At 41.1% G+C, this 288,358-nt stretch overlaps 11 protein-coding genes across 13 annotated transcripts; 2 read left to right on the plus strand and 9 right to left on the minus strand.

The window, feature by feature from the left end:
- Positions 1 to 73,819: 73,819 nt before the first annotated feature.
- Positions 73,820 to 81,141, minus strand: hps4 (HPS4 biogenesis of lysosomal organelles complex 3 subunit 2). Its single transcript, XM_083784628.1, has 12 exons — positions 80,709 to 81,141; positions 79,852 to 79,942; positions 79,479 to 79,622; positions 78,756 to 78,863; positions 77,778 to 77,894; positions 77,248 to 77,342; positions 77,090 to 77,162; positions 76,715 to 76,851; positions 75,902 to 76,604; positions 75,279 to 75,405; positions 74,820 to 74,931; positions 73,820 to 74,180 (listed from the first exon to the last, which is right to left on the minus strand). The coding sequence occupies exons 1-12, from the start codon at positions 80,735 to 80,737 to the stop codon at positions 74,009 to 74,011; spliced, it is 1,908 nt and encodes a 635-aa protein (XP_083640754.1). The 5' UTR covers positions 80,738 to 81,141; the 3' UTR covers positions 73,820 to 74,008.
- A 4,101-nt stretch (positions 81,142 to 85,242) lies between these two features.
- Positions 85,243 to 90,720, minus strand: LOC310871882 (ubiquitin carboxyl-terminal hydrolase 19-like; the record flags this gene model as incomplete). Its single annotated transcript, XM_083783519.1, has 4 exons — positions 85,243 to 87,378; positions 88,375 to 88,451; positions 90,340 to 90,413; positions 90,533 to 90,720. The coding sequence occupies 4 exons, from the start codon at positions 90,718 to 90,720 to the stop codon at positions 85,243 to 85,245; spliced, it is 2,475 nt and encodes an 824-aa protein (XP_083639645.1).
- Positions 90,721 to 96,411: 5,691 nt separating this feature from the next.
- On the minus strand, positions 96,412 to 99,815 carry cox6a1 (cytochrome c oxidase subunit 6A1). The gene is made up of 3 exons (XM_083784647.1): positions 99,685 to 99,815; positions 97,369 to 97,511; positions 96,412 to 96,732 (listed from the first exon to the last, which is right to left on the minus strand). Exons 1-3 carry the CDS (start codon positions 99,791 to 99,793, stop codon positions 96,640 to 96,642), a joined length of 345 nt encoding a protein of 114 aa, XP_083640773.1. The 5' UTR covers positions 99,794 to 99,815; the 3' UTR covers positions 96,412 to 96,639.
- A 17,527-nt stretch (positions 99,816 to 117,342) lies between these two features.
- LOC310872610 (spermatid perinuclear RNA-binding protein-like) lies at positions 117,343 to 172,851 on the minus strand. Its single transcript, XM_083784625.1, has 18 exons — positions 172,619 to 172,851; positions 155,235 to 155,371; positions 151,283 to 151,545; positions 150,181 to 150,397; positions 148,343 to 148,487; positions 141,078 to 141,205; positions 136,243 to 136,338; positions 135,954 to 136,065; positions 135,276 to 135,373; positions 133,847 to 133,940; positions 133,653 to 133,721; positions 131,163 to 131,371; positions 129,013 to 129,159; positions 126,291 to 126,425; positions 124,876 to 125,016; positions 124,534 to 124,657; positions 120,061 to 120,111; positions 117,343 to 119,932 (listed from the first exon to the last, which is right to left on the minus strand). Exons 2-18 carry the CDS (start codon positions 155,235 to 155,237, stop codon positions 119,847 to 119,849), a joined length of 2,118 nt encoding a protein of 705 aa, XP_083640751.1. The 5' UTR covers positions 155,238 to 155,371; positions 172,619 to 172,851; the 3' UTR covers positions 117,343 to 119,846.
- An 11,692-nt stretch (positions 172,852 to 184,543) lies between these two features.
- On the minus strand, positions 184,544 to 197,294 carry cfap157 (cilia and flagella associated protein 157). Of its 2 annotated transcripts, none has more exons than XM_083784634.1 (9): positions 197,173 to 197,294; positions 195,578 to 195,840; positions 194,382 to 194,532; positions 193,839 to 194,106; positions 192,723 to 192,853; positions 186,827 to 186,965; positions 186,203 to 186,339; positions 185,609 to 185,740; positions 184,544 to 184,875 (listed from the first exon to the last, which is right to left on the minus strand). In XM_083784634.1, exons 1-9 carry the CDS (start codon positions 197,262 to 197,264, stop codon positions 184,740 to 184,742), a joined length of 1,449 nt encoding a protein of 482 aa, XP_083640760.1. In that variant the 5' UTR covers positions 197,265 to 197,294; the 3' UTR covers positions 184,544 to 184,739. The 2 variants fall into 2 exon arrangements, with proteins under 2 accessions (XP_083640760.1, XP_083640759.1); XM_083784633.1 differs by having other exon boundaries at positions 194,382 to 194,535.
- A 3,795-nt stretch (positions 197,295 to 201,089) lies between these two features.
- Positions 201,090 to 222,993, plus strand: sh2d3cb (SH2 domain containing 3Cb). 2 transcript variants are annotated; one of them, XM_083784626.1, is made up of 11 exons: positions 201,090 to 201,162; positions 204,230 to 204,269; positions 205,550 to 205,678; positions 206,847 to 207,259; positions 208,189 to 208,301; positions 215,166 to 215,629; positions 215,943 to 216,058; positions 217,590 to 217,761; positions 218,085 to 218,196; positions 219,085 to 219,291; positions 220,398 to 222,993. In XM_083784626.1, exons 1-11 carry the CDS (start codon positions 201,095 to 201,097, stop codon positions 220,565 to 220,567), a joined length of 2,004 nt encoding a protein of 667 aa, XP_083640752.1. In that variant the 5' UTR covers positions 201,090 to 201,094; the 3' UTR covers positions 220,568 to 222,993. The 2 variants fall into 2 exon arrangements, with proteins under 2 accessions (XP_083640752.1, XP_083640753.1); XM_083784627.1 differs by lacking the exon at positions 201,090 to 201,162 and adding an exon at positions 201,547 to 201,673.
- Positions 208,177 to 212,487, minus strand: LOC310872615 (UDP-glucuronosyltransferase 2C1-like). Its single transcript, XM_083784632.1, has 2 exons — positions 212,289 to 212,487; positions 208,177 to 209,986 (listed from the first exon to the last, which is right to left on the minus strand). Exon 2 carries the CDS (start codon positions 209,982 to 209,984, stop codon positions 208,404 to 208,406), a length of 1,581 nt encoding a protein of 526 aa, XP_083640758.1. The 5' UTR covers positions 209,985 to 209,986; positions 212,289 to 212,487; the 3' UTR covers positions 208,177 to 208,403.
- Positions 222,994 to 223,330: 337 nt separating the features above from the next.
- On the plus strand, positions 223,331 to 233,068 carry tor2a (torsin family 2, member A). The gene is made up of 5 exons (XM_083783736.1): positions 223,331 to 223,471; positions 224,170 to 224,435; positions 227,184 to 227,359; positions 227,595 to 227,722; positions 230,492 to 233,068. Exons 1-5 carry the CDS (start codon positions 223,351 to 223,353, stop codon positions 230,734 to 230,736), a joined length of 936 nt encoding a protein of 311 aa, XP_083639862.1. The 5' UTR covers positions 223,331 to 223,350; the 3' UTR covers positions 230,737 to 233,068.
- A 16,310-nt stretch (positions 233,069 to 249,378) lies between these two features.
- On the minus strand, positions 249,379 to 253,424 carry ptrh1 (peptidyl-tRNA hydrolase 1 homolog). Its single transcript, XM_083784691.1, has 5 exons — positions 252,954 to 253,424; positions 251,045 to 251,264; positions 250,369 to 250,468; positions 250,231 to 250,276; positions 249,379 to 249,705 (listed from the first exon to the last, which is right to left on the minus strand). The coding sequence occupies exons 1-5, from the start codon at positions 253,143 to 253,145 to the stop codon at positions 249,436 to 249,438; spliced, it is 828 nt and encodes a 275-aa protein (XP_083640817.1). The 5' UTR covers positions 253,146 to 253,424; the 3' UTR covers positions 249,379 to 249,435.
- A 597-nt stretch (positions 253,425 to 254,021) lies between these two features.
- Positions 254,022 to 255,498, minus strand: LOC310872676 (natterin-3-like; the record flags this gene model as incomplete). The annotated part of the gene is made up of 2 exons (XM_083784722.1): positions 254,022 to 255,103; positions 255,384 to 255,498. The coding sequence occupies 2 exons, from the start codon at positions 255,496 to 255,498 to the stop codon at positions 254,022 to 254,024; spliced, it is 1,197 nt and encodes a 398-aa protein (XP_083640848.1).
- Positions 255,499 to 259,789: 4,291 nt separating this feature from the next.
- On the minus strand, positions 259,790 to 261,393 carry LOC310872677 (natterin-3-like; the record flags this gene model as incomplete). The annotated part of the gene is made up of 2 exons (XM_083784723.1): positions 259,790 to 260,901; positions 261,300 to 261,393. 2 exons carry the CDS (start codon positions 261,391 to 261,393, stop codon positions 259,790 to 259,792), a joined length of 1,206 nt encoding a protein of 401 aa, XP_083640849.1.
- Positions 261,394 to 288,358: the final 26,965 nt, after the last annotated feature.

Raw genomic sequence — 288,358 nt, forward strand, 5'->3', positions numbered from 1 at the left:
TTCGACTTAGAAGAACGTGAAACTGCAATGGGAAAGTTGAAACCCGGAAAAGCAGCAGGGATTGATGGCATACTGGCAGAAATGATACAGCACCTGGGACCTATCGCAAGGACCTGGCTTGTGGGGATGCTGAACACATGCATAGCACAGAAAACCATCCCTTCTGTTTGGAAAAAGGCTGGAGTAGTTGCAATCCCTAAACCTGGCAAAGACCCATTATCCCCGAAGAGCTACCGACCCATTTCCCTCCTCTGCATCACCTACAAGCTCTATGAGAGGCACTACAATTTCTGAACAGACTATATTTACATCAATATGTCTGGGTCCCCACCTACTCACTCAGGGTTGACGTGTCACACCTGCAGTGATGGGAGGGGCACCAAAATGTGGTATTTTGATTGTTTAATGGGGGCACTCCCTTAGTATAAAAGTGTATGTTTTGTGTACACATGACCTGATGAAGATCAAATGGATCGAAACGCTGTCAGTATTTCAACAAAGAACGTCTTTCTTATACCTGTGGTGTGCGGGCTCCATCCAATACCTACACCAGTTGTGATGCAACAGAGTTTGCTGTGACCGTTGTGAATTATGGGTGGTGTGGTTTTTGCCAAGACGGTGGATTGTGGCCCATGCCTTCCTGCTGTTATTTGACATGTTGGTGTTCTCTATATCTTTTCGTCCTGGGCATGACGTTAAACTGTTCCGTTCGAGAGGACCAGCGACCCTCGAATGTAAACGGCCACGAAAGGAAATTATGTGTGTGTGAGGTGTTCTCTATAGGTTGGGTTTCAGGTGGTTGTATTGTAGTAGCTTGACATTTCTTGGAGGGCACTTTCAAGGACAGACTCAATCTTCTGGAAGTCTGCTTGTTGGGTCGTAATGCAGAGTTTGTCGGCGTAGATGAAACGCTGGCATTAGGCATTGGGTAGTGGCTGGTCGTTTGTGTAGATATTGAAAAGGAGGGGGGCGAGCACGCTACCTTGTTGGAGGCCGTTCTTTTGGGCTTTCCATTTACTCCTCTGGTCATTTAACTGGACATAGAAGCGCCTGTTGTTGAGGAGGCTTTTCCTGACCATTGTGCGGTGTTGGACAGTGTCGTAGGCAGCAGAGAGATCTCTGAATGCTGCTCCAGTTATTTGTTTCCCCTCAAACCCATCCTCAATGTGTTGGGTGAGGTTGAGCTCTGTCCAGCACAGGAGCGGCTGGGACGGAAACCAGCTTGGTCTTTAGTCAGCTTGGTATCTATGAGTGGCAACAAGGCGTTGGAGTAGCAGCTTCTCATATAGCCTTGTAGGTGATGCAGAGGGAAATGGGTCGGTAGCTCTTTGTGGATAATGGGTCTTTGCCAGGTTTAGGGATTGCAACCACTTTGGCCTTTTCCCAGACAGAAGGGATGGTTTTCTGTGCTATGCATGTGTTCAGCATCCCCACAAGCCAGGTCTTTGCGTTGGGTCCCAGGTGCTGTAACATTTCTGCCAGTAGGTCATCAATCCCTGCTGCTTTTCCGGGTTTCAACTTTCCCATTGCAGTTTCAAGTTCTTCTAGGTCGAAGGGTTTGGTTTGAGGGCTGGCTGATTGTGGTTGGTCTGATACCACTGTGCGATGGTATTCTCCTGTGGGTCGGTGGCGGTCTTGGTCACAACTGGTGGCCAACAGTTGTAACCAACACCGCCACCGACCCACATAGAATACCATCGCACAGTGGTATCAGACCAACCACAATCAGCCAGCCCTCAAACCAAACCCTTCGACTTAGAAGAACGTGAAACTGCAATGGGAAAGTTGAAACCCGGAAAAGCAGCAGGGATTGATGGCATACTGGCAGAAATGATACAGCACCTGGGACCTATCGCAAGGACCTGGCTTGTGGGGATGCTGAACACATGCATAGCACAGAAAACCATCCCTTCTGTTTGGAAAAAGGCTGGAGTAGTTGCAATCCCTAAACCTGGCAAAGACCCATTATCCCCGAAGAGCTACCGACCCATTTCCCTCCTCTGCATCACCTACAAGCTCTATGAGAGGCACTACAATTTCTGAACAGACTATATTTACATCAATATGTCTGGGTCCCCACCTACTCACTCAGGGTTGACGTGTCACACCTGCAGTGATGGGAGGGGCACCAAAATGTGGTATTTTGATTGTTTAATGGGGGCACTCCCTTAGTATAAAAGTGTATGTTTTGTGTACACATGACCTGATGAAGATCAAATGGATCGAAACGCTGTCAGTATTTCAACAAAGAACGTCTTTCTTATACCTGTGGTGTGCGGGCTCCATCCAATACCTACACCAGTTGTGATGCAACAGAGTTTGCACACCGTTGTGAATTATGGGTGGTGTGGTTTTTGCCAAGACGGTGGATTGTGGCCCATGCCTTCCTGCTGTTATTTGACATGTTGGTGTTCTCTATATCTTTTCGTCCTGGGCATGACGTTAAACTGTTCCGTTCGAGAGGACCAGCGACCCTCGAATGTAAACGGCCACGAAAGGAAATTATGTGTGTGTGAGGTGTTCTCTATAGGTTGGGTTTCAGGTGGTTGTATTGTAGTAGCTTGACATTTCTTGGAGGGCACTTTCAAGGACAGACTCAATCTTCTGGAAGTCTGCTTGTTGGGTCGTAATGCAGAGTTTGTCGGCGTAGATGAAACGCTGGCATTAGGCATTGGGTAGTGGCTGGTCGTTTGTGTAGATATTGAAAAGGAGGGGGGCGAGCACGCTACCTTGTTGGAGGCCGTTCTTTTGGGCTTTCCATTTACTCCTCTGGTCATTTAACTGGACATAGTAGCGCCTGTTGTTGAGGAGGCTTTTCCTGACCATTGTGCGGTGTTGGACAGTGTCGTAGGCAGCAGAGAGATCTCTGAATGCTGCTCCAGTTATTTGTTTCCCCTCAAACCCATCCTCAATGTGTTGGGTGAGGTTGAGCTCTGTCCAGCACAGGAGCGGCTGGGACGGAAACCAGCTTGGTCTTTAGTCAGCTTGGTATCTATGAGTGGCAACAAGGCGTTGGAGTAGCAGCTTCTCATATAGCCTTGTAGGTGATGCAGAGGGAAATGGGTCGGTAGCTCTTTGTGGATAATGGGTCTTTGCCAGGTTTAGGGATTGCAACCACTTTGGCCTTTTCCCAGACAGAAGGGATGGTTTTCTGTGCTATGCATGTGTTCAGCATCCCCACAAGCCAGGTCTTTGCGTTGGGTCCCAGGTGCTGTAACATTTCTGCCAGTAGGTCATCAATCCCTGCTGCTTTTCCGGGTTTCAACTTTCCCATTGCAGTTTCAAGTTCTTCTAGGTCGAAGGGTTTGGTTTGAGGGCTGGCTGATTGTGGTTGGTCTGATACCACTGTGCGATGGTATTCTCCTGTGGGTCGGTGGCGGTCTTGGTCACAACTGGTGGCCAACAGTTGTAACCAACACCGCCACCGACCCACATAGAATACCATCGCACAGTGGTATCAGACCAACCACAATCAGCCAGCCCTCAAACCAAACCCTTCGACTTAGAAGAACGTGAAACTGCAATGGGAAAGTTGAAACCCGGAAAAGCAGCAGGGATTGATGGCATACTGGCAGAAATGATACAGCACCTGGGACCTATCGCAAGGACCTGGCTTGTGGGGATGCTGAACACATGCATAGCACAGAAAACCATCCCTTCTGTTTGGAAAAAGGCTGGAGTAGTTGCAATCCCTAAACCTGGCAAAGACCCATTATCCCCGAAGAGCTACCGACCCATTTCCCTCCTCTGCATCACCTACAAGCTCTATGAGAGGCACTACAATTTCTGAACAGACTATATTTACATCAATATGTCTGGGTCCCCACCTACTCACTCAGGGTTGACGTGTCACACCTGCAGTGATGGGAGGGGCACCAAAATGTGGTATTTTGATTGTTTAATGGGGGCACTCCCTTAGTATAAAAGTGTATGTTTTGTGTACACATGACCTGATGAAGATCAAATGGATCGAAACGCTGTCAGTATTTCAACAAAGAACGTCTTTCTTATACCTGTGGTGTGCGGGCTCCATCCAATACCTACACCAGTTGTGATGCAACAGAGTTTGCACACCGTTGTGAATTATGGGTGGTGTGGTTTTTGCCAAGACGGTGGATTGTGGCCCATGCCTTCCTGCTGTTATTTGACATGTTGGTGTTCTCTATATCTTTTCGTCCTGGGCATGACGTTAAACTGTTCCGTTCGAGAGGACCAGCGACCCTCGAATGTAAACGGCCACGAAAGGAAATTATGTGTGTGTGAGGTGTTCTCTATAGGTTGGGTTTCAGGTGGTTGTATTGTAGTAGCTTGACATTTCTTGGAGGGCACTTTCAAGGACAGACTCAATCTTCTGGAAGTCTGCTTGTTGGGTCGTAATGCAGAGTTTGTCGGCGTAGATGAAACGCTGGCATTAGGCATTGGGTAGTGGCTGGTCGTTTGTGTAGATATTGAAAAGGAGGGGGGCGAGCACGCTACCTTGTTGGAGGCCGTTCTTTTGGGCTTTCCATTTACTCCTCTGGTCATTTAACTGGACATAGTAGCGCCTGTTGTTGAGGAGGCTTTTCCTGACCATTGTGCGGTGTTGGACAGTGTCGTAGGCAGCAGAGAGATCTCTGAATGCTGCTCCAGTTATTTGTTTCCCCTCAAACCCATCCTCAATGTGTTGGGTGAGGTTGAGCTCTGTCCAGCACAGGAGCGGCTGGGACGGAAACCAGCTTGGTCTTTAGTCAGCTTGGTATCTATGAGTGGCAACAAGGCGTTGGAGTAGCAGCTTCTCATATAGCCTTGTAGGTGATGCAGAGGGAAATGGGTCGGTAGCTCTTTGTGGATAATGGGTCTTTGCCAGGTTTAGGGATTGCAACCACTTTGGCCTTTTCCCAGACAGAAGGGATGGTTTTCTGTGCTATGCATGTGTTCAGCATCCCCACAAGCCAGGTCTTTGCGTTGGGTCCCAGGTGCTGTAACATTTCTGCCAGTAGGTCATCAATCCCTGCTGCTTTTCCGGGTTTCAACTTTCCCATTGCAGTTTCAAGTTCTTCTAGGTCGAAGGGTTTGGTTTGAGGGCTGGCTGATTGTGGTTGGTCTGATACCACTGTGCGATGGTATTCTCCTGTGGGTCGGTGGCGGTCTTGGTCACAACTGGTGGCCAACAGTTGTAACCAACACCGCCACCGACCCACATAGAATACCATCGCACAGTGGTATCAGACCAACCACAATCAGCCAGCCCTCAAACCAAACCCTTCGACTTAGAAGAACGTGAAACTGCAATGGGAAAGTTGAAACCCGGAAAAGCAGCAGGGATTGATGGCATACTGGCAGAAATGATACAGCACCTGGGACCTATCGCAAGGACCTGGCTTGTGGGGATGCTGAACACATGCATAGCACAGAAAACCATCCCTTCTGTTTGGAAAAAGGCTGGAGTAGTTGCAATCCCTAAACCTGGCAAAGACCCATTATCCCCGAAGAGCTACCGACCCATTTCCCTCCTCTGCATCACCTACAAGCTCTATGAGAGGCACTACAATTTCTGAACAGACTATATTTACATCAATATGTCTGGGTCCCCACCTACTCACTCAGGGTTGACGTGTCACACCTGCAGTGATGGGAGGGGCACCAAAATGTGGTATTTTGATTGTTTAATGGGGGCACTCCCTTAGTATAAAAGTGTATGTTTTGTGTACACATGACCTGATGAAGATCAAATGGATCGAAACGCTGTCAGTATTTCAACAAAGAACGTCTTTCTTATACCTGTGGTGTGCGGGCTCCATCCAATACCTACACCAGTTGTGATGCAACAGAGTTTGCACACCGTTGTGAATTATGGGTGGTGTGGTTTTTGCCAAGACGGTGGATTGTGGCCCATGCCTTCCTGCTGTTATTTGACATGTTGGTGTTCTCTATATCTTTTCGTCCTGGGCATGACGTTAAACTGTTCCGTTCGAGAGGACCAGCGACCCTCGAATGTAAATGGCCACGAAAGGAAATTATGTGTGTGTGAGGTGTTCTCTATAGGTTGGGTTTCAGGTGGTTGTATTGTAGTAGCTTGACATTTCTTGGAGGGCACTTTCAAGGACAGACTCAATCTTCTGGAAGTCTGCTTGTTGGGTCGTAATGCAGAGTTTGTCGGCGTAGATGAAACGCTGGCATTAGGCATTGGGTAGTGGCTGGTCGTTTGTGTAGATATTGAAAAGGAGGGGGGCGAGCACGCTACCTTGTTGGAGGCCGTTCTTTTGGGCTTTCCATTTACTCCTCTGGTCATTTAACTGGACATAGAAGCGCCTGTTGTTGAGGAGGCTTTTCCTGACCATTGTGCGGTGTTGGACAGTGTCGTAGGCAGCAGAGAGATCTCTGAATGCTGCTCCAGTTATTTGTTTCCCCTCAAACCCATCCTCAATGTGTTGGGTGAGGTTGAGCTCTGTCCAGCACAGGAGCGGCTGGGACGGAAACCAGCTTGGTCTTTAGTCAGCTTGGTATCTATGAGTGGCAACAAGGCGTTGGAGTAGCAGCTTCTCATATAGCCTTGTAGGTGATGCAGAGGGAAATGGGTCGGTAGCTCTTTGTGGATAATGGGTCTTTGCCAGGTTTAGGGATTGCAACCACTTTGGCCTTTTCCCAGACAGAAGGGATGGTTTTCTGTGCTATGCATGTGTTCAGCATCCCCACAAGCCAGGTCTTTGCGTTGGGTCCCAGGTGCTGTAACATTTCTGCCAGTAGGTCATCAATCCCTGCTGCTTTTCCGGGTTTCAACTTTCCCATTGCAGTTTCAAGTTCTTCTAGGTCGAAGGGTTTGGTTTGAGGGCTGGCTGATTGTGGTTGGTCTGATACCACTGTGCGATGGTATTCTCCTGTGGGTCGGTGGCGGTCTTGGTCACAACTGGTTGTAACCAACACCGCCACCGACCCACATAGAATACCATCGCACAGTGGTATCAGACCAACCACAATCAGCCAGCCCTCAAACCAAACCCTTCGACTTAGAAGAACGTGAAACTGCAATGGGAAAGTTGAAACCCGGAAAAGCAGCAGGGATTGATGGCATACTGGCAGAAATGATACAGCACCTGGGACCTATCGCAAGGACCTGGCTTGTGGGGATGCTGAACACATGCATAGCACAGAAAACCATCCCTTCTGTTTGGAAAAAGGCTGGAGTAGTTGCAATCCCTAAACCTGGCAAAGACCCATTATCCCCGAAGAGCTACCGACCCATTTCCCTCCTCTGCATCACCTACAAGCTCTATGAGAGGCACTACAATTTCTGAACAGACTATATTTACATCAATATGTCTGGGTCCCCACCTACTCACTCAGGGTTGACGTGTCACACCTGCAGTGATGGGAGGGGCACCAAAATGTGGTATTTTGATTGTTTAATGGGGGCACTCCCTTAGTATAAAAGTGTATGTTTTGTGTACACATGACCTGATGAAGATCAAATGGATCGAAACGCTGTCAGTATTTCAACAAAGAACGTCTTTCTTATACCTGTGGTGTGCGGGCTCCATCCAATACCTACACCAGTTGTGATGCAACAGAGTTTGCACACCGTTGTGAATTATGGGTGGTGTGGTTTTTGCCAAGACGGTGGATTGTGGCCCATGCCTTCCTGCTGTTATTTGACATGTTGGTGTTCTCTATATCTTTTCGTCCTGGGCATGACGTTAAACTGTTCCGTTCGAGAGGACCAGCGACCCTCGAATGTAAACGGCCACGAAAGGAAATTATGTGTGTGTGAGGTGTTCTCTATAGGTTGGGTTTCAGGTGGTTGTATTGTAGTAGCTTGACATTTCTTGGAGGGCACTTTCAAGGACAGACTCAATCTTCTGGAAGTCTGCTTGTTGGGTCGTAATGCAGAGTTTGTCGGCGTAGATGAAACGCTGGCATTAGGCATTGGGTAGTGGCTGGTCGTTTGTGTAGATATTGAAAAGGAGGGGGGCGAGCACGCTACCTTGTTGGAGGCCGTTCTTTTGGGCTTTCCATTTACTCCTCTGGTCATTTAACTGGACATAGTAGCGCCTGTTGTTGAGGAGGCTTTTCCTGACCATTGTGCGGTGTTGGACAGTGTCGTAGGCAGCAGAGAGATCTCTGAATGCTGCTCCAGTTATTTGTTTCCCCTCAAACCCATCCTCAATGTGTTGGGTGAGGTTGAGCTCTGTCCAGCACAGGAGCGGCTGGGACGGAAACCAGCTTGGTCTTTAGTCAGCTTGGTATCTATGAGTGGCAACAAGGCGTTGGAGTAGCAGCTTCTCATATAGCCTTGTAGGTGATGCAGAGGGAAATGGGTCGGTAGCTCTTTGTGGATAATGGGTCTTTGCCAGGTTTAGGGATTGCAACCACTTTGGCCTTTTCCCAGACAGAAGGGATGGTTTTCTGTGCTATGCATGTGTTCAGCATCCCCACAAGCCAGGTCTTTGCGTTGGGTCCCAGGTGCTGTAACATTTCTGCCAGTAGGTCATCAATCCCTGCTGCTTTTCCGGGTTTCAACTTTCCCATTGCAGTTTCAAGTTCTTCTAGGTCGAAGGGTTTGGTTTGAGGGCTGGCTGATTGTGGTTGGTCTGATACCACTGTGCGATGGTATTCTCCTGTGGGTCGGTGGCGGTCTTGGTCACAACTGGTGGCCAACAGTTGTAACCAACACCGCCACCGACCCACATAGAATACCATCGCACAGTGGTATCAGACCAACCACAATCAGCCAGCCCTCAAACCAAACCCTTCGACTTAGAAGAACGTGAAACTGCAATGGGAAAGTTGAAACCCGGAAAAGCAGCAGGGATTGATGGCATACTGGCAGAAATGATACAGCACCTGGGACCTATCGCAAGGACCTGGCTTGTGGGGATGCTGAACACATGCATAGCACAGAAAACCATCCCTTCTGTTTGGAAAAAGGCTGGAGTAGTTGCAATCCCTAAACCTGGCAAAGACCCATTATCCCCGAAGAGCTACCGACCCATTTCCCTCCTCTGCATCACCTACAAGCTCTATGAGAGGCACTACAATTTCTGAACAGACTATATTTACATCAATATGTCTGGGTCCCCACCTACTCACTCAGGGTTGACGTGTCACACCTGCAGTGATGGGAGGGGCACCAAAATGTGGTATTTTGATTGTTTAATGGGGGCACTCCCTTAGTATAAAAGTGTATGTTTTGTGTACACATGACCTGATGAAGATCAAATGGATCGAAACGCTGTCAGTATTTCAACAAAGAACGTCTTTCTTATACCTGTGGTGTGCGGGCTCCATCCAATACCTACACCAGTTGTGATGCAACAGAGTTTGCACACCGTTGTGAATTATGGGTGGTGTGGTTTTTGCCAAGACGGTGGATTGTGGCCCATGCCTTCCTGCTGTTATTTGACATGTTGGTGTTCTCTATATCTTTTCGTCCTGGGCATGACGTTAAACTGTTCCGTTCGAGAGGACCAGCGACCCTCGAATGTAAACGGCCACGAAAGGAAATTATGTGTGTGTGAGGTGTTCTCTATAGGTTGGGTTTCAGGTGGTTGTATTGTAGTAGCTTGACATTTCTTGGAGGGCACTTTCAAGGACAGACTCAATCTTCTGGAAGTCTGCTTGTTGGGTCGTAATGCAGAGTTTGTCGGCGTAGATGAAACGCTGGCATTAGGCATTGGGTAGTGGCTGGTCGTTTGTGTAGATATTGAAAAGGAGGGGGGCGAGCACGCTACCTTGTTGGAGGCCGTTCTTTTGGGCTTTCCATTTACTCCTCTGGTCATTTAACTGGACATAGTAGCGCCTGTTGTTGAGGAGGCTTTTCCTGACCATTGTGCGGTGTTGGACAGTGTCGTAGGCAGCAGAGAGATCTCTGAATGCTGCTCCAGTTATTTGTTTCCCCTCAAACCCATCCTCAATGTGTTGGGTGAGGTTGAGCTCTGTCCAGCACAGGAGCGGCTGGGACGGAAACCAGCTTGGTCTTTAGTCAGCTTGGTATCTATGAGTGGCAACAAGGCGTTGGAGTAGCAGCTTCTCATATAGCCTTGTAGGTGATGCAGAGGGAAATGGGTCGGTAGCTCTTTGTGGATAATGGGTCTTTGCCAGGTTTAGGGATTGCAACCACTTTGGCCTTTTCCCAGACAGAAGGGATGGTTTTCTGTGCTATGCATGTGTTCAGCATCCCCACAAGCCAGGTCTTTGCGTTGGGTCCCAGGTGCTGTAACATTTCTGCCAGTAGGTCATCAATCCCTGCTGCTTTTCCGGGTTTCAACTTTCCCATTGCAGTTTCAAGTTCTTCTAGGTCGAAGGGTTTGGTTTGAGGGCTGGCTGATTGTGGTTGGTCTGATACCACTGTGCGATGGTATTCTCCTGTGGGTCGGTGGCGGTCTTGGTCACAACTGGTGGCCAACAGTTGTAACCAACACCGCCACCGACCCACATAGAATACCATCGCACAGTGGTATCAGACCAACCACAATCAGCCAGCCCTCAAACCAAACCCTTCGACTTAGAAGAACGTGAAACTGCAATGGGAAAGTTGAAACCCGGAAAAGCAGCAGGGATTGATGGCATACTGGCAGAAATGATACAGCACCTGGGACCTATCGCAAGGACCTGGCTTGTGGGGATGCTGAACACATGCATAGCACAGAAAACCATCCCTTCTGTTTGGAAAAAGGCTGGAGTAGTTGCAATCCCTAAACCTGGCAAAGACCCATTATCCCCGAAGAGCTACCGACCCATTTCCCTCCTCTGCATCACGTCTTTCTTATACCTGTGGTGTGCGGGCTCCATCCAATACCTACACCAGTTGTGATGCAACAGAGTTTGCTGTGACCGTTGTGAATTATGGGTGGTGTGGTCTTTGCCAAGACGGTGGATTGTGGCCCATGCCTTCCTGCTGTTATTTGTCATTATGGTGTTCTCTATATCTTTTCGTCCTGGGCATGACGTTAAACTGTTCCGTTCGAGAGGACCGGCGACCCTCGAATGTAAACGGCCACAAAAGGAAACTGTGTGTGTGAGGTGTTCTCTATCATTTCATTCCAGACTTCACTGTCTATCTCCTGTGTTTTCCATTCATCTTGAGCGTTACACAGTCGTCTGATGTGCGGGGGGAGGTGCCGGCTAGCGCATAAAGGCACGGACGGGACAGGTGTTGTCTTGACCCATCCCGTGATGATGCGACAGGTGTCATTTAGGGCTGTGTCGACCAATTTGGTGTGACGTGATCGGCTCCAGCTTGAGCAGGCATACTCTGCTGTAGAGAAAGACAGGGCCATGGCAGTTGCACGGATTGTTTGTGGGTCTGCGCCCCACTTGGGAGTTCACTAGTTTTCACAGGATGTTATTGTGGGTGTTGACCGTGGCTTTTGTGTTCTCCAGGTGTTTTTTTGAAGAAGAGTGTCCTGTCCAGTGTAACTCCAAGATACATGGGGTGGTTATGGTTGGAGAGTTTGTGACCATCCCAAGTGACGCTCAGTTCTTTTCTCGCGTCTCGGTTCCTCAGGTGGAAGCTGCATAGTTGGGTTTGTGTGTCTTTCTTTTTCTGTCTTTCTTTCTTAGGACGGAGATCAAGGTAGACGCCATAGGAAGGCTCAACACTAGCCGATGCCCCTAGAGATCCATCCCAAAGCTTCCCTCAGGGAGCACAGCAAGCCAGCTAGCCAGCAAGCCTGCCCAGTCAGCCAACGCAGCCAGTCAGCTCCGCCAGTCAGCCAGTGTAGAAAGTCAGGCTGCCAAGCCAGAGCATATCAGCCCTTGCAGTCAGCCATTGCAGCCATACCAGCCTTGCTCAGTCAGCTCAGCCAGGCCTCTCTTGAGGCCTGGCTCTCTGTCTGCCTGGCCCGGTCTGACCTGCCCTGCCTTGCAGCAACAGAACCAGCCTTTCTGGAAAGCCAGCCAGCTCAGAATGCGAGCTGAGCAAGCCAGTGCAGCAGCAAGCCCAGACTAGGTTACCGCAGCCTTACTGTGCAGCCACAGCCACTCAGTCTAGACCAGCAGGAGCTGGCCAGGCTCCAACCCTTGCAGCGCAGCCTTAGGCCGGACAGTCCCCCTGCCTGCACTTTGTTGCCTTCCTGGCCTGTCTGCCTGCCTAGGCGCCTCGGTCTTCCTGTCTGTCTGCCTTGGCCTGCCAGTCTGAAACTGGTTTAGACTAACTGCGTGCTTGCCAGCTGCGCTGGCTTGCTGAGCTCGTATTCTGAGCTGGCTGGCTTGCCAGCAAGGCTGGTTCTGTTGCTGCAAGGCAGGGCGGGGCAGACCGGGCCAGGCAGACAGAGAGCCAGGCCTCGAGAGAGGCCTGGCTGAGCTGACTGAGCAAGGCTGGTATGGCTACAATGGTTGACTGCAAGGGCTGATGTGCGCTGGCTTGGCAGCCTGACTTTCTACACTGGCTGACTGGCGGAGCTGGCTGGCTGCGTTGGCTGACTGGGCGGGCTTGCTGGCTAGCTGGCTTGCTGGACTCCCTGAGGGAAGCTTTGGGATGGATCTCTAGGGGCATCGGCTTGTGTTGAGCCTTCCAACGGTGTCTACCTTGATCTTCGTCCTAAGAAAGAAAGACAGAAAAAGAAACACACACACAAACTCAACTATGCAGCTTCCACATGAGGAAGGCAGGCAGGCACAAGCTGCCTGCGTGCTTGCTTCGCCCTCCAGTTGCTGCTCCAGTTATTTGTTTTCCCTCAAACCCATCCTCAATGTGTTGGGTGAGGTTGAGCTCTGTCCAGCACAGGACGGGACGGAAACCAGCTTGGTCTTTAGTCAGCTTGGTGTCTATGAGTGGTATGAGGCGTTGGAGTAGCAGCCTCTCTTGTAGGTGATGCAGAGGAGGGAAATGGGTCGGTAGCTCTTTGAGGATGATGGGTCTTTGCCAGGTTTGGGGATTGCAACCACTTTGGCTTTTCTCCAGACAGAAGGGATGGTTTTCTGTGCCATGCATGTGTTCAGCATCCCCACGAGCCAGGTCTTTGCGTTAGGTTCCAGGTGCTGTATAATTTCTGCCAGTATGTCATCAATCCCTGCTGCTTTTCCGGGTTTCAACTTTCCCATTGCAGTTTTGAGTTCTTCTAGGTCGAAGGGTTTGGTTTGAGGGCTGGCTGATTGTGGTTGGTCTGATACCACTGTGCGATGGTATTCTCCTGTGGGTCGTGGCGGTGTTGGTTACGACTGTTGGCCACCAGTTGTGATGCAACAGAGTTCGCTGTGACCGTTGTGAATTATGGGTGGCTCCCTGAGGTCCTTGATCGCCATTGGGTCCAACAGTGGTCATTGAAGCGTGCACACACATGCACACATGCACCTACACACACAGGGGCACATGCTTATGCACACCTGGACCTTTAAATGAACAACAACACAAAAACTAAGGCACTGGTGTCGGACTTCTGGTTTACCGGAACGGGGTTCAACTCCCTGCAGTGCCCTGCTCAATGTGTTGCATTTCATTCATTGGTCCATGGTCTCAGGTCATTGAGCGGCGCGCTATAGTGTGCGATTCTTCATCATTGTTGAGGATTTTTTAAAGGTGAAAATCAAGGAAAAGCAAAAGGCTATAGTCCATGGTCACGGACCGCATACTGGTCAAGGTCATTTATACTGGTGAAGATCATTTACTAGTCTTCTAAAGGTCATTTATACTGGTGAAGATCATTTACTAGTCTTCTAAAGGTCATTTATACTGGTCAAGGTCAATTACTAGTCTCATGAAGGTAATTTATACTGGTCACAGTCATATACTGGTCACGGTCATTTCTACTGGTGAAGGTCATTTATACTGGTCAAGGTCATTTGTACTTGTCAAGGTCATTTATACTGGTCAAGGTCATTTACTAGTCTTATTGAAGGTAATTTATACTGCTCAAGGTCATTGATATTGGTCAAGGTCATTAAGTGGCACGCTATAGTGCGCGATTCTTCATCATTGTTGAGGATTTGAAAAAAGGTTAAATTGCAGAAAAGCGAAAGGCTAAAGTCCATGGTCACGGAGGGCATACTATAGTATGTTGTTTTTCTTTTTTTTTGTGGTGTGCGGGCTCCATCCAATAACTACACCAGTTGTGATGCAATAGAGTTTGCTGTGACCGTTGTGAATTATGGGTGGTGTGGTCTTTGCCAAGACGGTGGATTGTGGCCCATGCCTTCCTGCTGTTATTTGTCATGTTGGTGTTCTCTATATCTTTTCGTCCTGGGCATGACGTTAAACTGTTCCGTTCGAGAGGACCGGCGACCCTCGAATGTAAACAGGTGTTGGGACAGGGTCAGGTGTTGTCTTGATGCATTCTATGATGATGCCACAGGTGTCATTTAGGGCTGTGTCGACCAATTTGGTGTGACGGGATAGGCTTGTAGGTGATGCAGAGGAGGGAAATGGGTCGGTAGCTCTTTGGGGATAATGGGTCTTTGCCAGGTTTAGGGATTGCAACCACTTTGGCCTTTTTCCAGACAGAAGGGATGGTTTTCTGTGCTATGCATGTGTTCAGCATCCCCACAAGCCAGGTCTTTCCGTTAGGTCCCAGGTGCTGTATCATTTCTGCTAGTAGGTCATCAATCCCTGCTGCTTTTCCGGGTTTCAACTTTCCCATTGCAGTTTCACGTTCTTCTAGGTCGAAGGGTTTGGTTTGAAGGCTGGCTGATTGTGGTTGGTCCGATACCACTGTGCGATGGTATTCTCCTGTGGGTTGGTGGCGGTCTTGGTCACAACTGGTGGCCAACAGTTGTAACCAACACCGCCACCGACCCACATAGAATACCATCGCACAGTGGTATCAGACCAACCATAATCAGCCATCACTCAAACCAAACCCTTCGACCTAGAAGAACTTGAAACTGCAATGGGAAAGTTGAAACCCGGAAAAGCAGCAGGGATTGATGACCTACTGGCAGAAATGATACAGCACCTGGGACCTATCGCAAGGACCTGGCTTGTGGGGATGCTGAACACATGCATAGCACAGAAAACCATCCCTTCTGTTTGGAAAAAGGCTGGAGTAGTTGCAATCCCTAAACCTGGCAAAGACCCATTATCCCCGAAGAGCTACCGACCCATTTCCCTCCTCTGCATCACGTCTTTCTTATACCTGTGGTGTGCGGGCTCCATCCAATACCTACACCAGTTGTGATGCAACAGAGTTTGCTGTGACCGTTGTGAATTATGGGTGGTGTGGTCTTTGCCAAGACGGTGGATTGTGGCCCATGCCTTCCTGCTGTTATTTGTCATTATGGTGTTCTCTATATCTTTTCGTCCTGGGCATGACGTTAAACTGTTCCGTTCGAGAGGACCGGCGACCCTCGAATGTAAACGGCCACGAAAGGAAACTGTGTGTGTGAGGTGTTCTCTATCATTTCATTCCAGACTTCACTGTCTATCTCCTGTGTTTTCCATTCATCTTGAGCGTTACACAGTCGTCTGATGTGCGGGGGGAGATGCCGGCTAGCGCATAAAGGCACGGACGGGACAGGTGTTGTCTTGACCCATCCCGTGATGATGCGACAGGTGTCATTTAGGGCTGTGTCGACCAATTTGGTGTGACGTGATCGGCTCCAGCTTGAGCAGGCATACTCTGCTGTAGAGAAAGACAGGGCCATGGCAGTTGCACGGATTGTTTGTGGGTCTGCGCCCCACTTGGGAGTTCACTAGTTTTCACAGGATGTTATTGTGGGTGTTGACCGTGGCTTTTGTGTTCTCCAGGTGTTTTTTTGAAGAAGAGTGTCCTGTCCAGTGTAACTCCAAGATACATGGGGTGGTTATGGTTGGAGAGTTTGTGACCATCCCAAGTGACGCTCAGTTCTTTTCTCGCGTCTCGGTTCCTCAGGTGGAAGCTGCATAGTTGGGTTTGTGTGTCTTTCTTTTTCTGTCTTTCTTTCTTAGGACGGAGATCAAGGTAGACGCCATAGGAAGGCTCAACACTAGCCGATGCCCCTAGAGATCCATCCCAAAGCTTCCCTCAGGGAGCACAGCAAGCCAGCTAGCCAGCAAGCCTGCCCAGTCAGCCAACGCAGCCAGTCAGCTCCGCCAGTCAGCCAGTGTAGAAAGTCAGGCTGCCAAGCCAGAGCATATCAGCCCTTGCAGTCAGCCATTGCAGCCATACCAGCCTTGCTCAGTCAGCTCAGCCAGGCCTCTCTTGAGGCCTGGCTCTCTGTCTGCCTGGCCCGGTCTGCCCTGCCCTGCCTTGCAGCAACAGAACCAGCCTTTCTGGAAAGCCAGCCAGCTCAGAATGCGAGCTGAGCAAGCCAGTGCAGCAGCAAGCCCAGACTAGGTTACCGCAGCCTTACTGTGCAGCCACAGCCACTCAGTCTAGACCAGCAGGAGCTGGCCAGGCTCCAACCCTTGCAGCGCAGCCTTAGGCCGGACAGTCCCCCTGCCTGCACTTTGTTGCCTTCCTGGCCTGTCTGCCTGCCTAGGCGCCTCGGTCTTCCTGTCTGTCTGCCTTGGCCTGCCAGTCTGAAACTGGTTTAGACTAACTGCGTGCTTGCCAGCTGCGCTGGCTTGCTGAGCTCGTATTCTGAGCTGGCTGGCTTGCCAGCAAGGCTGGTTCTGTTGCTGCAAGGCAGGGCGGGGCAGACCGGGCCAGGCAGACAGAGAGCCAGGCCTCGAGAGAGGCCTGGCTGAGCTGACTGAGCAAGGCTGGTATGGCTACAATGGTTGACTGCAAGGGCTGATGTGCGCTGGCTTGGCAGCCTGACTTTCTACACTGGCTGACTGGCGGAGCTGGCTGACTGCGATGGCTGACTGGGCGGGCTTGCTGGCTAGCTGGCTTGCTGGACTCCCTGAGGGAAGCTTTGGGATGGATCTCTAGGGGCATCGGCTTGTGTTGAGCCTTCCAACGGCGTCTACCTTGATCTTCGTCCTAAGAAAGAAAGACAGAAAAAGAAACACACACACAAACTCAACTTTGCAGCTTCCACATGAGGAAGGCAGGCAGGCACGCAGGCAGGCACAAGCTGCCTGCGTGCTTGCTTCGCCCTCCAGTTGCTGCTCCAGTTATTTGTTTTCCCTCAAACCCATCCTCAATGTGTTGGGTGAGGTTGAGCTCTGTCCAGCACAGGACGGGACGGAAACCAGCTTGGTCTTTAGTCAGCTTGGTGTCTATGAGTGGTATGAGGCGTTGGAGTAGCAGCCTCTCTTGTAGGTGATGCAGAGGAGGGAAATGGGTCGGTAGCTCTTTGAGGATGATGGGTCTTTGCCAGGTTTGGGGATTGCAACCACTTTGGCTTTTCTCCAGACAGAAGGGATGGTTTTCTGTGCCATGCATGTGTTCAGCATCCCCACGAGCCAGGTCTTTGCGTTAGGTTCCAGGTGCTGTATAATTTCTGCCAGTATGTCATCAATCCCTGCTGCTTTTCCGGGTTTCAACTTTCCCATTGCAGTTTTGAGTTCTTCTAGGTCGAAGGGTTTGGTTTGAGGGCTGGCTGATTGTGGTTGGTCTGATACCACTGTGCGATGGTATTCTCCTGTGGGTCGTGGCGGTGTTGGTTACGACTGTTGGCCACCAGTTGTGATGCAACAGAGTTCGCTGTGACCGTTGTGAATTATGGGTGGCTCCCTGAGGTCCTTGATCGCCATTGGGTCCAACAGTGGTCATTGAAGCGTGCACACACATGCACACATGCACCTACACACACAGGGGCACATGCGTATGCACACCTGGACCTTTAAATGAACAACAACACAAAAACTAAGGCACTGGTGTCGGACTTCTGGTTTACCGGAACGGGGTTCAACTCCCTGCAGTGCCCTGCTCAATGTGTTGTATTTCATTCATTGGTCCATGGTCTCAGGTCATTGAGCGGCGCGCTATAGTGTGCGATTCTTCATCATTGTTGAGGATTTTTTAAAGGTGAAAATCAAGGAAAAGCAAAAGGCTATAGTCCATGGTCACGGACCGCATACTGGTCAAGGTCATTTATACTGGTGAAGATCATTTACTAGTCTTCTAAAGGTCATTTATACTGGTGAAGATCATTTACTAGTCTTCTAAAGGTCATTTATACTGGTCAAGGTCAATTACTAGTCTCATGAAGGTAATTTATACTGGTCACAGTCATATACTGGTCACGGTCATTTCTACTGGTGAAGGTCATTTATACTGGTCAAGGTCATTTGTACTTGTCAAGGTCATTTATACTGGTCAAGGTCATTTACTAGTCTTATTGAAGGTAATTTATACTGCTCAAGGTCATTGATATTGGTCAAGGTCATTAAGTGGCACGCTATAGTGCGCAATTCTTCATCATTGTTGAGGATTTGAAAAAAGGTTAAATTGCAGAAAAGCGAAAGGCTAAAGTCCATGGTCACGGAGGGCATACTATAGTATGTTGTTTTTCTTTTTTTTGGTGGTGTGCGGGCTCCATCCAATAACTACACCAGTTGTGATGCAATAGAGTTTGCTGTGACCGTTGTGAATTATGGGTGGTGTGGTCTTTGCCAAGACGGTGGATTGTGGCATATATATATATAATACTACTAGTCCTACTTACACCTATAACCCCAATCAAACCTATAGGTTCATCTTACGGTGGACATGTTTGCCTGAAAAGGAATCTTTGAAATGTTTCATAGTTTTAGAAATATAAGGCTTTCAAATTTGAGACAATAATAAATATAAGCCTTATATTTCTAAAACTATTAAACATTTCAAAGATTCCTTTTCAGGCAAACATGTCCACCGTAAGATGAACCTAACTAGGTTGGAATGGGGTTTCTAGGTGTAAGTATGTAGGACTAGTAGTACTGTAGTAGCATACCAAAGTTTGTGCTATTGCCATAGAGAATGCATTGGGCGTTTAAGTTAAATAACTCAGAAACTACAAAACATTTCAAAATGTGCCCTCAGTAAGTAAAAAGTGTGAATGGAGTTTCTAGGTGAAAGTGATTTTTTGACGTGCCAATGTCTGCCATTGAGCCCCATTATAAAAGTCTCAAATTTAAAAGCACTATATTTCTAAAACTACTACAAAACATTTCAAAGTAAAAGGTTCCAGCATGTGTCTCCACAGTAAGCTGAATAATAAAAAGTGTGAATGGAGTTTCTAGGTGAAAGTGATTTTTGACGTGCCATTGTGCCCCATTGTAAATTTGAAAGCACTATATTTCTAAAACTATGAAACATTTCAAATATTCCTTTTCAGGCAAACATGTCCACCGTAAGATGAACCTAAGTAGGCTAGAATTGGGTTGCTAGGTGTAAGTATGTAGGCTTCTATGTTTCTAATCCTCCGCAACACCCATTCTCATACACCGCTATACTTTTAAGTATGTTGCGGTAGAGAGAACGTCATCATTTTGGACCATGCGGGCTATAGCCCATATCGTTGGCATACTATAGCACGCCGTTTTTCATCATTTTTGCGGATTTGAAAAAAATAAAAAAATAAAAATAAAAACATGGGTTATAGCCCATCTTTTTTTGAATTTTTGAAAAACAAAATCCTCGTTTTTCATCATTTTTGCCCATGGGATATAGCCCATATCGTAAGGCATACTATAGCACGCCGTTTTTCATAATTTTTTAGGATTTGAAAAAAATGATTTTTTTTAATCCTTGTTTTTCATCATTTTGGACCATGGGCTATAGCCCATATCGTACGGCATACTATAGCACGCCGTTTTTCATCATTTTTGAGGATTTGAAGAAAATGAAAAAATAAAAAAAACGATGGGTTATAGCCCATCGTTTTTGAGAAATAAAGAAATGTATTAGAAATTTATCCTTGTTTTTCATCATTTTGGACCATCATTTTCGAGGATTTGAAAAAAATGGGGAAAAAAACTATGGGTTATAGCCCATCGTTTTTTGATTTTAGAATTTTTTTCAAATCCTCAAAAATGATGAAAAACGGCATGCTATAGTATGCCGTACGGTATGGGCTATAGCCCATGGTCAAAAATGGGATAAAAAACGTCTAAAAATAGACGTCTAAAACACGTCTATTTTTAGACGTTTTTATCCCATTTTTAGACGCTCGTCTAATAGCCCATACCGTACGGCATACTATAGCACGCCGTTTTTCATCATTTTCGAGGATTTGAAAAAAATGGGAAAAAAACTATGGGTTATAGCCCATCGTTTTTTGTTTTTAGAATTTTTTTCAAATCCTCAAAAATGATGAAAAATGGCGTGCTATAGAATGCCGTACGGTATGGGCTATAGCCCATGTTCAAAAATGGGATAAAAAACGTCTAAAAATAGACGTCTAAAACACGTCTATTTTTTGACGTGTTTTAGACGTCTATTTTTAGACGTTTTTATCCCATTTTTAGACGCTCGTCTAATAGCCCATACCGTACGGCATACTATAGCACGCCGTTTTTCATCATTTTCGAGGATTTGAAAAAAATGGGGAAAAAAACTATGGGTTATAGCCCATCGTTTTTTGATTTTAGAATTTTTTTCAAATCCTCAAAAATGATGAAAAACGGCATGCTATAGTATGCCGTACGGTATGGGCTATAGCCCATGGTCAAAAATGGGATAAAAAACGTCTAAAAATAGACGTCTAAAACACGTCTATTTTTAGACGTGTTTTAGACGTCTATTTTTAGACGTTTTTATCCCATTTTTAGACGCTTGTCTAATAGCCCATACCGTACGGCATACTATAGCACGCCGTTTTTCATCATTTTTGAGGATTTGAAAAAAAAAGAAAAAAAAACGATGGGTTATAGCCCATCGTTTTTAGATTTTTAGAATTTCTTTCAAATCCTCAAAAATGATGAAAAACGGCGTGCTATAGTATGCCGTACGGTATGGGCTATAGCCCATGGTCAAAAATGGGATAAAAAACGTCTAGAAATAGACGTCTAAAACACGTCTATTTTTAGACGTGTTTTAGACGTCTATTTTTTTACGTTTTTATCCCATTTTTAGACGCTCGTCTAATAGCCCATACCGTACGGCATACTATAGCACGCCGTTTTTCATCATTTTTGAGGATTTGAAAAAAAAGAAGAAAAAAAAAGAAAAACGATGGGTTATAGCCCATAGTTTTTTAATTTTTAGATTTTTTTTCAAATCCTCAAAAATGATGAAAAATGGCGTGCTATAGTATGCCGTACGGTATGGGCTATAGCCCATGGTCAAAAATGGGATAAAAAACGTCTAAAAATAGACGTCTAAAACACATCTAAAAATAGCCCATCGTTTTTTGATTTTAAGATTTTTTTTCAAATCCTCAAAAATGATGAAAAATGGCGTGCTATAGTATGCCGTACGGTATGGGCTATAGCCCATGGTGAAAAATGGGATAAAAAACGTCTAAAATAGACGTCTAAAACACGTCTAAAAATAGACGTGTTTTAGACGTCTATTTTTAGACGTTTTTTCCCATTTTTAGACGCTCATCTAATAGCCCATACCGTACGGCATACTATAGCACGCCGTTTTTCATCATTTTCGAGGATTTGAAAAAAATGGAGAAAAAAAAACGATGGGTTATAGCCCATCGTTTTTTGATTTTTTAAAATTTTTTCAAATCCTCAAAAATGATGAAAAACGGCATGCTATAGTATGCCGTACGGTATGGGCTATAGCCCATGGTCAAAATGGGATAAAAAACGTCTAGAAATAGACGTCTAAAACACGTCTATTTTTAGACGTGTTTTAGACGTCTATTTTTAGACGTTTTTATCCCATTTTTAGACGCTCGTCTAATAGCCCATACCGTACGGCATACTATAACACGCCGTTTTTCATCATTTTTGAGGATTTGAAAAAAATGAAAAAACAAACAAAAAACAATGGGTTATAGCCCATAGTTTTTTGATTTTTAGATTTTTTTTCAAATCCTCAAAAATGATGAACAATTGTGTGCTATAGTATGCCGTACGGTATGGGCTATAGCCCATGGTCAAAAATGGGATAAAAAACGTCTAAAAATAGACGTCTAAAACACGTCTAAAAATAGACGTGTTTTAGACGTCTATTTTTAGAAGGTTTTTCCCATTTTTAGACGCTCGTCTATTAGCCCATACCGTACGGCATACTATAGCACGCCGTTTTTCATCATTTTTGAGGATTTGAAAAGATGAAAAAAACAAACGATGGGTTATAGCCCATCGTTTTTAGATTTTTAGATTTTTAGATTTTTTTTTCAAATCCTCAAAAATGATGAAAAACGGCGTGCTATAGTATGCCGTACGGTATGGGCTATAGCCCATGGTCAAAAATGGGATGAAAAACTTCTAAAAAGTAGACGTCTAAAACACGTCTATTTTTAGACGTGTTTTAGACGTTTTTTCCCATTTTTAGACGCTCGTCTAATAGCCCATACCGTACGGCATACTATAGCATGCCATTTTTCATCATTTTCGAGGATTTGAAAAAAATTGAAAAAAAGAACGATCGGTTATAGCCCATCGTTTTTTGATTTTTTGATTTTTTTTCAAATCCTCAAAAATGATGAAAAACGGCATGCTATAGTATGCCGTACGGTATGGGCTATAGCCCATGGTCAAAAATGGGATGAAAAACGTCTAAAAATAGACGTCTATTTTTAGACGTTTTTCCCATTTTTAGACGCTCGTCTATTAGCCCATACCGTACGGCATACTATAGCACGCCGTTTTTCATCATTTTTGAGGATTTGAAAAAATGAAAAAAAAAACGATGGGTTATAGCCCATCGTTTTTTTTTTTTTTTTTTCAAATCCTCAAAAATGATGAAAAACGGCGTGCTATAATATGCCGTACGGTATGGGCTATAGCCCATGGTCAAAAATGGGATGAAAAACGTCTAAAAATAGACGTCTAAAACACGTATTTTTTAGACGTGTTTTAGACGTCTATTTTTAGACGTTTTAATCCCATTTTTAGACGCTCGTCTAATAGCCCATACCGTACGGCATACTATAGCACGCCGTTTTTCATCATTTTTGAGGATTTGAAAAAAACGGGAAAAAAAAACGATGGGTTATAGCCCATCGTTTTTTGATTTTCATTTTTTTCAAATCCTCAAAAATGATGAAAAACGGCGTGCTATAATATGCCGTACGGTATAGGCTATAGCCCATGGTCAAAAATGATGAAAAACGAGGTTAAAAAAAAATCAAAATTTCAAAAAACAATGGGCTATAACCCATGTTTTCTTTTTTTTTTTTTTTTTCAAATCCTCAAAAAATATGAAAAATGGCGTGCTATAATATGCCGTACGGTATAGGCTATAGCCAAGGTCAAAAATGATGAAAAACGAGGTTAAAAAAAAATCTAAATTTCAAAAAACGATGGGCTATAACCCATGTTTTTGGGAAAAAAAAAAAAAAAAAAAATCCTCAAAAATGATGAAAAACGGCGTGCTATAGTATGCCCTACGGTAGGCGCTATAGCCCATGTTCAAAAATGATGAAAAATGATTGCTCTTGTAATCCATTCTTCTGCTATGTTGCGGAGTATTGCGGAGGAATTGCGGAGTGTTGCTCGTTTGTGATCTGTTCTTTAAATGTACCTCCATGAGGTATATATTTTGTCTTCCAGGGACCGATTTTATTCCCTGCATGTAAGCTATCCTTTGATTACATTTAACTTATAACTTTATTTTTTCCTAAATGAATGTCCATTTATTTTTTGCTGCTCTTAAATGCTCCCACAACATTTGTCTTGATTTCAGTCAGATACTGTATCTTCTTGAGCCTTTTGGACTATAATTTTGAATTTTTTTCAAATCCTCAAAAATGATGAAAAACGGCGTGCTATAATATGCCGTACGGTATAGGCTATAGCCCATGGTCAAAAATGATGAAAAACGAGGTAAAAAAAAAAAAGAAAACGATGGGCTATAACCCATGTTTTTTTTTTTCATTTTTTTCAAATCCTCAAAAATGATGAAAAACGGCGTGCTATAATATGCCGTACGGTATAGGCTATAGCCCATGGTCAAAAATGATGAAAAACGAGGTTAAAAAAAGAATTCAAATTTTCAAAAAACGATGGGCTATAACCCATGTTTTTGTTTTTTTTTCATTTTTTTCAAATCCTCAAAAATGATGAAAAACGGCGTGCTATAATATGCCGTACGGTATAGGCTATAGCCCATGGTCAAAAATGATGAAAAACGAGGTTAAAAAAAAAATCAAATTTTCAAAAAACGATGGGCTATAACCCATGTTTTTTTTTTTTCATTTTTTTCAAATCCTCAAAAATGATGAAAAACGGCGTGCTATAATATGCCGTACGGTATAGGCTATAGCCCATGGTCAAAAATGATGAAAAACGAGGTTAAAAAAAGAAATTCAAATTTTCAAAAAACGATGGGCTATAACCCATGTTTTTGTTTTTTTTTCATTTTTTTCAAATCCTCAAAAATGATGAAAAACGGCGTGCTATAATATGCCGTACGGTATAGGCTATAGCCCATGGTCAAAAATGATGAAAAACGAGGTTAAAAAAAAATCAAATTTTCAAAAAACGATGGGCTATAACCCATGTTTTTTTTTTTTTTCTTTTTTTTCAAATCCTCAAAAATGATGAAAAACGGCGTGCTATAATATGCCGTACGGTATAGGCTATAGCCCATGGTCAAAAATGATGAAAAACGAGGTTAAAAAAAAAATCAAATTTTCAAAAAACGATGGGCTATAACCCATGTTTTTTTTTTTTCATTTTTTTTGAATCCTCAAAAATGATGAAAAACGGCGTGCTATAATATGCCGTACGGTATAGGCTATAGCCCATGGTCAAAAATGATGAAAAACGAGGTTAAAAAAAAATTCAAATTTTCAAAAAACGATGGGCTATAACCCATGTTTTTTTTTTTTTCATTTTTTTCAAATCCTCAAAAATGATGAAAAACGGCGTGCTATAATATGCCGTACGGTATAGGCTATAGCCCATGGTCAAAAATGATGAAAAACGAGGTTAAAAAAAAAATCAAATTTTCAAAAAACGATGGGCTATAACCCATGTTTTTTTTTTTTCATTTTTTTCAAATCCTCAAAAATGATGAAAAACGGCGTGCTATAATATGCCGTACGGTATAGGCTATAGCCCATGGTCAAAAATGATGAAAAACGAGGTTAAAAAAAAAATCAAATTTTCAAAAAACGATGGGCTATAACCCATGATTTTTTCAAATCCTCAAAAATGATGAAAAACGGCGTGCTATAATATGCCGTACGGTATAGGCTATAGCCCATGGTCAAAAATGATGAAAAACGAGGTTAAAAAAAAAATCAAATTTTCAAAAAACGATGGGCTATAACCCATGTTTTTTTTTTTTTCATTTTTTTCAAATCCTCAAAAATGATGAAAAACGGCGTGCTATAATATGCCGTACGGTATAGGCTATAGCCCATGGTCAAAAATGATGAAAAACGAGGTTAAAAAAAAAAAAAAAAAAAAAAAAAAACGATGGGCTATAATAACCCATGTTTTTTTTTTTCATTTTTTTCAAATCCTCAAAAATGATGAAAAACGGCGTGCTATAATATGCCGTACGGTATAGGCTATAGCCCATGGTCAAAAATGATGAAAAACGAGGTTAAAAAAAAAAATCAAATTTTCAAAAAACGATGGGCTATAACCCATGTTTTTGTTTTTTTTTCATTTTTTTCAAATCCTCAAAAATGATGAAAAACGGTGTGCTATAATATGCCGTACGGTATAGGCTATAGCCCATGGTCAAAAATGATGAAAAACTAGGTTAAAAAAAAAATCAAATTTTCAAAAAACGATGGGCTATAACCCATGTTTTTTTTTTTTTTCATTTTTTTCAAATCCTCAAAAATGATGAAAAACGGCGTGCTATAATATGCCGTACGGTATAGGCTATAGCCCATGGTCAAAAATGATGAAAAACGAGGTTAAAAAAAAAATCAAATTTTCAAAAAACGATGGGCTATAACCATGTTTTTTTTTTTTTCATTTTTTTCAAATCCTCAAAAATGATGAAAAACGGCGTGCTATAATATGCCGTACGGTATAGGCTATAGCCCATGGTCAAAAATGATAAAAAACGAGGTTAAAAAAAAAAAAAAAAAAAAAAAAAAACGATGGGCTATAATAACCCATGTTTTTTTTTTTTCATTTTTTTCAAATCCTCAAAAATGATGAAAAACGGCGTGCTATAATATGCCGTACGGTATAGGCTATAGCCCATGGTCAAAAATGATGAAAAACGAGGTTAAAAAAAAAATTCAAATTTTCAAAAAACGATGGGCTATAACCCATGTTTTTGTTTTTTTTTCATTTTTTTCAAATCCTCAAAAATGATGAAAAACGGCGTGCTATAATATGCCGTACGGTATAGGCTATAGCCCATGGTCAAAAATGATGAAAAACGAGGTTAAAAAAAAAATCAAATTTTCAAAAAACGATGGGCTATAAACCATGTTTTTTTTTTCATTTTTTTCAAATCCTCAAAAATGATGAAAAACGGCGTGCTATAATATGCCGTACGGTATAGGCTATAGCCCATGGTCAAAAATGATGAAAAACGAGGTTAAAAAAAAATTCAAATTTTCAAAAAACGATGGGCTATAACCCATGTTTTTTTTTTTTTTCTTTTTTTTCAAATCCTCAAAAATGATGAAAAACGGCGTGCTATAATATGCCGTACGGTATAGGCTATAGCCCATGGTCAAAAATGATGAAAAACGAGGTTAAAAAAAAATTCAAATTTTCAAAAAACGATGGGCTATAACCCATGTTTTTTTTTTTTTTCATTTTTTTCAAATCCTCAAAAATGATGAAAAACGGCGTGCTATAATATGCCGTACGGTATAGGCTATAGCCCATGGTCAAAAATGATGAAAAACGAGGTTAAAAAAAAATCAAATTTTCAAAAAACGATGGGCTATAACCCATGTTTTTTTTTTTTCATTTTTTTCAAATCCTCAAAAATGATGAAAAACGGCGTGCTATAATATGCCGTACGGTATAGGCTATAGCCCATGGTCAAAAATGATGAAAAACGAGGTTAAAAAAAAAATCAAATTTTCAAAAAACGATGGGCTATAACCCATGTTTTTTTTTTTTGTTTTTTTTCAAATCCTCAAAAATGATGAAAAACGGCGTGCTATAATATGCCGTACGGTATAGGCTATAGCCCATGGTCAAAAATGATGAAAAACGAGGTTAAAAAAAAATTCAAATTTTCAAAAAACGATGGGCTATAACCCATGTTTTGTTTTTTTTTCATTTTTTTCAAATCCTCAAAAATGATGAAAAACGGCGTGCTATAATATGCCGTACGGTATAGGCTATAGCCCATGGTCAAAAATGATGAAAAACGAGGTTAAAAAAAAAATCAAATTTTCAAAAAACGATGGGCTATAACCCATGTTTTTTTTTTTTCATTTTTTTCAAATCCTCAAAAATGATGAAAAACGGCGTGCTATAATATGCCGTACGGTATAGGCTATAGCCCATGGTCAAAAATGATGAAAAACGAGGTTAAAAAAAAAAAAAAAAAAAAAAAAAAAACGATGGGCTATAATAACCCATGTTTTTTTTTTTTCATTTTTTTCAAATCCTCAAAAATGATGAAAAACGGCGTGCTATAATATGCCGTACGGTATAGGCTATAGCCCATGGTCAAAAATGATGAAAAACGAGGTTAAAAAAAAAATTCAAATTTTCAAAAAACGATGGGCTATAACCCATGTTTTTTTTTTTTCATTTTTTTCAAATCCTCAAAAATGATGAAAAACGGCGTGCTATAATATGCCGTACGGTATAGGCTATAGCCCATGGTCAAAAATGATGAAAAACGAGGTTAAAAAAAAATTCAAATTTTCAAAAAACGATGGGCTATAACCCATGTTTTTTTTTTTTTTCATTTTTTTCAAATCCTCAAAAATGATGAAAAACGGCGTGCTATAATATGCCGTACGGTATAGGCTATAGCCCATGGTCAAAAATGATGAAAAACGAGGTTAAAAAAAAAATCAAATTTTCAAAAAACGATGGGCTATAACCCATGTTTTTTTTTTCTTCATTTTTTTCAAATCCTCAAAAATGATGAAAAACGGCGTGCTATAATATGCCGTACGGTATAGGCTATAGCCCATGGTCAAAAATGATGAAAAACGAGGTTAAAAAAAAAAAAAAAAAAAAAAAAAAACGATGGGCTATAATAACCCATGTTTTTTTTTTTTCATTTTTTTCAAATCCTCAAAAATGATGAAAAACGGCGTGCTATAATATGCCGTACGGTATAGGCTATAGCCCATGGTCAAAAATGATGAAAAACGAGGTTAAAAAAAAATTCAAATTTTCAAAAAACGATGGGCTATAACCCATGTTTTTGTTTTTTTTGTTTTTTTTTCAAATCCTCAAAAATGATGAAAAACGGCGTGCTATAATATGCCGTACGGTATAGGCTATAGCCCATGGTCAAAAATGATGAAAAACGAGGTTAAAAAAAAAATTCAAATTTTCAAAAAACGATGGGCTATAACCCATGTTTTTGTTTTTTTTGTTTTTTTTTCAAATCCTCAAAAATGATGAAAAACGGCGTGCTATAATATGCCGTACGGTATAGGCTATAGCCCATGGTCAAAAATGATGAAAAACGAGGTTAAAAAAAAAATCAAATTTTCAAAAAACGATGGGCTATAACCCATGTTTTTTTTTTTTCATTTTTTTCAAATCCTCAAAAATGATGAAAAACGGTGTGCTATAATATGCCGTACGGTATAGGCTATAGCCCATGGTCAAAAATGATGAAAAACGAGGTTAAAAAAAAATTCAAATTTTCAAAAAACGATGGGCTATAACCCATGTTTTTTTTTTTTTTCATTTTTTTCAAATCCTCAAAAATGATGAAAAACGGCGTGCTATAATATGCCGTACGGTATAGGCTATAGCCCATGGTCAAAAATGATGAAAAACGAGGTTAAAAAAAAATTCAAATTTTCAAAAAACGATGGGCTATAACCCATGTTTTTTTTTTTTTTCATTTTTTTCAAATCCTCAAAAATGATGAAAAACGGCGTGCTATAATATGCCGTACGGTATAGGCTATAGCCCATGGTCAAAAATGTAGAAAAACTCTAAAAAAAAAAAAAAAAAAAAAAAAAAACGATGGGCTATAATAACCCATGTTTTTTTTTTTTCATTTTTTTCAAATCCTCAAAAATGATGAAAAACGGCGTGCTATAATATGCCGTACGGTATAGGCTATAGCCCATGGTCAAAAATGATGAAAAACGAGGTTAAAAAAAAAATTAAAATTTTCAAAAAACGATGGGCTATAACCCATGTTTTTGTTTTTTTTTCATTTTTTTCAAATCCTCAAAAATGATGAAAAACGGCGTGCTATAATATGCCGTACGGTATAGGCTATAGCCCATGGTCAAAAATGATGAAAAACGAGGTTAAAAAAAAAATTCTAATTTTCAAAAAACGATGGGCTATAACCCATGTTTTTGTTTTTTTTTCATTTTTTTCAAATCCTCAAAAATGATGAAAAACGGCGTGCTATAATATGCCGTACGGTATAGGCTATAGCCCATGGTCAAAAATGATGAAAAACTCTAAAAAAAAAAAAAAAAAAAAAAAAAAACGATGGGCTATAATAACCCATGTTTTTTTTTTTTCATTTTTTTCAAATCCTCAAAAATGATGAAAAACGGCGTGCTATAATATGCCGTACGGTATAGGCTATAGCCCATGGTCAAAAATGATGAAAAACGAGGTTAAAAAAAAAATTCAAATTTTCAAAAAACGATGGGCTATAACCCATGTTTTTGTTTTTTTTTCATTTTTTTCAAATCCTCAAAAATGATGAAAAACGGCGTGCTATAATATGCCGTACGGTAGCCTATAGGCTATAGCCCATGGTCAAAAATGATGAAAAACGAGGTTAAAAAAAAATTCAAATTTTCAAAAAACGATGGGCTATAACCCATGTTTTTTTTTTTTTTCATTTTTTTCAAATCCTCAAAAATGATGAAAAACGGCGTGCTATAATATGCCGTACGGTATAGGCTATAGCCCATGGTCAAAAATGATGAAAAACGAGGTTAAAAAAAAAATCTAATTTTCAAAAAACGATGGGCTATAACCCATGTTTTTTTTTCTTCATTTTTTTCAAATCCTCAAAAATGATGAAAAACGGCGTGCTATAATATGCCGTACGGTATAGGCTATAGCCCATGGTCAAAAATGATGAAAAACGAGGTTAAAAAAAAATTCAAATTTTCAAAAAACGATGGGCTATAACCCATGTTTTTTTTTTTTTTCATTTTTTTCAAATCCTCAAAAATGATGAAAAACGGCGTGCTATAATATGCCGTACGGTATAGGCTATAGCCCATGGTCAAAAATGATGAAAAACTCTAAAAAAAAAATAATAAAAAAAAAAAAACGATGGGCTATAATAACCCATGTTTTTTTTTTTTCATTTTTTTCAAATCCTCAAAAATGATGAAAAACGGCGTGCTATAATATGCCGTACGGTATAGGCTATAGCCCATGGTCAAAAATGATGAAAAACGAGGTTAAAAAAAAAATTCAAATTTTCAAAAAACGATGGGCTATAACCCATGTTTTTGTTTTTTTTTCATTTTTTTCAAATCCTCAAAAATGATGAAAAACGGCGTGCTATAATATGCCGTACGGTATAGGCTATAGCCCATGGTCAAAAATGATGAAAAACGAGGTTAAAAAAAAAAAAAAAAAAAAAAAAAAAACGATGGGCTATAATAACCCATGTTTTTTTTTTTTCATTTTTTTCAAATCCTCAAAAATGATGAAAAACGGCGTGCTATAATATGCCGTACGGTATAGGCTATAGCCCATGGTCAAAAATGATGAAAAACGAGGTTAAAAAAAAAATTCAAATTTTCAAAAAACGATGGGCTATAACCCATGTTTTTTTTTTTTCATTTTTTTCAAATCCTCAAAAATGATGAAAAACGGCGTGCTATAATATGCCGTACGGTATAGGCTATAGCCCATGGTCAAAAATGATGAAAAACGAGGTTAAAAAAAAATTCAAATTTTCAAAAAACGATGGGCTATAACCCATGTTTTTTTTTTTTTTCATTTTTTTCAAATCCTCAAAAATGATGAAAAACGGCGTGCTATAATATGCCGTACGGTATAGGCTATAGCCCATGGTCAAAAATGATGAAAAACGAGGTTAAAAAAAAAATCAAATTTTCAAAAAACGATGGGCTATAACCCATGTTTTTTTTTTCTTCATTTTTTTCAAATCCTCAAAAATGATGAAAAACGGCGTGCTATAATATGCCGTACGGTATAGGCTATAGCCCATGGTCAAAAATGATGAAAAACGAGGTTAAAAAAAAAAAAAAAAAAAAAAAAAAACGATGGGCTATAATAACCCATGTTTTTTTTTTTTCATTTTTTTCAAATCCTCAAAAATGATGAAAAACGGCGTGCTATAATATGCCGTACGGTATAGGCTATAGCCCATGGTCAAAAATGATGAAAAACGAGGTTAAAAAAAAAATTCAAATTTTCAAAAAACGATGGGCTATAACCCATGTTTTTGTTTTTTTTGTTTTTTTTTCAAATCCTCAAAAATGATGAAAAACGGCGTGCTATAATATGCCGTACGGTATAGGCTATAGCCCATGGTCAAAAATGATGAAAAACGAGGTTAAAAAAAAAATTCAAATTTTCAAAAAACGATGGGCTATAACCCATGTTTTTGTTTTTTTTGTTTTTTTTTCAAATCCTCAAAAATGATGAAAAACGGCGTGCTATAATATGCCGTACGGTATAGGCTATAGCCCATGGTCAAAAATGATGAAAAACGAGGTTAAAAAAAAAATCAAATTTTCAAAAAACGATGGGCTATAACCCATGTTTTTTTTTTTTCATTTTTTTCAAATCCTCAAAAATGATGAAAAACGGTGTGCTATAATATGCCGTACGGTATAGGCTATAGCCCATGGTCAAAAATGATGAAAAACGAGGTTAAAAAAAAATTCAAATTTTCAAAAAACGATGGGCTATAACCCATGTTTTTTTTTTTTTTCATTTTTTTCAAATCCTCAAAAATGATGAAAAACGGCGTGCTATAATATGCCGTACGGTATAGGCTATAGCCCATGGTCAAAAATGATGAAAAACGAGGTTAAAAAAAAATTCAAATTTTCAAAAAACGATGGGCTATAACCCATGTTTTTTTTTTTTTTCATTTTTTTCAAATCCTCAAAAATGATGAAAAACGGCGTGCTATAATATGCCGTACGGTATAGGCTATAGCCCATGGTCAAAAATGTAGAAAAACTCTAAAAAAAAAAAAAAAAAAAAAAAAAAACGATGGGCTATAATAACCCATGTTTTTTTTTTTTCATTTTTTTCAAATCCTCAAAAATGATGAAAAACGGCGTGCTATAATATGCCGTACGGTATAGGCTATAGCCCATGGTCAAAAATGATGAAAAACGAGGTTAAAAAAAAAATTAAAATTTTCAAAAAACGATGGGCTATAACCCATGTTTTTGTTTTTTTTTCATTTTTTTCAAATCCTCAAAAATGATGAAAAACGGCGTGCTATAATATGCCGTACGGTATAGGCTATAGCCCATGGTCAAAAATGATGAAAAACGAGGTTAAAAAAAAAATTCTAATTTTCAAAAAACGATGGGCTATAACCCATGTTTTTGTTTTTTTTTCATTTTTTTCAAATCCTCAAAAATGATGAAAAACGGCGTGCTATAATATGCCGTACGGTATAGGCTATAGCCCATGGTCAAAAATGATGAAAAACTCTAAAAAAAAAAAAAAAAAAAAAAAAAAACGATGGGCTATAATAACCCATGTTTTTTTTTTTTCATTTTTTTCAAATCCTCAAAAATGATGAAAAACGGCGTGCTATAATATGCCGTACGGTATAGGCTATAGCCCATGGTCAAAAATGATGAAAAACGAGGTTAAAAAAAAAATTCAAATTTTCAAAAAACGATGGGCTATAACCCATGTTTTTGTTTTTTTTTCATTTTTTTCAAATCCTCAAAAATGATGAAAAACGGCGTGCTATAATATGCCGTACGGTAGCCTATAGGCTATAGCCCATGGTCAAAAATGATGAAAAACGAGGTTAAAAAAAAATTCAAATTTTCAAAAAACGATGGGCTATAACCCATGTTTTTTTTTTTTTTCATTTTTTTCAAATCCTCAAAAATGATGAAAAACGGCGTGCTATAATATGCCGTACGGTATAGGCTATAGCCCATGGTCAAAAATGATGAAAAACGAGGTTAAAAAAAAAATCTAATTTTCAAAAAACGATGGGCTATAACCCATGTTTTTTTTTCTTCATTTTTTTCAAATCCTCAAAAATGATGAAAAACGGCGTGCTATAATATGCCGTACGGTATAGGCTATAGCCCATGGTCAAAAATGATGAAAAACGAGGTTAAAAAAAAATTCAAATTTTCAAAAAACGATGGGCTATAACCCATGTTTTTTTTTTTTTTCATTTTTTTCAAATCCTCAAAAATGATGAAAAACGGCGTGCTATAATATGCCGTACGGTATAGGCTATAGCCCATGGTCAAAAATGATGAAAAACTCTAAAAAAAAAATAATAAAAAAAAAAAAACGATGGGCTATAATAACCCATGTTTTTTTTTTTTCATTTTTTTCAAATCCTCAAAAATGATGAAAAACGGCGTGCTATAATATGCCGTACGGTATAGGCTATAGCCCATGGTCAAAAATGATGAAAAACGAGGTTAAAAAAAAAATTCAAATTTTCAAAAAACGATGGGCTATAACCCATGTTTTTGTTTTTTTTTCATTTTTTTCAAATCCTCAAAAATGATGAAAAACGGCGTGCTATAATATGCCGTACGGTATAGGCTATAGCCCATGGTCAAAAATGATGAAAAACGAGGTTAAAAAAAAAATTCTAATTTTCAAAAAACGATGGGCTATAACCCATGTTTTTGTTTTTTTTTCATTTTTTTCAAATCCTCAAAAATGATGAAAAACGGCGTGCTATAATATGCCGTACGGTATAGGCTATAGCCCATGGTCAAAAATGATGAAAAACGAGGTTAAAAAAAAATCAAATTTTCAAAAAACGATGGGCTATAACCCATGTTTTTTTTTTTTCATTTTTTTCAAATCCTCAAAAATGATGAAAAACGGCGTGCTATAATATGCCGTACGGTATAGGCTATAGCCCATGGTCAAAAATGATGAAAAACGAGGTTAAAAAAAATTTCAAATTTTCAAAAAACGATGGGCTATAACCCATGTTTTTTTTTTTTTTCATTTTTTTCAAATCCTCAAAAATGATGAAAAACGGCGTGCTATAATATGCCGTACGGTATAGGCTATAGCCCATGGTAAAAAATGATGAAAAACGAGGTTAAAAAAAAAATCAAATTTTCAAAAAACGATGGGCTATAACCCATGTTTTTTTTTTTTCATTTTTTTCAAATCCTCAAAAATGATGAAAAACGGCGTGCTATAATATGCCGTACGGTATAGGCTATAGCCCATGGTCAAAAATGATGAAAAACGAGGTTAAAAAAAAAAAAAAAAAAAAAAAAACGATGGGCTATAATAACCCATGTTTTTTTTTTTCATTTTTTTCAAATCCTCAAAAATGATGAAAAACGGCGTGCTATAATATGCCGTACGGTATAGGCTATAGCCCATGGTCAAAAATGATGAAAAACGAGGTTAAAAAAAAAATTCAAATTTTCAAAAAACGATGGGCTATAACCCATGTTTTTGTTTTTTTTTCATTTTTTTCAAATCCTCAAAAATGATGAAAAACGGCGTGCTATAATATGCCGTACGGTATAGGCTATAGCCCATGGTCAAAAATGATGAAAAACGAGGTTAAAAAAAAAATCAAATTTTCAAAAAACGATGGGCTATAACCCATGTTTTTTTTTTTTCATTTTTTTCAAATCCTCAAAAATGATGAAAAACGGCGTGCTATAATATGCCGTACGGTATAGGCTATAGCCCATGGTCAAAAATGATGAAAAACGAGGTTAAAAAAAATTCAAATTTTCAAAAAACGATGGGCTATAACCCATGTTTTTTTTTTTTTTCATTTTTTTCAAATCCTCAAAAATGATGAAAAACGGCGTGCTATAATATGCCGTACGGTATAGGCTATAGCCCATGGTCAAAAATGATGAAAAACTAGGTTAAAAAAAAAAAAAAAAAATCAAAAAACGATGGGCTATAACCCATGTTTTTTTTTTTTCATTTTTTTCAAATCCTCAAAAATGATGAAAAACGGCGTGCTATAATATGCCGTACGGTAGCCTATAGGCTATAGCCCATGGTCAAAAATGATGAAAAAACGAGGTTAAAAAAAAATTCAAATTTTCAAAAAACGATTTTTAACCCATGTTTTTTTTTTTTTTCATTTTTTTCAAATCCTCAAAAATGATGAAAAACGGCGTGCTATAATATGCCGTACGGTATAGGCTATAGCCCATGGTCAAAAATGATGAAAAACGAGGTTAAAAAAAAAATTCAAATTTTCAAAAAACGATTTTTAACCCATGTTTTTTTTTTTTTTCATTTTTTTCAAATCCTCAAAAATGATGAAAAACGGCGTGCTATAATATGCCGTACGGTATAGGCTATAGCCCATGGTCAAAAATGATGAAAAACGAGGTTAAAAAAAAAATCAAATTTTCAAAAAACGATGGGCTATAACCCATGTTTTTTTTTCTTCATTTTTTTCAAATCCTCAAAAATGATGAAAAACGGCGTGCTATAATATGCCGTACGGTATAGGCTATAGCCCATGGTCAAAAATGATGAAAAACGAGGTTAAAAAAAAATTCAAATTTTCAAAAAACGATGGGCTATAACCCATGTTTTTTTTTTTTTTTCATTTTTTTCAAATCCTCAAAAATGATGAAAAACGGCGTGCTATAATATGCCGTACGGTATAGGCTATAGCCCATGGTCAAAAATGATGAAAAACGAGGTTAAAAAAAAATCAAATTTTCAAAAAACGATGGGCTATAACCCATGTTTTTTTTTTTTCATTTTTTTAAAATCCTCAAAAATGATGAAAAACGGCGTGCTATAATATGCCGTACGGTATAGGCTATAGCCCATGGTCAAAAATGATGAAAAACGAGGTTAAAAAAAAAAAAAAAAAAAAAAAAAACGATGGGCTATAATAACCCATGTTTTTTTTTTTTCATTTTTTTCAAATCCTCAAAAATGATGAAAAACGGCGTGCTATAATATGCCGTACGGTATAGGCTATAGCCCATGGTCAAAAATGATGAAAAACGAGGTTAAAAAAAAAAATCTAATTTTCAAAAAACGATGGGCTATAACCCATGTTTTTGTTTTTTTTTCATTTTTTTCAAATCCTCAAAAATGATGAAAAACGGCGTGCTATAATATGCCGTACGGTATAGGCTATAGCCCATGGTCAAAAATGATGAAAAACGAGGTTAAAAAAAAAATCAAATTTTCAAAAAACGATGGGCTATAACCCATGTTTTTTTTTTTTCATTTTTTTCAAATCCTCAAAAATGATGAAAAACGGCGTGCTATAATATGCCGTACGGTATAGGCTATAGCCCATGGTCAAAAATGATGAAAAACGAGGTTAAAAAAAAATTCAAATTTTCAAAAAACGATGGGCTATAACCCATGTTTTTTTTTTTTTTCATTTTTTTCAAATCCTCAAAAATGATGAAAAACGGCGTGCTATAATATGCCGTACGGTATAGGCTATAGCCCATGGTAAAAAATGATGAAAAACGAGGTTAAAAAAAAAATCAAATTTTCAAAAAACGATGGGCTATAACCCATGTTTTTTTTTTTTCATTTTTTCAAATCCTCAAAAATGATGAAAAACGGCGTGCTATAATATGCCGTACGGTATAGGCTATAGCCCATGGTCAAAAATGATGAAAAACGAGGTTAAAAAAAAAAGAAAAAAAAAAAAAAACGATGGGCTATAATAACCCATGTTTTTTTTTCCATTTTTTTCAAATCCTCAAAAATGATGAAAAACGGCGTGCTATAATATGCCGTACGGTATAGGCTATAGCCCATGGTCAAAAATGATGAAAAACGAGGTTAAAAAAAAATTCAAATTTTCAAAAAACGATGGGCTATAACCCATGTTTTTGTTTTTTTTTCATTTTTTTCAAATCCTCAAAAATGATGAAAAACGGCGTGCTATAATATGCCGTACGGTATAGGCTATAGCCCATGGTCAAAAATGATGAAAAACGAGGTTAAAAAAAAAATCAAATTTTCAAAAAACGATGGGCTATAACCCATGTTTTTTTTTTTCATTTTTTTCAAATCCTCAAAAATGATGAAAAACGGCGTGCTATAATATGCCGTACGGTATAGGCTATAGCCCATGGTCAAAAATGATGAAAAACGAGGTTAAAAAAAATTCAAATTTTCAAAAAACGATGGGCTATAACCCATGTTTTTTTTTTTTTTCATTTTTTTCAAATCCTCAAAAATGATGAAAAACGGCGTGCTATAATATGCCGTACGGTATAGGCTATAGCCCATGGTCAAAAATGATGAAAAACTAGGTTAAAAAAAAAAAAAAAAAATCAAAAAACGATGGGCTATAACCCATGTTTTTTTTTTTCCATTTTTTTCAAATCCTCAAAAATGATGAAAAACGGCGTGCTATAATATGCCGTACGGTATAGGCTATAGCCCATGGTCAAAAATGATGAAAAACGAGGTTAAAAAAAATTCAAATTTTCAAAAAACGATGGGCTATAACCCATGTTTGTTTTTTTTTTCATTTTTTTCAAATCCTCAAAAATGATGAAAAACGGCGTGCTATAATATGCCGTACGGTATAGGCTATAGCCCATGGTCAAAAATGATGAAAAACGAGGTAAAAAAAAAAATCAAAATTTCAAAAAACGATGGGCTATAACCCATGTTTTTGGAAATTAAAAAAAAAAATTAAAATCCTCAAAAATGATGAAAAACGGCGTGCTATAGTATGCCCTACGGTAGGGGCTATAGCCCATGTTCAAAAATGATGAAAAATGATTGCTCTTGTAATCCATTCTTCTGCTATGTTGCGGAGTATTGCGGAGGAATTGCGGAGTGTTGCTCGTTTGTGATCTGTTCTTTAAATGTACCTCCATGAGGTATATATTTTGTCTTCCAGGGACCGATTTTATTCCCTGCATGTAAGCTATCCTTTGATTACATTTAACTTATAACTTTATTTTTTCCTAAATGAATGTCCATTTATTTTTTGCTGCTCTTAAATGCTCCCACAACATTTGTCTTGATTTCAGTCAGATACTGTATCTTCTTGAGCCTTTTGGACTATAATTTTGAATTTTTTTCAAATCCTCAAAAATGATGAAAAACGGCGTATGCCCTACGGTAGGCGCTATAGCCCATGTTCAAAAATGATCAAAAACGAGGTTAAAAAAAAAGTTCAAAATTAAAAAAAACGATGGGCTATAACCCATGTTTTTGAAATTTTGAATTTTTTTCAAATCCTCAAAAATGATGAAAAACGGCGTGCTATAGTATGCCCTACGGTAGGGGCTATAGCCCATGTTCAAAAATGATGAAAAACGAGGTTAATTTTTTTTTCAAATTTTCAAAAAACGATGGGCTATAACCCATGTTTTTTTGTTTGTTTTTTTCAATTTTTTAAAAATTATGAAAAATGGCGTGCTATAATATGCCGTACGGTATAGGCTATAGCCCATGGTCAAAAATGATGAAAAACGAGGTTAAAAAAAAAATTCAAATTAAAAAAAAAAACATGTTTTTTTTGTTTTTTCAAATCCTCAAAAATGTAGAAAAACGGCGTGCTATAATATGCCGTACGGTATAGGCTATAGCCCATGGTCAAAAATGATGAAAAACGAGGTTAAAAAAAATATATCAAAATTTCAAAAAACGATGGGCTATAACCCATGTTTTGTTATTTTTTCATTTTTTTCAAATACTCAAAAATGATGAAAAATGGCGTGCTATAATATGCCGTACGGTATAGGCTATAGCCCATGGTCAAAAATGATGAAAAACGAGGTTAAAAAAAAATTCAAATTTTCAAAAAACGATGGGCTATAACCCATGTTTTTTTTTTTTTCATTTTTTTCAAATCCTCAAAAATGATGAAAAAGGCGTGCTATAATATGCCGTACGGTATAAGCTATAGCCCATGGTCAAAAATGATGAAAAACGAGGTTAAAAAAAATCAATTTTTCAAAAACCAATGGGCTATAACCCATGTTTGTTTTTTTTTTCATTTTTTTCAAATCCTCAAAAATGATGAAAAACGGCGTGCTATAGTATGCCCTACGGTAGGGGCTATAGCCCATGTTCAAAAATGATGAAAAATGAGGTTAAAAAAAAATCTAATTTTCTAACAACGATGGGCTATAACACATGTTTTTTTTAAATTTTATTTTTTTTCAAATCCTCAAAAATGATGAAAAACGGCGTGCTATAGTATGCCCTACGGTAGGGGCTATAGCCCATGTTCAAAAATGATGAAAAACGAGGTTAAAAAAAAAAGTTCGAAATTTCAAAAAACGATGGGCTATAACCCATGTTTTTGGAAATTTTTATTTTTTTTCAAATCCTCAAAAATGATGAAAAACGGTGTGCTATAGTATGCCCTACGGTAGGGGCTATAGCCCATGGTCAAAAATGATGAAAAACGAGGTTAAAAAAAAATTCAATTTTTCAAAAAACGATGGGCTATAACCCATGTTTTTTTTTTTTTCATTTTTTTCAAATCCTCAAAAATGACGAAAAAGGCGTGCTATAATATGCCGTACGGTATAGGCTATAGCCCATGGTCAAAAATGATGAAAAACGAGGTTAAAAAAAATCAATTTTTCAAAAACCAATGGGCTATAACCCATGTTTGTTTTTTTTTCATTTTTTTCAAATCCTCAAAAATGATGAAAAACGGCGTGCTATAGTATGCCCTACGGTAGGGGCTATAGCCCATGTTCAAAAATGATGAAAAATGAGGTTAAAAAAAAATCTAATTTTCAAACAACGATGGGCTATAACACATGTTTTTTTTTTTTTTTTTTTTTTTTCAAATCCTCAAAAATGATGAAAAACGGCGTGCTATAGTATGCCCTACGGTAGGGGCTATAGCCCATGTTCAAAAATGATGAAAAACGAGGTTAAAAAAAAAAGTTCGAAATTTCAAAAAACGATGGGCTATAACCCATTTTTTTGGAAAATTTTATTTTTTTTCAAATCCTCAAAAATGATGAAAAACGGTGTGCTATAGTATGCCCTACGGTAGGGGCTATAGCCCATGTTCAAAAATGATGAAAAACGAGGTTAAAAAAAATTCAATTTTTCAAAAACCAATGGGCTATAACCCATGTTTTTTTTTTTTTTTTTTTTCAAATCCTCAAAAATGATGAAAAACGGCGTGCTATAATATGCCGTACGGTATAGGCTATAGCCCATGGTCAAAAATGATGAAAAACGAGGTTAAAAAAAAAGAAAATTCAAAAACCAATGGGCTATAACCCATGTTTGTTTTTTTTTCATTTTTTTCAAATCCTCAAAAATGATGAAAAACGGCGTGCTATAGTATGCCCTACGGTAGGGGCTATAGCCCATGTTCAAAAATGATGAAAAATGAGGTTAAAAAAAAATCAAATTTTCAAAAAACGATGGGCTATAACACATGTTTTTTGAAAATTTATTTTTTTTCAAATCCTCAAAAATGATGAAAAACGGCGTGCTATAGTATGCCCTACGGTAGGGGCTATAGCCCATGTTCAAAAATGATGAAAAACGAGGTTAAAAAAAAAAGTTCGAAATTTCAAAAAACGATGGGCTATAACCCATGTTTTTGGAAATTTTTAATTTTTTTCAAATCCTCAAAAATGATGAAAAACGGTGTGCTATAGTATGCCCTACGGTAGGGGCTATAGCCCATGTTCAAAAATGATGAAAAACGAGGTTAAAAAAAAATCAATTTTTCAAAAACCAATGGGCTATAACCCATGTTTGTTTTTTTTTCATTTTTTTCAAATCCTCAAAAATGATGAAAAACGGCGTGCTATAGTATGCCCTACGGTAGGGGCTATAGCCCATGTTCAAAAATGATGAAAAATGAGGTTAAAAAAAAATCTAATTTTCAAACAACGATGGGCTATAACACATGTTTTTTTAAATTTTATTTTTTTTCAAATCCTCAAAAATGATGAAAAACGGCGTGCTATAGTATGCCCTACGGTAGGGGCTATAGCCCATGTTCAAAAATGATGAAAAACGAGGTTAAAAAACAAAGTTCGAAATTTCAAAAAACGATGGGCTATAACCCATGTTTTTGGAAATTTTTATTTTTTTTCAAATCCTCAAAAATGATGAAAAACGGTGTGCTATAGTATGCCCTACGGTAGGGGCTATAGCCCATGGTCAAAAATGATGAAAAACGAGGTTAAAAAAAAAAGTTCGAAATTTCAAAAAACGATGGGCTATAACCCATGTTTTTTTTTTTTTCATTTTTTTCAAATCCTCAAAAATGATGAAAAAGGCGTGCTATAATATGCCGTACGGTATAGGCTATAGCCCATGGTCAAAAATGATGAAAAACGAGGTTAAAAAAAATCAATTTTTCAAAAACCAATGGGCTATAACCCATGTTTGTTTTTTTTTCATTTTTTTCAAATCCTCAAAAATGATGAAAAACGGCGTGCTATAGTATGCCCTACGGTAGGGGCTATAGCCCATGTTCAAAAATGATGAAAAATGAGGTTAAAAAAAAATCTAATTTTCAAACAACGATGGGCTATAACACATGTTTTTTTAATTTTTTTTTCTTTTTTCAAATCCTCAAAAATGATGAAAAACGGCGTGCTATAGTATGCCCTACGGTAGGGGCTATAGCCCATGTTCAAAAATGATGAAAAACGAGGTTAAAAAAAAAAGTTCGAAATTTCAAAAAACGATGGGCTATAACCCATTTTTTTGGAAATTTTTATTTTTTTTCAAATCCTCAAAAATGATGAAAAACGGTGTGCTATAGTATGCCCTACGGTAGGGGCTATAGCCCATGTTCAAAAATGATGAAAAACGAGGTTAAAAAAAATTCAATTTTTCAAAAACCAATGGGCTATAACCCATGTTTTTTTTTTTTCTTTTTTTTCAAATCCTCAAAAATGATGAAAAACGGCGTGCTATAATATGCCGTACGGTATAGGCTATAGCCCATGGTCAAAAATGATGAAAAACGAGGTTAAAAAAAAAGAAAATTCAAAAACCAATGGGCTATAACCCATGTTTGTTTTTTTTTCATTTTTTTCAAATCCTCAAAAATGATGAAAAACGGCGTGCTATAGTATGCCCTACGGTAGGGGCTATAGCCCATGTTCAAAAATGATGAAAAACGAGGTTAAAAAAAAAAGTTCGAAATTTCAAAAAACGATGGGCTATAACCCATGTTTTTGGAAATTTTTAATTTTTTTCAAATCCTCAAAAATGATGAAAAACGGTGTGCTATAGTATGCCCTACGGTAGGGGCTATAGCCCATGTTCAAAAATGATGAAAAACGAGGTTAAAAAAAAATCAATTTTTCAAAAACCAATGGGCTATAACCCATGTTTGTTTTTTTTTCATTTTTTTCAAATCCTCAAAAATGATGAAAAACGGCGTGCTATAGTATGCCCTACGGTAGGGGCTATAGCCCATGTTCAAAAATGATGAAAAACGAGGTTAAAAAAAATTCAATTTTTCAAAAACCAATGGGCTATAACCCATGTTTTTTTTTTTTCTTTTTTTTCAAATCCTCAAAAATGATGAAAAACGGCGTGCTATAATATGCCGTACGGTATAGGCTATAGCCCATGGTCAAAAATGATGAAAAACGAGGTTAAAAAAAAAGAAAATTCAAAAACCAATGGGCTATAACCCATGTTTGTTTTTTTTTCATTTTTTTCAAATCCTCAAAAATGATGAAAAACGGCGTGCTATAGTATGCCCTACGGTAGGGGCTATAGCCCATGTTCAAAAATGATGAAAAACGAGGTTAAAAAAAATTCAATTTTTCAAAAACCAATGGGCTATAACCCATGTTTTTTTTTTTTCTTTTTTTTCAAATCCTCAAAAATGATGAAAAACGGCGTGCTATAATATGCCGTACGGTATAGGCTATAGCCCATGGTCAAAAATGATGAAAAACGAGGTTAAAAAAAAAGAAAATTCAAAAACCAATGGGCTATAACCCATGTTTGTTTTTTTTTCATTTTTTTCAAATCCTCAAAAATGATGAAAAACGGCGTGCTATAGTATGCCCTACGGTAGGGGCTATAGCCCATGTTCAAAAATGATGAAAAACGAGGTTAAAAAAAAAAGTTCGAAATTTCAAAAAACGATGGGCTATAACCCATGTTTTTGGAAATTTTTAATTTTTTTCAAATCCTCAAAAATGATGAAAAACGGTGTGCTATAGTATGCCCTACGGTAGGGGCTATAGCCCATGTTCAAAAATGATGAAAAACGAGGTTAAAAAAAAATCAATTTTTCAAAAACCAATGGGCTATAACCCATGTTTGTTTTTTTTTCATTTTTTTCAAATCCTCAAAAATGATGAAAAACGGCGTGCTATAGTATGCCCTACGGTAGGGGCTATAGCCCATGTTCAAAAATGATGAAAAATGAGGTTAAAAAAAAATCTAATTTTCAAACAACGATGGGCTATAACACATGTTTTTTTTAATTTTATTTTTTTTCAAATCCTCAAAAATGATGAAAAACGGCGTGCTATAGTATGCCCTACGGTAGGGGCTATAGCCCATGTTCAAAAATGATGAAAAACGAGGTTAAAAAACAAAGTTCGAAATTTCAAAAAACGATGGGCTATAACCCATGTTTTTGGAAATTTTTATTTTTTTTCAAATCCTCAAAAATGATGAAAAACGGTGTGCTATAGTATGCCCTACGGTAGGGGCTATAGCCCATGTTCAAAAATGATGAAAAACGAGGTTAAAAAAAAAAGTTCGAAATTTCAAAAAACGATGGGCTATAACCCATGTTTTTGGAAATTTTTAATTTTTTTCAAATCCTCAAAAATGATGAAAAACGGTGTGCTATAGTATGCCCTACGGTAGGGGCTATAGCCCATGTTCAAAAATGATGAAAAACGAGGTTAAAAAAAAATCAATTTTTCAAAAACCAATGGGCTATAACCCATGTTTGTTTTTTTTTCATTTTTTTCAAATCCTCAAAAATGATGAAAAACGGCGTGCTATAGTATGCCCTACGGTAGGGGCTATAGCCCATGTTCAAAAATGATGAAAAATGAGGTTAAAAAAAAATCTAATTTTCAAACAACGATGGGCTATAACACATGTTTTTTTTAATTTTATTTTTTTTCAAATCCTCAAAAATGATGAAAAACGGCGTGCTATAGTATGCCCTACGGTAGGGGCTATAGCCCATGTTCAAAAATGATGAAAAACGAGGTTAAAAAACAAAGTTCGAAATTTCAAAAAACGATGGGCTATAACCCATGTTTTTGGAAATTTTTATTTTTTTTCAAATCCTCAAAAATGATGAAAAACGGTGTGCTATAGTATGCCCTACGGTAGGGGCTATAGCCCATGTTCAAAAATGATGAAAAACTAGGTTAAAAAAAATTCAATTTTTCAAAAACCAATGGGCTATAATCCATGTTTTTTTTTTTCATTTTTTTCAAATCCTCAAAAATGATGAAAAACGGCGTGCTATAATATGCCGTACGGTATAGGCTATAGCCCATGGTCAAAAATGATGAAAAACGAGGTTAAAAAAAAAGAAAATTCAAAAACCAATGGGCTATAACCCATGTTTGGTTTTTTTTCATTTTTTTCAAATCCTCAAAAATGATGAAAAACGGCGTGCTATAGTATGCCCTACGGTAGGGGCCCATGTTCAAAAATGATGAAAAATGAGGTTAAAAAAAAATCAAATTTTCAAAAAACGATGGGCTATAACACATGTTTTTTGAATTTTTTTTTTTTTTTCAAATCCTCAAAAATGATGAAAAACGGCGTGCTATAGTATGCCCTACGGTAGGGGCTATAGCCCATGTTCAAAAATGATGAAAAACGAGGTTAAAAAAAATTCAATTTTTCAAAAACCAATGGGCTATAACCCATGTTTTTTTTTTTTGTTTTTTTTCAAATCCTCAAAAATGATGAAAAACGGCGTGCTATAATATGCCGTACGGTATAGGCTATAGCCCATGGTCAAAAATGATGAAAAACGAGGTTAAAAAAAAAGAAAATTCAAAAACCAATGGGCTATAACCCATGTTTGTTTTTTTTTCATTTTTTTCAAATCCTCAAAAATGATGAAAAACGGCGTGCTATAGTATGCCCTACGGTAGGGGCTATAGCCCATGTTCAAAAATGATGAAAAACGAGGTTAAAAAAAAAAGTTCGAAATTTCAAAAAACGATGGGCTATAACCCATGTTTTTGGAAATTTTTAATTTTTTTCAAATCCTCAAAAATGATGAAAAACGGTGTGCTATAGTATGCCCTACGGTAGGGGCTATAGCCCATGTTCAAAAATGATGAAAAACGAGGTTAAAAAAAAATCAATTTTTCAAAAACCAATGGGCTATAACCCATGTTTGTTTTTTTTTCATTTTTTTCAAATCCTCAAAAATGATGAAAAACGGCGTGCTATAGTATGCCCTACGGTAGGGGCTATAGCCCATGTTCAAAAATGATGAAAAATGAGGTTAAAAAAAAATCTAATTTTCAAACAACGATGGGCTATAACACATGTTTTTTTAAATTTTATTTTTTTTCAAATCCTCAAAAATGATGAAAAACGGCGTGCTATAGTATGCCCTACGGTAGGGGCTATAGCCCATGTTCAAAAATGATGAAAAACGAGGTTAAAAAACAAAGTTCGAAATTTCAAAAAACGATGGGCTATAACCCATGTTTTTGGAAATTTTTATTTTTTTTCAAATCCTCAAAAATGATGAAAAACGGTGTGCTATAGTATGCCCTACGGTAGGGGCTATAGCCCATGTTCAAAAATGATGAAAAACTAGGTTAAAAAAAATTCAATTTTTCAAAAACCAATGGGCTATAACCCATGTTTTTTTTTTTCATTTTTTTCAAATCCTCAAAAATGATGAAAAACGGCGTGCTATAATATGCCGTACGGTATAGGCTATAGCCCATGGTCAAAAATGATGAAAAACGAGGTTAAAAAAAAAGAAAATTCAAAAACCAATGGGCTATAACCCATGTTTGGTTTTTTTTCATTTTTTTCAAATCCTCAAAAATGATGAAAAACGGCGTGCTATAGTATGCCCTACGGTAGGGGCCCATGTTCAAAAATGATGAAAAATGAGGTTAAAAAAAAATCAAATTTTCAAAAAACGATGGGCTATAACACATGTTTTTTGAATTTTTTTTTTTTTTTCAAATCCTCAAAAATGATGAAAAACGGCGTGCTATAGTATGCCCTACGGTAGGGGCTATAGCCCATGTTCAAAAATGATGAAAAACAAGGTTAAAAAAAAAAGTTCGAAATTTCAAAAAACGATGGGCTATAACCCATGTTTGTTTTTTTTTCATTTTTTTCAAATCCTCAAAAATGATGAAAAAAGGCGTGCTATAATATGCCGTACGGTATAGGCTATAGCCCATGGTCAAAAATGATGAAAAACGAGGTAAAAAAAATAATAATCAAAAAACGATGGGCTTTAACCCATGTTTTTGGAAATTTAAAAAAAAATTCAAATCCTCAAAAATGATGAAAAACGGCGTGCTATAGTATGCCCCTACCGTAGGGGTAGGGGCTATAGCCCATGTTCAAAAATGATGAAAAATGAGGTTAAAAAAAAAAGTTCGAAATTTCAAAAAACGATGGGCTATAACCCATGTTTTTGGAAATGTTTAATTTTTTTCAAATCCTCAAAAATGATGAAAAATGGTGTGCTATAGTATGCCCTACGGTAGGGGCTATAGCCCATGTTCAAAAATGATGAAAAACGAGGTTAAAAAAAAAAGTTCGAAATTTCAAAAAACGATGGGCTATAACCCATGTTTTTGGAAATTTTTAATTTTTTTCAAATCCTCAAAAATGATGAAAAACGGTGTGCTATAGTATGCCCTACGGTAGGGGCTATAGCCCATGTTCAAAAATGATGAAAAACGAGGTTAAAAAAAAATTCAATTTTTCAAAAACCAATGGGCTATAACCCATGTTTGTTTTTTTTTGGTTTTTTTCAAATCCTCAAAAATGATGAAAAACGGCGTGCTATAATATGCCGTACGGTATAGGCTATAGCCCATGTTCAAAAATGATGAAAAACGAGGTTAAAAAAAAATTCAATTTTTCAAAAACCAATGGGCTATAACCCATGTTTGTTTTTTTTTCATTTTTTTCAAATCCTCAAAAATGATGAAAAAAGGCGTGCTATAATATGCTGTACGGTATAGCCTATAGCCCATGGTCAAAAATGATGAAAAACGAGGTAAAAAAATAATAATCAAAAAACGATGGGCTTTAACCCATGTTTTTGGAAAAAAAAAAAAAATTTCAAATCCTCAAAAATGATGAAAAACGGCGTGCTATAATATGCCGTACGGTATAGGCTATAGCCCATGTTCAAAAATGATGAAAAACGAGGTTAAAGAAAAATTCAATTTTTCAAAAACCAATGGGCTATAACCCATGTTTGGTTTTTTTTCATTTTTTTCAAATCCTCAAAAATGATGAAAAAGGCGTGCTATAATATGCTGTACGGTATAGGCTATAGCCCATAGTAAAAAATGATGAAAAACGAGGTAAAAAAAAAAAAAAGCAAAAAACGATGGGCTTTAACCCATGTTTTTGGAAATTTAAAAAAAAATTCAAATCCTCAAAAATGATGAAAAACGGCGTGCTATAGTATGCCCTACGGTAGGGGCTATAGCCCATGTTCAAAAATGATGAAAAACGAGGTTAAAAAAAAAAGTTCAAAATTTCAAAAAACGATGGGCTATAACCCATGTTTTTTGAAATTTTGATTTTTTTTCAAATCCTCAAAAATGATGAAAAACGGCGTGCTATAGTATGCCCTACGGTAGGGGCTATAGCCCATGTTCAAAAATGATGAAAAATGAGGTTAAAAAAAAAAATAAAAAAAAAAAAAACGATGGGCTATAACCCATGTTTTTTGAAATTTTGATTTTTTTTTCAAATCCTCAAAAATGATGAAAAACGGCGTGCTATAGTATGCCCTACGGTAGGGGCTATAGCCCATGTTCAAAAATGATGAAAAATGAGGTTAAAAAAAACATCAAAATTTCAAAAAACGATGGGCTATAACCCATGTTTTTGGAAATTTTTAATTTTTTTCAAATCCTCAAAAATGATGAAAAACGGTGTGCTATAGTATGCCCTACGGTAGGGGCTATAGCCCATGTTCAAAAATGATGAAAAATGATTGCTCTTGTAATCCATTCTTCTGCTATGTTGCGGAGGAATTGCGGAGTATTGCGGAGGAATTGCGGAGTGTTGCTCGTTTGTGATCTGTTCTTTAAAGGTATATTCAGTGATTTCACTTAATTCAAATATCACTTATTTTTTTGTTTTGTTGTGATAATCCTCCCTACTATAGAGTGTGCTGACCATATAAGGAGTTCCTCCCTGTCCCCAGTTAACCCCTGGGGGTCAAAAAACCTTAGGTTTCGTTTTTGACTCTCTATCCTGATTGGACGAAAGGCTTAGGTCCCAGCCAAAAACGAAACCTAAGGTTTTTTGAGTGAAATCACTGAATATACCTTTAAATGTACCTCCATGAGGGATATATTTTGTCTTCCAGGGACCGATTTTATTCCCTGCATGTAAGCTATCCTTTGATTACATTTAACTTAATTTTTTCCTAAATGAATGTCCATGGGTTAGGGTTAAAAATGTATTCCTCAAAAAATGATGAAAAACGGCGTGCTATAGTATGCCGTACGATATGGGATGGTCAAAAATGATGAAAAACGAGGATTTGAAAAAAAAAGACGAAAATCACTCCGAGACCATGGGCTATATATAGTCCATTGTCTCAAGTGATTTTCGTCTTTTTTTCAAATCCTCAAAAACGATGAAAAACAGCGTGCTATAGTATGCCGTCTGAGATGGTCTCGGAGGGCATACTATATAGTATGTCGTTTTTCACGATTTCGGAGGTTTTGAAAAAAAGGTGAAAATCACGGGAAAGCGAAATGCTATATATAGTCCATGGTCTCGGAGTGAACAGAAATCATAAGTAATAAATAGACTTGGTAGCCTAACTGTAGGGAGTACAAACAGAGAACCTGGGGGTTATCATCTATGAAAAGGCAACACAAAGAGCAGAACATAAACCATGTAAGTACAACACATTGAGCAGAGCACTGCAGGGACTTGAACCCCGTTCTGGTAAACCAGGAGTACAACACCAGTGCCTTAGTTTTGTTGTAATTTACAGGTCCATTATTTTCATCTTTCTCAAAGCGTGATGAAAAAGCGTGATGAAAAGCGTGATGAAAAGCGTGATGAAAAAGCGTGATGAAAAAGCGTGATGAAAAAGCGTGATGAAAAGCGTGATGAAAAGCGTGATGAAAAACGTGATCAAAAACGTGATGAAAAAGCGTGATGAAAAGCGTGATGAAAAAGCGTGATGAAAAAGCGTGATGAAAAGCGTGATGAAAAAGCGTGATGAAAAAGCGTGATGAAAAAGCGTGATGAAAAAGCGTGATGAAAAAGCGTGATGAAAAAGCGTGATGAAAAAGGTGATGAAAAGCGTGATGAAAAAGCGTGATGAAAAAGCGTGATGAAAAAGCGTGATGAAAAGCGTGATGAAAAAGCGTGATGAAAAAGCGTGATGAAAAACGTGATGAAAAAACGTGATGAAAAAGCGTGATGAAAAACGTGATGAAAAAGCGTGATGAAAAACGTGATGAAAAAACGTGATGAAAAAACGTGATGAAAAAACGTGATGAAAAAGCGTGATGAAAAAGCGTGATGAAAAACGTGATGAAAAGCGTGATAAAAAGCGTGATGAAAAAGCGTGATGAAAAAGCGTGATGAAAAAGCGTGATGAAAAAACGTGATGAAAAAGCGTGATGAAAAAGCGTGATGAAAAACGTGATGAAAAAGCGTGATGAAAAAGCGTGATGAAAAACGTGATGAAAAGCGTGATGAAAAGCGTGATGAAAAAGCGTGATGAAAAAGCGTGATGAAAAACGTGATGAAAAAACGTGATGAAAAACGTGATGAAAAGCGTGATGAAAAAGCGTGATGAAAGAGCGTGATGAAAAACGTGATGAAAAACGTGATGAAAAAGCGTGATGAAAAAGCGTGATGAAAAAGCTTGATGAAAAGCGTGATGAAAAAGCGTGATGAAAAGCGTGATGAAAAAGCGTGATGAAAAAGCGTGATGAAAAAGCGTGATGAAAAACGTGACAAAACGTGACAAAAACTCGCTTCCTCGCTGGAAGCGACAAAAACTCCCTTCCTCGATGGAAGCGACAAAAACTCGCTTCCTCGATGGAAGCGACAAAAACTCGCTTCCTCGATGGAAGCGACAAAAACTAAAAACAAAAACTCGCTTCCTCGCTGGAAGCGACAAAAACTCGCTTCCTCGATGGAAGCGACAAAAACTCGCTTCCTCGATGGAAGCGACAAAAACTAAAAACAAAAACTCGCTTCCTCGCTGGAAGCGACAAAAACTCGCTTCCTCGATGGAAGCGACAAAAACTCGCTTCCTCGCTGGAAGCGACAAAAACTCGCTTCCTCGATGAGAGCGACAAAAACTCGCTTCCTCGATGAGAGCGACAAAAACTCGCTTCCTCGATGAGAGCGACAAAAACTTGCTTCCTCGATGAGAGCGACAAAAACTCGCTTCCTCGATGGAAGCGACAAAAACTCGCTTCCTCGATGGAAGCGACAAAAACTCGCTTCCTCTATGGAAGCGACAAAAACTCGCTTCCTCAATGGAAGCGACAAAAACTAAAAACTAAAACTCGCTTCCTCGATGGAAGCGACAAAAACTCGCTTCCTCGCTGGAAGCGACAAAAACTCGCTTCCTCGATGGAAGCGACAAAAACTCGCTTCCTCGATGGAAGCGACAAAAACTCGCTTCCTCGATGAGAGCGACAAAAACTCGCTTCCTCGATGAGAGCGACAAAAACTCGCTTCCTCAATGGGAGCGACAAAAACTCGCTTCCTCGCTGGAAGCGACAAAAACTCGCTTCCTCGATGGAAGCGACAAAATCTCGCTTCCTCGATGGAAGCGACAAAAACTCGCTTCCTCGATGGAAGCGACAAAAACTCGCTTCCTCGATGAGAAGAATTTGACATCTTGAAATGTAAAATTATGTGTAGGAACCCTGGGTCACAGTGGAATTGCTGCCCAACTGAAACCCTGATCAGCTGCTGGAACCCTGAATGTGAGCACCTCAAGTGGGACACAGAGCCGCCCTACTGGAACCAGTTGTAAGTTGAAATATATTCACTTCAAAATGTAGTTTCGAATCACAATCACATGCATAGTCGATAGGATCTGGCCCTTTGATTGCATGCACATAATGGTTGCTCCACTGTAAATTTATCATTTTATCAAATTTGTCATTCTAACTTGAAATGGTGTTTGGCAAAACATTTGATGTTTGATGGACACAAGTAGAAGCATGCCACAGTATTACAGCTTTAGCTGCTGAAAAGGGATCACAATTCTGAACAGAGGCCACCGTTTGTATTTCACATAGAAAACAAATTTGCCACCATAGCTCAAGACATTTAAAATTACTGTTTTTTTGTTTGTTTTTCATTTTCTGTTCAGAAAATAATCCTCAATATGCAGCAAAAATATCTTTACAGACCATAGCTATTCTTGATGTATAATTAATCATGTAATTTCTTGTAGCACTTGGCCGTGTGATTAGATTGTAGTACAACTTTCATGATAAATTCTTAAGCGTTATTCATAGTCTGATTTATTGGTGGTGAGGTGACACCGCAACTACAACATGACGTCACAGAGCCGCGGTGAAGAGCCCTTCTTGCTGTTTTTACTCACCACCGCTCTGCGTTATTACAGCTCTGGTGGTCACCTCACCACTGAAAATCCAGACTATGAATACATTGACATAACAACGCGTCATCAGAGCGGAGGGAGGGGCGTCAGCTGCGACTCCGCGGCTCCGCCCACCCCCCAGGGTAAGATTTGTTATTTGTGATTTGCTCTCGTTCACTGCAATGCAATTTGCGGCATTTTCAAAACAATATTGCGCAGAGTAGCGATTATCAAACGTATTTGCAATGCCATACGTTGAAAGATCTGTTGCCCGCGGACAAGGCACGTTACCTCCGCAAGTTAGATATTATCGGCATGGATGTTTGTCCGTATGTGATTAAGGATTGGAAAAAGTTGCATTGGCAGCCATAGAAAATTCTGCCCAGGGTAAAAAACCGGATGTGATGTTTTTGGGCGTTCCTGTCTTGTTAAAAAACCGGCTGTGACGTTTTTGGGCGTTCCTGTCTTGTTTCGTGTCAATGTATAGGACTTTAATAAGGTGGTTGTGGTGGCCAATCCATTAGTCCCTAATCACACTCTATTATATATTTTTAAATATACACATGTCTCATGATGTTTCATAATGTAAGAATCAAGCTAGCAGTCAGCTTCTTGTTATTTATTTTTAGGGACACTAAAGAAGAACACAGTGGCAGTCACACAGGACATTCAGCAGAAGGGAGAGAAGTGGTCAAAGTGGTTCACAGGAGCTCGTGCTTGAGGTGGGAATAGGGCTGCAAGAGCTCAGGGAGCACTTGAGAACACACAGGACAATGGGGCACAGCCCCAATAGAAAAAACACCATCTGACACAGTCTTGGTAACACACACACACACACACACACACACACACACACACACACACACACACACACACACACACACACACACACACACACACACACACACACACACACACACACACACACACACGCACACAACTACCTCCTCATAAGAACCCTCTTTTAGTTCAAGTTGAGAGTTCAAGTTTAATCTGTCTCTTTCTCCAGTTGGCTTTTTTGTGTTCAACTTTAAATGATTGTGTCAAGTCGTGATTGTGTCAGGTTCCTCTTACTTTTTGTGTTCAGAATATTTAAGTTCCTCATGTAGTTTGCCAATTTATACACTATTCTAAAATTATTGTTTACAATAGTTATGGGGATATTTCACTTTCAAACATGTTTGGGCTCAATTTAACGCCTACACAGGCTTCTGTGAACGCCCCATACAGTTTAAGTTGCTTTCACTCACTCATCCCATGGCCTAGGGGGTTGTACAGGTGTCATGGTGGATGCTTGGGCACTCTCCAGTGCTTTCGATCTTCTGTTGTGCATATCAGGGTTTTAAAGCTGCAGCCAGTCCACTCCTTGATGTTGTCCACTCAGGACTTAATCTGCCTGTCTGCCTCTTCTCCACTTTCGCTCCACTGTCCCCTGTACTATGGTCTTTGACAGGGAGGGTATGTCTTGTGACATGACCATGAGAGTAGAGGCTCCTGTTCTCCAGCATGGGTGGTAGCTAAACTGTCTTAACATAATCATTTGTCCGGTCTTCTTATACGATATATGTAACATTCTTCTGTCACACTTGCTTTAAAATGACTGTATCCTGTGCTCGGTGTCCGCTGTAAGTGTCCAGCTTTCAGAGCCAATGGAATAGGGTGGAGATTACAAGTGATTTGTAATCTCAGCTTCACTGATAAATCAGCTTCACTGAGAAGCTGATTTATTATTTGTTATGTTTCCAAATACTGTATAGTCTAGTCATAGCTGATGTTGCTATCCCAATTCTTGCTTTTATCATTTGTGGAGCTGCCATCTTCACTCACAAAGGACCCAAGGTATATAAGTCCTTTACTTCCTACAGGCAAGTGGCCTGTTCCTTGGTGATATATGTATGGCTGTGGCTGGTGACCAGGTTATTACTTTTCTCTTCATCTCCATGCCATAAGTTTGATGTCATTGGAGATGGTAGGGTCTTCCTCTGATGGATATGGTGGTGTGAACTGCACTGCTTGGGTATATTGCTTGGATTACCTGTTGTGGTACAGGCCGTGCTGGTGCTAAAGGTGCTTCTCAATCAGTAGTCTGACTTTGAATATCTCCTTTTTGGTCTGAATCAAGATGATCTGCAGCATTACTTTGCTAGCCAGCCAGAAAAAACTGTTGTTTCTGTAGTTTTATCCCTGCCCTACATTCCCTTTCTTGGGGTCTTTTATTGGGTACATTGTTTGGTTTCCCATATATTTTGGTAGATGCGTGTCAACGCTATTATCATGTATTGCCCTCCATGCTTCCAAAGCTCTGCTGGGACATTATCGATAGCATGCTCTTTACTGCCTCCTCTACTTCAGCTTGACATATTGAGGCATCCTACCACATGCACTACTGGACTTCATAGCACTAGTATGTTGGGATTATTGCACATTTGTATAGTTAATAACTTCCTAACAATACTCTGTCCATCACTTGGATATTGCTTCCTTCTCGGTTAGTAGAGTCATGCTTGTCTTCTATTATTGTGGCTGTATGTTGTTGTGTCCTCCTCAGTTTATTTTGTGTTGTCTAGGCTGCTTTATTGTTGCCCTGTCTTCTCCCTGCATCTATGCTTCCACACGTGTATTATGTGATCCACTTTACTGCCTCCCGGTAGATCTAGGATGTTATCAGTGGCCCATGGTTTGTTTTTCTTCCTGTCCTGCCCTAGTACTTCAGTTGGGGTTTCTATAAGTGCTTCCTCCATATTGTCTGTCAATGTATCTATGTCTTGCAGTAGGTTAAGTGTTGTTTTCAATTAATCTAACATGATTTTAACGTTACCATAGGTTTACATAGGAAGGAGGCGTGTCTGATAATATGAATATCAAATATTTAAATACTGAATCAAGCAACTTAAAAACTGGGTGCTCACAAGTTAGTGAACATGCCTGGGGACCTGGTTGTCCCTGGCACGATGCTAGGCCAGCGATGTGTCCCTGAGCAAAATTCGTAACCCCTAATTGCTGCCTGAGCGCCAGCTCCCAGAGATAATGGCTGCACTTTACTCCTAGTTGTTAAAGGATGGGTACAGTGATAAAAAACACCACAATGTTGGAATGACCCCAAACATGTTTGAGAGTTAAATATCCTTTAATTTAACCCTATCTTCACTTGATGGTTCAAGTTCTTGAAAATGATCAACATTGCCCAATAAGCTTAGTGTTTTATTTATTTATTTTGAGGGGAGCTAGCCCCTCCTATGCCCAGGTTTGTGTGTTCCCCATAACTATTATTTGATTAGCGTAGCAATGTGTGTTCCCCATTGCGACAATTTGATTGGCTGAGCAATGTGTACCCCATAGCGATGATTTGATTGGCTGAGCACGGAATGTGATGTATGATATGATCGCCCATCACTTCACACAAGTGTTATTTACACAATTTGTGAATAATTTGTTTTTCATATGTTTCATTTATGACAGTTATGTTAAAACATTAACAGAAAATTGGTCTGAAAGAACAAAGCTTGTTTTATATTGCAACCAATAGATTCCATGTGACCATGTTTTCAATAAACTTTGTCAAAAGATATATTCTCTGATATAGCTTTTTCACTCTGGTAAAACTTAAATTGGCTAAACATTAGGCACTTTTTACATCTTGTGTTAATGTGTTTGTCCGGTTTTCGGTGAGATTTGCCGGGATCCGAATTCCCAAGAGATACAGCAGATAAGCTACGTTTAATACGCACAATTGATTTATTTAATGCTTCAATAATTTCCTTGTTTTACGAATCAAATATGCTTTTTATAGGGTTTTTATTAGTTCATTCTTTAAACATAAAACACATATAAACATTCACACATTTGTTCAAACTTCCCCAATGCAGACTGACAAATAGTACCCTGGATCTTGTGCTTTAGCACGCCCTTAAAGTCTAATGCCTAACCTGCTCTCATCTGGTGAAGTGTGGTTATTGAACATATTAATATCTGTGTGGCGTGTGCCACTTGTTTGTGTGGCGTGTGCCACTTTTCTGTGTGGTTTTAAATCTACCATCAAGATTATTGATTGGAGACAAGAACACAATAATACACTTGGTTACAATCTAATTATCATATTAAACATTAATAACATAGTTTATGGAATAATGCACATATCATATGATTATATTTACCGCTGGCCTTGCTGGTCTCTTATCATCGTGATGGTATTAGATGAATCTAACTCAGTTCTGGCTCAGACAGTACTTTAAAGAAGTGGTTTGCTTTTGCAACCAATCCGATCGCAGGGTCAGTTTTTCTGCCCCTGTCCTTTAGCCAATGAGAAGCCACAGACATTTTCGCCTGTGGACTCTGACATCAGCCCCTTGCAACAGCTCCTATCACTTCCTGTCAAGTGAGCTGCTGCTTATCTCTAGATCAAATGTCTAGATTCACTGTAAGATCATTACATTCTTATATTATCTAGGCTTTACTAACCCAGTATAATAATGGTTACATTTAGAACACATTTCACTCAATGGAAGGAAGAATTCACCAGACCATGGTTTCTCCCTACACATCTGCTCAGTGACTTGAGTTTCAGAGATCTTTCCTGCCAGGTCATAAATCTCTTTGTTCCCTTGACTGGTACTGATAAGGATCTTCCACAACCCCCTACCATGGCGGCTGCTTCACTGGAATGTGCTGTGAGAGACTCTCAGTTCTCCCTTGCAGTCTATCAGTGTGAAATAGTTGATCAATAATTATGACCTATATATTTTACCACACTTCTGATAACACATCCTCGCATATCCATATATATTTCGACAGTGTTTGCAGTTGTTAAACAGGGTTCATGTCATTCTCCCATTTAAATCCCTTCAGGACCAACTTGAACCCCATTTTGGCAAAGTTCCCGGGTGTTACCCACTTGTGCTGCTAGAAGTGGGATCTACATCGGTCTCAAAGTGCCCAGTTGGACTCCACTTAAGGCCCATTCAGATCCCACTTCAAGCCTACTGTATATAGGCAAACACAGGTGAGGCCTACATGGGTTTGAGATACAATTGCCAATTTGGACCCCACCTAAAACCCACAGCTGGGCCCTGAGTGTATACTGGGTGAAAACCCACTTGGAGCACTTAATGGGCATATCAGATACAGGTGATGGTATTCCTGCTGGGCATTGCTGCCTGACGCACCTCCTCCAGTGCCTTTTGAACAGGTGTGCTGTGACACCTCACTGAACACCTTTGTGGGCCTAAACGGGTCATCAGCTGAGGACCACCATTCATCAACGTTTCGCTCCTTTAACCCCAGTACGTCTCATGGTGGCGGAGCGGTGGCAGGGATCTCTCCCTGCCACCCCCTGCTGATGCCCTAGGTGTTTGTCCCCCAACTCTTATGCTTCCTCCTTAGCCACAGCCAGAAGCTGCCTTTCTCCGCCTCCTCAGCCAGCTCTTTCATGGCTTTCCGATGCCCCGCTCCTGTGCATCCAATGTCGCGGAGTAGGCGTCCAGTTGAGGAACCTACGAAGCCCCTACACCCCACTTCCACAGGGCAGATAACAGCTTTCCAGCCAGCCTCCCTGCACTCTGCCGCCAGGTCTGAGTACTTGGCTCGCTTCCGCTCATAAGCAGCCTCCAAACCTCCCTCCCATGGGACAGTGAGTTCGACCAGAAGGACTGTCTTGCAAGCCTCTGACCACATGACTAGGTCTGGCCGCAGCGATGTTTCCACGATCTCCCTGGGGAACTGGAGTTGCTTCCCCAGGTCGACCCTCATGGTCCACTCATTTCCCGGTGAGAGGAGTCTTGCAGTATCTCTCTGGCGGGAGGGTTTGACACCCTCTCCAGCCCTCGCAAACTTGATGGGATGTCTGCCTGGAGCGGAAGGTCTGCTGTTTGCTTCCTTTCTGCATGACTCTGACACCTCTGCCAGCTTTTTCAGAACTTGGTCGTGTCGCCATCTGTAGCGGCCTTGGGACAGCGCTGTCCTGCAGCCCGACAGGATGTGCTGGAGGCTTGCGTTGATGGTGTTGCAAAGGGGACAGGTCTCTTCGGCACCAAACCATTGGTGGATGTTTCGGGGACAAGGCAAGGTGTCATATGTTGCTCTGATCAGGAAGCTGAGCCTAGCTTGGGGGATCTTCCACAGGTCAGACCATGACAAGGATCTGTCTGTGAGGCCTTCCCATGACGTCCAACGTCCTTGCTGGCCCTGGGACACCGCTTTGATGTTAAGGCGTTCCTGCTCAGTTCTTGCCACTTCTGCCACCACCATGGCTCTTCGGTCTTTTTTGGAAGCCTTTGACCAGAACAAGGGAGTGTCACCCCTACCGAGGCCTGCTCGACCCTCCTGGACTCTGCCAACCACCTCGCGGTGCTTCAGCCTGCCGATTGCCATGTCGACCTCTTCTTGGGCTTTCCACTTTCTTCCTGTTCTTATCTGGGTGCCCGCTGCTCTCACCAGCTGGTCAGTGGAATCCCTCAGCTCCAGCACCAGCCGAGCCTTCTCTTGCTTGTATCCCATGCTGATGGATCGCAGTGGTAGTTGTAGCGTGTTCCTACCAAAGAGGCCTACGTCTGAAAAGCATCTTGGTAGACCCAGCCACTTCCTGATGAACGAGTTAGCCACCCCGTCCATCTTGCTTACCACTGAGGAGGGGATTTCGCTCATCTTCAGTGGCCACATCACCCTTTGGTACAGTATGAACTGGTAACACCATACTTTGTACTTCCCAGGGAGTTGGCTTTGATTGATCTTAGCCAGGCCATCTGCGAGCTGCTTCCTCACTGTCTCCCCCATCTGCCTGTCAGAGAGCTCAGCTGTGTAGATACGACCCAGGCTACGAACAGGTTGATCTGCCAGCAATGGGATATTCTCACCGCCTGCGACAAAGATGGTGTTGTCGCTTCTGACTCCTTTCCTGATAGACAGACTGCGTGATTTGGGGGGTTTGATCTTCATCCTCGCCCAGCCCACAAGCTCGTCTATCCTCTTCAGCAGTCTTGTTGTGCATGCTGCTGTCTGGAGTATGGTGGTGATATAGACATAAGTCTGGCCTACATGGGTCGCATTTAATTCGCCCAGCTGGAACCCACATTCAGATCCCGGTTCAAACCCATATAGGCAAACACAGGTGACGCACACATGGTTCTGACATCAAATGGCCCATTTGGATACCAACTAAGACCCAGTTAGAAACCCACGTAAGCCCATATGGGCCCATATGGGCTAACACAGGTGGGTGCTTGGAGCCCTTAATGGGCGGACACAAGTGTGGCCTACATGGGTCAAATATAATTCACCCAGCTGTTTTCCACTTAAGGCCCAATCAGATCCCAGTTCAAACCCATATAGGCAAACACAGGTGGCGCACACATGGTTCTGACATAAAATGGCCCATTTGGATACCACCTAAGACCCAGTTAGAAACCCACGTAAGCCCATATGGGCTAACACAGGTGGGTGCTTTGTGAAAAGTGGGTGCACGGCCCACTTGGAGCCCTTAATGGGCGGACACAAGTGTGGCCTACATGGGTCAAATATAATTCACCCAGCTGGTACCCACTTAAGGCCCAATCAGATCCCAGTTCAAACCCATATAGGAAAACACAGGTGGCGCACACATGGTTCTGACATCAAATGGCCCATTTGGATACCACCTAAGACCCAGTTAGAAACCCACGTAAGCCCATATGGGCTAACACAGGTGGGTGCTTTGTAAAAAGTGGGTGCACGGCCCACTTGGAACCCATAGCCCATATCCCATGTCAAAACCAATGTGGGGCCCACATGGACATGTTAGCTGGGTAGCGGCGTGTGTGTCAGTGTGGTGGTAAATTAAAGCCTGGGTATCGAGGCTAGTGTGGTGGTGTGACCACGTGCGTTATTATCGGTTATTATGGATCCCACAGCAGCTGAAGCCTGCATTGAAGGCCTATATGCAAAATCTAAGCTGCTTTAAATGTTGCCCCACTTGTTTGTGAGGTGTTCGCACTCAGATTAAACACGGAACATGCTTATTTTTCAATAAAAAAGGTATTTTAATCAACTCTGTCTCGGAATCTGGCGGCCATCTTGCTTTTCTCTCCATTGTAAATGCGCAAGAGAACCCTGGCCGCTAGGGGCGCGGGCAATATTCTGTTGCGCCTTTTACCCCATTTACAATGGAGGATTCAGAAACAGAGTGGATTAAAATACCTTTTTTTCCGTGTTTAATCTGAGTGCGAACACCTCACAAACAAGTGGGGCAACATTTAAAGCAGCTTAGATTTTGCATTTGTACAAGGTAAGAGTGATTTTGAGGCACAAACGTTACCTTTTCGACGTTAGGGCGGGGTAGCCTCGATACCCAGGCTTTCATTTAGTCTGCGCGAAAGATGAAAGCCTGGAAAAAGCCGTGGGCTGAACCAGTCTAAAAGTGGGAGTCAACCCTTCCGGGTGGGCGTCGCTCTAAATGATGTGACGTAGCGCTGCACTAGGGGGGAGAGGAGGGGCCGGGGGTGACGGACAGATCGATGAGATCCAATCAGGGTGCGTGCATTTCTGAGGCGCGACCCGCCCCTCTAGACCAGAAATGTCTCTGCTTAGGTCAGGCTAGGGGCGGGGTTATCTTTTAGACTCTCGTAGAGAGATTCGCCAGAATCGAAAAAAACCCTCTACGAGAATCTAAATGTTTGGGCTAGAGCATACCTAGCTCTGGTCCATAGCCTTCTACTGCTTCTACGATTCTGCCTTGCGCATGAAACGCATTACGGACAAGCTACACCAGGCTTTTCTCGCGCGTTTACTCTAAACGCGCGGACCGTGCGTGAGTAAGCCAAATGCGTTGGCTACACCAGATCTGTGGCGCGCGGCAGATTTGTGCGGGACCTTCCGGGAGGATATATGGATACGCGCGCATGGGGGCATACGCACGTAAAAAAATAGAACTCAAAAATTAGAACTCAAACTGAGGTAACTGGATAAAAGTGATGGTAGGGCCCGCACGGCGCACACGATTATTTTGGTAAAGAATTACTTTATTGAATAAATAGACAACATTTCGATCTAGACAGATCTTATCATCTTCGTCAGGTCAGTATACAGATGCACACATTTCATCACTTTTATCCAGTTACCTCAGATTGAGTCCCTCCCCCCATTATATGTGCCACCCCCACAAGACACAGGTGAGTCCCATTACTCCTGAGGAGCCAGAATTGTGACAGAGTATACAAAATATACTTATATACCATTTACATAGAATACATCATAATATTAAAAACATTACTTAAAAACATGTCTTCACTCTTAGTGGGGTTCTGTCTCCATGTTAAATTTAGTTGTCATTTACAACTCATGTAAAAGTTTCACTTTCAGTACTAATTTGAAGGTGAGGGTCTATATAGAATCATTTTGGTTCGAGTGGCAATCACCAAAATAAAATAATTGGCCTCTAGGGGGCGTAGTCAGGTGCCAACCCCCATCAGCCCTACCAAAGTATGTAAACTGTTGTAACTTTTGATTAAATTATCCAATCTGAACATATGAGATATGTATGGATTCACAATCAGGAGTAGCAGTTGGTATTTAAACCTTATTACACGTATAATATTTGTTTCCACCCAGTATTGGTGTATATCCACAAAAATAGCAGGAAAAACGAGCTAAAAACTAGTAGTGGGGTCCCTAGACACACCGTCATTTACAACTCAACAAAAGTTTAACTTTCACTTCTAATTTGTAGATAATGACCTATAGAACAATTTTAGTTCGAGTGGCAAGTCTGCAAATTAAAAAAATATATATTTTTGCCAAATTTCCAAAATGGCCAAAATCGGAATTATGTTTATTTGAAAAATGTCTTAATTTTCTTATAATGCTGTTTTTTCTTTGTTTTTCTTGCTATATCAAGTCAATCTTGTGTGAGGAATCAACTGGATTTCAAATATTAATGTTTTGAATAATCTGATATAGAAACAAAATAAAGATGGCTGCCAATGTACATTGAACTACATTACGCCTAACTTCTATCCTGTTGAACCTAGAATGGTGATGTTGGTGCCTATATGTTATCATGAATGACTAATTGTATAAAAACAAAATACATATAATAGGACAATATATAATATTTCACACAAATGAGACAATGCAGTACATATGTGGGGAACTAAAGTTAGATATTGGAATATAATACACCACTCCTGTGTTATATTTGTTTATTTTATTTTATTAGTTATACTATGTACTGCCACTATAGGGGGCAGAGTAGCAGGTGTGTCTTAATTGTTCAGACTTGGTAGCTTGTTAGTTATAAGACTAAGCATACTGCAGAAGAGCATGAGCTGCACTGATTGCTCTCTTGTGGTATTGATATTTTGAAGGTAAGCAAAAAAGTTAAACATGTCATGAAGGATCCTAAAGTGTTTTTTATGAATATGGATATAAGTGGCCAAAGTACTACATCCCAATAGTATGAGCTAGCCTCAACCAAAGTAGCCTGTAGCTATAGCACAGGCTAAAACTATAGCTACAGTATAGCAATTATGCTGAGGAAGAAATTGTGTTTTCATTATTATTACAATGGTAAATGTGAATGTAGAGCTACATGCACTGCTGACTGTTTTCTTGTATTAATATGTTGAGGCAAACTGTTAAATACAAAAGCTATATAATAATATAGTAATTCATGATATGACCCTAACAGAAAACTAAACCTGTATAAAGTATTTGTCTGTTATGGCTGGGACAACGAAATGGCAGATGTGCATTTTGTGCCAAAAGCAAACTGAGGAAAGACTTGTTTGCCCTCTTGCAAATCCAGTTGCCAGTCGTAGAGAAGGAGCCTACACAGGCATCATAGGCCTTGCAAGTCAGTTCAGAGCAATTGACACTTCTCCCCACCCAGATGTAGAACTTTCAGATGCAGAATCCATGAAGCTAAATCGTGCATCCTGGCATACAACTTGTCCGCATCTTTACAGGGCAACAGCACTTGACAGTGCAAAAAAAAAAGGCATTCTGGAGGTGCTGTGGCATTGGCAAGAAGAGCATGCCGGACTGGTGCACCTGTTAATCTTAATAAATGTCTCTTTTGTGGTGAAGAAACATATGCAGCAGACCATTCATTCCAGAAGGTATACCTCACCCAAGAGATAAACGACAAGGCAGTTGCGCTGGGAGAAGACCGTATCGTGGCACTCCATGACTATCCATATTCATAAAAAGCACTTAAGAATCCTTCATGACATGTTTAACTTTTTTGCTTACCTTCAAAATATCAATACCACAAGAGAGCAATCAGTGCAGCACATGCTCTTCTGCAGTATGCTTAGTCTTATAACTAACAAGCTACCAAGTCTGAACAATTAAGACACACCTGCTACTCTGCCCCCTATAGTGGCAGTACATAGTATAACTAATAAAATAAAATAAACAAATATAACACAGGAGTGGTGTATTATATTCCAATATCTAACTTTAGTTCCCCACATATGTACTGCATTGTCTCATTTGTGTGAAATATTATATATTGTCCTATTATATGTATTTTGTTTTTATACAATTAGTCATTCATGATAACATAGGCATAGGCACCAACATCACCATTCTAGATTCAACAGGATAGAAGTTAGGCGTAATGTAGTAATTCAATGTACATTGGCAGCCATCTTTATTTTGTTTCTATATCAGATTATTCAAAACATTAATATTTGAAATCCAGTTGATTCCTCACACAGGATTGACTTGATATAGCAAGAAAACAGCAATATAAGAAAATTAAGACATTTTTCAAATAAACATAATTCAGATTTTGGCCATTTTGGAAATTTGGCAAAAATATATATTTTTTTAATTTGTAGACTTGCCACTCGAACTAAAATTGTTCTATAGGTCATTATCTACAAATTAGAAGTGAAAGTTAAACTTTTGTTGAGTTGTAAATGACGGTGTGTCTAGGTCCACTACTAGTTTTTAGCTCATTTTTCCTGCTATTTTTGTGGATATACACCAATACTGGGTGGAAACAAATATTATATGTGTAATAAGATTTAAGTACCAACTGCTACTCCTGATTGTGAATCCATACATATCTCATATGTTCAGATTGGATAATTCAATCAAAAGTTACAACAGTTTACATACTTTGGTAGGGCTGATGGGGGTTGGCACCTGACTACGCCCCCTAGAGGCCAATTATTTTATTTTGGTGATTGCCACTCGAACCAAAATGGTTTGAAGGTGAGGGTCTATAGTATAGACCCTCACCTTCAAATTAGTACTGAAAGTGAAACTTTTACATGAGTTGTAAATGACAACTAAATTTAACATGTAGACGGAACCCCACTATCTAGTTGAGACTCCAGTACCACATTATCTCATGAGTGTGGACATAGAACAATTGAGCATAAGTACCATAAGTACAGAATAACTAGTAAGGGTCCATATAGGTCCCTCTAGTGGTCAGGATGCAGACCATAGAGTATTAAATGGATAGAGACTAAATTGGCGCGAAGCTCCGCCCCCTCCGCTATTCATATCAGTGGAAGTTGCTCAGTGGCGTTTTGAAGCACCCGGAAGGCTGCCGGAAGTACCGTCTATTTCCGCATGATTCAGCATTTGGGCACCAAATTTTGGTGTCCGGAAGTGCGGAAATGCGGAAGTGCAGCTGGGCTTTAACATTGGGCGCTCGGTTGCATGGGGTTTCCTCGTCATGAATCCACAGGTCCGCCTGCAGTCCTTCCTCTTACCACTAGGGCCCAGCGCTTCAACATTGGAGTGCCTAGCTGGCCCCTTGATGCAGACACACAGAAGCAAGTCAAGCAACTCACTTGGGTACTTTTTCCATAATATAGGAGCATAGATTTTTATTTTTCTCAGAGGCTCTTTTCAAGATTCACTGTTACTGAATACCTCTTTGGAGGGTACAGCTTACATTAAATGGACTGAGGGAAAAGGCATGGGCTATAGAAGCTACAGAGAATGTCTCATTTCATTTTCTTGATTCAGAACTTTTGGAGACATGGTTTGTAGTGTAGGCTATGTATATAATTGATATGTTGATGTACCTAGGCATACATTTATTAATTCAAATTTAACTTAAATATATGTTTTATATATGTTGGATTCAGATTAAACAAGCCAGTTCTAGGCCTCCTACATACTGTACTTACACCTAGAAAGTATAGAAACCCCTTTGAAACTTTAAAAACAGACAATGCATTGGGCGTTTAAGTTAAATAGAAACTACAAAACATTTCAAAGTAAAATGTTCCAGCATGTGTGCTGTGCCCTCAGTAAGCTGAATTATAAAAAGTGTGAATGGAGTTTCTAGGTGAAAGTGACTTTTTGACGTGCCATAGAGCTGCATTATAAATGTCTCAAATTTGAAAGCACTACATTTCTAAAACTATGAAACATTTCATGTCCACCGTAAGATGAACCAAAATAGGTTTGAATGGGGTTTCTAGGTGTAAGAATGTAGGACTAGTAGCATGCCAAATTTTGTGCTATTGCCATTGAGAATGCATTGGGCGTTTAAGTTAAATAACTCAGAAACTACAAAACATTTCAAAGTTAAAAAAAATCAGCATGTGTCTCCACAGTACGCTGAATTATAAAAAGTGTGAATGGAGCTAAGGTGAAAGTGACTTTTTGACGTGCCATAGAGCTGCCATTGAGCCCCATTATAAATGTCTCAAAGCACTATATTTCTAAAACTATGAAACATCATAGTAAGTTATTTAACTTAAACGCCCAATGCATTCTCTATGGCAATAGCACAAACTTTGGCATGCTACTAGTCCTACATAATTAAACCTAGAAACCCCATTCAACCCTGCCAGTCTTTCCAGACTCACTGAAGACAGCTGTAGTTAGGCCCCTACTCAAGAAACACAGTCTTGATCCCTCTGTGTTGGGTAACACAGACATATCTCTAATCTGCCCTTTCTGGGCAAGGCTTTTTATGACATAATATACATTTACAACTCATGTAAAAGTTTCACTTTCAGTACTAATTTGAAGGTGAGGGTCTATATAGAATCATTTTGGTTCGAGTGGCAATCACCAAAATAAAATAATTGGCCTCTAGGGGGCGTAGTCAGGTGCCAACCCCCATCAGCCCTACCAAAGTATGTAAACTGTTGTAACTTTTGATTAAATTATCCAATCTGAACATATGAGATATGTATGGATTCACAATCAGGAGTAGCAGTTGGTATTTAAACCTTATTACACGTATAATATTTGTTTCCACCCAGTATTGGTGTATATCCACAAAAATAGCAGGAAAAACGAGCTAAAAACTAGTAGTGGGGTCCCTAGACACACCGTCATTTACAACTCAACAAAAGTTTAACTTTCACTTCTAATTTGTAGATAATGACCTATAGAACAATTTTAGTTCGAGTGGCAAGTCTGCAAATTAAAAAAATATATATTTTTGCCAAATTTCCAAAATGGCCAAAATCGGAATTATGTTTATTTGAAAAATGTCTTAATTTTCTTATAATGCTGTTTTTTCTTTGTTTTTCTTGCTATATCAAGTCAATCTTGTGTGAGGAATCAACTGGATTTCAAATATTAATGTTTTGAATAATCTGATATAGAAACAAAATAAAGATGGCTGCCAATGTACATTGAACTACATTACGCCTAACTTCTATCCTGTTGAACCTAGAATGGTGATGTTGGTGCCTATATGTTATCATGAATGACTAATTGTATAAAAACAAAATACATATAATAGGACAATATATAATATTTCACACAAATGAGACAATGCAGTACATATGTGGGGAACTAAAGTTAGATATTGGAATATAATACACCACTCCTGTGTTATATTTGTTTATTTTATTTTATTAGTTATACTATGTACTGCCACTATAGGGGGCAGAGTAGCAGGTGTGTCTTAATTGTTCAGACTTGGTAGCTTGTTAGTTATAAGACTAAGCATACTGCAGAAGAGCATGAGCTGCACTGATTGCTCTCTTGTGGTATTGATATTTTGAAGGTAAGCAAAAAAGTTAAACATGTCATGAAGGATCCTAAAGTGTTTTTTATGAATATGGATATAAGTGGCCAAAGTACTACATCCCAATAGTATGAGCTAGCCTCAACCAAAGTAGCCTGTAGCTATAGCACAGGCTAAAACTATAGCTACAGTATAGCAATTATGCTGAGGAAGAAATTGTGTTTTCATTATTATTACAATGGTAAATGTGAATGTAGAGCTACATGCACTGCTGACTGTTTTCTTGTATTAATATGTTGAGGCAAACTGTTAAATACAAAAGCTATATAATAATATAGTAATTCATGATATGACCCTAACAGAAAACTAAACCTGTATAAAGTATTTGTCTGTTATGGCTGGGACAACGAAATGGCAGATGTGCATTTTGTGCCAAAAGCAAACTGAGGAAAGACTTGTTTGCCCTCTTGCAAATCCAGTTGCCAGTCGTAGAGAAGGAGCCTACACAGGCATCATAGGCCTTGCAAGTCAGTTCAGAGCAATTGACACTTCTCCCCACCCAGATGTAGAACTTTCAGATGCAGAATCCATGAAGCTAAATCGTGCATCCTGGCATACAACTTGTCCGCATCTTTACAGGGCAACAGCACTTGACAGTGCAAAAAAAAAAGGCATTCTGGAGGTGCTGTGGCATTGGCAAGAAGAGCATGCCGGACTGGTGCACCTGTTAATCTTAATAAATGTCTCTTTTGTGGTGAAGAAACATATGCAGCAGACCATTCATTCCAGAAGGTATACCTCACCCAAGAGATAAACGACAAGGCAGTTGCGCTGGGAGAAGACCGTATCGTGGCACTCCATGACTATCCATATTCATAAAAAGCACTTAAGAATCCTTCATGACATGTTTAACTTTTTTGCTTACCTTCAAAATATCAATACCACAAGAGAGCAATCAGTGCAGCACATGCTCTTCTGCAGTATGCTTAGTCTTATAACTAACAAGCTACCAAGTCTGAACAATTAAGACACACCTGCTACTCTGCCCCCTATAGTGGCAGTACATAGTATAACTAATAAAATAAAATAAACAAATATAACACAGGAGTGGTGTATTATATTCCAATATCTAACTTTAGTTCCCCACATATGTACTGCATTGTCTCATTTGTGTGAAATATTATATATTGTCCTATTATATGTATTTTGTTTTTATACAATTAGTCATTCATGATAACATAGGCATAGGCACCAACATCACCATTCTAGATTCAACAGGATAGAAGTTAGGCGTAATGTAGTAATTCAATGTACATTGGCAGCCATCTTTATTTTGTTTCTATATCAGATTATTCAAAACATTAATATTTGAAATCCAGTTGATTCCTCACACAGGATTGACTTGATATAGCAAGAAAACAGCAATATAAGAAAATTAAGACATTTTTCAAATAAACATAATTCAGATTTTGGCCATTTTGGAAATTTGGCAAAAATATATATTTTTTTAATTTGTAGACTTGCCACTCGAACTAAAATTGTTCTATAGGTCATTATCTACAAATTAGAAGTGAAAGTTAAACTTTTGTTGAGTTGTAAATGACGGTGTGTCTAGGTCCACTACTAGTTTTTAGCTCATTTTTCCTGCTATTTTTGTGGATATACACCAATACTGGGTGGAAACAAATATTATATGTGTAATAAGATTTAAGTACCAACTGCTACTCCTGATTGTGAATCCATACATATCTCATATGTTCAGATTGGATAATTCAATCAAAAGTTACAACAGTTTACATACTTTGGTAGGGCTGATGGGGGTTGGCACCTGACTACGCCCCCTAGAGGCCAATTATTTTATTTTGGTGATTGCCACTCGAACCAAAATGGTTTGAAGGTGAGGGTCTATAGTATAGACCCTCACCTTCAAATTAGTACTGAAAGTGAAACTTTTACATGAGTTGTAAATGACAACTAAATTTAACATGTAGACGGAACCCCACTATCTAGTTGAGACTCCAGTACCACATTATCTCATGAGTGTGGACATAGAACAATTGAGCATAAGTACCATAAGTACAGAATAACTAGTAAGGGTCCATATAGGTCCCTCTAGTGGTCAGGATGCAGACCATAGAGTATTAAATGGATAGAGACTAAATTGGCGCGAAGCTCCGCCCCCTCCGCTATTCATATCAGTGGAAGTTGCTCAGTGGCGTTTTGAAGCACCCGGAAGGCTGCCGGAAGTACCGTCTATTTCCGCATGATTCAGCATTTGGGCACCAAATTTTGGTGTCCGGAAGTGCGGAAATGCGGAAGTGCAGCTGGGCTTTAACATTGGGCGCTCGGTTGCATGGGGTTTCCTCGTCATGAATCCACAGGTCCGCCTGCAGTCCTTCCTCTTACCACTAGGGCCCAGCGCTTCAACATTGGAGTGCCTAGCTGGCCCCTTGATGCAGACACACAGAAGCAAGTCAAGCAACTCACTTGGGTACTTTTTCCATAATATAGGAGCATAGATTTTTATTTTTCTCAGAGGCTCTTTTCAAGATTCACTGTTACTGAATACCTCTTTGGAGGGTACAGCTTACATTAAATGGACTGAGGGAAAAGGCATGGGCTATAGAAGCTACAGAGAATGTCTCATTTCATTTTCTTGATTCAGAACTTTTGGAGACATGGTTTGTAGTGTAGGCTATGTATATAATTGATATGTTGATGTACCTAGGCATACATTTATTAATTCAAATTTAACTTAAATATATGTTTTATATATGTTGGATTCAGATTAAACAAGCCAGTTCTAGGCCTCCTACATACTGTACTTACACCTAGAAAGTATAGAAACCCCTTTGAAACTTTAAAAACAGACAATGCATTGGGCGTTTAAGTTAAATAGAAACTACAAAACATTTCAAAGTAAAATGTTCCAGCATGTGTGCTGTGCCCTCAGTAAGCTGAATTATAAAAAGTGTGAATGGAGTTTCTAGGTGAAAGTGACTTTTTGACGTGCCATAGAGCTGCATTATAAATGTCTCAAATTTGAAAGCACTACATTTCTAAAACTATGAAACATTTCATGTCCACCGTAAGATGAACCAAAATAGGTTTGAATGGGGTTTCTAGGTGTAAGAATGTAGGACTAGTAGCATGCCAAATTTTGTGCTATTGCCATTGAGAATGCATTGGGCGTTTAAGTTAAATAACTCAGAAACTACAAAACATTTCAAAGTTAAAAAAAATCAGCATGTGTCTCCACAGTACGCTGAATTATAAAAAGTGTGAATGGAGCTAAGGTGAAAGTGACTTTTTGACGTGCCATAGAGCTGCCATTGAGCCCCATTATAAATGTCTCAAAGCACTATATTTCTAAAACTATGAAACATCATAGTAAGTTATTTAACTTAAACGCCCAATGCATTCTCTATGGCAATAGCACAAACTTTGGCATGCTACTAGTCCTACATAATTAAACCTAGAAACCCCATTCAACCCTGCCAGTCTTTCCAGACTCACTGAAGACAGCTGTAGTTAGGCCCCTACTCAAGAAACACAGTCTTGATCCCTCTGTGTTGGGTAACACAGACATATCTCTAATCTGCCCTTTCTGGGCAAGGCTTTTTATGACATAATATACCATATGTAACTATGTTTGTCCAGGTGCTGTTTGTTCCAACTGTGAAAACTTCTAAAAACAGAACCGTCTAGAAGTTGCTAGTTGGGAACACAAGGTTGAGGTGCCACACTGGCTATGTATAAAGACAGTCTCATACCACATTTCAGACTTTTAATAAAAAGATTCCTGAATAACACTGCACAATATTTCACATACAAATCATAAGGAGTTTTGGCTGCCAAACAATCAATCAATAAACATATGTAATATACACTATTTACATAACAAAACATATCTTACAAAACAAATCATAAATTAATATATTTGACATTAATGAAGTGCATTATTTCCCCCACATGTGATGTGTGTAATCCTTGTTTTTTGGTTTGCAAATAATTAGAGAACAGTTGTTTAACAGTTGTCATATCTCCTTAAATTCCCAGTAGGGACATACTGTGTACATACATATTCAAGTTTTTAATCAGGAAAGGAGGTAGGCCTACAATATTGTATTAGTTTGTACACAGTTTACACAATAGGCAGAGTAGCCTACATGTTGTACCCATGCACACACTTATCTATGATAAGACAGTGAGATGAAAGGTGCGTGTAAAAGGTGGACACCATTGTGTTCACAGGACACTCCTAGTCCTGCTTTATTGCAACTCAGCGCCAGGCCCAACTCCAGAGCAGAGAATAATTGGCCGAACCCATCCCCCCACGGATCACCATGTGTGTCCTCCTGTGTCTGTGGAGCTTGCCTTTCTCGTAGACCCCCCCTGGGAAGAACCGCCAACTTCCGCATGTTCACCAGGGTCAGCCCCCCTCTGGCACCACCTGCCGCTTCCTGCAATCCCTGGAAAAGGAACAGCAGATCTACTCTCAGCTCCGCTGTGTCACCCCGGGACCACACACTGTACCTAAAGGCAAACATGACACAATTATTATTATTATTAGACAATTATGACACCAAGGCAGCCTCTGCTGCCTGCTTCATTCACTCACTGTCTTTCTTATTGAACTACTAGTGCGTGCGTGTGTGTGTGTGTGTGTGTGTGTGTGTGTGTGCGTGCGTGTGTGCGTGCGTGTGTGCGTGTGTGTGTGCGCCTGTGTGTGTGGGGGGGTGGCTACAGGTTGGCTATGGGAACATGCTTTGTTTTGCACCTTAAAAGTAGTGCACAGAAAACCTTTCCAGGAATATTGGTAACCAAACAAAACAAGAAAGTTGTAGATAAAGGTTTAAATTCATACCTTGTGGGAAGTTTGCGCTTTGCCATGTAGGGTAGCACAGGCTGAATGTCTAGATGTTGAGGGTTGAGAAGCTGAAGATGTATTTCAGCTTTCATCACTGCCATTGAGAAAACATCTCGACTCAGTAGAAAGTCCACATCTGTATCTAGGGAAAACATGCCGGTTAAATATAACACATTTTGCGTAGAACCATCTTGTTTAAAGAGCAGTAGACCACTATGCCTTTGTTTAATCCATCGTACGAATAAAACGTTGATATGGTAGGCTAATAAAACATTACAAGGCATTCCTGATAATAATAGATTTTTGGAAATGCTATGCCTTACCTCCACTCAATCGACCTTGAATTCCTTTCACGCCTCTGCAAAGGAATCCTAATTGACAGCAACGATAAACCCGTCGAACGAAACTGAAAAGTGATTTCCCCGGGAATATGGTGCCGTGTGACCTTCCTGGGGTAAAAGAACGAACACGGAGCCGAAGCAAGTTGTCATTATCCTGGGGAGGTTCTGTGCTTTCCATCCAAGGTGCGGCCAGCTCCGCGCAACGGTCCCGGTGAGTTTCCATGATCTGTCGCCTCCATCGTCCCGACACATGCGTGCGTAAAATAGCCTTGGCGACTCCGTCCCCAACTTTCGGGGACTGCGACAGAAATTCCTGCTTGCCAACTGCGCGGCCAGAGACTCCCTTGACATTTGTTGTTGCCAACGTTATCAAAAGGATGGCGGTCCACAAGCACAGTGAAGAAGCCATGGTGATGATGATGCGTCCACGTCTGAACTCTGGAGGGTTTCACTGCTGAAAGGCAACTTTTATGGTGGTGGATAGCTCCATCAAACGATAGGGGGTTCAGTTTACCCCCGCGGCTGCCCTATATAATGGGGACATCTAACTACTTAGAATTTGAATTGTAACCCAACTGACCGTCCCTCCCATCTTTTTGTTCACGCTCTCATTTGCACCCCACTGGTTTCTTATAATGCACTTGCATAATGAAGCGCCTTAAGAGCACCAACCACATCCATTCAAATTCAGCTAGAGATAATGACGCTAATTACACTATATTTGGATCATCAAGAACAATCTTCTTTACAAAATATTTGTCACCGAAATGTTGAACTAATTTAATTACCTTACCCTTCGTTAAGGTTCATGCACCCTACATTTCAAACCACACACTTTCTTTGACCCTGTACGTATACACTATGCCCCATACAATACATTTAGTCTACATGAGTAACACTAATAACAATGGGACCAAAAACTGGGCCAAGTTACTAATGGTTTTAATAAGGTTAATAACCTTAAGTCAATTTGTAACTTTCATGTAGGGGCACAGACACTGTAGTTTAAAACTTCTACTTCTGAAAGTAGACAACAGGATAATTTATTCATTTAACTTTTCTATATAGCTGCCTTATAACATTAAATAGCCTACTATCTATAGTCTAAGAAATACCAGTTTAATAATGTAAGTGCTGGTTATTACAGCCAGGATAAATAATATACTGTAGTATATTTAACCAAAACAAATTTTACTTGGAAAATGTTAAATTTACATCCAAAGCACAAGCACTGCCATGATTGTGTGAACTGTTTTTAAGGAAAATATATTATCTTTGTAATATGAATCCATATTACAAAGATAATATATTTTCCTTAAAAACACACAAATAGACAACAATAACAATAGTGGGAATAGACAACACAACAGTGGTACTCTATCTTTCAGTGCATTTAGACCAAAAGGAAGTGGCCACATTGCAAAATTGACACTGCTCAAATTAACAGTTTGATTTCAAACGGTTTACTTTGCCATTAATTGTGTGTATTTAATGAGTGTGTTGGGAATGAAATGGAAAAAGAATACAAAAAATACTAAATGTTGAGAACACAGCATACACAAAGACAATTCAAAGTATTATTTTAAAGGATAATTGCATGCTAGAAGGCTTTCTTACCTTTATTTGTAGTTGTTATGTTCCCGTAGCGCATTATTGGCTATTTCCCCTATACCATAAACCCTCAATGAATTGAATTGCATTGCATTGAATGGGGCATTGGGGTGTTGTGCTCATTTCCATCACACAAAAATCATTTTTTTGTGTATACTGTATATCCGCGTTACTACTTATTTCGATGGAAATAAGCGAATTAGCACAATAAGTAGGGGCCAATAATGCACTTTTGCACAAAATAACACCTGGACCTCTTTGGTGGGGAGGGGGACGTAACAACTACAAATAAAGGTAAGAAAGCCTTCTAGCATGGAATTTTGTAGGAGCTGCTAATATGGTCTCAGAATAGGTTGACCCCATGTTTCATTAGTCGGTGCCGGGCCTTGCTGGGCAGGGAGAAAGCACTGTCCTGATGGTTCGGGATGCCAGAGTTTCGCACCGGCACCCCTTGCTGCAAGAAGTATGTCTCCTGGGCCACAGTGTGTGTTCCATACACAGCGACACCTGCATTCCTGTGATTTAAATACCACATATATTTAGAATCACATTTGAGGTATTTCAAGTTATCTTTTCTAGAGCACTAATGAAGTTCCTAGATGAACAGGTAAAAGCAATGACACAAGGATTACAGTTACAGCCCCCCCACTACAGAGGTGTCATTAGCACAAGTAGAAGAGGACAATACAGGAGAGGGATGGCTTGTTGCCAATGCATAAATTATCTGGTTTAATGACCCATTAAGTATACATGCAAGAAAGGTGACAAGTACTCAAATGTAGTCATGTAAACATACGTCCATCTTATTCTGTAGCATCATGTGAACAAGTATTGTGAAAGAATTATGGATTACTACAAAAAAATGATCTTGCTACAGACACTACTTCTGGCAAAAGGTACTATTGGCAGTTTGGTCTATGTAAGCACAGCACATTGACAAATAAAGCAGTGTATTATCTGTACGGCTTTGGAGTGAGATTACAAAAGCTTCTCAGTTACCTCTATACATTAAATGTGTTTTTGTTTTGTTTTACCATTGTGCAAATAAAGTAAACAAGCTAAATGGATGGCACAGGCCCTACCCCCACATATTTAATTGCCAAGCTATGAAAGGCAGGACCCCCCACAATCCACCCCATCACTGTCATACAGACCTGATAATAGCCTCCTGCAGAGTTCCAGTGTTACAGAAATGTGAGTGAAGCAGTGATGTGGCCCTCACAAAGGATCGCTCCTGGGCTCCCCCTGGTCCACCAGACAAGTTGGCTGCAGAGACACAAAAAAACACCAGAGGCTCACTACAAAATACCACATTAAACCGGACAAGCATGCTTTGCACAACAACCAAAGAATGGAGATCAGAGCCTGACTAATTGTATACAAGCTCATGCAAAGCCAGAAATAATCACTAAACGCAGTTTAGTGAAACTAAAATCTTCAGTAGCAAGTGATTCAAATAGCTTATTTACACTTGCAGAAAAGTAAAAGTAAAAAAAAAACCTAAAAGGTATAGGATTCCAGAAATATTGGATATAAACATAATGTAGAGAGATTGTCATCGACAGATACAGGGGGGCATCAAAGGAGAAGTTCTGACAGTATAAGAGTCATACTTGTCAGTGTGTTTTGAATACAGTCAAAATGGGCAAAGATGTAGTTTCCTTGAGGGCCTGCCGCCCCTTGAGTGGTGGTCCTCAGATGGGCCTCCAGCCCATTCAACGATGCCAGGCTGCTGTGGTACTGGAAACAAACCACAAGGGAAAGCTCATTCATCTTGCCAATGCCAACAGTCAAAATATGACTATTATAACCCCCAAATACTGCACTAGTGTACTTTAAACGTCCATGTGTACTTGTATTTGTATTACTAGATGCAAACTCATTGGGTGTCCAGTAATGTTACTGGTATTGGTAAACCTCAATATCAAATAAATAGTAAGCCAGGTTGCCCTGGTGTGTTCACAAAGACACATACTGAGTCATGTCCAAATCTGTCTCATGGTCTATATCACATGCTAACCCATCTCTATTCCTCTCTTTCCTATCACTCAAATGGCATGTTAAGCACTTTAATTAACATTTAAAAAAAATAGAATGTTATTTTCCCTCCAGAAATAGCAGAGCTACAACCTCACAATGTGTTGCACCACAAGTATCTGCTATTTTTGCACCAATTTAATACAAATGTCTTTAAATTAAAGTAATCTTGCAATAATGGCAATGCTATCTATCTCACCACTTCCTCCATGGCGGCAGTGTCGTTTTGGAAGTGAGACTCCACCAGCAAGGCCAGCACCAGTCCTCTCACCCTGTGCTGGTACAGAGTCATGGGGACCAGGGGACTCTCTGCTGAGTCATCACCCAGAGAGGAGCAGTAACTTGTACTTGTGTTCCCAGCGCTACCCCAGGTTCCTCCCAACAACATCCCATCATCAACCCCTGCTTCATGGGAAGAAGATTCAGACATTTTGCAGTTCAGTAGCATTTGCCCACAGACTCCCGGACTCTCTTTGCTTGCTGGAGTGCTACCCCCACTGCGACCATTAAAATAAGGCGTTTCCTCATGCACAGAGCCGTCATCTTCTGTATTTAACTGACTGCTCTCATCCCCATTGCTGTTAAAACTGTAATAATGAGACTCGTCCAGTGGCTCCTCCTCTTGAGAGGCTTTCCCATTAGGAAAGGCAGGCCCTGGTGATTGTAGTAGGGTTTGGAGTGCTGGGGCACTGCAAGGGCTGGTGGTACAATCTGAGAGACCAGGGCTAACCAGCAAGTTGTCTGATGCTGGTGAACGAGCGTCGGATGGTGTTGTAGCCATGAACGGAGAGTTGGACGGATCAGTCTCAGCTGGGTCGGACTCAGTGGAGGGTGTGTCAGATAGCGTTCTCGACAGGCGGGCCTTCCTTGTACGAGTGGGTCTGTTTGGGGTAGACTTAGGCCTAGAGTGCAATAAGTATAAGAGACATCAAGCTGCTTTCAATACTGGCATATACGATTATGCATGAGAACAAAATGCTCATAATACCAAATTATTGTAGTTAACATGTACCTGGATTGTTTGTCAACAGGAGCAGATCGCAGGCACTGAAGTTCAGCTGCTGTCAGGAACACAGTAGTAGAGGTCACAGCACTGGAAGCAGAACTGCCTGATGACTTAGAGGAGCTCAAACCATTGGTCTTCTGGTCCTGAAATCAATATTTAAATCACTGAGTTATCATGTAGCACCCAAATACTGGACTATTACTTCCCCCACTTAAAAACAGACTGTACATTAATTTACCCTGATGTAACCAAGGCTATTTCTGGTTTTATCCTCTTAGCTGATCATTCTACAAACTGTTAATACATTTTTCAATCAATTTAATCAAAAATGTTAGGATTCATCATGAGATCTGTAACACATTATGGCATCTTATGTCACACCTTATTGTACGTTTCACTCTCGTGAACCATGACCTTCACTGTGAGATCTGGGGGCATCTGTGTGCTAACGATTCTGTGTAGAAGACAGAAAGGCATGACAAAAGCAGTTAATTGTAATAACTTTGCAAGGGTGTATTTAAGCCAAAGTGCCAGCTTACCTTCCACGGAAGAGAATACAGCCAGCCAACACTAGAGGGCAGCGTTGACATGCCTGAAGGATGAGTGCAGCTTTCAATAGCAGAAGAGGGTCAATCTGAGGACAAGGATCAAAGGTTAGCAGCTGCAAGAAGAGGAACTGATGAAAAAAAGTAGTTGGAGTTAGCACAACTTGACTTTTGTTTGTACAAACTGAATCAGAATCACTTTATTCTCCAAGGAAAATAAAAGTACAGGACCGACATTTTGTCTTTTAGCGTTGCTACAGGAACACATTGAGCTTACATAGTAATACATACATACTGAAATAATTGCCTTTAAGCACGTTCAACCTTGCGTCCCTAATTTATTTTGGGCATTCTATTTTAAAGTTTTCATACATTTTCAGAATGAGCAAAAATAGGATATCTACAAGTACACAGATTGGCTATTTTCACTCTTCGTCATACAACAAACTTTATACTGCAGGGCTTAAAAATGTTAGGTAGTCTATCATTTGTTAAATACATACTCATCATAAGTAGGTACGTACGTGAGTTGAGTCTATGGTTTTCAAGCAGCTAAACATGTGATGAAGCTCAGTGGATGCTGTTTGTAAGTGGGAGAGATAATGGGCCCATCGGACTGCTAATGTTTCCTTATTGTGAATCTAAGTTGTGAGACAAAAAATAATTAGTGACACGTTATGGATACATAATGCACATACACATGTTTCACTTTTACAAATCCACAATATTAGGCAGCTAGAGGTTAAATACAACAGATGTTTTAATTATATATGATCCTCATCACTGTTGTGTCTTGACAGACTAATTTATAGAGGAGGTAATTGCATATTATCATGTGGTTTATATTCCTTGTAGCGCTTAGTTGGTGTTCTTAATGAGTGATCTGCTCATCATGATCACATGATAGCCAGACATGTATAACATTGTATGTACATAATTATGTTAGGGCTTTAACTAGTCGACTATTCAACTAGTCGACTAGTAAATCCACTAGTTGACCTCGTTGGTACTAGTTGACTAGTTGATAAAAAGAGCATGTTGGTGATCTTATAATCAAAACATCTGTTGTATTTTTATCAATTCACTGTTCACTGCATTTGCACTTATTTTAAAATGGGTAATAAAAACAACAACGAGCACTTCCAAACTCTGTGTTTATGGTGCAGCTTTTATGAAACAAAAACTTTGCATCTGCAATGTTTGTAAGTTTAATACAATCAAATAGGACTTTTCTGTTTGGAATTGGATGTATGATCTGTCAAGGCCAGATTTATTTATTTTTGCCACTCAGTAGACGTTCCCGCATAAATTCTGGGTACAATGATGTCACACGTATAGCCATATCATGTGTGTGTTCATAATTTGACTTGAATACACACATACCAATAAACACATCAGGAGGACTACATTTACCGTAAGTAAGGAATACACAGCTTAGCCATCTCGACATGCACTGTAATGGCCGGTTGATTGTAATGACAATTCATAACTGAATACTACACCTGATAGCTCTGGCGAATGGAGCCATTGTAGAAACAAAAGAGGTTTATTAGCTGTTTCAATAGGTCACAGACACTGACATTGGGAATATCCACTGGGCAACCCAAAGCCTAGGGAGGAAACAGAGTCATTCAGGGCTTTGCAAATTACCCCATTCTGACCTGAGATCAGATTCATACAAGGTTTCCGCCGGACACACACTGGTCCTGATGAACCCATTCTGACCTGAGATCAGATTCTAAAAAATGTCAGTCGTTCTTCGATTTTTCAAAAAATAGCAGACCTACAAGCTCGTATCGCGCCACTCGGTGGCGCGATATGAGCTTGTAGATCTGCTATTTTTCAATAGCTAAAGCATAACATGATGCTGACACCAAAATGGGTGCCCGGTCAGAATGGGTTATTCCATGCTAAGGACCAAATAGCCATAGTCTCTGGCTAGAGCAACCCTATTGCGAGATAGCTTAAACGTGGAAAATAGCTAATCTACAAGATTAGTGATGTTGAAAATGATTTAACTATATTAAATATATATAGACACATTTATTTATTCCAAGTTATTTATATTCCTTTCCCCCCCATTTTCCCCTCCTTTCCAAATGCCCCCATGGCGCCCCCTGGTGGCCCCCCCACTTAGAAAACCTGTGGAGTAAGGCATTGCCTCATAGTCATACACATGCACATCAAAACCAACTATTATGCTCGAGTCAAGTCTACTCACTCACCCAAAAGAAGTCATCTTTCATACAGATGGCAAACTTGCTGCGGCGTAGCCTGATCATGCGCACAGGAGAGGACGACAACTCAGAGACACAGCGACCGACACCAGCCAGCTGTCCACACAGTAGTTCCTGTTTATCTATTAGTGTCTGGGGAATTGACCGAAATTGCAAGAACAATTATATTTATGTCTGTAAACATAATTGATATGGTAGTCATAATAATCAGTACCGAGTACCGACTCAAGACTGCCTTACAAGAAAAGGCTAAAGGCTGCATTAGAAAAGTAAAATATGGGTTCATAATGAATATTTATGTTAAACTCAAGACACACCCAAAGCTCAATTATGTCAGGGCAACTTTCACTGCAAAACCAACCTCTTCAGGATAGAAGTAGCAGATTCCATCCCTTGTAGGGTCACCCTCTCCTTTGACCTTGGATCCATCATATAGGAAGAAGTAATTACACCTGAAAAATATTCAAACACCTGTGAGTGATCTTCTATAGCTCAAATCTTAGTTGGTTGAATTAATGCATTGCATGCATGCAGTGTTACAATACTAATACTGTACTTAAAGGGTAAGACCACTTTTTTTGAGGTTTGGGTTGTGTAGTTACTTTGCCATGATGCAGTAAAATCAACAGGAATCTAAATTTTTTATGAAAAAATAAAACCACATGAGTTTTGGTGATGCTCTATACTCTATAGTGTCTGAATCAACATTGTTTGTGTTTGTTTACGTACTAAAAGAGTGACTTTGAGAGCTGTTTTAGCTACAATGTAAGTCAATGAGGAGCATATTTTGAATTATCAATTTCTAATCACTGGAGCAGTTATTTTTTATTTCTTGTCCACATTTTGAGTTGCATCATGGCAAAGTAACTACACAACCCAAACCTCAAAAAAGTGGTCTTACCCTTTAAGGCAGATTGGGTTCAAACTTCAAAGTTCGAAGAAAAATGGTTTATTATTGCCAACACAAATATGGACTGGCTTACTACAAAATCAGTCCGTTTTCTTTTCTTATCATCTTGATTACATCAGCAAAACCTACGCATGAAATCTGGAATGGATATTAATTGTATTTGTTGAAATGTAGTCAGTTTAAATTTGTTTAGATCATCAGGAAAGTTATCGAAATGACATTATCTGTCTCAGATATCCAGATAATGTCCATAAAAAGAGAACTATGGGTATTGGGCAACATGAAGCAGTTATAACAGCTGGTCTCACCTTCTCGAGTCTGGCATCATGTCAGCCATCTCTTGATCCCTAAACCAGCTGGACGAGAGCAAAGGCAGAGTTGTCCTCTTTGAATAACGTTTTCCACAGTCCACACTCACTCACTATCTCACAGACGCATGTTTCATAACTATTTGAATTTAGACTGTAACGTATTTAGTCCCCGGGGTCGCGTTGCTCGGTGAGCTTTTGCAGATATTCCATAAACCACCGAGAGCCAGAAACGTTCAACTTGAAGGAGTTAATACTAATAGACAACAACAACTACTACTACGTTCTCTATACTATTAGCAGGATCGAGTAGCGAGTAGGTGTAGTTCCAGCCGGTATACCTTCTTCTGGACGTCTTCGATTGAATAAAGGCGTTCGAAAGACCATGCAAACGAAACTGAATCAAACTTCAGTGAGGCGATTGCTTGAGGAATGCAAGTCACAAGTAGTGGTAGTCATGTGAAAGTATGGCAAGCATCTAAGGTCAAAAATGTAAAAGTCGTGCCGCGTGCGTTCTTGTTTCTTATTTCACTTTAATGGATATTTCCATATAATATTTCAGGTTCAAACCTTAGAATACTCTAAGGTTCAAACATGTTTTAAAGTGAACCCATTTAAACACAGGGGACAATTGACACTGGGGTGAAACCAATGGGTTACCAAAATCATGGGATATTTTTTGTAATTTCTTTTCTTTTTAGGAATTAATTACACATAAATTGAAGACTATTTAAGATGGTGCAAAAATGCAGATGCATTTTAGAGCAAACTGAAAATACACTAGACTTTGACTTTGAGGAAAAATATTAATTGCGACTGTAGGTTGCAGATTACTATGAAAACCTGGAAAATCCTGTTCCGTCACGTTGCCACCATATATGGCCGTCAGTCCCTCACGCCTCATGACAGGTTCCTATATGAGTGACCATCTACATATACACTGACACCACATAAGACAGGAACGCCCAAAAACGTCACATCCGGTTTTTTACCCTGGGCAGAATTTTCTATGGCTACCAATGCGACTTTTTCCAATCCTTAATCACATACATCTTTCAACGTATGGCATTGCAAATACGTTTGATAATCGCTACTCTGCGCAATATTGTTTTGGAAATGCCGCAAATTGCATTGCAGTGAACGAGAGCAAATCACAACTTCCCCTAGGGGTGGTGACTCCGCCCTGAATACGCGTGTGGTGTCAGTCAGTGTATATGAACTTAAGATCACGACACTGACCTCATCAAACCCTGGATGGATAGCCATACATGAAGACTGGATCATCACCTAGATCTGCATACGGAGCCAGCCAGCAACTCTACATCGGACCTCAAACCCTTAGATCTCCATATGGAGCTGACCTGTTCTGACATACCATCCGTCCATTCAAACTCTAGACGGGCCCGCCCCAATATATATGGCCAGTACAGAATTAATTCCATATGTTGATCTCCCATGCCAAAGCGCCAGCTCGCCCAGCAGTCTGCCGTCACCTAATCTGAGTTCCCAGAAGTTTTATTCTTCGCCACTAGGGGGGTGAGAAAAGCCGTCACCATCGGTCCAAGACCTTCAGCTCCGGACCGGATCGCAGTCGTGTGTACAGTACAGTGTAGGGCAGCTGGGATGAGGAGAATGCATCTCCAAATCTGAGGCCATGGTTCTCAGCAAGAAACCGATGGATTGTGCAGTCCAAGTAGGGATTGAGACATTACCCCAGGCCCAGGTGAAGGAGTTTATGTATTTCAGGTTTTGTTCACGAGTGAGGGGAGAATCTGAGCAGCAGGGGCGGTATTGCAGTCGCTGTACCGCACTGTTGTGACAAAAAGAGAGCTGAGCCAGAAGGCAAAGCTCTCTGATTACCGAGCAGAAAGAGGTCGCGAATACAAGCGGCTGCCTGAAATTAGTTCACATGAGAGAGACTCAGAGTAGAGTCGCTGCTTCTTCTCCTGGAAATGAGCCCGCTTAGGTGGTTCGGGCATCTGGTTAGGATGCCTCTCGAGCGTCTCCCTATAGGGAGGTCCTCGAGGCACGTCCTCTCTGGCCTTGGAATGCCTCGGGATCCCCAGGAGGAATAATGTTCTTCTGGAGCTGGAATCTGGAGCTCTCTGGTGGAGCTGTTGCCCCTGCGACCAAACTACGGATAAGCGGTTGAAGATGGATAGATGATGGCTCTTAAAGCTGCACTATGAAACTTCCCTCTTCTACCCCAGATTCAAACCCGAAAAAAATATTTAGCAAATAGTTTGCCTGCTTTCTCAGGGGGATAGATATCTTTAAAAATCTGTGTCAGATCCTGAGACATGACCTTTGACACAATCTATGTCTCAAATTCTCAATAGCAGTGAGACAAAATACAACCACCGTAATTGTACAAGTTATTATATTGTATTAACATACTCTACCAGCTAGGACAGATTCCAGAATTACATTTTATTCGTTAAAAAAGGTTACATAGTGCTGCTTTAAAGGGTAAGACCACTTTTTTTGAGGTTTGGGTTGTGTAGTTACTTTGCCATGATGCAACTCCAAATGTGGACAAGAAATAAAAAATAACTGCTCCAGTGATTAGAAATTGATAATTCAAAATATGCTCCTCATTTACTTACATTGTAGCTAAAACAGCTCTCAAAGTCACTCTTTTAGTACATCACCAAAACTCATGTGGTTTTATTTTTTCATAAAAATGTTATCTTCCTGTTGATTTGTCCATTTTATTGGGAAGAAAACCCGGACTGGATCCGTGGATCCGGATCCAGATCTTCAAATAGTAAAATTTTTATGAAAAAATAAAACCAAAATGAGTTTTGGTGATGCTCTATATTGTCTGAATCAACTTTGTTTGTGTTTGTTTACATACTAAAAGAGTGACTTTGAGAGCTGTTTTAGCTACAATGTAAGTCAATGAGGAGCATATTTTGAATGATCAATTTCTAATCACTGGAGCAGTATTTTTTTATTTCTTGTCCACATTTGAAGTTGCATCATGGCAACGTAACTACACAACCCAAACCTCAAAAAAAGTGGTCTTACCCTTTAAGTTTGTGCCCATGCTAGTTCCACTCCACAGCCTGGCTGGGTCTGAGATATATTAATTCACAAAGAATTTTACCATATGTTGGTGTAGTAGTTTGCAAGATTAGCTGCAGACATCAACACTGAACTGAACACAGACATACTGCTAGTAGGCTATAGCAAAATTAGTACTCATTACCAAGCATCATAACTTTTATGAACATTTTAACACTTGCAAGGCACTTAACCTTGTGAATAAACATTTGTAAATACACAAACTTTATTTGTATGAGTCCCATTCAAAACAGACTGAAAAACACATATCTATTGTTAAATGAAACAGACAATAAGCTCTGCTCTGTGTAGAAAGAAAACAATCAAGCCTGCATCCATCACACTTTGTTTAGTTTTTTGTTGTTTTTACATTGATTATATAATTCCAATACAGGTTACAGCAGATAAACAAAGTTAGACCAAGTTAAAAAAAATCACACCTAGCGTGAAGTGAGCGGTGCACACCCAGGTCTTTAGGGGTTACATATGTTTCTTAACCATCGTTGTTATGTCTTGCTGTAGGTATTATGTTGATGACATCACATTGATGACACCAGTCTTGCCAAAAATATGGAAGCACGGCGGGACATGGTGGAGCATGAATTCACTAGCTACCTAGGGAACACATTCCCCTTCGGTTACACAATACCCGTTGTACGCATTGTACAGACACAGGGATTTGGATTTTCAGTTCAACTGCTGAACGACTGATCGGGTTCTCAGTGATACACACGGCATGTCAGTTATTCTGTGCATTTATAGAAAAACATTCACACAAAAATAACTAGAGATGCAGTCTGTCGAGGTGCAAACTTGCGCCTTGCACACAAGTACTGCTAACTAATGTCTATTACAACTGCTGTTCTAAATCCTTTAGAACTGTTATTGACCTTATACCAACCTTAAAACGTAGTTTAGTTACGTCACCATCATCAGCCAATAAGGGACCACCATTCTTTACCCTGACATACACAATTTACACATACATACATACCCAGCGGATCACCAAATGTACAGTCAAGAATGGCAGTCCCTTATTGGCCGGTGGACAACACCGACATACCCAGCTAATTGCAGTACTTGCGCACTCTGCTTGCACGTACTTCTGTGGCCTACTGGCAGTGTGCAGGAGCAACCAAACCAATGTATTCCTTCACCAAACAGCAGCTTGGTCTAAGACTTCGCAGAGGTCTTATAAGCCTAATAACCATACCAAACAGATGCATCTGTCGATGGCAAAGTGGCGTTTAACAACGAGTTGTTGAGAATGGTATCATTCTCAATGGTATCAATGAGATCATCTTACGGTGAACCACAACAACGAGCTGAGGGGACAGGAGTGTATGCAGGCACACTATGCACTGACACTGTCGTCCCCATCGGTTGGTAGATCTCCACCCGAAAACAAAGCCTCATGGCCGTAGGGATGTTTAGAATCTCTGCCCGCTTCCATCCATCTGCATTGTGATTAGTCCACCTCTTCAGGGTCTAGGTATGTCATACATACCTGGCTAGTGGTGGACTCAGAATAGGTGGGTGACGGCATCTCTACAGGGGAGTTCCGTCTGCGATAGAACAGGACGTAGGCATAACGTGTCACCACTTCATGTTCCTCCACACTGGAGACTGTTTTATCATCAAATTTACGCCAACCGACATCACTGCTCTGGCTGTCCTTATCACTGGGAAGGCGTGCGTAAGCTGTGTAGTGGCCCCCTATCATGCCTCCATAGTGGTTGATGACAGCATACAAGTCGTAGACAGGAGCCGGCTGCATCTCCTCCTTCTGGCCAATGCAGAACTTACTCAGGTCCAGGTTATTGACGGGAAAGTGGACCATGTCATTGATCTTGTCCCTCCAGATGAAGCTCCGGAAGGAGAAGCGCTTGAGCTGGATGATCAACACGTTAGGCATTCGCCACAACAGCAGCTGCTTGGAGGCTTCGCGGTGCTGCAGACACTTTGGACAGTTCCATGCTTCCTCTGGTGCCAGCACCTCAGGCTTTGTGAAGAGGTTGAGGCACTGATCCAGGGTGCAGTGTCCAGGTGCAGATGTTCGAACCATCTCGCTCAGGGAACCGGGGTCCTCGTCGAACTCCAGCATCTTGGAGTCCACCTTGACACGGCCCCCCTTCAGACCTGTATGGTTTTTCCAAACCAGCTCCAGAGTGATGTCTTTGGGCGGGTCTGCCAGCATGTCCTCTTTCAGGTTCTGATCCTTGCTGTTGGAGTCCAGAGAGATGTAGAACTGAATGGCCTGACCTGATGATGGCTTACTTGGTTCCTGGTACCCTGACACTGCAGCTTCTGGCCTTCTGGAGTTTCCCTGGGAAGGAAACTGCGACACGTTGACTGAAAACATGGCGTAATCCCTGAGCAGCTGGGTGAGCCGGGCATAGGTGAGTTGGGACTCTGGCACACTGACCAGGAAGGGCAGGCCCACATTTGTCGTAAGCGGTCGACACTGTTTTCTGTGTTTTGGCCAGTGTTCAGACTGACACTCTTTATTGCAGTAGGCCACACTGTAGCATAAAATGCAGTGCTTCAGTAGAGCTTCTTCAGACCGAGGAGCTTTCCAACAGTTTGGGCAAAGCTGTTGGGTGTTGCAGTAGACCTGGAGCGTCTGCTCGACTCTGAGCAACACCACCCTCTCCTTGGCTAGCTCTTTGGACAGCACCTCAATGCAGAACAATTTAGACTTGGCGGAAAACACTGATTTTGGAAGAGAGTGGGATGTCCTGAGGATTTGCTGGAAACGGCGCTCAACCACCACTGCCAGCCGGAGGTTCTCTGGCTTGATCCTCACACTCCTGGAGATGGAATCGAGGACCTCTGCTGTGCTGGAGGTGTCCATGCTGACACTAACCAGAAACTTGATGGGCTTTTTACGAGGTTCTCTTGCAAAGTAGAAGATGGTGAGAATCTCCCGTTTCTGGGGCAATGGAACAGGCAGGTAGAGGAAGGGGTCAAAGGTGATGGACACCTTGGAGCATGTGGGACAGACAAGCTTAGACTTGAACTGTCCCTGGAAAAGGTCTATTATGAAGGAGTCATTCCTCATCTTGTGCCTCTGCCATGTCTCCTCTGCCACCGCTTCATCCGGGCGTCCATCCGAGTCCACTGTCTCTGTGTAGGGTTTGTTCTGGATGCGGTTCAGGTCTTCATGAAGCCCATCCAGCAGGAAGGCCATGAACTCCTGCGCATCGTGCTGGGCATAACCAGTGAACTGACTGGCTTTACTGACCACTATGCTCTTGAGCTTTGAGGGCTCTAAGGCATGGTCAGTTCCTTTCCACAGATCCCTGAGCAGCGTGGAAAAGCTGTTGGCCATTCGGCCTTCTGTACCCAGAGGGTTGTTGTAGTTGATCTCTGCCCTAAATACTCGATCATGGAAGTAATCCCTGAGTTCTCTGGTGTTGGACAGGGACTGGATGACACTGTTCATGAAACAGGTATTTCCCAGGTTGATCAGTCCTGTGAAGCCAGGCACACACACCTTCTCTTCCTCATGGCACTCATCGCTGGTGGAAGACCCAGGCTGGACAAAACCTCCATCAGTCACTACACTTCGTGCACAGTTATGTCCATGAGGCCAGTGTTCACCCTGACACAAATTTGAACAGCTATGCCCTGTTCTGCACATTGTACATGGGCTGCCATTCATGTTATTAGCCTCTTCCCTATGTACAATGTGACAATATGAGTAGAGTGTGTAGCAGAGTATCCTGACACTTCTAACCAAGAAGGCTCTCAGTTTCAATGTAATACAATGCTATTAAACTCAAGGGAACAGTTGACTAATATATCTCTAAACACAAACAGTAAATATATGTATGAAAACATATGACAGCAATAATGTCATCAATAGTGACGTCATTATCAACCCAGGTAGTCGGAACTCAGCAGAGCATTCACCTTAGAATTGCATGGTTTCTGGGTTTGAGATTGTGCACCAACTCAAGTGTTATCAGTAGCACAACTTGGGTTAAGTAAGACCTGGAGCTGCCCAGGCCGTAGCGTAACGGTCTGGGCACCGGACTGGTGATCCAGTCGCGGTGTGCCGCGGGTTCGACTCCCGGACCCGACACGGCCTTTACCGCATGTCATCCCCCCATCTCTCTCCCGTTTCCTGTCAGCCTACTTTCTATCCCTTAAAAAATCAATAAAGGCGTAAGCCGCAAAAAAAATATCTTAAAAAAAAGTAAGACCTGGAGCTGACGTAGAGCCTTGTAAGGGCGATAGACTTATTTCTCAACTGATAAAACACTGTTAACTACTTAATTACATCATTAATACAAATGTATATATCATCATCAACATAAGCCCCCAAATCTGTCCACAAAAAAAGAGCTTCAGACGACCCCTTGATGGAACTTGACAAATGGATCTGATTGCATTCAATTACGTTAAAACTTACTTTGCCACTCTATTTGCCACTCACTTTATGCATGTGCATAGTCGCATACCCTTACGGATTCAGATAATCGGAAAACTGGTGAGAGACACCAACTATTCCAGATTGCCGTCCTAGTAATATATAAAATAAGAGAGTATCCCCAGCATTATATCTTTGCAACATGATTACGGCGATGTTTTGTACCGATTCGCCTGTTCCTCTGCATTGGGTAGACTTGATCCCCTTTTTCACGCTGCTCTGAGATTCATTACCAGCTCCACCTACAGGACACACCATTGTATTCTGTACTCCTTAGCATCTCACAGGCTGCTATACTGGTACACTTTTATATACAAAGTCATTCTTGGTAATTCCCCTTCTTACATTAGTTCTAAATTTGAACTAGTCCAAAACTCGCTTAACCTCAGATCAAATGCCTGGATGCGCTATGCGTTTTTTGGGCCCTGGGCGTGGAACGATCTACAGACCAGATTAAAATTGGCTCAAGGCATGCTGGCTTGATCCCGAATTCCCCTTTCATTGTCAAATCTTGACATGTGGGGACAAAAGCCGTTTTTAGAATTGCTCCAGTGCCTCCTTACCGCTATTTGTGCCCAAATGCAGCAGTCTGAGAGAATTCCATAACAAATTTCATGCCATATTTATCTAAACCACCCATCCCAGGGGCATATCACACTAGTATACAAGACTCATTATGGCATCAGACTTTTTTTCTTTGAGGAGCGATAGCCCCTACCATGTCGTAGGTGCAAACACAAACATTAAATGGACAATTTTAAGTGTTAGTGTAAACACATTGCGTAACAAACATTGATGACGAAGGTGAGGACGCAAATTCTGATTGGCCAGAATTAGATGTACGATTATAACAGTGCCCCTCACTTCACACAGGGCTTGATTTTAGTTTTGATATACAGCTTTTGTCCCCACACGTCTCAATATTTGCCATTGACAATGAAAGGAGAAATTAGGTCAAATGTCCACCAAATACAACATAAATTTGTGGCAACACAAACAATAAATGCCATGGACAAGTGAAATTCTACGTCATATGTAGACGAGCAAATCACATAAATTCAGTCGTTTATGAGATGTATAATGATAAGAGCGCCCCTCACTTCACACGGGCGTGATTTTATATAATAGACTTGATGCAGGCAACGGAAACAGTACTGACCACCTCAAATCTTCAGTAAATTCAAATAGTTGTGTTTATTGAATGATTTGAGGTAGTTGTCAATACTGTTCCTGATTCAGTGTGAGGGAATGAACTGCCAGTTCACGTGACAAAAGAACAGGTCTACAAGTTTACAACACATGCTGCTGAAGCATGTTGTGAGCTTGTAAGTCTGTTCTTTGTCACATGACGTGCAGCATTCATTAAGCTGCATCACACAGTCCCTTTGGCGCAAAACTACATATGCTACACATTTCATGTATAATGTTAGACAGGTTTTTGATTAACAAAATTGCCCAAGAACAATTGTAGCCGGGGAGCCACAGGCCCAAAAGCTCAATGGTTAAGGATTAACCTGTGATGTCATGCCGTACTTTTTATTTGCGTTTTCTCTATTCACTTGGTCATTAAGGTCCACAGAATGAGAGGCCTGCTCTGCAGAAAAAAGTTACCACACCATAAACAACCAATATAAGGCAAAATATCCCAAATGTCATCATGCTGTAGGCTAGCATGCGACAATTGTGACATGGTTTTCATGATTGTGAATCCATTCCAAGCATTAATTTTGTTTTGCATAAAAAAACACTCCTTGGCCTAAAAACGGCCATAGCCGTCATCACAAATGTGATGAGGTCAGACAAAAGTGATGAGGTCAGCACATTTGGGCACATTTTAGCAAGTGGATATGTCCGAATTTAGGCCAAGGAGTGTTTTTAATGCAAAACTATATGTTTGGAATGGATTCAGAATCATGAAACCCCCCTAGTTTGACATGTCACAATTGCCACATGCTACTTAAAGCATTTTGGGAAATGTTGCCTTATATTGGTAGTCTCTACAGTATGGTGTGGTATACAAAAATAGCCATATTTTTCACAATGTTTCCAGCAGAGCAGGCCTCTCATTCTGTGGACCTTAGTGACCAAATTAATAGAAAAAACACAATAAAAAGTACAGCATGACATCACCGGTCCTCTGGTCCTGTTCAATCTTGGGCCCATGGCTCCCCCGGCTATTGACAAATTCCAAACCTTTTCCAGGACTAGAGAAAAATAAATCCATTTAACAATATTTTATATTTTTATTATTTTAATATTTCATGACTGAACCCTAACTATAGAACAATTAAGTTCTATCCATCTTCAATGGGGCTATACTGACCAATGACTGTGGGTTCCAGGTCGACAAAGATGGCCCTGCAGCATGGGGACGTGCTTTCCCCCTCCAGTTTCACTGAAGAAGGTGTTGAAGGTGTCATCTGCTACACCAACAGTCTTGTCACTGGGCATCCGTCCATCGGGCTGTATGCCATGCTCCAGACAGTATAGCTCCCAGCAGGCATTGCCCATCTGGACTCAGGCTTGGCCCACATGCATGGAGATACACTCATGCTGCATAGGAAGAAGTGAAATACAGCTAAAACAAATGAGAACTTTGAATTGTAGGAAAATTGCTACTGGAAATTCTGAATAGCCATTACAGAAGACAAATAATCAATGCCGTCCTCCATGTCAAGACAGCAAGCACCCATCTTGAACCAGGCTGCTGTAGCCCATTTATCACTTCATTACAGCAGATGGAGAGCCAAGCCATAGCCCGATTGTGGAGACGGACGGTGTAATCATTAGTCTCAAAACTTTGTGCATTTAATGCATCAACGTTTCCTGGTTCAAAACTACAGAAGGGTAAAACATGGCAGGCTAGTGGCTACATAAGGCTTTATACCTACAGTACTCCTTGATGCAAGCAGCCGTAGCTAAATCATGCATGTTAAGCAAGGTATGCAATTGACATTCTGGCATTGACAATAGGTACATAGAAACCATAGTGACATAAATAGGGCATCTTTACCAGAGCCATGTAATAGAAGGCCGAGGCTCTGATCTTTAATAGCCTTTACGGTGAGCCCAATGTAATTGGCAACACCTGGGATAGGATGCAACATTACCCTACAGTGGAAAAAGTCTTCAGAGTTCAGACTACACTCTTAATAATTATGCTTGCACAATGGCACACCTAAACCTAACACACCCATTATCCATTTAATTGCAGTGTTTCCCCGTCATGAGGTTTTTTCTTTTTACCTAGCCCAGTTTTTACCTTCTTATACAAATGCACAGCTGTGCCATTTGTTTTCCAGTTCACGTTAAACACCACAGAAGGGTTGAAACATGGATGGCAGGCTGGTCCGCACACCATGATGCGGATGCAACAATGACACAACATGACATTCATAATGAGTGTAAATCAAGTGCTGATATTTGACAAGATGCACACGGAACATCTAGGGTGACCGGCGAGATACAAACAAAAGAAACTTGATTGTCAGTCGCAGTCAATTTGCTACAAACTGAAATTCACGTTTTGTTTCATAATAATTCATCCCAAAACGACACATTTGCAGAAAGAACTAATTTACTTACTCACCATTTTGTCTGGTCGATGCTGAAACCTTAGAATAGTATAACCCACACCGCCTCGTGCTGTTTACTCACCACCGCCCGGCTTTATGATTTCCTCCAAAGACTAGACGTGATTTATAGAGGGTATGCGCGTGACATCATCATCAAACCCGGAAGTTATGCGGGAATGCCTACTGAGTGGCAAAAAACTACTTTTCTGGCCTTGACAGCCCATACATCCAAACAGAAAAGTCCTAAATGACATTAAATTCCCATTCACTTTATGCATGCGCATACCCTCTATACTTGGTTGTGGCCATGTCGTGCACACAAAATAACCGATCTACATGCTGACAACGCGTCATGTCGCGAAACGTTGTGAGCTTGTAGACCAAACGTCTGCACTGATTGGTTCTGGAGCCAGCGGACAAGTCACCAGAACCAGGCCTAGAGGTGTTTTCATTGAATCTATCATGGTTCAAAAGTCTGATAAAATGAATACCAAATATTTAAATAATGAATCAAGCTACATTCAAACTTTAAGTTAAAAGCTCACACATTTGAATACTTGAGTATTTTTAAAAGCAAGTACTGCTGTACTATAAACTCAAGTACTAGTTATGACTAAGGTCACATTCATACCAGAGAGCTTTGCTGCGATTAAAACGTATCCTGCTGCGCATTGTCAGAAAGTGCGCTTCGTTTGGCAGGTGTGAAGGCTCATTCGAATCCTAATGCGCAGCAAATAACCGCATTTTACTCCGCCCAAAAACGTGGGTTTCGCTTCGCTTCGAATCGCACTTGACTACGATTCGGTGCAGGTGTGAATGCAATCCGCAGTAAATAAAGGAAATGAAGCAAACATAATGTGGCGGGTGAGGAGCTGAACACAGTTGGAGAAGGAGAAGGCATATTTTACGCAGCGCAAAGATGTCCCGTTACTGTGGATAGACGTGGTCGAATAAGGAGACTGAAGCCCTGATCGAAATGAGGACGTGTACATTAATCAATTGCTTAAGAAAACACATAAAAACACTGCAGTGTATTATAGCCTACATAATATTCTGTCTGTCTGTCTGTCTGTCTGTCTGTGCGTGCCGTAAACATGGAGTGCTGTCACTGTGTGGGACTGGGGAGTTATATCAGTGCGCTCATGCAGCGCTGTACTGCATGCCCAAAAGAACAGTGTGTGGCGGCTGCGTGCGTAGAGAGAGAGAGAGGGGGGGGGGGGTCCCAGACGGCACGACACATGCACGTTATGAGTGTAATTTTATCACCATAGATTTCACTGTGTAGGCTATAGTTTATGAATGGAACACATTGATAAAGGTCCCCCCTGCTGCGTTTCCAATTGCTGCGAATGACAGTGTGAAGGCAAACCGCAGCCAATTAAATATGCAAGAATCCAATTTCCCCGCCCATATGGATCTGAGTCTACCGAAGTATTAGGTGAGAATCTGACCTAAGTTAAAGGGATAGTTCAGAACCTAACCTAACCTAACCTTATTCCTAACCTTAACCTCGGTAAAAATATGCCCAAACCTAACCCTATTCCTAAACTTAACCCCAGTAAAACTATATGCCTAACCCTAAACTTATTTCTTTAACACACAACCTTGTGGTCCGAAGGCAAGACTGACTGAGCTACACAAGAGCCAATGAACATTTCATGCAAATTGCTAAAAAAAAACAGGCAGAAAATCTGGTATAAGCGTTTTTTAAACTGCTCAAAGTGGCAGAAGATCTGAGGGCGGAGCTTACTGATCAAAGTGACACATGTGTTCCCCATGAGTCAAGGAACAAGTGGCAATTGACTTGACTTTTGGACAAATGAGGCATGAGTTATGCCTGTTCAAAGGTTTCATTTTTTTTAAATTGCCATAGCGCCCCCCTTTGACCTATTGGAGTAAGACTGCTTTCAGTGCTATTTGGCATGACCCTCTACCATATACTGTACAGTTGCAAAAGCATATGACGCTGCATGTATGTATTAGGGACAAAAGAAGAATTTTCACAAACCAGCAATTTTCATTGGCTCATAAAAACTTATTTTTTCACTTAAAACAAATGTACTACGATTATTTGTCCGTATAGGTCCAAAGTTCACGTGTAGTCTGTAGAAGTTTTTGTGCATTTTGATCAAAGATCCTGGGAACATTTGAACTGTTTTTCATAAATTTCAAAATGGTGTGTGATCTAAAGGTCAGAGGTCAAAAGTAATGAGGAGACACATATGTGTATCAAAGTGTCATTGCCAATAGGTCAAACGGTTCATGATATGCACGTTCAAAGTTTGCATTTTCAATTGAGTGCCATTTGGCCAATCGTCATGGGCTTTGCATAGTCACCGTTTGGCATGGCCCTCTACCAGAAAACCGACTGCACGGTTCAGCCAGTCACGAAGTGACAAAAGTCACTTTGTGACTTCTTGGTCTCAATGACTGACAAGGACTTATTTAACTTATTTTGTATGGACAAAATATATATATATATTCTTTTTAAAGATATATGGTGGCGGTCTGAGCCTTTTGGCGCCCCCTGGTGGCGGTGAAGTATTTCATACAACTTGTGAACTATCCCCTTTAAGGTCACATTCTCACCTAATACTTCGGTAGACTCAATGCGTATGGGCGGAGAATTTGGGATTCTTGCATATTTAATTTGCTGCGGTTTGCCTTCACACCGCAGCAATTGGAAACGCAGCAGGGGGGACCTTTATCAATGTGTTCCATTCATAAACTAGCCTACACAGTGAAATCTATGGTGGTAAAATTATACTCATAACGTGCATGTGTCGTGCCGTCTGGGACTGGACCCCCCTCTCTCTCGCTCTCAATACGCACGCAGCCACACACTGTTCTTTTGGGCATGGAAGCACAGCGCTGAGCGCACTGATATAACAGACAGCGCAAAATGTTTACACGTTTATTGAGATGAAAGTTCCTACTCCCCACTAGTCCCCACACAGCGACAGCACTCCATGTTTACGGCATGCACAGACAGACAGGATATTCTGTAGGCTAGGCTATAATACTATTACACTGCACAGTGCACTGCAGTGTTTATGTGTTTTCTTAAGCAATTGATTAATGTACTCGTCCTCATTTCGATCAGGGCTTCAGTCTCCTCATTCGACCACGTCTATCCACGGTAACGGGACATCTTTGCGCTGCGTAAAATATGCCTTCTCCGTTGTTCAGCTCCTCACCCGCCACATTGTTTGCTTCATTTACTTTATTTACTGCGGATTGCATTCACACCTGCACCGAATCGTAATCAAGTGGGATTGGAAGCGAAGCGAAACCCCTGTTTTTGCTCGGAGTATAATGCGGTTCTTTGATACGCATTACGATTCGAATGAGCAGAAGGATTCGTTTTAATCGCAGCAAAGCTCTCTGGTATGAATGTGAGCTATAGCTCTATATTCTGAAAGAAATCAATGGAATTATTACAATGAGTGTGTGTTAGAAACAGGGGCCCGTCTCTACATAATTAACTTAAAATACAGGTGGATTGCTCATTTCAGCCTATCAGGAAAGAGTACGCATTTATTAGCTTTAAATTTATCCTGATTTTGACAGTTGACTTTGTCATGACTTCCAATCCTACTTTTTATCCTGTATCCTTTACGAGTTCTCTCCTGATTGGACAAAATTGGTATTCTGACCCGAAATTTTATTTGGCCAGGGGGAGGTAGTTTAGAGACCAGGATTACTGCATGTTTTTGTGAGGGTACCTACCCTAGGGGACATGGGGAGAACATGCAAACTCCACACAGAAAGGCCCTTTCGCCAACCCCCCCTCGGGTATGGGCACTGATGACACGGAGGAGGGAACACGCCCCCAGCGGGTATCGAACCCAGGACCTTCTAGCTGTGAGGCAACAGCACTACCGATTGTGCCACCGTAACCCCTTCCCCCAGCATCCATCCATCCTGCGGGGAACATTATACAAAAATTACACCCATGTGAAGTGAGGGGCACTTATCATTACACATCATCTCATGAACTGAATATATGCGATTGGTTAGCTGATTTGCCCGTCTACATGGCGTACATTTTCCGTTCATCGTCAATGGCATTTAATGTTTGTGTTGCCACGTCAATATATGTCCGTCATATTTGACAGACATATGACCTAATTTCTCCGATTGTCAATTGCAAATACGAGACATGGGGACAAAAGCTGTATATAGGAAGGGAAAGCACCCCTCAAAAATAGTCTATAATAATCTACCAGCTCACGTCCCAATAAGACTCGTTAGCTTGTAGATCTACCCATTCTGGCAAAGAGATTTGATGTACAGAAAAATTCGGTCAAAGTACAGCGCCAACTGAAGTCCAGTTAAGTCTAGACTGGGTTTAAGTGGTAAAATGCTGACAGCGTACCATCTCTAATGAAATTAAAATCAAAATCAAGTCAGCATGTTGTTTAGTTTAGCCGTTATTCTTATCCGCTTGAAGTTTGTTATATCCTTTGACGTGGAACATCCATATCTTAACCTTCATAAATATAACCATTTGGTGAATATGGATGACATATGAACCATGATATGGTTCATGGCAAGGACCATGATAACAATACCATATGTGTCCCAGTGGAGGGACAGAACATTAGCATATTCAGCAACACACAAATTGAGGTAATAATAGTTAGGTTTTATTTATGTCGCATACGTTTAAGCAGACAATTTATAATCTGGTCCAGAGTACGGTAATGTACAGTTTGGGTGCTTTCACTGCGTTAATAGCACAGAGGTAAACATAATGGAAATGATGAGAGTAAACTGAATTGGAGGGAGTGTGGTCCAGGACTGAAAATAAGAGGAAAGTGGTCCCTGTGTCAGGGTCTGGAGGAAGAGTTCTTTACTCGTCATCATGACCCTCATAGCCATCAGGAAGGGCATTCAAATGGGGGTTGTGGAAAAGGCTTTTGACACCATCTCCCCACGGAAAACGCTGCAAAAGAAACAAGAATGTTGTTGAAATTATGGCAATGGTCTGTAATTAATTCTATAATTGAAATATAGACTATAGTACTATACTGTATAATATAGTAGTCATACAAAGAATTGTGATTAACGATTTAATTGTGTGGCCTTTAGAGCTTTGTAAACAAAAATTGCAAAGCAGATATGACTGATGAAAATCACTTGTGAGCTTGTAGATCTGCCATTTCCACTAAAAAAAATGCGATTAACGGTATATCAAATAATTGCGATTAGACGATTTTGTGACAGGCCTACCTCCTTATTACATAGTGAGTTATTCGAAAGTCATTTTCACTCTCAAATGTATTGTTTGAGCTTGTTGTTCAATGACTGAATATGCATTACAGCACTGCTGTAATATGTAAGCACTAATGTTATGAGTGAAAGTGTATTTTAAGTAACGAGTAAAGATTCTAAAAACTATTCAAATGCAAAGTTTAGACAGTGAAATACAATATATTCCAGATAGTTTTTCTTTTAGGCAGTTATTTGAAAACTAACTAACTTGTCAGTTTCAAATAACTTTTAGGACGTTATTGAAACTGCAATACTATTTGAGCCATAGTCATGTCAGTCAGTGTGAATTATAAACGTTTGATGAAACCTTGCTGCGGATGCGAAGGTGGCTGTAAGCTATGAACTCTGGCTGTTCGTGGCTATGCTGCTGCTCTTTCAGGTACATGTTCAACATGCAAACTGCCACACCAGGTAGAGCTACCACAAAGGTCAGTATCTTCCATGTCCTTGCTGTAAGATAAAGGGATAGGAGAAGAAAGAAAATTGTTAGATTAAAAAACTGTGACCCATACATTAATCTGTGTCCCTCCCAACATGCATTTCACTTGTTACACGTGATCTGCGGGATGATGGCGGGGCTATGAAAATTAAGTTAAGTAAGATAGTGGCAGCAATTTTGTGGTGCTTGTAACTTAAGCATTTCACATTGAAGCGAGAGCACAGGGCAGTTTATCGATAGATACTTGTAGGCTCGCCGTGCACTGTGGCGTGGTGTCGTGAGATGGGCCGCTAAGCGAGCAGCAGTCTTGCTCTGTGCTACACATGACTCTGTATAGACGAATCCAGGAGCGGGTCTCATGGTCGCAGCTTACGTATTTCCTGTAGGCGGACTCGACATAGCTGCGGGGTTTAAACCCTCACCATGCGCACCTCTTCTACTATAGTGAACGGCAGAGTAACTGATATTAGTCTGCCTCAAACGTTACTCTTTTACCTGCTTTTTACTAAACACTAACAAATATGCCGAGAACATCGGGATGAACCTGTGTAGTTTATGGCTGCTCCAACAGTAGTGGGTTGGCTGAGAACAGAGCCATTGAGTAATGGTTGAGACGAAGCAGTGAAAGGTCCTGAAAGATACATAACGTCAGTCTTACCCAATACCCAATCTTTCTGTTTTATGAACACAAGGCTGCTGCACTTTATACCTCATACTTTAATGCTTAGTATTAGGTATAAAATACAGCAGCATTGTGTTCATAAAACAGAAAGATTGGGTATTGGGTAAGACTGACGTTATGCATCTTTCACTGCTTCGTCTCAACCATTACTCAATGGCTCTGTTCTCAGCCACCGCGGTGGATATTTTGACATTCCGTTTTATTTTATTTTTATGTTGCCACTACTGTTGGAACAGCCATAAACTACACAGGTTCATCCCGATGTTCTGGGCATCTTTGTAATGTTAGTGTTTAGTAAAAAGCAGGTAAAAGAGTAACGTTTGAGGCAGACTAACATCAGTGTACTCTGCCGTTGACTATAGTAGAAGAGGTGCGCCTGGTGAGGGTTTAAACCCCGCAGCTACGTCGAGTCCGCCTACAGGAAATACGTAAGCTGCGACCACGAGACCCGCTCCTGGATTCGTCTATAGTTTCCAGCAACGTCTCGCCATTGATGATACACGGCTGCCATCTTGCTAGCAAGGTGCTACTTCCCATAGACAGCCCATTCATCCAAACAGAAAATTTTAATTTAATTGTATTAAACAACATCAAACTCACCAACATTGCAGCTGTACGAAAAGCTTGAATTATCGTCTTACCATCTGCAAAGTGTTTGTTTCATTAAAAAAAAGACACGTTATGAGGTACTTCCTGTCAAGAAAATCCTTGCAGATGATTATTTTTTTTAAGTGTCAGAGTTTGGAAGCACTTGTCAGTAAAGTAACATCCTGCTGCCTCAGGATTGTGTGCAAATTCTAAACAGGTGGTTTTCTCAGTGCAAACAGGTGGTTTAGACATGTTGAGTGATAGTCAACGAGCACTTCCAACCTCTCCAAAAGCTTTCTGTACAGCTGCAATGTTGGTGAGTTTGACGTTATTTAATACAATTAGATGGGACTGTTCTGTTTGGATGAATGAGCCGTCTATGGGAAGTTGCACATAGGTAGCAGTAGCACCTTGCTGGCAAGATGGCAGCCGTGTGCATATCAATAGAGAGCCCACAGACTTTCCTAGAATTAATAGATAGATGGCTCACCCCCCCTCCCCCTCCTCATTGATTGCTCTGTGTAGCGACTCAGTGGTAAATGCGCTGATTCATTGCAGATGTTAAGGCAAATACTGACTATATTCTGACAGCTATGATAACTGATTGTCAGACAGTCCTTGATGTTTTTAACCAAATAATGTTAGCTTAACTAACGACACAAAATTACCCCAACAAACAAACGGGACACAAAATTACGCGTAGGCCTACGTTACATTCTGGGAATGAGTTTTATTTCCCTGAACAGAGTGCCACAACTCTGTTGGCAAGAACCACAAATCACCCTGGCTGTCCTCTGGTAGTTAGCCACATAGCCAATAATGCTAACTCACTCAGCAAGGTCAGTCTTGTCAGGATAAGTTCAAGTCAAAACAGTTAACCATAGCCGACGACTTATCCAAATGTCTACAATTACCTGCGTCGTGCTCGCCGTGTGCAGCAGTGGCAGAGAGCTGACGCCGTGCCTGGGCCAGGGTCTGTGAAGACCTCAGCAGAGCTTGAGAGAGCCTTCCGAACGCGGCCATTTTCGTTTGGTTTTGAGGCAGAGCGAGCGGAAGAAAGAAGGGATTCTGTGTGGTGGAGTCACGTGCGGCGACACTGCCACGCCATCTAGCGGCGTGGCGTTGTACCGAGTGTCGCAGATACAGTTTAGAGTGGGCACCAGGGAAGAGTGGGGAACTCGATGATGATACATTTAATTGGCCACCTTTGTTGAAAAATAAAATAAGAATATGGAAAATGTAAAGTATACATGATTTGGACATACGGCACATCATCAGAATGTATCTTTCAACTTGTCTATGCCCAAAATGTTTTTTAAACAACTATCCTCTCCCTCTATCTCTATCTCTACGACTCTATCTATCTATCTCTCTCTCTCTCTCTCTCTCTCTCTCTTTGATTGATTGAAATATTTATTAACAGTTTGCAGAATTACAGTACATTTCAAGAACAAACTCAATACAAAGACCTGTGAGTGGACGACCCAATTAAGCATTACACTTTTTGTTACTGTTTACAACAGGGTCCACCATGTTCAATTCATCAAAACATTTAGAGACGTACAAATAGACACTTCTATATAGTTAAAGAACAGAACAGGAATTCATCATAAAGGAAGCAAAAAGGGAAAATAAACATATACAGTGAGGGGAAAGGGGGGGGGGGCGGATTTTACAGGGGCCAGTTTCGAATTGCAGCCGTCCGTAGGTTCCCTTTGAGAGCGGTTTTGAAAGAGTCAAGGATACACATGTCTTATATAATGACTGTTGGTAGGGCGTTCCACATTTTGGTGGCATAGGAGTGAAAATAATTTAGTCCCTCTCTCTCTCTCTCTCTCTCTCTCTCTCTCTCAATTCAATGCAATTTAAACTAGATAAAGTGCCAATCGGCACAGGTCTCCACCAGGGCAGGTCAGGTTGTGGCCTCATGGTGGCGCTATAACAGGCTGTTGAGGAAGATTTGGGCCGGAGGTTTGTGTTGGAGGGATGCAGGTACAATGTTTTTCCATGTGTGCATACATAAGTTGTATACAGATCGATGCAGTTATAGCTAAAAACAGGAATTGGCCTGTTATAGCGCCACCGTGAGGCTGATTTGGATGAAAAAATGGTGGCATGTCGTCCTCGGCCTAGTGGGAATATGCGTGCACAGTTTCATCGCAATCGGACGCTGCGTTGAGCAGTTGTGGCAATTTGTACAAAGCGGGCTACTCCTGAAAAGTGTAGGAGCCAATCGTGGCCAACCAGGATGGAATATGAGAAATCAAAAAAACCTGTCTTGATCACATGACTATGGAGATCATGTGTACCGATTTGCGTGAAATTTGGATAAAATCTGAAGGAGTAATAATAGAAAATGTGTTTTACATATGTCGGCCTCCTGGTGGCGCTATAAAGAGCAGATGTTAAAAATTCCAGACAAAGGTTTTTCCTTGGCCTCTAGGGAGTTGGCATACAAAGTTATCCACAGATCCGTGCAGTTAGAGGTAAAAACACTTTTCGGCCAGTTATAGCGCCACCTTGAGGCTGAGTTGAAATTGTTCATGTGGCATTTCGTCCTCGGCCTAGTGGGAATGTGGGTGCACAATTTCACGGAAATCACGCGATGTGTTCATGATTTGCAGCATTTTGTTTGAAACTGAGCACTCCTGTGAACTTTGGAAGCCAATCTTAACCAATCAGGATGGAGTCTGATAAATCTGAAAGACCCGTTTCGTTGAATGGCTCTAGAGAGACTGTGTACCAATTTGCGTGATGTTTGGACAAAATCTGTAGGTGTACTGTGCAAAAACTTGTTTTGCACAAAGCGGCCTCCTGGTGGCGCTATAACAGGCCGTTCTGGAAAGTTTGGGGCAGAGGTTCATCGTTGGCATCCAGGGAGTGTGTGTGCAAAATTTGGCATCGACCGGGTTAACGGTGGCCGAGATTAGCTGCTCACGGACACACGGACGGACGGACGGACACACGGACACACACACGGACGGACGGAGTGCAAAACATACTCTCCCCACATGCCTTCGGCCTGGTGGAGACAATGAAGGTGAAGTAAAACTAAAATGCACTAAATCGCGGCGAGTTGGTAAACTGGCGAGTTCTCCGGATACCGATTAACAGTACACACGAGACTTGGTGCATTTATAGTTAGATATAGGATAATGGAAACAGGGCTTTATGCTTTCTGCTAACCGTTAATAAAGTATTCAATCAATCAATCAATCAATCAATCAATCAATCAATCAATATACTAAGTCTCTCTTGGAAAAGGAAACTGCATGCTATAGGCTGCCTACTTTACTTCTGCAACTCTGATCAAAATGGTCAGTAGAGGGCGTTATAGTTTCATCATACATGATACATGTACTGCTCTGGTTCCAAGTCACACTTAAACTATATAGCCTCGGTTCCCAGGGTTTTATACACTTTATACAGTTTTTCATTGGGGTCAACCTGTCCTGACACCAGTTTCCTTAAACATATCATTAGCCCCGCCAGGCCGGAAAGAGATTATGTTTTCGGTCCTGAGAGTGAATCTCTCCATTCGTCTGTCCATCTGCACATACACTCCCAATAAGATCCTCTGCCCCAATCTTCCAATAGTAGGCCTATGTACTAGCCTACTATGTGAGGCTGAGATTTGCAAAATCTCTATAGTAGATTGGTCAGATTCCGATTGACTACTATATGACTGTCTTTCAACATTTGCGGGAGGGGCTGTTGCACCAAATGTCACAAATCATGGTGGTGTCTGACTTACGTAAAACTTTGCACGCACATGCACTCCCAGTCTCCTGGGTAGCAACCCGGCCTGGCTGGGATCTGCCAGCAGTGCCAAGCCGGGTTGTTACCCAGAGAAGCACACTTTTCTTATTTGGGCTCGGACAATTAAGGTTCTGTAATTGTTCAGTGAAAGCCAATGGAGCTATATTATTCTTGTTATCTATCAATGGAAACAATAAGGCAATAACTCTGCCCGGTTGAAGATTTAATTCCCTGTAGTTAAAAGGGTGGAGCATGGCATTTAGAAACAGATACTGCTTAGGCTAGACCCTTATAATCAAATCTTTTTGGTTGGGTTGTTCAGTGTCATTCAGGGTTAGGGGTTAAAATTCCGACTGGGGTCACCCTGGCTAAAAATGGTAGGCCGCCGCCTTATGACCTCATACTGATGCAGCCCAAGGTATTTCTGCCTCAAGCAGCACTATTACAACAGCTTAATATAATTTCATTAACCAGTGGTTGATGTTAGTTTAGGGCCTATTAGATCTATCTCTGTGATGCTTAGAGTATAAACTGTGATGAAGCAATGATGTAGCTTATGTAACCGGATTGAGCTCTGCGTTGTGTTTAGACGGACAAGAGGACTCGGGATCGCTCTTTAGCCTTTGGCATATTTATTTCTGCACAGAAACAGAAAGAGACACACAGATGCAGCAGGTATTAGCACAGCATACCTCTGCAACACCACACCAACTCTCTCAGAGCTGGCTACTAGCAAGAGCGCATCAGCTAACAATGACTTACAGAGTTAAGTACACTTGAAATAAAATACACCATTGGCTAAACAGTATTTTCTATAAAAGTAAATAAAACAATAAAACACACTTAATACAACATACAATACATAATGGGAACAACCAAAACATACCTGCACAGAAACAGAAAGAGACACACAGATGCAGCAGGTATTAGCACAGCATACCTCTGCAACACCACACCAACTGCAATGAAGGACAATTGACAAATTGGCAATCAGCTGCCATGCTGCAGTCACTGGTGTGTGTGTGTGTGTGTGTGTGTGTGTTAGAGTGCAGAGTCCTCACAAGAGCTGTTAAACAGAACTTCACTAAACAGTACATTAAAACACTTTAACCTTTGCAAAACAAACATATAGTAACATACAGAACTAAATTAGAACATAATTTTACCGTTTGCACTGGTTAAATGCACTTAAAACAACTTTAATGCAAACATCTACTAAGAGCAGAAAACCAACCCACCTCTCTCAGAGCTGGCTACTAGCAAGAGAAAGAGGAGGAAGCAAACGCAGGTGAATGACGTCACAGCAGGAAGAAGTGAGGACTTCAAAATAAAACATTACATAGCTCCCAAAATGATAAATTGCACAAAACATTACAAAATAAAAAGTGTCAATAAATAATATGGCATGTGAGGGATCTTTGGTGGAATGCATCCACTTGTATATCTTATATACCTGCTACATTCACCCCTCCTGAATTCCACCAAAATCCCGAGCGACTGACAGGACATAACACTGTTAGGGACAACACTTTGACAAAACTGGCACGGGTACACACAAAGATCAAATCTTCACTCAGCTAAAAGCTACCTGATGAACAGGTTCGGAGAAGGGTTGGCCAACCAGACCCCCCTAGAAATGCTTGGTGCCGTGTACACCAAGCTACCCGGCCTACTTGAGTCCCAAACCATACCGGTGAGCACATTCAGTAAGTACACCATACTACAATGACACAATGCAGAAGGAAAGAAAAAGAAAAAAAAAAAAACAGAGAAAAAGACAAGCAACATCTCATCTCAATGAAACAAAAAGAACAAAATAAAACCCCTCTAGAACAGGGCAAGTGACTGGGAACCCTAACTGAATCAGTAGGCGAACCCCCCCATGCTAAGTGGTTTCTGAACCATTGTTTCTACCAACCGGTTGACTTTCTTAACAACCCTGCCAGCACGTGTCCTAACCACACCCTGAGTGTCTCCTTGTGTGGGTGCCTGCCTGACTCGACCCTGCTTTTTCTCAACTCTTGGTAGTGTGTCAGGAATAACTGGTGGAGGGTGGGCTGTGTGAACACTTGACACTGTGTCTGATATGTCAACTGCTGGCACTGTGACTGGTCTAAATGACTGGACACTACTTCCTTCAACCACTGATGCTGCATCAGGGGCAACCGACTGGTCTGACTCTGCGTCCGCATCAGACTCATCTTCGTCCGTATCAGCTTCATCACAGGATCGGTGACTGGCATTGTCTTCTGCCCCACTGAGTACCCATGCGCTCGTCCTATCCTTCGAATCCTCCTCCTCCAAAGAGTTGATGGAATCCTCCACTTGAGACTCGTCCTCTGAATCATCAAAACTGATCTCAGTATCCGACATGCCTCCATCAGCAGACTCTACAGGCAGGAAGCTGATATCCAGTATAAGGTTGCGATGTACCACCTTTCTTTTCCCGTTGTTATCCTCCAACTTGTAGATATGAGTCTGCGGATTGCTGTCCACGACAGTATAGACCGTCGGTTCCCACTTGTCTGCAAGTTTCTTCTTCCCCCTCTCGCCTTTGTTGGCGAGGAGTACTCTGTCTCCCACATTCAAACAAGTGCCCTTGACCTTCCGATTGTAACCCCTGGCTTGCTTGTCTTGCTCTTTGATGGCATGTCTCTGAGCGACATCCGCTGCCTCATGGAGGTAGGACATAAGCGTTGTCACATAGCTGCCATAGTCAACAACCACTGGGTCATGCAGAACCTGTTTGAACATCACATCAATGGGAAGTCTTGGAACCCGACCAAACATTAGGTGGAAAGGTGCGTATCCAGTTGTCTCATGCACCGTTGCATTGTATGCAAATGTCAGGGTCTGGATTTGCTGGGGCCACTTGGCCTTCTCTCTCAGCGGCAGTGAACGGAGCATGCTCCCCAAAGTTCTGTTAAATCTCTCAGTTCCTCCGTTCCCCATAGGGTGGTACGCTGTAGTGTGTGACTTGGAGACTCCTGATAGTTTGAGCAGTTCTGCAATGAGCTCACTCTCAAAATTGGCTCCCTGATCTGTGTGAATTCGTCCTGGAAATCCATACACACAGAAGACGTTATCCCACAACTTCTTAGCAACTTGCTTCGCCTGTTGATTGTTGCAGGGAAAGGCGTGAGCCAACTTTGTGAAGTGATCTGTTAGGACAAGAACATCTACTGAACGTTGCTTGTTATCCTCCGCACTCCAGAAATCCAAACACACTAGTTCCATAGGAGCGGAAGTCCTGATACTTTCAAGCGGAGCTCTGGCAGAAGGGTCAGGTGTCTTGGCCAGAATGCACCTTTGACAGCACTTCACATAGTCTTTGATCTGATGCTCCATCCTGGGCCAAAAGAACCGCTGTCTTGCCAGGTGAATCGTTCTTGCCTGTCCTTGATGTCCCGCCAAATCATGCACACCACGTAAGGCCTTTCCGATCAGATTCAGGGGCAAGACAAACTGGTGTCTCTTCTGTTTGCTCAAAGGGTCCTTGGCGACTCTATACAGCACTCCATCGATGACCTTAAGTCTCTCCCACTGCTTGATAAGTGCCAGGGCACATCTGTCTAGACCGTCTTTCTCTCGCCTTGAGGGTCTCCTCTGTCGACTCAGAAAAGGCATGACTTTAGAGATGCCAGGGTCAAGCTCTTGGCTTTGCCGGAGCTCTTCCAAGGAGAAGGCAGGAAGCAGATCTTGCCCAGGTGGAACAAGGTGTTGAATGGACTGAACGAGTTCTGTTGCCCTGGATTCTGCAGCTGCATTCCAGTGGTCATGAGAATCAAGGACAGCTTTCACAATGTCTTTACACAAGGGCTGGGGACAATGAGACATAGCACCCTGTTTTGTCTTCTTTGTCCGGTGACACTGGACTTTCAAACGAAAGGCATCCTGAACTCCATTCACGCCAACTCCATCAGACTCTGCAAGCAGATTGTTGTACGACTCTGAGACGAGTCTATGCCCAACTGTCTTGGCAAACGGGTCCCTACTGAGAGCATCAGCCACGACGTTCTTGGTTCCTGCTATGTGCTTCAGGCTGAAAGTGTAAGGAGCGAGCTTTGCGACCCATCGTTGTTCGCAGGCGTCGAGTTTGGGCTTAGTCATTATGTATGTGAGTGGATTGTTGTCCGTCCATACTGTGAAAGAAGTGCCTTTCAGCCAATGGCTGAACTTGTCACACACACTCCATTTCAGCGCCAAGAATTCAAGCCGATGAGCTGGATAATTCTTCTGAGAGCTGCTCAGGGTCTTACTTGCGAATGCTATGGGCCGTGCTTTACTTTCACCAGCTGGTATCTGTGACAACACTGCACCAAGCCCGTCCAAGGAAGCATCAGTTGACAGAATCAGGGGACGTGAGAAGTCGGGATGTGCAAGGACCACGCAGTTCAGCAGACTCTCTTTAAGACTGACGAAGGCGGTGTCACACTCTGGAGTCCAATCATCAGGTACGAGTTTCCTGAATGTTCCTGCCTTGACATTCACTTTCTTCTTTCCTCTTCTCTTTTGACCAGCAGTTAGAGCAAAGAGTGGCTTGGCGATGGCAGAGCAGTTAGGGATGAAGTGCTGGTAGAAAAACACCATACCCAAATACGATCTGATCCTCCGCACTGAGGGTGTACACCCGTCATCTTCCATGAGATCAGACTTCGACATATTGGATATCACTTCCACCTTTGCAGGATCCACAGCCACACCGCTGCCATCTATGATGTGTCCCAGAAACTTGACGGACGATCGCATCAGGTGACACTTTTTGGGACTCAACTTCAAGTTGTGGTCTCGCAGACGCTGGAAGACGACCTCTAGCCTCTGTAGGGCCTCCTCTTCAGATGATGCAAGAACAAGTAAATCGTCCAAGTAACATAACAGGCTGCTGAAGTTCAAATCTCCAAATATACTCAGCATCATGCGCATAAATGAAGCAGGACTATTGCACAGCCCCTGCGGCATCCTGTTATACTCATGCAGGCCCAGTGGTGTGGTGAAGGCTGTGTATTTTTTGTCATCTTCAGCCATGGGGATGTTATAGAAACCAGACGTTAAGTCCATCGTGCTGAAGTAGGTGTTCCCTCCCAAAGCAGCCAAGCAGTCTGACTGGTGTGGAAGAGGATGGGCATCCTTGAGTGTTCTCGCATTCAACCAACGGAAATCGGTGCAGATCCTCAGGTTTCCGTCCTTTTTCCATACCATCACCAGCGGTGAGGCATAATCACTCACAGACTTCCGAATTATCCCTTGCTCTTCCATGTCTGTCAGGACTTGGCGTAGTTTCTGGTAGTGAGCAGGGGGTACTCTTCGGTACGGAAGGCGGAACGGGCGTTCATCGGTCAGTCGAATGCGATGGACAAAGCCCTTTGCCTCACCGCAGTCCATTTCATGCTTGGAGAATACATCGTTGTAACGCTCGAGCAGCTGAACTAACTTCTCCTTCCCTGTTTGGCTAGTAAGACAAGGTCGTATGTCAAGCTTGTCAAGGCCGACATCTAGCAGTCTCTGTTCGAGATCTGAAGGACTGGTAGACGCTTGGTGCTTGGCTGGAACAGCCTTGTCGATCTGACTAGAGCCTTGAAGCAGCTCAAAATCTTCCACGGCCAAACAGGGGGACACATCTGCCAGCTTACAGTTCCTCTTCAGCGTAACTGGTCTATCAGACAGATTGGTGACCTTCATGGGGATCCACCTATCACCCCACAGAGGTGTCACGATACGGCCAACCATGATGTTACGTGGCTTGGACTTGGATGAGGTCGGTTCCACCATCACGGTGCTTCCTGGCGACATGGGAGTATCGTTAGGTAGCTTACCCCAAACGAGGTACTCTTGCATAGCTAGAAGAGTGACCGACTGCTTGAGCTTGACTGTGCCGATTTTGTCCGGTAGCCCCTCACCCCTCCAACGGGATGTGTTTGCCATGAGGTCCAAGAACTGTTCACATTCTGGGGATGAAGACAGGCTGCAAACCGAGATAAGGCGCCAGTAATCATCACTGTTCTTCAACTTGTGCATGAGAAACTTGATGACATTTGTGCCAATAATTAGATCATCTCGCTGGCCTGGCACCACAAGGACTGGAACGATGCAGCTCTCCCCATACACCTTCAGTTCAACCTCGTACATGCACTTTGGTTTAGTGAGTTTTCCTCCACAGCCCACCAAAACCACTTCCTGAGTCATCGGTCTTCGTTCTGACAGTACTTTCTCACTCAGCATCTTTTCCTCTGCTTCTTCACTGAAAGTACAGGCCATGGACCCTGAATCAAGCATCCCCTGCATCTGGAATGCGTTATTCACATTGACTGGAGCATAGAATAACTCATCGTATGGCTCAATTCTCTGTGTGTTCTGTGCTATCACTTTCACACCAGCCGGTGCTGCACTGCACATTTTCACATAACACTGTTCAATTTCACTGTCACTTCTGAGGGTTTGTTTGTCCTCACCCGCACATTCCCTCTCCCAATGCGGGCCAGTCAGTTTAAAGGCTGCTGCTCTCGAGGTGGATGTGTGGCCTGGTCCTCCCGCCCGGGAGTGTAACTAGGACAGAGTCTCTTGATATGTCCTGGCCTGTAGCAAGACAAACATAGGCGGTCCCGCCTGCAGTGTGCTAGAGTGGAGTGTTCCATAGACTTGCAAACCTTGCATTGTTTCCTCTGTGACTGGTCAGACGAATGCTGTCTATACATTGGCTGATTATTCTGAGCCATCGCCTGGCTGTTCTGAATGAGTGTGCGGTCAAGGAGACCAATCAGAGTCCTTAGACAATTATCATCAAACTGAGGAGCAGATGTGACACTGGCTTCAGCCTGGACAGGGGGCATTGCAGGCTGGCTGGGCATAGATGCCTCCTCAGAAACGGATGCTTGAGTATGAGCGGTGACATGCCTCACTGGACCAGGACGGTTTTGTCTTGTGTTCAGCTGTTCTCTCGTCTCGATCTGATAACGGTCAACATGCTCCTGTATTTCACCAGCCGTCCATTTCTCTGGCGCTTTGAACCGCAGCACTGCAGCAAGGGAAGGATCAGGACAATATTTGACAAACATCATGGTCACCTCTCGACAGGGATCATCAATATGCCGCCCCTGTCTGCTCAGGCCCTCTTCAGCTGCATCAACAGCCTTGTTAAGGCGGATCCAGTACTCAACTGGGTTCTCTCCTGCTACAGGCACAGTGCTATAGAAGTCTGCAAGAGGCATACTGGAACATAACACACCGCTGAAATGTTGTTTCAGTATGTCAGTAATAACTTTTGGGTTCTCATGAGGCTTCAGTGATGGGTTACTACGAAGCGTAATCCTCACAATGTCTTTGGCTTTGCCCATTAGTCTAGACAACATTTCCTGATATTGCTCTCCCAGCTGTACGCTCCTCTTCCTCAAGTAGGTGTCCATGAGCTCTTCCCACTCATGCACTGAAAGCTTGTCAGACCCATCTCCTCTGTACACAGGGGGCTCTCTCACATCGGACTGCATGACTAACTTCACACCAGTCAGGTTAAGTGTAGAATCAACAAGTGACTGGCCTGCACCTGGGTTCTGAACCCGTACTTGACTGCCTTCATTTTTCTGACTCTCTACCTTTAACTGAGCTGATATAGAATGTCCTACTTCTAGGGCGATGTGTTTGATGAGATCACTCAAAGCTGTACTACTCATGTCTGGAATGGCTGACAATGAATCAGTAGATGTGGTTGTAATGGGTGGGTGGCTAGATAGACGGGTGGAGGTTAAACCCGGGGAACCTACATTGTCTGGAACACTAACTGGATGGGCAGATCTGGGCGCTCGTGACCTCACATCACCTGGTTTTGCATCTGGGGAATTAAACAGCTGTGCCCCTCTCCCAAGACCAGCAACCGAAGAGTTAAATAGCTGTGACCCCCTCCCGAAAGAGTTAAACAGCCGGGCGCCCCTCCCCAAACCAGAAACTGGAGTGTCAAATAACTGATCCCCTCTCCCTGAACCAGAACTAACAGTATGAACAGATTTCCCATTTACAACATTGGAATCCATATTTATTTTTTTTCCTTTCAAATAACTTGGTCAATGTAAGAAAAAACTTTTGAAAATACTGATTCACAATAAACAATGAAAGTTACTTCCTTTCACTTCACACTTCACATTTCCGTTTCCAGGACAAATAAATAAAAAAGAATAACCAAATCCCACAATGTCCTTATAACTGTGACAAAGTCACTTCAAAGTAACCTTCTTAAGGGAACCTTTAGTTTGTTGTTTTCGGATGACCCCTGGCGATCAAGCTGGCGTCGATCTTGATGCATCCGGGTCACGGCACCAATGTAACCGGATTGAGCTCTGCGTTGTGTTTAGACGGACAAGAGGACTCGGGATCGCTCTTTAGCCTTTGGCATATTTATTTCTGCACAGAAACAGAAAGAGACACACAGATGCAGCAGGTATTAGCACAGCATACCTCTGCAACACCACACCAACTCTCTCAGAGCTGGCTACTAGCAAGAGCGCATCAGCTAACAATGACTTACAGAGTTAAGTACACTTGAAATAAAATACACCATTGGCTAAACAGTATTTTCTATAAAAGTAAATAAAACAATAAAACACACTTAATACAACATACAATACATAATGGGAACAACCAAAACATACCTGCACAGAAACAGAAAGAGACACACAGATGCAGCAGGTATTAGCACAGCATACCTCTGCAACACCACACCAACTGCAATGAAGGACAATTGACAAATTGGCAATCAGCTGCCATGCTGCAGTCACTGGTGTGTGTGTGTGTGTGTGTGTGTGTGTTAGAGTGCAGAGTCCTCACAAGAGCTGTTAAACAGAACTTCACTAAACAGTACATTAAAACACTTTAACCTTTGCAAAACAAACATATAGTAACATACAGAACTAAATTAGAACATAATTTTACCGTTTGCACTGGTTAAATGCACTTAAAACAACTTTAATGCAAACATCTACTAAGAGCAGAAAACCAACCCACCTCTCTCAGAGCTGGCTACTAGCAAGAGAAAGAGGAGGAAGCAAACGCAGGTGAATGACGTCACAGCAGGAAGAAGTGAGGACTTCAAAATAAAACATTACATAGCTCCCAAAATGATAAATTGCACAAAACATTACAAAATAAAAAGTGTCAATAAATAATATGGCATGTGAGGGATCTTTGGTGGAATGCATCCACTTGTATATCTTATATACCTGCTACATTTACACATTGATGTTAGAACCTGTTTGCTGGTCAGATGGATAACAAGCAATGTTAACAAGCAATATCATTATACGGTAGCTGTACTTAGGCTTAGACAACGTGGCCATTACAGCAATACAATTTATGTCATAATCCCACTCTTTCTTAGCAAAGAGTTGAAGTGATGTCGTGCATTGTATATAAGAGGGTGGCATGTGCCCGAGTTGCGTAATCGTACACCTTCTGGCTTTGCTCGTACAGCTAAAAATACCATCAGGATCTGGCTATCCATCTGATATGCTTCTAATGTGTGTGTTTGCATGTTCCTCTCTCCCTCTCACCACCTAGATTTATGTGTATTTATGTGCCTGTGTGTAGACACTTAGGCTTAGCTACACTTTAAGGCCCATATATAAAGTGTGTGTGTGCGTGTGTGTGTGTGTGTGTGTGTGTGTGTGTGTGTGTGTGTGTGTGTGGGGCTGTGTGTGTGTGTGTTTCTGAGTGCATATGTAGCCTAGGGGTGTGTGTGTGTGTGTGTGTGTGTGTGTGTGTGTGTGTGTGTGTGTGTGTGTGTGTGCGTGTGCGTGCGTGTGTGTGTGTGCACCGTGCGTGCGTAGGGGTGTGTGTAACTGTGTGTATTAAGGATCAAGTGAGCTCACCATTCCTCTGTGTCAGCCAGTCGTTTGCCAGCCTAGTCAGTTTTGATGTAACTAAGCTGCTCTGGGTCCCATGTGGGGTCAGAGTCAGGACAGTTCATGTGAATTTACACCCCATCACACAAGGGTGTTTGTTGGCTTGCCTAAAATAACATTTATTTATTTATTTTTGTAGGTCTATTTTATTTTATTTTATTGCAAACAACACCATTATACTATGGAGGATACATTTAGATGACAGGCAGCACTACTTGGTTCCTACAGGCTAATTTTACCCACTGCATTTTACTAGGCTGCTACTTGGATGCTGCATGGCTGCCAAGCAGGATTTACCCAGCTGTAGACTATATAATGGGATGATAACATGTCTATGTGGCATTTTTTAACACAACCAACCTGTGTAGTTCCGTGTCTGAGCTTGTAGAGCTGCTATTGTCAGTATTTTATAAAGTTACAGGGCCTTCACTTCTGTCTGATTCGGATTCACTGCTACTTAGCATGTAAAACCTGGAAATCACAGATTTGATCCTTTGACAGACGTGTCTACGAGTACAACACAAATAACTGGTGAAACCTTTGTTATACTTCGGTTTCACCAGTTGTTTTTTTGCGCAACACCACCAGTGTTGTGCCAACTGCCAAGGTGCCCTGATCAGAAAAATGACCCCTGTGGGAAGAGAATGTTTATTTAATTGAGGTGAATATTCCGTTGAGAGACAACTGTAATGTATACATAACGTCATAATTAACTTAATGGTACGTGGTACAACAGAGTTTGATATGAGGCAGATACAGCACAGTTCAAGACAATATACTGTAGTCATTACTAGACATGACATTGTCGAGTGGAGAATCCAAAATTGTGAAGTCCTGGCTTAGCTTGTCCTATTTATTCTAATGGCTCAGATATTGAGATGTAAAAGTTGTAAAGATGTCTGTACTGTACTGTACTGTACTGTACTGTACTGTACTGTACTGTACTGTACTGTACTGTACTGTACTGTACTGTACTGTACTGTACTGTACTGTACTGTACGCTAGCACCGGAGTGGGACTGAGTGGCATAGTGTGATTACGAGATGATGTCCTGAGTAGGAGACAAAATAAGATGACTGTCACAGGCAGGATTTCTACACTTCTCCATGACTATTCAACATTCAATTGTCTCTTTTCTTTTTGAACATCTCTATAGGCCTTTGACAGCAGGAAAACAAGATCATAAACAAATAGGATCATAACAGGTTTTGGATGCTTTATGCATCATTTTCCTGGTCTGGAGGAAAAAAAAAAAAAAAAATGTGATGACTTCTCCATGATCCCTGTACATCTCAGAGAAGCAGCTGTGATTCTGAGTAAAGACACCAAGAAACTAGAAACCAACACCACGCCCCATAAATTAATCAATTACTTTGACAGATGCATGTAGAGCAGTAACAAAATACCCCTACTAAGGTGACATATGTCACCTTACATGACCGAGGGGATGTGGCTACTGGCTATACATTTTAGAAGACATTCATTACCATACCAGCAATACTGTGTTTGAAAGTACAACGGGTAGTCTATTATAAGTATCTACAAAGGCATTCACATATCTGAAAAAGCATCAGATTTGCATGGCTAAGCAACATGCATTTTTGACTCCCAATTTAATTAACCCTAACACCAATTATTTGCTTGTGTGTAATATCATGCACAGAAGAATGTGTGCTAAGCTTAATTTATGACTCGTCACACGACCGTGACAGGGCACGGTTTTCCGTTGAAATTCAGTTAAGTATACATCTGTCAAGTGGCATTGGTCGTGCAACGAAATATAAATTAGACCATATAAGTTCCCCTTCTTGTTTTTCATAAATTGAAGATACCTGCCCTGAGTTGAACATTGCTTAAGTTTAGACTCTTTAGACTAGAGTCTTGTGCTTTCCAGTCAGGCTACAGTGAGGAATGCACTGCAAAAAGTATCCATCTCAGCAAGCCATTTCATCTAAGTGTCAAGTCTCAATTATCAGATTGTGTGAAATAAATGGGGGTGGGGGCAAAGCTTTCTATTATTTGACTTGTTTTGAATGTAAATCAACTCAAAACTAATTAAACATTAATTTAGATAATATTGAACTATTCATGACGATTAATAGTTAAGCTCAAGGAAATTCTACTGATCACCAATTGTAACATTCTCTTTGATTCTTTTTAAAATGTTCAACTTGTTTCTGAAAAACAGGCACCAATGTAGCACTCTCAAAATATAAGTTTCCAAAACGGTACCCTGTGTCTTATTCCCATATGTTTACTATATGTATGAAATTAAATGGAATGGCCAGCATGTTTTTTTCTTTTGATGTACGATTGACTTGCACATGCATACCAACAAATGGCTGCAGGCAATTTCTCAGACTAAGAGGTATGAGGATAACTAATAATTAGAAATAATTAGAACTGGCTCCCAAAATGTAATGTTGACTGTCCGTTTATATTTCAGTAGGCCTAAGTCCTGAAAGTGCCATTGTAGGAGTGTACAATAGAGAACTTCTGAAAGGAGAGCTTTTCGGAGAGTTGAATCACTTATCACTTTAGTACTTTGGATTGGGATACGGCTACAGGCTATATAATAACGATTAATTTGAGATTAAATACCACCAACAATACAATGTAATAGTTTCAAATTTGTAAAATGTATAACTTTGATTGTTAATATTCTTTCTTCTTTCTTTCATTTGAATACAAAGCTATTTCATTCACTAGGGTATATACATTCAGATATATATAAATGATAAATATTTCTTTACATGGAGTTTAACATTCAAAAATCACATGTCCATATTTACATCAATGTACTGTACATACTGTCACATTATGAGAATTTACCGGTAATATTCTACTGGTCCTTTTGAAATCGGCACCTTCGATGTGAAACAGTTCAATATTGCAAGTGGTAACACATTGAGATTTACAGTGCTGCTTCATCCGAATGCAGAAGATTATATTGCTGTTAGTTTTATAGACATTTTCCCAGCCGGGTGGATGAAATTAGTTCTTGAGGGTGGCTCCATCTTCCTTCCTGTCCCCCGTCTCCATTCAGTACTGACATAGCCAACCGGAATCATGGGAATCTGGCCCACGGTGGATCTTCCATTTCTTTCAATATTGCAGCAGGGTTTCCTCAGGTTAATGCAGCTCAGGGAAGAGCACCCAGGGGATGAACGAGACGAAATAATTGAGATGCACTCAAAGAGTCCTTTGCTACAGATATCACTGGCAGGGTCAGAACAGATCCTGAGGGCCCAGGTGAATGATTATAGGTGTGGCTATGGTCTGGGGCTGGTAGTAGGCACTGTCAATGTACAGACCGCCTACAAACAGAAAACATTATCAGGGTTAGAAACACTAGGAATCAAACCAGTATGAAAATTATTATCAAGGAATTATATGGGCTGTGGATCAATTAGAATAGAGGGTATGAGCATGCATAAAGTTAAAAATAAAGAGTGACAAAGTGAGCGTAATGGTCGTTTAATGCAATCAGATAGGACTTTTCTGTGTGAATTTATGGGCTGTCAAGGCCAGAAAGTAGTTTATTGCCACTCAGTTGGGCGTTGCCATATAACTTGGTATGATGATGTCACGCTTATTAGGTGTGGAATAGGATACGGTAGGTATTAACTTGCATCTAATCAATAGTGTAGAGACAGGATAGTATTGGTCCCACATACGTATGAGATCCTGTTGTCCAGAACGCCTATCCGACTATGATCCAACCCCTCATATATTCATCCATATTTATAATTCTCAGAGATTATTGAGGGAGACCTTCATTTACAATGTTGCCGAGATTACACACACACACACACACACACACACACACACACACACACACACACACACACAAACACACACACATCATCATCCATCCCATTCCGTGCTCAGTCAATCAAATCATCAAATCATCACTATGTGGTACAGACAAACACACAACACTGGCCAATCAAATCATCACAATGTGGTACACAAACACACCAAGCTGGGCATAGGAACGTTAACAATGTTAACATCCGAATTTAAAACAGTTGCATACACGCCATACAGGTAACGCACGGTTAATAACCAAGTTCCTAAAATGGCCAATAGACGCTAGGGTATTCAGTTTAAGATCTTATATTGAACTGTATACATATACTTCAAATGTATACATAATACTGTATATGCCTATGCCCAAATACGGGCATATAATGATGACATCAGGGATCTACATATATGGGCATAAAAGGGACAAGAACAGACAAACGGGTACAACGGGTAGTCTGACAATGGGTACAACGGGTTTGCATGACTGGGTTGGGTGTTGGGCCTGCATTCCTAATCGTTTCTGACTTTCATCCGAATAAGACGAGTGATATAAAAACTTTAGCTTCAATACACATTTTCGGAAGAATTTTACATTTTGAGATGCTCTCATCCTAATGTGACAACAACTGATCATTGGGATTTCATTATGTTGTACAACACAGGACACACTGGCAATTATGAGAGTCAAATCTGTGAAATTTGTTATAGGCAACCAACAGGGTTGGCACCCAAATACAGCTCACAAGTTTTTCTTAAGTTCAATTCATACTTCGTTGTACAACAAAACATAATCTCCGCCTCCCAGCTTGGCGGGGGAAAAATAATTTGTTAATTCATTGATAGTCTTTGTCTCTGTGACCTCTTGTCCACACAGTAAGCCAGGGTTGAGTGAATGCTAAGTGAAGTAAATAGGATAATAATACATTTTTAAAATCCCCAAAAATGCAGGAATTGAACTGGGTTCATTTGAACCAAGTATGTACAGTCGCAGCCACTCTTCAGATACATTTCATTATTCTAATTAACCAAATCTGACTGTGTGCAAGCCAAGGGCGATAATGGTGAAAGCATGAGGAATGACTAGCACTGTAACACAACACAATATGAGCCAAATTGTACTCGGATGTTGACGAAAATATTCATTTATTTCAAAACAATATTATCTACAAACAAAGCTTCAAATAAAATAGATATCTCAAAAGAATTAACTGTTCACCAAGCACAAACAAGTTCTGAAGTCAACAGCAGAGTAACAATGGACAATCAATATCCAAAGAACAGGTTTCACAGTGCAACCAATCATTGTAAACCAACAGGCTTTCTCTCCATAGGAACTGTATGCCGTCAAAGACAAAAGAATATAAACCATGAAAATAAAAAATAAATTCAAATTCACAGGTGGGTGGTAAAGGAATACACCTACTTTGCTGGGGGACCCAATATCGGATTCATGGGGTTCCCTGTTACTATTAATGTAAATATTCCCTCTATATTTCTATTGTCTATTCTAGCACTTTAGCATATTGTGTATGCTTTGTGAATTGTACGGGCTAGCAAGCAAAAACACCATTGTGAAATAAAGGCTGAGCTCAAAGAGCTTCCAATATCAATATGCAACACCTTATTTTGCCTAAAGCAGTGGTTCATAACCTTTGGGCCCTGGACCACTAGCATAATTTAAGGACCACCCCACGGAAGTAGCGGAATGTTGGCGGAATTACCACCCAAGAAAATGACGTCAGCCCTGATGAAGACCGTATAGGTCGAAACATGTCGGTTGAATAAAGTTTTCCTCCTTTTGAACCTTAAGTGTGCCCGGATCTCCACTTTGTTCTATAGATGTGTTATCCCGATTGATCCCAGGAGCACCTTTTTACTATTTTTTTTATTTTTTATACCTGCACACCTCCTGAGCACCTGGTTGCTTCCTTGCCTCTGCAAAATGACGTTGACGCAGCTGACGCTTTACAAATCTGTTTACCTACATTCTTCGTGAATGAAACGAGAAATTGGTTGAAAAATAACATATCCGGACAAAATACGTCTGACACTTCCGGCAGAACACGCTCTGCCTTAGGTCATGACCTAGACTGTTGCCTCTCGCAATTTTCAAATGCTTCCGACATACAGTCTGGAGCAACGGAATCTCTATCGTGAGTAAGCAATAAAGTGGAAGTGGAGCCTCCTCCCCACTTGCGCCTTTACAATCATGCAAATTTATCCTAATATAAATAGAATCAAATCATCTAAACAAGCTTCCTGCTTAGCAGAAATGGATATTAAAAAGTTAAATGTAAAGATATTTTAAAATATATTTTCGTGAACGGAAATGGCAGCTTCCTTACTCGGATTTCGGGAGGTGTAGTTTCAGACTCTAGATAGCATTCGGAGAGATGTCTACATGTAGGTACTGTTTGTGTCTTGCACATGGCGAGGCAAAGGCTGAGATAGATATTTTCAGATATGTATTTTAGTAACACGAACATTAATAATGCACCGCCTGAACATCATCTTGAATGAACAGAACAGAACAGCAGCCAACAGTGTATCCATATTTATTTTCAAACAGTCATAACTCTGGTTCTAAGATCGCTGTCCTTGGTGGATTCTCTGCCATCCACATTTCCGATTTAATTTGTGTCTTTGCCATGTAAACGCTTCTGACGAGAGGTAAGGAGTGTGTGAGTGTAGCAACATTGTGTGGGGGCGGGCAAACACCGTCTTATTAAAGTGAGTGTGTATGCTGGCCCCTGGAGCTGGGGTTTATGCTAACAGCTAGCGGTAGAGATAGAGTTAATAATATGACCATATCTCTGCTGTCGGGAGGAAACCTCATAACTCCAAAATGTTCATTATTCAGGAAATGAAAAATATAAATCTTTCAGGAAATTAAGAAAACCATATATATTTAAAACAAAGCAATACAGCCTCATCAAAGTTGGTGTTATAACTTTATATATTGTCAATTACTTCCATGAGAGGGAGAGGTGGTGGAGTTAGTTGCTTTAGCAGACATTTTGAGGGTCCAATGGAGTTAAGAGGTTTTGTCCAAAACACTTTTTACTACTTTCCATTGGTAAAATATTTTCGAAACAACCTCAATGGTTAAATATTTTCAAAAACCTCAAAAATGGAGTTATGAGGTTTCCTCGCGACATATATGGTTTCAGTACTTAATAGGTACAACTATGTAAAACAAAATGTAAAAACGTTTTCCCATGGACCACTTGTAATTATTATGCAATGGACCACAGGTTGAGAAACAGTGCCCTGAAGTTTAAAAGGCAACCATTCCACGCCAACTGACGGACAAGCGGCAACCGTGGTCAATATGTCGACAAATAATGCTATAGACTAGAATCTAGAGAACCTGCTTAAATGTTCTTCCAGGGACTGGATTCTGTGTTATGTTGTGTTAATGTACAACAAAGGTTGGTGTATTCCTTTAAAATAACCATACCAAAACAACAACAAAAAAACCATTCTATTTTGTATAGGCTTTGCCCTCTAAGAGCTATCGCAATGGAACCAATTCTTAGAGGGCAAAGTCTATGCTCATAGAACCAGAGGTTACGGTACGTAACCAATGTTTTTGTCTTAGATGAATGAAGTTGGAGGTGGTCCTAATAGGGGTAGAGATGGGTGATGGGGTAGGCTGTGGGGACTCTCATGACTGGGACAACTACAGAGTGCATTCTGGAAGGAAAACCTAAAGAAAGAAAAAAAGAAACAAACAAAAGGAACTCAAAAGTCGTGATGAGGCGATGGATAGGTTGAATGCCCGAAATGTTAAGACATTCACTGCCGTTTATTTATAAATGATGCATGTGTGCTTACCGTAGGCAGGTAGAGCACCTGCAGGACCATAACCATAGGGGGCTCCAAACCCTGCCAGAAAACAACAATACAGGATTAAAAAAATATGTTTTACACTTTACACACTGAAAACCCAAATTCACAATAGCCTTCCTATGTGATTTAAGGCTTTATGTAAAATAATGTTATAATCTAAAAGATATATTACAAATTCGTTTCGGTCCAAATTCAAGATATATTTAAGTTTTATACATTTTACAGATATTGGGTTTGAATTGGGCAGGGTTATTTGTGCATATTTATTATAAAAAGTCTGCAATTAATTCATAACTTAGTTTTCAAGTTTAAATCATGCCTGAATCATCATAATATGCCATTTGGAAGATAGTACACATTTTTCCAGAGCAGCCTTTTAGCACGACTGGACAGTGGGACATACCAGTAAGCCCATCATACTGTCATGCTCTGTTGAGGTATACATAGAATGGAACCCTTAAACCCTAGCAGTTTTAGTGTGCATTGAGCAAACTTCCCATTGACTGGATGAATCTTAATTGGTGATCTAAATATTCACGCCGATATAGAAACTGATAGCCTGAATAGAGCGTTCATCTCATTGATTGATTCAATCGGTTTCTCTCAGTGTGTAGACAAACCTACTCACATTCTCAACCATACCCTTGACCTCATTCTGGTCTATGGTATTACAATAGAGCACCTCACAGTTTTTCCACAAAATCGTGACCTCTCTGATCATTATCTGATCACCTTCGATTTTACATTGATCGACTATACGCCACTGGACAAAAATGTCCTTGGCAGAAGTATATCTGAGAGCGCTGTAAATAGATTCAAGGAAATAGTTCCATCAGCCATCAACTCAGTATACTTCAACAAAATAGAGGACCTCCACACATATAGTCCTCCTCAACTCGATCAACTTGTTGATAGTGTCACATGCTCATTTCAAAATACGCTAGACTCTGTTGCTCCCCTGAAAAGGAAGGTAATAAAGCAACAAAGGCTAGCCCCATGGTACAACTCGGAAACTAGAAACCTCAAGCGAACGTCTCGCAAACTTGAAAAAAAATGGCGCTCAACCAAACAGAAAGAATCATGTATAGTCTGGCAGAATAGCCTCAAAATATACAAAAAGGCTCTCGACACGGCCAGAGCCACCTATTATTCATCCCTAATAGAGGAAAACAAAAGTAACCCAAAGTTTCTTTTTGATACTTTGGCAAAACTGACAAAAAGCCGCGATTCCACTGATCCACGTATTCCTACAACTCTCAATAGTAACGATTTCATGAGGTTCTTCAATGGCAAAATAGAAACTATCAGAGATCAAATTGATCTACAACTACTCTCTGCTCCCACTGGACTGCCTCCAAATATGGTGGTCTCAGAGATGGCCGCACACCCAAATATATATATGGATAGTTTCTCTCCAATCGAGCTCTCTGATTTCACTTCAATGATATCTTCCTCAAAATCAACGACATGTACCCTGGATCCAGTTCCGACTAGATTACTCAAAGAGGTCCTGCCTCCGGTTGGTACATGCCTACTCAATATGATCAATATGTCCTTGGTGACAGGCTACATGCCACAATCTTTTAAGGTAGCGGTAATCAAACCTCTACTCAAAAAGCCTACTCTTGATGCAGGCATTCTAGCGAACTATAGACCTATATCGAACCTTCCATTTCTCTCCAAAATTCTCGAGAAAGCATTCGCCAAACCGTTATGTGACTTTCTACATAACAACAATTTATTAGAAGGCTTTCAGTCAGGCTTCAGAGCTAACCATAGCACTGAGACGGCACTGCTGAGAGTTACAAATGACCTCCTGACTGCAGCAGATAATAACCTCCTCTCCGTACTGGTGTTGCTGGACCTTAGTGCTGCATTTGACACTATTGACCACCACATTCTGCTACAGAGACTGGAGCATCTGGTTGGCATCAGGGGTGACGCACTGAAATGGTTCGAGTCCTATCTGTCTGATCGATTTTAGTTTGTAGATGTCAATGATGGCTCCTCAACACGTGAAAAGGTCAAATACGGAGTCCCACAAGGCTCTGTGCTTGGACCAATACTTTTCTCCTTATATATGCTCCCTCTGGGCAACATCATCATAACCTGACGCTGCCAGATGAGGGCGGTATTGGGTAACCATGTTCCCCAACACAGCACTCATCTGGGATCTCTCAGGCAGTTGAGCTGACAAAAATCCGTTCCGTACCGGACCAATCAGCGTGAGCTAAGGGCGGGATATGTGCGAAACCGGATGTGAAACTATATAGACACGTCAATATGATTGGTTGTGTTTGCACGCCCACACGGTGATAGACAGACGGTCCCATCCAATCATCTACCAAGTATCTTGAAAAAAAGGAACAGCCCCGTCATCGAATTTGCTTCCGCGATCCCAGATCCCAATAAGCTGTGAAACAAATTTGTGTAGCAAGCTTCTTGGATCTGGCAGCGTCAGGTTAACATCATCAGGGAACACTCTATACATTTCCATTGTTACGCGGACGACACTCAATTATATCTATCGATGAAACCGAACGAAACGGACCAATTAGTCAAACTTCAAGCATGTCTTAAAGACATAAAGAGTTGGATGACCCGTAATTACCTAATCCTCAACTCTGACAAAAACGGAAGTTATCGTGATCGGCCCTAAGCCCCTAAGAGACAAGCTAGCCGATGAGAACTTTTCCCTAGATGGCATTACCTTGGCCTCCAAGGCCACTGTAAAGAATCTGGGAGTTACCTTTGATCAAGATATGTCTTTCAAATCGCACATCAAACAAATCTCAAAGACTGCCTTTTTTCACCTGCGAAATATTGCAAAGGTTAGGCACATCCTATCCAAAAATGACGCAGAAAAACTTGTCCACGCATTTGTTACCTCAAGGCTGGACTACTGCAACTCGCTATTATCAGGCTGCCCAGGTAAGTCTCTGAAAAGCCTACAGCTAGTTCAAAATGCTGCGGCGCGTGTGCTGACAGGTACCAGAAGAAGAGACCATATCACTCCTTCACTGGCCTCCCTACACTGGCTCCCTGTCAAACACAGAATAGAGTTCAAAATTCTTCTTCTTACCTACAAAGCTCTCAATGGTCAGGCACCACAATATCTCAAAGATCTCATTGATCCCTACAAACCAAATAGAACACCAGTGCGTCTACAGTATGCAAAAATGCTTACTGTCCCAAAAATATCAAAAGTTACAATAGGAGGCAGGGCGTTTAGGTCCCAGGCACCTCAGCTGTGGAACCTTCTCCCGGCTTCGGTCCGTGGGGCTGACACGCTCTGCACATTCAAGACTAGGTTGAAAACCTTTCTCTACGACAAAGCCTATAGCTAGGGTTGTCTCCAAGTCTAGCTGGATACCATAGTCGTACATTGTTGTGTGGGTCTGTCTCCCAGCAGTACTTGTAATATACACTATATAGGCTCCAGTAAGGCCTGCCACTAATCCAACATCCGGGGAATCTCTCCCCGGAGTCTCTTTTCGTCCTCCCCGTCGCAGTTCTGTGGACCTCTAATATTAACCCCCAACTGACTGCCGAGTGTGACCGTGGATCAGGCCTCTTCATGGAGCCCACCAGAAGTGTGACCTGGACCCGGCCTCACAGAGCTCAACCAGATGTGGACCAGATGTGGACCAGACCCCTCCACGGAGCCCACCTGTCTATTTCTCTCTGTCTATCTCTTTCTCTCGTTGTGATTTGACACTATAATAAAATTGAATTGAATTGAATTGAATGAACTCTTTAACACGTAACTCTGCCTAAACGTTACTATAAGCTTAACCTAACAACTGACAGGACTTTCTTTAATTAGGACATTTTGGTTGAAATACAACTATAATCAGAGTCAGACACAGCCACACACACTACTACTACTATGTTCCAGGCATTCCAATGATTTACGATCCCGCCCTGCCTGACCCCTGCTAGACATGTAAGCCTTATGAGGTCCACAGGGCAGGAGCCCATCTCCTGTTTCTGCAGCGTGAGGCAGCTTAATGTACAAGTAGGAGACTTACCCCCAATCCAACCCTTGGTGCTGAGTGGCAAGCAGGGAGGCACTGGAGCCATTTTTAGAATCTTTGATATGACCCGGCTGGGGATCGAACCCGGACCTCCCAGTCTCAGGACCCTCTAACGGTCTAACCACAAGGCCACTGAGCTGGTTTAACTACGACATGCTTAACCATAAACCTCTGTCCTAACATGCTTCCATTCTGTGCGGGAACCCCTTTTGGTGTTTTAACCCTTCTGGACGGGAACCCCTTTTGGGGTTCTGTACAGTGTGTACAGTATTAAAAATAAATAAAAATGTGATGCTGCTATATAAATATTTGAAGTTTTTCAGATAACTTAGGTCAGGAATTAGAAGGCGTTTTTTGAATCGGACTCAGTACAAAATGGGGGACTGATAAAATATATAAACACACACACACACACACACACCTGGAGGCATGTAGCCATGTGTAGGTGGGGTGCTGATGTACGGTGCTCTGGGGATGACTGGCAGCCCTCTGACTCTGGGTGCATGGACTGGAAGGGTCACCATGGAGGCTATTGCTCTCTTGGGCTGCACAAAATCACAAACAGTATAGGTGTACATACGGTACGGTACACACAGGCACAGGCATGACATACTGTATACTGTAGTAGACTAGTCACATAAACACACACATACAAGTACACAAACTACACACATTTGGCTTAATTGCTGTGGTTGTAAAATGCGTACATCACATCGTTGTACAAACCAATTACAACAACATCTGGGTAGGTGGGTCTACTCACCGGTGGATTGGGACGTTTCTTTTTGATGCTTGTTGATTTGGAGCCAGAGAACAGGCTCTTCAGAGCGGCCATTGCAGCACTGGCCTTGGCTACCTTCTTATTGGGGCCCGTGCCTCGGAACACCTGTTTGTCTACCTCCACCTGTCATAACAGAGATAGTCCGTTGATTGTACTAATGTTCACAACGATATTGTTCATAGTTTTTCTTAAGCTGGCAATGTTGAACAAATGCTTTTACTAAGAGATGCTGTTTCATCCGAGTGGTCTTATGTTGAGTTAGGAGACCTGGTAGGCTGTTGGTCAATATTATGTAACGTTATGTTAAAGCTATAATCCGTAATTCTGCATTTACACTAGGAGCCACAAAATCTACAAATCTTCCAAGCTTGGACAGCTACACTGTTAAAGTGTTGTTCAAGCCTGCAAAGGATAGGGTTAAATAGCACAATGAACTATCCAATGCCAACAAGGAATTCTTCTTCCTTTTACGTAACAGAGCAGGAAGGAATTATGGGGAGAGAGATGGGTAGTGGAAATGGTGCAACAAAAACACATAATTGATTGATTGATGTTTGACTTGACTTGAACTGAATATTTGTATTGCTTCACTGTCATTGGAGTGCTGAAGTACAACTTAGTCTCGTATAGCTACATCGCATAGTACTTACTTACCTAGTGGAGATCTGGCTACGTGAGACTAAAGCCTGTTCAACTTTTTGTAGTGCCCGACATGCAGTTACAAGTGTTAGGCATTACATTGTAGCTTCATGTTGCTAGCTTCCATTGAAAATGACTTGTGCCCTCTGTCACTGCCAGTGTGAATGTAGCATCAATATTATGTCTCCCCCGACAGACTGGTCATTCCAACGATCTAACAAACTACGATAAAGATGACAGTGCAACTTTATTGACATTGTCAATGAGTTGGTGTCTACCCGACTCCGGTCTCCACGTTCAACATTTCTCAATGGAATAGTAGGGAGACGTATTGTATTAACATCATCATCTATCATACAGATTGATTACCATCATCACATTTGTATTCAGTGAAATAAGTCCCAGATTGTAGCTGTTAAAGTTAGATTTACTTTACTGTAGCTAGAGATTAATGTTGATGTTGCTGAATTATCTTCCACTTAAACCTACCTATTGAACTATTATTAACTCTCAGTACTCGCTGAACTCAATGATAAAAACACGCAAATCCCACAGCACCTCAGAAACATGCAACTACAGGTCCTATTCTTTGAATATCACAAGATAAAACATCCCTGGAGGGCACGGAAGCTTAAACATCAAATATTCAGTTCATCATTAATTTCTAATAATGAGCACTGAAAGGCAATATGAAAACATATGACACAGAGCTTTGGGTGTGTACTTTAATGAGTGAGTGAGTGAGTTTTCTCTCTCACTTCAATGATGAAGCGCTTGTCATAGCTGCTCCCGCTTTCCGATATGAGTTCATATTTGAGTCCTCTGCGTTTCTCATTCAGCTCCATGACAGGGTTCTTGCCCCCAGCGGTCAGGATTGGACCTGGAGCCCTGGACTGAAGACACAGAAAAGAGAAAAAGAAAGAGATGAAGATAATCCTAGAGCAGCAGTAAGAGGAGTCTGTCGTTTCCTCTATTGCGTTCTGCAAACCCATCATTGACTACAAAGACAGAACACCGCTGTGTCTGTGTCTTGCGATGCTAGACCTACAGCATAAGCACACTTGGATAGCCCAGTAGTGGCAAACTCGCTGCCTGTGGACCACCCGCTAAGGGGTCTAATCCGGCCCACAGGATGATTTGGGTGCCAATGTTTTTAATTCATGACCATTTATTATGTGTTTGTATAGAAGCCACTCTCTTGATGCTATCTCTGCCTATTGCTGTAGTCTGCCATGCCGCCTGAATCTTCTTGTGTAGGACTTCACAACTAAAATAATAGACAGTAATAGGCAGTTAACCATCCATCCTTAACCACCATTCTTTTTCTGGAAGGGAATCTTCCAGTGGCAGAGTTGAATGCCTGGCTTCATGATCTTGCATTTTTGGTGGATATAACAGAGCACTTAAATGTGCTTAATGTTAACATGCAATGTTGCAACAAACTTGCTACAGAATACAGCATTTGTGACATTCAAATTAAATGTAAATAAAACTGTGGTGAGATACAGGGCAGGGCAATGCAGTTCATTTTACAGTCTTTGAATTGTGTGCGTGTCACTGGTGGGAATAATTACAACATGAAGAGAGGAGAAGCAAGCACTCAGTTGAGTAGTTCACAGTAAGAGAATATCGGGTGCACGGTTCTGGTAGCAATAGTCTATAGAAAGGAATACCAGCACTCACTTTTATCCATTTAGGATTCTTGTTTATTTAGAGTTCTCCCCCTAGCAGCAGCAGCAGCAAACGTTTTGGCCCTCCGGCCTTCCGAAGCATGAAACGAAATCTTTCGGCCGAAGGGCTGCTGGGGGGAGAACTCTAAATGAACAAGAAACCTAAAATGGATAAAAAGTGAGTGCTGGTATTCCTTTAGTTTCTATAGAATAATTACAACATGGAAATATAAAAGGAACAAACATCACGACTGAAATGTGAGTTTCGGAATAGTCTTCACTCAGCTCTATGTCCATGGGCATGTGCTAAATTAATGGTAAGAGAGCTATACATGTTCACAACCGATCGCAATGTAGGATGCATGCAGTCGCAATGACATTCTCGTGCTGTCTGAGAACACTGCCAGTGCCACTTCTTCTTTGCTGTTCTCCTCATTGACAGGTCTAATGAGTGGTGGAGTGGGTAAAAGTATTAATATACAAACAGATTCTTATGGACGTTTCTATATCCATTCATAGCAAATCGTGCAGTGGACATTGGACACATGCACTCTCTCTTTCTCAATGTCATAATGCTAACCGGTAAAATTATGTTATGCACTCAGTAGAGGGAAAATGTTATTCTGCCAATATATGCTGGACAAAATACCCTGAAGCTTGCAGAAAGTTTTAGAAACACCAAAAGTGCCGCCACACATGATCAGTACCCGTTTTCACACGAGATGGATTTCAAAATTTACTATACTATACTGCTGGCTGTGTGGCTATACTGTACATTTGGAATGTGAAAATGCAGTATAAGATTGGATTTACATTTCATTGTACAGCCAAGCTGCTCAACAAATATGCATTTCCAACTGAAAAATCATATCAACACTTTGTTGAAAATGCATCATTTTCGTCGAGCAACACGGTAAAGAAAAGAAATGTAAAGAAATATAAATCAGTTCAGTAGTAATGTTGTGAAAATACTTTATAATTAATCATAATTTGTAAGCTAAAATAAGCTAAATCTTTCCAAAAGGGTGGCTTTGGAACACTTGCCTTTACCCCATGCTCACTGCAAAAAGATGTCTTCTTTGCCGCCTGGATTTTTGTGTGTTAGATTGTAAAGCATACTTAATATATACGCACATCGACAATGTGTACTCGTTCGTTCGTGTAGGGCTACACAGGCAATTTGGACATCAGCCAAGAAATTGTATCATCGTCCAGTTCAATTAGGCCGCAAGTCGCATCCAGGAGTGTTGGTTGAAGGAGAGTTGATGACTCAGCGTGGATGTGGATTTGGAACATTGGTTGTTCCAGCAGTCAAGGCTCCATCCAGGGTGTGGAGGGCTTGTGGTAAGGAGTCTCCTAGCCTCGGTGGAGAAGTGTTTGCGTTTGAGTCTCTGGTTGGCATATTCAGAAGGCGGGGAAATCAGGCTTGTTGGCTCATCTGCACTCTTGGAGGCCAGTTTCAAGGTGAAGAAGGTTCGACAGAGCTCTGGAGGTGGGATGCCAGACAGTATGGGGAGAAACTCGACAGGGGTTGATGGCAAGGCACCACTGATTAGCCTCATGGCGGTGTTGAGCACAACATCAATAGAGGCTGTATGGCTGCATACTCAGCCGTGGATTATGCAAGGGCAAGGGTGGAGGTGTGCAGGGTGGTTTGCACCCCACCCAGTGCCAGCAAGTCTCTTCAGGAGGTTTACACGGGCAGCCTGTATCCAGTCTATCGGCCAAATTCCTGATTAAATGCAGGTTGATTTGTGATTTGTATGGTGTGTGAATGTGAATGTGAGTCAAATGTGCACAAACACATTACCTCCTGTGCATCGGTGGAGGTGACAGAGTTACAGCTGGAACTGGTGGACAATCTGTCATTCTTGCCTTCACCGTCAGATCTCTCGTCAGCACTCAGAGAGTCCTGGTCTCCGTCACCACCAGCCACATAACCCAGTGCTTGCAGCGCCTGGAGGAGGGAACAAGAGACTTTTTCATTATATTGCTCCATAAATTTGATCATTATTCAAACAGCGGCCATTTTACTCGTATGGCATACACGGGTATGACCTGAAATAGAACACAACTGATTCATGATTTAAAGGTTCAAATCTCCGGAGCACAAGGTCAAATCTGGGGAGGAGAAGGAAACAAAACAATATGCTCTCTCATCTGGGTATAAGGAAACATTGCAGTACCGCTGCGCATGACGCAGCGGTACTTCGCTGCTAGTAGAGTAGCGAAGGATGTGTTCCCCTGGGTAGCTCCCAGGTATAAATAAATGTAAACTACATTTAACGTGAAAACAGGCTGTGAGCGAGTCTGCTCTGTCAGCTGATCTTGGATAAACACATGTATGGATTAAAAAAACTCTTGGTTGTTATCCAATTTCTTTGTATATGATCATTTATTTCATGGAAACTATCCTACAATCAATTATCTGTTCAGCACTAGCGCCAGCCCTTATTAATTTTTATTTAATTTTTTTCCCCAATTATTCATCCATCTCTTTACTTTTCACTGGCATGCTGCACCATTAAAATGCCACTCAAATCACCTATTCATTCATCACACAACAGTCTATTAGGTTTTCCTCACCATTTTATTTGAAAGTTATCCTTTTTTTCTTTTTCAATTATCTGTCCATAATCCTCAGAGACAGTCTCTCCTCTTTTACAGTCAGCACCACAGGCAGGCAATAAGTAACACCTTTTACATTTCTACCTCATAAAGCAGAGCTGGATCGTTATGCCACCCATTGCTAACACATACAATCAATACAGTAGTACTTTATTTTCAATACATACCGTATACAGGATATTAAAGGTGCTGTTAAGTGATCTTTTTGGGTCTGTTAAAAGTATTCTGATCGTTATCATTGCTAGAGTGCTTTCTCTTCAGCCCTTTAGTAAAGGAAACAGAAAAATTTCAGGCCAGAATACTTTATTTTATTTTTATTTACAGCCCTTTTGCCAACCCCACCCAGTTTATGGCCACTGATGACGCAGAGGAATAAACACAGCCCCAGCGCCCACAGTGGGAATCGAACCCAGGACCTTCTAGCTGGGCGACATCGCTACCGCCAACTTGGCGCCAAGGACATTGCCTGATTGTCGAGGTCCCGATGCTACAAAAAGCAATCACAGAAAACCACACGCATTGGCTGAACCGGCCAGAATGGGATCGACTCCAGTCTGACTGAGCCACAACTTTGTTGAACCGGTAGCCTACTGTAGCCTACCATAACGTTGATTGCAACATCATGCATCCGAATGACAGATGCTACTGTATATGTATAAGAGTATACAACGCTAAAATTGATGTGAGATAAAAGCATTAATAAATATTTCGATCCACTGACTAGCCCAGGGGTTCTGAACCTGGGGGTTGTGACCGCTTGGGGGGGGGGGTCGCCAAATTATTTTGGGGGGTACCCAGATTACTAATTATTTTTTAAACAGAAAAATAAAACTTTTTTTGCAACTGAATTGCTGGAAATTTGAAATTGAGAGTTTACATTGTACAGGCATACACTTTCCTTAATGATTATATCTGGTTTCAGAATTTATTTATGATGCATTTTCTCTATTATTAAGGTTATTGTAGCGGCCAATTTGGAGTGGGGCGGGTGTTTGCATGTATACATCACATTTTCTTTATATATATATATATATATACACAACAGATTGCCTGCTGTAACATTATGATCAAATTGTCAATGGAATTGGATATTAAAGAATAACAGTCCATTAGTTTGGCAGGTCCGGTGCAGGAGCTGGACTGGACAGTGGACAATGACAAAAAAAGGCAGTAAAATAATCAAATTAGAAAATATTGTAATTACTTCCTCATTGCAATGAACAGCCAACTGATTTCCAAAATGGACATGTGGGTCACGTTTAATTAAAATATACCATAGTGTGTGCTCTATAGCTCTATACCATAGTGTGTGTTCAATGTCCAAGACAGTACCTTGAGTGCTACTTGTAGCTTTGCGGTCCGCTTTGAGTTGCCGGTGGCCTGGTATGTGGTCCCATGGATCTCTACAGACATGGTGAATACAGGGGCGTGGACTGGACCAGACTGGGACAACAAGCGGTACTGTAGGCCTGGCTGGATCTGGTTCAGACGCATCAGGGCATTCATTGGGTGGTTGGGGTCAGTCATCCTCCAGTCTACGACTAAAAGAAGGTACAAGAAGGGTCAAACATATCATTGAAAACCATGCAATGTATTAATTATTTATTTATTTATTTGCCATTACTGAAAGTTTAGTTGGACATCAATGAGTTGAGCAAGTGTCATAATAAACAAACAGGCCCTTGAAAACTATTTCATTTCATAGTCGTCAATGAGAAAATGTTTGATTATTTTATTTTAACCCATTCTGACCGGGCATTCATTTTAGTGTCAGCATCATGTCATGCTTTAGCTATTTAAAAATAGCAGATCTACAAGCTCATATCGCGCCACCGAGTGGCGCGATACGAGCTTGTAGGTCTGCTATTTTTGAAAAATCGAAGAGCGACTGACATTTTTAGAATCTGATCTCAGGTCAGAATGGGTTCATCAGACCAGTGTGTGTCCGGCGGAAACCTCGTATGAATCTGATCTCAGGTCAGAATGGGTTAATAAGCAATCATTGAACCGTGCTGTCATACGGTATACTGTACACTACAGTAGCTTCAAGTGCCTTCCAAGTGGAATACTGGAAGAGACCAGGAAGTGTTAATAAGAGAGCGTTTGTGTGTGTGTGTGTGTGTGTGTGTGTGTGTGTGTGTGTGCGTGCACACTACATTGTGTGTGTGGTCTCCAGTGGGAGGCAGGCCAGGGAGATAATTGCGTGCGAGATGCCTGTGAGCCAGGAGTATTAATCCCACTCTATCTCCACCTCCCTCCTCTCACTCTGCGTCACCTGCTTTGAACTTCAGGCAGATGAAAGTCCCCTGGGACAGGCAGCCTGGTGAGGGGCTATTTAATTACTGTGACACAGACTGCCTCCCTGGCCGTGAGTGAGCAGGGTGGGAGGCCATCACAGTTTGGTGCTGTGTGGTTACTGCTATTCTGGCATGCAGTCCTCACAAGGAATGTGCTATCAATTTGAAATGGAATCCGGGCTCTACAAAACCAGAGGACAGCAGCCAAAATTGTCTTTCACATATGACAACTGCCTAGTCAAAAATAATATATAGATCACCTGCACATTAAAAAATATCACACTTGTGTGAAGTGAGGGGCGCTTTTATCATCATATTGATGTATACATCACAAACACAAATTATCACAAATGTAATTTCGGCCAATCACTTTTGGCGCCCTCACTTTTATCTTCAATATGTACTTTGCTCAGCCAATCAAATCGTCGCTATGGGGTGATCAGCCAATCACAAGCCCATAAGTTCCCACAAACCCAGAAAGCTGGGCATAGGAGGGGCTAGCACCCCTTAAAAACAGACTAGTCCACTAAGAACTAAACTCTATCATTAATTGAATTCACACAATTCAAATTAGGCTCTACTTCTTACACATTCTCCCCATTTCATGACACATTAAATAGAAAGAATGTCAAATTTTCAATTTGTGAAGTCTTTTTCCTTTTGTGATATTATCTAAATTACTAGGTGACACATTTGTGAATAAAGAGTGGGTTACACCAACAATGATTAAGTCTTAAATAATTTTAAATCAGTGTATCTGTTAATCATGTTGCACAACATGGATGAAATCTAACCTACATTTAATATAAACCTGGATGAAATCTATATTTCACTTTAGACCGTGATTAATTTTAATTAAAGGTCTCTTACACCTGACAGGTGTGTTGGTGGAGTGTATGTAGATAAAGGAATCAAAAACACCCACACACTCACACTGTCTTCACTTCTATACCCATACTTAAACCACACTCAAGCTACTGGTAGCTTGATGGACCTTAAATCTGTATTGGTCCATCAAGTTACGTTAGTGATGTTATATATAGTCATGTCGTATTGTAGTAGGCACTTTAGCAAATAGATATGTCCAACAAACTATTTCACAACCATTATACCCTCGATTATCATTGACTGGTTTTGCTGAAGTTCTTTGGTTAGAATAGGTTAAAATTTTAAACTGATATATAATAAAGAAACAGTTTTTTTTTAATCAATTACCGTATCCTCCATAAACATATTGATACTTACTTACAGCCTATACCGGTAATTCAATTTGGTGGGCAAAAATAATAATCAATCCATTAATTAATCATAGATTAAAGTCCTAATAATAATATGCAACAGAGTCTAAATTAAAACGAAAGCCCTAAACTCTGTATTTTAATCGTTATCGGTGCAACAAATCCTTAACTCGACCAGCTCTCGGGGACGTTCAACTTTTGGGCGTTAAGGCGCGGGAACTTTGACACCAGTGACTAGTCATTCTGTAATAATGTCAAAGCGTGCTCTCTGTCAAAGTCAAAGTCACCCTTTATCCTCTTGATGAAGTCTCTGTCATCTGGCCCTCCATCCTCACGATGCCTCTTCTGGCAGCCCCCTGCAGAGAACAGGATACAACATGGATCAATGGCCATCTCTGGGACAGGCATGAGATATCCACACATACTGTACACGAACACATATATGCACTCAAGACATACACATAAGCGCACACACACACACCTTCCAACAGCATGGGTGAGGACTTGCTTGCAGGGAGTGGATCCATATTCAAGACCTTGTAAAGCTGTCCAAAGGCTAGGAGGCGTAGCGCATGCTGAAAAACAAAACACACACACGCACGCACACACACACACACACACACACACACACACACACAGAATAAGGGCATGTCACTGTAACAGCAGAGCTAAAAGAACACAGTCCCCTGCTCTCGAGGAAATGGTGCAGCACAGATACAGTACTAGAAAATGGCATTTAAAATCCCAATCAATGCGTTTTAATTATCGCACATCTGAACAGCGGCATGCTCGTGTACACTAATAAGAGCCTACTGGAAGGAAGTCATTCCATGCATTATGGAACAGAGATATTATAAACATTCTCTTTGCACAAAAAAGCAGAAGAAAGAAGCATTCCCAGAGTACCATTTCTGGCATTTTGGCAAGTGAGCCAGAGATGTGAGGGGGAAAGGAGAGAGAGAGAGAGGGAGAGAGAGAGGGGGAGGGGGTGGGGAGAGATGAGAGAATGCAAGAGAATTTTGAAAACGTCTCCCTCTTCCACTGAACCCACATCTCCTGCCCGGGGCCACACTTTGTTGTTTCATGTGGTAAGTATAGCGGCAAGCAGCTCCACCAACATCAGCGGTAAGAGAGCAACGAGGGAGAGTGTTCCCACGCTCATTAGCCGGCTAATTAGGCCCTCAGATCACTGGTCTCCTCCAGCGATGGAGGAGGCCGCTTACTGGAGGTCAGGGTCTGGAGGAGAAGGGGGAGGGGTTCTGACTGCGGCAGCCACTCATCTAAATATAGTGCTGATGTGAGCTCGGGGACCTGTGGGGCGTCCGAGAGCACGCTTTAAATAACCCTCCTTCAATCAATGGGGAGGAAGTGTAACAGGAGGGAAGGTTACTATCAACCCGTTTCCTGGAAAAAATGCTGACTTTGGTGCAGTGGGTGGTACTGTAGCGAGCGATACCCCTACTAGGCTGTTCGAAACCCACTCACAGTAAGGGTTTGGTTTTCGCTTTTTTCCCCTTCCTTTTAATGGTAAAACATCAATTCAGAGTGCTTCTGTGTTACATTTTAGTGCAGGAATAAGCAGTTTCACAATGCTGCAAGGCACATGATTCAGAATCAGAACTATCACACTGTAACTTGGGATGCCATTGGCAACTCAATTTCCCTCACGGGATCAATAAAGGCCTTATTGCTAGTCTTTAAGGTATCAAGTTCGTCTCGCCATCAAGTCTTAACTATAACTTCAGACTCTCAGTGTCAGTGTGGCATTTCTTTCCTCTTGTACCACTTTCTGCATGTAAATTTGGTGCATTATAATTTATAAAACACCCTTTCTGGATATGATTCTCAAGTCACAGGTCAGGTGTATACTTTATTTTAATGTTTCTTTGTTTGCTGTAAAGCAGACTGACCTGTGCGCTGTGGGAGATGGCCTCAGCTTGCTGGGCGGTCATTGCCGCAAGGGTGTCTGTGGGTTCCCTCTCACAGGGGTCATGAAGTCCTGGGCCACCTAAAACAATCAATCTATGTCAGTGTTTCTCCAGGAGGGGAGGGGATATATAAACAGCATTTGGGTGAATGGAATAGCAACACTTTCCATTGAATTAAAATGGAATGTCATTCCGTCCAGGTCTTTCAGGTGTGGTGGCAGGGGGACCTGGTGAGGGGGCTATTGATTCAAATCTCTTCACCGCAATTAGTCGATCTACAAACTCATAGCGTGTCGCATTGCGACTCGTTGTGAGCTTGTAGATCTTATATTTTCAAGGGCTCAAGTGGTTAAAGGGGAGGGGATCTACTGTGTGGACCGTAATGTAACCATTTGTTTCTACTTTCTACTCTATTTGGTCATGACTATGTAGTAGCTGTTTAGCTTGTAGGCTTTTATTTATTATATTACAATTATATATACCATTGTATTATTACTCAAATCTTTGCTTCTGAGGGTCCCTGGAAGTGGAACACAATATTTTGAGATGGGGAGAGGGTCCTTGGCTTGAAAAGGTTTGAGCACCACTGATATAGCAACATTCTTTTTTTCAGAAACATTTGTAGAATCGGCCTCAGGTATTAACGTGTTAAGAACTGACCAGGCAGGAGGATTCCTGAGGCAATACACTCCATGACCCTGCGAAGAGCCTCCCCGGGACCCAGGGGCCGGTTGCATGTAGCTATGGCCTTCTCACAGATGAGCTCCAAGGGCTGTGCAAGGCAGGAGAGAAAGGCTTTAGTGTTAATTCTACGTTTCTGTTTTTATAGACACTTTCATGGTCATTTTTGTTGAGTAACATGGTCTTTGGAGAATGTTTGACAATGTTGACCATGTAATGAAAACCAAAACTAGCGCTACCAGGTTGAAAGTGGTTAACTGCCACCTACCCATCCTTTGAGAGGGTGCCATGCAGGCACTCTGTTGGACATATCTCTGAGAATACGCATGACAATGACACAGGACTTCAGGTCTCTCACTCTGGCCTGAGAGGATAGACAGGCAGGCAAACGAAGACAGAAAGAGAGCATCAAAAGGCAGCGTTAGTGTAATTTCAATGGACTGGTGAAATAGATACGGAACTATAGCTTAGAGATTATACATTTTTGATTGGTGCAACCACTCCCTTACTCAACCACTCCCTGAGCTATGTGTGTGTGTGGGTGGGTGCGTGCGTCTGAGCACAAAAACAGCATGGTTGTTTTTCACCACCTGTGCACAACCTATCACACACACAAACACACATGTTAACTGTATACATGGTGATTTCAGGTGTGCCAGTACAGTACAGTGACAGTACAGTACAGTACAGTAGAGGGTACAGTAGAGGGACCCCCACACGGTAACTCTGTCATTTCTCAACCGTTTCGGACGTGGGGCGGCTCGCCGGAATCGGGCCGGCACCCTGGGCACCCCGGCACCCTGTGGGACTGGAACTCCCCCCCCCCCCCCCCCACACACACGGAGTTGCACCACTCACTTCACACGGGTGTGATTTTTCTATAGACAGACATACAGACGCAGAATGCACACGTGATTTTACAAGAAATTTAATTAAATAGAAAGCTCCTATAAAAACGCCTAAAAAGCAACATTAACATGAAAAACACACCTAATTTGGTACTAAAATGGACACCTGACCTAACCAGCAATGCCACCCCTTTCAGCGTTGCTCTCGTAACCATGCCTGGAATTTCATCCTTTTAGGGGCAAGGCCACTTGGCCTTTAGTGTGGTCAACTTTTTGAGGGCACAAGGCCAAGTGCCAGGGCATGAAGGCCATCAATTACATCCATAACCTCACCCCCCCTTATCTGTCTGACCTTGTCCACGTCGACATTCCCACCCGGTCTCTTCGGTCTGCCTCCTCCGTCAAACTGAAAGTCCTCCCGCCTCAGCTGCTCTGCCCCTCACCTCTGGAACTCCCTCCCCCCTGACATCAGAAACATGGACTCTATCACCATATTCCAAACTCACCTCAAAACCCACCTGTTTAGGCAGGCTTATGACTCTGTGTGACCTGTGTCTTCTGCTGCAAGCTGTGTTTTGTCTTTGCCTTTAACTGTGTTATTTGTACTCTTTTTAACCTGTACGGCGACCTTGAGTGCCCTGAAAGGTGCCTTATAAATAAAATTTATTATTATTATTATTATTAATTAATTAAAACAATGATTTTAAGTCCCCGGTCATCATTATTTTAGCTTAAAGGTTAAGGATGATTACATTCTCTTTATTTCAAGGCGAACATTGGTTCAGAACAGTGCTTCTTAAATAAATAATCACAGCTTTAAATAACAAAATATAAGTAGCTACTGTTATAATAATGAAATGGCCTAGGACCCTGTCACCCTAGGCTAATTCATATACATTTAATTTGGGGGTCCTTGAAATTAAAATGGCTGAGGATCACTGGATAAACTGTGAGTTAATTCACAGAAAATACAATGACAGACAGCCTACATTCATTTTTATAGCCCTATGTTTCTGTTCTGATATATTGTCACAACTGTGATATGTTCCTTGTTTTTAATTTGCTTCTATTGTTTATACTGTGTAAATTGTTCAGCACCTTCTAACTTTGTTTCGAAAGGTGCTTTATAAATAACATTTACTTACTTACTTACATAACTTTTGAATTAGGCCTTGGTTTAGAAAAGCCTATATTTTGTGCTAAAGTAATATATTGAACTAGACAAAGTGCCAATCGGCACAGGTCTCCACCAGGGCAGGTCAGGTTGTGGCCTCATGGTGGCGCTATAACAGGCTGTTGAGGAAGATTTGGGCCGGAGGTTCGTGTTGGAGGGATGCAGGTACAATGTTTTTCCATGTGTGCATACATAAGTTGTATACAGATCGATGCAGTTATAGCTAAAAACAGGAATTGGCCTGTTATAGCGCCACCGTGAGGCTGATTTTGAGGAAAAAATTGTGGCATGTCGTCCTCGGCCTAGTGAAAATGTGCGTGTATAATTTAACGGAAATTGCACACTGTTTGTGATTTGTGGCCTTTTTTCGAAATGGACGAATCGTGTGAGCTTTGGAAGCCAATCTTAGCCAATCAGGATGGAAGATGGGAAATGGTGGCGCTCCGTGTTGATCACATGACTATGGAGATAGTGTATACCGATTTGCGTGAAATTTGGATAAAATCTGAAGGAGTAATAATAGAAAATGTGTTTTACATATGTCGGCCTCCTGGTGGCGCTATAAAGAGCAGATGTGAAAAATTCCAGACAAAGGTTTTTCCTTGGCCTCTAGGGAGTTGGCATACAAAGTTATCCACAGATCCGTGCAGTTAGAGGTAAAAACACTTTTCGGGCAGTTATAGCGCCACCTTGAGGCTGAGTTGAAATTGTTCATGTGGCATTTTGTCCTGGGCCTAGTGGGAATGTGGGTGCACAATTTCACGGAAATTACGCGATGTGTTCATGATTTGCAGCATTTTGTTTGAAACTGAGCACTCCTGTGAACTTTGGAAGCCAATCTTAACCAATCAGGATGGAGTCTGATAAATCTGAAAGAGCCGTTTCGTTGAATGGCTCTAGAGAGACTGTGTACCAATTTGCGTGATGTTTGGACAAAATCTGTAGGTGTACTGTGCAAAAACTTGTTTTGCACAAAGCGGCCTCCTGGTGGCGCTATAACAGGCCGTTCTGGAAAGTTTGGGGCAGAGGTTCATCGTTGGCATCCAGGGAGTGTGTGTGCAAAAGTTGGCATCGACCGGGTTAACGGTGGCCGAGATTAGCTGTTCACGGACACACGGACGGACGGACACACACACGGACGGACGGACACACGGACGGACGGAGTGCAAAACATACTCTCCCCACATGCCTTCGGCCTGGTGGAGACAATAACATATAAATGTAGATTTTAAGGCTAGACTGGCATCTGGCATTGCGACAATGAGATCTCTCCATTGTGGGGCTGCAGGACTGAGGACTCAACTCAACACAAAGTGTAACTAGAAAAAGTGCCCTTCCGGGCACAGGTCTCCACCAGGTTATCCACAGATCCGTGCAGTTAAAGGTAAAAACACTTTTCGGCCAGTTATAGCGCCACCTTGAGGCTGAGTTGAAATTGTTCATGTGGCATTTCGTCCTCGGCCTAGTGGGAATGTGGGTGCACAATTTCACGGAAATCACGCGATGTGTTCATGATTTGCAGCATTTTGTTTGAAACAGAGCACTCCTGTGAACTTTGGAAGCCAATCTTAACCAATCAGGATGGAGTCTGATAAATCTGAAAGACCCGTTTCGTTGAATGGCTCTAGAGAGACTGTGTACCAATTTGCGTGATGTTTGGACAAAATCTGTAGGTGTACTGTGCAAAAACTTGTTTTGCACAAAGCGGCCTCCTGGTGGCGCTATAACAGGCCGTTCTGGAAAGTTTGGGGCAGAGGTTCATGGTTGGCATCCAGGGAGTGTGTGTGCAAAATATGGCATCGACCGGGTTAACGGTGGCCGAGATTAGCTGTTCACGGACACACGGACACACGGACACACGGACACACACACGGACACACGGACACACGGACGGACACGCGGACGGACGGAGTGCAAAACATACTCTCCCCACATGCCTTCGGCCTGGTGGAGACAAAAAGCATTTGTATAATTGTGTGCTTATGAACATTTACCACATTATGTCCGCATTGATACAGAAATGAATGATTATTAAGCGAGCGACGGGTGGTGTACAGTGAGCGCGCTCTGGTGCTTGGCTAGCGTTTGGCTAGCGATATTAGCCGTGGCCAGCGTTGGCTGTTTAAACAATTTACTCTGTCAACTAATGTAGCAGACGATAGCGTGGTAAATGGTGGAGGAGTCCTGCAGTCTATGCTGTTGCGTGGGGTTGTTTTGTGAGTTTATATCCATGAAGACGAGTCACGTTGGTCTTAACACACGGGCTCTGTGTGATAATAATCTTGAAGCACCGGGCAGAGTGTCAGTGAGTGAGAGCTGTGTGCGCTCTAGTAGGCAGCGTGCGGGCTAAATGCCCACTGTTTACTCTGTCAGTGTCAGTGCGTGTATGCGTGCATGGCGCGGAGGAGGAGGCAAAGTAACGCAAAAGAATCATCAATCAAACCACTTGGCAAATGGCAACACAACTACAATACAGACAATACAAGAGACATTTGGGGAAGGTTACCGTAATGACTGGAAAATTGCGCAAAGGAAAAACTGTAAAATTAACTGCTGTGGGCGCCGGTCGGGGCACATGGGCACCGCGGCCACTGTGGCCGTATGGGCATATAATTTTTCGAGGGGCTCACGGCCAAAGAGAGGGGCCGCCGTGAACTTCCTGCCCTGCTCGTAACCCCAATTCTGAAACAGTTCATGAGTAAGATGAAAATCGGCCATGGCCCAGCCCTACACTCTTGACTCTGCCCTGCACTTGCCAAAAATAACTGAATTACAAGCCAACGATGCATTATTTGGTAAATGGTGCTTTTGCTTTTATATAGCACCTTGCTACAAAGTGCCATACAATGTGCATTGCATTCACCCCTTCACACACACATTCACACTTGGACAGAGGAAATCGCGCAAGGCACAAACCGGCAGCACTTAAGGGGTGTCTTGCTCAAGTACACCTCAACATGCAACCATTAGTCCGACAGACCATTATTCCGATGTCCCAATGGTCCGACAAATGTTAGATCCAACATCTCATCATCATCTATCTGGAAAATGTAAAAGCAATACTGGCCCAGCTGTGCATACCTGAAACCATTTGGCATGTCGGAGTGATGCAAGGGCAGCCTGGCAACTCTGCCTGTTCAGAACATCTGCTTCCTCAGCCTGCTCCACCTCTCCCTCCTTCGTGGTCTCCTCTTTCTGCATGCCCTCCTCTAGAAAGAGGAACAGGGTGAGACATGAAAGACAAAGCGTGACCACAGTGGTCTTCCACACACAGACACACAGGCAGCAAGATTGACAGCTACAAATTAGGCAAACCCACTGATCTGACTGAATGAGCTTGGGAGGGGGAATTTGAGTTTGTGATATTATTATTATCGTTTTTTAAGAGAAGGGTGGTTTTTGTCTCATGCACAAGGCAGGATCTTTCATAACACTGAGAAAGACTGGAATAGACATGAGCGCATGCGTCTTGCTGCCCGGCTGGACTGTCACTCTAGATGCAGATCAGTGGCTGAGGGCGATGGAACACGCCAGATTAGTGTGTTATCGATAAGGCCGCAGGACGAAAATGAGAGCATGGCACTGGACCAGGACTACAGGCCGGATTCAGATATTAAGACATCCTGACAGATTATGATTAGTCTCTCAATAACTAACAGTGAAATTATACAAATGAATTGCACTTCATTAACAAGGCGAGAAGTTCAAATGCATTTCAGCTGGGATTTCTCCATTTTGCCATTTGCTGTGACGCCATGCTGGTATTTTCGGTCTTGCGGAGGTCGATCAGATGTTTATGTTTTGACTGAAAACAGTCTCTCCACACCGGTTTCCTGTGCAGAGCGCCCCTGCCATGACTGGAGGCTGAGCCATGGGAGAACGACAGCAGAAAAGAGTGACAGCAAATGACGACAACATAAACATCTGAGAGTGAGAACGCCACCCTGGAAAGAAAGTGAAGGCTATTTTGTTCTCAGGAGCAGCTAGGGGAAGGGGTGGGGGATGACCGCTGTGGGACAGTCAAGCAGACAAACAAGGGAGAGGTAACGGACTGCAGACCACACAACCTGAGCTCAACACCAGAGGCTTCCACAAGTCCAAAAGCAACTCTGTGATCTAAAGCAGTGATATCTCAGCACTTCAAAAGGTCTTGCTGAAAGAGTTGATATATGGAGGTAGTCATAAAGGGACAGTTTTTTTTGTATTTTCCTTTTCTTTTTTTAACAGCATTATGGCTCTGTGATATTCCAATCTAATTATAGATGACACACATCAATCCTCATTGGTTTTATATACAGTACAGCATTCAAATTCTGACTGATTTGATGTCATGTGACAGAGGCACTTTGTGAGCTGAGTCGTCGTCTGTGTGGTTTAGCAGTCCGCTGCTGTAGAGACTGTTGGTGAAAGCTGAACAGGATGGAAGAGGTGGTAGACAAACAATAACAAGCTGATGAGAGAGACAGGCTCATGTCGCTCCTCCTCTAAGACCAAAAACAGGGGACCTTCATGTTCTGCCCCCAGGGAGATCTGGGAAATGTAGTACCTGGACAAGAATCATGGTCCTACACAGCAAATGGGTAGAGTATTTATTATACAGTAGCGTAGCAGAAACATTACCACGGTTAAGAGTTGAATTGCCGGATCAACAAAACAAATATGGTACTATAAGGCGTTTTGTATCTGGCAAATAACATCTGCCTATCTATCTTGTATGTAAACTTTTATAGGATATTTTGCGCTCTGGCATAGGGAGATCTAGGCAATTTATTACTTGCGCAAGCAGAGCGCGCAAGTAAGGTGGTCGTGCCGGCTTTTTTATGCGTATGCCCGTGGTATACTGATTTTGAGAGTTACGTAATGAAGATATGTATCAATGCCGGGGTATAACTGGCTTTCGATGGTGACGAGTAAAGAGATGTTTCAGTGTCGGGTGGATTAAAGGTAATGTCTCTATACATGTATGTAATCTGAAACCTATCTTAATTACGTCACCATCGAAAGCCAGTTATATCCCGGCATTGATACACATCTTCATTACGTCACACTCAAAATCAGTATATATATACCACGGCATACGCATAAAAACCCAGCCGACCACAGTATAGTACTTTTCAAGTTACAACTTGCATACATTAGTGATGGGAGATTAATCGGCAAACACATCGGTATCGGACGATTTTAGTTGTTTTTAGAATAATCGGCATCAGTTCGATTAATCAATATCGGTCTGTCTTTACAGATAAACAAGCCCAAAGTAACAGATCTACAAGCTGACAATATTAAATATAAAAAGGTATTAAAGTTGAATCTGACTTTCCTAAGCCTGCAGCAGACACCCTGTATGTATTTTTCAGAATGGACAAAATTATTATATTATTATTATATTATAGATATCATATCGACATCGGTAATATCGGTTATCGGCCATAACAGCAATTAATTATATCGGATATCGATATCGGCCAAAATGTCTCATCGGCACATCCCTAATATACATACGTTACCTGTTAGCTAACCAATATTGAAACATATCGTAATTACATCACCATGGACGGCCAGTTATAACCCAACTTATTTAATTCCAATGTTTTACAGAGAGGCTTACAGAAAACCTATGATAGTCATGGAGAGGTTTTACTGGCCAGGCACAAAACGCGCTATTGAAGAGTTTTGTAGAAGTTGCCCAGAATGCCAACTCACCGCCCACGCCCGGCCCAGCGCAGCGCAGCGCAACCCATTGATTCCGCTCCCTATAATTTAAGTGCCATTTTCACATATAGCGATGGACATAGTGGGGCCGCTGCCCAAGTCAGCTCGAGGGCACAAGTAACTGGTGATTGTCGATTATACCACCCGGTACCCCGAGGCCATCCCGCTACGGGCCGCCTCGGCCAAGACTTTCACAGAGAGGCTGAGATTTGAAAATTTGTAGCGGTCGACACTAATTGCGTGCTCTGCTTGCGCACTAGTAGGCCATTTTACTAGTGTGCAACGTGCAAGTAGGCACTCGACAGAGTGCAGTTCTAGTTATAATAGGTTATGCTAACACTTTTGTCTTAAAAAGTAGTAGTAGTTTGGAGTAATTGCAACCTTTTTTCAATATAGCACAAATTCCTGGCAGATCTCCTAGTTTGACTTTAGCAGTGACATGATGAGAATCATGAGACATTTAATTTAAATTAAATTATATTGGGCACAGACAATATGCCAATCAAAAGCTATTCTCTTATCCAAAATACACGGTCGATGGATGATTGATTATTTAAAAATTACACGTTTTCTCCTAAAAAAAAAAAAGAGTAGTGTACTGTAGCACATGCCACTAACAAGGTCAAGGTTGGGTGAGGGGACTGATTCCAACTGGAGGTCAAACTATACAAAATGTGTATCTTGTAATGGTATTACGGGGGTTGGTGGGGGTTATATATTTTACAATTAAAGTATCCATGTCCATTTATTATCTTTCCGTGTGTGGCAGCTGCTTTCTCTCTCCCCCTCTACTCTGCCGCACTGCGAAGCTGCCAGCTGTGTGAATATGGAGACAGCAGGTAAGCACCAACTGCGTTGAGGGCACAACTTGCGTCATCTCACCTCTGCACGGAGTGCACGCCAACGCGGCACTGAAGCCAGTGAAGTCCTTTATTTCCTTCTCCATATGCACCGACATGACTCATGAAGCTCAATTGGGAATATTTATTTGTGTGCTGATGCATCTTTGAATGTCACCGAGGAGTTTGTAGAGGGTGCTTAGGCATTATGTAGCAAAAGCCTGAAAATGTACAGGGCCAATGTAGTAATCAAAACATTTATTTTATTAGAGCCAATGGACTCACCCGTCAGCAAGTCGATGTCCTTTTTCTTCAACACATTTTGCCACCTACAGTAAGCCTGCCACAGTGCCACACTGAAGTCCGCTGCTTGAGCAGAGGGGCTATCCACAAACATTTCTTTCAATTAGCTAGGCTACGCTGGGAAACTGAACTACAGCGTTCCTGAACGACAAAGTTGTTACAGACAGTGCTTGAATTGAGCCTGTATTCACTATACAGTACCAGTTCTGCAGACTTTTGCCCATTATCTTGATTATATACTGCCACATAATGGTGATCTATGGTCACATGTTGGGAAGCTGTGCACGGTTACACCGTTGCTTCAGTGCTTTTAAAGCTTGACTGAGGAAATCTAATAATTAATCATAATTAATATCATAATTAATTAACCATTCATTTATTTTGACCAAACTGATACCTGAGTATCAAAGTCAGATGCAATGAATAACTGCTACATATAACACCACAAACCATTAAAAAATGTATCATGTGAAATTGTGATTAAAGGACCTCTTCACCACTTCAACCTATCTTCATATAATTGGTCCTCACTAATGATCATGATAAAATACCACCATTGTTTTCTACTCTGTCTGTGTCTCATAGGAGGGCTGTGGGCAGTTCAGAAACCCGTCCACCAGTGACATCAATGGGGAATCCAAGCTAATAGAAACTGCAGGCATTCTATTCCTGAAAAATGGTGAAAATAGAAGCCATCGTATCAAACATGATAGAAGCCATCATGTTTAAAAACAAATCTGCCTAACTGAAATTATGTTGGATGCAGGCGGAAAGCTCCTTTATACACCTGATAATGTATGACATGCACAAATAAAATATATAGTATACAACAGCACATTCCTATTTAGTCCTAAACCGAAATCAGTAGCCTAAGAATGTTATCCATCATGTTTTATGTAATGAGACAGATTACTATGACAGCATTCGTGCCTTTCAGGATTGGGAGACAGACGGTAGTAATCCGGAATGCACAAAATTGAATTTATACTAATCCGGCCTACTATCCTAATATAATTTTGACACCCCTGCTGTGAAGCATTTTGGATCCCCCAGATGGCCTATACTGTGTCTGTTACATTTTGTTTCCTATTAGAACTTGTAATCGGCACCAGTCCATTCAAATAAGTTATAACTTGGACATACATTAGTACCATTGTTATCATCCAGAGGCAGGCCATGAAGGAACCATCACTCAAATGTCAGGACCACATACAGATGAAAGGACAGTCCCCATTAAATGCTCCCTGACATCATCTGCTTAGGGGATGTTTGATTAGTGACCAGACCATAAACAAAAAAATTAATACCACTGCTTTTACAACATGAAATTATGGAATGTCATTCTGAGCCAATATTGTCATTAAGCCTCTATAATTATGACATACAGGTATAGAATGTGGAGGGCTGCTGGGTAATGTGGTCATTTTGCCCTTATTTCTAGCTCGGTAATGGACATGGACCAGAATTTCATGGCGTACGATAGGGCTGCACGATTATGGCTAAAATCCCAACAATTTTGATTAATGTTGTAATTCCGATTATAATTACCGTAATCACAATAATTGGTCATTATTATTTTTGTTGGACAATATGCATTTATAATTTTCTTAATGCGTTTGTTGCTCATTGTGCTGATCAGTGCCATATCTTTGGCCAAATTAATGTAATGTAATGATTTGTGTGATTTTATTGAGGCTGATAGATGTGAAGATGGGTTGTACAGTGTTCTGGTGATATTAACTCATGTGTGGGGACAAGGTCAAGATGCAACAGCTGACCAAATGTAACAACTGCCAACTTCCAAAATTGCATAATTGCATAATTGTGGGACATAAAACAATAAGTTGTGAAGCATAAAAATCAGGAAGTTTGATTATCTTCAGATTAACTGTGCAGCCCTAGCGTAGGTTCTCCCAGAAAGGATAAGTCCAGTCAACAAGAGGAAGGGGTAGAGGAGCATGTTTGAGGCAGAGAGAGAGAGTGGTTTGATTTGTTTGGTTTGTTGGGGAAGCCCCTTGTACCCGGGGGGTTTCCTGCGCTGGGTGCAGGGCAGCCTCGTCGGCAGCGGGCCAGGAGGGCCTCACAGATGTGACAATCCACACAGCACGCTGACCTGGGGAGCTATGGCAACAAAACCAACAGTCAATCAGCAGAGGCTATAGCTACAGTTGGTACACTCTAAAAAAGAAACCCTAGGGGTTCATTGGGGTTCTTCTAGGATCCAAAAGGAGCCTCAATAGAAAAAGTACCTCTTAATGGTTCCTTAAAGAATGTTATGAAAGTTAAAGAAGTTCAAGGTAGTACCATTAGAGTTCATAATAGTTTTACTAATGCTTTCTTCAAGAAACCTTCAGGGGTGCTCCTGATGTTGCAATCAGAATAACTCCTGTATTGTAGGTTCCTTGAAGTCCTTTGACTTTTTAAGAGTGTATAACAGTGAAAACTATCAGTAGGCACTCAGTCAATATTGTGTTCTTATATTATTTTACACAGCAGAGCGGTTGCAGGATAGCCTTGCGTATTGTAGCATCACATTGTATGTAACAAGACAGACTGGGGGGGGGGGGGGGATATTTTTGTGCTGGTTGTAAATACTAAAGGATAGCCATCCCCCCTCCCCTGTGACATGTCCTTTATGCAGCTTTGGGGGGGGGGAATGGTGCTGTATTGCAGGGCTGAATCCATTTTTCTACCCATAGTGAAGGCTTTTTTCAAATCTATCCCAATGGAAACTGTACAATGAGACGAGCTGTTCTATAATGCTGGCTATTTATGTCTGACTGCACCTTCCTTTTTTTTCATTCTCTTAAAAATAGAATCACAGTGGAAGCACTAATGCCAATCCTCCATTCTTGACAGACAGAATAAAAGGGAAGAATGGTGGGTTAAAACTCCGGGTCAAAATGTAGGATTTGATTTCCCCTCAGCCAAGGAATTAATGACTTTGATGGTTTCAAGGGATTTACTTTGCTTTAAAAAAAGGAAACTGAACAACAGTTGGCTAGTCTTAAAGGACCTTTAACACTCAAAGGTCCAGTCAGAGTGGATGGCTTAGCTTCCTCGTAAAAAAGAAAAAAAGAAAGGAGATGATACAGGAAGAAACCTGATAAGGGCCTCTCATGTTACACCCATCCCAACTCTGCACATCCCTAGCGGGCTTTTTCTACCACACTTGACCCAGATCTATATCCTTCCCTCTCTTTTTTCCCCCCTGATCGTCAATTCAAACGACCTCCCCTCTCAGCTTTCAACCTCTCTCAGTATCAATCTCACCAGTCTTTTGCTAAACTATCCTTCTCTCTCTGGTTTCACATCTCTTTAATACCTTTGTACTTTCCTGCAACCCTCCACCACAATGCATTTAGCCTTATCCTCGTTCCTCTCTCTGTCCTCTGTCGTCATGTAAAGGTCAAGTAAGATGGGGAGGCGAGCAGTCCTGAAGAGAGGAAAGAGCAGAGGTATGGTGTGCAAAGGAGAGCAGTGAGTGAGTACCTTGTTCTGTGGTGCTGTGATCCTCCCTCATGGCCAGGGAGGAGAGGGTGATCTTCAATGTGAGTTTGGGATCTTTGGTGTTGAAGACCAGGATGGCTGCCTCAGGCACATGGGACCGAACATCATATTTGTCCTCTGTCAGTGTCTGCAAGGTAGAGATGTACAATTCTACAGTCAAATAATACAGGTAATAATAATAATACATTAATAATAGTATTAAAAATAATAGTAACAATAATGTCATGTGGATCTCAGGATCTACATGGAAACAGTGTGGCTCTAATATGGATCTCGGACCATCCTGTCGTCTATAACTCCATTTTATATGGAAATAGCAAATCTATGACTCAAAATTTGGGAAATCTGAGCTTCTTTGACTTCCACTAATATATAAAAGGTTAAATACTTAAATTATGTCAAACATGTATAAAACATATGGGGGGAGGGCGTATCATATATGATGATGTATGATGATAAAAGCGCCCCTCATTTCACACAATTTCCTTGTTCTCTTCGAAGATTTATGTCACATTCAAAGCTGTGTTGTTCCGAGTGCATCTTCATCTATCTTCCCTTTGAGAGATGACCCCATCCATCACCCTTCTTCCTGACAATTTCACTAGTTCGGTCCAGGAAATGAGAGGTTCAAAGGGATTCCGCTTCTGGTGATGAAGCGCACACTGTAGCTATGGCAGGTAATTAACTCTGGGGGAGGGGGGGGGGGGCGCTAGAGAGGAAGCAGCATTTATTTGTATTCTTGTTCTTAGAATATAAATATTTATAAAACCCAAAGCCAGACTTTACGGCTTTCAAGCTGGCGTTCCTATAGGCAGACATTTCCAATAAACTGCCAATATTGCCATCTACAAGCTCACAAACGGTTGCAATGCAACGTGTTGTGAGCTTGCAGATTGGCTAATTTTGCTACTTTTGTATACAAAAAGGCATTAATGTATGAAAACAGAGATACAAGGTTTATTCCTAACAGTAACGATACCTTCCTTCCCTCCACTGAAAATATTGTACTCATCTTTGTTTGAAAAAATAAAATAAATCAATCTTTTATCAAAGGCTTCCATTTCTCGAAAGTGTCCACCAAGCACTTCCACCATACACGGTCATGGGAAATGTTTCATTTGTTGTCGGGGCTCTGTAACATTGAGCCCTCGTGCTCCCCACTATTGATTGTGCACTGATGTCGTGAGCTGATGGCGTACATGTTAATCCTCTGTCACACAGCTTCTTCCACTGTTGATTCTCATTGCACAATATTGTTGCCGGGCAGAAACCTTGTATGCATTCGTTACTTTTCAGGAAATGTGTTCCAAATCCAATGGATCATTCAATGCAGTTATTTTTTTGTCACAATTTTTTGTTGTGAGCTTAGGAATCAGTTTACATGACACTGTCATATGACTAAGTACAATATGCAGCAATTCGTTTATGATAAAACCTTAAAAAGTATATATTTCCTACTGAAAGCAATGATATGTAGAGCAATTGTGTAAATTTGACTGTCTACTCTAAAAACATATCATGCTACTGAATTACAGTAGTCAGTTTGTGATGCCTTGTACAATGTATTGTATAAAGTTGACTGTCTAAATGTATGTAACACAAATGTACTACAACACACACACACACACACACACACACACACACACACACACACACACACACACACACACACACACACACACACACACACACACACACACACACACACACACACACACACACACACACACACACACACACACACACACACACACAATCAGTGGTTGCATTTGCTTGCATTGTGAATCAGTGGTTGCATTTGCTTGCATTGTGGAGTGTACCTGGATCTGCAGGGGCAGGTTGGCACTGATGGTGTACAGCAGCAGCTTGGTCGGCTTCTCTCTGCACATTAGAACCAATTCAAGGTCCATGTCACCTTTGATCAGCAGGCCCTTGGCTACAAGACCTACACGCATCACACCACACAGCACTGACGAGTTCTCAGGCTCGAGGGTGGGTGCAGATGGAGAAGCACCACAATCGGACTCACTCCCAGCACTGTAGGAAATGACATTCAGGGTGGGAAATTAGCACTTTCCACCAGCCAAATGATAGATAAAATGAAAATGAAAAAATACCTGGTAGGTAAGCCTAATGTACCTGCTATTAACTGTTAACAGCTAAGTCATTTTTTGATTCCTCCTCCACTTATGCGTGATATATCGCAACATTGTTGACTTAATTGAAATTCCACTGCCTTGATATTCTATTTCAGCTGAATATCTAGTCATATCTAGTTATTTCCTGACGTGAAGTGTCAAAATGTAGTGCTTGCGTCACCAAGAGTGTCAATGCTAATGCATGAGCATTGGGAATAAGCTCCTACTGAACTTTCGCAAACAGTAACATCATGCAAAAGATTTATATTACATTTAAAATGTAACAATTTACAGTCTGGGAGGAGCTTGATGCTGTTACAGGTACCGTTTCAGAAATTGCAGAGCATTACAATGAGCAAGTATACACACATTGGTTCCATACATCATTTGAGGTTGTATTTAGGGGTGGAACAGACTAATCAATGTAATTGATAAAACAAAATCATAGATAATCAATTAAAAAAAAAGAAATATCGATTTTTGGGGAAAACGTTAAAATGTATTAATAAAAGCAAAAATAGCCAATGTACATAACCTGTCACACTGCAGAGGTTGTAGATTAGCTATTTCCTATATTTTTGAGCGACACTTTTATACAGAGAAGTATAGGGCTTAAACGGTTAATCATACTAATAGATTGTTATTTTTCCCCACATAGATTTGTTGAAAAAAACAACTTGATTCTCAATTCTTCGATTAATCGAAACAGCAATCGATAGAATAATCGCTAAGAATTTGACAAGATAAACGATCACACAGAAAATATGAAATGAGTGGTACATACTTGGTGTTTCCAGGGGATTCTTCATCTTTAAGGTCATCGCTGTCATTTTTATCACTGTTGGTGGTGGTGGTGGTGGTGGTGGTGGTGATGGTCTTCTCTGAGGGATGGTTGAGGTTATCCATCCAATCAGAGACCCTCTTGAGAGCACTCTCCACGGTGGACACCAGTGTCTGCACAGCATCCAGCTCCTCCGTTGATGGGTAGATACTGGCGTGCTTGGCCATGACATGACGGTCATCGCTGGCAAACGACCTGAACGACCTCTGGGGTTGAAAGTGCAATTTTGTTTATAACTGGTACAAAAAAATAAAATGAAAACGGGTGCTATATATTTGTGCGTGTGTGTGTGTGTGTGTGTGTGTGTGTGTGTGTGTGTGTGTGTGTGTGTGTGTGTGTGTGTGTACATTATAGACACAAATGTAATTTGGAAGCAATAAGAAACTGTCCTTGGCCATGACCTTATTATAAGCAAGGTTACAATGGGCTAGTAGGGCTACTAGCGAAAAAAACAAGATTAACCATCATTAATCATCAATTAATGATGCTTAAGGGATACGTTCTTTCCTCACTGATGATGTTCACTTAAGCATAAGGGTCCTGCTATGATTGGGGAGCAATTTGAGTCCTGACTGAAAACTGCCCTACTGTCGACTCACAACTGCAACCGCAAAGCCAGTTTCTTTGATCTTCAATGGCACATTGTTAATTTGGCACAAAGCTTGTTGCTGTATTTCCTCAACTTCCTCCGCTCTGCAGAAACATGGGACACGCTGGCTTCTGGTATTGCATGTCAGACTGAAAACACTTATCCTACACTGCATAATGACAGCAACACCTGAAGCGACCAGTGCTGGTGCCAATCGAAAGCCCCTTTATTTTACACCAAAATTCTTTATTTTATTGGTTTATATCACATGCACATCTTCCAACCTGAATAGTGACACATCCACATAAGAAGTATTGTTTGTTTACAGTTCCGAACAAACTTTTAGGGATCTGAAAAAAATTATTTGGTTCAAAATTAGGCGGGGAGAAAAGAACGGAACTGGTTCAACCCCGGTGGAAAAGGGGGGCAGTGTCCCACATGCAGGCTGCACTACAGCACTATTCGGCATTAACATTTATGACATGTACTTAAGGACAAAGCCCATCTCTCCAAGGGGTGGGGGTAAAAAAAAAAGAAAAAAGCTGACATGCAATATTGGCTCTGTGCCTGTTTTCTCAAGCCTGACCGTGTATGCCAAGCCAAGCGTCATGTGAGGCTTTCAGTCAAGGTCAAACAGCTATCTCCCTCTCTCGCTCTCTCAAGCTTTTCTGTCTTCTACTTCTTAATGTGTGATTTATATTTACGGAAGATGCGCACCACTGTGTCGCACGCTGAAAATAGCTGACAAGCTCACAACGCAATTGTGAGCTTGTAGATCAGCAATTTTCAGTGTGCGACACCCGTGTGCAACCAAATACAGTTACTCTGGCTGTACCCTTCCTCTCTCTCCCTCTCTCTGCCTACAGCGTGTAAGCACCTCTCATTACGGTGAGTTATTTATGATGGCGCTTTAATAATTCATAGGCCAGAGTCTTGGGAGCTTGTGCTGGAGATGCGAGGGTCATCCATCACGACCTAGCTAATCTCCTGCCGCACTGCTGGGGGGCATTCACTAGATCTGTAGTAGTGAGTGTGGGCAAGATCAATAGCCATAACACTCACGTACACACAACATTAACAAGATCTAAATGCAAGATTAGAATAGTGGGGGTGCAGATACAGACATTAGGTAGAGCCTGACAAACCAGCCTGTATTGCCCTGGAACCAGGGCTCGACAGTGCGACTAGGTACTCGCATTTGCGACTAAAAATATCACCGTGCGACTTGTAAAATTAAATTTGTCGCACAGGTGCGACTACAGGATTTGACCATTCAATCGTGATAAAGACAAGTCTCTGTCTACAGCAAGTGCACATTCTATAGTCGTGGTTCTATACCTAAATTTATATTTCTGAACGGCGGTGTCGTTCGCCAAAAAGAGAAGAGCTACAAGCTAACAACGTGTCGAGGCTCAATGCGGTGTTCATTTGAAGATCTGTCCCCTTTGGTCCCACCGCCCCGCCCCGCCCCGCCCCGCCCCTCCCCTCCCCTCCCCTCCCCTCCCCTCCCCTCTCTGTGTTGCTGCTCCGTGCTCTTCCCAGCAGCGGCAGACAGAAAATAAGTCAGAGCGAACTCAGCGGGATAGCATTAGCATGATAGCACAGAGTCAGAAGGAATTGCTTGGACCCCGACACGGCGACACGTTATTTGCAAAGTCTGTTTGTAATGCTCAAAGTTCAAACGTAACTTACTTTTAACCAAACGCGGGTGAAACAGCGTGCAGCCGTGCACGCACGCGCGCGCACACACACACACACACATGGAGTGGACGGATTGATGTTTATCAAAAACAACCCTTGCTTAGCGTTTGCTTACAAAAGCGTGTGCCCAGCATAAATGATAATGCGAATGACCGAACTGGCTGGATTACCGTATTAATATCAGTCAGTCAGTCAAAGCCAAGGAGAATGTTACAATACTAATTCACCATCGAGCAGCCTCTGCACTGTCTGATGGCACACTAACATGATAGAAAACAGAAGGATAAAAACGGATAGCCTGTCTATCCATCCATGAGCAACATATTATCTATCTAGCTCTGGTATATAGATTATAATGAAAACAAACATAATGATATCATGATGAATATCACTATTTTGTGATAATTGCTGAAAAGATAGTGATATAATATTTTGACATATTATTTTCCACCCCTACCTCATATCACTTCATTAAAGAAAAATCACACCCATGTTAAGTGAGGGGCGCTCTTGTCATCATACATCATCAGATATCATCTCATACTGGCCAATCAGAATGCCTGTTGCCTGTGATTGGTTAGCTGATTTGCTCGTTTACATATGACATACATTTTCCCTTCAATGTCAATGGCGTTTAATTTATGTCATATTTAGCAGAATTTTGACGTAATTTCTCTGTTGATTGTCAATGGCTCATTTTGAGATGTGTGGGGACAAAGGCTGTATATAGGAGGGGTTAAAAATACATCATTTTTCATCGTGCTCCTAAAATAATTTGTGTGCTACTAGATTTTTCAACTTAGGCGCACACGTGCTACTTGGAAAAATGCTAAGCGTCGAGCCCTGCCTGGAACACAGTTACTACTTGGTATCAAAGCAGATCATCGATACCATGGTTAGAGTAGCGATAAAAGACACTCAAAGGATTTCTACCAACGAAAAACATAATTTATAAAACAATATGGAAGTATACAGTATTAAGTTTTTTTTTTTTCTTTTTTTTTTTTTAAGATTTTTTTTTTGCGGCTTACGCCTTTATTGATTTTTTAAGGGATAGAAAGTAGGCTGACAGGAAACGGGAGAGAGATGGGGGGATGACATGCGGTAAAGGCCGTGTCGGGTCCGGGAGTCGAACCCGCGGCACACCGCGACTGGATCACCAGTCCGGTGCCCAGACCGTTACGCTACGGCCTGGGCCCAGTATTAAGTTTTGACTGGATTAAAGCATGTGTTAAGGCCTATTCATAAGGTGACCACTGTAAACTAAAACATGACGTCACGTCACAGTGGTAAGCAACTCACCGCTCACCCAAACACATCTTTCTTGTTTTGTTTTGGTCACCTTATCACCTAAAATTGGAGTATGAATAGGCCTTTACTTAACAAGAAATATAGAAAGAAAGAAAGAAATATAATTTATTCACGTAACATAAGCATAACATAAGAAATGCAATGGAACAGAACAGAATAAAAATAATGACCAGTCAGCCTTGCATGTGTCAGATATATATATATATATAATTATTCTTTCTTTTTTACTGAAAGGGGAAGCACACAGATAAACATGGAACTTAATTAGACCACCAACATTGACAGCAAACTCACCATGTCTGTGGTGGATGGGCGTGTCAGTGGGAGGGGTCTAATGCAGGACCGTGGTCCCCTGACTCCACCTCTTCATGCAGTCAACTCTAGCTTGTCAGTCGGCTTCTCAGGTCTAGTGTAGAGATGAGATTCTCTGCCTGTGAATAAAAGGAAGACTAAGGTTTGAAGGAAAGCAAACAAACAAAAACGTCTACATATTTCTATTCAGAATCATTTGTACATAATTCAAGACATTGATTCGGGTAGATTTGTTATGCCTAATGTGTATTGTTCTGATATTTGGCTGCTGTTTCTTTTTTTTTTTAAACACTCTAGGACATATTGCATATTAGATGGTATAATCTAAACTTTCTCTTTCCAGTTTTAATTTAGCTTTCTTTGAAAAATTGTCCTAAGAGATACTTTGCTAAAAGGAATAAATTATGATTGAATTTATGGTAGCACTTTACAATAATGACCCGTTATAAAGCATTTATAAACGTTTATAAGCAGTTTGTAGACTATTAACAAATCATTATTAACCTGTTTGTTGACATTCGTAAATGATTATTAAAACCGTTATAACTATGGTTACAAATCATTTATAAGGTATTAGTAAGTAGTAAACTATTAATTAATAAGCCATTTATATACATCTGTAAATTATTATTAAATCATTTATAATGACCCCATGATAAAGCATTTATAAACGTTTATAAGCAGTTTGTAGACTATTAACAAATCATTAACAACCTGCTTGTTTACATTTGTAAATGATTACTAAAACCTTTATAACAAATTTACAAATAATTTATAAAGTATTAGTAAGTAGTAAAACTATTCATGAATAAGCCATGTATAATACATCTGTAAATCATTTGTAACTGATGTTATATAATATATACAAGCTATTTGTATATTTGGGAAATGTGTTTGTTCATGTTTAACATATACTTTGTAAAACATTCCTAAAATATCTATAAATCCTTAGTACATGTTATTAAGTGGAGGAGGACAGTCATACTCGGATACGAGTGACCGCCGATGATGATGAAAGTGACGACAGTTCATCATTTACAACTGTCTATTAATGTTTGTTCATGTTTAACATATGCTTTGTAAAACATTCCTAAAACATATATAAATCCTTAGTACATGTTATTAAGGTCCCTATAGTAAAGTGACGACAGTTCATAATTTACAACTGTCTGTTAATGTTTGTTCATGTTTAACATATGCTTTGTAAAACATTCCTAAAACATATATAAATCCTTAGTACATGTTATTAAGGTCCCTATAGTAAAGTGACGACAGTTCATAATTTACAACTGTCTGTTAATGTTTGTTCATGTTTAACATATGCTTTGTAAAACATTCCTAAAACATATATAAATCCTTAGTACATGTTATTAAGGTCCCTATAGTAAAGTGACGACAGTTCATCATTTACAACTGTCTGTTAATGTTTGTTCATGTTTAACCCAACATAATTTTATGTTGAAGATGTTGTGTTGCATTGTGGGTAATCCTCAGTACAGAGGAACTCCATACTGAGGGTAAGATGGTCTCCTGTTTGCTCAGGCACAAACAAATTAATTACAAACATCTATGCTTCATATAAGTGGCCAGATATGCACTCATGTTTACATAGTGTTATTCAGTAACATTCGTTTTTGTATGTCATGGTATCATATGACATTGTTTATTTAATTGTTTGAAAAACGGTTAGCATGTTAGCTAGCTGTTAGCACAGCTGTTAGCTGTGCTGTGTAGCCTGTGTTACATGAGAATTCACTGACACTTCATGTAAGTGAATTCTCAAAAACGAATGTTACTGAATAACACTATGTAAACATGAGTGCATATCTGGCCACTTATATGAAGCATAGATGTTTGTAATTAATTTGTTTGTGCCTGAGAAAACAGGAGACCATCTTACCCTCAGTATGGAGTTCCTCTGTACTGAGGATTACCCACAATGCAACACAACATCTTCAACATAAAATGATGTAGGGTTAAACATGAACAAACATTAACAGACAGTTGTAAATTATGAACCCTACATAATTTTATGTTGAAGATGTTGTGTTGCATTGTGGGTAATCCTCAGTACAGAGGAACTCCATACTGAGGGTAAGATGGTCTCCTGTTTGCTCAGGCACAAACAAATTAATTACAAACATCTAAGCTTCATATAAGTGGCCAGATATGCACTCATGTTTACATAGTGTTATTCAGTGACATTCGTTTTTGAGAATTCACTTACATGGAGTGTCAGTGAATTCTCATGTAACACAGGCTACACAGCACAGCTAACAGCTGTGCTAACAGCTAGCTAACATGCTAACCGTTTTTCAAACAATTAAATAAACAATGTCATATGATACCATGTCATACAAAAACGAATGTTACTGAATAACACTATGTAAACATGAGTGCATATCTGGCCACTTATATGAAGCTTAGATGTTTGTAATTAATTTGTTTGTGCCTGTCCCTGAGCAAACAGGAGACCCTCAGTATGGAGTTCCTCTGTACTGAGGATTACCCACAATGCAACACAACATCTTCAACATAAAATGATGTAGGGTTAAACATGAACAAACATTAACAGACAGTTGTAAATTATGAACTGTCGTCACTTTACTATAGGGACCTTAATAACATGTACTAAGGATTTATATATGTTTTAGGAATGTTTTACAAAGCATATGTTAAACATGAACAAACATTAACAGACAGTTGTAAATTATGAACTGTCGTCACTTTACTATAGGGACCTTAATAACATGTACTAAGGATTTATATATGTTTTAGGAATGTTTTACAAAGCATATGTTAAACATGAACAAACATTAACAGACAGTTGTAAATTATGAACTGTCGTCACTTTACTATAGGGACCTTAATAACATGTACTAAGGATTTATATATGTTTTAGGAATGTTTTACAAAGCATTATGTTAAACATGAACAAACATTAACAGACAGTTGTAAATGATGAACTGTCGTCACTTTCATCATCATCGGCGGTCACTCGTATCCGAGTATGACTGTCCTCCTCCACTTAATAACATGTACTAAGGATTTATAGATATTTTAGGAATGTTTTACAAAGTATATGTTAAACATGAACAAACACATTTCCCAAATATACAAATAGCTTGTATATATTATACAACATCAGTTACAAATGATTTAATAATCATTTACAGATGTATTATACATGGCTTATTCATGAATAGTTTTACTACTTACTAATACTTTATAAATTATTTGTAAATTTGTTATAAAGGTTTTAGTAATCATTTACAAATGTAAACAAGCAGGTTGTTAATGATTTGTTAATAGTCTACAAACTGCTTATAAACGTTTATAAATGCTTTATCATGGGGTCATTACAAATGATTTAATAATCATTTACAGATGTATATAAATGGCTTATTAATGAATAGTTTACTACTTACTAATACCTTATAAATGATTTGTAACCATAGTTATAACGGTTTTAATAATCATTTACGAATGTCAACAAACAGGTTAATAATGATTTGTTAATAGTCTACAAACTGCTTATAAACGTTTATAAATGCTTTATAACGGGTCATTATTGTAAAGTGCTACCGAATTTATTCATGGCGTCAAACTACACGAGAGTTATTGGGAATGCAGCAAATTGCTCCCAAGAGGTAGATCTAATTGTGTGCACGTGCGTGCGCATTGCTCCTGTATGAAATCCCAGGGGACACAGCGGGGCCAGGTTGAGCATCAATTAGATTCTCTGTCACCTTGACCTTGTTCTCAATGACAGAGAACATGTTTCCTTGCTTGTGTATTACTGCCGGTACGTTCTGGCAGTATTTTTGATACATTTTTGGTCTGTAGTCTGTATTCTTATTTATATATTTTTTTATACAGCTACATCCCCATTACTGTATAACAACCCTAGTAATTTATATACAGTACATAGTTACAAAAAAGTACAATTATGGTCTGTAACTGTAATGTGGCAGATGCTGCAGAGTGCAGACATACCCATGATGAATTGACAACATACATACTGAGTCTGTACATGACACAGTCACAACATGTAACACAATAGAGACTATACTACACCATTTGTATTGTCCTTATCTAGTACTCGCTTTCTAATAACCTCTTTATCCCTGAAGGAAGAGAGACGATAATTATGAATACAGTAATGACTTTTTAAGGACTTCCATGGCACTGCAGTACTGGCAGATGGTTAGCACAGCATGGTGTAAAAAGACAATGCGGATAAAATAAAACCTGTCATCCACACTACAAGCAAAATGCTCTGTTTTATTATGCATTTAATAATAATAAAATTAGTTAAAGCCAGAAGGGAAACGATGAAATCCTATTTCTTGTTCTGTTTTTTTCTGCCAACCAAAAACATAGTGAAATGTCAATCATGAAGATACATGCTTGCAAGTCGCAACAAGAAAAGTTAAGTACAGGAAATAAAGTTGATTAGTGTTAGGCTGTACAAATGTAGCATTCATTGAAAAACACAATTACTGCATAGGAGTGAATATTGTGATAGTCTAATCAGTAAAAAATAAGAGTTGCTCAAGGGGCCTGTTAAAGCGCCACCAGGAGGCAGATTTTTGCAATACACATTTTTTATATTACTCCTACAGATTGTGTCCAAACATCATGCAAATCAGTACACAGTATCTCTATTCTAGTCATTAAACCAAACTGATCTGTCCAATTTTTCATATTCCATTCCTGATTGTCTTCCAAAGTTTGCAGATTTGAGATTGAGATATCTACGGGTATCATTTATGTCATAATGTGAAGACTTTATTTAATCAAAAATCCCAATATGGTAAAATAAATAAATAAAGCACTGAAAACCATTGCAAACTCATTCTGCCTTTTTAGGACTACAACCTGTATCACTCTTTACTGCCAGGGTTAAGGCGGGTTAATTTTCCACTGGGACCAGCCAGTACTACTAAAAATGTATGCACTCAGGATGTTTTATGACTTTTTGTGTAAAAGTCATTCAAACCGCATGTTTCAACTCCTGTATTTAAAACGGAAACATCACTCAGGTCAGGGTTTCTCTCCCCACAATGCCAACAGTATTTGAAAGCCTTCCCTGTACTCCATTTTGGGGAAGGTTATGTGAACCCTGGGCCTGGGAGGGGTTTATTTTAGGCTGTGTTTATTTAGGTCATTTTTACTGCAGGCAACTTTTATGAGCTGGGCTTTTATGTTAGCAGATGACATCCTTCTAGCCACTGCTGTTGTAGACTCTGAGTCACTGTTGAATCTACAACATGATGTGAGGCTTGGACAATACAAACTATTCTGTTTGAAACATTTCTCCTTAGTAAATTCTTCATATACCTTTCTGTTGTGAAACAGTTTGACAATTCAGAGCAGAGTATAGAAAACACACAGGCTATTTATTTTCTTGTGTTCTCTTTAAGTGGCGTTTGTGTTTTTCAGAGGCATGCATGTAAAGCCAGTAAAACCAACTATAAAATGTTATATAAGTGGAACACAGCTTGTATAGGAGGGGCACATGGCTGTTTTGGGAGGGAAAACAGATGGGGCATCATGGATGGTATATATACACATTTCAAACAGGAAGCTCTTGTGCTTATAGGTACATGCATGGTTGTGTTTACTTTTCAGAAATACCATAGTAATCTCCCACAATGTTTTAACTGTTCATTATTATTATAGCCTGAGCCAAAACATGGGTCAATGAGTTGATAAAAGTGGGAAGAAGACATCGACTGAGGCCTAGGCTATACTGAGCCTATATACTGTAGAGTCTGGGCTGCAAAAAAAAGCAATGATGTCAATAACTGCATCCATAGGAAGTGAAAATAAGGTGTGAAATAATACCAAAATAAATGTTAATTAGCACCCCTCATGTTTTATAGACTTGAGACCGCTTTTCTTGAGTGATGATGGGACATAGCAGCTCTTAATTAACAAGTTGTTTCTTCACAGACAAAGCTGATGAACACACATTTCATTAGAGATGAGATCATGACTGGTGAAGTGATAATTGGAGACCGGAGACTCGACAGACTTGCATGAGCAAACAGACAGGGCAGAAAACAAACTTTATCATCCACTTCCTAAATTTCAAATGGATGGTGGAGGGTACCATGAAATGGTGGTTGGTTACCTGCAGAAGTAGTCTCTCGAGACAGACTAGGAAAAGAGGGTGCTGATTTCCCTTTGTTTTGCAGATGCCAGGGTTCCCAGATTTCTACAGAAGTGACTGACAACTTAAGAGTACAGTAGATAAACTGACCAGTCTCACCCAAAATGTACTGGAATAATAGGATATCAAGGTTTGATAGTCCACCCATCTGGAGTCAGGTCTCTGCATGGAGCCCCACCTTCATGGGCACATGAAGTCTCTGTCCTTAAACCTCACCAGATAGCAGATACAGTATTTGCATGACTATTTGAGTACAGTCAACTTCCCCCTCAGGAAGCCACAGCTGGGACAATCAGCCCCTAAAGAAGCCTATTTGTGATGCCATGCTGAGCCAAGCTGACATAGTTTCTAAACACACTTAAAAACAGCTGCTTTGTTATGACACATCAGCTTGAAGTTAAAAGTAATGAAAATAATTAGGCATACATTAATGCATTAATAGATTTGTGCATTTATTACATTTGAAGAATAAATTACATTTTTTATCCTTATTTTATTTACATTTTGTACATTAATTCTGCAGTCCTCGCTGTAGCTGCACAATTCATCAAATTTGAATCGTGTTCACAATTTTGGCTTCCCACAATTACATGAACATGATCAACTCTTTTAGTAACATTTACAATTTGTGCTCTGCACTGCACCTAGAACGCTCAGCTGCAAGCCTGCAACTCAAATCAAGCACCCTAAATTGAATTTCAGAATTGATTCCTGCAGTGCAGGAGTAGTTCACTCCTTGAATTCATGGAGATTTTGTGTTTTTGTCGCATTCCGAACGCAATACTTTGATGACTGGCAGAGACTGACCGATGACCCAGTCATGAATACTTCAATTCAAAACGTTGTACTTGGCATGAACGTACAGTAGCACACCGTGAATGTGAACGCAGTCTTATGTTGAGGTCTATAAATGTCTTGTTTTCTCTAATTATTAATACCTGCTGGGTGTTGCTAAATCTGTTCTTGTTTTAGTTTTTTGAGTGTTGCAACCACTCCTATACGGAGCTTTGTGTGTCCCCCACACGGTAACTGTCATTTCTCGACTGTTTCGGACGCAGGGCGGCTCGCCGGAACAGGGCCAGCACCCAGGGCTCGTTCCTGTGGGTCTGGAAGTTACGGGGACCCCCACACGGAGTTGCACCGTGATTTTATGTATGTTCCGAAAAAACTGTACTATGAAACTATAAAAAAATAGCTTAAAATGTTTCACTTCCTGACTACATTAAATAATTATGGCATGACATTTTCATATAGTCCCATGCCTACAGTATATTTGCTGTCACTGTGATGTTACATGTTTTGGTTGCACCAATAAGTTGTGAAGTGTGATGTTGAATGTTCGTCTCCACAAACACTACATTGGTTTCCCTGGGGGTCTCGGGTGATTCCATTTACTCTCAGATGATGTGGATTAACACAATCTCGCAGATACTGCTGGAGCTTTGGGAGCAACACACATGATTCACCACAGCCGAGACTCATTTTGCACTGAGGGATGTCGGTGCAGACAGCATCAAATGCTACTATGTTACATCATCATTTTGATCAACAGCTCCACCATGGCCAGAGTACGAGTTAAGATAGTAGCCTATAAGATTGAGTATAAGATTGCAGATCCCCCATAACTGGAAAGTACACCACATTACTCTTGCAAGTGTTTCAGTTGGCTGAATCCCATGCCTGACAAGAACTCTGCCTGGTCTCAGGTCACACGCTAGCACTTTTTAGGTGACAGTATCATCTTCAGAGAACTGATCCTAGTAATAACTGCCTGAACAGTGAACATAGTCATTTCTTGTTATACTAACACCTGAGTAAAATGATTTAACTGTCCGAGCTGCTCCAGTATCTATGCCTTCAGCAACTGTTGTCCCTGCTCCTGTGTCGCACCGGCCTAGCCATATTAGGCTGAGGCGCGCTGGTAGACTCCCTTTGTTCTCGACTGCCTGTACATGTTCAGTCAGCCCTGACTAACATGTCCATTAAAAACATTCGTGATTTGGCTAAATAAGCAGACGAGTTTCACTCTCTCAGTGATTGAATGCATGGGTAACACCTGCTCAGAATGCCTAGTATACACCCTTTCTGGGTAGTGTTTCCTGGCTGACACAGAGGGTGCCATTTTGAAGATCCGTTTTACAATGGGGTAATACATAAATTGCCCTCGCTCTGCGCACAATCGTATTATGAAAGGCATATCGGCCCGTGTTGAACGCACACACATATGGCATACGGCGTTCCTGAATATTTTAGCATTGTGGGAGTGTCCATATGTTAATTATTTTCGCTTTGCGCAATTTGCTATTAAGCCCCTTGACCTAAAAACACTCCGCGCATAACGATTAGACGTGGGTCTGACCACCTCATAAACGCAAAAAACACTGTTTGATTTTACACTTGAGCGGCTCTGGGAGGCTGCTGGAGTGTTGCCATGTCTGTTTATTATAAGCGGCTTCTTTTTCTGTAAAGTTGCTTGTAAATATTGGTAGTTGACTAGTTGTGGTTGCTTTTCTTGTTTCTAAAGTGGTTATTTGGGCTTTTCTCCTAATGTTGTTTAAACCAGTGATCCTCACACAGCACATTCCCATGTCAAGGATCCCCAGATGAATGCATTTGCCCAACTAAGGACGGCTAATCCAAAAATTAAATTATATTTTTCCAAGATTACTTTTGAAAATAGCAGATCTATACCAGCTCACAATGCATCACATTCATTCATTAAAACTATGAACTCTGACTGCAGGGGGATATATATAATGATCATTATAACAATGTGCAAGAACATATTTAAAAAGAAGGAAGAACTTTATATTTGTGGACAATCAAAATATGTTTTTTTATTTTAATGTGGTGTCATTAAAATTAATCTGGATATGGCAGACTCACTATCTAGAAAATAAAAACATGGCACTTCATTTAAAATAGGTTACAGACCCCTGTTATATGCGCTTATTTTTATAGACCTATTTACTTGTTTCTATGAGACATGGCAACAGCCTCTTTTTGCGTCTTTTTTTTGTAAAATGTTGAGATTAGAAACGGCCATAATTCTTTCATTTCTCAACCTTAAAAATAAATAAAAACATCTCCATAATCCGTGGGAAGTTTGCTTTCATATGCTGTATCACACCCGATCAAGTCTTCTTCAATAAAATGCTACGAGCGAAGACTATATACCATCGGGGCCACAGGCACAGCATTAAGCAGCAGCAGTCAACTCATTCCTTCATCATGACTTGAATGAAATAAAATATAATAAACGTTATTTTACTGGTGTTTTTCAATAGAAACAAATTATTTTGAGGCATAAAGGTGACAGCATGCAGTGCAATAGGAATAATTAACCCAAATGTGACAAAGTCATGTCATGTCTTCTATGGTGCCAGCCTGAAGAAATGTAATACCACGATCCCCAAAGTGCGCATTCCGTATGTGACATCAGCTGACTGGTAAAGAGAATAATACGGACATGTTGATTGGGTACGTCTCAAACACGCCTTAAACACACCCATGTTTTGCGCAATCCACGGGGTGTCGAAAGCACTTCTTAACATGCCCAAAATTGCAATATGACATACAACACGCCCCCAGCTCATAAAACTGTAATATTATATGTCATATTATATGAATTGCTTAATGGAGCCCAGAGAGTGTACCTATTGCACCCCACCCACCCCAAACCTCACCCCTAGATATCTAGGTGGGGAAAGTTGGTCCTGGGCTCGAGGCTGTGAACGTCAGATCAGATGAGCAAGAGATTTTAGTCTAAAACGATTTTCAGATTCAAAGAACACGAATAGTAACCAGTGCCACGTTACCAAAACTAAGGCATAATTGATTGTCTAAGTTTTTGCATAATTTGGTAATAGTTAATCGATTAATTGCCGCCTTAGTATAGCCACAGAAACATCTCAGCTTTTGCATCTGATGTGACAGACATTGCACCTTTCATTTCATGCCATAGCTTGGCACTGTATCGAAAATGGTCAAATATATACAGGCGTTGACACCAAGGGTTGCTCACCTGCTTCTGGCAGGTAAATGAAACTTTCGGGCAGGTGGGGTTTGCTTTCGGGTTACCCGGCCGGGCAAGTGCTCATTTGAGAGCAGACGCAACCGTCTATAAACACAAAACCTGAATGTGGCCAGAGCGCTCCGTCTTCTGGTCTGTCATGTGGAATATAAAATAAGAGCACTGACACTGTGTACCTATAATGTGCTGTTGTCACCGTTTCTACAGTAACACTTAAAAAAATAAAATAACAAGTGTGAACCCATAATCATATTCATAGCTATTTAGGAATTTGGCATAAATAAATGAGGTGTTACATTGAACAGTAATTCAAATGTGACCTATAATTTTATAATGGACAATATACTTTTTGGGCAAGTGAACATGGCATGTGGACAAGTAGGACATGACCTGTACTTGCCCGTACTTGTACTGTACTGTATGATAGTGTACCCAGTACACTGACTGCCATAAGCTCAACATTCAGGATGTTTTCAGAGCTGTTGGGAGAATGCAACAAGAACATGTGCCTATAGAGGAAAGTAATGTGTTCTGCAAATAACCACCATCACCACCTAGCCTTATTAATCCCCTCATGATGGACTGAGTGACAATGTTGCATGCATGCATCTATTCAAAATAAAAGGTTCACATTAACAGGACCATACAAAGCATCACATTTTGAAAACAGCTAAAAGGAGTAAGGAACAATGGCATCCCATGCCATGTCTATGGCAGCTGGCTCTCACTGTGTCTAGCTTGGCCAGGTAATGGAGACATCATGTGCCCATGCATGAATGAACAAGCAATCAGTTAGTATCCTCCTCTCCAAGCACATCCCATGAATCTTGGGGTTTGAGCATCGCAGTGAGTGAACAGTTATGTGTACCTGGACACAATTGTATGCAATTCAAGACAAAAAACACAACCTATAGTTGTACGGTGTATCTACACTGATGTACTGCGATGTACTGTGGGGATAATAAAGTACATCTCATCTCTCATCTCATCTACTGTAGAAGTATCAACACAGAAGAATTTCATACACTGATCAATCTAAAAAATGATATAAAATATAGACAAATCTATGGAGCAGTGCCCTGTAGGCCAGGTGTAGCTAATCAGTGCTAAGGTGTAAAGCTCAGTTTAACGGTACACCTTAGGAATGGCTGCGCCCAGGGCGCACCTCCGTGGATTCGTCTAGTGTGGGGCAACACAGTCAATTATTTTAGGCGAGAGATAAGCCACTGAATTGGATGAGCTCATACAAATGCAAACAGCGAGCCACAGGGTAACAGGGGGTCTTATAACGAGAATTGTCTGAATCCATTGAGCTCACGCAAACCATAGCCAATATTATATCTCTACAACAAGTTACAAAAAGCCTGAATTAAGTTCTACTGCCTATACTGTATACATACATCACCCAAACCAATGTTTTAGAGGTGAGTGCGTTTTTATGTCCTCTCTGTGCCACCATGAGCCACTGCCTCTATGGGGCATGAGGCAATTTCCTAACTCCATTCAACTCAGGTGGAGGCCTATTTGAAGCAACAGCTAGTGAACTAATGTATTTCATTAGGAGTAACTCTGGATGCATGCTCTTCTTCCATCCAGACTCAGGAATCGAGCTCATTCTAGTTACAGTTCACGTACGGTTCCGCAGCAGTATCGTTACTAGAAACAGAAGGGGGAAAAATCCATCCTTCTTAACCATTCTGTCACTAGTGGTAGTCGACATCTCCAAATTTCTGTTAACCAGCCGAGGGACTGATTTCTCCAAACCTCTGGGCACAATTTGTCTTTTAAATGTGCAGTTTCTTTTTCACATTTTCACCTTTTGACTGCATTTAAAGAATTCTGACAATTAAAAAGTATCGACATAGACTAAGAAATACATTTGTGACTGTGAACTCTGCTACAGTATATCAGTCCAATATTTAAGTCCCATTGTAATAATAGCTAATTGCAGGTGCCTGCACAGCAATGTTTGGTGCCAGGAAGTGGAAGGAGTAAACTGAGAATGATGGAAAAGGAGGACAAATGTGAAGCAAGAGGGTGGGTTGGTTAGCATAGCCTGGTAAACTCCACCCTCTTGAATGAAAAATGTTTTCAAGGGGGAGAGGTTCTTGTTTCTAGTACAACTGTAGATCCAAATGTTAATTAGACCATTATCGTCCAATTCTGTACTCCCTGTATATCTGACCTCTTGGCCACTTACAAATGGGAAAGACTAATCCCCCCCAGTCCCCCCCAAGAGAAATATATACGTTTGCATTACGTTTGGAAAATTGACTCTACCTGTACACAATTCCACTGTATGTTTTATTTATTTAGTTACCCAGAGGAAGTCTGCCATAGTACTACTGGACCTCTGTGCACTGTTCAGAGTTTTGTTGATGCTACTACTCATAGGCTGAGTGGGCAGTACCTGTATCGAACCCAGAACCCTGTAATTCAAAGTGGAAAGATATACGGATCAAGCTACACAGGCACACACCATGTTAGTTACTGTTCACTACATGGATTTTAATGAGAAGAAATATAACCAAGCTAAATTAGAACCTTTTGCAAAGTTCTATGTATTTTCACTTCTGCTTATAGCCTCTTGCATTACTCAAGCCAGTTATATACTACCAGCTGTGCTTGCTGTGCTAAGTATCTAGTAATTTCGACCAATTGAAAATGTTGCTCGTCTTTGTGCTCATCAATGAGGGGTGATGTCATGTCACGACACCTGTAATTTAGTTTCAAATTACCAGAGAGAGAGAGAGAGAGAGAGAGAGAGAGAGAGAGAGAGAGAGAGAGAGAGAGAGAGAGAGAGAGAGAGAGAGAGAGAGAGAGAGAGAGAGAAAATAAAGATTCACAGAAAGCTCTAACTCTTGACCTACTGCAAGTAGTGGAAACAGTTGGGCAAACTGCTGAGGAATTGTGATATTTAATGGCAGATTTCAAACTAGTCAGAAAATATGTGATTAAGACAGAATTCTTAATTTTTTTGTACTTCATCAGTTCATCTACATAACATAGAAATGTTTGCCCAATAAGTGCTCCATAAGTGAGAAAACTGATGCTCTACTTAGCAAGAATTTGCTGTAGATGTTTATAGTACCAGTAACAAGAAAACATTCCCTGGGCATTTAAAAGATCCACCTGGATCACTTGTGCAAGACAGTCTGAAGATGCTTGCTGTCAAATAAAATATGTGCAAAGAGATACTGTAGGTTTAATTAGTATTACAGTTTATGAGGGAAAAAAAGTATTGGACTTCAATAATCATTCGTACCAAGTACCAACTCAAAGGATATGAATGCCCACTTGGGCCTACATTTTGTTCACAGTTGCAAAGTGAATACACACGAATGATTTGTTATGAATTTTCAACATTTTTTTAAACTCTGGACGGTTGCTGTATGTAGTGCCAATTGCCTTTAGAAGTTTGACCTGAAATACGGGACAAAAAGAGGGACCGTGCATTTCACTGCTTGTACCAGTACGTAGTGACGAATTCTCTTGATTCTTGACCGGCAGTATAGCTGCCCATTCCCCAAAATATAATAACATAATACATTATTAAAAACCTAATATTTTACATATTTTAAAGGCATTTTTAATCTAAACATACCTCTGCTGTTTTAATGTTATCGCTAGTTAAAAGTCATCATATATTTGTCTCAATGTTAAACTTATTTTTTTCATATTTTTTAAATAATTTAAATTGTATTTATTTTATAAGCATTTGGCCTATGTACATCAACTCCAATTTTTTGACATTTGTTATAGGGCCAGACCCATAAAGATCGAGGAAGAATACTATTGGTCGGCCAGCCGAGGGTTGGAGTTTACCCATTACATCGTCATTGCTCCTTCAAATTTATTCTGCATCATTCAGTTCTCTATTAGGTCACCAGGGGCCATTTGCAGCAGCTCCACAGTCTTTAATTACGCATGCAGGGTTCTTCAATTACATCCTCAGCTTCCTCAGAAGGAATTCACAGTGCTTCCACTCAGATCATTCCAAACTTATCGCATGCTGAGAAAGGAATATTTTGCTGCTCCTGGATAATATAATATCCTGGATAACTTAATCGCTCACTGAGTGAGTGTATTTGTCGTGTCAAATTCAAAGTAAACGTGTTCTAGCATTTCATACACGGTCCAGCGGCAGCCAAATACCAGGTTTTGACCCAAGAAATTATATTTATCCATAACAAACCAATTTCCCATACATGCAAAGTTGCAAACTGTTCCTCACCTTGGGTTCCCCTACACTAACTGTCAAATGTGTCAGCAGAGAAGAAGCAAGAGCTATCCCTTTATGCTGCCAGCGCAGAAATGCCTATGTTAATATTTCAGTCCCTGTGAAATTGTTGATATATAGAGCGCTCTCTCTCTCTCTCTTCAAACAAGGAGTTCTTGCCTTCAATGAGCCGTGCAGCACTTAAAGATATGTTCGGGAGATCTAAGAGGAAGTGACAGTTCTGTCGCAGGATTTTCCTTGTGGTTGACAACAATATTGTGGGCCTATTTATCTCGTCTGCCACTTTGTGTGAGTCGTGTGACAACACCAGCAACGACCAAAATACTTTCTTTCATATTATTGCAAAACAAAAACCCACAAGCCAACACTGAACCTTCTATGGAACACCACAAGGGAACTACCAAATGAAGGTTGACACTGCTAGCTGCTGCAGTTTGCTCAGGTGCATGATAATGCAAACATCACACAGGTCTAGGGATACATCTATCCGTAAGCTTCGGTTTTCAGAGCACATCAAACGGCTCGGAGAGGAGTAAGGCCCTTGGGGATGCTCATAAAAACAGTCTCCCGGATAGAAAGGCATTTATTCCAAGGGTGCAAAGTCAAAGACAGGCAGCTGCATTCGTTTTTCTGTTGTCGTCAGTGTTTCTAAATGAGGCTACTTTCTGGGTTTTATACAGAAGTGCAATGTGAACTTGAGCTAGCACGTCCTTCCTCCCTCGAGTCCCTCCTGATGCATGGGGTGGTGTAGGTAAAGAAGAATAAGGACGAATAGATTCAGTTGCAAAGAGAGAAAAGAGATGGCTTGGCTGATGGCATCAGACAAGCAAGGTAATACTATGCTCGGGTTTCTATGCTCGGGTTTCATGGATTGTACCTTAGCAGCTGCTCTTCCTTACAACCAAGGCAGTAACTAAACCACCCTCAGTTCCACAGCCAATGAGGGAGCAGGGAGATTTAATTGGAGTCACGTAGTGCACAGGATGGAACAGTGACAAAATGGAAAGGATTTTTTTTTGACTATATGATATTTTTGGAAATGTCACATCTCATGGCAGATTGGCTGGAAAATGTCCTTTAATTGCTGGTTAATTGGCTCATACAAGATTGATTCATATCCTGGGTGGCGTAACTCTCAAGTTTATTTGAAGCCAAGCTTTCTTGTCATCTTAGAGAAAGCAATTCTCAAAATCCTAAATATATTCACGTAATCACAATATCTGCAGCAAATGCAATGTCTGATTTTGACATCAAAGGCAAGAGACATCAGAATCAAGCATTACACTAATAGAGAGGTAGCAGCTTTGGTTTCACTTCTCATTTTCACAGATGAAAGAGGTATTACAGCGATATTAAATAAAATGAATAGTTGATATGTTTGTTTGATTTAGGTGTACTATAATAACAAATTACAATAATAACTATTGTCGGTGACAGTGTTATTTTTCTTTTCTAGCGACTTTGAGTACCTTGAAAAGCACTATATAAATTGTATGTATTATCATTATTATAAATTGCAACTGTCTTTACCCTGCTATGACATGTCTATGAAAAGAGTCCAATATCATGCTAGCATTCCAAAACATGGAACATGGACCATCAACGCTCCAACCATGAAAATGCTTGAACAAATTGACAGAGCTGAGGATGTACACCAAGAAAAACAACACAAAAACAAAAGTTACACATAAAAGTGGAAACTATAACAACAAAACAGAACTTGTGCTGCAAGATTTTGCCATTGCTGTTGTCCATGCCTTCACAACATTTTGCAGGCTACTCCTTATAGACAGGACCTAATAACACTAATTGAAAATAAAATGTCACACATTTGATCCCCATTTATAAGTCAATGGTCCCATTCTCGTCAACACTTTCAGCTGGCCCTGTCCCGAAGAGACTTGGGTAAATTAGTTTCAGGTTACAGTTTCTATTTACATTCCATAGACAGAAGCACCTGCTACAGTCTGTGCACCATGCTGCTTACTCTGCAGTGTCGATGTTGAAATCTGACACAGATGATGTTTATCAGGATTAGGCAAATATGGGAAATAATGCAAAACACATTCCGTGGGCACAATGCAGCACGAGCCCTTGTTTTTCAACGTACGTAGATACAGGAACAATTTAGTCTGTGAATTGGATGTGTTAATAGTTTGTATTTTATTTCAAAGCACGTAGGCCTATTTGTTGCTTCCAACTGAACACAACTTTTGGACTATTGGAATGGGAAATAGGACGAATCTTGACTGCAGACGTGTTAGCTTAATGGTAGCTTAATTTGTTAACTCGAAACGGTTTAATGTGATGTGGTGTATTTTTATAAAACAAGCTTTGGTTGCACTTTATACTTTACTTCCAGACTTCCAGTGTGCCCTCTCGGTCCAATTAACGTTAGCGCTGCAACAACACAACATTATAGTAACTAGTAAGTAAGTAAGTAAAATGTAGGCTATTTATAAAAGCACCTTTAGAAACAATGTTACGATGTGCTAGTTTGCAACTTAATTTTGCCAGAACACCTACACTGCTGGTCTGGACAAAATGTGTTATATGATAATATCCTTTTTTTTCTCTCCCAGGGATCTTTTTCATATAAAGCAGTGGCTAATTGTAAAACAAACAAAAACAAAAAAAGTGGTTCCGTTTTGGCCGATTTGTTATTGTTTTATCAGCATCAAAGATCGGGCACCTATGATCTTGATAGTTCGTTACTAAAAAGCAAGGCATATGCAGCAATTCAAACAATTAGTACAATTATTTAACGACAACATTGTAAATCCGGAGAGAAGCGGCGAGCACACTGTTCACCAGCATATGAAGTTGACCCAGACAGACAGTGCACATGGGACATTCTATCCATTCATCCTTCCTCATCTCAACACGGGGAAACTGGCATTAAAAAGGATACTTACTGATTTTCAATTCGTGAACGGAGGGGAACAGTCGAAAATGTTCAACGGCAAAACGCTTCGCACGTTTCAAAAACAGTTTGTTTTTTCAAAAGATAATGAATTATATTCCGTTCTGTTGCTGTTGTCCGTCCAGGTCCAGGAGAGGAGTAGTAGGACGCAACAACGTGGAGTCGATGCCCGCGGCGCCGCAGCAACAACAGCGGCAGCTCCTCCTGTTCGGTCAGCCTGCTGTCAGCCACGGAGCTCCGGAGGTAGCGCTCTGCGCAGGCGCGCTAGGACTGCAGGCAAGGGTGCAAAAACAAAACCTAATTCCACAGGGCAAGCAAAGGCAATTCAGGTGATGCTAAATAAGCCCACCGGTGGCCTCCTCACAGCTCTCCGTGATTCAAATTCAAATGCTCAATTATGCAACTACGAGCGAGCCTATACCAGATCCAATAGTAGGCTACATTCATTGTGCCTATTTCAATTGTCTCATGGGTTTACTGATGAAAATGTCAGCAGGCTGATTTGTATAGGCCTGTGTGATGTTAAAAGAAATTCTGAGTAATTGTGTTGTAGCCTGAGGTATATTATTTGTGTGTGTGTGTGTGTGTGTGCGTGTGTGTGTGTGTGTGTGTGTGTGTGTGTGGTGTGTGTGTGCGTGCGTGCGTCCAGAGCACGTCAAAACGGTTCCTGTGTGTGGGGAGGAAGGGGAGAATATTTAGGCCTGTCACAAAGATGCAAAATGATATTCTACTATATATCTGAGTGTCATTTATACCACTTAAATGGTGTAAAAGATCGGTTTCTCCAGATAAAGGTAAATTGCCGATCACCGATTATCGGAGCATCTCTATTCTCTAGTATGTGGGATGTCCTCTGTCAGCACGCATGCAACATGATATATCTGTGTCAGACAGCAGCAGGTGAGCCTGACAGTGAGAAAGCCATACATTGGTTCGGGTGGGGGTAGGGCGTTCATTGCAACGCCTCCCTTAACACTCCAAACATCTATCAAACATTAATGTAGAGTAGAGAGAGAGGCATACAAACATACAATACTATACACACCATTGCCACAATAGTGTCAACATCTAACATATGCTTATAACGGTAGTCATATAGATCGTATAGGCATGACACTCAATTACAATCATAGAATTACAATCAATGCGAAATAAGAGTTCACCTAATTTCCGAGATCGTCAGCGTTAGAACCAGCCTGCGAATACAAACTCAAAAATAAGTTGCTTTAAATGACAATGCCTTAGACAGACCAACTTTACACAGGATCTGTTAATGGTTTTTGTTCACAGTATGCAGGTTATTCTATTTGGCAGTAACCAAGAACTACTTAAATAGTACTACTTCACTTAGGCCATACCAGCAGAATTAGCAATACATTACTGAAAGTCCCTTAAACATTAAGGTATACACAATTTTAATGACAGCTAATAAACTGGAAGTGTACTTTGGTTTCCATTTGTCTTGTCAATGGACAACATGGTATTCACACATCCCTTCACTTGAAGGTGGCTGTGGCAGAACTAATTGGGGGGGGGGGGGGAGCAGAATTCTTTGGCAGCAGTTTCAGAAGCAAAAACATGCCTGAAACGTTATGGCTTTTTACAGAATATGTTCTATTATAGTATATTATATACACAGAGCTACAACACTCATCTCTGGACTGGTCTTCCACTCTTGATTCTTTCACATTCTTCCTATTTGACCAAAACAAGAAAAGTATGCTATGTGGATTACTTCTGGTTTCAAATGTATGCTACAATGTGTGTACAGTAAAAAATAAATGCTTTGCTGTTCCTTGACTGTTGTTCATATCCTTTGTTTGATGATTCCTAAGAAGGAGTCAGAGGCTTGGCAATGTACTGTATGTGTGAGGTCCTCCTGCTGTTCTCACTCAATTGTTAAGACGTCAGCACGCCTCTGCAGCAATGTTACCATGACAAGTCTGGGTACTTTAACATACCGTACAATACTTTATTGGCCCGGGCTGGCATAGTGGTCTAGACACCTACAGTATAGGCTCCTAACTCAGCCTCACAGCGCCTTGTGGGTTCGAGTCCCGATCCTGATGAACTTTGCTGTATGTCACGTCCCGTCTTCCTCTCCTCTGTTACTATCTCCACTTACTCTATCATTAAAGGCAAGAAGCCCCAAAAAGATATTAAAAAACAACAACAATATTGACAATTAAATGGATCGGGATTCTGAACACCTTGCCTCACTGGGACGTCTTTTCTCACTGTCTCCCTGAGTGTCATGCCAAAGTTGATTTCTAATACAGTAGGCCTACTCACTGTACATAAAGCACTGGAAAAGTAGTACATGGCTCATGAAGCACCATGTGTTTCCGATCATCTCGCATTGTGCGTTGTCAAACAAACTGCTGCTGAACGGGCACATCTGGCTGTTCTGCAGTTGATGACTTTGTTGTCTAACTGCATCAGCATACACACTGTGGGTGACTGATTGATGGCTGTGTGACTGACATGTCTGCCTGTATAAACACTGACTGTCATGTACATATTTTATCATAACTGAATCTATCCAAATCCTTTCCATGTTGTGGTGGAGTTAAGGCTATACAAAGGTATATTTTCTTTCTAGTTTACATTTACACGCACGCGCACACACACACACACACACAGTGCTTTGCATATTATCAAAGACAAAAAACAATGTAGGGCTACTGTAACAGCTTTTCCCTATTTCTTTCCACATAAAATTAAATGTCCAAGTTATCACAAAAAATATTCAAATTAATAAAAATGATGCGAGAAACATACTGAGCAAAAAATGAGATAAATGTGCATGATATCACAAAAATAGACTATAATCAGGTAGTAAAAGCAAGTCTATTAAAGTGTGTGATTATTTGTTATTGTGAACTCCTTAAGCAGGTCAAAGTCCAGGGGACCTGTTGGAAAAGGCCCGATCGCCTTTTGTCTTTTGCACTTCCAGTTCCGACTTCCGACATACTATTGGTCCGAGTGTCAATAGACCGACAACCTACCTAACCTAACCATAACCGCAAGCACGGGAGCAGCTCATGTTCGACTGCATGTCCGACCATTGTTCCCGCATGTTGGATCGTTGGTCCGTCGGATCTGTGTGTGCATCCCAATCACCCCTTCCTCTGAATAGAATGCTCTTCTCTCACTCCCACACTCTCTCTCTCTCTCATTCTCTCTATTCACAACAGATCTGTGTAGCATCAGTTTTGTCCTTCACCTCTTCACTGAATTCCAATCAAAGGATCAGGACAGGGGAAGCAGCCGAAGACAGCTCTGAAATAAATCAACACGGATTGGCAGTACAGCAGATGGATGCTGGGGCTTCTGACAGCATGCCTGGCTGAATTGGCCACTGCTGTGCGGGTTGGTGCAATTTAACATGCAGACTCATGTTTCAAGGCAACGATTACATGCAAAATTAACAGCAGTGATGATAGTCTATGTAAGCTCTAGTCTATAGGAACTAGGAAGGGAGGTATGGCGATGTGATGATTGACACTGATGGCTCGTCTCCCATATACACATACCTTTCGCTAACTTCTCTCCAAACCTTCTATACCCAGCAGCCTGAGGCCACAGAAGAAAGCCCACATGAAGCCCTGAATTAGATGGAGCTGTAAATATTTGATGAGCTGCTGTATGCTTGCAACAGCCCAGGCTGCTTCATGGGCAGCCAAGGTCAAGCAAATCCTCAGCCACAGATAAGGTTACTCTCTCTCTCTCTCTCTCTCTCTCTCTCTCTCTCTCTCTCTCTCTCTCTCTCTCTCTCTCTCTCTCTCTCTCTCTCTCTCTCTCTCTCTCTCTCTCTCTCTCTCTCTCTCTCACACACACACACACACACACACACACACACACACACAAAATAAACAAGAATATCTGCAAACATATAGATGCAGACCCAGTACGTACTCAACAAAGGACACACACATACTGTACTTGTGCGCACACACACACACACACACTGTACAAATGTGCGCGCACACACGCACAGTTACAGTATTGCAGCTTTCCGTGCTCGGATATACAGACCCAGGGACAGACCCAGGGACAGACATACATATACACACATTGCTACGTAATGGAGTGGTTAGGCACCGCTCAAAAACCCAGAGAGCAATGGAGTTCCATCCATACCAAGTAGGTATGCCTATGTCTCTCCGTCTCTGGGTAGCTGGCACCTATCCATCTCCCCAAGCTAAAGATGGCTTTGCCATCCATCTGCTATGAAAATAAGGTGGCAGTTGAATATAAGATGTTAGATAACGGCCATAGATGGCATTCTGCAAGCTATTACAAGGAATTCATCCTCTTTCTGTATTCAAAAGAGAAGCAGTGTGGTGGACAAAAGTAACAGGTTCCCTGCAACGGTTATTGCATCCATGAGCCGTCAATATGTTGTTTAGTAATACATATTTTATTCTATTCTATTTTGAAACATATGGTTGTTATTGTTTTGCTATTTCACTATAGAATGACTGCTTTTATCTTCTTGTCCATAATGTTGAGGAGGCTCTAGAGCTGTGATGTACAGTAGAAAACACCTTTGCTTTGTATGAGAGCAGGTAAATGAAAATAACATGGCCTGGATACTATACATGCTTAATAAGTCATTTAATATAGCCCAAGTCATTTAATAAAGCCAACTCGAGTTGTGACAAATCATGACAATAAACACAATGTTATGGGCCGATCAAATAATTAGAAAGAAGAAGAAAAACACTTTTTGTTTTGTTTTTCTTCTTACAAATTATTTGATCGGCCCAAAACATTGTGTTTATTGTCATGATTTGTCTCAACTCGAGTTGGCTTTGTCCGCAACGTAAACGTCTTTAAATAAATACTTTTTGAAAAGTCTATGAGGAAAATGAAGGGGAATTATTTTCCGGGTCTGAAAAGGGGGTGGGACTGCGACGCTCTATAGAGTGTGCTGACCATATAAGGAGTTCCTCCCTGTCCCCAGTTAACCCCTGGGGGTCAAAAAACCGTAGGTTTAGTTTTTGGCTAGGTGGCCCAGCCTTCATCCAATCAGGATAGAGAGGGGCCTTCCGTCAATCATGATCGAGCAGGAGCGGGCCTTGGTGTGTGTGCTGTTGGCCTGTTGCGTGTCCCCCCACTCACTGTAGTGCCATGTGCACATCTTGTTACCAGGGCGGACCGAAGGGTTTTCCAAAGCACCCAAATCACTGAATGCTCCTTTAACAGAGAAGGCCAGTCCAGCCTGAGGTATATGTTGCTCCAAAAGACTACTCCATCACAGGAAACAACAATGAACTATTATGTCTAACTTTACACAGCCCAGCCATAGGTGGTTGCTATTGAAATGATTTGTGGCTGCAGCACACGAAGAGACCGTATGGGGAACAAAGAGAACATCCTCCCACTACCCCTGGTGCTCTTCCAGGTGATAAATCTTCTATTTTGGGTTGCCGTTAAGACAGGTAACATCCACTGGGAATTACCAGAAAGCCACCGCGGGGTGATACATCACAGCAGTAAAAAGAGCAACTGCCTCTGTGTTGACTCATGAAAAGATAATGTACCGCAAATGAGGCATAGAGAGCTAAAGAAAGATAAATTAATACCTACAAGAAAGTTCCATTAATTGAAAACAAGGGCTGCATATAAAATAGCATCTGAATCTAACAGTGTTACAACATAGTACATTTGGAATTTATTGTTACAGTTTATCTCGATTGCTAAGTCAATTTGGATGACGTTTTTGTCCAATTATCAAAGCACATTTCAACAAGGCAATTGAAGGCACCAACCTGTGAGCCAGCTCTAAGTCAGTGTCAGTGTCTTGCTCAAGGACACATTGACAAAAGCCAGGAGCGGCCAGAGACCGAACTATAGGAACCTTCCAGCTCCCAGACAGCCACTCTACTAAGCTACCACCGTCCCGACTCCCCACACATGTGCAAAACCTTTTTGCACATTCATTCAATCAACAATAAGTCATTATCCATACATAAAGGAGGTCACCAATAACTTGAGGCTTGCAAGGATGAAGACGTCAAGTGCAAAGGCGAGGAACATAGGCCCCAACTATAGAGGAAGAGGAGCCCATAGAGGAAGAGGCTCCTTTCAATGGGAGAGGCTAGGCGGTGGGTCCAGCCCAATCTCAGGAGATCAATAGTGCCAACCAATAGTAAGAGCATTCAGGATTGAAAATCAGTGAGTGCACTATACCTTAGTTTTTCTATCAATGTGCTTTATGCAAGGCATCAAAGCATCCTTTTTTCTCATATTATTTCAAATAATGTATTCAAATACAAACATGTTACTGAGTGAGCAGAAAGCTGCTAAAGTGACACAATACCATTTTATTATATGAAATCCAGAACAAAGTCATCCAGGGGCCCGTTCCACGAAACTTGGATTAGAGATTAAGCCGGGCTTTAACACATATCCTGGCTTAATATATCCTGGATCAGTGATTAACCGGTTTCATGAAAGCTGGTTGATCTTGCCAGATTAATTTAACCAGTTAACCTGGATATGTTGAGGCTTGATTCGGTTTCATGAAAGTGATGCTACATTAGTTACCATGGAAACGAATGCTTTGGATTTAGCCTGCTCCGGACCAGGCTAACAGCCTGGTTTAACCTAATCCTGATGTCTTTACTGTTCATTAAGCAGTCAAACTGATCACAAACCAATGATGTTTTCCAGATTTATTCAATTATTATGGGTTTATGTTGCCTTATTTGTATCGGTCTGCATTAAAGGACTAATTTAAGCACTATATAAAATCAAATAACCAAAATATATAGGCTGCACAACATCATGACAGCTTGTGAGCTTGTAGATCAGCTGCTTTTGGTGAATGTTCCCCATGAATAGGTTTGCTGTCGTGCAAGTGCAGTGCACGGTTAAGAAGAATTATTATATTATATTATTATTATTTTATTTTGTAAAAGTGAAAACCACTAAATATTACCATTACTCATTGTTTTACAACATATTACCATTGTAACGTTTCACCCACTACTAGTCCTACATACTTACACCTAGAAACCCCATTCAAAGTTAACCTATTTAGGTTCATCCTACGGTGGACATGTGTGCCTGAGAAGGAATCTTTGAAATGTTTCATAGTTTTAGAAATATAGTGCTTTCAAATTTGAGACATTTATAGGCAGATAGTGGCACTTCAAAAAATCACTTTCACCTAGAAACTCCATTCACACTTTGTAAAATTCAGCTTACTGTGGAGACACATGCTGGAACTTTTTACTTTGAAATGTTTTGTAGTTTCTGAGTTATTTAACTTAAACGCCCAATGCATTCTCAATGGCAATAGCACAAACTTTGGCATGCTACAGTACATGAACCCATGACCCTCACCAGTCTGGCCCCTGTCTGGACAACAACCCCCTTCCCCAAAGGTAGCTCCCTCAGAGGAGGGAGTTATGGCCAAATATCACAATGCGACAATATCATTATGCTTACAATATTAAGAATTCTGTTTTAAGTTAATAGTAGTGGTAAAATGTAAACTATATTTTTGGGGTAGTTAATCATTCAGTCTATCCACTATTGAGAGTATGTTCTCTCTTTAATTACAGCAGCAGTATTTATTTTAGAAGCTTAAGTCCTTGTATCAGTAAGTCTTGAATAGATTAGTAAAGATAATGAGATATACAGAAGGGGGCTGTAATGCAACTATTAAGGATGCAAACTGCCTTAATACCCCATGAAGAAGAAGGATCAGTAAATCTGTGATCCACATAATGGGTCTAGAGACAAAAAGCCAGACTGTCTATTCAGCCAGGCTTGCTGATCCCGGCTCGCCAAATCTGCCAATTCTGAGCCTCGCTTGGCTTTAGTGGAACGGAATAAAACAGGCTGTAAAGACCAGGATTAAAAAAGCCTGGTTTTGGGCTAAATCCTGGATTAGTTAATCCAAGTTTCGTGAAACAGGCCCAGGTCAAAGGGGGGCCAACATAGCCATCTGTGCTGCAATACAAGGGTAAAGCCTGAATTATTCTACTAGATCTACAAGATCTATGATGCAACACGTTGTGAGCTTGCTATTTTCTGTATGTGACACACAATCATGCATTACCCACATTCAGGCAAACAACACAGTAGGTCTATTTACTTGATGACACACAGGGCCTGATATATTATGTCTCACTTTGTCATCATATGGGACAATGTTGCTTTCCATCAGTCACTGAATGTTTTGCAAACCACCCACATGTGATGATGCAATTTCTCCCCCCAAACTCTCCATTTCTAAATAATGTTGAGCAATTCTTCTATTCATAGGAGATGGTGCAGTGGCGCTTCCACCTGTGACAATCCCCGGCTGTGATTGCCAGACAGACATCCAGCATGCATCGCATCAACGTGGGGCATCTGGGGCCTCACTTGGCTTTAGTGGAACGGAATAAACCAGGCTGTAAAGATCAGGATTTAAAAAGCCTGGCTTTGGCCTAAATCCTGGATTAGTTAATCCAAATCTCGTGAAACAGGCCCCAGATGCCCCACGTTGATGCGATGCATGCTGGCTGTCTGTCTGGCAATCACAGCCGGGGATTGTCACAGGTGGAAGCGCCACTGCAGGAGATCTTTTCCTTGTTGCATTGCGACTTGAGGGAAAATATCCGATGTCATGTCAATGAGGACCTGTGATCTGATCTACTTGAAAGAATGGACTGAAAGTGCAGTATGCAGTGCAGTCACATATTTATTTTTGTCTCTTTGACCTTGCTTTGATTTCACAGAAATATTTATTTTAATTAATCATCAGCTTGGTGTATTTAATTCAATCAGTAAAGCCTTTTTGTAGAAGTTCTTGCTTTTCAGTGATCACCCTTTTAGGAAAAGGGTAGCCATGTTAGGGTATACTGACATTTTTATTGTTTTGTTTTTGTCTTTTTGTTTTTAGCCATTCTGTAATGATTGATAGAAATAGCCTACATTTAATTTAAAGTTTTGGTAGACTTTAGACAGTTTTAGGGCATCTTTTGAATTAAGTGTGTGAAGTCACTGCAAAAGTTACTTCCGTGTGTAGAAATGTGCTACAGCAAAGTACAAATACATAATTAATATTTGTATAGGCTACTGCCACAGGTGTTGCCAATACTAACAATCCTATTTTTTCACTGAATCTGGGGTCCCTTAATAACATTTTAGGAAAAGCTATTCATCAGTCACAATGAGACGCTATCTCCATTCTCCGCCGGACATGAGAAAATGAGAGGATATGAGAGGATCATTTTTCTCTCAATCTCCAACACAGTCTCGCTTTTTTATTTAGGCCTATAAAACGTGCTCATCAGATGTGTTTTCCCGAGCAGTGTGGAGGATATAAAATGCAGATACTACTTGCCTTTAGATACTATAGTTTAAAAAAGTGGCACATATAAAAAGATACGTATGAGGCTAGAGCTGTGTGCACAAGTGTGACATTATGACTGTCAGTAGGGAAGAAAGTGAATCAGAAAGAACACATCACACATATTAAGATATGACATCAGTGCATGTGCATGTGTGTGTAAGGGCATGTGTGCACATGCCTGCGAGTGTGTATGCATACATTTCTGAATGTAAAATTATCATCAGGGGCAAGCTTTGAATAATTCTCTTCACTCTGGACAACATAATCCTCACTGATTGATCCGTAAAGAGATTGATCCTGTATTTCATTCCAAATTAGTTTAGCCAACTGTCACAGGGGCATATAGACACCACTGTGTGTAATTAATGTGCACCGATTTAGCATTTATTATCCTATAAGCATCAGGGGGCAAAAAAATAACACAGCCTTAATACATTTGCAAATTTACAGCTCATTGAGCCAGATGGTGCTGCTAGTTGAGGGACCCGTTTTAATTTGATCAACCAGATGTCTTCATATATTTGCTGTTTATTTGTAGTAAAGAGAGTAAGACCTTGACAACGAAATGTTAGCTGCTTGCAGCTTGTACAGATGGGATGCTCAGTGGTTCTCCAGAGTCTAGGACCCTAATGTAGTGGCAAGGTACCACACACTTCTGCAGTGACTTAAACCTGATTTATACTTCACCATACAACAATATTGCATGCTGAAAAGGACAGATTTACTACAAGCTCACTAGTCACAATGCGTGCAAGCATTATATTAAGCATCACAGCACAAGAAACACCTTGGGGACCCTGACATCCTAATTTTGGGCATATCAATATACATGATAAAAGAAAAATATTTCAAACAGCTTGTAGCTGGTGAATGTGCTTCTGATGTGTTGTATTTTAATGTGTGTATGGTATGGCATCAATGCGTGCCAACATTAAGACAGCTGTAGAAACACTGATGACAGTCTCATTAATGGGCAATAAATAATTCACCTCAGTACCTCGGTTCAGTATTCAGCATCACTGATACATCAAACACAGACTAGATCATGGATTCTTCCTCAGTCCTTTTAATTTCAAGGACCTTGTTTCATTTACACTAAAAGCCACGGACCTACATTTGATCTTTGAACAGAAGCGAGCCCAGTGCTGCTAAGATACAAAAAGGTGATGACTTGAGTCCTTGTGGTGATGAGGTGCTGCAAGTTAAAACTAGTTTATAGTGTGAAGAGGGGTCCCATCTGGACGGGCTTCAAGCACACTCTTGAGCAGGTATGGCTCAAGAGTGGCTGAAGAAGACACAGTGTGTCGAAACCGGTCGGCGTTTGGCTTAATTTGTGTTAGCCCTGTCTAGTTGATAAAGGCTTTTTAATCTATCCTTGCTCAAGAGTGTGCTTGAAGCCCATCCCGGTGGGACGCCTCTTCACTACATTTGATCTTTATCTTATACATTTGTTCCCTCTGGGACCACAATCTACATTGTCAAATCCTCTGTCTCATTTTAACTCTACGAGTGTACAAATGATGCTAATTGTACAAATTGTACACTCTCAAACGGTCCATTCAGCTGGGGATCCCCTGCAACCCCCAACAAGGGATCTTGGAGTCGAGGACCAGTGGACTAGAATGACCTATTGATGACCCTTCATCTGAACCTGTGTTGGAATTGTGGTCAGTTCACTTTTTAGTTTTAGTTACACACACTAAAAAAGAAAATAAACATTTGTGACAAAATATATTTGAAATTATTATTCCATGATTGGGGTGATACTTTGAACAGAAAATTGAAATTGCAATAAAAAATAAACCTAATCTGTGTAATTTCTCATTGTGCTGGGTATAGACAGGAATCAGGAGGAGCATCTGTTGTGTACTATTCTTGATTGTATTGGCTTGCCTACAGACACGTAAAATCAAATGTGTGCACAATCATTGATCCAAATGAATCTGTAAGGGTCCACTCTCAAATTAAATTATTTTATTTTTCACTTTTCTTTAACTTTTTTTAGATTCATATTGTATACTGGACCACTGAAATGTCTCAAGGTTCTTTATTTATAGTTTGTTTTTTGTGGCTTTTTTATTTATTTAAAAAAAGAATTATGGAGGGATAGACAGTAGATTGACAGGAAATGGGGAGACAGATGGGGGGGTGACATGCCAGCTTGGAAAATCAACAATGGCGGACATTGTAAACAAAGTGGAAATGCAAAATTGGAACTGAAGACTGAAGAGAGGGAGGAATTATACAAAGTAGGGTGACATTGATGACATCACAAATACGACCAAATCAGTTTAACCTGTTCCTGGGAGCAATTTCCATAAAAGCCCCTATAATATAGGGGCTTTTATGGAAATTGCTCCCATCATATTATGATGAATCCTGATTGTTCAAAATTGCATATTTGTGGGGATAGAAAATACACAGGGAAGCTAAAAAAAAACACACAAAAAATTGAAAAAGTTGAATTTTATGTTATAGGTCCTTTAATGTTAGGAATTGATTAGGATCTGGTTTCAGGCAGTCCAGATTTGCACATTTTGCAGGCTGACCAATAATTCTCCAAAGGGAACACTTTACACTCTGAGCCTGAGGACTACTGCTGCCACCTAGTGGCTAAAATATCAGAGTTTGCATGATCCAAGTATTACACTATTACAGTGCCCATTAGATCTTTTTTATTTTGTATCATTAAAAGTCTATACTTTCCCAATTACTATGGTTGTATAGGCATATAGGCAGAATGTGTCAATTCTTCTTACTTGAGGTTGGGTTTGTGAGAAGGTTTTCTTTTGGTGCAGGGTCTAACTGGTAAAGTCATGAATCTGTCTGTTCCAGAATGGTCAGGAACAGAGGGCTTGGGGTGGCAGGGCATTTTCTGGACAGAAAGTTTCCTAAGAAATAGAATAAGAAACAGACTTGGGTAACATATAAATCAATTAGATGGATGTGGGTGAAACATATTTACTGAGTTTCAGTCCAATATGAGATGGCAGCCATTTCACTTACAGTAAAATCACAAAATGACAATGCTATACATTTTTCTAATTTTAAGTGAGAGAGCAGATCAAGTTGAAGGACTGCAGTTTCTGGATGTCATCAATAAAGGGTGTCGTCAACACCAGGGCCAACATAAAGAGTGGTAAAACCAAGAACCTATCATCAGTCTAAACAGTATAATAATAAAAAAGTAGGGTAATCTGTACATTGAAAATATGCACACTACCAGGTATACAAATGAATTGGCATCTGTCTACATTCTACATAACATGCTATCTAAATTAGATTTTAGCCTTTGCGTTAGCCTGCAAGGTCGTCAAGGCTAGGGCAAGTGCTATGGGCTAAAGTGGAGTCTGAAGAGGTGAGTCTGACTCTGCAGTTACAACTGCCAAGGGGAGTTCGTTTCACAATTTGGGAGCCGGAAGGGAGAAGAATCTGGGACATGTGGAGTGCTGACTATCAATCCCATGAGGGACTAATTTCAAGACTTCCCTCAAGATTTACAATATATTATATTAAATTAGATTACCGGTACTTTATACAATATTAAATTAGATTACATTAGATTAATATATTGTTGAAATATTGACTATGTGACCATGAGGCTTCAAGAATACCATTACAAACCTGTTCAAATGCAAATGGGTGATCTTGGGTTCCGTCTTCGACGGCATGGTGTTAGAATTGTGAGTTTGTCGTGGCACAAGGCCCAGGTCCCCTGTCTTGAAGTGGGACAGTTGGACGAGGGATTGCCCTGACCTAAAGATGTGTAAGAACTAAGTAAGTATGCGGGCTGAACAGAGCTATGGGGCAGAAAGCAGCTCCAAAGTAATTCATACATTTTGGGCTCCATCTTGCGCCACCCTATCCCTAAACGTATTTACTATTTTGAAAAACATTTTAAAATAGTTCAACTAGACAATCTATATCGAGACATTGTGAGATTGTAGATCGGCTATTTTAACTATTTTAAAAGGTTTTTTTAAATAGTAAAAAATGGCAAATTTGTTTAGGAATAAGGGTTAAGGGGTGGTGCAAGATATAGCCCTATATCTAGAATCAATTTCCCCATTAGGAAATTCTCTAAAAACAGTGGTCAGTGGTGAAAAAAGGAAGAAATACTAGCCTATATAAATTTCCCATAACATAAACAATAGAAAGAAAATAGTTTTAAAATGTGTGATAGTGTGATGGCATTTTCACTCCAGGCCACCCAAATACCTGTCAGCCACAGGTTCTGAGATGAGGTCAGTCACGGTGAGCCCCTTCACCAGCAGGGCGGCACCATCCAAGACAGTCAGCACCTCCTGCATCATATGATTCCTACGTACCTCTGAGTCCTCTTCTTTAGGAACTTCCTGGATTGGGATGAATGCTTCTTTTATTTTACATGTCATGGACGTCTGCTTGCAACAGGGAAGCTTTTGAGTGATTGAGCAACCCATCTCACTGCAGTAGACGACTGTATATCCAGAATATGCACACCACCACAGAGTCCAACAGTGCATTTTAACACTCTTAAACCCTACTGACCGTATATTTACACAGTGGCAATTTTGCTTATACGTTTTACAAGATAGCACTTGTAAAAGTGCTATGTTTTTTGGTCACATCATCAATCAATATGACCTGGCTTTGGGCTTTTTTGGCATCTTTTTGACCAATGTGTGCATGTTTTTACATATATTTTGCTGTAATCATCACCATCATCGCCTCCCAAGGATGACATACAGAGCGAAACGGACAAATTGTGAATGGTAGATTATTGTTTCAATAAAAGGTATTGGTTTGTGATGTGTGAGGTTTTCATCTGACAGCAGAAGAATGGATGGACTATGAAATGACCTTCAGAGCCTGTTTGAGAGCGTTGGCGACATCCTCCAGTTGGCCCCGCCTCTTCCTCTCTTCAGCTAACTCCAAGCCCAGCCGCTCAACCTCTGCTCTGTTTCTGACACACTCCTGCAACACCGACACATGATCCTGTCTGAAAAGAAGACACACCGTTAAGATTCAACACTGACACATGATCCTGTCTGAAAAGACACACCGTTAAGATTCATACAATGTTGCATGTTAAAAGAGGCACACTGGAAATGGACCATCTACAACCTGACAATGTGTGGTGCTGCAACGCGTTGTGAGCTTGTAGATCGCCTACACTACAGAAGACCTCCTGGTTGGTAGGTGGTTGTCCTCTAGGGAAAAAAACTAAAAAAACATATTTTCTCCCTGTATATAGGCGAGATAGTTTATGTTGTGACTGAACTGTTACTGGTATGAACAATAAAAAACTATAAAAAAAAGAAAATAATAATAATAAGACACTGACTCTGCTAGCCTAAGAGCCAAGGGCAGTGAGTTCCAAAGCAAAGGTGCCCGAGTCGCAAAGGCCCGGTCCTCTCGAGTGACAAGGCGAGTTGCGAGAGGAACTACGAGGGCCCTATCCGAGGATCTGAGGTTGCGCACAGGCTTATGGGGTTCCAGCAAGTCTGTTATATAAATGGGAGCTAGACCATGTAGGGGTTTAAAAGTAATCAATAAGATCTTAAAATCAATTCTGTAGCTCACAGGGAGCCAGTGAAGGGTAGCCAGAATGGGTGTGATATGCTCACGTTTCCTAGTGTTAGCCACTTACTGAAGAACACAACTCTGCTTTTACATCAAAGGGTTTGCACTGTTTTCATTTAAACATATGCAGCTTATTACCAAAGATCAGTGAGTCACGTGAGCTGGCAAAAAAAATCAATGCGAGCATTTTGTGCTTCTCTGAAACACATTTGGATTCTTCCATCACTGACTCCGAAGTTGCAATTGAAAACTTTGCCATTGTCCGCAAGGATAGAAATAGACAGGGGGGCGGGGTCTGTATCTTTGTTAGGTTAGATTTAGATTTCAAGTTTAGACAGGACCTTGAATATGACAACCTAGAAGCCGTGTGGATTGATGTGTTACTCCCTAAGAGTAAACCGATATTGATTGGCACTGTGTATAGACCTCCTGACCAGAGAAATTTTATTGAAATCCTTGAAAATGTTTGTACTAGTCATGATTTTTTAAACCACGAATCAATTTTATTGGGTGACGTAAATATTGAATTTAATAATAGTAAAGGCCCGCTGTACAAAGATCTAAATCACTTTCTGAAAACGCATGATTTAACCCAACTGATTAGAGATCCCACTAGAGTAACTGAACATAGTGAAACTGTTATTGACCTTATAATGGTTTCGGATAAACACAAAATCATTCACAGTGGAGTCATTGTGTATGGTATTAGCGACCACTTTTTAACTTTCTGTACTAGAAAGGTCAAGAGGTCCCCCATAAATTGCCATAAGTCTATCAAGAGTAGAAACCTTAAAGGTTATGAGAGTACCCCATTTATTGACAAGCTCAAGAACAAAGACTGGACCACCATCACAAATTGTTGTGATGTAGATGTAGCATGGGAACGTTTTCACAAGATTTTCCTACATGAGCTTGACAATGCTGCTCCGTTAAAGGAGACTAGGACTAAACAGAGAACCCAACCCTGGATAAATAAAAATATTTTGAATACCATTCACCTGAGAAATAAAACACTATATAAGTTAAAAAAATCTAAATTGCCTGGTGATTTCAAGGAATATAAAATTCTTAGAAATAAGGTACAGAGAATGGTAATCGAGGCAAAACAGGACTATTTTAAGACTAAAATTGAGGAGCATAAGAATGATCCGAAAAAGCTGTGGTCAACCCTAAAACCTTTAGGGACCCAGGAAAATCCCAAAATAAAACAAAGTAGCATAGGCTTAGAGGTAAATGGGTCTATAACATATGATAAAGCTACAGTTGCATGTAGATTTAATGAATTCTTCACAAACATAGCAAATACATTGGTGCAGAAACTTCCTGCTGCTACTAATAAGTTTGGTGATCCACAGGGGATTCACAGCTATTACCAGCAAATGGTGGTCCAGTCTGATGCTTTCTCCCTGAGTAAAGTAACAGAGGAAGAGGTACTGACAAAACTCAAAGCCCTAAAACTTGGAAAGGCAGCGGGTCATGACAACATCCCGGCCAGATTTCTAGTTGATGCAGCTGAAGTTATTGCTCCCTGCATAACCTACCTAACAAATTTATCAATTGAACAAGGCCACTTTCCCAGTCTATTTAAATTGGCAAGAGTTGTACCCTTGTACAAAAAGGGAACCAAATCGGATCCCGGAAATTATCGACCTATATCCATTTTATGTTCCGTCTCAAAGGTTGTGGAACGGATTATACATGAGCAAATTAATAATTATTTGACAACACACAACCTCTTGTTTGATTTGCAATCGGGCTTTAGAAAGTCCCACTCCACCGACACCTTTTTGCTTTATCTAACAGATTATATTAGACTAGAGGTGGATAAAGGGAAATACTGTGGCATGGTGATGCTGGACCTCCAGAAGGCATTTGACACGGTGAACTACGACATTCTTTTGAATAAACTTAAGGCTTTGGGTTTTGACAGTGTATCACTTCAGTGGGTGAGGTCCTACTTGATGGGAAGGAAACAGGTGGTAGACATGAATGGCACCCTGTCCTCGCCGCTAACTCTATCAAGTGGGGTCCCCCAGGGGAGCATTTTAGGTCCACTTTTCTTTTTATTATATGTCAATGATATGAAGTCAGCCGTTGACTGCAACTTACTTCTTTTTGCGGATGATTCAGCACTGGTAGTCTCTCATAAGGAGAAAGCAGAGGTTGAAAAGCTACTTAGTGCTGAACTCCTTAAAGTCAGTGTCTGGCTATCAGACAACAAACTATCTCTCCATCTTGGCAAAACTGAGTCCATTCTCTTTGGGTCAAATTATAAACTAAAGAAGTCTCCTGGGTTTAAAATAGTGGTGGGGGACTTGGAAGTGGCAGCCAAGGAATCCATTACTTACCTGGGGTGCATTTTGGACAACAAGCTCTCGGGAGAAAATATGGCACAAAAAGTAATTTCAAAGGTAAGCCAAAGAACAAATTTTTTAGCTAGAATATCTAGCCTTTTAGATTCAAACACCCTAAAGATCCTGGCTGGGGCTCTTATACAATGTCAATTTGATTATGCCTGTACATCTTGGTATACTGGCATTTCTATGACCCTCAAGAAGAAACTCCAGACCTCTCAAAATAAACTGGTTAGAGTGATCCTGAAGTTGCATCCTAGAACTCACCTTCTCCCTGCCCACTTCACCAGTCTGGGGTGGCTTAAAGTGGAGGAGAGAGTATCCCAATTTAAAATGTGTCTAGTTCACAGGATTAGAAATAATTTAGCACCCAAATATTTCAGTGACTATTTTGCAACGGTTAGTGATACTCACAGGCACTACACCAGAGGGAGCCCTACTGATTTTAAACCCTGCCTTTTTCATAATAATATGGGAAAAACATCATTCCTGTACTCGGCAGCAGTTCAGTGGAATGGCTTGCCTTCCAGCCTCAAGGTGACCAGTTCCTTTGATATTTTTAAATCCACATTAAAAAGATGGTTGGCCGAAAATATAGTGTAAATATAGTGTAGAATAGATAAATGGCACAAATGAAAAAACATTAATAAAAGTAAGGGGGAAAAAAGAAAAGAAATTCAGTTTTATTGGTCAGTTTATATGAATTTTGTCCTGTTTTTAGTTTTTTGTTTGTTTTTTGCCTCCTGTTTTTGTCGGTATTATACTGTTATTGTCTGTTGCTCCCCTTCCCTTTCCCCAAGAGGACCACAATGGAAACAAGCCTAACAGCTTTCTTGTGAATTTATCCTTTTGAAATATATTTTCAATAAAGTATTCAATCAATCAATCAATCAATTAGTGAATAGGCGTGCCGCAGAGTTCTGCACCATCTGGAGGCGAGATATGTTTTCTACCTAATCTGGTGGTAGCAAGACTGGACTACTTTGGTGACTTAGGTGTTGAAAGAAATATCAGGATCAAAGAAGACACCTAGGTTGCGGGCTGAGTGTGTGATGTTTGCAGATAAGGTGCCAAGTACAGAGTGGAATGAGTGGGTTGAGGTTGGGGGACCGAATATGATGATTCATTCAGCTGTAGGAAATACAACTCTTTATGTCAGAAAGACATGCAAGAAGGCGGTACGTTTCCTGCAACACCAGGTTTAAGGGGGATGTATAGCTGCGTATCGCCCCGTGTAACTATGAAACTGGATTCCATGATTCCTAATAATGTTGCCAATTGGCATAATTTGGCAACATATAAATAGTAAACAGTAAGGGACCAAGAATAGATCCTTGTGGAACACCACATTTAAAAGGAGCTCGTGAAGAGGAGGCCGTTACAGTGGACTTGCATTGCTAAACAATGGCTAACATGGATGCATTTAGTTGTCAAGTTTTAAAAGGTCTCTGTGCTGTTGATTTTAATCTCATTTGATTTCATTCATTTTTTAATCTAGTCTCACTGAGATTGAAAATGTATTTATAATTATCAGATTGAACATTCATTATAGACAGTTGCCCCGAGGACTACTAGCATTTCTGTGAGTCACCCTGCACAGCATTGTCTGTGTCTATCTCACATCCCAAAACGTTTGCCAAAACTTGGCAACTTTTCACTCACATTCAGCATTCAAGGCACTGAGACACAAACACATCAATCAGCCACTACTGACACCCAGCACTACACAGTCAAATCCTCAGTGTAAAAAGTGATCATTTTTTACAATGTGAGTTAAATTAACACTAGGGATTTGACTGTGCGAAAATCAACACGTCGCCTGCATTTTTATAAGCACATGCTGTTTGGAGATGCCTGTCATCGCTGCAGATCACAATTATGACTGCTGCGGTGGTCATAATTATGAGTGGCTGTCATATGATTTATTTTGTCACATTTCCTGTGTTGTAAACGCAGTAGAGAGCAAAGAAAAAAACATTCAGCAAGTGACTGATGGAGTACTTACTGAGGAGGTTCAATTCCACTAGATGCAAACATTTGTTTTCACCGCATTCACAATAATCAAAGGATCTGTCCATCTGGCTGCGAGAAATATCAAAAAGGGTGTCCTGTGAAATCGTTGCCAGACAATATACTTGATTTGATTCATATGAGCGGGAGCATCCAAACTTTATACTCCATCGTACGTCAAATAGGAGATACAAGTTCACATCACATTGTGAGGTTGCGAGTAAATCAAGCTACAATTAAATTAACCATGAACTTCTACTACATTGAATGGTAGAGTGACTGATGTTAGTCTGCTCAAACGTTACTCTTTTATCTGCTTTTTACTAACACTAACTTTGCAAAGATGCCCAGAACATCGGGATGAACCTGTGTAGTTTGTCTGCTCCAACAGTGGTGGCAAAATTAAACTTTGGAGAGAAACGGAATGTAAAAAAATACACAGCAGTGGCTGAGACCAGAGCCATAGAGTAATGGCTGAGACGAAGCAGTGAAAGGTCCTGAAAGATACATAACGTCAGTCAACGTTTGAGCAGACTAATATCAGTTCACTCTACCATTCAATGTAGTAGAAGAGCTGACTGTGTACACCTCAGATATGTCGTCTCCGCCTACAGGAAATACGTTCGCTGTGACCAGGGGACCCGTCTCTGAGTGTGACTATAGAGACCAGGATTACTGCATGTTTTTGTGAGGGTACCAACTAGGGGACACAGGGAGAACATGCAAACTCCACAAAGAAAGGCCCTTTCTGTGTGGAGGATAGAACACACATTCCATACACTGTAAAGCAGCAGTGAACAGATGGATACCTGAGTGTGTCCATCTCAGCCAGTAGACCAGTGTGCTCCATCTGGAGCTGCTGTTGTTCCAGGTGGGCAGAGCTATGCTCTCCTATCTGTGCCTGGAGGAGCTTGCATTTCTCTGTCAGCTGTTCCACCACCTAATGGAATAATTTTGAGAATAATTCATATTTGTATCATATATTACTCTGTGTATCAGTCTGTGTGTGTGTGTGTGTGTGTGTGTGTGTGTGTGTGTGTGTGTGTGTGTGTGTGTGTGTGTGTGTGTGTGTGTGTGTGTGTGTGTAGACTGTAGATGATTGACTCCTTTGACTGTCCACATAATGGAGTTGGTTAGCCCACATGGAGGGGGGATGAGGGAGGGAAGAGGGGTGGGGGAAAAAAAAGAAAATATCTTGGGAATTGCTCGTGTGTCATATGTGAAAATGCTACCTGTAATGTACTGCTCTTTCCAAATAAAACAAATATTATTAAAAAAAAGGAGTTGGTTAGCAACACATACAAAATAGAGCAGAATGAACTTTTCATCAAACCTTGATATTTCTGTGTTTAGCTGACAATATGAAATCTAATAGACAACAGCTGTTATAAGAGCAACGGAACACTTGAGGTAGACAAGAGGTAGTTTTATTACAAATTACATCATAGTTTTATGATTATCTAATCGCAAGGTTCACAGTTCAAACCCGGGCTCCCCCAGGGAGGGTTAGTGTCGAAGTGTCCTTGAGCAAGATTCTAAACCCCTCAGGCATCGGTGTGTGAATGTGTGTGTAAATGGGTGAATGTAATGCACAATCTCTGTAAAGCTTAGCTATAGCGCCTTGGATAAAGGCGCTATAGCTATGATAAAACAATGTTTTAAAAAAGAAATGTCACACACATATTTTTCCAGTGCATACGGCAGGCCTTGTTGATGGATTTGGAAGAGATTTTGAAGGACTGATTCCAAAAATGAACCAGTATTTCATGTGTAAAATCCATGATATTTACATTGGAATGAATGAGCCCGGCTGGAAAGTGTCCAAGTGGGAGTGTCTAAGTGGGAGAGGGTGTACCTCTGTACAATCTGAAAACTGATAATAAAGAATTCAATCAATCAACGCTAGGTAGGAGAGTCCCACACACCTTCTGGTTGCTTCGGCTCTTGCGGGTCATCTGGGTGACTAGGGGCTCCAGGATGGACACCTCAAGGCGGAGATGCTTATTTTGCTCCTGCAGTGCCCTGTTCTCTTCCAGAAGCTCCAGGCCCTGGTCTGACAACTGTTTGAGCTGGGTTGTGAGTGCCACGTTTTCGTGAATGGCCCTCTTAGTGGTCTCCGGCATCCTCTGCTCCGAAACCCGCTGAAACTCAGCCGCCACTGCTGCCACATGGCTATGCATCTCCTCCTTCAGCCTGGGGAAAGGGGGGAGCTAAGCACCCTCAAATGGAGACTGACACTTGACATAGACTTTATTTTAAATGTTCTTACTGACTGAGCAAGTTTGTATGCACTGTGTACATGGTTTGCATTTCAACTTCCACGCGTCTCCCCATTGAAGTACTCTTTGTGATTTAGGAGGGACTGAGTCAGAAATCAAGTGAAGCAGGTGTTGCTAATTATTTTTAGTACTACTAGTCTTCCAGCGGTTTTCCAGCAAAACTATAGTATCATGGGTAAAAGTATCAACCTGTCTTTATCCAGAAGCGCTTTCCTCTCTAGATTACAGATGGCAGTGTTGTCCTTCTCCTTCTGAATGGCCAGCTGCTTCTTAAGTGAATCATTCTCAGCCATCAGTATCTCCTTCTGCACACGGAACTCCTCCAGGGACACCAACATCCCTGCTGCGTTTGGAGAAGAAGAGGAGATGGAGAGGAGATGGAGAGGAGAGGAGAGGGGAGGGGAGGGGAGGGGAGGGGAGGGGAGGGGAGGAGAGGAGAGGAGAGGAGAGGAGAGGAGAGGAGAGGAGAGGAGAGGAGAGGAGAGGAGAGGAGAGGAGAGGAGAGGAGAGGAGAGGAGAGGAGAGGAGAGGAGAGGAGAGGAGAGGAGAGGAGAGGAGAGGAGAGGAGAGGAGAGGAGAGGAGAGAGGAGAGGAGAGGAGAGGAGAGGAGAGGAGAGGAGAGGAGAGGAGAGGAGAGGAGAGGAGAGGAGAGGAGAGGAGAGGAGAGGAGAGGAGAGGAGAGGAACAGACCATTGTTGTGGAAGGTCAGACACTGACTGTCACTGATTTACAGTAAGAATACATTACAATAAAAATAACTTGATTGAGCAAGCACAATACATCCACAAGGATTTGCACAGGAATCTTAAAACTGTGATTTGTTCATCTCTCTTCGTTTTTTAAATTAGTTGCTGAAAACCACTTGACAAACACTTTACAATGAACTTGTCCCTAAACAAATTTTGAATTCAAATAACTACGAGAAGATTGTTGCGGGTGACATTTTTACGAGTCATGAAGATATATTGTGTCTAGGCTCATCCTATTAGTCAAAGTGAATTCAACCCTTAAATTAGGATTAAACTTGCCAAGCAAAACATTACTATTATGTACCGGTATTCTGTTTGTTATAGCAGTTTTCTCGACAAATCTACATAAGAATGTGACCCATCCTCAACACTTTGTCGTAGGCGAAGCGGGCAAAATACTAAATCTGAACTCATCTAAAACTAAAAAGTATTTCACAAATAAACGTACAAATACATACCGGTAGCCTACTATATACCATATACGTGGCGATAACAATACCCCCTTACCCACTGGACATTTCTCTGGATAAAGTAAATAAGTAAGTAAATATTTCACACACACACACACACACACACACACACACACACACACACACACACACACACACAGTACTGTTCTGATTGGGAGTTTCTCACCAAGCTCTGCATTCTCTGAAGTGAGTTTATCCTTGCTCTCTTGAAGCTCCTGGCGCAGCTGTCTGTCCTGCAACTCCATCTCCAGGTTGTTGGCCTGCCCCAGAGTCACCATGCGCTCTGATAAATCAGTCAGTTCATCCTCCTTCTGTGCTAGAGAACGTTTCAAGTATGAAACAATGTCTTTCTTCTCTTTCTGCAAAGTATTGTACTGAGCGGTGAAGTCGATCATCTGTAACTCAAGTTCATCACATTTGCGCTGATACCTGCAGAAAGAATAAGGTTATAATTGTTGGGGCTCAAAGAATTGTGACATTTATAACTTCCTAATAATCCTACAGTTTTAAACGTGGGCTAGGTGTATTGGTAAAATAAAAGGCTAGCCTACAAGTGTGTTGTAACTCACACATGGTTAAAAGTCTAATAGGCTAGGCCTAATAGTCAAATACATGGGTTTTCAACAGGTGGTCCGTGGACCACTGGTGGTCCGTTAAGGTATTGCATGTGGTCCCTGCATGACCATGCATTTAGTAATGTAGGAAAGTGAAGATTTGTATTTTAATTTATTGTATTGACCACAAGTTGAGAAACAGTGCAGTACATGATGATGACGTGTCGATGTTGTCAGTTACTGGGTCGGACGTAAAGAACTTCCACAGAAAAGGGAGTTAGAATCTCAAGGGAAACTGTACCGGTTTGCCTGGTTGAGTCACCATTATAAGGAAATGTGCCCATAATCATACATACAGTAAGTTACAATGAACAGCAACATGAGTTTAATATGGAAGGTTAATTTCCCCCCCACACCACAACCATATCCCCCCTCCCAACACAAAGTGGTCCCCAGGTAGATTCTCAGTCAGGGTGGTGGTCCCTGGTTCATAATCAGTTGAAAACCCCTGGTCTAATACATAGATATTATAAAATTGGTCTAATAGGCTACGTAACCGGAAGAGTAGGCACCTGAGAACTCTGGGCACAACTTATTTTTAAACGTGTATATGTATTATTTTATCATTTATTTTATATTTAGGCTATATTTGTTTTTACAATTGTAATTTGTTACAAATTGCTACAAAATCTGTGGATTTTGGGCATAGGCTAAACAAGAAGTTGATTGGTAAATTTAGGTCTGAACTCATGTAGACTATAGGCTTACTTTACATTATTGTCCAGCAGGGGGAGTGGGTTTACCCAGGCTAATGGCAATGTATGTAAACGTATGTTTTCTCGTGCCAATTGAAATGTAATTAAGCCAATATGCTTAAGTGCGTGCGTCTGTATTTGGACGTAGCCTAGTAGCCTAAGCCTATAGTATTAACTATACTATACGGTAGTAGCTCAGCCTATGAGCTGAGCTCAGCTGTAGCCTCGGTCCCAGGCTTACTTATCTGCGAAAAATCTGCTCAGCTGTGATTTAGATTTTTGATTCTTGATTGGGAGGGCGAGCCGGCGACGGCGAGGCTACATGTTTTGTACGGAACTGCAGAATATAATATAGGTCTAATCAAGTTGTTTAATAGGCGTTAATAAACAGCAGACATTTGACATTACATTAGATTAGACTTGATAGCTTGCTCAAGCAGATTCAATCTCACCTCTCTGACCGTTCCTCCAAAAGTCGTATTTGTGCGGTATCTTTTGCTTTATCGAGTAAAGTGTCATCGGTTTTATTTATCAAGGTCGTCATGCCATCTTTTTTGTTTGGCTTTGTTTCGCTTTTTTTGTCATTTTTTCTCGGCATTTTCCCAAGTCAAACTTTTTTTGTCAGAGCGAAACACACGAACAAACAGAGCACACGTTGGCGACGTTGTTGCTATGGGATGACGTCATCTGTTCATTCATTAGATTGAACACCAAAGTTTGCAACTTAATTAAACCACATCCCACATCCATGATTAAAAGCACTTCTGCACATACATTACATAATCAGACAATGCAGGAACACATTTCAGCGGTCGTGGTTTTCTGTACCCACTGAAATCGGCCATTCACATTTTCCCATAGAGATTTACTCAAATATTTATATCAATTATTTTTAAGCCTAGAATCAAGCCATCCAGGATCCTGTATCATGACCATAATACCTTTGATTCTGCGAAGAAAACAATATATAATATAATAATTATAATAATAATTATTATTATGTAGCCTAGTAGCATCTGTGTTTTGTAATTTGTATACATATAAAAGTGTTGTAGGCCTATGGTGTGACTGTTGGCCATGCATCCTATAGAAATATTTAGTCAGTGGGGTGTGACTAAAAATGTTGGTTTTTACTATACTGTATGCTTTTGCCAGGAACTCTTAACAGGAAATGTTGCAAGTCGATGATGACACAAGATATTCACACCTTCTTTGTGCCCCTGAATACAGATATTATCTCATCTCATCTTATCATCTTCATTGCATGTTTTGAAAGGCACTATCAGCTATTTTTATATAATGTATAAAATATCCACATCCTATGTATTGCTATTTGTGATGCATTCTGGTTTGGTGTCTCTTCTTGTTCTGTGGAAATTTTACAAAACGATCATATGATTGCTGATAATGTTGTTGTTTAAGAGCTTTTGAGGTTCTGCAAAACCTCAAAAACAGATCATAGAAATGCAGTGTAAAATTGCAATCCTGTGAAATGTACCCCATACTTCCTCTTGTTCAGAAGGAAGGAAGTACACTGAATCTTCAGTCAAAACACGGTTATCACATTACTATATACACTGCAGTACCCAGATGTAGAGAACATACACTTCAACACTTGCCTCAGTTTATGAATATTCAAAGCTTGTTGTTGGGACAATCTTCTCTCTGAAGCCTACTGTACATCTGGACTATGAATAAACGAAAGCTGAGTGAGTTTATTTGTTATTATGAATATTCTATTATGTTCTTTCAGGTTGGGTATTGGAAATGATAATTGTCTGCACTGTACAGATAATGAGATACCGGTATTATCAACTGAGCATTGTCTGTTTCCATTGAAAAGTAGCATGGAAAAAATAATAAAGTATAGTACCAAAGTACCCAATCAATCCTCTTGATCAGTACCTGAATTAAATGTTCTACTGAGTCAGCCTCACATAGGCTAATGAATAATGATATGAATTTATTTGCATAGCGTTTTCCAATCATAGATACAAAGTGCTTTACAGGGAGGGAGCATGATTACCATAACAGATGAATAATGAAAACGCTAAAACAGAGGTGAGTTTTCAGAAGTGATTTAAAAGATGTGAGTCAGGGCTAAAAGTCCATAGCTCTATATGAGTGATTCTTCGCGTGTGTGTGTGTGTGTGTGTGTGTGTGTGTGTGTGTGTGTGTGTGTGTGTGTGTGTGTGTGTGTGTGTGTGTGTGTGTGTGTGTGTGTGTGTGTGTGTGTGTGTGTGTGTGTGTGTGTGTGTGTGTGTGTGTGTGTGTGTGTGCGCGTGCGTGCGCTCAAGCTCATACTGTACATATATATCTGTTTGTGTGTTCGTGCACAAGCAGCCTTCTGTGAATGTGATGACTCTTTGTCCACTGTTCTACTTATAAATAGGTTTTTGGTCTATTGTAGATAAAGCATAAATGGTTCATTGTTTGGCATCAATAGAAGCAGCCCAGCTGAGCTCAGACCAAATCACAATGTTGAAGAAAGAACAGCAAATGTAAAAAGAGAACCGATTACTATTTGTCTTTTCTGCTATTAACCAATCCTCTAACGTGACATTCCACCCATAAGAGGGACTAGTTCTTGCTCTGCACTGTTTTGTATTCACAAACAAAAATATATTTGAATCTTGTTGAACCACAGAATCTTTACGTGGAACTGAGGCTTTATTAAACAAATGCTGGATTTCGTCATTAAGTTTGATTAAAAACTACATCTAGCACCCAAGTAATCATTTTTTAACCTTACTTGTTAAGTTAAGACACCGGAACGCTAATTTGTATCAATCTTAATAATTGTAATTCATTCGTGCACAGAAAATCCTTACTTAAATTAAACTTGAAAAGTATATAATCCCTGCTATTCTCCTTTAATGTTTTTCCCCCACTTTTCATCATTTCAAAAAGGATCATGTGCATTCAAACACATTTCCAAAGCTGTAGTTATAACAGCACAGCAGCAGTGTTCCCTGGTGTGGCAGTTACATAATACATTTAAATAAGATGTCTTCCCTTTCCTTTGGTTTTAGTTTGGTGCTCTTCCAAATTTCAAAGTACCATCATAAAAATATAAATAATTTAACAAGAATAAGAAAGTACTTGCATCTATACTGTTGCAATCTGTTGATATACCAGCTGCCTCTGCATTCAAAACCATTAGCTGCCTTATATTTAGCTGAGGAAATAAATCACTGTTGTGATTTCAACCTCTAATAGCTCCCCAGGGCAGACACATAATCAAACAACTCAGAAAGCTCAGCTCACAGCTTAGAATACAAACTGTAGAGAGAGAAAGACCAAATTTGTACCTGTCTGTGTATGAAAGGTTCAGTATCATTCACATTTGAATAAGTCTTGTCTTGCAGTTCTGTTGCAATGCGTTTCCTGGTGTTTTTATTTTAATAAATGTGGGTTTTGATTTAAATAATATTACAAATACAACCTGGACCATACCAGTGACCACACTGTCTGACTAATATAAAGGCTGTGGACTTTTATTCCCCTGTAAACCTGTATGATAGCCAGGAAGGATGGATAGGACTCAACCGTACTTAACCGTAGATGGTCTTAAAATAAAATGTGCAAAGTTTATGAAATATGTCATTGTGTTTATGCTGTAGAAAATAACACTAAAACTTCCCATCAGGTTTCAAATGGTTTGGAAGCCATTCCAACTCAAACAGGCGGCTCTTATCAGACAAGACAGACTCAAAGCATGATGGGAAGCGTAATAGTGACACACCAGTGGGTAGCCAGTCAGTGGATGACATGGAGCCCTGTCTACACAGCCCTGGCTATGTTCGCTCCACTGACATGTACTCCCATGTGGGCACTGTGCCCCGCAAAGAAAAACAGAGCACTAGAAGGAAGAAGGGTGCCAGCAAAGCTGAGACAATACTAGGGCAGAGCAAATGCCTGGCAGGCGACTATGTTCGAGAGTCTCCTCTTCTAACTGCCCTGTCTGCTACCAGCTTGCCCTGTCTGGATAGGCTTCAACCCACTCCTACCCAAGCGAGGCCACTGCCACTACCCCCGATGCCAACCCACTCTACATGTAAAAACGCCAATAGAAGCGCTACAGAAGATGCAAGAATCGCTTCAGTGAACAGCCTGTGGAGTCAAGATGCCACATCATTGAGATATGCGGATCCCAGCAGTGCCGTAGATAAGCCCTCAGAGATGGCTGCAGTTAATATTGTGCGCCATCATACATCTTCCCTGGCCCCTCAGTCAGCACTTGTGTCAGTCAGCCGTACACAGGACTTGTATATGGTGATGGATCCTATAGCAAGTCAAGTAGCCTGGGGCTCTGCAGAAGACCAGAGCCTACATGGCTCTGCAGAAGACCAAACAGAGAAGCATCAACACTTAATGAGGACACAGGAAACCAATAAGCCCCCTGAGGATTCACAGAAAGTGGAGCTGGAGACACTTGATGGGTGAGAATCTAATTCTAGTGCTCTTTAAGAATATAAATGCTCTAAAATGCTGAACAATTCCGAAATGACAACTTAGCATAACTAAGATTCAAAGACAAAAAGCAGCACAGGAAATGTAGTCTAAGTCTTTTAAGTGAAATAATATTTTGTTTTATATCTTAATTTATTGAAATTTCCTATAAGTTTGAAAGTGCTACGGCAGTGCTAATTTCTTTGTCATAGTATAGGCCCATATCTATAAGTAGGTCTAGCTACAGTACATCGCCAAAAAACCTTACCATGATTATCGATTATATCATCAACATCAAGCATGCGCACTGGGTCCCCCCAGTCCCCTTGCCTCGCATGCTGTGTTTCTCGTGTAGAGCGCAAGGCGCACGCCCATGTTCAAGGCAGCTCAACAGCTGTGCTGGTTGCCTGGTTCAATAGCGGACGGTACAGTAGAACTGTGTGAGATTCGGGACCTATGCTACCAATCAGTACAGTCTGGGATGGAGACAATGAGAAAAAGGTGAGAATGCATATATGCAATTGCTTTAATTAGTATAATCGCGTAGCTGGCTATTATTTTATTTATCTTGAAGTCTGCATTGGTGGGGTGATGGTGAAGTTGCAGAATAGCCTTTGGCTTTGAGACTATGATGAGACAGGTTAATTCTCATTTTATCCCTCACGGCCACGGCCACGGGGACATTCATTTAAGTCCATTAATTCTCCAGACAAAATTAGGCCTAGCCTACATGAAAACCAAAACAATATCTAATAGCATAGACATTAAATCACATTGAGACAGTGCAACAGCAATACAATCAAATAGAGACGTTATGCAGTTTAATAGATTATACATTTGATAAAAATTAAAAATGTAAAGTAATGTAAGTGACCAGGCCAGCAACATAAAATGGGGGGTAATTCAGATTTAGGCTGATAGCTTTAGGAATAAAATGTATTGTAACCTACTTGTTCGACTTATTTAGTATGCAATCAATCGTGCAAATATTTAAAAAAGCCAAGGTGCCATATAATGAAGCTAGATGTCATAATTTTTAAATGCATGGTAACAGCAATACAATTGTATTTTTACAAAACTTTACAAACTTTTTATTTAATTTAATATTTCCCAATACCCGCTGTAATAATGTTAAAACAACCATTCGTTTTTGCTTTTATGTCAGAATGTAGCCTTAGTAAATCATTGACAGAAATAGCCTACTTTTAAATCAGTTGGCTAACATTCTGGAATGCCCAGAATGCTTCTCATCTCCCAGTTCAGCACCGTCTCGGTGTTTGTTATATGGGGGAGTATAGGGGTTCATGACTGCTATTACATAAGGGCAGGAATTTGATCCTGCTTTCTTTTCAGTAAAAAAGCATGATGTGAGGCTCCTGGGCCAATTATCTAACACCCTGGCCTAGACAGACCCAGTTCAAACTTGACCCAGGTATTACATGTCTTTGGACTCTGATGGTCTTTGGTCAGAGATGAGGAAATTCAGATTATTCATCTATGTACAAATTAACATACATCTCAAAATTCAATAGCCAAGCAATTGAAGCAAACCTACAAAGTATTTTTGGAGAAGGAAATCTCAATCCCAACAAAATCTCCATTTAGTTTGGTTGCTGGTTGGTGATAGTTTTCAATAGATATCAGAGTGTGGAGCATATTTACACAAAAGGAATCTGTGTGTGTGTGTGCCTGTCATGCAGTGTGTGTAGTCTGCAGTCCAATATATGTCCGCAAATGTGTTTACGGCCTACATGTGTGCGTTAAGTGTGTTTGATATCACTTACAGCTGTGACAGAGAGAGCTGCTGGCTAACTCCATGGGAAGTGTTGTAAATAACTGACATCCATCCTGGGAACCCCAGCCAGCCAAGGACAGGGAGGTTCCCCTGGATTACGCTTAAAACTGGACACAGAGGTCCATGTATTATAGGAAGGCTATGTTACAAAACCACATATTAATATATTTTTATAGCTTTTCTAAGGTTCGCCACTTTTCCTAGAATCTAATCAGAATCATTTAAATGCAAGATTTGTTTTGGTGGCAGACGGGCAGTGGGGGATGATGCATTACTACGAAACAGTACATACTGTACTGACACCCATGGTACTATAGGACAACAGAACTACATGCATGTATAATCGGGTACGCTGTGTTTATTTGTCTGTTCTTTGCTGGGAGAGAGAATCAGTGATTGACTGAGAAGAAAGGCATGCTGGGGGAGGCAGGGGGAAGCTAAAGTTGGACTGTGTGTGTGTGTGTGTGTGTGTGTGTGTGTGTGTGTGTGTGTGTGTGTGTGTGTGTGTGTGCGTGCGTGCGTGCGTGCGTGCGTGCGTGCGTGCGTGCGTGCAGATCCATGTTCCCATGCGTGCATAAACTTAGAGTTTCAGTGTTGGGAACACAAGGTCAAGTCCCCTGACATTTACTCAAGGAAATATGCAGCATGTTGAAGAAGAGCAGAGGTTCCCCCAAATTCAGTCTGCCAACACATACTTTCACTCACACTACACATACGAAATTAACTTCTGATAGTGTACAAATGGACCATTTGTACTCTCTCAGAGTTCAATTAACACTGATGATTTCACTATGCACATGCCTTCCATAGTCCCTTAAGGAGGTTGCTATTTTGCAAGCAGTTGCTGGGTGTTGTCATATTAACACACTGTTTGTATTAAATGGTTATGCAAGAGCATACGATTGACTGCCAGTCATGCAGAGAACATGAGCATGTTTTGTGACATGAACAAATGACGCCATGTATATCCCATAGTTTAAATGAGGAAAGTAAAATGTGAAAATTATGAAATAGGTTTAAAAAACAAATATAAATATATAATAAAGTGACTGTTAATCATTCCATTATAGTCTACACACTTGGTCACTTTAATTGAGTAACCTACGTACATAACTGGCACAGTTTGAAACTGAAACAAAAATATTGACAGCATACACAAACCTTTGTGCATACTGTGCATTCCTGTGTTTGAACAATCCACTGGACATTTTGATCTCATGACAGGATTTCTAAATATATACTCTGTTTTTCATCTGCCCCAGTCAGCACGATGCCATGGATAGCAGTGGAGAATATGTGAAGGTAAGTCATTGAGGTTATAGGTTTCCTGATTTGGGGTTTTGACTAATGCTTGGTTGTGTGATTTCGAGTATTTGTGTTTGCGTATGCTTTTCCATCTTATCTGCAACTTCTTTTCATTAGTCATGATTCTGTTACCCTGACTATGTCTCTCTTTAAAAAATATCTTTTGTTCACTACTTTTACTGGTTAAATAAAGGTCAAATAAAAAGCCTTATTAGTGGGAGACTATGGGGAAAACCAACGGGAGACAGTCCTATGTTCACAGCAGTCAAGCTCTAATTGAATTAGGACTTTTGACATAAAAGACTGGAAATGCCTATTTAAGGGGAATAGTTTCAAAGCCCCTGGGTTGCCATCGGCAACCAAGCCCCGACTGAATATGACCAGTTATGCCTGGAAAAGGTGTTAAGAGAGGGAAGGAGGAGAATTTCCAATTCATTGACTTATAATTGGATGCTTGCGTACTTGACAAACACACTTGCCTCAATGGGACAAGCTGGCAATGAATGATAATGCTAATGAAATTAAAGCTATTCATTAGTGGGTTCTAGGTCTTTAGACTTACCCCCTGTTTTGTTTTGAAGTGGCGTTGGCCCAATGCCCAACTCCTTAATCACAGTCCCATGGGATAAGCTATTTGATGGAAGAAGGGGGATTGGAGGCTGAGAGAAAAACAACATGTCACCTAGGCGAGGGAATAGGGCCAATAGTAATGGGGAGGGGAGGGGGGGTCAACAGGTCTGCCCCACAAAAGAATTCCCAGAATATTGATGTAAATGGCCTGCTGGAGAGGTACTTGATATACAGTAGCCGGTCTCATTTGTATAAAGACGTGACAAAACACTGCTGAATGATGACCTGTTGCACAATAACGTTACCGTGACAACACGGGCGAGACGCCGCTGTCTGATGCCAGCGTGGGAATAGAAGACTTGTCCCCTCTTTGCCCTATCTCCCCACCCTGCCTCACGCCATACTCTCTGTCCTTCTCTCAAGCCATGTACTGACAAGCACCAGCACTAGTCTCAGCAGCATCCACATTGAAGATGATTACTGTTTTTATAAGACTTATCTGAGGAAATTGGAAGTTTGGAAATTCACTGCCCTTTGCATTTTTGGCTTGAGTAGCAAAGCTGACAGCGCCGTAGACGCAAAGTAGATATGGTCCTGGAGGTAATCTGATCCCAGATCATCCCAGATCCCTGGGCTTCCTCTTCGGTGGATGTGTTGCATGTTGGACTCGGTCCTGATCCTCATCCATGCCTGTGATGCCCTTTCAGTTTTCCAAGGAGAAGTTCTGGTTGGAGAGGCCGTCAGAGAACCTGCGTAAGGAGCTGGAGGAGGAGCTGAAACTGAACAGCTGCAACCTAAGGAGCCACGGCTGGTATTATGGTCGCATCCCCTGGGAGGTCAGTGACACACACATGCACGTCCGCACACATGTCCACTATGTCATTCATAACTTTGTATTGCCAGTGGGGATATGTTTTATCTCTGTTTCTGGTCAGGCTGAATTAAATGCATTTAAGAAATGTAGAGTTTTAATTTATGTTTGAGAATTTCATAATTTAACAATGTATGTTCCAAAATAGCATCTCTACAAGCTCCCAATGCATCATAATACAATGCTATGTGATCTTATTGATCGGCTATTTCCGTTATTGTCATACAACTAATGTTCCCCTATGTTTTAGTTTTTTACAAATGGAACCTTGCGGATAACCTTGCCTCAGCTCTTTGAGTTTCCCTATTGGATTACTCTGCAGAATGATCAGATATGTTGGCTAGAGTTCCACAACTGATGATGTGGGTTATGGTTAGAATCTGAACTCTGTCAGAATCTTTACCATTGGCCCAGACCGAATCTGATATGCTGTTCTTTGTGTGAAATATACTTTCACTGAAAGCAAACTGCAATTCACTGAAAAGAAACTGGACTGTTACCCAACGCCATGTGTAAACGATTTAGCAATTATCTACAACCTCATTACACAAGACAGAAGGTTGAATGGATGCACTATTTATCTTACTTTCGTGTAAGATAAATATCAAAAATACTTTGATTGATGAAATGCAATCAACTGATATTGAGGATATACACTGTGACCTGCCTTACATAAGGGCCAACGGTCATCCTTTGATCAATTCAAGCATCACTATGTAACTTTCCTCTTCGACCCAGCTGGATTTGAAACCTGTGCAAGTGCTGAACCTTTTACCATTGAGATAATCGAGCCGACCTGCATATTCGGTGGATAAATGTAATCTTGACCACAAAAGTAGCGACGCTGTAATCTTGTAGATCTGCTATTTTTGCTATAGGGTAGCCAGGTTGAAAGTGGTTAAGACTGCCGGTGGGCTTTATAATTATCTAACCCATTACAAGTATTAACAAGAGTTTGCAACTAAATAACTCTGATCCATTTGAATACAGGTTATGTTTTCCATTTCCTGAAAAGTATAGGTTTCGACCATGCAAAGTTGCAGTTCAGTTATCACTTTGTATGTCTTGTTACATGCCTGGATACTGTCCAGTATACTTTATTTGTAATTGTGCAAATATCATGTGATTGGCAGGTTTCTGAGAGCTTGGTCGTAAATCATGGTGACTTCATCATCCGGGACTCTCTGTCCAGTCAGGGAGACTATGTCCTCACAAGCCACTGGAATCGCCATACCCTCCACTTCCTCATCAGCAAGAGCATTGTCCAATCCAGCGAGACATACACTAGAGTCCAGTACAAGCTGGAGGTGGAGGCCTTTGACTCACTGCCATCCCTGGTCAATTTCTATGTTGGGAGCAGGGCAGCTTTAACACAAAAGAGCCAAGCCCAGATACATAGTCCTGTGAACAGGACGCTACCACTCAGGTACCTGGAGACTGCGTTTTCCCTGGCTGGATCTAAAGGCTGCGTCATAAGTTCACCCTCCTGTCAGAGAGGGCTGAAGCTCCGCAGTGGGAATGGAGCGCTGAGTGTCTGCCCATGGAGGTGAGGCATTATCTTAATTTGAGCCTTTAAAGCCCGTATTAGAACGGTAATGTTGATCCATAATAAATACATCATTACCTACATCAGTGGTTCCCAAAGTGGGGTCTGGGGACCCCCAGGCGTCGTTGGGGGAGTTCCAGGGGGTCCCCAGCTAAATGATAGTTTGGAACCAAATGGACACTCTGTAATTCTGAGTGTACAAATGGAACCAAATGGACCACTCTGAGTACAATTAACATTGATTTTACAATATAAATTGGTGGTCCCAGAGGTAGAAATGCCATTAAATGGGGGTCCGACCCAGTCCGTAGACTAATGCATATCAAACTGGGGGTCCTTGAAATTAAACGTGTTGAGAAACACTGCTAGAGCCGTAAAAATCTTCTTATGGGGGGTCCCTGGCATATCTTTTCAAATTGGGGGGGGTGGGGGTCCGCGGGCTAATGAGTATCATTTTGGGGGTCCTTGACATAAAATGGTTTGGGAACCACTGACCTACATATACTACAGTAGTCCCAGTCCCAATGTAGATGCAGATTTGTTTCAGATTAAAAAAATCATTAGCTGCACATTGTTTTCTTTTTTCCCCAGCAATATGGCACCAAACATTATGTACTACATATTTTCTTGTACAGTATATGTGTTGGTTGCCTTTAGTCACATGACATCAGTAACACAATACATGTGAAACATTAACACATATTTAATTAAAACAAGAGCAACAAGAGGGGTTTGATGTGATTTATTTGAAAACCTTATAATACAGTAAACACTTGAATAATTACTAAGAAATAATTACAAGTCAAAGAACAGCTACATTATAAGTCAATTATGTAAACATATAGAATTCATAAAGCACATTTTGTTTTACAAATGGCCCCTCTATATTTCTCACTCTCTCTGTCTATCGTTTCTCTGTGCACATTCAGCCCTTCTACATTTCACCACAGGGAGGCAGCAAATAACAGCAGTGTCAACTTGGAACAAAGTCAGCTGCAGTCACCAAAGGCGGAAGTCCCTCTTTCTACACAGCACAACACCAGTGAGTTTGATTTCACACACACACCCACAACAATAGCACATTTGGTGATGATATTATCTCAATGTTTTTAAGTGCCCATGTGCACATGTTATAACACTTGCATCATTCTCTTTTCACTTTCCTCCTGCAAAACACTTTACGCCACAAAAACTTCATCCCTGAAATACTGACAATAATTACCAGTAAAGCAACTGCCAGCAGAAAGGCTATAACATCAATTGAATGGTACTGAATCTTTGACATCTTGTATGACTCAGTCCTCAAGTGTGATGCTCCCTTGTGTCTCATGGTGAACTCAATCCAGAACATGGCCCGGTCTAGAGGTTTCATGGGCTGATCCTTGTGTAGCATTGACAGCCTCTGCATATTCTCCTTGTAGGAGGGCTCATGAAGGACCTCCTTCAATGCTTCCAGGAAGTTGTCCTTGTCTAATGTGGCAATATCAACTACTTTGGCTACGCCCCTATCGTCCAGCCTGTTCAGGTTGTCTTCCTGATCAAACAGGAGAGGCATACCAACTATAGGAACGCCATGGTAGATGGCCTCCTGAATGCCATTGGTGCCTCCATGGGCCACAAACACTCTGGTCTTGGGGTGGCCCAACAGGTCGTTCTGGGGCAGCCAGTCAATGAGTAAGGTGTTGTTTCCCAGAGTTGATGGTCTCTTCCCAGTGTTCCTCCAGATCACCTTCTGCGGCAATTGGGCGAAGGCCTCAGCAATGGCCTCATCAATGTCCTCGGGAAGCTTTCCAATCAAGGTGCCCAGAGTCATCACAATGACCCCATGTTCTCCAGAACTCTGCACAAAGTCCTCCAAATGTTGAGGAAGAGGCTTGGAAGGCTTGCACTGGAAACCCTGAATGTAAACAACATTAGGCATAGTGGGGCGGGGGTATTCAAAGGTAAAGTCGGTTCTCATCAGCCAGATATCGGCTGCCTGGAACAGCTCCATATAATGGACCTCAGGACCGAAGTATCGGTGTACAAACGGTGCGTAGTTCGAGTCTGCAACATATGCAATTTGCAAACGTGTAAAAAGGTAGTAAACTATGTTTTTGACTCGTTGGAAAAATGTCATCCTGTCTGTCAGCACTGCCCCGGGGATTGGGACATAGGAGAAGGGACAGGGGGCTATGGCATGATGCCCCTCCCCTTGGACAGTCCACCTGACATTAAAGACTAAAGGAAGACCTAGACGATGAGCCAGCAGTACTCCTCCTCCCCATGCAGGATCTGTCAAAACCACATCATACTTAGCATCTTGAAAACGTTTCATCAATTCACTGTCCTCAAAAATAATCTCCATTGTCTCAATTAAGTCTTTGTGCATGTTAGCGAACGTTTTCACTAATTCCCATTCCAGTCCCATACGAGCCCAAACTGAGGAACCATCCCGCCGAAAGTTCAACATTTTTATCACAAATTCTCCGAAGAACTCCTCATTTATACCACGAGAGGATTTTATTGTGATGGTTTTGTAGTGAGAGGAGTCTGGTTGGATGTACCAGTTGGTTTCTGGCCTTATCACTGTGACTTCATGGCCTCTGGAATGAAGCTCTTCAATGAGGACTTTCATGTTGATCCAATGGCTTCCATCCAAAGGGTACACCAGGACTTTCCCTCCATCCACAAGTGGTGTGAGACACAGAAGTATAGCAAACACCACAAGTGTTAGTTGGCCCATTTCTGAGGAGAGATCAGAATGACAAGTGATTGGATATCAAGGTACATCACTGCACTTTAGCTCCACACCTGAGAGATTTGTTCTTTTCAGTCATGATCAGGAAAGAAGTCATTAGAGATTTCAAATGTATAATTGTTTTTCCTTTATGCCATTTCAAGATGAGCATGTAGTCCTCCTAATACAGTATAAATATAATACATATTTATGAAAGGGAACTTTTACAATCACTATACCATTGTACACTATTATTTTCATTTTATTTTCCCATTTCATTAGAAAAATCAAAAGCTTACAGCTCCACAGAGGAACACAAAAGCAGGTAGTGCCGTAAATTAAACAGGTTAACACAATAAAACGTATGAGTTTTATTGTCTCCACCAGACCAAAGGCATGGGGAGAGAGTATGTTTTGCACTCTGTCTGTGTGTCCGTCTGTCCGTCCGTTACCAGCTAATCTCCGGCACCATTGCCCCGATCCATGCCAAACTGTGCACACATATGTACACACTCCCTGGATGCCACTGACAAACCTCTGCCCCAAATATTTTACAATGGCCATTAGGCTGATTTTGTAAAAACACATTTCTGTTGATAACTCGTACACATTTTATCCATACATCACGTTTTGAAGGGATGACCTCCGCACACTCAACGGCGACAAAGCAGCATGCATGAAGAAGGTCAAAAGACTGAAACGTTGCATTTTGGACATTAAATAAAAAGCTCTTGAACCAGCAAGTGACAGTGTGGGTCTCTCATACTTACATCACGCAATTCGGTATACACTATCTCCATAGTCATGTGATCAACAGATTCAACACGGATCTGCACCATTTCCCATATTCCATCCTGATTGGCTAAGATTGCCTTCCAAAGCCCACATGATTGGTCAGTTTTTAACAAAATGCCATAAATCCTCCACTTGCCATCAAAGGCATAGAAAGAAATGGCACCCTTTTCACATTGGCCTATTATATCGCCACCAATAACCTCACCTGACCTGTGACCCGAGGGGCACTTTTTCTAGTTTCCACTGTGATCCCTGGCAGACCTATACAGGCACTCGGCATTAAAGCAAATAAAACAACTACACCACACAGTCACAATAAATATTTTGGCCGAGCTAACTAAACTAATTCCATACTGTACATCTATATCCACATATGTGCAAATGTAAACGATCAAATTTCATAGCCTAATTTACTTGATATTTACTTAATCCAGCCTAATTTACTTGATATTTGCCAAATCCAGTATGTCTAACAATACATAAGGTCCAAGCTGTCTGACTTAAGTGCTATTTTAATGTTTCCTTGGAATCCTTTGTCAAGTTTTTATCTTGATCATCCAAGACTTTTTAACTATGCTTGTATTATTACACAATAGCTTGCCTCTGTACATCTGGATAAGGCTTCCTGATTAAGCAAGAGGATTGTTTTACAGGAATTCCACAGGAATTCCTACAGGCAAATCCCATTAGTTACACAAGAATGTTCTAGGATGATGCCGTTTTGTTTTCATGCATGAACTGAACAGGCGATGATTGCTACAGCAGCTGTGACCTCTTACTACTGATGGTAATGATTGTAATCTACAGAAATTGTTGTAATGTGCATGAGCTGTTGTAAAATATTCTGGGCATACAGATATGGATACAAGTACACATGCAATCACATTATGTACCGACTACTGTAGTGTACAGACAGTACAGTATATTATTACACAACTTAACAGTGAGTAAGTATAATTACAAGATAACACATAATGGGATAGGCCAAGTCATATTACAACAGTTACCCTGTTACAGGTATGATATGATATGTGGAGAAAAGTACATATGCAAAACAAACACATCTATAAGGTTCACAGCTTAAGAGTGATTGCGTATTGTTATGATATGATGTACAGATACTGGGGTGGATCAAGCCTCGTGCATATTACAACACTCAGATTACACTAGATATGATCATGAGCGATAAAACAAATTGGAATGTTACCACAGCACTCCCAACACATTCCCACACATTGCGCAAAAGGTTTCCTTTTCACGTTCATGAAAATCCCAATATAACAGCTTTAAACGTGCATGTTATTGTGAAAGCTATGTCACAATTGAAGTTCTTAAATCAAATGCATTTTGCATAAACACTAATATTATTTTGATTATGGATGAGACTCCACATCAACTTCAAATGTCTTCCAAAATACGTATTCCTGCCTGCTCAGTCAGTAATATTGTAAGTCATGCTGGAGCAAAGAAAGTAAGAAGTATAATGGCAAAAAGATTAACTGCAAACTCACTTACCAATAGTAATCCACAGCCCATAAATAGTGTTCTTGTCATTCGACAACCTACACTCACTGTGGATTCCTGACACCCATTCCTCACTACTTGTAGTAGTAGGTGTGACTAAAAGGCTGTTGACCTAGTAAGTGGAATAAAGTTCATCGCCTTGAACATGTTCAGCCAAGTCCACCAGGTAAGCCCCACAGTGGTGGGTCAACCTAGCCTGGCTCCAGCCCTGAATCGCTAGCCACCCCCATTAAATGTTCTGGTGATAATAAGTGAAACGTCAGGCTAGGATCAACCTGTTATTAGTTTGTGTACGCTTTCTTGCCTAGACTTGCAGGCAAGAAAGCTCAATTCAGTTCGCACCTGGAAACTGTACTGGAAATGTGTGGAGTTGTGTGTACTGTACATAAGGAAACTTATTTGGTATTAATAAACATATCCAATAACCTAAACAATAAATAACAATTCAATGCATATTCAAGATTGACAAGAAATAATAAATCGTCTTCATAAGTCAATTAAGTCATTCATGGTCAAATTATTCATAATAATCAAATCTGAATATCATGTAATTAATTCAATATAAACTGTTGAAGCCGGATAAATTCATCAATAAGTAATAAATCAAAAGGGGAATAACATCTTGGGCTCTATTTTCATCCATGCAAAACCCCTTACCCCTTTGCCTTTTTTTACTATTTTGAAAAACATTTTTGAATAGTTAAAATAGTCAAATAGTAAAAAATTTACAAACTTACGTGTCGATGTAGATTGGCTATTTTAACTACCGGTATTAAAAAATGTTTTTCAAAAATAGGAGGAGCATATGTCAGGTTTCACATGACAAAAAATGGCAAAGTAGTTTAGGGATAGGGGTTTAGCATGGACGAAAATATAGAGCTCCTTAAATGCACTGCCTATAGTTTTCAGATAATAAGTGAAATACCGTAGGTGTGAAATAGGTGTGAATCATTTCAAGTGGTCAACATTCAGCATCTCAAGCTAGAGAGAGAGGAGGGAGAGAGAGAGAGAGAGAGAGAGAGAGAGGGGAGTTGCACCACTCTGTTCACACGGGTGTGATTCTTTTATCCTGGCTAGTACTAGTAGACCTAATGTCCTCAGACTTGATTCAATCAAGCCCGAGTGAATGCCTCAGTGAATCAGGCTGCAACTGCTGTTCCACTGACTGGAGCATTTGGGGCAGGCCGGGGAGTCTGCAATCACCCTAAATTGGGGTTAAAGTAACATTTGTGTTCATAAATGTCTGTCTACTGTATGAGAGTGGAAAACTCTCTTATTAACTTTTTCCTGCAGATTTCCAGGGTTATAAACGTATGCTCGATTTATATTAGGTTGCGCATCGCATTGTGCAGATCTGCTAGAAAGAAACAAACAACCAATACCCTAGTGGTAAAGGCCACTCAGGGATTTGTTCCAACTAACAAAATGTAACTAACACCTGCAAGTCACATCCCAACACTTTTTGTTGTTGAAAAACCTTTAACCAAACAATCTACTCAATTAATTGTCTCCACCAGGCCGAAGGCATGTGGGGAGAGTATGTTTTGCACTCCGTCCGTCCGTTTGTGTGTCCGTCCGTGTGTCCGTGAACAGCTAATCTCGGACACCGTTAACCCGGTCGATGCCATATTTTGCACACACACTCCCTGGATGCCAACGATGAACCTCTGCCCCAAACTTTCCAGAATGGCCTGTTATAGCGCCACCAGGAGGCCGCTTTGTGCAAAACAAGTTGGTCGATGCCATATTTTGCACACACACTCCCTGGATGCCAACGATGAACCTCTGCCCCAAACTTTCCAGAACGGCCTGTTATAGCGCCACCAGGAGGCCGCTTTGTGCAAAACAAGTTTTTGCACAGTACACCTACAGATTTTGTCCAAACATCACGCAAATTGGTACACAGTCTCTCTAGAGCCATTCAACGAAACGGGTCTTTCAGATTTATCAGACTCCATCCTGATTGGTTAAGATTGGCTTCCAAAGTTCACAGGAGTGCTCAGTTTCAAACAAAATGCTGCAAATCATGAACACATCGCGTGATTTCCGTGAAATTGTGCACCCACATTCCCACTAGGCCGAGGACGAAATGCCACATGAACAATTTCAACTCAGCCTCAAGGTGGCGCTATAACTGGCCCAAAAGTGTTTTTACCTCTAACTGCACGGATCTGTGGATAACCTGGTGGAGACCTGTGCCCGGAAGGGCACTTTTTCTAGTTAATTATGTACAGACAAGCCACCATGTTGTCATGCACTAGGGGATGCATGGTAAAAACAGGGAGTCCACACAAGAGTATAACGACTATATTTATTATATTAAAATAAATGAAAGCATAGCAAAATAGTGAAGTGTGGGAAGGGATGTGTGAGGATATCAGTCATCAGCAATGTGTGCAGTGTATGGATGTATGGATGTGTGGAGAGTGGTGTGTGTGTGTGTGTGTGTGTGTGTGTGTGTGTGTGTGTGTGTGTGTGTGGGGGGGGGGGGGGGGGGGGGGTATTAGCTGGTGCATAAGTTAACAAAAGGGTGGTTAGGCCCTTGAGCCAGGTGGCAGTCCTGCTTGCAGGGAGGACAGAGAGAAGTGTTAGCTACAGCCAGGAGAGCTCCCTATATAGTCCCCTAAGCCACACCCACCTTTATGACATAGTGCTACAGTAGCCTATACACATTTCATATAGCAGTTTTCAAGATACAGTATATTGTAGGCAACCAATTTTGCAATCAAACACTAATAAACGTTTTACAATTTAGAGACTCCCAGTGATCAAGATGTTTAGGGGATTTGTTCAGGGACACCCCTAACCGCTCACCCCCTTACCACTATTTATCACAAATAGAGTAATTCTGTGTATTTTTCTCACCAGGTCACCAGTCCAAAGGTCCATGCAACAGCTGTAGAAAAGGTGTCGTGGCTCCCCCCGCCCTGACCAGATGCCCCAGTGGTGCCCAACCACACACCTCCCCTGACGCCGTCCTTCATAGACAGTGTAACGACAAACTCCACAACCCCCTCAGCCAGGAACTGCTCTCTGCAGATATAGATGGAAACAGCTACACAGAGCTATATCCCTGTCCTCCTTCCCAGAGTTATGTCGAAAGGCTGTGTGCAGAGAAGGGCTCTGACCGACTGAGGGTGGAGAATGGGAATGTGTATTTTTCCCCGATAGTGGAGACTGTCTCTGCCTTCAGGCCAAGTCGATACCAGTCGCAGCTGATGCCCAAGGAGAACAAGCCACTGGAGGTGTGCATTCTGAGGAAGGTGAAGGAACTGCTTGTTGAGATAGACCCAAGGACGGCAGCCAGACACATCACCAAGGCTGACTGCATGGTACTGTTGCGATTTATCATCTGCAATGCATACATTTCAGTTTACAGTAGCTTAGCTTACTTGACTTTTACTAGTATGAAAAAATAAAATAAAATGCAAGTCAGAGAGCCATTGGTCCTGGGACAACATAAACTTTAGATACACATAGATAGATCCGAACATGTATGCATGCACTGCACACACGACACATGCACACGTGCGGCGTGATCACGCATGCACACATTCACATTGTGTGTGCACAGTTCCTAATCAGTGCTCATATTTAATTCTTCCAATACCTCCTCATACAGTACGGCATGTCTGTGTTCTGCAGGTGGCCAGGATCTTGGATGTGAGTGCAGATGTGCAGAAAAGCATGGGTGTGAGCTCTGGGATGGAGCTTCTCACCCTACCTCATGGACACCAGCTCCGTCTAGACATTCTTGAGAGGTGGGTGTTATTCTCACAGGTTTTGTGTTGCAGTAATAATATATCCAAGAAGGATTTTCTTTCCATGATCATGGGAATGGTGGTAGCACAATACATTTGAGGTTCAGATTACCAATACCATCACCAAAGTACGCATTCATCACAATAGAAACATCCTTGAGGTAATTGTAGATTTAGAACTTTAGAATTTAGAACTTCCTGTCTGAGAGCTAGCAGATTTAAGACATCCGGTTGCCTTCAGAATAAAATAAGGTTTTTTAATTCGTTAATTAAATAACTATTACATTACATTATTAGTGTAAAAGTGTGTTCTTTTCATTAAGAATCACCCGACAAGGATTGTAGTTTAGCCCAGCCGGGCAATAGTTTATTATAAAGTCCCGTGCTCAGAGTAGTAATAAACAACCTGTCAACTCAGTCTAGTGCAACCAACAACAGGTACCGTGCGTCACGCACCTGTATAAGCAAGGTTCCTACCTAAGCAATAAAGGTTCCTACTTCAGCAAGCAATAATAAACCTATTATAACAATTAGTATTATTATTACATTACAGTTATTGTAAAGACACACATTATGTTTCTGTGTAAAAATAAGTAATTAAATAACTAATAAGTAATTAAATAATAATAAAAGTTGTCTAAATGGATAAATGCTATTCACTGGAGTGCATGGACTTTATAAAGTGGACACTGGACAAAGAGGCCTCCGCGAGGCAACTATCTGGACATACCCACGCGTTCGGGGAGATGTCCTCTACCACACCCCACTCTCCGCTAAGCGGGAGAGGTGTAAAATTCACAGCAGCAGACCTTCTACTGAGGTCAACGCTCACAAAAGTACCGTTTCCAGACCCAGAATGGACACTGGACAAAGAGGCCTCCGCGAGGCAACTATCTGGACATACCCGCGCGTTCGGGGAGATGTCCTCTACCACACCCCACTCTCCGCTAAGCGGGAGAGGTGTAAAATTCACAGCAGCAGACCTTCTACTGGGGTCAATGCTCAAAAAAGTACCGTTTCCGGACCCAGAATGGACACTGGACAAAGAGGCCTCCGCGAGAGGCAACTATCTGGACATACCCACGCATTCGGGGAGATGTCCTCTACCACACCCCACTCTCCGCTAAGCGGGAGAGGTGTAAAATTCACAGCAGCAGACCTTCTACTGGGGTCAATGCTCAAAAAAGTACCGTTTCCGGACGCAGAATGGACACTGGACAAAGAGGCCTCCGCGAGGCAACTATCTGGACATACCCACGCGTTCGGGGAGATGTCCTGTACCAGACTTCCCAGTAACTGACAACATTGACGTACGTCCACGGACCAGTGCACAAAGGTTTCGTGCACTGTTCTGTGGAAGAAAATACAAAATCCTCACTTTGCTACATTACTAAATGAATGGTCAGGGACCACATGCAATACCTTCACGGACCACCAGTGGTCCACGGACAACCTGTTGAAAACCCCTGAGTTAACTGATTGAAACAACTCTGTTCTCACCATTATTCAATCTGTATCACTTTGATAATAGGTTTCACACAATGTCCATCATGTTAGCTGTGGATGTACTGGGATGTACAGGAACAACTGAGGAGAGAGCATCCCTGCTACATAAAACCATCCAGATTGCTGCTGAGCTCAAGAGCACCCTGGGCAATATGTTTGGCTTTGCAGCCATCATGAGAGCCTTAGAACTGCCACAGGTAAACACAGTATATAAATCAAAGATGAGGTTGTACTGATGAGAGCTTTGAGAAATACATACATGTACATCTTTGTGTGCACCAATGTCAGATTCATTTTTTTCTGTTAATTTATTGTACTTGTCAATTGAAGTGTTTCTAATTTGTGATAACTATTCTTATTCAAGAGTGCAATACTAAAGCCAACAGCAGTGTAACAGGAGAGGAAGTGTCTATGAGCAGAAAAGTGTTAGATCTGGAAGTCATTGCTGTTTTATGAGGGTTGTGTTCACTGATGGGTCTAATGTGGCTCTGAACCCCAGTGTTTGTTATCTGGCCTTCAGGTGTCTCGCCTAGAGCAGACCTGGACAGTGTTACGCCAGCGACACACAGAGGGTGCTATCCTCTACGAGAAAACACTGAAGCCCTTCATGAAAAGTCTGAATGATGGGAAAGGTTTGTTAACTACAGTATGAGCAATCAGAAGCTTTCCATCTGACACTTTGAATGACATGAAGAACGCTTGTTTCATCATTGTTGCCAAATGTGTTTTGGACATTATTCAAGGTGGTTTCAATGGTTCTTGTTGAAACTTGTTGAAAGTGTTTTCCTGTAAATACATTCCTACCCTAGTTCTATGAGAAATGAGTCAGGCTCTTACAAGACAATGTGATGTAAAATCATCCCTGTTTTCCTTCTATTTATAATTTCTGTCATATCTTTTATTTTCCTTGTACATTCTTGTATACTGTAGCAATCATTAAGCCAAATTCCTCATGATGTATGTGCACTTATAAAGTGATCACGTGTTTTTGAGGGGCGCTAGCCCCACCAACGTCTGTTTGTTTTATTCTTGAGCCCCCAGAAATTAGCATGCCCCCCAAAATATAAGCATGGCCCACCATGCCGTCATGTGGCAGATACGTATATGGACTTTTTGCGACCATAGGTCACATTTACTATGAAATTGTGCATTTCCCGTCAGTCAGTCAGTTGTTTGGTTGGCACCTATCACGTGACATCATCAGGGATGGAGATCTCACCCTCAGGCGTCTTACTGATTACAGTATGTTTGCTTTAAGCATGCCTCCCTGTGACATACAAAAGCAAATAAACCCTCACTTCACGCAAGTGTGCTTTTTTTGCTTTTAGATTGGCTATTTTTGCCAAATGTTTGGCTAGTTTCACATAACGTTGGCCTATCTTTGCAGAATATTAGCCTATTACATCACTGAGGATACGTCCCAGTTGCATCCAGGCGATGTTATTTTCGTTCTGGGACACTAGGGTTAATGAAAACAGTTCCTTTCTACTAGCTCACTCTCTGTGTCTCTCTCTTCCCAGAGAGCTGTCCTCTGTCCAACACGACTTTCCCCCATGTGGTCCCGCTGCTGACTCTCTTGGAGAAGAGTGTGGCGTTGGGGGACGGGGCAGAGCCATGGGAGACAGTGGAGGCAAGTGTAGACGTTGTCATGTGCCACCTGGGGGCAGCACGGACCATTGCACAATTGGGGGGAATCTATCACTCCAATGCTAAAACCAAATTACATGGTAAGTGTATCAGAAGAAGCACATCACAGCTGTTTTAACTACCTCACCTTGGCTCCCTGTTTCTTTTCTAATTGATTTTAACATATATTCACACAAAGCTCTTAATAGTATATAGTGTCTTCTGAGCCATGTTGGTCTTTTGCATTTACATATTGTATTCCACATACAAAAAAAGCATAGAAACAACTTTTACCGGCAATGCTCCAACATTCTGGACCACGTACCAAATTGTTATTTAGAAAACCTGAAAACATTTACTTTACTCTAAACTGTAAACTGGATCTAAAACCTGCCTCAACAGGTTGAAAGTGAACATTGAATGCTGCTGGCTATACCTGGCTACATCCCAGTTGTAAAGTGATAGTACCTGTTTAACCATTGAGGAAAAACTGGTAGGCTACCAGGTAATGCCAGCAGCACAACCAATTTGTTTTGTTTTTTTGTATTTCAACCTGCAGAGGACAGTGCAACACAATACAGGGTAGAGTGTTTAAATACCACATAATCAAGAAGCACTGCTATATTATTGGGGTATCCGGAAAACTCGTCAGTTTTCCAACTCGCCGCAGCGAAACTTATTCATCAACGTCTTCATCGTTATGCTAACATGCTGTCTTCATCAGTGTAGTACTGTAGTATGTCAAACCCACAGATGTTATAGTTCATTTCCAAAGTGATCAAATTATTTTGTGCAATTAAATGGTCAGCTAGATAATGTTAAGTGATTATGTAGCCCAACACACACTGTCTGTGAACGCTGCTCGTCAAAACAGCCACCTCCATTATTTTCAATGAACCTATCCACTATCCCACACCGGACGCTCCAATGCGCAGTGCGTGTGTGTTGGGCTTTAGAATACAAATGATAGTAGGCCTACCAATTCTTCAGGATATTGTTTACTAATGAATTACATTGTTTCTGTACTTTAGCATTCCTACTTCATCTAGTGTAAACTCTAAACAACTATCCTCTTTCTCTCAATTCAATGCAATTTAAATGAAGGTGAACTAAAATGCACTAAACCGCTACGAGTCGGAAAACTGCAGAGTTCTCCGGTAGGCCATTATTGGCATGTTACAGTAATGTGTGTGATGTGCTCTCGCAGGTTGTCACGAGAGACCGGAGGTTCTAGAGCTGTTCCTGACAGAGTTCCAGATGAGGCTGCTATGGGGTAGTAGGGGTGCAGAGGAGAACCAGGCTCAGCGCTATGCCAAGTTTGACCAGGTGTTGACTGCCTTGTCAAACAAGCTGGAGCCACCCATTCGACCAGCCTGACCCTTCTGACTAACGTCTAACTAAAAATAGCATTACCTGAGACATTATATACTGACTCAGAATAGAGAGAGCTTACTCAGGCCAGATCATTACATATATATTACGTATGATCTGTTCCAGGCCTGAGTGTGCAGCTTAATTTATTCTGTCGTATGACCGTGTAACACTAAAACCACTGACTTAAGCCCAAACCACACCAATTGGTCGCCATGCAACTCCTTGCAACCAAACGGTTGTGAGTAGACGCATGTAGACGCATGCAGTTGCAAGCAACCACAGCTCCTTTGAATTGAATCACTTGTGTCAACATGCGCCACCGCTGCAATGAACTCATCGGATCGGTGTGATTGGGCTTTACTTTCAACTGAAAAAGTGTTGACACAGGGAAGTGTAAATTTGCCTTATGATGTACAGCTTTTGATGAGCCAGAGCTCAGTTGAAGCCCAAAGCTCACGATGTGCTATAATACAAAGGTAATAATAGTTTTTTTATAGTCTTTGATGACAAGCTGAGCCCAAACCTGAGCAATGAAATGGGGGGCGTTAAGCCCACCATTTGAAGTCCATCAACTGCATTTGGGTCTTTTCAGGTTCACGTATGAATGTTAAGCAAACATAATATACTGATTTAATGTGAATGTTCTGTATTTGCTAGTGCTTGGTTTAAACTTTGTGTTATGCAAATTGGGATGGTATAAGTGACTTATAACAAAAACAAGTGAGACATTTACTTGTTTTTTGCACACCTACAAGCCAACAGGAGTGTCTACTGTAGGTCAGGAGACCAAGGGCTAGGCTAATCAATGTAGAATAGAACTCTTGCACACCATCTTCAAATGGAAAGTTTTAATTGGAAACAATGTTTCTGTTGAGAGACCTCTTCAGAGAGAACCTGATGAAGGTCTTTGGTTTTTCATTCCAACAGTATGAACAGACACACACACACACACACACACACACACACACACACACACACACACACACACGCACACACACACACACACACACACACACACACACACACACACACACACACACACACACACACACACACACACACACGCACACACACACACACACACACACACACACACGCACACACACACAAACCATGGCATATACTAAAATGGTTCTATAGAACACATAGAACACATAGAACTGGACTGTGAGAAAAACATTCCATATGAATATATACAAAATTACAAATACACCATTCCATGTTGTGTAGACAAAGCACAGTGCTGCTGTATCACATAGTGAAAATAAGATTGCAAGGTGTGTCTCCCTGTCATTATTTAACATGGTGAGGCTGGGCCTCAACGTGACTCAAATACTTCTCCATTTGTTCTGTGTAAATAAATGTCTGTCTGAAGGCTGGGCCTTCCCTGTAATGATGTAGTATCAGACTGTCGATTAATCTCCCTTGTCCCACTTAATGTAAAACTGTATAGTAATAGTAGCAGGATGGGCAATTAACTGAAAATATTTTGAAACCTATATTTAGAACCAACAATGGATTTATAACTGAATAGAATAATCGAGAAGTAAGTTGTTTTTTTATTTGTTTTTATCTTATATACTTGTATCAACAAATCACCAAAACAATTACTAAAAGTAGGACTAAACAAAAAATTCGAATAGATCTTTTATAATGTACAAATTTTGATTATAGTCCTCTAATTAACCACTCTTGTATACTAGTCTCGCGTTGCCATACTGTTGCCTCTCGCATTTTTCAAATGCAGCATTCGGAGATTGTGGAATAGTTCTTTCTCTGGCTAGGCGAGACTATCAATTGCCTAATCCAAATGCAATTCAGTTTGGTCAAAACCGCCGTACCTTGTAATGCATTTGTTTGTAGTGTTGATCAGGGTTGTTGTGGTCAGTTTACATCCAATCCAAATTAATTCAATCAATGCAGGAAATACATTTTCTTCTAAACTCACTGAAAATGATATGCTAACACTTTACATTAATAGTTGCGCATGAGGCATTATAAGCACATTTGTAAGAATATTATAAGCGCTTCATAATGTTTTAATAGGCCTACTTTATGAGGCTGTTGGCTACCACTATGCTGAATATATTCAAGGCATTACAAGCCGTGAAAACCAAACCAAGAACACTTACTGATATTTTTGAATGTTTGTGAATATAAATTATGTTGGGTCATGAATTAAGCAGTCTTGTGTTTTTGGTTGTGGAAGTCGGTATGCAGAAGAAATAGGGATTTGGTTTTGTATTTGTTATTCATTCAATGCACATTAATTGAGTGAGTCTGGGTTTGTATCTGAAAAATAAACAAATGTTATTATGACTACTTTACATTGAGTTTCCACACATAAATGGTTTATCTTGTAAATGTGTCATTTTCTTCACTCTGTTACATTTTTAAAATATAGGCTATATGACCTCATGAATGTACATCCTGCCAATAATAATAAAAATTTCAAGCATTTATAGGACTATATATATTCAGCACTACAATGTTATGCTCAAGTATTTGTAGCCTATTCTTTTATTTATTTATTTTTCCATAGAACACAAAAAACTGGGTGATTTTCTGGACTGTGACGTGTCTTTAATGACATCGCCACGCCTTGAGTCATTAGCAGGCATTGTGGGAATTGTAGTTCCATTGACATTTTGCGTCATGTTGAAAAATGACATCCTGCAATAGAAAAACTACAAATTAAAACTCACCTTCCGTCAACTTCCGTCAAGACGTCAACTCGCATTTCCTATTTTCCTTGGGCCACTGGCTGGCCAGCACAGTGATCCGAAATGTTGTCCATTCGGACTCTGTTATTTTTATCAATCGTTAACCCGGCTCGTTGTGTTTTAAAGGAAATTTACTGCACAATATCTGATAGTTGTGCCTGCGATTTTAAGCCCGATATAAGAGGTAGGACAAAACGAATGAATATGAACTAAGTGTATATTGAATTGTAAAATGTCCACTGTTAGCTGGCATGCTAATGGCCATATAATAAGTCAGACAGTAAGTTTACTCTATGGCTCTGGACTGCTAACTTGCTTTGACGAATATTTGTCATATTTCACGTGCAGTTTCGTGTTTGACTTTGTATGAATGGCGTCGCGATGAAGCTAGACATAAATCTGTTTAAATTTAAATAAAGGCTTATTGTTGTGTTTAGATAGATAGCAAATGTGTTTAGTTTTATACAGTACTACAAATGTAAACACCAGAGATACAACCTCCCAACAGTTTACTGTACACATACGTTTTATTGCTACTATAGTGTTGATGATGTCTTGTATATCATTGTATGTCTTAATTCATTGAATACACAGGACCACAATGGAAACAACCCTTTATATAGCCCTAGCCCAAACATTTAGATTCTCGTAGATCTAAATGTTTGGGCTAATATAGCCCCATATGTGCCCTCTCCCTACGGAATGAGCGTAGTGCTGAGGGAACCTTTATAGGGCTTTTTGTGTTTTCATTTTAGCATCATTGTATAATTGATCGTCCCACTACTATTTGCAAACTGTTAATAATGTATTACTAACTAAAAGTATAACTTTCATATGACCACATTATGCCTCTAATATGGCCTCTTTTCCTGTCAACGATAGGCCTTGAATGGGACCTCTACAAGAATCTCTATGGACAACATCTAGTCCAGGACATTGTGTCTGAGGAGGTGGCCAAGTTCCTTAAAAACAAGAATCCTGCAAGTCCTCTTGTGCTCTCCTTCCATGGCTCCTCGGGGACGGGCAAGACCATGGTCAGCACCATGCTGGGAAGGCACCTTTATGGCGCAGCCATGGACAGCCCTTATGTGCACCAGTTTGTGCCCACTCTTCATTTCCCCTTGAGGGACAAATTGAAAGAGTACAGGGTAAGTTTCATAATGATGTCTTACTCTGATTATTTCGTTTTTAAAATAGTTTGTCTCTAATAAAAGAAACACACCCGTATAGTTTATGGGTGTGTGGTTACTTCTGGGGAGCATTCATTGCTTCAGCGTCTTGTTGTACACTCAACATAGTAGGAGGAGCTGGGATTGAACCGAGAACTTACAAATTCTCATAGTGTTTCAGTAAGAGAGCGGTTACTCTACGTTGCTGAAATAATAACCCCCCCACTCCATACCTATATAAAGTCAAGGACCCCCATGAGAGAAGCTTTTTATGGCTCTAGCAGTGATTTTCAACTATTTAGATTTCAAGGGCCCCTGGTTTGACCTGAATTAGACTACGGCCCCCTATTTAATGGCGGTTTTCGGGACCCCAATGTATATTGTAAAATCAAGGGCCCGGTTTCCCAAACGACACATAGGCCCCTTTTCCACCAAAATAACTTTGGTTCAGAACCAGTGCCGTTCCGAACCTTGGTGCTTTTTGCGAACCGGTCGCGAACCGGCTGCATTTCCACCAGATTGAACCCCGGTTCATTTGGTGGCGCTATTATACCTAATGGGAGAAGGATCCGTCATGCCCGCAGACGCCCCGAGGGCGTTGCACAACACAAACCGATGTAAACAGTATCCACGAGGTTGTGATGTCAGGGTTACAAGTTATTATAACGCCCCGCAAGTCTCAGCTGGATTCTGGATCGCGATGCATCCGTATACGTTTGGATCGTTTCATGTTTGCGTTGGCAATTAATGTAAACGTATTTTTGTTCAAAGATGGTTGATCGCATCGAATATCTGTTGCGTGTGTCACTGTGTCTGCGTCCTCCCAAGTTCCAACCCACTGACAAGTTCCAACCTACTGACACTTATATCGTCTCGGTTCACAAAGCGCTGCGTGCAATTACAAAGCTGAACCACCGTTTTGTGGTTCATATTGGGAACGAACGTTTATGGTTCAGAACCAACTCATTTTCAGTGGAAACACTCTGAACTGGTTCAATATTTGGCGGGAAGAAAGAACCGAACCGGTTCAACCCCGGCGGAAAAGGGGCCATGGTGTAAGAGGTATGGTGTTGCACATGCTCAGATGCCCTCTAGGCCGGTAAGGCTGCACACTGTGAACATAGACATTTCGTGCATAGATGTGCCACGTAATGGTAGGCCTATTACGTGGCACATCTATGCAGGCCTGAGGCCTGGTATGGTAGGCCTCAGGTCTACCATTCTGAAATTTAATTTAATATTTGGACTGCTGGACAGCTGACATATATATATATATATATATATATATATATATATGCTGTCCAGCAGTCCAAATATTATTAAATTAAATTTCAGAATGGTAGACCTGAGGCTATGCACGAAATGTCTATGTTCACAGGCTTCTGAGCAGGCTTCTGAGCATGTGCAACACCATACCTCTTACACCATGTGTCCTTGACACATGTCTGAGTTACAGACCCATAAGGGTCAATTTGGTTCCATTTGTACACTCGTGAGTTACAGACCCATTAGGGTCCATTTGGTTCCTAACTATCATTTAGCTGGGGACTCCCTGGAACTGCCTTAAGGACCCCACTTTGGGAACCATTGAGTTAATATTCTGTATTGTCCAATAGCAAGGTGTTTTAATCCCGTCTGTGTGCTTGAATTTCACTGTATTCCTGTGTAGTGGTGCTGTTGCAGCAGGTGAAAGACTGCAATTTGCAACACTAGATTTATTTTAATGGGATGAATCTAGAGTTGCAATACCCTCCATTGACAGTCAATTGATCCAAAAAGATTTTTCGATCTGCTTGTATTAAACAACGTTAAACTCACCAACATTGCAGTTGTAGGGCAAGCTTGATGGAAGCACTCGTTTTTATTAACGGGTAGTGCTGCTAACCTCCTGCATTGTGTGCAAATTCGAAACCGGTGGTACCTTTCAGTGACTTCGACGAGGGCTTAAACAGCTCTTAACATGTCTAGGATGGATTTTTATGAAACAAACGCTTAGCGGATTGAAAGAGGATAATTCAAGCTTGCCCTACAGCTGCAAGACTGTTCCTTGGAGTGGTTGCACCACTCAAAAACATTGCATAGATGCACCTGGGACGTATCCTTAGTGATGTATCACAAGGTCATCAGGGTTTCGGGTCTCACAACATCATACCCCTCACTCGGGTGACCCAGCCGGGGTGATTAAGTCCCGACTTACGTCCCATTAGCTACCCTCAATCAGTCCCATTAGGGAAAAACCAGGGACACACAATCCGCTGCTCCAGAACTACTCTGCCGGTACTGGGCGGGCCATCCGGTACTGGGCGGGTACTGGGCGGGCCATCCGGCGTGTGGAGGGACTAGGCACTGTGGGTTTACTCCTGGCCGGGCACCTCCTACGCCTCACCAGGTCCACTCCTGCTCTCACCAGGTGCAGCCAGGACCTGTGCTTTGCACCAGATTCCCAGCACCAGACACTTCATTCGGGAGTGGTGGATTCTGCAGGCACCACCGTCTATTCCTATGAGTCACTATAAATAAATCTAGCGTTGCAAATTTAGGCTAGGTATTACACTGTCCAGGTAGTTGTTCGCCAACCAAGTGTTCACACGAGTTGAAACTCTGTTGTTTTTGACAAGTAATAATATTGCGCAAAGGAGTATAAATTAAGCAAGACAATAGTAAGCTCTTGGTGTGCAATAATAATCGGATAAATTGACAAGCAATGTGTATCTCTTCCTTTTCCAGATAGAACTGAAAGACTGGGTGGAGGAGAGTCTGACCGAATGTGCACGGTCTGTGTTCATCTTTGACGAGATGGAGAAAATGCCACCAGGGCTCATCGACATCCTGGCACCATACCTGGGGCCCGATCACGTTGTTTTCCAAACCAACTACCGCAAGGCCATCTACATCTTCATCAGGTATTATAGACAGATTATATTGATAGACTTCTTTTGCCCATCTGGAGTTCAAATTAACTTTTCTACCAACCAAGTTCTAAAGTAAGACACACCTATACACGTGAAAGACCCCTCCCCCCCCTTTTTTGGTTTGTTTACTTTTCTTTGTTTGTTTTTGTTTGTTTCTTCTCTGATACAACTTAATAGGATTTTATATAGATTTGTATTTAGTTTGTGTGTGCATGTGTATCTCCAGCACCACTGGGGAAGAGGTGATCAACAAATTGGCAATGGAGTACCGCAAGGCTGGTCGGGAGAGAGAGGAGATCAAGCTGGTAGACCTGGAGGAGACCATCTCAAGGTCGCTTTACAACAGCAGTACAAGTAAGTAACATGACTTTAAATTGTGCTGTGAGTGCTTACGGTGCATTTATGCTTAACATTAAATCCATACAGTATAGGGATAGGCATACAAATAAAGAGTTCTGTCTGAAATCTGTGTTAATTTCATCTGTATTTGTGCACATTTTCAGAATGTTGACGGATTCAGTTGAAATAGAGTAGTCCAGTCTAGTTATTGTGAAAGCCACAACAAAGTATCTTACCGTCTCTCTATACATGCAATGTATCAGCTTGCAGGGCCTTTGCTCATTTCTACCCAGCTCGTCTCTGTCTACTTTTGCTTTGTATTTCCACTGGCACTCGGTTACATCATGTCACTGTTTGGTATCGCCTATCGCCTCAGTCCTGCTTTGCTCACGTTGAAAAAAACAAAAACTACAATGGAAAGGCAAAAATTTAGGGGAGAGAAGTTTGATTGAATAAAAAAAAGTTCCCAAAGTGATGAAAAAATCACACCTGTGTGAAGTGAGGGGTGCTAATTTATTAAAGTCTAACTCATGTTGATTTTGTGATGTAAAACAAACGGTGCCAACACAAACCTTAAACAGCATTAACGATAAAGAGACAATATGAAGTAAACGACACATTATGACGTACATTTTCCCTTCATTGTCAATGCGTTTACTAAACAAACTTTGAACTAAAGACAAACATTACACCTGTGTATAGGAAAATATATTATAAAGTGTACAGCATATTGCAAATAATGTACTTACGTCCACTGGCCAATAAGGGACCACCATTCTTACCCCGACATGCATACATACCCAGCCGATCACCAAACGTACCTTAGTTACGTAATCAAGAATGGCGGTCCCTTATTGGCTAACGGTTAACACCGACATACATACATACTTATTGGCCGGTGGACAATACCGACATACATACTTATTGGCCGGTGGACAATACCGACATGCATACATACTTATCGGCCGGTAGACAACACCGGCATACATACCCAGCCGATCTGCCAGTCCGATATGAGGACCGTTAACCATACAAAACCCGAGGACCCGAAATGACCGAATGCCAACATATTATTATGAGTTGTACATTTTTAAGTAAGACTTCTTTCTTACCTAAACGTAGTCCGCTATTGGTATGGTGCTGCAGCCACTTTATTCTGTTTAGGCTATAATTTCGGGAAAAACTTTAATTGTTAGGTCAAAGACTAGCATTGACCCCTCCATAGTGCCAGCTACTAACAATAATTTTTATTATTTATTAATTTACTCTGTGTGGGGAATCTTCATGTCTTTATCCTGCTTTGCACATATCCTGTTTATTTTTTCCTAAATTGATGCACACATCCAAAGCACAACGTCACTGTCTTGATGATATTAATTGCATTGCAAACACTTCATTAGAACTTGAAAACGTTTTTCCAGGAATTTGTTCCCAAGCAAGCTGTCCATCTCAACCCGGTAATCTTCCATGGCATGTCCAGTGGAAATTTCAATCATTCTTTTGATATACAAGAGTGACACATACCGGTATATGTTTCCCTTATAAATACAATGACCAACATCCGGGTATGAACTAAGGGGAATAACTTCCCAACTTGCACATTTCTTTAAAATCAGCAGTCCAGTTTTTGTCTGGCACATTATTTTTTATTTTGTGTGAATATATCGCAGAGCAATTGTTACTCAATGCTATGGGATACATACTAGCCAATTAGACACCTGTCCATCCTGCTTGTCGTATCTATTTATAGTACTGACTATAACCAACAAAACATAGTTGTCTCCACCAGCCGAAGGCATGGGGAGAGTATGTTTTGCACTCCGTCCGTCCGTCCGTGTGTCCGTGTGTCCGTCCGTCCGTCCGTCCGTCCGTCCGTCCGTGAACAGCTAATCTCAGCCACCGTTAACCCGGTCGATGCCAAATTTTGCACACACACTCCCTGGATGCCAACCATGAACCTCTGCCCCAAACTTTCCAGAACGGCCTGTTATAGCGCCACCAGGAGGCCGCTTTGTGCAAAACAAGTTTTTGCACAGTACACCTACAGATTTTGTCCAAACATCACGCAAATTGGTACACAGTCTCTCTAGAGCCATTCAACGAAACGGGTCTTTCAGATTTATCAGACTCCATCCTGATTGGTTAAGATTGGCTTCCAAAGTTCACAGGAGTGCTCAGTTTCAAACAAAATGCTGCAAATCATGAACACATCGCGTGATTTCCGTGAAATTGTGCACCCACATTCCCACTAGGCCCAGGACGAAATGCCACATGAACAATTTCAACTCAGCCTCAACGTGGCGCTATAACTGGCCCAAAAGTGTTTTTACCTCTAACTGCACGGATCTGTGGATAACCTGGTGGAGACCTGTGCCCGGAAGGGCACTTTTTCTAGTTCTGCTTGTGGTGATGCAGACTATAGGGAGAACAATGCTGAGGCACTCTGTCTTCAGGTGATAAAATTATAGATTTATTGCTGAGCAAGCCAACAGAGAATGACCAACACGTTTTGACATGGGATACGCACATGTATTAGAATATTGCATTGTTTTGTAACATCATGTTTGTCCTAGTGATCCCTACCTGCCACCGTACATTTCAATGTGTTCAAAGAGTTGTCTGTATAATATAGCCTATTTACTTTGGTTGCACTGTGATGTAGTGACTAGTGACTCCTTTTTTATATTCCTTGCCCCTGCCGTTTTCATATGGAGAGGTAGGGCACCTTGTCGTTGTTGTTATTGGGCAATACTGAACTAAAATTACCCCCCCCCCCCTCTTCAGGTGGCTTCTACCACTCCAACATCATCATGGAGAAGCTAATCAATCGCTATGTTCCCTTCCTGCCCCTCAACCGGCGGCATGTGGAGCGCTGTGTCCACAGAGAGCTGTGTCAACGGGGCTGGTGTGGGCGCAATGATGTAGTAGAGGCTGTAGGGGGAGACATGCTCTACACACCTGCTAAAGGACAGTACTTCTCCAGTACTGGATGCAAGGCCATCCCAGCCAAAATCAACCTTTTCCTGTAAGCTGAAAGCATTGTGGTTGTAGCACAATACGCAAATCGAAAGGAAAATGTTTTTTTCCGCAAACGAAGTTGAGGAGAACCAGTTGTTGATTTGTAACTGATCCCATCCACTGCATCCATTAGCTCTTCCTGCTCCTCCTCCACTGAGAGGTTGGAGCATAGAGACAGTGCATAGCAGTGCAGTGCCTCCGGAGGTGATGAGAAATATGTGTCTTAGTCAGGGTGGACACTTGGGTGGGCCCTTCTGGATACAACATGGTTTTTCTAACCACAAAGTCAATCGCCTAAATAGACCCAAAGGTGCCAGGGCTATACCAGATAATGTGTGGCAATTTAAACGTTTTTCAATTAAAATTTATATATATTTTGTTTCTTTAAGCAATTTGGAGTGCAAACCAGTCTTTCTTTTTCATCCTTTACTATTTTAAGGATCCAGCACCTGTTTTTCTGGTATGATCGCAAGTTGAGCGCATTATATCTTATCGATGTGATGTGATTCGAGGGTGTGGTCTAGCCAACACCAGCTCGGGACCCCCGAATTGCCGCCCTCCACATCCTCCTGTCTAGTATCAGGATCGTGAGCTCTGCACATCTACGTAGGTGGTGCATTTCTTGCTATCTTATCAGATACCAAAATGTACAATAATACAATACAATGATTCTGTCTGATAAATAGAGGACAGGCAGACAGTTGGATAGAGTCCAACATGACAGCAACAAGAGACGATATTCCCTGATGCTATTGTCCAGTAGTCCTGCTAATGTTCAGCTAGAATTTTCTTTGTGAACTTGTGGTGGTGAGTGTGGGCCGTTGGGAGGCGGCATAGAGGCTGTTGTTCCATGGTTATCATTAGTGGATAACCTCACACTGTTAGCTGGTAAACAGTGGCTGCCAGTCTGTTTTTATTGACTAAAGGATGGTGAAAGGGAACCAGGGTCTAAGGCTTCCTATAAGTAAAATGTAAAATTGGAACACGGATGGTGTTGTAACACATTAAAATCCAAGTCTAGAAACTACTTGGAAGAGGAAAACAGGAAAGTTGGATTTTTACTTGAAAATATTGAGTTCATCCAAAATGACTCCCCTACCATTAGGTGGCAGTAAAGACTCATTAAGTCCATACATTGAAAAAGATAAGGAGACTTTAATCAATTTTGTGTTATTTTAGTTATAATTTTGTTATATATTTTTGCTTTATATGTTATTTGTTATGTAAATATAAGATAAGGCAAATTAATATTGTGCACTTTACTGCTTAGATTTACACTCCTGCATTTGTATAGGTAACTATTCAAATGCGACTAGATCTTCATCTTCATAATTACAAAATAAAAAATACTATGAATTCTAGAAGTCTGAGCAATGCAAGTAAACAATGTTACACAATACACACCATACTGTATGTGCCTAAAGAAAGCTGTGTCTAAAAGAAATTGTAATTGTATGTACAAAGTACATTTCCTGTCAGTTTTCATTGTTTAAAATATATATTTTTAAATTGCTATGAATTTCTTACAAGAGAGACTTGGCCTAGTTAGCAGCCATATAAAAACACAACACATTAAAATGCAACCTGCTAATGATTGCATTTGAAATGGTAACGGTATACTGTATACAGCATTTGGGCAGGAATTAAAGAAAGCTGAAGGAAGGAATTAAATTTGAGTTTTACGTTTCCCAAGCATGAATGATTTTCTTCCAGACCTCACTCAAATACACTAAAGTGACAGGACAAGTCATATGATATGATTCATATAATATCAGTTGTCTTTATATATCCCAGGCTCTCAAGACAATGTCAGCACCACTGCCTTAATCATGTAGTGTTGTACTTGTTAGTAGGAATAAACACAGAAACACCCAGGAGGAAGTGGACTAAGACCGGGAGGCGACAAAAGGGGAAATTGCCGTGTTCTGACTATAAAAAGTTTGTTTTAGCCTGTTGCTGGAAGAGTGACGATTACCTCACAGCTAAGTGTAATGAGTTTAACAATGTTTACATGAACAGTCACAGGAATTAATGTCAATTTATAAAACATTCCTGTGATTGACAACTTACCTGGGAACAACTAAATCTGCCTGATTTTATTTTATTTACAAACTTGGATTTTATATACTGATATGATTTATTTTACATGAAATTGCCATACAATGGCAGTCTTTGATTCAGATGTGAAGATGCCATTATGTCCATCCCCATTTCAATAAGCCACAACTTGGAGCCATTGCCAATTTTCAATGAATTCTTGAATATTAGTCAGTATATGTCAGTATAAGTCATTATTTTTTTGCTAGGTTTTTGTTTGCCACTGAATTAAACATCCATTAAGTACTAAAAGTGTTTTGTAGTTATATTTCTTGCAATCTAACAAATATGGTCAGCTATTATAACCGTACCAGTTTCAGATGGACCATGCTGATTTGTACAGTATATAGAGGAAGCCGGTTTGAATACGACCTCCAAATGCTTTGGAAGTCTTACCCTGTCTCTCCAGCTCTTTAATGAACAGAAATCACGACCGTGTGAAGTGAGGGGCGATCTTTGTACATCGTCATACATGATCTCATTCCGGCCAATCAGAATTTGTGTCCTCACCTTCGTCTTCAATGTTTGTGTTATGTTACGCAATGTTTGTGTTTACACGAACATTCAAACCTGTCCATTAATTGTCAATGGGATCTAATGTTTGTGTTAGGACAAAGTTTGTGTTAGCACTATACAATAAAAGCTGGACATAGGAGGGGCTATCGCCCCTCAAATATAAACAACATACATTTGGTGGGTTGCCAATTGGAAAGGGTACCCATTTATCCTAATTTAATAGTGTTCCAGATTTTGTTTTATTATTGTCTCCACCAGGCCGAAGGCAGGGGGAGAGACTAGAGTATGTTTTGCACTCCGTCTGTGAGTCTGTCTGTGTGTGAGTGCGTCCATCTGTTACCAGCTAATCTCCTGCACCGTTAACCCGGTCGATGCCAAGTTTTGCACACACACTCCCTGGATGCAAACGAATACAAATTTTCCATTTCCAAAACGGCCTGTTATAGCGCCACCAGGAGGCTGACTTTTTTGATAATTATTTTGATATTACTCCTCCAGATTCTGTCCAAAAATCCTGCAAATCGTTACACAGTATCTCTATAGTCATATGTTGGATCTGTCCGATATTTCATATTCCCTAATTGCCCCCCCCCCCCCCCCGTCATTTGTTTTATTGTCTCCACCAGGCCGAAGGCATGGGGAGAGAGTATGTTTTGCACTCTGTCCGTGTGTGAGAGTGTGTCCCTCGATCCGTCCGTCTGTTACCAGCTAATCTCCGGCATCGTTAACCTGGTCGATGCCACATTTTGCACACACACACTCCCTGGATGCCAACGATGAACCTCTGCCCCACATTTTCCAGAACGGCCTGTTATAGCGCCACCAGGAGGCCGACCTTTTAAAAACAATTGCTTTGATATCACTCCTCCAGATTCTGTCCAAAAATTCCGCAAATCGTTACACACTAGACGGATCTCTCCGATATTTCATATTCCATCCTAATTGGCTTTCAAAGTTTGCAGGATTGGCCCGTTTTGAACAAAAAGCCTCAAATCATGAACGCAGCATGCAATTTATGTGAAATCTTTGACTGACTTTCCTACTAGGCTGAGGAATATATCCCACCCTTTTCACATTGGCCTGTTATAGCACCACCAACAGGTGGATTTTTGCAAAACACATTTTTGGAACAAAATGCCTCAAATCATCCAATTGCCATCCAAGGCGTAAGAAGAAATGGCACCCTTTTCACATTGGCCTATTATAGTGCCACCAGAAGGCCACAACCTGACTTGCCCTGGTGGAGACCTGTGCCCCGAGGGGCACTTTATCTTGTTTCATCACTTCCTATTTCTCTTGTTTCTCCGGTAGGAGTTCTCTCTGTCTTGATTGGATACAATCTTGCTAAAAAGGTGGTGAGACAATGAGACCCATGTTACTGAACTATGAACTATACAGCAATAATTGCTATCACAATATAGAGCTATTTTAACACGTAACAAAATCTGAGGGTACACTCAGAGTTAAATTAACATTTAGGAGTTTAACTGCTCTTAACTGTTTTTAGGTGTAACAGCCACTTTAGCAATTCAGTAGCTATCCCTATTGCTTTCAAGTTGGCAAAAAGTGGCTACTCAATACTGGGATCTATCAGCTGCTGTGGGTAGAAAACATCCTTGGCTGCAGGGTTTAGCTTGTGCCTGTGGCTGCATTTACAATTTACATGCACAATATTAATTTAATGTGGTTATGAGAATTTCATCAGTAAGACTGGTCATGAAAACACCTCCATGTCACTTCAATTAAGGTTACAATAATATGTTGATATGCCTGCTGGCCTCCGTGCCTTGTGCCTTAGCAACAGATAAAGTTGGGGAAGGGAAATGTATAAGGGAGCAGTATAATTTTAGTTTATGATGAGAAGAATTATTTGACTATAGAGGGTATGAGCATGCTTAACCCATTCTGACCTGAGATCAGATTCTAAAAATGTCTATTACATCCTGACAGTTTCATTATTAACCCATTCTGACCTGAGATCAGATTCTAAAAGTGTCTTCGATTTTTCAAAAATAGCAGACCTACAAGCTCGTATCGCGCCACTCGGTGGCGCGATATGAGCTTGTAGATCTGCTATTTTTAAATAGCTAAAGCATAACATGATGCCCGGTCAGAATGGGTTAAAGTGAATGGCACATCGAGTGGCAAAGCAACATGCAAAGATAGTTTAACATTGTTTAACGTTGTTTAATGCAATCAGATAAGACTTTTCTGTTTGGATGCATGGGTTATCATGGCCAGAAAGTAGTTTTTTGACACTCAGTAGGCATTCCTGCATAACTTCCTGCATACCCTTTATTTGAAACTTTTTTTTTCTTCTATTGATTGTTGTGGCATGTTTCTGTGTCATATTATCCATAATTATCCAGTTCTGCCAATTCATGGCAAATGGCACTGACATTTAAATTGTATTCTTTGTAAAGACATATTTCACTATGCAAAAATGTATAGTGCATGAATAAAGTCATGTAATTACTAATTTCTATGCCATCCTACTATAAGAATCCATATTCCTATTGTGAATCCGGTTTTCCAACTGTTTCATACATTGGACGTTGTGTAAAAGTCCATTCTAATTCAGAATGTTGTGCCTTCCCTTGAGGCATTGTTTTTCGATACCCAGCACTAATGGATAATGTAATCTATACAGTTGCTACTTGCTATCAGTTGAGCAATGTTGAGCCCCTGCATGGGAAGAGAAGACATGATTTGTAACATGACAGAGATGTGGTTCTGCTATCTCCTTTGACCAACAACAGGAAATTACAATTCTCTCCATCAGAAATGAACAGGTGTCAAAGGTGCGTGCATGCATGTGTGTGCACGCGTGTGTATGTGCACACTTACTATACTGTAGGCTATATATGTGAATGCATTTAAGGGCAGGTGTATGTTTCAAATATATTATTTAGACATATGCTAGTTAAGACTTATTTGTACATTCTGGATAAAAGCATCTGCTATGCCTAAATTGTAAAATAGTTCCCATGTGCAAAGATGTGCAAATTCAGTGCCTGTTCAAAAATACGATGACCAATACCACCATCACAGCCATGTATTTTGTCACATGTCACACCAGGCCATCAGCTCTTGACTGATAACCAGGGTAGTCCACTAACCAAAGTGACTAATAAATCCTATACAAAAGAATCACAAACTACTATATGAGAATTGGACCTCTAAAATGATGGTTGCTTACTTGCACCAAGTGGCTGGTAAACATGCCAACCACCATTCACATTTCCCCAGAAAGTAGTGTTAATCTCCCACCCTGCTGACCACGTTTGGTGGATATCACCTCATCTGACAGCTTTTGGAAATCCGTCACCCATCCTCGCATATAATATGCCACATCTCTCTCCGGTCCTACGGTGATGACTTCATTAGCTCACCCCCACCCGCATTGCAGTGAGGAAGAGGAGGGGTTTGGAGGTCAGTGCTCTAAGAGGCCTCTTCACCCCAGCTGCCGTTGTTAAAGGAAGGGCTTTTCTGTTTCGCCATCCTTCTGGACAATGAAACACCCATATAATGCCAGGATGACCACTGGGGCCCCCCTTTCTCTCTCTCTCTCTCTCTCTCTCTCTCTCTCTCTCTCTCACTCTTCCTCATCTCTCTGTGGCCTGACCTCTGGGTCTGTGTTCACACGCTCCCTGCAGAACAGCTGGACCAGACTAGCCATTCTCTCTCTCTCTCTCTCTCTCTCTCTCTCTCTCTCTCTCTCTCTCTCTCTCTCTCTCTCTCTCTCTCTCTCTCTCTCTCTCTCTCTCTCACTCACTCTAGACCTACATTGGACCACCTCCATCCCTACCTCACTTGCATCCTCTCTTGCTCTCTCTCTGTGTGTCACCAAATCACAATCACACGTCATTCAATTTTTCATCTCTCTTTAGCGCCTTTCACTTTAAAAAATATGTTACTTCCATCAAGTGACACAATCATGATGCAATCATCAGGCTCAATCCCTTTGCTTTCACTTTCTCTCCTCCTTCTCTCTCTCTCTCTCTCCATCTTTCTACTTCCCATCACAAACTGGTGTAAAAAAAAAGAAGAAAAACGCACCCCCCCCCCCCCCCAGCTCCTAGCCCCCCCTCCAGTGTCCTCCAACTAGCAACAATGGGACACTGCCCCCTTCTCCCCCTCCACATCTGTGAGTGCCCCTCTGTCTCCTTATTCTTCTCCCTAACCGCTCCATTATTGGGCCTCTTTCACTTGTAAATGTGGCCAGTGATACTTCTGATGGGTCTTTTATGCACACGGCCGGGGTCAGGGGAAAGGTAGGGGACAGGGAGGGAGGGGTTGGATACAATGGCGGAGGGGTGGAAGGGAGTCTTGTGCATTTTTTTCGCGGGGCCAGAGTGTGAGGGGACAATTGTGACAAAGAGTTAAATCCTTTTTTGTGTGTGCAGTCATTTGGGACGGTTGGGCCGAGCTCAACACTTGCCTCTTGCCTGCATTCCTGCAGCCCTCCCTTTAGCAGAGCCACAGCCCTGCCCAGGACCGGCAGAGGCCCTAACGGACATCAGTTGAAAAGCACTCTCTCAAACAGGATGTATCATTTTCACTGCACCTGTGTCACTTTTGGTACATTTAGAAACGTTTTGGTGGCAATTGCATGTTTCTACGATATGAATCGACCTGATCTGCTGTATAACTCAAAATTGTGTATACCCTAAATTGATATCACAGATTTCTTGACAATGACATACCCGTTTGAGAATCCTTCATTTCATGAGTACTTCATGAAACACATATGAAACAGCAAACAGGTACAGCTGGATCTCATTGATTGATTTATTGAATGCTTTATTAGTCAGAAATGTATGAGGTAGGCCTGGGCCAGCTTAGCGGTCCAGACACCTTGGCTGGTAATCCAGCATGACAGTGTGTCACAGGTTCGAGTCCCGACACACATTGCTGTGTGTCTTCCTTTCATCGTCAATGTCGTTTATTAAACAAACATTGAACTAAAGACAAGCATTAAACCTGTATTTAGGAGGGTCTAGCGCCCCTCAAAAATAAATAAAGAAATGTACGAGGTACAGTCAGACATTAAGGCTGAAAGGTGCAATGTCTCAGCTGTATACTGTATTAATAATTCATGCAAAATACCTGTTTTTTATCTATATTGAATAATCATGTATTCAGATAGACTAGAGAATCAATTTCACAGAACATGCAGAATTAGATTTTTACTCCAGTGTTAGAAATAGGTTGTTATTGCTATGATTCTGTGTTAGCCTGGCTGGCCGGTAGCCTAGTTAATTTGGCTACTCATGGAGAGCCATGTGTTGATCTTGATGTTCCTTGCTCCATTATGTGGCAAGTATAAAGTTAGACTTATTCCACTCATCTCATTCCAGTTCTCATCCTTGCTAAGGTATAGGCTGGAACTGTGGCAAGGCTTGTGAGCGTAATGGCCAGAGCCTGGTACTGTCACTACCAATGTCATTTCCCTCAGTGAGGGGTTCATACTGTATTGTTCTGTGTAGCCCACCTGGGCTAAAGATGCGTGCAGTTATGATATGGCTTAGTTATAAAGAGTTGAGACATTGGTCGCACCTATACAAAAAGATCCTTGTATGTGCAAACTATAACTGGCAACACAAATAATTGTGATTCTGACCTTACGCAGTGTGTGAGTTAGGGTCAACACTGCCTGCGGGCGAGCTCAGAGAAGCGAGTCAGCAGAGGAATGGCCTCCATGGTGTCATGGCTTGACCGGCGTACCATGGGATTATATGTTATTTTAGTCTACTGGTTGGATCCCCCCGTACCCCCCACCCCCACCAGAGGGGTGGTCTCTGTGGTGATCGAGTCTCCAGGACAACAGGTGAACAAAGGGGACGCGGTGGGGGGAATGTGAGGGTGGTGAGAGAGAGTGGGGATGAAGGGTGACGAGAGGGGGGAGGGTGGTGTGGGGTCAGATTGACCTTGGCCTCTGTGCAGTGGTCAGCTGGGGTGCGAGGGCCACAGGCCGTGAAGGAGGAAGAGGATTGAGGATGAGGAGCATGAAGGGATAATGCCAGCGTCTTCAAACTTGAAGTGATTAATGACAGTGCACACAGGCATACATACACCCCCATTTCAAATCCTACTACAAACACACACACAAACACACGTGCACAGACAGACACACACACACACACACACACACAGGCCACTATTTCAAATCCTACCACACACACACCACCCCATCTGACCTCTGAGAGCCTGCTGCTCAAACAGTGGGCCCTGGCACTTTGACATGGTCACTTTCCCAACCCTTCTGATTGATGACTGATTCCATTCCCACCCGCAAATTATGCTAATGCTGGGCAATGGGCATGTGAAGGAACGAAGGAACCGATGCTTCCCAGATCATCTCTTTTGCCGCCAATACATCAGAAACCCAGTTTTGTATCCCTTAAAATGTGCATTTTGAAATATAGTTTAAAGGACATGGTACAGCAGATAGTGACTGGAAATATGTGTGGGAGAGAGAAGGGTTGACATGTGACAACGGTTGTGTGCAACCCCATGCTTCTCACATTTTCATACACTATATTCATATCGGCTCCAAGAGATAGTTATTCCCAAGATGTTTCCATTCACTGTTTACTAAGGGTTTTATAAACGCATCTCTGAACATCGTAACATGCAGTTTCTGAAAGAACTGAAATCCTGTAAGTTGTCTGTATATTGCTGCTCAGTGTCATGAAACAAAATTATTTTACAAATGTTATGAAGTACTTTTGCAGTCGATTACAAACATTATTGGACGACTCGACCATGGAAATGGCCCTACGGATGCAATCTAACTTAAATCAAGATGTCTTCCTACGGCTGAGCAATAAGTGTTGCTTAAAATAAACAAACAACCTCATTGGTTCTGCAGGGTGATGATGTCACAGCGTCCCTGTAACCACAGCTGTAGCACGGTGGCACAGTAATGTCTGCGACTGTCAGATCTTGGTGATGTTGAACAATGGTGCAGTGTGGAGAGATGGAGGATGGCGGGGTAGCATTGCTCTCGTTTGGGAACACAAGGGACATGGTTCCTCTGGTACCGATGGGGATGGAGGGATGGGTGGAGGCAGAGGGTGCTCAGTCCGAGATGGGCGCAGACATCCCTGGGCGTCTCTCAGTCATGTGTCTACAGCTAGTGAAAGCAGGGGAGAGAGGGCTAGCCAAGCAAACTGCGTCACACAACAAACACTGCAGCCAAAGAGTGCATACACACAAGCTATACACACGCGAAAATAGTGTTAACATACAGCTCGTAAACATACCAGCAGCCATTCCTCATCCCCAGTGATTGAAGGCCAAACTTGACAGGCAACATTTGTGTTACGTCCATTTTTTTTGCAACAGTGTGTGCATGTGTATAGTGGGTTTTGTACAACAGAACTCACCAGTCAAATCCCACACTTGGAAATTGACATTTCTAGGAAGTGAAGGTTGACAATATTATGAGCATGTGGAATGGAGGGCGATGAAGCGAGGTGTTGGGTGGTGCTGTTGGTTCCATGTCATGAATACCGCTACCCTAAGAACAATGCACTGCAAAATAGACCCATATGGGCCAATTTTACACTCTCCGGGTAACATTTTGCAGTGTCGATATACCACTGCTTATACTGACTATGCACAAAATGATGTGCAGCATGCCATTTCACATGCAGATGACGAGCACACACACATGCAAATTCTACATTTTGTCACATATCGGCCTCTTGCGGGCATGATCGCCATGGCTCTCCGACATCCTTCTAGGTATCTCAGACAACTCCTTCGGCCCTATCTAACGTTGCTACGCACGACTAAAGGATGCTGCCGGAGGGATGAGGAGGGAGAGAGGGAGGGAGGGCGCGATGTGACGTCAGCTCTGTGATGCTCCCACACCCCCTCCTCCGCCTGCGACCCAACCCCTCCCTCCGCTCCATCCTCCCTGCTCCTGCTCTGTGGTGGTGGTGGTGGTGGTGGTGGTGGTGGTGATGGTGGTGGCGTGTCACCCACCGTGATGACAGCCGCGGTCATGTGACCAGGGTTTTGGAGGGGACATGAAGGAGGAAATGAGTGACCCGGATCAGAACACAGCAGGACAAGACGGACGAGTATAGCCAACTAGCGGCAGACCAGACCAGACCTGCTGATTGGCTAATGGAGGTCATGAAAGAGGAAAGAGCATGGGGCTGTGTACACACAGCGCCATGTCCATGTCTACAATCAGAGCTGTATTCTATACTATCTGTATTTCTCTCTCACACAATTCTCAGGCTGCAGGTGTATGTATGGTAGCTGAATGTTGTAGCTGAATGTATTTGCATTCTGCACTACCTGTGTTTCTCTCTTACACAATCCACATGGGCGCCCAATATTACCCTGGCCTGTGCTTTCCTTTTCACATACTGTATGCAAGAGAGTGGATTAGAGGTGGTTGTTGTTATGGATATAGTCTACTCTTATTCCTCATATTACTGGTGTGGAAGTCAAATCCTCACTGTTAATCTTTCTCTGTGAGTGCACAAATGTAACCAAATGAATCGAAAATGGTTGAATTTGTACTCTTAGAGTTACACCTGGATAAATTAACAGTGAGGATTGTACTGTGCACTGTGCAGGCACTGTGTGCTAGAGATACGTAGCACACAAAGACCCTTATTTACATTTATTTTTGAGTAGCCTACTGAATCATTTGTCTGCTGAATTACAGCTTGCAAAAACATGTTTTATAGGTAGGCCCCTATATGTAGAATTCAGGAATAAGGCCCTCTTTAAAAAATGGACTCCACATAAATCATATTTTATTGAAGATAAAGAAAGATATAATTGCAATTGTAGTTGTATGAATCATAACATGCAGACTGTAAAGGGGCAGGCAATACGTCTACCTTGTCAGTACATGCCAGCAAGGTTAAATGGTTGTAATGATCTCAAGTCATTACAAGTGTCTCCTAATTGCTTCCCTAAGATATCTTTCTCATCAATATTACTGTCAATACTGATCAATTGCTGGTCTAGGCATGCTAGACTCCATGAAACGCTGGTGCAGTAACATTTGCTGCCATTCAGTGTAATGAAGTATAGCATTTAAACCTATATTGTTTTCAAATGACGTTATTATTTTTGAGCAACCAATTTGAGGCAGGAATACAATAATGTGCACACTAGTATGTGTTCATTTACAGTCAGGATATTACTGTGTGTAAGTCAGTATAAAGGTCTGCTTTCTAGTTTCTACAGTGTGTCTCATGTCTGTTGTGTGTATGAAATTCTCCTGTTGTCCTATATTCTGTAGGTCTCTGAACTATGTATGTCAATAATATGTTCATGTGGATTTCAGTGTGTCTCTGCACCTTGTCATGAGGGACAAAATATTACATGAATGAAGTGATTCTGATTGTGATGTGAAGATTCCTTATTTGTGACTCTTTTTGATACAGAGACAGTCATGGCGGCAAGACTAACTAAGTTCACAGGCACAGGCAGACTCTTCACATACTAGAGCATGTCTGAAATAACTGAAATTGACATGTAAATACGAAATAAATGCTTAAACATGTAGCTAGGTGTAATGTTTGAGTCCACAGAAATGAACCTTTCAAGCCTGTTTCCTCACTGTTTTCCGCAAGATATTACTCTATAAGCCATATCTCCTAAACTGGTGGGTCAAACTGAACAACCAATATGTCAGTTTGAAGTTATGATATATGATTCCCTGCTTTCATATGACATGAAAAAACAAAAACATTAAACAAATTCAATGACTTAGCCTCGGTCAGAAACGGTCACATTTGGTGTGGTTCTGTTCGAAACAAAATAGTGGCTGACCAGTTCGATACGTTTCAACTTGGGTGGTGAGAGAGGAGACTGTAATCCACCATCACCATTATGAGATGTAATGATCTGAACAAACATGGCTGCTCAACTTCCAGATTCTATACTGCTTCCATACTCTTGGCAACATGCTGAGAGGGATTACAGAGAATGTTGGCAAGCTAAATGAGTCAGAGAAGACCAAAGCATCATTCAGAACTCAGATGATACTCTGGTGTGAAAATCAAACAGATCCCTGTCCCAAGCCAGGAGGACAACAATAGCTCTTATTTGGTGCACACAGTGTCATTGCCTAGGACCAATTCTCTTCTGATTACCATGGGCACATGCTGCACTGTAAAATCCTCAGTGTTTATTTAACCATGAGCGTAAAAAAGAAAAGACACATGGATGTCTATAGGTCAATTTTTATACCCTCTGAGTGAAATTAAGACCAAGGATTTTTACAACCACAACCTGCTGGATTATTTGAATTCCTGTCAATGCTGGGAGATGCTCATCCAACAATAGCCAAAATATTGAGAGAGAGAAATCAACAAAATGTGACCCCTTCTCTCAGGATTGCTAACAAAAGTCAAACTGGATGGATGGATGGAGTCAAGATCAGTGGGGAAATCAAATGTTTTGTTTTTGAAGTTCTGTTCTATAACTGAAGGCACTAAGTTATACAATAGTAATAGTTGTCTCTGTACATGGTTTTTTTATATATATATTTTTGCAATGTAGCTCTTCTTTTTCTCCTAAATGATGTGTTGCTTTCAACTATCAATTCAAAACAGATGAATAGTATGGTGGCTAACTGGCTATATAGTTACCCTGCATAAACATTCACATCATCAGTTATGTTATGGCGGAATTAAATAAAATTGGATAATAAAATGCAATGTTGATTTGGAAACTATACTATGCAATATCATTTGTCAACGAAAAATAATGAAAACAGACTATAAGACCATACAATAACTTAAGAAAAATCAAAATTGATGCAGTCATAAAAATAAAATAAAAACAATAAAAAAAACAATGGTCTGCTGAATTTAGTTTTAAGGAACTTTTGAATGGTGAAAAAACATTAAACACGAGCCCCAAAAAATACCAAACAGAAAATGATGCTTCTATAATGACCATTAATTCTTTATTATTCATCAACACTGGAGTAAGAAGTACAAACGAATTCCCTCTTTATTGGCTTGTAATGGTATCCTTTATCAAAGGATAAAGTGGGTGAAAATGTCACGGTTTGTTAAACAAAATTAAAATGATACATTCCTTAAGAATTATGCAAATTATAATCCTAAAACATCACAAAAGCAGCACCAGTGTAGCGACAATAAACCCATCCTTGCCGAGGGGCAATCGAAAGTGGGATGAAAAAGAGAACGTTACAGATTGCAGTTGGATTGGGCCTATACTTTGGCAAATATTAGTTTCACTTCAACAATTTAGAAAAGTGTAGCTTGTAAGATACTTAATTATCATGCTTTGATATGGCCTCCTGTCTATAGGCTTATACACTATTTGTATTTCTTTCCCCCAAAAGTGGTTATTTGACTCCCTTAACCAAAAATTAGGTCCAGTAAAGACCTGTAAATTAGCCTGCACAGCCCGAAGGGACACCTATACAGAAATCAAAATCAATGGTACATGCGGTGCATTTACGTAAAATGTGTTTGTACGGCGGTGGGAATCGAAAAATAAAAATGTAATGATTAACATGCAAAAGACATCAATCAACACAAGCTAGTGCAGAAGTCAAGGAACGTCCAGCAACAGATGTCCAGGCACAATTCTCGGTTAGTGTTTGAAATTTCACAAGAATTGCGTTTGGACAATCAGCTGCGAGGGCTCAAAAGATCGGAAAAATGTATCACGTTTTACATTTATCTTCTTTAGAGAAGCCTAGAGCTCGTTGCCCATTTTCTCCATCATGCAGACTTGCAGTATATGCTATAGCCTGCTGCCTACACTTAAATTCTCCCTGGATCAATGGTGCCAAGCTGAAGTCAACTTTATGTTAAACAATTGTCTATAGACTCTTCTGTTCACATCGGATGATATTAGTCGTAGAATATTCGTCAATTTTAGTCCCCAATGTGTGTACATTCTAATCTCAACAACATTAATCGAAACATTTAGATCAAGTAGCTTTATGTGTAGCCTGATTGTCTATTTTTAAATATGCCTATACAAACCTAAAATAACTACATAACTTTTTCGTTATTCAGAAGTACAATGTTTGACATTAGAATGGTCCAGGCTACTTTCTCTTGCATCTGCGCAGGAATACAAGGAATACACTTTCAAACGATGCTCATCAAACTCCTTTCCTCCTGCGTTTCGCCATCTGCACCTGTAAGACGCATCTTCTTGTAGTTTCCACCGTATCAACGGCCACGTAGAGGACATTCAAACTAGAGTTTAAATCCCCCTAATAACACAAACTATCACCCCTCAGTTGTGTTTAGTCTTCACATTCAAATGTTCGCACACTGCAAAAGGAGAACATCTTCCACGCTGATGATGACGCCAGGCAAGCCCTTTAGGAAAACGGTTAAAACGCATCATGATGCACCTGCTCCTCCATAGTTCCCCGGCAAAAAAAATCCCTCTTGTACTCCAGCTTGTAGCAGAAAAAGGGATAAGACGCGCAACCAAAAAAAGGCAAAAACCGAGAGAAGTCGTGGCTCCCCTCCTCGACTGGTTATTGATAGGACGGTAGACTACATGGGAATGGCCACTGGCTTACTATTCCCCAGCCAAAGGGCTTTTCTTGGGCTCCGCTAACAATAACGGTGTTACCGAGATGGACGGCGAGAGGGAGTGGGGACGGTCTTCTCTTGGTACAGAATTTGAATAACACCACGGGGTGATAAATGCCCATTGTGCTGAAGAAGTAATGAATCTGCACTGTCTCTGATAGCAGCACACACACACACACACACACACACACACACACACACACACACACACACACACACACACACACACACACACACACACACACACACACACACACACAAGCCAGCAGCTGCGAATGAAGGACCAGCAACCCTCTTAAAGACACAACAGTCTTATTTTCCTCTCACAGGCAATTACAATCAAAACACTGTTAACCTTCCAAAAAACGTATTGTCCACACTAAACGTCGTTTTCCTTTTCTGTTGTGCTACACTAGGGGGGCAGGACGAAGAGACAATTAGGCTATGCATTATAGGCTTAATGTTAACAAACTTAAAACAAATAGGTCTATAGTTCAAGTCAAGTATATATGTATAGTTTATAGGCTACTTATATGTATAGCTAGATTCAAGTAGGCCTATTTCAAAACAGGAAATAGGACCTAATAGAAATACATTATTTTATTTTTTACTTTATTATTATTATTATTATTATTATCATTATTATTATTACAGAAGGCTGACAATCACTTATATAGTCCAACATGATTTCATTAACTTTATAATAACCAAACGAAATGTAGGCTATATCAAGAATTTAGGTTAATAATCTGAAAATAGACTCCAAGCCAAGGCCATGATTAAGGGTCATCTCGTGGCTCGAGTCATAACCAACACATTCCCACTCCCACGAGGAAACCGCTCAAGTTTTCAACTCCCATCTTAGTTGCGTTTTAGGCCTGTATAGGCTTAGCTTCCACAGATATGCACGAATTTAGCACAAAAACATTATTTGGATATATACCCTCAACCCCTTTAAAAGGCTATATGCACACTGTCAATAGGCCTTTGTCACAATGTACAGTAGCCTGGTTATATAATAATGTGCAATATTATTAACGGGGAACATGATGGCAGTCAACTCATTTTAAGGGTTAAAAGAAAAGCCATTTTCAGGTCTATAGGCTCTTTCCATTTTAAATGGTTCAGTGATCCCCTCCACCGCTGCACTCAATGCTATAGTGAGAAGTGAGTTAACAATTTCCGTTGCTGGGAGCATCTTCTCCCGTTGGATGCTCATTTGCCTCTTAAAGGGCCTGCCCGCTGCTGCCTTTTCATGGCCCTGGAAGAATAATTTAGTGCGGGAGGCCCACGATCACCAGAGATTATGGCTATGAAAAGGGAAAGGACGCGTTATTAATGCTTAGTCATCGGAAAAGCGAATGAGAACGGATTCACTGTTGACTTATGGGCATAGCATATACCCTATACTCATGGTGTGGCATGCAAAAAATACTAAACTATAGGCCTACTGCCTATATTTGTTATTGGAAAAAAATGACAAATAAATAAGAGTGAGGACGTGACATCACATACAAGGTCTTTAAATATTTTTTGCAACATTTACTTATGCAATCTTTACAACGTCGTGCGCCTGATCTCAGTAAACTTGAGATGGAACGAATCACAGCGGCTCAACATCGATTGACAAACTAGGTCTCCGTCTCCATAGCTCGATGCATGATGTCACGTCTGACCTGATGTCGTTTGTATAGCTATAGGTACTTGTTTCTCCGCACTTACATATCTGTCACTGTGTCACACATTGTGGGTTTAACCTTATCTCGCAGGCTACACGAAACAGGGTAGGTACCTTGTTAACACATGCAGCGAGGTTGCTAGGTAGCCTATAGCGGTTTGGTGACAGCAAGACTCGAGCAATGATCTTGCAGTTCCACCACCTCCTACAATACAACATGTTCATGGCTCTATACTGTCTGAAAATAATAATCTTAAATTACTGGGGATGGGGTCAGTGGGTGAGGGTATAGCCTATTCAGACTGGTGACTTTCAAAATTCTTAAATGTGTGCATGCATGTTTGTGTCACTGATGATATTACTATTCTAACCGGTCACCCTCATTGAAGTCCGTGGGGCCTTCATTGTGTGTTCATGGAGTTAGCACATCTGTGAGCTTTCGGGAAGACCCCCCACTGGGTCCATGTTAGTGCATGAGCTATACTGGGGTGGATGAGTGGGAAGGGGTTGGGGGGGGGGGGGCAGTTACCCAGGCCATTCCTGAATAAATTTAGGGCCTTCACTATAAGCCTGGTGTCCAGCCCCATTGCTCACCTTTGACCCCTCTAGAGAGAAGTTATTGAAGGTCCTAGTGAATCCTCCTAGGCTGACCAGTCAGCGAGGGCTGGGAAAGTGCCCCAATGGGGCAAAAGGTTTGCTCAAGGGGGTCATAGCAGAGAAAGCCAGAGGTTCTAGGCAGGGGTGGGGGGTCTGTCAAAGTGGAGAAACTCCCTTTGAGCCTAGCTCTCTCCCCACGTCCACAAGTGTGTTCCTGTCGCCATTGTGACTCTGAGCTACAGCAAGACAGAAGGCTTCAAACAAACCAGTTCTTAACAATGTTTGGTCCCTTTTGTTTCTGTCCTCCTTTTATCCCACTCCTCCATCGCAATCTACTGGCTCCTTTGTATTGATTTTCCCTTTCTCTGGGCCAGCCTATCTGTAGTTTTATATGCTCTTAGTCTTTTCTCAGTTTTTGTTTGCCCTTGTATTCACTGCAGTGTGAGAACGCTTTACACTTCTTGACTGGATGCAACTCATTAAAGACACTTAATTGATGAAGAGTGTAATTAGTGTGACAATCAGAGGGTGAGATCAATATGTTTTTGCCAAAGAACACATCACTGAGGACAAGGCTAAGAGAGTGGCATCTAAGGAGAACCCTATGTAGCAGTGACAACAAAATGGAAGGAAGGCGCAGGCTTGTTATTGACTTTTAGTCGATGAAAAGAAAAAAAATCACCTACTATGCAAGCAAGAGCAGCTGTTTTTGTCTGGCTTGCTTCTTCATTCAAGCACCTTGGGAGAATGGTGGCGACATTGTGATGCATCATGACTCCCATTTCCTTCCTTAGAACACATTATGGACTTTGCTATACTCTTTGTTAGACATCTTAAATGTATATCAGGGAGAAGTTCACAGATTATAAAACCAAAACCATCCCCTTATAGAAAATACATATCACCCCTGCTAGATAGAAAAAAAAATCCACTTCAGGAAATATGAATAACTATATGCATCATACTTCAACTCACATTTTACACCTCACATACAGTAAAATCAGGTGTTTATAAGAGTGACAGGCCCCTCTGAGTGAGTGTGAAAATTGACTCTTCGTGCAGAGTATTAAATGTGAGTCTAAAAGATGGATTCAAACAATCAATTCTCATCATACATTTATACTCCAGTGTCCAGTGTCAAATTGTACAAATTGGAGCATATAGCAAATAAATAACAATCACTTTACATGTTTTGTTGAGGCAGTTATGTTTTAATATAGTCCCAAAGTCTAGTGTCTATTTAAATCTCAGCTTTGAACTAGGGTTGCTTCCTTGTCTGGAGAGGCTGAGTTTTCCCTTGTTTTCCTTTTCTTCTGTGCTGCTTGTCCTCCACCTGGTGGTGAAGAAGGGGATTGCATGTCTTCTTCCACAAGCCTGGAGAGGAGAAGGTCAACACTTTGTTCCAAAACTCCACTCAGGACCTTCTGCTCCTCATGGGAGAACCGACCCAGAACATAGCGGTCTACTGGTGTTTTACTGGATGGTCTGCCAATTCCCACTCGCAATCTGGGCATCACCTAGAGAGGAGAAAAGCTGTCGTCTTTCTAGTTTACGGCATTCAACAAACGTAATTTTTTATAATTTGAATAATTACTACAGTTTATGTAGACAGGAATATAATACAGCATATAACCAGCTCAGTGGCCATGTGGTTAGTTAGAGACTGGGAGGTGGGGTTCGATCCCCAGTCAAGTCATACCAAAGACTCGCAACAATGCCTCCCTCAGCATCAAGGGTTGCATTGAGGGTAAGTCCCTGTGACATACTAGCATTATGTCCAGCCAGGGGGGTGTACTTGTACATCAAGCTGCCTCATGCTACAGACCTATGGGCCACATGGCTCGGCAAGGCATATACATATAATACAGAAATCTACACAGTTAAGATTCCTGCACAATCATCAATGCACAACCCTGTTGAATATGCATATATGCACACGTGAGTAAACTACTCACACACAAATTCACATTGAGCATCATTGACACTTGCACAGACATATAAGGCAACAATAATTATATCAATAGTGGAGAGGGGCTTCTTACATCTGTCTGAAGACAGTCCAAGCAGGATCGAACGCCGTTATGGCCCCTGCAGAAAGAGACATCTTGAGGTCAGAATAATGATTATGCAGACAATTGAGGTAAATACAATCTAGGACATAAATTTGTTAAGAAACACACCCGGCGCTTCCTCCATTTTTGAAAGCTATCTTCCCAAGAGGTTTGTCCAGATCATCATGGATGAGCAGTATGTCCTCTGGCTTGATTCTGTATTTCCCTGCTGCAATGTAGAGTAAACTTGGTTAGTTTAGGGGAAATTCTAATTCCACTCTATTTAATTGATTTTAAACCAAATTAGGCTTTTTTAACCCCCCACCTCTAATTATTTATTTAGCTTTTGTCCCCACAAAATGTCTGCAACACAAACATTAAATGCCATTGACAATGAAGGGAAAATGTACGTCATCTTGTCCCCACACGTCTCATACAGTATTTGCCATCGACAATGAAAGGAGAAATTAGGTCAAATGTCCGCCAAATATGATGTAAAATGTCCGCAACACAAACATTAAATGCCATTGACAATGAAGGGAAAATATACGTAATCTTGTCCCCACACTTCTATTTGCCATCGACAATGAAAGGAGAATTTTGGTCAAATGTCCGCCAAATATGACGTACATTTGTGGCAACAGGCATTCTGATTGGCCAGTATGAAATGATACATGCTGATGTACGATGATAAGAGCACCCCTCACTTCACACAGGTGTGATTTCTCACTCTTATTTGCGATCAGGCAGCAGACAACTGACCATCATTGCACACAGCTGCAACTACGTCAGCCTCTGACCTCACCTGCTTTGGTCACTGACACTCCATTGACATTCATCAGCAGCTTAGGACGAAGCAGCACCACTTGGGTATCCTGGATCTCTGAAACAATGACCTCACCAGACACGTGCTTGTCACGATGCCAACAGTCAGCCACCCCGAGCCTGGCAGCGAGCGCACCAAGTACAGCCATGCCCACGCTGTGCCGGGAACCTTCCATGCCAGTGTTACCCAATCCTACAACCTGCCAAAACAGATTACAGGACAACACACAGTAGAGGAACATATTTCATAGTGCTTTTTCTTTTGCAGGTCCATATAGTGAAGTTGCTGGAACCCCAGTAAAACTATGCCTTGCCCTTAACCTAACCTTATTCCTAAATGTAACCTCAGTAAAACTATGCCTAAACCTAACCTTATTCTTAAATGTAACCTCAGTAAAACTATGCGTAAATCTAACCTTATTCCTAAACTTAACCTCAGTAAAACTATGCCTAACCCTAAACTTATTCCTAACCTTAACCTCAGTAAAACAAACATACGAATACAAGAACCATTGGGAGCGAGCGGTCCGTGAAATGAATGTGTTTGGGGGCAAGCCTAAATAATAATAATAATAAACTTTATTTATATAGCACCTTTCATACATAAATGCAGCTCAAAGTGCTTTACAGAGCAGAAAAGATAATAAAAGCAAAACAAAACAGCATTAAAACAGGCAAGCAGTTAAAACAATAGGACAATGGTACAAAGATAAGAACAGATAAAATAAGGCAACGACATTAAAAACAAGCAGAATAAAAAATTATAATAATAATAAAGATCACTTAAAAGCAATGTTGTAGAGGTGGGTCTTAAGCTGAGCTTTAAAAATGTCTACAGAGGCTGCCTGACGAAGGTACAGTGGGAGCTTGTTCCATGCCGACCGCCCGTAGAAGCAAAAAGCTGCTTCCCCGTATTTTTTTGTTGCCACGGCAACAGGCTCATTCATAGTCTGGATTTTCGGTGGTGAGGTGACCACCGAACTACAACATGACGTCACGAGCCGTGGTGATGAGCAAACCACCGCCACCGCCCTTCTCTCTGTTTTTACTCACCACCACTCAACGTTATTTCAGCTCTGGTGGTCACCTCACCACCGGAGTGGTGGTCACCTCACCACCGAAAATCCAGACTCTGAATGAGCCTTTACCCTACACCTAAATGAAAATGGGTGTGGCATAACACAATTTAAAGTTACATGTCCAATCAGCAATCAGTATAACTCTTTAAAGCCTTCATCATCTCCCCACTGCTGTTGTATGCTACTGACTCACCTGCCAGTGAGGAGCCCCAACCAGAAGGACGTAGGGCCTTTGTCCCACTCCTAACAGGTGCAGTCCCAGGCCCCCGGCCCAATATCACACCTTAGTAGCCGGATGCACCATTCGAACCCACAAACTCTGGCTTCTGGGTGCAGGGCTGGGACTTTACCACTGCGCCACCCAAGCGTGTGATTATTTTGATGCAGTAATGGACTTTTTGTATTCTTTGTATACTTTGTATTATTTTTCCCCTTATAATTAGGCCTATACTTAAAAGGTCTTAAAAGTCCTTGTCGCTTCACTGATATCAGGGGACCCACACCGGGGGTCCCGACTCCCGAACCACAGGTTGAGAACCCCTATGGGGGTCCCGACCCATAGGTTGTTAACGCACAGTACAGTCACACAGACAGTCTACTACAGTGGTGCCTACCGTGCTGTAGTATGTTCCCTCAGCTCGGAGCTACAGAATGAGCGTAGGGAGAGGGCACATATGGGGCTAGCTGTAGTAGTAGCCCAATGCCCAAACATTTAGACTCTCGTAGAGGTTAAAAAAACCTCTACGAGAGTCTAAATGTTTGGGCTATAGTAGTGTGTACTGTGTACATTCTGTACAAAGTGTCACTTACCAGTCTCCTCCGAGAGTGTATTTCTGCTTCGCAGCCCATCACTGGAGTGAACGATGCACTCAGCAAAGCTCGGTTTATCACTCTTGATAAAAGTCGCCTCATTGTGGCAAAGTTCAACAGCTTCTTGAAAAAGTGTGATATACAGATGCAAAGTTGACTAAAAGTTGTGACGTGTTTGGTTTTGGTTGTCATAACGACATTCACAGAGTTCCCACGGTCATGCCCATTCTAACTGTAAAGAGTAATGTATCTGCAATCTGCATTGTAGCCTGATTGTAATTTGTAGCACCATATAGCTAGTTTACTGTAACTGTACCATACCATTGATATCGTAGGAACAGCTCATCATCATCAACAAGCCATCCCAATTAACGTACGGTATAATGTCGCTATTTTTTTTTTGGATAAATGGCACTATCAGACATAAATGGTTTCAAGTTAATAAAAAAATAAAATACCAGCTAACACCGACCTTTCAGCCTTTCCATTAAAAGTCAACGAGTACATTGCAGAGAGTACATATGGCCGATCTCCCACTACTTTTACTTAACAGCGACATCTGGCTTGGAGGTGTAAAACTGCAGTTGGACTCAGTCAGTACTAGTAGAAACCCCACCATTTCTGTTCAGTGTAGTAGAGTAGAGTGGATGAAACTAAATGTTAACTAAGCATGACATTACTGTTCCACTGTGGCAAGATCCAGTAGTAACCAGACATAAATTTCATTTATATTGATATATATCCTATAAAGGTATAGCGATTGTTGTTTAGCACAAAAAATAATACAATGGTGAACGATATAGTTATAGGAATCTTTATAGTTATAGTGCTCAGTGTGAATGGCACCAGTGGTTTCTTTCTAAATTGGCCTTAAAAAAACAATCTGATCAGCATTTGTAAAATGTGCTATATAAATTTGATTGGATTGGATTGGATTGGATTGGATGAAATAAAATAAAACGACGAATGAACAATTCTGCTGTGACTTCACATTTATTTATGAGGTTTATGCTTGGTGTTACTCTAATGTGCATTTTAAGTTCATGGTTCTTCCAGTGAATTTCTGCCTCAGTCATCACTGGGGTAGCATGGAACAGCATCAGTGACCGGCTGACATCGCTCCACCACCGCGTTGATCTCCCCGATTCTCACACCATCGTACGTTCCCGTGACAGTGGTCCAGCGGGTGTCACCGTTGTGGTTGGTGCGGCTCAGCCTGCCAGTGAAGGGGATGTCCGCCGTCATTTTCCTCCCATCCATCCTCACGGCGCAGGAGTGGTTGGGTGGAACGAGAAGCTCCACTGAGAGCGAATGGCTGATGGATTCCACCATGGTTGTCCCCTCTTTGAAGGTCACGGTCTGCTCCTTTGAGAAGTCCACAACCCCTGGTCCCAGGATGGGCACCTTAGCATTCATGGTGCTCACGGAGCCGTTTCGGGTTGCCCTCCCGATGTCCCAGGTCTTCTCCACGGTGCTGATCTTCTCCAGACTGACCTTCTTCTCTACGCTGATGCACTCCAGGTTGGTGACCCTGGCCAGCTGCAGGGTCTCTGGAGGGTGGTGGAAGACCTCCATCTGATCGATACCGTACTCCACATGAGAGATGTGCTGGCTGTAGCTGTCCCTGTTCATGGCCAGGACCTGGTAGCTTTTATACCAGTACTCATCGCCCTCCCAGGGGAGGAAGAAGGCCTCATGTTTGGTCACGACTTTGCCAAGACCGTACTTGTTTTTGCCCACGAAGATATCCGCATCAGGACACGTTCTGACTGCAAATCTGGGGACAGACCCATCTGAATCTTCAACCCACTCAAGGAACTCAAACTGGTCCACGTTGACCAGCACCTCAAACTTGGAGGACTTGTATTCATGATCAGCGAAGGGGTACTGACAGAAGTCACCGTTCCTGGGAGTGTAGAAGCCAGCCTCACAGTTGACTTTGCACACATAGTCAGTGCGCTCGGTGTAGCCATTGAAGATGGAAACAGCGCCTTTTGGAAGAGAGCCTTCCCATTTGACCCATTTAAGGTTTTCGTTCTCACCAAACATGGGGAAGGATAAGGAATCTGTGTCCATCTCTCTCAATTTGGCTGGTTTACTTCTATCCAGAGACGGAGCAACATCTTCTAACTGGGGGTTAAGCCAGGGCTCTATATGACAAGAGAGAAAACATGTAACTTTAAATAGTGGTATTTTATAACAAAGGATGGACGGACGGACAGGCAGACAAAGACATATACGACAAAGACATACGTATAGTCACACACACACACACACACACACACACACACACACACACACACACACACACACACACACACACACACACACACACACACACACACACACACACACACACAAGAATATGGATTCTGGTGTACAAGTGGTTAATTAAGATATCAACACTTCTATATCCTTTGTTTGACTTACTGTTGAGGGTTTGCTCCTCTCCCTCCAGCTGTGAGATGTAGAGCAGAGGGTCAGAGAGCAAAGCTGGACTGCAGAGCTGCAGGACTCCCAAGAGGACGGAGACACACCACCTCATCTGGACACATGGATGGGGAACACACTCATTTATACTTTGTCACTTTGTAATAATCAACTACTGTAAAGCCAAACATATTTCCATCAAAATAAATATCTATATACTAGTACTGTATATAGGCCTACATGCCGTGGTGGACAGTAACGAAGTACATTTACTCGCGTACCACACTTTAACATTTTAAATGTTGTATCTAATTCTACTAGCTAGTATTTGTATGTATGTATATTTATTATTTTCACACTACATTTATGTAACAATTGTACTACCACTACATTTCTAGGAAGGGAGAAGGTACATACCACTATAGTTCTGTTATTTGAAATAATATTGTGAAAATAACAGATATACAAGCTCACAACAGACCATTTTGAAAAATGTGTTTAAAAAATGTATAGATTTTCACAAAGCAAGATATTAATATAAACTGTACTATTAAAATATTATTAAAAAGAATAATTCCACTTTTACTGAAGTAGAAATTTGACTGAGCAACTTTGAATAATATTTGATCTATACTTTGATGTCAAGTACTGGCGTTGAGTACTTTGTCCACCATTGTCTCGAAAATGGAATTTGTATATATAATATAGGCTATTACAATAAAAAATAAATATAAGAAATTGGTTAATGAGTTTTTATTTTACATACAGTAGTTATATACTGCATGTTCCCATTACAAGAGTCCTACAGTATATTAGGTCATCACCACTGACACAAGTGAAGTACAACAGATGTACAGTGGTATTTTATATTGGTGGCTTTGATGCAGGAACATATTTTTCAACCTCCACAGTAAGAGTCTCTAAACACAATGACACAAGAATACCATTAACCTTGCCTACAACGCATGGTGCCAAATTAGATGGCTTTATACATAATCAAGTCAGTAGTTTTATTGATTTTGTATCAGTTCTAGCCAGAAACAGGCCATTATGTTTTTCAGTCAAAGTCAAGCTTTAAGAATGTTTTATGGCGATGTTTTCAGATCCAGCCCAATTTAGATTATCAATCAAGACTTGACATAACCACATATATAGAATCATACTGCAGAGAGAATCGTAATAGCTACAGATTACAGCCCACCACTTCATTCAGTATCCAAGTGTAAAGAAGGTGCTTTACCTTGATAGGTTCCTCCTCCAGTGAGATGTCTTGCAACGTGCACAGAGTTTTAAACCTGTTTATTGCCCACAATAAACATCCAGCACTAGGTGCCTCTTGGACTGTCCTGCTGCTTGTTATGAATAGAGTCCTGTCACAATTATTGCTATATCTAACTATTGTGGCATTGTTATACCTTTTCCTCCATAAAAAGGAAATGCAATTCTGAATGGGCTGTATTAACAGCATAAACAGCACTTTCCAAGTAGACATTGAATTACACATATACATTGTATATGCTAAGTAAGCTGTGTATCCCCAGAACCCAATAAATCAGTTTGTAAATAAATATATAAATAAAATAAAAAACGTTTTAGATGCATTTTCTGGATGCGAATTGGCAAATCTATTACAAGACACGTTAATGTCCAAAGTTCTGCCATTTTTATGTTGTTGAGGGGGTGAGACCGATACGATATTAGGACACAAATCCAGGATAGCAACATTATTAAAATGAAGATAATAATAATTATATTCATATTCAGAAATATAATTAAACACATTTCCCAGTATTATTATTATTATTATTATGATCTTACAAAGTGCTTTACATAAACAACAGAAATTCAAGAACACAAAAAACAAATGTTACAAATAGACGATTACATGAATAGTAATAAAGTGATTAAAAATGGTCTGACTGAGAGGTTAACTGCATCTGCTCTTATCAGTGAGTCATTCATTATTAGTCATTAGCTGAGATCTTACATAACCACTGCCACTGCATTGATAATACCAGGTCTCATTGTGGGGATCGCTTTTGAAACTACCATTGTTCTCTATGGACAGACCTATCATAGATAAGCACTGATGTCAAGGCCAGCTGAGGACGTCTTTGTGACAGATAGGAATTATCAGTTTGTTGATGCATGAATGTGAACTCTGTGTTGGAATTTATATAGAGGTCTTTTACATTGATAGTCTCTCTCATCTCTGTCATAGTTATGTCATTAGCGCTTACACCCTTGCACATTCACATTCAGCTGACTGTGAATAGCTTTTAGCCATTCAATGTCAGTGTGATATTTGTCTGTACATTGAGTGCAGGCGCTGAATGTGAACAAGCAGGGATTTAGGGCCATTCAGTGGCCATCATCTGGTCTCTGCTGTTTACAATGAATAGATGAATATAATCATTATACATAGAATGAAGTTTCATCTTATAGTAGAGCATTATAAATACACACTATCCTGCAAGCTCAAAGATTTGTTGTCTCAGAGGCTGTTTATTGTAGAAGACAAATTCTAAGTTCCAACTTTATTTGTAGGAAAGCACATACCGGTATATGAACCTTTTTAGACTTTCATTGCTGAAGTTACTTATTTATAATATAATTCATAGTATAATAATTGTATAATAATTATAAATTAACTATTTTGTCAACTGTGCTGTTGTCTCACACAACACAATGCCAGTGTCTGAAAAGTTTGCGTTAAGGTGTTGCATTAAATGTGTTTCAGAAGTATGGTACAGTAGGTATTTTTGAGTATTTGTAACAAAAATCTGACTTCTCAGATATAGGACACTTGTCCCCTACAGTAACTGTACGTAGAGTAAGATCTGGTGAGGTGCATTAATAGTTTCTCCTAACTGTAATAAATGTGACACAGAAGTTGGTACATATACATTATACACATATGCTTTGGAAATGTACAAAGATACAGGTATTTTGGAAGGAGGTGAAGAATGAGCTGGACACCTTGCTTGGATATAATTTGAACTTGTCACCTCTCCAGTGTGTACTACTAGCAGCTAAGGTATCCAGTGCAAGGACCAGACAAAACGCCAAATTGGTTGGAATACCGGTACTCTTATACATAGCGAGAAAGACTATACTCAAGCTTTGGATTCATAGAGACGTTCCTACACTGGATGATTGGTACAAGGAGGTAATGACTGTGGTTCCTCTGGAGAAACTGACTTATCGCTTAGATACAGTGGACCCTTCTAGACTGCGCTTCAATGTACCTTATTGAACAGTAGTGAATAACAAAGACTCTGGTGACCTGTAATGTACAATCATGTCAAGACTGTGGTGTACTCGTTTTGTCTTGTCTTGTTTTGTTTTGTTTTTTTGTTAGTTTGTATTTAGTTTTTTGTCTGTGTAGTGTATTGTAATGTCCGTATTGTGTTGTGTTTATAAAAGAAAAATGTGTGGTTCTATATACATTGAATGGCGATTGTTCAGCTGTGAAATTTCAGAGCCTCAATAACAATACATTGGAAAAAAAGAAGAAAAAAAGATTTCTCCATCTCAATGAAAGTGAAGTCCTTTTATGTGGCCCCCAAAATCACCATATTGGCACCTAACTAATTAGGCATAGGGCTTACCTGAATCAAGACAGCAAGGACTTTTTTCTGGCGCTATCCCTTTTGGAATAAGTGTTTGACTGTACTCTATTGCTGTTTTTACATTTATGTGTAATAAGTGATTCAATCAATCAATCAGTCAAAGGCCTACAAGGAATTATTTGTTAATTATTTTGACAGTTAAGAAATTAAGTAATTTTCTCCTTGACATAGAGAAACAAATGTTCATGCCTGTATTTCAACTTGTCTCAAATAATTACTGTAACTTACTTACAATAATTACAGTAGGCCTACTTATATTCCACCCCAAAAAAGGAAGAAAAAAATGCAACCACCTGTAGCCTATAGCTGGTTCAATATACAACAGCTAGACCTTTTAGAGAAGAGACCATGTTACTTGTGTTATGTTTATATATTTATCGATTGTAATTATTGCATACAAGGTATTAAATGGTCTAATTCCAACTCTCTCTGCTCTGAGTTAACTAAAGGGGACTGGGTATTTTCCCAACCATTCATATTTCATACAGATACATCTGTATCTTCTTTTACAATGACCTACCATTTATAATCATGTGTTGTTGTGAGGGTGGCGTATAGGCTATGAGTCATGAATGTACCATGGTTTTTGTTGTTGTCTTTTAATGAGAAGCACATTGAGATTGCTTTGTGTGAAATGTGCAATATAAAAAAATAGTAAACATCATTTTATTATTCCATACATTTATTGCAATATATATCACGGTGGCGAGCAAAATCTGCTTTTGCAACTCACTCATACTGAGTACTGTAGTGTACATTACCCAACAGTATTTTTTACAGATCAGTGTCTTGAGGGCATGGCTTGGCATCGGCCACAGGCTCGCAGCGGTCAATCACTGCCCGAACCTCTCCGATCTGCACCCCATCGTACGTGCCCGCAATGGAGGTCCACTGGGTCTCCCCATTGCGGTAGGTCCGACTGAGGCGGGCCGTGTAGGGGATGTCAGCCGTGATCTTGCGACCCTCCATGCGGACAGTACAGGAGTGGTTAGGTGGGACGGTCATTTGCACGGACACAGAGTGGCTCAGGGCCTCCACCATAGTGGTGCCTCTGTTAAACTGCAGGGTCTTCTCCCCCGTGAGCTCGATACCTGCGGAGCCGATGAGGGGGATCTTGGCGGTGATGCCACCGGTGACACCCAGCATGGTGGTGCGGCCGATGTTCCAGGTGGTCTCCACCTCAGTTGTCTTGGAGATGGTCACGGTCTTCACCACATTCTGGCACTCATTGTTGGTCACCCCAGAAATGCGCATAGTCTCCGGTGGGTACTGAAAGATCTCAACCTCATCAATGAAGTACTTGACATCAGAGATATGCTGACTATAGGCATCCCTGTTAATGGTCAGTACCTGATATGATTTATACCAGTACTCATCACCCTCCCAGGGGAGGAAAAAGGCCTCATACTGAGGTACCACCTTACCAAGTCCATATTTGTTTTTCCCCACATAGATGCCTCCTCCAGGGCAGGTCTTGGCGGAGTGTGTAGGCACCGAACCATGGGAATCTTCCTTCCACTCCAGGAACTCAAAGTTGTCCTTGTTGGTCAGGATCTCGAATTTGGGCGCATAGTACTCGCTGTCTCCATAAGGGTAGCGGCAGTAAGGACCCAGGCTTGGGCTGTAGAACCCAGCCTCGCACCGGTATTTACAGACGTAGTCAGTGCGCTCAGTGTAGCCGTTGTAAATTGCCACAGCACCGTTGGGGAGGGAGCCGGTCCAAGTCAGCCACTCCAGATTTACATTGTCTGCAAACATGAAGGAGGTGTGCTTCATCTCTTGATCCTGCTGATCCTCAAACTCAGTGGGATTCAGGGGGCCTGGAACCAGTGTGTTACCACCCACTGGGGGAACCCTCCCCTGCAATTCTGGGTTCAGCAGGGACACTAGTAGACAGAGATGACATGGCAGGGTGTTTCAATGTTGGAATAAAAGACAATTTAGCAATATCATTTAGCAATATCATTACCAAATATCATGATAATGCATTAGCAGGGGTCTTGAACAGGAGGTCCAGGACTCCAAGGGGTCCTCAGAGTTACTACACTCCTGTAGTAACTCTGAGGTCCTCCAAACTTTAGTGTGATAGGATCCTGAGAGGAGTGAGGGGAACATTAGCCAGTAGCCATCTGGGGACAGAGTCGAGCCCCCCCACACACACAATTCTATACAATATGTAGTGCCCTGCCCTGTCCCTGGTCATCTCTCTCTCTCTCTCTCTCTCTCTCTCTCTCTCTCTCTCTCTCTCTCAGCTAAGGGGTCCCTGCATTAGAGGGTCATTTACCTCTTCTGTACTGTGAGCTCCGCCTCACAATGTCCTGCAGGCTGGCAGAGGCCAGCCCCAACATGGCTAAGAGCACCAATGCTGAAGGCTTCATCTATGGACAGGCAGAGTGAGAAAATCAGTCTTGATTATATTATTTTTCCATAGTCTTGCAATACACACACATAGATTAAGGAAGCTAACCAGAATGCCAATGTTAGGAAGTTGTTTGTCAAATGTCAAATGGTAAATGGTAGAAATCCATCTTGGCAATACTATATATTGAATTTGCCATTATAGGATGCCATCATTATGATGCCATCATATAGATGTTATTTTTAAGAATGATATTTAGTATTGCAATATTATGAACATTCTTACTTTATATTTGATCATAAACTACTAGTGTAAGGGAAGATAATTCAATGCCATCTGTCTATCCCAGTTACACTGCGTAAATAAGTTATTACAGAGAAATGTAACAATATTGACTCATATACTGAATATTGACTTGTGGCATCCATAAATATTGAACACTTTTAAGTCATATTTCTCGGCTCCTATCTCTAGCACACCAAGCACATACCATTTTAATCACAGAGTTATAGAATTCCATTATCATACACTGTCTCTCTCATGGGCCTAATACACACAACCCTGGCTAAAAATACATTGTACAGGCAGTGCACTCACCGTTACAGCGGTCCCCTAGTGAGTCTAACTCTTGTCACCAGCAGGTTTATATAGTTGCTTTATGGCCAACTCATAAATCACAGCATACAACTCTCACTCTCTGTTCTGAGGTGGACCAATAAACATAGGCTACAGTGCATTTGTATAGATCATGATGGTCATGAAAGATTGTTCATGTTGAAGCCTCTCAGGATTGGATCAGTGATTACTTGTTCACATAGTTTCCACTAATTCAAAACAACAAACATGGTATCTCTATCAAAAGAAATGATTTGCATAGAATAGGGTTTTGTTTTGTTTTGTTATCTGTGATCCTAACCCTATGCTATATTATGGCCTCTTCCTTAATACAAGAAAGAATAAACAAGTTCCCACGGTTCATAAACAATATTTGGCTATTTGCAAACTCCTTATTCCATAAGAATGACCAGGACTGAAGATTGCCTTTGTGCTAATTTCTCCACCTGTGATAAACCGGTGTCAAAATGAAAGATAAGATTTGGGATTATTAACAGGGTAAAGAAAACAAGATAATAAAAGAGTGATAAGCAATGGTACTATCAATAAAGAACCAATTCATATTCTGCAGGACCCAGCTACAGTACCAACCATTCATTTGAAATACGGTGGAACTTAAAACGTGTGTGTGTGTGTGTGTGTGTGTGTGTGTGTGTGTGTGTGTGCGTGCGTGCGTGCGTGCGTGCGTGCGTGCGTGCGTGCGTGCGTGCGTGCGTGCGTGCGTGCGTGCGTGCGTGCGTGCGTGCGTGCGTGCGTGCGTGCGCGCGTGCGTGTGTGTGTGTGTTGGTCTGACACATAAATGTTAGTCTCGTGTTACCAGACTGTTGACTCTCGCAATTTCCAAATGCTTCTATATAGCATTCGGAGATTGTGGAATAGTTGTCTGGCTACGCGAGACTACATAAATGTGTGAAATGTGTATTTCCTGTCCTGGTATTGAAAGAAAATGAAACATAACATACTGGGCGATAAGTCAAAAAGGAGACATCGAATAGGAAGGACGGATGGGGAGGAATCAACATATGGAATGTCAGAACAGGTCAACTCCATATGGAGATCTAAGGGTTTGAGGTTTGAGGTCAGATGTAGAGTTGCTGGCCGGCTATGCAGATCTAGGTGATGATCCAGTCCTCTCCATGTATGGCTCTCCAGGGTTTGATGAGGTCAGTGTTGTGATCATATACGTATGGAGACTGCCATATATGGAGCGTCTCATGAGGCATGATGGACTGACGGCCATATGGTGGAGTGACATGTTATGAGGCGTGATGGACTGACAACCATATATCAAAATCAAAATCAAATCAAATTGTATTTATAGAGCACATTTTCAAAGACCAGGAGGCCAACCAAAGTGCTGTACAGGAAACATGACACAAGTAACATAGTAAAACAAAATCAAAGCAACACAAAAACAAAAAAAAAGTACACAGGTTAATTAGGTCACACATTGAAAGCCAGGGAGAAGAAATGGGTTTTGAGTAAAGACTTAAAGGTCTCTAAGGAGGGAGCAGACTTAATATGAAGGGGCAGACAGTTCCAGAGTTTGGGGCCGGCCACCGAAAAGGCACGGTCACCTCTGGACCTGTAATTGGAATTGGGCACAGTCAGGAGCCGCTGGTCAGCTGACCTCAGGGCCCTGGATGGGGTGTAAGGGACCATGAGTGCCGATAAATACAGGGGGGCCAAACCGTTTAGGGATTTAAAAACAAATAATAGAATCTTAAAATCAATTCTAAATTTAACGGGAAGCCAGTGGAGGGAGGCAAGAACCGGAGTGATATGATCACGCCTCCTCGTGCCAGTATATAGCGCATTGCAATAATCGAGCCGCGATGAGATAAAGGCGTGGATAACTCTGTGAAGGTCAGGTTGGGAAAGGTAGCCCTTGATCCTGGCCACTAGCCTGAGTTGATAGAAACTTGCTTTGACCAATCTGTTTGACTAATCTGTTTATCAAATTTAAGGTTGTTGTCAAACAACACACCCAGATCTTTCACTGATGAGTGGATATTGGCACTGAGGGGTCCCAAGGTGGCAAGGGACGGGGCTGACTGTTGGCCAAAAATGATAACCTCCGTCTTACTTTAGTTGAGGGTGAGAAAGTTATTTAGCATCCAACTTTTGATGTCGGAGATGCAATCGAGGAGTGGCTGGAAGGGGTCTGTGAGCAGACTATTGGTGTTTAGAGGTAGATAGAGCTGCACATCATCCGCATAGAAATGAAAAGAGACATTATGCTTCTTGATTATGCTTCCTAGGGGCAGCATATATAATACAAATAAAATGGGGCCTAAGATAGAGCCCTGGGGAACTCCGCAGGACAGGGGGGCGGTGCGTGAGGAGTATTCCCCGAGCCTGACAGCAAGACTCCTGTCAGTCAGGTAGGATCTAAACCACAGTAGAGCAGTACCAGTGATACCTACACAATGCTCTAACCTGGAGAGCAGGATGCTGTGATCCACGGTATCAAAAGCGGCAGTCAGGTCCAGGAGGACCAGGGCGGCCGGACTACCTGAGTCAGCGGTTAAACTCAGGTCATTAAAAACTCTATAGTAGGGCCGTTTCAGTACTATGACCAGGTTTAAAACCAGACTGAAATGTATCGTGGATACAGTGGAGTGTAGTACTTTTATCTAGAAAGAAATTAAGGAAGTTGTCACAGAGAGTAAGTGAGGGCACAACAGGGGATGTATCACGGGGATTTATGATGGAGTTAAGGACATTGAAAAGGACCTGTGGCTTGTTACTGTTTTGAGACACAAGGTTGGAAATATAGTCCTTTTTTGCAGCTACAGCTCTGGTAGTCCCTGAAGCAGTTTCGTAGAATCTCTAGTGAGACATGAAGTCTGTCTTTTTGCCACTTCCTCTCAGCACGTCTGCAGGCTTGTCTGAGATTGCGAGTGTTAACATTAAGCCATGGCTCAGAAAGTGCTTTTGTGCTTTTAATTTTGAGCTTAAATATATGGAGGTGTGACCGTGTGACGGAGCAACAGACAGGTTTTGCAGGTTTTCCTAGTAATCTGCGACCTACAGTCGCAATTACTGATGCAGGGACAGCACTTTTAGTTCTTTAAACTCACTCAGACATACAATTTTATGGTTCTGATTGTTATACGTTTGTGTGTGTGTGTGTGTGTGTGTGTGTGTGTGTGTGTGTGTGTGCGTGTGTGTGTGTGGGGAGGGGGGGGGGGGGGGGTGTTGAAAGTGTGTTTGACCAAAATAAGACAAGAACGATTGGGTATTGGCATGAACCTTTGTGGGAATGATCCCATGCTGCCCCGGAGAGATGCTTAACGTTTTGGTTGAAATATTAAGGTCACCATCAAGGTCAAAATTTGCTCTGGTCCATAGCGTTCTTCCATAGAGTTCTTCTAATGCTATGGACCAGGGCTAGGTCAAAATGATAATCAGCCATATAGCTCACACATGCCATCATAATATGGCACAATCCCATCTACTCACTAGTCTGCATCTCATTGGTGGGAATATCATAGGCAGAAATGGTGCCATTTTATGAGCATTAGTGTTGAGCACTGTTGACTAATTACACGAAGATATGTAAATTTGTGTGAAGTGGTCCTTAAAGACCCAGAGGACTAACCACCATGTGTTCCAAGTTCCAGCCTGCTCCAAGTACAATGTCCAATAGAATAGCATCCCATGTTCTCCATGGCAAAAAAAAAGAAGAAAAATTTACATTTCTTTATTGTTCATGCATTTACAATAAAATGACAGAAGGGGGCAGCAACTGCTTGACTGAAACGCTCAGTGAGGGAAGACCATGGTAAATCACTTATTCACTATTCAGCTTTGTCCTTTGCTTTGCTGGGAATATATGATGAAGATGTTCAATAGAAACTGCAGAGTCGAGAACTGTCATATATCAGCATCATAAATATCATTGTTGTTGTTCTGTACTGTGATATGGATTCCCCTGAGTCTGCAATAAAGAATCAATCAATCAATCATTCCCTTTCCCACACACAAATACATAAACACTTTGCACTTTGCACTTTAAATCAATGCATACAATACAGGAATGTATATCTTTATTTTGTCACTGTAAAATTGTGTGCCTGGCAATGGCATGCCTTATATCAGTGAATCCAACCCTGTCAAGCATCTGCATGTTGCCACATGCCATCACCTCGAGCAGGATCATTATTGAATATTATAAATTATTCTTCAATTGCATTAGAAGATTAATATGGGGTTGAAATTATACAGAAAAGTGTGGATGTGTTAATGAAAGAACCAGTCCTGGTCTGGACCATACATAGCCATGCAGAATGCAGTTGGAATGCTTTGGTCTCTCTTCCTGTGGGCGTATTGAGGATGTTGTGGAGTGAAGGGAAGCATAGTAGTTTGTAAATACATCAAAGATGCGATTATAATCCATTCCTAATGGATAAACACTTGACCTGGAAGAGAGGTCATCAGGTGGTCTCCAACCTTCTTAGAGTACGTTTTTCAACCCTCAATCACTACACTCTCCAGTTGCCAGTTGGTGGGTCAGCAGTGATTGGCCAAATCATGCACTGCCCCTCTCATCCAGGCTTCCAGCTATAGACGAATCCACAGAGGGGCGCCCCGGGCACAGCCATCACCGAGGTGCAACTACAGCATCAGCCACACCCAGCCAACAGGGAAGGCAGTGTCCTGCCGACCAGGTGCAGCCAACCAGTGCTGACCAGGGACATCAACAGTTGTAGCCTATACTGTCTGGTTTGGGTAAGATTGAATCCCGCCCATGAATAATTACTCCTGCAGGGCTCCTATCAAGTTCAACACACTCTTAGAAAAATAAAACTTGACCTTGAGCAATGTATTGATGCAGAGAACTGATAGGATGTGATCAGATCAATTACAGTTACAGTAACCTACTGTACTCACAGTAACAGTTCTGCTCAATTGGAAAACAATAGACTTGTTTCATTCCTGATATCGTTGGGCTTTTGAACAATAATTGACTATGTACAGTATATTGGGGATGTCATGTTGTCTTTAATAGCTCTGTTATGGATTTATGTAGTACATATATATAATTCTTGTTCAACAGAGGCCTCACCTTAATGGTGCTCTTAAAAGTTTGTGTAGTTGTAGTGTAAATGTAAAACACAACGGTTTACAGTTTTTTACTGTTGTGTGTACATATGTGTGTAAAAACAAAATAATTAATGGAACTATAGGCCAACAAACTGTATATTTTGGTATTTGTATGGTGTATGTATGGTGAGATAGTGCCATCTACTGTGCTCTGCATTTGTGATCTGTTTCATGGGCACTGGCAGGTTGAATTAGGCTCACCTAAGCAGCTAATCACCTCATTTCAATCACCTGTTGGGTTTGGGCATGTTTGGGCAGAACAAACAGAGTAGATGAAGAGATAGCTCTTTCGTGTCAGAGAGTCTCCATAAAAGATCAAATAATATAAAATAGAACAAGAACATAACTCCTAAAAGTCTGTGCAGAAGGCGCATACGGTATGTTCCCAGTTTGTTTTGTGTCTGTAAAAGTTCTAGTGCCATTCTATCGTGTATTTGTTTGACATGTGGACATTTCATTGTGAGAATATGGACAATTCATGGACATTTAAAAAGACTGACAAGGACATTCATATTTCATGTGTTTATAATTCATTGTGGTTAAAAAATATGTGATTTCTTTGCAGTTTTTCACGTTGTCGCTTGGGATAAATAAAAGGCCCTCGTGATATCAGTTGGGACGTTGTCTTATTTCTGCACCAGATGAAGATGGTTTAGGAGCAGTTACAGCACTGTTGCCTCATAGTCCTGGATTGTAATCCCACTGGGGGACAACTGTGGGTATGTGTAAATGTACAGGCAATAAATACACTTCAGTAGAGCTGGGCATAATTGATCTGTGCAGGGATCTGCTTTAGGTTTTACTCTAGGGAGTAGGCCTATGCATAGGCTACAAGGTTTTACACAGATGGGTGTCTGAGACTGTCTCACAGGAGAGGCTAGAGAGGACAGCAGGGAACTCACAAGCACACTGGATGCTTTGAGTAATAATGAGTAGTGAGTAGTAATTATACTATACATGCATACTGTATGTTCACTGCATTTTACTGTATTTTGATACTTGACATTCTCTTTACAATATGATAATGTTGTTGCACACTAAGTGCACTGAATGATATGTTTGTATATAGATCATTTTACCATGAATTTAAAAAAAAATATTTTTTATTTTATACATGATTCAAGAATGAGTCTCCTCAGTTCAAAATAGCAAGATTTATTGGCCAAAATAACGTAGGGCAATATCAATATCAACTGTCCATTTTCAGGAACTCAACAGACAAATAATGCACTTCTGGAAAATTCGCCTGGCTGTCGCCCGCTGTTAAAATGTACTGTTATGCTCTCTGTTGTAAACATTGAACACTTAAAATGAGAACAAATGTAATTTCCAACAGTGATCAAAGACCGGGTCAAAGTTTAGGCTGTATTTTAATTTGTATTTGATATTTTTATTCTAACAATAATGCAATAATAATGCAGCTTCCGCCTATACCTTTTCAATCATGTCAAATGAGTTTAATACATGATTCTTCTTGTAATGGTCCAATGACATAAGATCGAAATAAACCATTCAAACAACTATAGAAATACTCAACCTTGGTCACATGTTTTCAGTGGCAGCAAAAACAAGTCAATGTAGTGCAAGTCCAACTATGGCCAGAACATCTAGATCAGGGGTGCCCAAAAAGTAGATCTACCAGTAGATCACAAAGGCTCTGCAGGTAGACCACATTACATCCTAAAATATATATAATTTAAAATAAAAGAGCTTTTCTCCAGTGTGGACACACTGGTGTGGGAGCATACCTATGTTCCCCAGGTTCTATATTCCCAACTATGCAAAAAAGGTTCTTTGTTCCCCAATTAGAATAAACATAATTCTAGTATTTTAGCAACTTAGTCTTAGTGTTACTCTTTGAACAATCCATTGAACTTTAGGCCTGCCTAGGCTTTTCAGTTGATGTGATAGACTAAAACTCTTGTCACAATGTTTACACTGAAAAGGTTTTACTCCAGTGTGGACAAGATGGTGCTTCTTCAGATAACTTGAAAGAGTGAAACTCTTGTCACAATGTTTACACTGAAAAGGTTTTTTCTCCAGTGTGGATACACTGGTGTGTCTTCAGATCACCTGACTGACTGAAACTCTGGTCACAATGTTTACACTGAAAAAGGTTTTCTCCAGTGTGGAGACGCTGGTGTCTGTTCAGATTACTTGAATGATTGAAACTCTTGTCACAATGTTTACACTGAAAAGGTTTTACTCCAGTGTGGACACGCTGGTGTGTCTTCAGATCACCTGACTGAATGAAACTCTTGTCACAGTGTTTACACTGAAAAGGCTTTTCTCCAGTGTGGATACGCTGGTGTCTTTTCAGTTGATGTGATAGACTAAAACTCTTGTCACAATGTTTACACTGAAAAGGTTTTTCTCCAGTGTGGAGACGCTGGTGTTGCTTCAGATTACTTGAATGATTGAAACTCTTGTCACAATGTTTACACTGAAAAGGTTTTTCTCCAGTGTGGATACGCTGGTGTGTCTTCAGATCACCTGACTGCCTGAAACTCTTGTCACAATGTTTACACTGAAAAGGTTTTACTCCAGTGTAGATGGTGTGTCTTCAGAACACTTGACTGAGTGAAACTCTTGTCACAGTGTTTACACTGAAAAGGTTTTACTCTAGTGTGGTTACGCTGGTGTCTTTTCAGGTGATGTGATAGACTGAAAATCTTGTCACAATGGGGACAGTGGAAAGGTTTTTCTCCAGTGTGGATACACTGGTGTGTCTTCAGGTTATTTGATAATCTGAAACTCTTGTCACAATGGTGACAGTGGAAAGGTTTTTCTCCAGTGTGGATACGCTGGTGTGTCTTCCGAATACCTGACCGTCTGAAACTCTTGTCACAATATTTACACTGAAAAGGTTTTTCTCCAGTGTGGAGACGCTGGTGTGTCTTCAGATCACCTGACTGAGTGAAACTCTTGTCACAGTGTTTACACTGAAAAGGCTTTCTCCAGTGTGGATACTCTGGTGTGTCTTCAGGTTATTTGATAATCTGAAACTCTTGTCACAATGGTGACAGTGGAAAGGTTTTTCTCCAGTGTAGCCACGTCATTCTGTTTCTATCATCTTCATTTTTTACAACTACTAATGTGAACATTGACCCATCACCCTCCTTTGGTCTTTGAAATAGCATCTCCTGTTCCTCTTTAATCAGTGGAGTTTCTAGTTTCACCTGGACCAGACTGCAGCTCCTCTCCTGCTGTTCCTCTTTAATCTGTGGATGTTCTAGTTTCACTTGAACCAGACATAGGCTCCTCTCCTGCTGTTCAGGGGAAACCTCCTCGAAATCTGGAAGGAGGAGAGGGGAGGTAACATCAGCAGAGAGAAACATTAGGGTAGACTGTTGTTATGCATTTGCATTATAGTCGGATGGCAGATGCCACTATTATACTAATAATTAGCCCATAAATCAAAGAAAAGGATCTCTGGAAAGGAAGATGCCAAAAATAAGCAGACTTGGCAACCCTGGCTGGAGCGTGCACGTAGCATAAACGGTCGTTAGGGGGAGCCATGGTACAGCGTAATACTATGCAGCATAGGAATTATACTATAGCAAATACATATCCGTTACACCAGTGGTTTTCAACCAGTGGTCTTAAGGGGTTTCTACTGTAGGTGGTCCCCATGCATCAAAATGATGGAGAGTTGGTAACCAAATGGACCCCTTTTTTAACCCTTGAGAGTGTAAAATGAAACCAAATGGACCCTTGGTTTCATTCTACACTCTCAACTATAACACTATAGAAACACTATAACACTATAGAAACACTATAGAATGATGACCATATGCTATAGATTCTATAGCATATGGTCATCATTCTATAGCATTGGTCATCATTCTATAGTATAGAATGATGACCAATGCTGAATGATGACCAATGCTATAGAATCTATAGCATATGGTCATCATTCTATAGCATTGGTCATCATTCTATAGTATAGAATGATGACCAATGCTGAATGATGACCAATGCTATAGAATGATGACCAATGCTATAGAATTATGACCAATGCTGCCTATATGTAGGAGCAGGTATCTGAAAACACATATATACTGTACCTGTGATTTGTGAGAATTGTTTGTTTGCAATTTTGTATGGAAATTAATGGTATATACGTTTGTATTGTCCAGTGTGTGTACTATTCTGTTATGAACATCCATGACCTACTGGATAGCTGCAGTATAACCACTAGGCCCAAGGCATGGTAGGAGTTCTGTTTTGGTTAAACTACACTCAGCATAGTGGCCCCATGTTTCTGCTCTTACAACAGATAAATAAAATATTGTACCCTCTCTGGGTACCAATATCTCTCTCTCTCTCTCTCTCTCTCTCTCTCTCTGTTTCTCTATCTCTCTCCCTTTAGCGCACAGTTTTATGTTCACGTCAACACAGTGTCTATCTACCCCCTTTTGTACTCGCTCTCTCATCGTTCCTTGCCCCTCTCTCCGGCTCTCCCTCATTCAGCCTCCCTCTCTCTTTCTAGCACGGTTGAGTTGAGATGCTCCAGTGACTCCTCCGTCATGTGGAATAATGGTCAAGGTGTGCTCTGGGTCTATGACTCTCCAACCGCTCTCCTCATTGGGGGCCAGCACAGCAGCCTCTCCCCAGCTGCCCACCATGTCAGCTCTGAAAGCATCCACAGAGTGATACAAATGATGTCATATACATGGTATACCCCTAGGCTTACTGTAGTGTTAGGTTGTATTATCAATAGTCTATCATCCCAAATATCTATATTGAACAGCGCTAGGAATTGGTATGTAAAGTATCTACAAGAAACTGACTCATATAAGAATCGGGTTAACAAAATGTCATCAATGTAACAAATGATAAACTCTGAGCTCACATTTCTTCAATGGACTTGTACATTTATCAGAGCGACATTAACACTGTGGATTTTACTGGGTACAGTATGCACTCTTGATCCTAAAACTCTGCATTGCGGGTGAGTGAGCTGTTCTGTTTGGGTGACTAGACAGATGCCTGCACACTGAGCGTGGTGGAATGCTCACTATGACTCAAACTATAATATTTTTAACGACTAGCAATAGCTCCCCATTTTCCCAGAAAACCGTTTCTTCAGTGACAGAAACAATGTAAGAAGATTCAGGTTCCTTTGACTGATTGATTATGAATGATTCATTCATGGTAGTGGTAACTTCAGTAGTGCACGGATGAGAACGTAGTAGGGCATAGGGCATATAATTCACTGACGTGAATTATACCTTTTTGTCACAGAGGCATAAGCAAAAACCCAAATTCCAGTTACATCGTGTAAACAAGGTAGGCTACATACAGTAATCTTAAGGTCCACATTAATATCGCATACAACATTTTGAAAAGTACTAGTTTCTCCTTGTGATTTCAGCACTCCATCTCATGTGATGCAAGCCCCTAAATAACATTGTAGCTGCCAAACTGTCTCTGCCTCATTGTGTGTGTGTGTGTGTGTGTGTGTGTGTGTGTGTGTGTGTGTGTGTGTGTGTGTGTGTGTGTGTGTGTGTGTGTGTGTGTGTGTGTGTGTGTGTGTGTGTGTGACTGTGTGTGTGACTGTGTGTGACTGTGTGTGTGTGGACAGTACAGCTATAATTGATTGACTCCAAACAGCTGATTCACACACACGCAAACTCTCTCTCACACACACACGTACACACACACACACACACACACACACACACACACACACACACACACACACACACACACTGAATTCACAAATGGAGCTGTGTAGCAGTTTAACAATTGCATGGCCTGCTGTGTGTGTGTGTGTGTGTGTGTGTGTGTGTGTGTGTGTGTGTGTGTGTGTGTGTGTGTGTGTGTGTGTGTGTGTGTGTGTGTGTGTGTGTGTGTGTGTGTGTGTGCGTTTGCGTGTGTGTGTGTGTGTGATTGTGTGTGTGTGTGTGTGTGTGTGTGTGTGTGTGAGAGAGTGAGAGACGAATTAGACCCTTCCTCACCCAGGAGTCAGCCCAGCTCCTTATCCAGACATCAGTCATATCAAAATGTGACTATAGAGGGTATGCGCATGCTTAAAGTGAATGGCAAATTGAGTGGCAAAGTAACAGGCAAAGTGAGTTTAACATTGTTTAATGTTGTTTAATGCAATCAGATATGACGTTTCTGTGTGTATGTATGGGCTGTCGAGGCCAGGAAGTAGTTTTTGACCACTCAGTAGGCGTTCCTGCATAACTTCCTGGTTTGATGATGATGTCACACGCATACCCTCTATAGTAACTCTCTCCTACTGGCCTACTGGCATACATGTGCACTTAATACTCTCCAATTGATCCAGAATGCCGCAGCTCACTTGGTCTTCAACAGTCAAAATTCACACATGTCTCCCCCCTTCGCCGCTCCCTCCATTGGCTCCCGGTTTCTACTACAAAATTCTGATGCTGGTTTTCAAAGCAACCAAAGGTATGGCACCCCCATACCTTCAAAGTCTGATTGGATCCTATACAAACCCTCCCGCATGCTCAAATCAGCCAACGCAGGGAAGCTGGAAGAACATTCACTAAAAACGCCGGGACAACGCTCCACACGTCCCAAACTCTTCGCCCTTCTAGCTCCAAAACTATGGAACACACTTGCCATTGCAATCAGAACGGCAGACTCACTCCCAATCTTCCACCATAGTCTGAAAACCCACCTTCAGCCAGGGGTGTCTGTGGCTCAGGCGTAGAGTTGCCAGCTCAAACCCGGGCTCCCCCAGTGTTGGTGTCGAAGTGTCCTTGAGCAAGACACTGAACCCCTAATTTCTCCTGATGTGCTGGTTGGTGCCTTGCATGGTTTCCGCCGACATCGGTGTATGAATGTGTGGGTGAATCTATGTGAAGCGCCTTGGATAAAGGCGCTATATAAATGCACCATTTACCATTTACAGGCTCAACTTATGTAATTTAGATAGCATTTTATGCATAGTTTCATTATATAGATATTCCACTGTTAGACAATTTTTTCATGTATTTGATGTATCACCATGTGTTGTTCTTGCTTACTGTAAGTCGCTCTCGATTAAGAGCTCCTGCTAAATGCCTAGAGACATTTAAGCACCACTCAGAGAAAACCTTGAAGAACACAGCAAGTATCATTGCAAACAGTATAAAGCCCAGTGTTTATTCTGGTGAACCAATATGATCCATTGCATTGCTCCCGGCGGCACCCGGCCCTCTTTACCAGAAATCACAGTGGCCGGGCCAGGCTAACTGTCACACTGTCTTTTCAGAACTGGCTATTTGGTGCTCTCTGTGCGTGCGTGCGTGCGTGCGTGCCTGCGTGCGTGCGTGCGTGCGCAGTAACTGTAAACGTCCTGCCCTGTTCACCAGCATCTTCTTTTTTTCTGTGGCATGTCCAGATGAAGCATGTAATGAATGCTGACCTGTGGTGCTCTTGAGGGCCGATCTGCCTATGCTGTGTCTCCATGTCCTTTGATTCATCTGTTTCCCTGACACCTCTGCATGATGCCACCTGCTGGGACGATATGCTAATGAAAATCAATGAATATTCATACAGTTTATTGGAACAGTTGGAGGATGATTGGGGAAGGTTATATCTAAACTTTTGGTCTGGGTGACTGTGTTAGAAACGGACAAACTTTATGCCCCCCCCCCTTCTAACCTCTACAAACTGTTAATATAATTTTCAGTATCCTATGTGATGTGTAGCGGACCCCCATCTGAAAATGTTTTATTTTTTGCTTTTTTTTTACTTTATTGATCGACACAGTAAGTTGACAGGAAACGGGGAGAGAGATAGGGGGCAAGACACATTACCAGCATAGGTGCCTGGATCACTAGGCCGGCCCAGGCCAGCCCATCTGCAAATATTTTGAAAGCTATAAATTAAAGGCACTACCATAAAACAAACAAAAAAATCGAAATGGGTAGGTCCTGTTATTTATTTGACTTGCTCATCAATACATTATTTGAACTATTTTTCACCAAAGACAGAGTGCCTTGGATTCCTTTTTTCTTTTCAAGTCTGCAACTTACACCTTTGACAAGCAGTACAACTTGGAGGAAAGATACCTTTTGTCTATAAACAAAAAAATAAATCAGCTATTTTATTTGCCAATTTGTATTTAAGGTTAAAGTTGTTAAACTGATTTTATGCTATATTAACTGGGGACCCCCTGGAAGCCGCCAAGACCCCTGGGGGGTCCCGGACCCCACTTTGATAACCACCGTCCTAGAACAATTGTTTTGATTTATTTAGTAAATATGCAGTGTCCAAAGGCAAGACAACTCATTGTGACTTATAATTGCATGCATTGTGACTTATAATTGAATACCAGTTTAATTTGGACATGTGAGACGAGTTGAATAATGAAGAAAGGTTTTCAGCAAAACTTTTCAAATACGGTAATAATAACGCTTGAACGCTCAGTATAACCAAACACTGTCTTTCTTCATAAAGAAGCAACTCCAATGGAACAGCTTGACACGGAAAGTATAATTAATTCACTTTCCCCACCCAGAACAGCCTGTCAGGGCTCTGCATGAATGATTTCGAACAGCTCAACCGCAATTATAACAAAGTTAAATTAACTTCATGCTAGACAAAGGATATTCATTTGTAAAAATGATTATGTGTATAGCTTTGCTTAGGTGGCATATTGGGATACAATGGTTTAAATTAAGACAGAATGCAACCCGCCTGTCAACAATAATTGTTTTCTAAAATCCTTCAAGTTTAATTGAATAACTCATAACCTATTCTGTAGCTGCAAGCATTCTGTATGCAGTCACCACACTGTGTGCCTGAAGCATAGACTGTAAAAAATAGGGCCTGAAGTCACTGAATGTTGAACAATAAACCTGTAGTATCCAGTATGTGTATACTACACCTGTAGCTTTCATATTCGATATAGAGTGCAGCTCAAATGGCTCTACAATAAGCACCAGAGCGTGGGTGGGTAATTTATATAGTAACTTGGAATTGACGATGGAAACGATACAAAACAGAAACGATATTAAAACAGTGTTTGTTATACAGGTAATAGGGAGAATATAAAAACACTGATATTCATGACAAATGGGAAGATTGGTAAAGTAGGATAAGTAGGATCAGCTTTACAGTTTAGTTCAGCTTGCTTGCACAATACAACATCAGCATACATGTTCAAATTGATACATGTATACTTTGCAGTGTGCCCTTGCACTTTCTGTTCATTTTACTTGCATGCCGAAAATAGCATGTAGAAGCTCACAACACTTGTCGATCGGCTATTTTTTAAGACTGATAGGTATAAATCAGGCTTGACATTTATGTCTCTGTACCAATATGAAAAAGAATCTTATTGAATTTGACATTGGATTATTGATTCTCTTCATTCCAGACTGACAGGGAGGCAGTGGAAAGCATACAAACGTAGGTGCTCTTATAGGCTCTCTATCCCATAATAGCATCCTCGTACATCCAAGAGAGATGCTTTCCCATTCGCTTCAATGGATACACGCTGTAATCTTCTTTGAAAAAGGCTTTTCTAAAAGTGGGGTCACACAGAGAAGACCAGACCATCAAATAGAAATCATTTTGTTTCATTATTCATATCCTACGGGTGGTCTGTTCTGTTTTGTTTGGTGAGGGATGTTGAGGGAATTTAATCAAACAAACCCAGTCAGAGTCAGTGCGGGTTTTTAAGGGACACAAACTCAAAAGTCTAACCCTAAACCCTAGATTTGGTGTTAAGATCACGTGTTGAATGTTGTAGCGGTTTTCAGTCGGATCGCCACAATGTATCTAAAATCAATATACAATATTAGAAAATTACTAATATCTGTTTTGTTGACAATTATGTAATGTCCACTGAATGAAATACCTGAAAATTCATAATCTTGATTTCAACTTTGTCATACAGTATGTAGAAAAGAGTCATCTAGTCAGCAACCCTCCCCCTTTTCTCATGGATGGGATCCACCCACCTCACCTGCTCGTACTCATTGCCAATCACCAATCACTGCTGTCCTCACTCAACTCATTGGTGGCCTGGTATATAATGCTGCCTGTTCCCTCAGTCCCTGTTTGGCAGCAGCAGCAGCAGCAACCAGCTGAGAGCCCTCTGCTCTGGAGTCTCAGCAGGCCACAGTTATGCGTCACTGAAGTGAGTTCAGTTAAATTCATGAATGCATATGTTGTAGGCTACTTTATTGAGTTTGTGATGGAGATAATGATTATTGCAGCTACTTGCTTGCCTTGAAGCTTATAGTATCTAGATATGTTTGTGTAATGCAAATGCACATGTGCTTGGCCTATTGTGAACTTCAATGAAATCACAAATCTTAGAGAATATTCACTTGGTGTATTGTTTATTAAATGTTTTTGGATTGTATAATAATGTGTTTCTATCTTTCATAGTAAAAAGCATAACCGTGATGCCTCACCACCTCCTTGCTCAAATAAATGCGTGTCGTGCAACGGAAATAAAGGCTTAAACGGAAATCTCCTTGTCTACACATTCTTGCCGATGCACCATGGTGATGTGAATAGTCCATGAGCCAGGCTCGACCTATCCCTACCTAACACAGTATGAACACGCACGCACACAGGAACTTAAAGTATACTACGTTAGTTATGGATTTACTTTGGTTTTGTTCCTTTATTTTGAAGTGACATAGTGTTTTGATGGCTTGCATACAAGCCTCTAAAAGGGATGCCAGAACCCCCCCCCCCCCCCCCCCCCCGACACTGACATGGCTATGACGACTATTAAGTTGTATTACATTATGTGAGTGAGATGAGATATACTTTATAATCCCCGAAGGGAAATTGATGCGTTACAGCAGCATAATGTGATGGAAATAAATACACCGTAATCAAACAGACAAATAGCAACACAACAGCAGTATTCATATAGGCAGGTTTTCCCGTCTGACGTATGTTGGAGGGAGCATGTCCTGGAGGTCCCTGGCCTACAGTGGCCTAGGGCACTGGGGGTGTGTATACTGTAGCGGCAGCAACGTGTCTTCTGTGGCTAAGGCTGGTGTACTGGTGTACTGGCAGTGTTTTGAGGGCCTTCCTCTGAATATTGTCAAGTAGACCAAGATGGTCTACTTCAGTGGTTCCCAAAGTGGGGTCCGGGGACCCCCAGGGGTCCTTGAGGCAGTTCCAGGGGGTCCCCACCTAAATGATAGTTTGGAACAGTGTCCATTTGTACACTCTCAGAGTTAATGCAATGGGAAGTGCATTCCATAGTTTTGGAGATAGAAGGGAGAAGAGTTTGGGACGTGTGGAGCATTGACGTGTGGAGCATTGATTAAGATCTGCCTTAATTCGCTCATCATTCTCCTTATCTATGGAACCTAACTCTGTAAGAGATGCCAGATTCATTCATTTGACTAGTAAAAACATATATTTTCCTGGGGAAAAGACCTGGACGTCTCTATTCATGATGAGGACTGGGCAGATATGTGGGCCTATGCAAAACAGATTTCCGTTTGTAACCGAACTAAATCCATCCAGTTCAGAATATTACATTGTATACATATAACTCCTGCTCTCAAGAATAAAATGGATGTCAGTTCGTCCCCATTTTGCTTTAAATGCAAGGCAGAGATTGGTAATTACGTTCACTGTCTTTGGTCCTGTGTGAAGCTTCAGAACTATTGGTATGACATTGTATCGGAACTCTGTTATTTTTGGTGTCCTAATCGATTTAAACCCATTGTGTCTTTTACTTGGTCTCCCAGATGATCATGTTATTGATGTCAAACATAAGGTTATTCAACTTAATGTTTGCTGCTAGGAAGAATATTATTTTGTTTTGGATCAAGGATGTTGCTCCATCAAAGAAATCATGGCATAACATTATAATGGAATGTATTCCTTGTGAATACATTACATATATGTTGCATTCTAAATTGGACACTTTCTACAAAATGTGGGATCCCTATTTAGATCATATTGGACCTACATTGTCTGTCACAGTACTTGGAGGTTTTCCGTGCCAACCTTAGATTTCTTATATGCCAGCATTCTTCCCTAGTGGGTGCTCTGCTTTGGGGTGGGGGCTTGTTCGCCCTTTGGGTATGGGGGGGTCGCTTGGGCAGGGGTCCCGATGTGTTGCGTCGGTATTCTTGGGGCGGTGGTTTAATATATATACAGTATGTATGCATTTCCTGAATGGGAGTACGTATCAATAGCCACTTATTGCCATTAAGGTTCATTGTTCTTGCCATGTCTTTGTATATTCCATCTTTTTATTTACAATAGTGTTGTGCCTTAGCTGTTTTTATTTTCTTGTTTGTTATGTTCTTGTTTAATGTCTGTGTGTATTGTCCTTAATTTTGTTAAAACCAATAAATATATTTTATTTAAAAAAAAGAAACATATATTTTCTCTGTTTACTATGATGACCAATCATAATATCGGTTTGTGACCACGATTTAATATTTGACTGTTCCGTTTTTAATTATTGTTTTTATGTTGGCCCTTATTTGTCATATAGTGGAGTTTGCTTTAGAGTTGCCCAAACTGCAAGGGCACAAATATAAACACTGTAAACACAGCATGAGATATAGCTATGACACAACACAAGATCACAACACTGGTATTTGTATTCGGTATCTATCGGCTAACACAGAAATTGCGATCGGGAGCAAACGGGACATCCCTAATTGTGATTTTGCACTTTAAATGAATACAACTTGACAGACACAAGTAGCATGTGCTTAACAACCCATTTAGGCCTGACCTCGACATTTTTAAAGATTCTTCTAAATCCTCCAGTTTTCTGAAATAAATATTTTCACGATTTTCCAGAAATGGCAGACCTACAAGCTCGTGGCCACTCGGTGGCGCGCTATGAGCTTGTAGATCTGCTATTTTTCAATAGCTAAATTATAACATGTTTAAAACACCAAAAGGTGTTCCCGTCCAAAATGGGTTAAATTCACATTTAGAATTTTTTTCAGATGTCAAATTTCTGAGATGATAGAATGGTGATGGATGATGATGGTCATGGAAGGGGAACCTTCTGAAAGCTTCATGGGCAAAGATAATCAACTTAAAAAAGCAAAAAAAAAAGAAAAGCAAAATGACCTCTCAGACATGCTAGTGTTAAGACAGAGGGCACATAGCCTACTGTAAGTTACTGAATGTAACCAATGGAGGAGTTTGACTTTAAAACGTTAATATTAAATTACCAAGGGGAGAACAGAGAAAGGCCAGTGACAGAATTGTATCAATATTTTAGAGAACTGCAAAATAATGAGTGTTAATTAATTTAACTCGGAGTGTAAATGTTTAGCAGAAGAGTCAAATGTTACACCTTTAGATTCAAATGAACAGAATGTCGCTGTGAAATACTTACTGGAAACAAACAAGAGCAATAGCAGGAGCTCGTACCTCAGTCTTTGAGGACAAGTGGAAGGCAGGTCATTTCCTCTGTTTTGTCTGAAGGAGAGTCCTGGTTTCCCCAACATTAGTGAACAGAGTGATGTTTGAATGAATCCAGACTCTGACCTCTCATATCCAGACTCAACCATGACGCAGGAAGAGGGTGCTAAGTGGCAGCCTCCCATGCCCACTGACATCACTCACCGTAACATGAGGCTAACTCTATATATTTTATAAACATTGGGGGTTTTCATCGGGCAGGGCAGTTCTGAGGCACAGTGGAGAACAGACGCAATGGGCTAATGTGCTGGATCAGGCTAAAATCACATTTCTCTCGCCCGCAGCACTTTCAGTGGATTTCAGGCTAAGCCTTGTTCCCTCTGCACAACACTGAAGGGTCTTTACACCACAGTGTGGATGTCTAGCCAGTTATTTGACCTCTCACTGTCAGACAATTTGGGTACTCAGTTGAAACCATAATAAGACTGCCATGGGCCAAAACCTCACTCCCTTAGAACTTTGCTCAGAGCAGAGCACAGGCACTCTCAAACATTATAGAGAAGATTAAATAAAATACACCTTGTGTCTTATTCCTGGAGGATATCAGCCATGCCAAAGTTGAGGTCCTAATTCACAAATGGGAAAGATGTGGTTCATGTGTATATCAGATTTAGTAAGGCATTCCTGAATTTCCTCAACAGTTGCACTCGTCATCAAAGGTATTGCTTAAGGAACGCTGACAGTATGAGGGCAGAGATGGATTACATTGGACAAACTTGCTCCTATGACTTGGCACTGGCAGTTCAAGATGAACTGCGGTCTGATCTAGGGAAACTAGCATCCAGGCCAGTTTGTCAGAGCAGACTCAAAATGAAGCTGAAAGCCAAACGACTCATCTTGGCCTTTTGACATACAATAAATGAGCAGAAAGACCTTTGCTGAGAAGATGACTATGACAAAACAAATAGTAGGCTACATTGCATCACAGTCTATTATTTTTGAAAAATTAACAATCCACATTTCTCATAATTCCTATTTATAATTTTCAGGTGGCTATAAAAATGGCCCAGAGTTGTTCTGTGGAAGTTACAGTACCGGAGAGATCCGTTTCATAGTTGATGCTTTGATACTTAATTGTCACTGCCAGTGTGAGCAAACGGGGAGAGGCAAACCTGCAAGTTCCCTCACATTACAATACAATACGAATCACCACATTTTCCTTCTCTTTTCAAACAATGTGTCTTTTGGTAAAAGCAGGAACACTATTTCCCTAATGGTGGGAAAGTCACTTTTTGCACAAAAATCTTTTCATCCTCTCAAATCTAGCTCTTTTTCACTATATTGATACTTTAAATAGGCCTGGAAGCTTGACAGGACTGTCAGTATCGGTAGCAGAGCTGATCACTTTTAGATTCAAGTTGGCCCATATGGAGACGTTGAGCCTCCCTTCATTTGGCCTGAGTGATCAAATGGGCCATACCGAAGGGCCAAGGGAAGTTTTATAGCTCCCTAGTGTCCACCGCCTCAGCACTGCAGCACAGCAAATCAATAGTCACCCTGGCCAGATAGCACAGTGGTCTATCAAGGCATATTGAGCTCCTGTTTTTCTACAGCTATCTCTCATGATGGATCATGCATAAATGGTTATTGCTATAATTATGGGAAAGAAACCCACCGTCATTTAAACAACGTTTACCGACTGAAAAATCTATTTCTGAAAATATGTGAAGAAATGTAGTGATCATCTTACTTGTGTCTGATTGGGGTTTAGTCTTCTTATATAGATTTTGATTGGAAAGAGTCAAAATGATATCAACCTGTTTTTCCTTGTTTTGAGAAGAATAACAGCTTCTGTCTTTTCAAGACAGAAGCTGTTTGCAGTGAATCCAAGCTCAAAGTGAGTTAGAAGTAAACATACATTTGTCAAGAAACCTACCATATAGTGACATGAATCATAGCATCTAGCATCAACGTTTCCGACGGCTTCTTGTGAACGCAGCATTTTTAAAAAGGGGATTTGTCAGTATAAAGATACAAAGCAGGAGGGGAAATAGGTATCGTGTCATGTCACATTAAGAATTCCGCGCCTTCTTTGTGCCTTGGGTGTCTCGCCTTTTCGCTCCCAGTCAGTGAGCGCAGTCATGCATACTTTACTGGAGCGACAGGAATGTGCCTGGATCAAGCCCTCTGACAGAAGGAAAAACTTACTCATTAGCAAAGAAAGCAATGACAGAAGGCAGATAGAGACCGACAGATGGATGGATGGATCCTGTTACAATCACTAAAACTAAATATCATGTACAGCTTTTCTATATTGTGAAATGACATTCAAATAAATCCATTCATGGAGTCTGATTCCATGAGTAATTCAATGATTAAAGGAATTTGAACTAATTCATACATCTGCTACATTGTACCTTGTACAATGGAGCAGATAATATGCTTAACCTACTGCAGTATCTGACCTTGCCAGATGTACAAGACCAACACTCCTTTGAGTGGGAATCAATGTTGGGACCGTGTTAGTCTAATATTGAACAGTCTGGGCCAATGTTATTGGACTGACCATAGGATAATTATAATAATATACACACTTTACATTTACAATTCACAAAGTGCTACAGGGTTTAAACCATTCCATAAAAATTGTAAAAAGGTCAATTTTAAATGTAGGCCCAATAAATAAAAGAGTAATTAAAGAACAATATAATATACCCTTCTTGGGGTAAAAAGTTGATAAAAAATGTATTATACGAGGAGCAGAAAGAATGGCTAATAAGAGGAGGTGTAGGCAAATGGGAGGTCTAAAAGGTTGTGTGAAAGTGTGAAGTCAGGGTCTATTGGAATGTGAATACAAAACGCCTGGGTCTGTGAGGCTAATTGGTGTGTAATGACAGTTGAGAATGGACATGAAAAGAAAGGTGGGGGAACTGCTCAGTTAAGATCTGGCATAGAATATACTTTTTGGAATTTGGAAAGTACTCCTCGAGACCGAATTATTTTCAAACGTGGTCTGTCTCTATCTCTCTCCCTTTTCTTTAACTGTTTCTGTCTCTTTGTCTTTCACTGTTTCTCTGTGTCTGTCTGTTTGTCTCTCTCCCAGCCACTCCCACCACACACTCCTGGACTGGCATTGAACTTTATTATTGGCCAAACTCTGCAAAATGTCATGTATTGGTTTCTCACACGTAGCCTATACTGTGTATAACTAGCTGTCTGTCCCTTCAGTGTTCGTCAAATGTTTCACTTCTAATTGTGTATGATCCTGAAATGAATCCTCTGCCCTATTTCCTGCCAATCTGTCATGAATCTGTACTTCTACCTTGGTCTATCTATAGGCACTGGATCCACTGGCCTCGACAATTCGGTGACTAAACTATTGTCTCATGTAAAACCCATCCATTAATCAACTTTATTTGAACAAGGCTTCAGTATAGACTACTGGAGGATGATGAATGATGAATAGACTATCAATAAAATGACAGTTTGATTCTGTTCAGGAGCAGAACCCATTTACACAGTTTGATTCTTAATTGCCTTAAGTAAAAGTAAGTAGCCTTGCCGAGCCATGAGGTCCATGGAGCCTATCTCCTGTTTCTGTAGAGTGAGGCAGCTTATCATGTAAGTACACCCCCTGGACATGACGCTAGCCTTAACTTGCAACACTATCTGGCAAAGAGAAAGTGATAGGCTACCCATAAGGCTTTTGTGGCACTGGTGTGCTGGTCGAAAAATAGACTCTTGACAACTCATCAGATCAAATTGTCAAAATGTTTTTGAGTTGCAGTCGTCAAACGTTATGTCAGCACTCACTTAATAATACAATTGTTAAATAAATCTGTTGACAGAGGCAGGAGACATGCAGAACACTGCTGTGCAACATTTAGTTCCTGGTTCTGCGGCATGCAGTGTCATAGTATGAGTCCAGCTTTGGGCTGCATCTTCAAACTGAGAGGTTCCTGAGGGACTGACTGAATATAGTGGAAGTGGCCTTGAATGGAAGACACAGCAGGAGGAAATAACCTCTGCATCTCCTCTCATCAATATTACAAACCCTTGTCTCTACAATACAGTAGAATCTCAACCTCCTTTAACTTTTAAATAATGCATGCCTTAAAAAAATTCTCCTTTTTTGCCTCAAACTATATTGCCTTGGTGCAACTGGTCATTATTATGAAGAAGAGAACATTGTAAAATGGGACAGGGGTTAAAAATAAATAGTGTACATTTTAATTGGAGCTGCAGCTCCAATATCAAATAATGAGGATGGCAAACCGGGGCCCATATTACAGGCTATAGTCAAGAAAACCCAATTAAAAGGTTTATTTCATTTCCAGAACTGCTTTGGCCTGCAGGACGACAGGCGTGAGTCGCGTGACACCGTGTGCGGCAAGTAGGCTACAGACACATAGTAGTCACCCTGTGATGGAGGTTAGGTAATAGGTCAAGTAGGCTACAGACACATATAGTCACCCTGTGATGGAGGTTAGGTCAAGTAGGCTACAGACACATAGTCACCCTGTGATGGAGGTTAGGTCAAGTAGCCTACAGACACATATAGTCACCCTGTGATGGAGGTTAGGTCACCCGACCGTGCCCGCGCCCCCGGTTGAAAGTGCATCAAGGTTAACCAAGCAAGGCACACCGCGTTGTTTTGACGCATGGCCACATGCCCACATGCACATCAATGGAAATGAATGCGCGCGCCGATGCTGCTGTCTGTGGGCACAGGCTGCGCTCCGCTGCAACGCTGTCGCTGATGATGGGACCGGATGAATGCGGTGCTCGGAACATTCCACCAATTAATTACAACCGAACGTGCCAGCCAGTCCTCTTTGTTTTGCTATCAGTTTGGATCTAGTGGCCTCAAGTTTTTTTTGTTAGGCAATGAAAGGAAACCTGGACGGAACGTATATAGGCGACATTTTCGTGGATTTAGAAACTGCCATCGCTTTTGTCTCGGACTCTCGGTAATATATAAAAAAAGACAGTAGGCTAGTACAGGATATATAGGCCTACTCTGGAAAACGAAAGTCGCGGACAAGTTGACATAAAGCACAATTGCCGAGTTTCCTGTCGGCGCCCCAACTTTTGTCTTTTCCCACAAACGTTTGGCTATCAATGGCGTTTTGAAACTTGCAGCTGTGGAACGGCGCGCAACTTTGGAACGAGATGTGATTGCAAATATCAGGCTATACGTCTCTTGCTGACGCGCGAATGAAGACAACCCGCAGCTTTGAATAATCTTTTTGTTATTGATTCAGGAATCAGGAGGATACATGTGATGTTCCTCTCCCCGCGTTAGCCTTCCCCCACATGAAACTCTACCTTCCGATTGATCCCCACTTCCCCATGCAGGCACGCTGCCACACGAGTGCCCCATGCGCAGGAGCTGTAGTGATGGGAGTCTTCAAATACTTGTTATAGGTAAGAAGATCATGCCATTTTGTGAGAAATTGCCTTTTGTTGCTGTCTTAAGTTACAGTTGCCTCCACGTGTGCTTGCTTGCCAACACTTTAACGCGCATAGCCAAACGTGTATAGAATATGGTTATAGTATAGGGGGAATTGTGTTGGGAAAATAAATAATCTGATCTAATTTATAGTTACATGTCTTTAAATTCTGTCACCGCATGGGGTCTATCAATATCTTCGCTGAAATTGCATTCTCGGCGAAATAAGCAGCTGTCCATGGTGCTGATTTATAAAGCATCCGCATGCACGCCTGAAATCTGAGTAGTGTGAGCCGTTAGGTTAGCCTGTTACCTCCCTTTCTGTTGAGCCTGGACCCTGGACCTTATAGGAGTACACGTGTGTTTGTCTGCCTGTAGCTTATGAGGAAGTAAAAAAGAACAACAAAAATGCCTTGTAGCTTAGAGACATATTGTGTTATCCTAGTAGCCCCATTGTAATGACTTGTATTGTATTTCAATGTGGACTTCAAGTTTAAAGCATTCAAGAATCCACAAATATGCCGTTGTACTTCATCACTACAGTGTGTGTGTGTGTGTGTGTGTGTGTGTGTGTGTGTGTGTGTGTGTGTGTGTGTGTGTGTGTGTACACCATAGGCAATAATTTACAGAACAGACTGAACTGGACATTTACAAAATATATAACATTTCATACAACTTTGCTTAGAGGCACAGAACGTGGTTAAGAATGCATGCGTTAACGTTCTCTCTTTAAAAACCGACATGCCCTCATCTGAGGACATTGACCTCTGAGTGTGTGTCTGTCTGGTGATTTGTGTGGCTAAATGATGCTGACTGGCCACAGACGATGACTGTGTATAGCATGTAAATGACTCCATGGACCCGGGATAGTGATGTCCCTGTCATTGTCACCATGGAAACAATACAAAACGCTATCGTGATGTGTTGGATGCTTAAGGTGCTGATTACGACAGGGCCTCTGAGTGTGATAGTATAGATTCACATCTGAGAGACAGACAGACACGTTTCTGTTATGTCCTGGTAAGATTTTTGAAAGATTGCCAATGCTATGCTTCTATTGCCCAAGCAATGTTGTCGTATTTAAAATGAAATTAAGAAGAACATCTCCCCAAGTTTTTGTCATTGAGGTGATGTGCACGGTTTGGTTCTCCCTATAGGGCTGTGACATTTCATTCTTGCCTGTGCGTTTGCTTTAGTTTGGCTTTATATGATATGATGGATAGCATTGCAGGATTGGAGGTGAAGAGGCATGTGACCCTATAGCACATCACCAAACACACGCACACACGTGCACACGCACACACGCCATGCACACACACACACACACACACACACACACACACACACACACAGTCACACACACACACACACACACACACACACACACACACACACACACACACACACACACACACACACACACACACACACACATATACGCAAGCACGCACGCACGCACACACACGGCTACTGTAACAATTCATACTATCATTACATTTTGAATGTACAGTTTCTCATAAATCATGATAGAAATGAATTCATCTTGTGCACATTGTCATCCTTGTCACTTTATCGCTTTGTTCTCTTTCTGCCTTTGTCTCACCCTTTCTCAGAAACACGATCATGTTCTGAGAATCCAGGTATAGTGCTATAACATCTCACGGGGTGGATTGTTGATATTCACAGAGATCATTTCCCTGTCACAGCCATTGGCTATTTTGGTCAGAATGCCTTTCTCAGCTGTACAACTTTGCATGTATTATTGCGTGATGGTCCTGCAATCTGACATGCACTTCTGTTCTCTACCATGTGAGCCCCCTCATCAGGCACACACAGCATGTAGATTAAATGAGACAGCATAATTATGGACGTGGAATTTTAATATGGTTTAGTCCACTGTTTCTCAACATTGGTATGCAGGGACCAAGATGGTGTGTGTGAGTAAACGTTCAGGGCTAGATTATCACTGAGCATTTTACAGTGTAGATTGGGGTCCCAGAGAAAGAAATATTAGTATCCGTGGCCTAATGCATATTGTTGGGGGAAGAAAAGTATATTAGCTCATATTATACTGGTTATGAATAAACTCTCCCGTGTATGAACCATTCATACTATTCATATTGGTAAGAGATGTGTGATGTATACATGACTCATGATTCTGTCCCGTGTTCCGGGGTTGCTGTAACCAAACAACGATGACCTTAACTGGATGTTGTGCAAACGCCTCGGGCACCGAGATGAGACTTATTATGAACTCTAGCGTAGAGATATGATGATCAGAAATGTGATCAGAAAGGTCAAATAACAAGTTGGGAAAGTCTGCAGGTTGCCAACGGCCCTCAGAAATGTCAATAACAAGTAGGTTGCCAACGGCCCTTGGTTTCCTGGACGTGTTGTTTGTGGTGATCATCAACTCTGGTTAGGCCCTCCCGTCGATCGGCCAGTCCGGTGTGTGGGTGGGGACTGG

Source organism: Protomyctophum parallelum, assembly GCF_964188405.1.
Source record: "Protomyctophum parallelum genome assembly, chromosome: 15".
In the NCBI taxonomy this organism is placed as follows: domain Eukaryota; kingdom Metazoa; phylum Chordata; class Actinopteri; order Myctophiformes; family Myctophidae; genus Protomyctophum; species Protomyctophum parallelum.

What these genes read in the sequence shown, in the direction of transcription:
- hps4 (XM_083784628.1), bottom strand. Translation starts at nt 80,737, where the DNA reads ATGGCTGACATGATGCCAGACTCGAGAAG. An exon ending in TGAAAGATGACTTCTTTTGG is followed by an intron (nt 78,864 to 79,478) that starts GTGAGTGAGTAG and finishes TTTCCTCCCTAG; the next exon opens with GCTTTGGGTTGCCCAGTGGA. An exon ending in TATTCAAAACACACTGACAA is followed by an intron (nt 74,932 to 75,278) that starts GTATGACTCTTA and finishes GTGTCTCTGCAG; the next exon opens with CCAACTTGTCTGGTGGACCA.
- cox6a1 (XM_083784647.1), bottom strand. Translation starts at nt 99,793, where the DNA reads ATGGCCGCGTTCGGAAGGCTCTCTCAAGCTCTGCTGAGGTCTTCACAG. An exon ending in ACACGGCGAGCACGACGCAG is followed by an intron (nt 97,512 to 99,684) that starts GTAATTGTAGAC and finishes TTTATCTTACAG; the next exon opens with CAAGGACATGGAAGATACTG. An exon ending in ACCTTCGCATCCGCAGCAAG is followed by an intron (nt 96,733 to 97,368) that starts GTTTCATCAAAC and finishes TTTCTTTTGCAG; the next exon opens with CGTTTTCCGTGGGGAGATGG.
- LOC310872610 (XM_083784625.1), bottom strand. An exon ending in ACCTGCCCCTGCAGATCCAG is followed by an intron (nt 148,488 to 150,180) that starts GTACACTCCACA and finishes TCTACCTTGCAG; the next exon opens with ACACTGACAGAGGACAAATA. An exon ending in TCACAGCACCACAGAACAAG is followed by an intron (nt 141,206 to 148,342) that starts GTACTCACTCAC and finishes TCCTCTTTCTAG; the next exon opens with AGGAGGGCATGCAGAAAGAG.
- cfap157 (XM_083784633.1), bottom strand. Translation starts at nt 197,264, where the DNA reads ATGACGACCTTGATAAATAAAACCGATGACACTTTACTCGATAAAGCA. An exon ending in TTGGAGGAACGGTCAGAGAG is followed by an intron (nt 195,841 to 197,172) that starts GTGAGATTGAAT and finishes TTCTTTCTGCAG; the next exon opens with GTATCAGCGCAAATGTGATG. An exon ending in AGAGCCGAAGCAACCAGAAG is followed by an intron (nt 192,854 to 193,838) that starts GTGTGTGGGACT and finishes TTATTCCATTAG; the next exon opens with GTGGTGGAACAGCTGACAGA.
- sh2d3cb (XM_083784626.1), top strand. Translation starts at nt 201,095, where the DNA reads ATGAGGACACAGGAAACCAATAAGCCCCCTGAGGATTCACAGAAAGTG. An exon ending in TTCTACACAGCACAACACCA is followed by an intron (nt 208,302 to 215,165) that starts GTGAGTTTGATT and finishes TTTTCTCACCAG; the next exon opens with GTCACCAGTCCAAAGGTCCA. An exon ending in TGCTAAAACCAAATTACATG is followed by an intron (nt 219,292 to 220,397) that starts GTAAGTGTATCA and finishes GTGCTCTCGCAG; the next exon opens with GTTGTCACGAGAGACCGGAG.
- LOC310872615 (XM_083784632.1), bottom strand. Translation starts at nt 209,984, where the DNA reads ATGGGCCAACTAACACTTGTGGTGTTTGCTATACTTCTGTGTCTCACA.
- tor2a (XM_083783736.1), top strand. Translation starts at nt 223,351, where the DNA reads ATGTTGTCCATTCGGACTCTGTTATTTTTATCAATCGTTAACCCGGCT. An exon ending in TTTTAAGCCCGATATAAGAG is followed by an intron (nt 223,472 to 224,169) that starts GTAGGACAAAAC and finishes TGTCAACGATAG; the next exon opens with GCCTTGAATGGGACCTCTAC. An exon ending in GCCATCTACATCTTCATCAG is followed by an intron (nt 227,360 to 227,594) that starts GTATTATAGACA and finishes GTGTATCTCCAG; the next exon opens with CACCACTGGGGAAGAGGTGA.
- ptrh1 (XM_083784691.1), bottom strand. Translation starts at nt 253,145, where the DNA reads ATGACAACCAAAACCAAACACGTCACAACTTTTAGTCAACTTTGCATC. An exon ending in TACACTCTCGGAGGAGACTG is followed by an intron (nt 251,265 to 252,953) that starts GTAAGTGACACT and finishes CTGTTTTGGCAG; the next exon opens with GTTGTAGGATTGGGTAACAC. An exon ending in AAAAATGGAGGAAGCGCCGG is followed by an intron (nt 250,277 to 250,368) that starts GTGTGTTTCTTA and finishes CTCTTTCTGCAG; the next exon opens with GGGCCATAACGGCGTTCGAT.